The sequence below is a fragment of the Mytilus trossulus genome, chromosome 1 (assembly GCF_036588685.1).
Source record: "Mytilus trossulus isolate FHL-02 chromosome 1, PNRI_Mtr1.1.1.hap1, whole genome shotgun sequence".
In the NCBI taxonomy this organism is placed as follows: domain Eukaryota; kingdom Metazoa; phylum Mollusca; class Bivalvia; order Mytilida; family Mytilidae; genus Mytilus; species Mytilus trossulus.
Genome location: NC_086373.1, coordinates 5,444,623 through 5,703,953, shown reverse-complemented (window position 1 = coordinate 5,703,953; position 259,331 = coordinate 5,444,623). Strand labels below are relative to the sequence as shown.

The window sequence follows — 259,331 nt, the reverse complement described above, 5'->3', positions numbered from 1 at the left end:
AATTTATTTATTTGATAATCTCTTATAATTTTCCTATAGTCTTTTTTTGGATATACTGAGAAAATTTTATGATTTGTAAGAAAAGTATAAAAATTTATTATAAAGGGAAGTAACTCAAAAGATTCATTGTTATGACATTTTATATTATGTTCACCTATTTGGCTATATTGAATTAAACAAGCACTGCGACCAATATTTTATGTTAATTGCATGAGATATTTAATGAAGCTACCTCTCCATATATTACATTTCTAAATTCTAATCGGTTTTCTTTCTTTCACTTAATTGTATTTTTACCCTATTTGCACTAGATAATTGAGTGAAATTAACAGATAGTGTTGCTTAAATAGGATTAAAGCTATATTTGATTGGTGGAATTGATTCTATTTATTATAAATTAAATGCCCTAGACAATTCATCAATATGTGATTGAATATGTAGGTGAAAAATTGAGCCATGGAAGTTCACTTATCCAGAAGCCATTTTATTTCTATTTTACGAGTGATTCTCATGCACATAATGTGTAATGCAGTAAATTGTTGTCCTTTAGTAATGCCTGTAAGACTAGCTTATATCTTTTTTAATGGTTACAAAAATGAGGGTGAATGTTTTTGTATCAGATACATTTAATTGTTTAAACAGTTATTGTCCTTTTTTAACTCTAAGTATTTAACAGTATATGAATTAGGTCTAACTAATTCTACTTTAGTTAATGGTTTGTTATTTGTTAGGTTATTTATACCTCTTAGTGTATTTTATACTAAAGAAGTGCTAGTATACATTTGATGTTATATCTGTGATAATTATAAAGATGAAGTTATTATATATAAAATGCTTATTGACTAACGAGGTTTCCTTGTCTTATGTTAAGTATATATAAAATGCTTATTGACTAATGAGGTTTCCTTGTCTTATGTTAAGTCTGTTAGTTATTATATATAAAATGCTTATTGACTAATGAGGTTTCCTTGTCTTATGTTAAATATGATTGTGCATACTATATCTTTAATTTGTTCTTAAATAATAAATAGGTTTTTCATATATTCCTTTGATATTGTTTATTCAAAAACACAGTAGAACCTGACTTCCTAAGACAGGAGACATTCGAAATGAGGCTCAGCTGTATTATATCTGCTGGTAGGCTAGAAAAAGGTGACATGACAAGATAGGGTTCACGAATTTACAAAATTCTGCTAGTGTTTATCATTTGATAATTTTGGAAAAAACAAGTCCACTACGTATCGTCACATTCAACATTAAAGGACTCAATTCTAACAAAAATTACTTTAATGAACTCTTAGATATACATGACATCATACTGCTGCAAGAACATTGGCTTTTTAATTACGAAAAAGAACAACTGAAACAACATCATACAGACTTTCTCACCTTCTCAAGACATGTTGACGATGATGAACCAATATCACCAATAGGTCGTCCAAGGGAATATGGCGGTATCGCAATCTTATACCGAAAATCCATGTCTTCAATGTTTTCTCAACTTCCTGACGGAAACAACAGAGTTCAAGCTATTGAAATATCTACAACTGGAAATCCTACTTGCCTTATTAATGTATATCTTCCTTCTAGAGGTACCGATAGTGGACATGATGCTTACAGAACAGCCTTAGACGCTCTTAAAGAAATTATCCTCAAGTACCAAGATACGCACTCAATCATGATAGCAGGGGACTTTAACGCCTCATTTATTAGACATTACAAAGACCCCCAAGATAAACTATTTAAACAATTTTGTAAAGAGAGTGGATTAGAACTCCCAGCAAAATACCCTACTGATCACACATATTCTCAAGGAACATCTAGATCACAGATTGACTACGTGTTGATAAAAGTTATTGAGAACAATATACATTTAAAAGAACTAATTCAGGTTAAAATCCTACGTGAAGGTCACAACACCTCTGACCATTATCCTGTGTCTGCCGATCTCTGTATAGAACTAAGTACCAGTCAGAAACAGCAAAAAGAAGTTGTCCATGCAAAAATTAATTGGGAAAAAGTTAATAAGGATAACTATGCTCTTAAAGTTCAGGAAGTACTAAAAGATAGAAAATACCTTAACATTAGAACACCATATGGAATTGACCAAGCTACAAATCAATTACTTACCGGATTAAATAACGCTTTGGATGCATGCTACCCTCGTAGAAAATCAAAATTTAATAGAAGGAAAAAGATAAGTCACTTGGTCACCAAAACTTGCCAATGCCGTTAGTAAATCCAAAAAGGCATTCTTCCTCTGGTAAAAAGCAGGATCTCCCCCTTCAAAAGATAACATATATAGTATACACAGGCTTGATTCTAAACGGTTAGTAAGATCAATACAAAGACAACAAAGTGCTGACAAAAGAAATCAGCTACATGAAGAAATTATGAAAGCTTCCGATAGAGACAATGAACTATTCTTCAGGTTAATAAAAACCCAAAGATCATCTTCCTCCCAATTCACTCATACGCTGCAAACTCCAGATAAAGAAGCTTCTACGCCGGATGATATAAATGAACTCTTTAAAGAACATTTTGCAAATTTAGCTAAAACAAAAGACAATCCGTTCTTTGATAAAGAACATGACAAGCTGGTCAAATTAGACGCAGAAACAATTGTAAATTTATGCGAAAATGATGACATAACTGTTCAACCGGTTACCTCTTCTGAAATTTCAAAACTTATTTCACAATTAAAAAAGCGGAAGTCTGGAGATGTAGACGGTCTTACTTCAGAACATCTTATATACGGAGGTATAGCTCTAATTGACTACCTGACAACCCTGATCAATAACATTTTCTATACAAAACATGTACCTGCTGCCATAAAAAAGGGACTCTTAACTCCAGTCCACAAAAAAGACAAGGATCCAACAATTCCATCGAATTATAGAGGAATAACTGTAATCTCTATCATATGCAAAGTTTTAGAACTCTGCTTAAGAGTTAGAATCGAAGGTACCTTAAATAAGCAACAAAATAGACTACAGAAAGGTTTCACAAAAGGCGCTTCCTCAATTAACATTGCTCTTTTGATCACCGAGGCAATAAATGAAGCAAAGGATAATAATGAAAAACTAATTTTAATTACTCTGGATGCAGAAAAAGCGTTTGATGTGGTAGATCACATACATCTTTTCTGGAAACTTTATCACCAAGGAATTACAGGCCCTACCTGGTTACTGATCAGAGAGTTGTATAATAATACATCAACCTAAGTAAAATCTCAAGGATGTATCTCGCAGGCTTTCACAAACGAGCAAGGAGTAAAGCAGGGAGGTATTTTATCTGCCAACTTTTATAAATCATACAACAAGAATATCCTAGATACACTTGAAGCTACAAATATTGAATTTAAGATCGGAACCAATTACTTAGGTTGTCCAACATGTGCAGACGATATTATGCTATGTGCAACTTCTGAACAGGATGCTTCAACTCAACTCCGTATAATTGAAAGCTGTACAAAGAATGATAGAGTAAAAATCAATAGTAAAAAGACGGAAATTTTACTGATCAACAAAAAGAGCAAAGAATTTAACCTTGAACTTTTCAACGAGAAAATCAGCGAAAAACAAACCATAAAACATCTGGGTATTGAAAGACAAGACTGAAATTCCCCAAATGTAGTCAACAGAATATCCACCGCTAGAGCTACCTTGTATTCTCTCATGGGAGCAGGCTTGCATGGAATAAATGGAGTAAATCCGTTGATTTCATATAAACTGTGGAGAACATTTGTCATACCAAAAATGCTATATGGTTTTGAAATTTTGAATTTTAATAAGGCTGATATTTTGAATTTCCAGAAAAAGACATTTAAACATCTGCTATCTCTGCCACAAAGAACTGCAGATGCTGCAATATATATTTTGCTTGGAGCAGAAGCCATTGAACAACTCATCCACAAGGCAATGATTTCTCTATTCCTTAGAATTTCAAAAGATACAAATTCCATTGAATACAAAATAGGAATCAGACAATTAGCAACAAAAGATGATAACTCCAACAGCTGGTATATCAAAGTGGATCATATTCTCAAGGCATATGGATTGCCCTCTGCGCATGAGATAGTCTTAAATCCAAACAAAAACTGGAAAAGATTGACCCACGATATGATAGACTCAACACGGAAAACAAAATGGTCTGAGATAGCTAAAACAAAATCATCATTAAATCATATGGAAATAAGCAAATGGAATTTCCGAAATCCTAATAAGTGTTGGAGCAGTGTCAGAGACAACAAGAGAGATGTTGCTAAAGGCATAATTAAATCCAGAATACTCACTGGAACGTATAAAACTCAAAGTATAAACAACCCCTTTGATTCAACAAAATCTCCACAGTGCAAACTTTGTACAGAAGAAACAGAAGACTATAAACATTTTCTTATGAACTGCAAAAGCCTTAACTCAGTCAGGAAAATTCACCATATTAGACTCAAAAATTTGTTGATAGAAAATCAAATCAACTACAATAACATCATTAAATCTGATGACGATCTACTCCAATTGTTAATTGACAGTTCCACTAACCTTCGGATACTAAAAGCTCAATTAGGAGATATAGAAAGAATCTGCAAAGACTGGGTATTTGCATTACACACCAAGAGAGCTGAATTATTGTGAAATATACATAACAATTACACTCTGCAAATTATGTAAGAGTTCTGGAATTCAGTGAAGGATAATGAACAATAGTACTCGACTCCCTACTGATGAACATCACATCATCTAAAATTTAGCTAGTATCGGTCATGAGAATGGGTATAAATATTGACTTATCGTCATGATTATTAATGACATATATGATTGTTCCATTCCAACCATATAAAAATTCAATAAACAGAGAATTAAATCTGTTGCTAGACGATAATGTTAAATTTTAAATCTAATATGAGCCTCAACGTTATAAGTATAACAAAATTATAATACATGTTAAAATAAATCTACAACATGAATTAATGGTTTTTTAGATTTTATATAAACATATAATGAGGAACCTCGTTTGATAAACTTTTTATCATCACTGCCATAGATGAACCATAAACATATTTTTATCTTTTAATAAGTGGACTCCTATATTCTTATTAACTTTAGGTTTTATCCATTTTTTTAAATTTTAAATCTAAATAGTGTTTTAATCTTGTGACAGTATGCTATGTACAGTGTAAATACAAGTTTTTACCTTTTATCCTTATTATTTTGTTTTGCTAAAACTAAGTACATATTAAAGCCTAACAATTTTATTTATTATTATTTTATAAATAACTACGCATTTTAAAAAAATAACCTAAAACTAGGATATTTTTAATGCGGTGACCCTGCAAATAGGGTGGACTTCCGAAGAAGAAGAAGATACAATAAAGTTTGTTATGATTGTCCAAAGGATAGAAATGTCAGAGAAACCTTAATGATTAGTAAATGATTGAAATAGGAACGCATTTATCCCTAAAAGAGTAACAAGAAGGTATATTTTTATAACATTTTTTAGTTGCTTTGGTAAAAACTGATAGTATTTGGTATTCAAATTTTCGTCAAAGATTCACATTGGGATCAAAACTGTATCCCACGTCCTTAACCAACAATGACAGAATTAATCGACTATCGCCAAAACGTCTTACATTGTCATCTTTTCTTGTAGTGTTGCAACTTTTGCTTGATGATGAAGAGCACTTTTGGCAAATCTTTATGATACAGAGGCGAAAGATACCAAAGGGACTTTCAAACTAATAAGTTAAAAAAGAATACTGACAACAGCATAGCAAAAATAAATAGAGAAAGAACAAAAGACAAACACCAATGCACAAAACCAAACATAAGAAAAAGACTGAGTTACGCAAAAAAACAAAAAAATGGTGAAGATATTTTCTTTGTCACTACTGAAATATGTATTTCACTTCTTAGTTGTTTCTTTATTGGCTCATGCACTAAAAAAATGCAACAATAGTTTCCCCCTGTTCGAATGTCATAAATCGATTGAGGGAAAAAAAATTCGGGTTACAAGCTAATAGCGAGGGAAACACATCAACTAAAGAGGAAAACAACGAAACAACAGAAACGCTAAAGTGTAACAAAAAACCAAATGGCAAAGTAACAAACAGAGAAACGAACTATATGATTACAACTGCCATTTTCCTGACTTGGTACAGGACATTTTAAGAAAAAATAGTGTAATGGACCTGGTTTGTGGCTATCCAAACCTTGTGCTTTTATGGCAATGTTAATTATAACGCTAACATGACAGTACTACAGTACAAATAAATGCAACAACATTTAGGACAGAGAAGTACACAATTAAACAATGCAATACTATATATTGACATACTAATAGTTATCAGAGGTACCAGACTTATAATCTAATACGCCAGTCACGTGTTTCGTCAACACAAGACTCGTCAGTGAAGCTCATATAAAAAAAGTAAGAAAGCCAAACAGGTACAAAGTTGAAGAGCATTGATGACCCAAAATTCAATAGTGGTGCCAAATACGACTTGGGTTAAATATGTTATAGATAATGCATATTTTAAGGTTTTTCTTGTCGTAGAACACACCGAGGGGTGTCAGGATTGATCAAATGAAAGACCGACCGGAGGGAGGTCTTTCTTTGACAATCCTGACACCCTGAGGTGTGATCTACGACAAGAAAAACCTTAAAATATGCATTATCTGACTTATATACCGTAAAAAAATATTAATTTTATAAAGATTTGTAAAATTTAGTATCCTTTTTAACCGACAACACTAAAGTGGGATATTCCTTTCTAATGCGTTCAGGTTTTAATACGCCCTGCGGCTCATCTAAAATGTGAAATAAAACTCACTGAATAATTGAGATATAAACCTTTTAAAAATTGTTATCCATACACAATAAAAAATATTACTGTAACTGCATGAAGTAAGACACAAATGTATTGTTGCCATCCGATAACGGTGTATGACAAATACAAGACACATTGTAAGTTATTTATTGTATCACTTAGCTTATGCAAAAGGGGGAGGGGTATGTTTTTTTTTTCGTTTTGTTATGTTATTTCTATCGCGGAAAAGTTGTTATTTATTAAATCATTTTACTTGAATCGAATGAAAAATTCAGAAAGATTGTCTTTCGAATAGCAATACATTTTGTTAAAAGATAATCAGGATAAAACTATATACCCTCCACACCCGACCCTTTCGTGAGTTACGTTAATGTTATTCAATAGAATATAAGATTATTTTATTAGTTGATCATTTGATAAAAGGTATACATAAATTTTAAAAAGTTACGAACTGACAAGAAGACGAATATAAATACATGTAGGTGACAGTATGATTTCCTATTCAGTGTGTATCGTTCTGAACATGCATGAAATATTGGCCACTGGACGTTAAGCAATCAACCTATTCAGTTTGACTCAATAAGATTTTCAAAATCTTACACACGAATATGTTAAATCTGGATTTATTTTATGAAAGTCTACATTAAAATTCATCTGACCTATATGATAATGTTTCTTTATTATAGCGATAAATCAACAAAATTTCACGTTATTTGTTTCTAAAATTAAATTGCGGGTCTACAATGACGGTTTCTTTTACATCTGTCTTCGGTTGAACTTTTGAAAATAAATTTCCAAATCGGCAACAAAAAACTATTAGACGAATAAAATTTTAAAGTAAATCATAGATTGCATGTTTATCAAGGAAAATAATGACCTTACACAGGTCATTATGTTATGCCTTGGAGCATATACCATTGAAACATGGTATCGTCCGGGTTGATTCTGAAAAAGAATAACCTGACGTTCTGAAAGAAAATAACTCCATATAGGTATATAAGACAGGGATAAGAAATCCCTAAGTATTTAGACTAATTCATAGTTTTGCAAACAATGAATTGATGAAAATGCACATATAATAGATATCAATGTCAACACCGAAGTGCTTACTAACCACAGAATAAGAAACGAATACGTAAACAACATAGGACAGCACATAAAAAATAGCACATCAGAACCGCGCATTGTCTGTCTCACGACTGGATCGACGCCACAAAAGTAACGTCAATGGTAAATTTCTTAAAATAGTTCAAGATCTGGTTTATTATTATGGTATTTGATGTGTTTTATAACAATGCAAGAATATTGATATTGAATTATGTTAGTTAATTGTATCTAGCTATGTCAGTATTTCTTCTAAATCAAACAGGAAAACGAATAAATCGTGTACGTTTAGTTGCTTTAAACTAAAATATTTTAGGTAAATGAACTGGGTGATTAATTATCCTTACTTTTACATACGAATAGAAAATGAAAAAAAACCAAATAGAACGATAAGACATTGAACAATATTCGATCAGAGTACTAACGTTATATTCAACTTATATTTACTGAATTTAAGTTTATACAATTAAAAGTAGTAACGAGATTCAAGCAATATATTAATTTAAGTTTTCGTTATACATAGATAAAACATAGAAACGAACGAGATAATTGGCGGTAATGTTATCAGTGAGTTTGCAAGGAAATTTTAAGATGAACAATGAGAAAGTACAAAGTAAACTAATAAAAATACCAAACTCCGAGAAGAATTAAAAACATGAAGCCCCTTACCAAAAGGCAAAACATCAGACACATCAAACGAATTGTAAAAAACAGCCATATTAAAAGTATTTCCTGATGTGGAAAATGGTACATATTGAACAAAGGAAACAGAAATAAAAGCTAAAAATGTAAAAACTAGGGGTGCATCAGTCATTATGTGTGATAATATCTATAGCACAAAATCAAGTATGACATCTAAGAAAAAGCAAAATGGCATATAGACAAACGTATATTGGCAAGCAAAACTGAAAGATAAGAATACAAAAAGGACCATAGCACAATAATACAATTGCGAGATATATAAGAACTGAGCAACGTCAAAAGTACATTACAAAAAAAATGTACTAGAAAGAAAAGGTTAATAATTTACAAAGACAAATTAAAAAACACTAAAAACGTAATAGAGAAGGCAAACAATGCCAGTACCTAGAATACATATATAATTCAAGACTATCGTGTATTACTTGTGAAGTTGGTACTGAATGTTTGTTAACAAAATGTTTGAATCTTCTGAAGAACTTTTGTCTAGAAAAAGGACGAGACGTTCTTTGATATAACCCTGGTTCATCAACTTTCTGCTCCGACACTGGTGACGTTTTATTAAGTCAGAGTAGCAGCTGCATCTCTTTGAATACAGAATGAGTTGGGAAATATAAATCCCATAACAAGGGAAGTTGGTATATTTCTACTAAGGTGAAGGAAAAAGAAAATTACAAAAATAGCGAACGCTGAAGAACATTGAAAACAGAAAGTTACTCAATAAAGACAAAAGATCTATACCGCTATTCGAAATTCATAAATCGATTGAAAGAAAAGAAACAAATGGCAAAATCATTGATATGAATATACAGAAAGTATTCAATCTTCACGATACACACACGAAGGTCGGCATTGATATGATTATATAGAAAGTATTAATATTCACGATTGATACGGTGCTTTTTGTCCGCAATTTGCTTTTTGTCCGCTTTTGCTTTTTGTCCGATAATTTTGCTTTTTGTCCGAAACTTTTGCTTTTTGTCCGTTGCTTTTTGTCCGTTTCGCCTTTTGTCCGACAATTTTGCTTTTTGTCCGAAACTTTTGCTTTTTGTCCGTTGCTTTTTGTCTGTTTCACCTTTTGTCCGATAATTTTGCTTTTTGTCCGAAACTTTTGCTTTTTGTCCGTTGCTTTTTGTCCGTTTTGCTTTTTGTCCGCTGATTTTGCTTTATGTCCGATATAAAAATGTGTATATCTTTTGCCGGTTTCGTTTTGAACATCAAAACCCCCTGCCATTTTTTATTAATACAAAAGTAAACATACATAAGTGACTGCGCATATTGTCAACAGAGGCAGAAATTTTTATTGGTATCGTGCATATTTATGATTTTTTGCGTTTTGTGTTTGATAGTTTGTAAGAAGTATTACATAGCTCAAATTTTAAGTTATGCACATAACATTATTTATAACTAAATGCTATCAAACATGCAATGCTTTTATCTTTTTCATCAATGAACATACTTATTTATTTTAGTCCATCTGGCTCTTTTGACCAAATAGGCTTTTCTAATCAAGTAGCGTCCGGCGTTCGTCGTCGTCGTCGACCGTTAACTTTTACTAAAAAAATACTCTACTGGGCCAAATTTAAACAAACTTGGCAACACTCATCATTAGGGTATCTCATTAAAAAAATATGTCTAATCATGAAAGTTTAAATATTCAATATTAATTCCATTGTCTAATTAACTCGCCTACCAACCAAGATGAACAACACGCCGGAAATAGAATATATGGGGTAAAATTTAATTTTTTTCTTTTATTTTGAAAACCACTAAAAAGGTAGAAATCTGACAACAGCAGGATGCCGAGCTCTGCCGATTGTTCATACATTTCAAAACAGTCAGATGATGTCCCAAAATTGGTTTCCATTCTCTAACTATGGTTTTCCTTAAACCAATGGTATTAAACTTGAACACAATGCTTATTACCACATAACCCAGAACAAGTTTGAATTTCGGTGGCTTCACTTTTACTGTTATAGAGTTATGTCCCTTTGCAAAAACTGTTGATTTTTTTATTCTCGTTCTTTTACTTAAAAAAATGGTATGAAAGGTGCAATGTGCATTACTACAAATCACAGGTCAAAATGATGGCATCACTTTTCCAGTTATGCTCCTTTATAAATAAGAAAAATGCTGACTTTGTCGTTTTTGTTTTCTAACTTAAATTCGTCTAAGCAAATGTTATGAAACTTATACAAAATGCTTATACTAACAGAAGTACGATCAAGTTCAAATTTGGGTAGTGTCACTTGTGCCATGTTTGTGCCACTTTCTAAAGGTAAATGCAAGCGGAATCATTATCTGTGTCCAAAGGACTCATTTGGATTTATTGCCCTCAAATGGATTTTACCATTTATTTTCGTGTTTGCCTACTATTTTGAAAATTAAAATAGAGACCATGGAGACAGAAAAACTTTATGATGATCAGTATGATCAGTTCTATACAAGTGAGACAACATGGTCGAACTCATTAATAGAATCCTACTTACAGTAAATATCCTTTGATGATGATTTTGACAATTTTTTTGTTTGCGTTTTTTTGCCTCATACTGGATCTTAAATCTGCAATAAAGACAATATGAAGGCGACTTCTTATTTAAGTTATTGCCCTTTAATGTAGTGTATTTCCTCTTCTTTTTTTTTTAATGTAAATAACAGAGAACCCAAGGACGAATTTGTAATTAAGGTAGTAAAATTTGATTTTGTTTGTTTGATTAGTAATGTTTTTAAATGGTTATTTTAGGGGAGATAACTGTAAAACAGAGCAGACAACAGCCGAATGCCACCAATGGGTCTACAATGTAGCGAGAAACTCCCGCACCCGTAGGTGTCATTTAGCTGGCCCCTTAAACAAATATGTATACTAGTACAGTGATAATGGACGTCATACTAAACTCCGAATTATACACAAGAAACTAAAATAAAAAATCATACAAGACTAAAAAGGCCAGATGCTCCTGACTTGGGACACGTGCAAAATTGCTGCAGGGTTAAACATGTATATGAGATCTCAACCCTCCCCTATATCTCTAGCCAATGTAGAAAAGTAAACGGATAAAATTACGCACATTAAAATTCAGTTCAACAGAAGTCCGAGTTCGATGTCAGAAGATGTAATAAAAGAAAAGAAATAAAATTACAATAAAATATTTATAAACAGACTACTACTCTGTACATGATCTTTTGCTATTTTACATTTGAGCACGGTGACCCTTTCTTATCTATAAATGTTTTCAAAGCATTTTCTTTTCTAAAAGCTATATTCTATCATTTGTTCACCATTCTATCATTTAATTTAGCTTCTGATCACATAATGGTGTTTTTTTCCCCTGTATAATCCATACAAATGTGTCATTTTGTCACAACCTGTATCTTGAGATAATGTTCGTTTACCTATCATACTTATTATATTTTTGAACATTTCACAATATCACTAAGTTTGTTGCAAAATCATTTTTAATCTATTCTCCCATACCACCTTAAAGACGATTTTCACCACCTATTTTGCGTTTTGTCATATATCATAGAAAATTATAATAGATAAAGATACACTTTAAATCACAAAAATGATCTGCAAGTCAAGATATGCTTACATGTCAAATTTTGCCGACATAGTTAAGTATAGTCCGGCGGCTACAAGCATATATCAGACGAGTTGTGTACATCCTGCTACAAGCATGAAATTTGGCATAGACTTTCCTCAACTATTACTCTTTGATTTCAGATACGGAGGCATTTGAAAAAAAAGTCCCACTTCCGGTAAAATTCAAAATGACGGACACCATATTTGAATCAGCCTAATATCGAAGACTAGTATTTGAAAAGGTGTTATTATCATGCTTCTATCATAATATTCAGTACAAACCTTTGTTTTTGACTACTTTTGGATATATTATATTGATAAGATGTCTTTAAAAACACTACTTCCGGTAAAATCCAACATGGCGGTCATTGTACTAAAAAAAGTGTTTTTTTAGGAAGGGTAATTCAAGTGTGTTTTAATGTATTTCCACTATCATTACATTATGCAGAAACCTTTCTTTAAAAGTGCTTCACATGGACATAATGTATAAGACGTATATCTTTAAAACCCTGACGATTTATTACTTAAATATTCAACTTTTTTATCATGTAAAGAAAACGTTGGGTCATTCAACTTTTGGCTTTAAGTTATCACCAAAGCCACTTATTCTATTCTGTTGTAAATGTTTAAGGGGACGACCATTTGATATTCTGGGAAGGGGGGGCAGGAGGATTTGTTTTAGATCAGTTATTTATTTGTGTAAACTGAGAGGACAGATTATTCATTTTCTGCACTATTGAAGCAAGATTTTTCATTTTCATGAAAGCAAGGGACTGATTATTCATTTTCACAACTATATTTATGATACTCGAAAACATACATTTTTTTTAAATATTTGTTAATTATACATGTATAGTCAAGTCATTATGTACCATTTAATCAGAAAAGATCATTATCCCCTGCAGAAATTTTAAGATTCAAGATTTCATTCATAACCCCAGACACATACTTGTGTACAATAGGACAATATACAAACATTTTAAGATAATACATAGCGAGACAGGACAAACGAAACACAAATACATAGTAAAAAGTATGTTATTAAAGACAATTGATATAATTAGATTATTTTTTTTTTTAATTTTCTTCAAGAAATAAATCATTTATGTTCCAAAGCAATATACATGTATTGTGTTCATATATAGTATTAAATTAAATTTAGTTTGGTTTGGTTTTACCTAGCATAATTTAAAAGTATTGTCAAATATCTTTTGCCGAGCGGAGCGAGGCCAAACATTATTTGAAGGGTTTTTGAACCGGTGAAGGCCATAGAAGCTATAGACCTGCTGAGTTATTTATTTTCAATACATTTCAAGTTGGGTTATTTATTTTCAAACCACCACAGAACAAACCATTTATTTTTGTGATTATCAAGGCTGAGTTATTTATTTTCAAAATCCTCCTGCCCCCCCCCCCCCAAGAATATCAAATGGTCGTCCCCTAAATACAAAGTTGACACTTCCGGTAAAAAATATGGCGTAAATTTCAAAGGTGAGTTCTCTATCCATACCTTTGATGTAGAGTTTTGAATAGATTGATTAAAACAAAATATTCACTAAATTACTAATTGAAATATTTTTTAAATTACTACTATTTGGCCAAAAAATACATGTTTATTCACACTCTCCACCACATGCACACAACGCAGTGCACTGGGGACCCGATTTCCCCTATATCAACGACTGAGGCATCCTTATTTACATCCAAAATATACAAACTTCTAACAAAATGATGAGGCCTCAGAAAGATTGTTTTTAAAAGGAATCTTCTTTGTCCCTTCGCCATCCATTAGCGCCTGGACTGGCTAGCATTGGTAAAAAGAGATGGAAAAGTTAAAAAAAAAAAAAGGCTACTAAGCATTTAATTAACGAAATAGATGTGCACAATATCTCATGTACACATAGTGCATTTCTAAATACAAAATCACAAATGTCATAATGAACGCACCGAAGTACTTTATATCCGATATGCTCGCAACGCAAGCATGGAAGACTTTCATTGGATAACAATAAAACTAACTTGTGACAAAGATAAATCATACTGTCCTCATTCGGATTGATTCGACAAAATCTGACCTGTACTTTTGAATCTCCTTTTTTTTTACAAATTAGACCGTTGGTTTTCCTGTTTGAATGGTTTAACACTAGTATTTTTTTTTTACTATATAGCGTGGTGTTCGCTGTGAGCCAAGGCTCCATGTTTAAGGACCTACTTTGATCTATAATGGTTTACTTTAAAACAAATTATTACTTTGATGGAAAGTTGTCTCATTCGAACTCATGTACCATCTTCTTATATCTATATTTTTTTTTAATTTTCCCTTATAAATAACGGCTTGCTAGTCCTCCAACTTAACGATCTAATTTTCTAACGTCAAAAGACATTTACATCTTACTTATTTGTGTTCTAAACATTTTTTTTAGTACTAATTGAAGAAATGAATTTATAACAAGAAGTAATTGTAACAGGATGCTGTTACGAAGTCTCCCAAACAAAGTTCCCATAACTCCCCATTCATATGGTCCCATGTTCATTTGATTTAATTTGGTCCCATACAAGAATATATATGGTTTACGAGTCGGGATCTCCACCATTTACAAGTTTTCAAACAGGAAGGGGTGGTGGTGACCCCCAGGGACTTAACCTACATTTCATTTCATTTGTTTTATTGTCCCCTACAAAAATATATATGGTTTAGGGGTGGGGATCTGGACCGTTTTAGAAGATACTAGCACATTCCGAGGCTCAAATTGAACGGGGTGGGGATGACCCCCGGGGACCTCCCTTGAATTCATTTGATTTTTTTTATGGTCCTATTCAAGAATATATATGGTTTAGGGGTGGGGATCTATGGTCGTGAACAGCGTGGTGTTAACGTGGTATGTTTGTAGTTGGGTCTCTATGATAACACGATGGTCGTAGTGAGGTCGTAATAACGTCGCTGTGAGATAATAGCGCTGTCTCTCCGAAAATAGAATCACGCTTTCGCTGTGCCCTCGCTACGATGGTACAGCGACCTTTGTGATTTTACCACGACCTTAGTGCGCTCTCACTACGCGTCTACTACGACCTGATTTCACCACGACCGCACCACGATTGTTTTGAACATGTTCAAAGTTGGCCACGCTCATCACGATCTTGAAAACCTCACCACGATCGTGATACGACCTTACTGCGATCTACACGATCGTACTACGATCATCAAAATTGACATTTTTTTCACAGATCGTAATAAAACTTCATTCAAATAAAGAACAACTTCTGATAATTTTCTTTAAAATTACCAATTAAGGGGCAGCAACTCTAAAAACTGTTATCCGATGTGTCGAAAAAAAATTCAGCAGATATATCTTGACTTGATAAACATATTTACTCCTTGTCAGATTGGCTCTGAACGCTTTGGTTTCAGAAATATAAGCCAAAATCTTAATTTTACCCAAAGTTCTATTTATAGACATGGCGGCCATCTTGATTATTGGGAGGGGGCATGTGATATTTTTTTTAAACTAGATACATAAAGGATTATTGTGCCAGTAGTTTCAGAGAAGAAAGATTTTGTAAAATTTAACGTCGAAGACGGATGCCTACTGATGAGTAAATCTCAGTTAGTCCTCTAGTCCAGGTGAGCTAAACCAGCAAAACGGACAAAAAGCAACGGACAAAAAGCAAAAGTTTCGGACAAAAAGCAAAATTATCGGACAAAAGGCGAAACGGACAAAAAGCAACGGACAAAAAGCAAAAGTTTCGGACAAAAAGCAAAATTATCGGACAAAAGGCGAAACGGACAAAAAGCAACGGACAAAAAGCAAAAGTTTCGGACAAAAAGCAAAAGTATCGGACAAAAAGCAAAAGCGGACAAAAAGCAAATTGCGGACAAAAAGCACCGTATCACACGATACTTAGTTATTGGAATAATTCACCTATGTAGGATTACATAGATTTTAGAATATATATTTTAAATTACCAATTTAAAGAGATGTTGGCGTAGTCTAGTGGTTACTTCGTTTGTATAATGTAACTATGACATTTGTTAACTGGCGGGTTCGAACCCCGTAGAATCACTGACGCTTTCCAACATTGACTTTTTCTGAGTAGGATATTAAAACAAACAAGATGTGGTATATCAGACAACTCTATATCGGAGACCTAATGAGATGGATGTACAAATGTATATGTCACCATACGGCCTTCCACAATAAGAAAACCCACTCTGACTAGCAAGCTATAAAATGCATGACAGAAAGTTATACAATTAAAACCAAAAAAAAAGCATTGAACATTGTATTTAATTGTGATATTCTAATAAAAAATTTAAGAAAAAAATACTTATCTATATGAAACCCTGTTCTTATAGATACTAACCATTTCAGGGTACCTCACAGTTAAAGCTGTAGCGGTAAGGTCATTGTTGACAGCTTTAGTGCAATAAATTTATATTCAAGTGTTAAAAAAAGAAAGAAAAAAGCATTTAATATGTGTAAAATAATAATATATAAAAAGAGATACAAATATGATTTACAGCAAACAAATGTAATATATTAAATCTTAGACACAATATATATATCAGTATGCATCCAATGGATTTATTGTTAAAACTTTTGAATTAAACAGGTGTTTGATATCAGGCATTGACATAATAAATCCTTTTTAAAAAGTTATATTCTTATATGGTCGTCATCACGATCTGGTTGGCCGCCGTTCAGAATAATGCCCGACAATACTTGATGATGCAAGAAATTGATAGACAGTGCATGTCCATTAATTTTCAAAATTCCGTAGAGATAAAATGTACCTGAATAGGCATCTCACCATTTGTGTATAGTATTTATGAAACCTCAAATCAAAAGTTAAGCCGAAATTGTAAGTAAACATAAAAATCTTAAACATATTGGCACTGAATATAAAATAAGTTGGACATCAAATAAAAAAAAAATATAGAAAAGAGCACATTTTGGAGACATCTGAGGCAAAGTTTGATTTTGTTAGCGTTATGGATTCCCCCTTTTAAATTGACCTTGGAGGATGGTATCTCAAAGGTGGTAAACAAATGATGGATTAAATATCCAGGTCTTGAATACGGAATATTTTTCATTTTACCAATTTCATCACGAAACCTTAAAATTATAAGATCCTCCTAGTTTGAATGTCTTCATACTGAATCAAAAAAAAATAAAGAAATCTGAATAACAATTCACTTGCAACATTTACCAAAATTAAAATCATATAATTATGGTAAGTATAATTACAAACATTTATAAGGAGGGAGGTGGGGTGCGGGGTGGTTGTTGTCATATATTCAAATATATATTTTTTTTAAGTCAGTATTTAGAAACGACAACTATTTCTTTACTTATACTCTTTTACCTTTCTTAACCTTCTTAACTGTACAAATAGACAGATGTTGAAAAGGTATTTTAAGAAGAATGAGAGATAAAAATCATATAAAAATTTGTATTCATATTAAGTTATAATTAATCTTTTATTATAATCATGTTCTGATATATAATAACCTACTGAAAAGGTCAATTTAACAATTGGAAATACCTGTTCAGAGGATAGGTAAATAATACAGAATTACCCGACATGTCGTCACAGTACACGGGTAGATCTATAACATATTTATACATCTATAATACTTGTGTTGGCTTAGTCGAGTGGTTACTTCGCTTTGAATTGATCAAATTTTAACTGTCACTTTGTTCGAATCCCGTGGAAACCACTGACACAGTTCAGCATTTTTGTCGTTTTCCATTACTTTTTTTGGTTTGGTATATATTTGTGACGATCATTGTTGCTTTATATTGATCTCTCATTATGTGGTTGTATTGTAAATAGTTTGATATAGATGATATTTTTAAGAAATAATACTTAATATCTTTATAATATGTAATGTTATTCTTTTTTTTTTATATATAAAAGCAACAGGAGTATATCTCTTAATAAATGTTTAACATCAATACAATATCTTTTTAGTGTCACTGATGAGTCTTATGTAGACGAAACGCGAGTCTGGCGTATTAAATTATAATCCTGGTAACTATTTACACCACTGGGTCGACGGCACTGCTGGTGGACTTTTCATTCCCGAGGGTATCACCAGACCAGTAGTCAGCACTTCGGTGTTGACATGAATATCAATGGTGTGGTAATTTTCATAAATTTCCTGTTAACAAAACTTTTAATTTTTCGAAAATCTAAGGATTTTCTTATCCCAGGAATTGATTAGAAACCGATTTTTTGGGAATTTTAGATCCTCAATGCTCTTCAACGTTGTACTTGTTTGACATTCATAACTATTTCGATTTAAGCGTCATATAAATTATATCAAGAATACCCATGCATTGAAACAAAAAAATGATACGGAAACTGAGACGAGACATCAAATAAATTGTTTAACAACAATGAAAAGAAGCACACAGAAAGACCCCGGTAACGGCCACTGTTTTATATATGTAAATTCTTTTTTTTTGTGCAATATTTAGTCCAAATGTTGTAATTATTTCAACTCATAAGTAGTGTGATAAAAAAGGGACGAAAGATACCAAAGGGACAGTCAAACTCATAAATCTTAAACAAACTGACAACGCCATGGCTGAAAATTAAAAAAAAAACAACAGACACACAATAGTACACATGACACAACTAAAAAAATTAAAAATAAACAACACCAACCCCACCAAAAACTAGGGGTGATCTCAGGTGTTCCGGATGGTAAGCAGATCCTGCTCCACATGTGGCATCCGTCGTGATAATATGTACAACATTCATATAATCTCATTCACATTCACCAACTAAAGAAAGATCTTCTTATTTTTGAATCTAGCTTTAATAAAAAAAAGTATAAATATCTTTAGTAAAAAATGTTTACTTTTTTTTGTCTTAGACTCTTTCAGTACTATCATATTGTCGAGGCAACGACGGTTCAAAATAGGACCGTTCTTTCTGTAGAGACTGGGCTGTTTATATACACCACACACACGGTTATCTTAAACATACACTACATAGGATTTTTGCGGAAATCTAACCCCAATTGATTACTACAATTGCCTCGACTAACACATGGAATTCTATTTCAAACGAACCTATTTGAAAACGATTACACAGGCTTTAGTTTGTTTTTCTATCCAATTTCATTTTCTATTGCTTTGTATGTTCTAATAATTTTTTTGCTATGGTCGAAATATTTTGATTTTGATTTTGATTTTTAATGTTTTAACTCCACTTTTAAACACCGCATTTAGGCTATTTCGTGGCGGCCAGTTTTATTGGTGGTGGAAGCCGGAGTGAGAAATATTTTGATTTATTTACTGTACCATGAAAATTTACATTAAAATAATCTTAATTTTCATCTTGCGTAGGTGCTATCTTCGCAAAAGATTAAACTTAATTTTAATATCAGTTTGTTTGCATTCTTTTTAGACTTTTGATTCCTTGCAATGAATGCATATTTCGAAGCAAGTGGTTTCAAGTCTGTCCATAGTTTACAAAGACTGTTTGAAAAATGTTCATCAAATTATTTCCCATAAACTATAATTTCCTCAAGGTATAGCACTGAAATACGCCCCTGAAATCCTCTTACTACTGTTTAAATTATACGCTCGAACGTTGACTCCGTATTATCAGGAACATTCTATACTAGTTAGTATAGAAAGTGCCTGTTATTACTAAGTCCAAATGACGTTCCTGTTCACTGTTGCAGTCTACTGTTTTGGTTTGGAAACACAGTCTTCTTCTTTTCACTAAGGTATCATTGGTATTTGATGATAATCCATATCCAAAGGAGAACCCCTGAGATTTACACAAAGCATCCAAGCTATCTTTAATCCTCGGTATTTGATGCTAATTTTGTATGGTAATTTTTTTTGATTTTCGATAATCCACACATAGCCGCTATAAGGAGTTTTTTTTTTTATTAAGACAATAGGAACAGATCATTAACTGTATGGTTTTGCTCTGTTTTCTCTATGATGTTTTCTTCTATAAATGCTTTATTTTATTTTCCAAAAATTTCCCAACAATAGAAATAACCTATCGGTTCTATGATTGGTGTTATATAATTTACAGAATGAATCATCAACAAAGTTTTTTTCTTGACTTTCCATCAGGATTTGGAATAACTCTAAAATACTATTTCTTAATTTAAAAACTGATCGGTCTTTCTCATGTTTAAAACTTTTTTCAATAAAGAACTATCTTGTCCATCTATTAATGTACAGTGCAATACTATAGTCTTGTTTCTTTTCACGCTAATAAGGACAACGTCAACGTTACATTCAATAAAATGGCGCCTCTTACTAGTTGGAATTTTATGATATTTAGCTTTGTATTGAAAGGTAAACTACGGATGTATATACGTTGACTTTCTTTGTTTTCACACACTTGTTAATAAACAATGTCTTTCATTATTAACTATTCAAAAAATTATTTACTATATCAGAAAATAGATTTTACCATTAACTTTTTAAAAAAATTGAGGATAGGCATAAGAATAAAAACATATGTTATACTGAAGTACCCAATATGTTTATCTATTTCTTTGATTACACCGGCACCCCGAAAAAAAGACATTACCATTAAAAAAAAAATGTACTAAAAAGAAAAGATTAATTATTTACAAAGGCAAATTAAAAACACTAAAAACGTTATAGAGAAGACAAACAATGCCAGTACCTAGAATAAATATATACTTTAAGACTATCGTGCATTATTTGTGAAGTTGGTACTGGATGCTTGTTAACAAAATGTTTGAATCTTCTGAAGAACTTTTGTCTAGAAAACGTTCTTTGACATAACCCTGGTTCATCAACTATCTGCTCCGACACTAGTGACGTTTTATTAAGTCAGAGTAGCAGCTACATCTTTTTGAATACAGAATGAGTTGGGAAATATATATTCCGTAGCAAGGGAAGTCGGTATATTTCTACTAAGATGAAGGAAAAAGAAAATTACAAAAATAGCGAACGCTGAAGAAAATTGAAAAAGAAAGTTACTGAATAAAGGCGACAGAACTATACCGCTATTCGAAAGTCATAAATCGATTGAGAGAAAATAAACAAATGGCAAAATCATTGATGGGTTAATACAGAAAGTATTTAATCTTCACAATACAGACACGAAGTTCCATATTGATATGATTATATAGAAAGTATTTAATTCACCTATGTAGGATTGCATAGATTTTAGAATATATATTTTAAATTACCAATTTAAAGAGATGTTGGCGTAGTCTAGTGGTTACTTCGTTTGTATAATGTAACTATGACATTTGTTAACTGGCGGGTTCGAACCCCGTAGAACCACTGACGCTTTCCAACATTGACTTTTTCTGAGTAGGATATTAAAACAAACAAGATGTGGTATATCAGACAACTCTCCACCAGATACCTAATGAAATAGATATACACATGTGTATGTCACCATACGGCCTTCGACAATAAGAAAACCCATACTGATTAGCAAGCTATAAAATGCATGACAGAAAGTTATACAATTAAAACAAAAAAAAGCATTTAATATGTGTAAAATAATAATATATAAAAAGAGTTACAAATATGATTTACAGCAAACAAATGTAATATATTAAATCTTAGACACAATATATATCAGTATGCATCCAATGGATTTATTGTTAAAACTTTTGAATTAAACAGGTGTTTGATATCAGGCATTGACATAATAAATCCTATCTAAAAAGTTATATTCTTATATGGTCGTCATCACGATCTGGTTGGCCGCCGATCAGAATAATGCCCGACAATACTTGTTGATGCAAGAAATTGATAGACAGTACATGTCCATTAATTTCCAAAATTCCGTAGAGATAAAATGTACATGAATAGGCATCTCACCATTTGTGTATAGTATTTATGAAACCTCAAATCAAAAGTCAGGTCAAAGATAGTAAGTAAACATAAAAATCTTAAACGTATTGGCACTGAATATAAAATAAGTTGGACATCAAATAAAAATAAATTATAGAAAAGAGCGCATTTTGGAGACATCTGAGGCAAAGTTTGATTTTGTTAGCGAAATGGATTTCCCCTTTTGAATTGACCTTGGAGGATGGTATCTCAAAGGTGGTAAATAAATGATGGATTAAATATCCAGGTCTTGAATACGTTATTTTTTTTTTTCATTTTACTAATTTCATCACGAAACCTAGGAGTTCATCGTTGAAATTTTAAGATCCTCCTAGCTTGAATGTCTTCATACTAAATCAAAAACAATAAAGAAATCTGAATAACAATTCCGTGACTTGCAACATTTACCAAAATTAAAATCATATAATTATGGTAAGTATAATTACAAACATATATAAGGAGAGGGTGGGGTGCGGGGCGGTTGTTGTCATATATTCAAATATTTTTGTTTTTTTTAAGTAAGTATTTAGAAACGACAACTATTTCTTTAGGAACGACACATTACTTAAACTCTTTTACCTTTCTAAACCTTCTTAACTGTGCAAAAAGACAGATGTCGAAAAGGTCTTTTAAGAAGAATGAGAGACAAGAATCATATAAAAAGTTGTATTCATATTAAGTTATAATTAATCTTTTATTATGATCATGTTCTGATATATAATAACCTACTGAAAAGGTCAATTTAACAATTGGGAATACCTGTTCAGAGGATAGATAAATAATACAGAATTACCCGACATGTCGTCACAGTACACAGGTAGATTTATAATATATATATAAATCAATAATACTTGTGTTGGCTTAGTCGAGTGGTTACTTCGCTTTGAATAGATCAAATTTTAACTGTCACTTAAAACTTAACGGGTTCGAATCCCGTGGAAACCACTGACACAGTCCAGCATTTTTGTCGTTTTCCATTACTTTTTTTTGGTTTGGTATATATTTGTGACGATCATTGTTGCTTTATATTGATCTCTCATTATGTGGTTGTATTGTAAATAGTTTGATATAGATGATATGTTTAAGAAATATTTCTTGATATCTTTATAATGTGTAATGTTATTCTTTTTATATATATATAAAAGCAACAGGAGTATATCGCTGAATAAATGTCTAACATCAATACAATATCGTTTGAGTGTCACTGATGAGTCTTATGTAGACGAAACGCGAGTCTGGCGTATTAAATTATAATCTTGGTAACTTTGATAACTATTTACACCACTTTGGTGGACTTTTCGTTCCCGAGGGTATCACCAGACCAGTAGTCAGAACTTCGGTGTTGACATGAATATCAATGGTGTGGTCATTTTTATAAATTTCCTGTTAACAAAACTTTTATTTTTTCGAAAAACTAAGGATTTTCTTATCCCAGGAATAGATTTGGCCCGATTTCTTGGAATTTTGGATCCTCAATGCTCTTCAACTTTGTATTTGTTTGACATATATAACTATTTTGATATAAGCGTCATATCAAGTATATCAAGAATATTCATGCATTGGCATTTTGCAATCAAAAGTACAAAGAAACAAAGAAAATGATACGGAAACTGAGACGAGACATCAAATAAATTATTTAACAACAATGGGAAAAAAACAACAGAAAGACCCCGGTAACGGCCACTCGTGCTGTTTTATATATGTAAATTCTTTTTTTATTTTTGATAATCTCTATTTATAAACAGCATATAAAGTTGGTTTTCTTAAGGTACAGAACAACATAATTACTCTATTCTTCAAAGTTGTATTGATGGGATGGCATGCAAAATATTGAAGCTTGTCCATATAATAGAGTTTGCTGGTGTTATTTCACAGTAGAATACCTATGTTAAATCAATATCAAATGAATACAACAAGCATACTATTTAGTCCAAATGTTGTAATTATTTCAACTCATAACTAGTGTGATTAAAGAGGGACGAAAGATACCAAGGGACAGTCAAACTCATAAATCTAAAACAAACTGACAACGCCATGGCTAAAAATAAAAAAAGACAAACAGACAAACAATAGTACACATGACACAACTAAAAAACTAAAAAATAAACAACACGAACCACACCAAAAACTAGGGATGATCTCAGGTGTTCCGGAAAGGTAAACAGATCCTGCTCCACATGTGACACCCGTCGTGATAATATGTACAGCATTCATATAATCTCATTCACATTCACCAACTAAAAAAAGATCTACTTCTTTCTGAATCTAGCTTTAAAAAAAAAAAAAGTGATATAGATATCTTTAGTAAAAACTGTTTACTTTCTTTGTCTTAGACTCTTTCAGTACTATCATATTGACGACGGTTCATAATAGGGCCGTTCTTTCTGTAGAGACTGGGCTGTTTATATACACCACACACACTGTTAACTTAAACAAACACTACATAGGATATTTGCAGAAATCTAACCCTAATTGATTACTACAATTGCCCCGACTAACACATGGCATTCTATTTCAAACGAACCTATTTGAAAACGATTTCACGGGCTTTAGTTTGTTTTTCTATCCAATTTCATTTTCTATTGCTTTGTATGATCTCATAAATTTTTTGCTATGGTCGAAATATTTTGATTTTGATTTTAATATTTGGTGTTTTAACTCCACTTTTAAGCACCGCATTTAGGCTATTTCGTGGCGGCCAGTTTTATTGGTGGTGGAAGCCGGAGTAAGAAATATTTTGATTTATTTTCTGTATCATGAAAATTTACATTAAAATGATTTTACTTTTCATTTTGCGTAGGTGCTATCTTCGCAAAAGATTAAACTTAATTTTAATATCAGTTTGTTTGCATTCTTTTTAGACTTTTGATTCCTTGCAATGAAAGCATATTTCGAAGCAAGTGGTTTCAAGTCTGTCCATAGTTTACAAAGACGGTTTGAAAAATTTTCATCAAATTATTTCCCATAAACTATAATTTCCTCAAGGTATAGCACTGAAATACGCCCCTGAAATCCTCTTACTACTGTTTAAATTATTCGCTCGAACGTTGACTCCGTATTATCAGGAACATTCTATACTAGTTAGTATAGAAAGTGCCTGTTATTACTAAGTCCAAATGACGTTCCTGTTCACTGATGGAGTCTACTGTTTTGGTTTGGAAACACAGTCTTCTTCTTTTCACTAAGATATCATTGGTATTTGACGATATTCCATATCCAAATGAGAACCCCGGAGATCCACACAAAGCATCCAAGCTATCTTCAATCCTCGGTATTTGATGCTCATTTTGTATGGTAATTTTATTTGATTTTCGATAATCCACACATAGCCGCTATGAGGAGTCTTGTTTTCTTTTTTATTAAGACATTATGAGCAGATCATAAACTGCATGATTTTGCTCTAATTTCTCTATGATGTTTTCCTCTGTAAATGCTTTATTTTATTTTCCCAATATTTCCGCCACAACAATAGAAATCACCTAGGGGTTCTATGATTGGTGTTATAAAATGTATTTTACAGAATGAATTATCAACAAAGTGTTTGTCTTGACTTTCCATCAGGACTTGGAATAACTCTAAAATACTATTTCTTAATTTGAAACTGATCGGTCTTTCTCATGTTTAAAACTTCTTTCAATAAAAAATTATCTTGTCCATCTCTTAACGTAGCGGTGCATTGCTAGTCTTGTTTCTTTTCACGCTAATATGGACAACGTCAACGTTATCGATTTCGTCTTCACACTTGTCACCAATATTAACAACTTGAATTAACAATGTCATATGTGTTCCCATGTACAGTTCAACTAGCCTAGAAGACCAAAAATTTCAAAAGGTTTTGCCAAATTACAGCATATGGTATCTATACCTGGGGTAGAACTTGCTTAGTGTATTGAAAAAAAATTATAAGTAGTTAATCTACAAGCGTGAGATTCATTGCTTTCATTCTCATAATGGATCATATTGCCAAAATTATTGAAAATATTTCACAGATGCTTAAAATATCTTAACGAATCTGTAAATATAAAACACATCATACCAAAACACAGAAGTTGTAGAAATGTCAGAATAAACTTAAACAGGTCCAGGTAATCGATTATTGTTTTGTTTGTTTTATTTGAAATAATTACAGGATAAACCATCGATCGTTTACCTTAAATGTCTCAATGATCGATCGTTACCTAATTGTCTCAATCATCGATCGTTTACCTAGGTGAAATGAAAATCATTGATTCGTTACAGGTGATGCCATGTGTTCCCGTGGTTACATTCAATAAAAATGGCGCCTCATACTAGTTGGAATTTTATGATATTTAGCTTAGTATTGAAAGGTAAACTACGGATGTATATAAGTTGACTTTCTTTGTTTTCACAAACTTGTTTATTAACAATATCTTTCATTATTGACTATTCAAAAAAATATTTACTATATCAGAAAATTGATTTTACCATTAACCTTTTTAAAAATTTGAGGATAGGTATAAGAATAAAAATATATGTTATACTGAAGTACCCAATATGTTTCTTTATTTCTTTGATTACATCGGCACCCCGAAAAAAAGACATTCCAGACAAAATGTGATACTACACTATGATAACAATTAATTGTGCCATTCAATAAACGGTTCGAACAAAGCGTACCCATGTTTTTAGCTCAACGGTTTTTAGCTAAGATCTGTTTCATCTACCCGATGAGAGAGGACACAATTAACTTAAATTAAAACAATATCATCTACACCATTATTGATTTGTTGACAGAATTTCGGTTTCACGAATGACAACGGATATTTCTTTGTGTACTTTGTTGTCTGCTATCATCCCGAAACGTGGACAGCACAACAGGTGTCACATATATTGAAAAATACTTATGCTTTTGTTTTTGGCTAATTTATGTTGGTTTGCTGTCGAATTGATGTTTCATACATTATTGGAATTTTGGGTCATCAATGCTCTTTAACTTTGCACTTGTTTGGCTTTCTAACTATTTTGATCTGAGCGTCACCGATGATTCTTATGTAGACGAAACGTGCGTCTGACGTGTTGAATTATAAGCCTGGTACATTTGATAACTAATAAGAAGCAAACTTTGAATTATAATGCTTTACTTTGATAGGGAGTTGTTTCATTGGCACTTATACCACAACTTATGATATCAAGATATAACGAATTGTTTTGATTAATGAAGATAAATAAAGGCAACAGTTGTATACCGATGGATAATCACTACATATCTATTACATATTTTGTGACTGAATTGTACACAATTATTGTATTTATTGGCTCTTAGTGGTGTTCAATAGCGTATTTGAATAAAATTTCAAAAAAATAAATTTACTACAATACAAACAATTCTTAGCTCTATTTTAGAACATGTAATTTAAACTTGTTGAAATGAAGTTAATTTGAAATTTGTCAAAGAAAGCTTTAAGAATTCCCCCTTTTAATTTAGATTTATTATGCATGTCTCTAAACATAGTATGCGACGCGTAACAGTTTATAAGTAGATATTCTCATATATGTATTTGATACGGTGCATTTATTATGGATATTTTTCAGACTTCATTTATGAAAGAAAGTCTTTAGAGCATTTTTGTTTTGTTTGTAGCTCAATTTAAAACATGTTATTTAAACTTGTTGAGATGAAGTTAGTTTAAAAGTTGTCCAACTAAGCTTTAAGAATTCCTTTTTTAATTTAGATTTATTATGCATGTCTCTCAACATAGTATGCGACGCGTAACAGTTTATTAGTAGGTGTTCTCTTATAAGCATTCGATGCGGTGCATTTATCATGGATATATTTCAGACTTCATTTATGAAAGGAAATCTATAGAGCAGAAATTTGATTTTTTGTATATTAATTTAAAATGTAGATTCAAATATTTTTCATTTAAAACGATAAAGTCAAACTTCAAAACGTATATATGATGTATAGTTCGGCGTCCGCAAAAAAGAAGCCAAGGAATGTGTTTATCTTTTCTTCACAAATACGTTTTCATTGAATCTCGATATTTATCATGTTTATAATTTTTTAACAATGACAAGCAATATTTGATGAATAAAATTATTATGTAGTTAAAAAAAAATCAACAATAACGTTCTACCTCCATAAGCCTGCAAATGTCATGGCGGGTCACATATGTGAAGCATTTGTTAAGAACGTTATTTTTGTAGTATGTGAAGCATTTGTTAAGAACGGTTATTTTTTTAAGTATGTGAAGCATTTGTTAAGAACGGTTATTTTTTTAAGTATGTGAAGTATTTGTTAAGAACGTTATTTTTGTAGTATGTGAAGCATTTGTTATGAACGTTATTTTTGTAGTATGTGAAGCATTTGTTAAGAACGGTTATTTTTTTAAGTATGTGAAGCATTTGTTAAGAACGGTTATTTTTTTAAGTATGTGAAGTATTTGTTAAGAACGTTATTTTTGTAGTATGTGAAGCATTTGTTATGAACGTTATTTTTGTAGTATGTGAAGCATTTGTTAAGAACGGTTATTTTTTTAAGTATGTGAAGCATTTGTTAAGAACGGTTATTTTTTTAAGTATGTGAAGTATTTGTTAAGAACGTTATTTTTGTAGTATGTGAAGCATTTGTTATGAACGTTATTTTTGTAGTATGTGAAGTATTTGTTAAGAACGTTATTTTTGTAGTATGTGAAGCATTTGTTAAGAACTGTTTTGTTTGTTGTAGTATGTGCAGCATTTGTTTCGAACGGTTATTTGTTTAAATATGTGAAGCATTTGTTAAGAACGTTATTTTTGTAGTATGTGAAGCATTTGTTAAGAACGGTTATTTTTTTAAGTATGTGAAGCATTTGTTAAGAACGGTTATTTTTTGTAGTATGTGAAGCATTGGTTAAGAACGGTTGTTTTTTGTAGTTTGTGAAGCATTAGTTTAGAACGGTTGTTTTTGTAGTATTTGAAGCATTGTTTGAGAACGGTTGTTTTTTTGAAATATGTGAAGCATTTGTTAAGAACGGTTATTTTTTGTAGTATGTGCAGTATTTGTTAAGAACGTTAATTTTGTAGTAAATGAAGCATTTTTTAAAATCGGTTATTTTCTGTAGTATGTGAAGTATTTGTTAAGAACGTTATTTTTTGTAGTATGTAAAGCATTTGTTAAGAACGGTTATCTTGTTTAAGTAGGTGAAGCATTTGTTAAGAACGGTTTTTTTGTAGTATGTGAAGCATTGGTTAAGAACGTTTTTTTTTTTTGGTAGTTTGTGAAGCATTAGTTTAGAACGGTTGTTTTTGTAGTATTTAAAATATTGCTTAAGAACGGTTGTTTTTTGTTATATGTGAAGCATTTGTTAAGAACGGTTATTTTTTTAAGTATGTGAAGTATTTGTTTAGAACGTTATTTTTGTAGTATGTGAAGCATTTGTTAAGAACGGTTATTTTTTGTAGTATGTAAAGTATTTGTTAAGAACGTTAAGTTTGTAGTATGTGAAGCATTTGTTATTAACGGTTATTTTTGAAGTATGTGAAGTATTTGTTAAGAACGTTATTTTTGTAGTATGTGAAGAATTGGTTAAGAACTGTTTTGTTTTTGTAGTATGTGCAGCATTTGTTACGAACGGTTATTTGTTTAAATATGTGAAGCATTTGTTAAGAACGTTATTTTTGTAGTATGTGAAGCATTTGTTAAGAACGGTTATTTTTTTAAGTATGTGAAGCATTTGTTATGAACGTTATTTTTGTAGTATGTGAAGCATTTGTTAAGAACGGTTGTTTTTTTTTTTTAAGTATGTGAAGTTTTTGTTAAGAACGGTTATTTTTTTAAGTATGTGAAGCATTTGTTAAAAATTGTTGTTTTTTGTAGTATGTGAAGCAATTGTTAAGAACGTTTTTTTTTTGTAGTATGTGAAGCATTTGTTAAGAACGGTTATTTTTTTGTAGTATGTGAAGCATTTGTTAAGAACGGTTATTTTTTTGTAGTATGTGAAGCATTTGTTAAGAACAGTTATTTTTTAAAGTATGTGAAGCATTCGTTAAGAACGGTTGTTTTTGTAGTATGTGAAGTATTTGTTAAGAACGGTTATTTTTTTAAGTATGTGAAGCATTTGTTAAGAACGGGTTTTTTTTTTAGTTTGTGAAGCATTTATTAAGGACGGTTGTTTTTTGTTTTTTTTTGTGAAGCATCTGTTAAGAACGTTTTTTTTTTTAGTATATGAAGCATTTGTTAAGAACGGTAATTTTTTTGTAGTTCGTGAAGCATCAGTTTAGAACGGTTGTTTTTTTGAAGTATGTGAAGCATTTGTTAAGAACGGTTTTGTTTTTGTAGTAGGTGAAGTATTTGTTAAGAACTGTTTTGTTTTTGTAGTATGCGAAGCATTTGTTAAGAACGTTTTGTAGTATGTGAAGTATATTTGTTAAGAACTGTTTTGTTTTTTGTAGTATGTGAAGTATTTGTTAAGAACCGTAGTTTTTTGTAGTATGTGACTAGTTATCAAAGGCACTAGGATTATAATTTAGTACGCCAGACGCGCGTTTCGTCCAGACAAGACTCATTAGTGACGCTCAAATCAAAATATCTATAAAGCCAAACAAGTAAAAAATTGAAAAGCATTGAGGATCCAAAATTCCAAAAAGTTGTTCCAAATACGGCGAATGTAATCTTAACCTGTGATAAGAAAATCTCTAGTTTTTCGAAAATACAAAGTTTTGTAATCAGGAAATTTATAAATATGACCACATTATTGATATTCTTGTTGAAGCATTTGTTTGTATGTTTGTATGTTTGTGTGGTTTTGTTAAAAACGGTTTTGTTTTTGTTGTATGTGAAACATTTGTTAAGAACGGTTATTTTTTTGTAGTATGTGAAGCATTTGAGTTCTGTACCGAACATTCATCTCCCTCAAATACAATTGACTACATGTACTGTGAATATAGTTGTTGTGGATACATATATAACAGATATTGTTGCGAAAATTTGTAAGTACCATACTTTTAATAGTTATCTATGAGCATTATTATATTCATAATACAGAAGTTGAAAATGTTTTCTTTTTTCACTAGTATCATCGTTTTTTAATCACAATAAATATTCCTTGGGTGGTTCTAATATAATTCAAGTTTACGTAACCAGGGTTGTTTGGATTTCTACTTTCTACTATTTTTATTTATATAAGAGTTAACAGAAGTACAAAATATTAGGGTGTTTTTAAAAGGTTTTTTTTTAAATATCATTTCCCCCATGAAAGTTCTCATTCCTTGTCAGCGTTGGTTATACTTTTTTGCCACTTTTGGATTCTGAAAATTGTTGCAGAAGATGTTTCCGAAGCAACGAAATGTCATTTCTGGTCAAGGCCGAATGTTGAAAAATAAAATAAAATAAACAATAGGGTTGAAGATCGAGTTTTTTTACAAATTCAAGTTTTTTAAACATTTTAAAATTTTAATAGACAATATAACATTTTTTTTCAGTTCTGGTGTAATAGCCGGAGCGGTTATAGGATCTATAGTTTTTCTTGGAGTAATTATTGGTGTTATTTTGTGCGTTGTAAAGAAGAAAGGACACCGTGGAACAGTGATAGCACCGGCTGGTGGTGGTACACATATTACACAACATTCAGTCGCATTTGGTATGTTATCAATTTCCCCAATCGCATACACACACACATACACATCTGCAGATTAGGTGCTAACATTACACACAATTCAGTCTCATTAGGTATGCATTCATTTGTCATATTCCCCCTAGCGCAAACACACACATATCCACACCTGCAGCTGAAGGTACATATATTGCACATCATTCAGTGGCAATTGATATGTTATCATTGTGAACACATAATATACACATAGCATGGTGCTCGTGCACCTATTACTCAACATCCAGACGCATTTATAATGTTATCATTTCCCTATTCGCAAACTTTCGTATATACACACATGTTGCTGGTGGTACACGCATTACAAAGCATTCAGTCGCATTTGATATGTTATCATTTCACAAATCACAAACACACACATTCACACCTGCTATTATGGTACACAAATTACACAACATCCAGTCGCAATCACATATATACACACATGCTGCTGGTGGTACACACGTTACACAACATCCAGTTGCATTTGGTATGCTATCATTTACAGACTGACACACATTCGTCTTATGAGTTTGAATGTCCCACTGGTATCTTTCGTCTCTCTTTTACTCTCACTCAGTTGCATTTGGTATGTTATCATTGTTGACAAACATATACACACCTACTGCAGGTGGTGCGAACAGTACACAACATCCAGTCTCATTTGTGGTTTTTTTTATTTCCCCAGTCGCAAACAAACATACATAAACACACATGTCGCTGGTGGTACACACATTACAAACCATTCATTCGCATTTTATATGTTATCATTTCACAAATTGCAAACACACACATTCAACTCAGTCTGCTGTTATGGTAAACGCATTACACAGTGTACAGTGGTATATGATATGTCATCATTTTCTTCCACTCGAAATGCATTAAATGAACATTGAGAACCAATAATTTCGACGGTTATGACAAATACAACTAAAGTAATCTATGATTCGAGCATAGAAAATAGAAAGTTGTTATCTATGATTGGTACATTTACAACCACTGTGTCCATGCAAATGATGGTGGAGGTTTCCTTGCCGCTGGTATCACCAGTCTTTTAGTCAGCACTTCTGTATTAACATGAGTTATTATTGATTTTTGTCATAATTATAAATTTACTGTTTAAAAGACTTCGAATTTTTCGAAAAGCTCAGGATTTTCTTCCCCAGAAAAAGATAACGTAGGCAATATGTGACAAACCTTTCGGAATGCTCCACTACTTGGTAATGAATTCAGCCTTTTCATTTTCATCGATGAGATCGTCACTAGTATTATGTAGACGAATCGCGAGTCTGGTTTTCAGCTTGGTAAATAAATGAGTTCATAAACACCCCTGCTGTTGATGGTCTTCACCATGTTCAGTGGGATTTGATATGTTTCGATAAAAAAAATAATGTAGTTGTATATGGTAAACTCAGTTGTCGTATAAATAATTAAAGGCACAATGATATTGGTAATGCCTGCGTCACACTGTCCCGAATTTTACGCCAATAGCAACACGATTATGGAATTTTTCAAAATTGGGACTGATCGTTTCCATATCGGGCTATTCGTAGTGCCATCTTTAACCATCGTAGAACCATCAGCCACTTTTTCTAGCCTTCGGGGACAACTTCGGGAAGGGTTCTAATTTTTTAACATGTTAAAAAATCCCCGAAGGTGCGTCCGATGTTGAGGGTTCGTATTGAGTTCGTATCATCATCCTCACCATCGTAATGTCACCGGGAATGCGTCTTTGAACATCGTATTGCATTCGTGTTTCCATCGTTTGCATCGGGCAGTTTTGATATTACGATGTCTACACGAATGAATCACGAAGCTACCCGAAGGTCTTACGATTGCAACACGACTACGTGAATACCTCGTAATCCCGTCATGTTGCCATCGAATAAAAGTACGAAGGCGAAAAGATGGAACTACGACGGCAATAAATCCAGCAAAATACATTTAAAGTGCCATGCACGATATGCACTGGTCAGTCTAATACGACAGTAAAGAAAGACGTTCACAAAACATGGAGCTCATATCATATGATTCTATGAGATCAAGAAAGGCGAAAGCGTTGTTTCTTTTAATTCAAATGGAAAAAAGAAGAGCAGCTATTACAGGCTCAGGATTTACTTTTACAAGTCAAATATTATTATTTGTCAATTTTTCATATCAAGTAACATAATGAAAATCATAAACGCGCCTCGTACATCAACACATCTGCATGACCTTGATCTTCGGCCTTGAACTTAAAAAATGACAGATCTTTACAAGGAGAAACAATATACCAAATGTGGTTAAAATCTTTTGACGCATATTGGTTTTAGAGTGTCCACAAAGGTGATATTGCCATTTGAACTTTAAAGTCAATAGTGCTTAAGATATTCTTAACGAGTAACAGCATACCAAGTTTTGAGCATTTTGGTTTTAGAGTGTCCATCACGACTGTGTCTACACGCAACTTACGTGTAGTTGATGAGAAGATAATAAACTAGGTTTTATATGAATTAGACAAAAAGATCGATATATAATTTAAATGCATCGTAAGCTGTACACGACGTCTAACAGACATCGTATTGCCATCGTGTCATCATCGTAATCCATCGTGTAGCCTTCGTGATCCACCGTGAAGGCTTCGGCTGAGATATGAAGCTTAAATACACGTTTTTGGTTAACCTTCGTATGACCATCTTTTGCTATCGTATATAATTTCGGCGCCATCGTATAGACTTCTTTATTCATCGTACTTGCTTCGGTCAATTTCTGGTATTTTAAAGAGATCGGGACCAACTTCGTACGAACTTACAATTTTCGCATTCGGGTGTCCATCGTATATAAAAATCGGGACAGTGTGACGCGGGCATAACAACGGTCAAAAAGTCACTATCATGTTGAAAAGTAAGGATAGACAAAATAAACCCATCGTTAACAGAGTGACATCATTGAAAAAATATTCAAATTATGTAGTTGCTTGTTAAATCATAATTGTAAAACGCTGACAGAACTAACGATCGGATATAGCCCTCTTCAACAGATTATATATTCCACCTTTATATATTTTATTTTTATTAAAGTAGATTAATTTCAATGCATTAGTGAATAACCAAGTACATACTACCGAGATATTTACGTTCCATAGTTTTTTTTAAATTGTTCAAGCAACCAGTAACAATTCTACATACCTTCGGATGCGTACTTTCCTTAGAAATCAATGGACGAGATACCAGTAAAAGAGAAGTTAAAGAATTTAGAGGGATAATCAAACATGTAGAAAACAAACTCGACACGCCATTGCAAATAAAAGACCAAAAGAACAACAGTAAACAATCACAAAATAAAAAAGGCTTTATAAATGATACACATAGAAACTCCAATTATCGATACAAATTCAATTGCTGACTCTGTACTTATACATTATTATGGTATATTAAATAAGCAAGCTTTAGTTAGTTTTTTAAAACAATTGTCTGATCTTTTCTAAAGGGAAAGCATTATCGATTGTATATAAATATCAAATTAAATGACAGAATAGATATACTAGTTATTCGAAATGATTGACGACTAATTAATTATTGTATTTTGTGCAGCAGTAAATTAATGTGTTATAACAATCTTCTTTTGTATTACAGTAACAGCTACACAGATCCAGCCACCAACCTACTCACAGCTTCCACCTGCTTATGGAGTTGCTCCTGGGTACCAGGCTACCTATTCGTACCCACCAACACCAATGTTTGCTCCTTTAGGAGCATATCCACCGCCACCAGCTTACCCACAGGATGTGGCCTATCCACCGACAGCTCCACCTTGTGCACATCAGCCATCATCAAAAACTTAACGATTTGTTCATAGAATTAGTTAAAGCCACCATCTGAATACTCATTACACATCAATGCATAATTGTTTTAATTTATCCGATAGAACGTACTTATATAATATTCATGTTCAATCATTGAATGGTTTGCCGTTTGGATTATCTAGATTTAAACAATGAATTTATAGATGTGGGATTTCGAATCAAAAACTTTGTGATATATTTTAATTGTTAAAATTTTGTTATCTTAATAAAGCCAAAACCTATGTATATGATTACCTCAGTGATATATGAGAACATTATCTTTAGAGAAAAAATTCAAGCCTAAATAATGGCAACAGTAGTATACCGCTGTTCAAAAAACATAAATCGATTGTGAGAATATAAACCCGGTTTACTAACTACAACCGATGGAAACACATCAACTATAAGAGAAAAACAACGAAACTACAGAACACTGCATTGCATCAAAACACAAAACAAGGCAACGTACATAGAAAAAAGTAAAATAACAAAACATTGAACTCCGAGGAATTTTCAAAACGGAAAGTCCCTAATAGACGTATTTACACTTGTATGCAAAGGAGTAGATTCAGTAAGACCCTTATTTGGCTCAAAAATATAGCAGTTTTACAAAATTGTGAAAATGTAATCTTTTGGCTTGTTTATTGGAAAGCATATTGCTTCTAATTCATAAATATGGGCTGTTTTTGACAATATAATGCACATTTATCGGGTATTCGCATCATAAGGTCATGCTAAATTACTGAAATCTTAGCAATTTTAGCATTTCAGTTAAATTAAAGATGGTTTCCGTCTTAAACGAAAGTGACCGCATTCGTGTTCATTCATAATATTGAAATGTAAGTTGTATTTGATGGTAATACATAACATATATAAAAGTTGAGGATGAACACGGATGCGGCCACTTTCGTTTTTGAAAAAAACATTTTTCCATAATTTAAGCTTGAATCGGAGCGTTTTTAATGACTAAATCAGTAAAAATCTTGTACAATAACTAATCGAATCAATTGAAATAGACATTTAAGTGTTTAAAAGTGTCCAACATCTTTCGTTAGATGAACCTGAAATTTGAGTCCAAAATCGACTCTTACCGGACCTTCTCCTTTGTCCGCCATTACGTAGAATCACACAGGTTAACGTAAACTTTGACGGTTGCGATCTTAGGTCATTTGGAGACAAAATTTAGCTAAATACCAAAAGTGTAAATATGTTTATCAAATGGCATAATCAAACGATAAAACACATCTAACGAATGGAGAACTACTGTCATATTCCTGACTTGGTACAGGCAAATTCAAAGGTAGAAAATGGTGGATTGAACCTGGTTTAATAGCGCTAATCCTCTCACTTGTACGACAGTCGCATCATATTTCATTATATTGTCAACGATGCGTGAACAAAACAAAGACACACTAGATGTATAACAGCAACACAAACCCCATCAATAGCTGTGTGTGCTCTGGAAGTGTGAGCAGAACCTGCTCTACATCGAGCACCTGTCGTGTTGCTCATGTTATATACGGACGAACTATCAGATAACAACTCCCATTTTCCTGCCTTGGCACAGAACATAATTATGATAAATTAATTATTAGGATAATCTTAGTGAAAAGTAAAATCAAATATCGTACTCCGAGGAAAATTTAAAACGGAAAGTCCATTAAGCTTATTAAAGGTCAAAAACAAAATACACATCAAACGAATTGATAACAACATCCAGATTCCTCACATGTCCAAATTATACTAGAACAAAATATTAACAATAACATGCATTTATTGTGTAGTTCAATCGGTAATTTAGCAGGCACTATTTTAGTCTCTATTCTTTTTATTCCTTTAATACTAATTGCCCAGCAGGCACGGACAATTGATTAAACATTGAATTAATGTTTATTTTCTATGTTGAATCAATGTTGAATTATTATTAGATTTTGCAAATTTGTATCAACGTTGAAATGCTATGTTGAATCAACGTTGATGTTGAACTTTCAATCAATATTGAATAATGGTTGCTTCAACATTGTTTCAACCAACTACTAAATTTGAATTCAGGGTGAATATTATATTTTCTAAAAAAATCAACCTTGAGTCAAGATTGTTTCAACTAATAATTGGTTGATTTAACATTGAATCAACATTGATTAGTGGTAGTATTCAACTTTGTTTCAATCTTGGATTTAAGTTTAATTCATCCTGAATTTTCTGCATCTTGCAATATCAAAGTGTAGCCACTTAAATGATTTCATATGAAATATAAGACATTTGAGAAGCATCAATACATATTCAAGCTCAGCGTCTTCTCAAAGGCAATAAATCTCGAAGCAATATTCTCACTAGTCCATTGAGATTGCCCATAAAATATATATAATTATATTATCACAATGACTAGAATTAGTGATCTACTTAATATTTAATTTGATGTGAATATTGTTGTCAATTTTATAAGAATTGTAATGTGTCCAATATATACCTCTTTTTTACTATTTCTGGTATCTATACTGATAAGATTCTATAACTATATATACTGAGTATTTATATATTGGTAAGTCAATGTTGAAACAGTGTTGGTTTTTCAACACTATGTTGATTCAGCGTTGAAACAATGTACTAATTTTAACGTTGAAATGTCAACACGGAATCAATATTGAATATTTGTTGATCAATGTACAACCTAAAATCTTCAACGTTGATTCTACAACGTGTGACCGCGGGGTGCCAAATTAAGAAGAACAACATAAATGAGATTATCTCTAAATTTTCCCGCAAATATTCAATAAATACTAATATTCTGTACAATCTTATGTTTAATATTTTCCGATATTATGATTAGAATAGCATTAATGACACTGCTCTCGAATCTGAAAACTTCTCAAATCATTCGTCTTTGTACTTTTTGCGTTATAATATTAACCGTATTTACAAATAAACAAGGTATTGATATAAATGATTTCTAAATAAGGATGAAGTTTTTTGATTAATGAAACACATCATATATGTACTGTTACAACTACACTGATTAATCATCGCTCCTTTTCTTCAGTATCTAAATCATTGATTGGCTGTATATATTGTTAGGTGATCATTACCTTGGTTTCATTTCACTAAAATGGTGCTGCATCAACGAACGTTTTCGACATTTGTACTATTTTTCCTTATTTTCAAAGGTACAGTTAAAATGTTTTAACAATCTTTTTTTACGTTGAAATCAACGCTTACTGCTCGAAAATATCTTATACGTTATGTTTTACTCGTCTTCAAATGTTATCAAATGTTTAATTTTCACTGAGTTAAAGTTACTGATCATTTCAATATAGTTTTAAAGAATGAAGATATGTGAAGATGAGAACTCTATATGTTATGTTAAACATGTTAGAACAGTATGTAACTTGCACAATAATTAGAGTCTCAAAGACATATAAAATATGTAAAAATATCGTATAGGTAACAGGAAGCTATGTGTACCAGAGTCATATGATAAAGGACATGTCATAGGAGTCGTACGCTTTTCTGCTTATACATGAAAATTAACGTAATATGTTTTTACTTAACAGTTATAAACGTGTATGGTCCAACGTACATCATGTTATACTTACATGTGACATTTGCACACGATCGTACTTTATTTATTTATTTTTTGTATAATAATTAAATTTGAACAAGCTTTCAGAAACTGTGGGTACACTTTGAATGGTACTTTGTACTATTTGTCCTTTTTATTAGTTTTTTATTTATGTGATTCATGCCATATTGACGCGACAAGTACTTTTCATCTGATTTTTACACATTTATTCTTATGGTGTGCCATTAGACCAATGTCGCAGGTTAAAGGAAGGGAAGAGTTGAACACTCAAAACATGTTTAAACTCTACACATGCTGTATGTACTTGGCAAAAGTTGTCCTTGGTTGTCCTTGGTTGATATTTGTTGTCTTTGTTTTCGTTTGCATAATCAGGCCTTCAGTTTCTTGTTTGTTTGATTTGTTTTCCATTTTGTCAGGTCTGGAATTGTTATTGCTTACAAAACCTTTATATGTATCTCTCATTTGGACGGTAACTTAACTTTTAGGAATTTTCGGTCCTCAATGCTCTTCAAATTCGTACTTTATTTGGCCATTTATTTTTTTTTATTCGAGCGTCTACGTCTTTTGTAGACGAAACGCACGTCAGGCGTAAGTGTAAAATTTTAGTCCTGGTATCTATGATGAGGTTATTTATAGTTGATAACATCCATGTCATTTGGTCTCTGGTGGTTAGCGGAACTTGATGAGACTGTTATTAAAGTTAGAGGGTTAGCGCTATAGAACCAGGTTTAATCCACCATTTTCTACATTTGAAAATGCCTGTACCAAGTCAGGAATATGACAGTTCTTGTCCATTCGTTTTTGATGCGTTTTGTTTTTTGATTTTGCCATGTGATTATGGGCTTTCCAAATTGATTTTCTTCTGAGTTCAGTATTTTTGTGATTTTACTTTTGGTCTCTGGTGGTTAGTTGTCTTAATGGAAATCACACCACATCTATTCATTGTGACCGATCAAATATCAACAAAATTTAAACAAGAGTTTATTAAACAAACGAAATTCGAGAAAAACTACTTTAATCTTCATGTGTCAATCGTAGAGGTAAGTCATTTGCATAAACACTGCTTTATAAAGCTTTAAACTTAATGGGTTTCAAAAGTATGTCTATTTCAGTCAGTTTTTAAAAAGTATCATCCTTCCCTTTATAAATTGACTGTACTGATCTTTAAAATGGACAAAAAATTAAATAATTTAAAAAAGATCCATTAAAAACGTAGATGAAACGGGTTTGTGAAAACAGCATGATAATGAAACATTATGTTGCTGTTCACTTTGATCAACACTTACGAAGCTACTATAATATTTATTTTGAAATCCTTTTTTGATTAACGAAAGTTCTAAAATCGATCATTGTCATTCTTTTATGACAATCACGTTTAGTAATGAACGTGAATTCGTTCTTCTGTTTTTTCTCTAAATATTTTTTATTGCACTTTTCTTTGCTGTACGGAAAATATACTCGACCAACAACAGTTGGCAGGGTATCCTTGTGAATAAGTCACAGAATAACCATGGATATTATCCAGTGAGTTCATATTTTTAAGTAGTTAGTTAATTTTACAACTCATAGTTTATTCAAACATTTTTGGACAGTATGTAGTCACAGGATTATGGAAAATATACAGTTTTGTACTGTTTTTTTTCTAAAGATTAAAATCGACCAATATTGTTCTTTCATAATGACCACGTTTACTAATTACCTTTTTTTTTTAACTTAGTAAAGTATTGTTACGTCAATTTGGTCTTCTTTTTCTCGATTGCTTCTTACCGAGTGATTCTTATCCCTAGATGTTAAGATTTATTCTAAGTAAAGTATTGTTACGTCAATTAAGTCTTCTTTTTCTCGATTGGTTGTAGCCGAATGATTCTCATCCCCAGATGTTAAGATTTGTTCTAATTAAAGTATTGTTACGTCAATTTGGTCTTCTTTTTCTCGATTGCTTCTTACCGAATGATTTTTATCCCTAGATGTTGAGATTTCTTCTTAGTAAAATTGAGAATGGAAATAGGGAATGTGTCAAAGGGACAACAACCCGACCAAATAAGAAAACAACAGCAGAAGGTCACCAACAGGTCTTCAATGTAGCGAGAAATTTCCGCACCCGGAGGCGGCCCCTAAACAAATATATACTAGTTTAGTGATAATGAACGCCATACTAATTTCCAAATTGTACACAAGAAACTAAAATTAAAATAATACAAGACTAACAAAGGCCAGAGGCTCCTGACTTGGGACAGGCGCAAAAATGCGGCGGGGTTAAACATGTTTGTGAGATCTCAACCCTCCCCCTATACCTCTAACCAATGTAGAAAAGTAAACGCATAACAATACACACATTAAAATTCAGTTCAAGAGAAGTCCCGAGTCTGATGTCAGAAGATGTAACCAAAGAAAAAAAACAAAATGACAATAATACATAAATAACAACAGACTACTAGCAGTTAATTGACGTGCCAGCTTCAGACATCAATCAAACTGACTGAAAGATTATGATTTCATCATATGAACATCAGGCACAATCCGTCCTGTTAGGGGTTTAGTATCATACCATCATAACATATAAGTAAAGTATTGTTACGTCAATTTGGTCTTCTTTTTCTCGATTGCTTGTTACCGAATGATTCTTATCTCCAGATGTTGAGATTTGATCTAAGTAAAGTATTGTTATGTCAATTTTCGGTTACTATCACTGGTACGATTCAACTATTGGGGGACTGTTTTTAGTAATTCTTATAAGGTTATCATGGAATGATGTTCAACACACTCTTCTTGAATTTACGGTTTTTAAATATAAGCTAAACGTGACCTATCGCTAAGGCAGAGGCGGATTTAGGGGGGGGGGGGGCAGGGGGCCCGGGCCCCCCCATTTTTGGAAAAAAAATTGGTTGCTTATATAGGGAATCACTGAAGCGTGACTGGAATGGGTCCCCTCTTAGGTCAGTCAGTGGGCCCCCACTTATGAAAATTTCTGGATCCGCCTCTGCAAGCTTTACCAAGTTTGGTGTTTCAGCAATTTGCATTAAAATCAGCCAAAACAATCTGAAACTCACATTGTAAACATAAACAAAAGCATCCTTCGTGTATCATTGACGTTCGATGAAGCTAGTTTAATGGAGGTACTACCCGACCAGTAGTCGTTTTGATGTTATATTTGTTATTCTCGTGGGATTTTGTCTGATGCTTGGTCCGTTTCTGTGTGTGTTACATTTCAGTGTTGTTCTCCTCTTATATTTAATGCGTTTCCCTCGGTTTTAATTTGTTACCCCGATTTTGTATTTTGTCCATGGATTTATGAGTTTTGAAAAGCGGTATACTACTGTTGCCTTTATTTAATGATATTTACAGAGATATTTTGTTTGTTTGTTTCCAGTTTATGAATTTTGCAATTGTACTAGAGGGCAGATTGATTTTTCCCTGAATAAACTTGAAACTAGAAAATTTGGACTGATCTGCTATTGTCACATTAATATCAAATGTCTTAAAATGTTTTATGTATTAAGATTATCAAATTTGTTTGTAAAACGTTTTTCATCGGGATTGAAAATCAGAATATCTGTTGTAACTGTGCGCCTCTCCTTGTCAGACACTTGTCAAAAACAAGATCAAAGAAGCCAGATCATTTGAATTCACATATATACTGATGATTTGTTCTTTTCCTGAACAAATCATACTTTTCTGGGTGAGTTCATTAATATATCCGTTAGAACTTGAAAATAAAGAAACAACATACACGGCTTCCTTCGTTTAAATTTGAAGTTATCAATTTCCCCTACCCTTGTAGCAATATACCAAATTTGTCATTTCGGTGCCTTTTATAGCTGACTATGCGGTATGGTTTTTTCCCATTGCTGAAGGCTGTACGGTGACCTATAGTTGTCATTTTGGTTTCTTATGGAGAGTTTTCCGGTGGTCATTTTATTTTATGTTTACAATATATGAATCCTTCGATTTTTTCAACTGATCATTTCAATCTACCATGTTCTACTTAAAATAATGTCTGTACCAAGTCAAAATTTTACAGTTGCCCTTTGCTTACAAACCTTCCGTTTAGAATTTTCCTCGGAGTTCGGTTCTTTTGTTATTTTTTTCTTCAATTCAACGATGACAGTTTTATTAGCTCGTTGACAGCTGTATTCCTTATTTACAGTACATGAGGAATTTGGAACGTCTACAACACATCCCACTACAACTACACGTTTTATGATTTCTTGCGTCCAAAGCGCATTTTAGGAATTATCTACGTCATGAACGCTTAATGCCAAACATAATTATAATGTTATGTTTACATGTTGTAGTGTTCAGTACATCTTCTATATTTATGAATTTATCGGTGCGTAGTGTTCTTGTGTGTTCTTTGTACTGTATTCATGTCACGTAGTATTGTGATTAATGCGGGTTGTTTTATTATTGACATATAAGCGGGAGGTTTGGTTAGCCATAAAACAGGCTTTAACTCTCTACTGTTTCTGAAAATGACCTCGACCAAGTCAGTTATATTCAAGTTTTTATCTACAGTACGTTTTAATGTATGTTGGAGTTTTGTTTGTAACCCGGCTTAATTGAATTATGTCTATAGAACAGCATTTAACTACGTACGTGGAACATATGTACAGACGATTCTCGTTGATATTTCATTTAATGTTTCAGTACCTGAAGCAGTAGAGTTGTGTACAGAACATCTCATTTTATCGATGATAATCTAGTTTATGTATACAGTATATGAAGCATTTAAGATGTGTACAAAACACACTATTACATACATTTTTACTTGTTTTTTGTTTATAGTATGTGAAACATTTGAGTACTGTACAGATCACTCCACCTCCTCGCTGACAGTTTACTATTTATACTGTGAATACAGATGCTGTGGGTATATCTACAATATATATTGTTGCGAAAATTTGTAAGTGCCATAAAAAGTTAAATCACAAAAATACTGAACTCCGAGGATAACTCAAAACGGAAAGTCCCTAATCAAAGGGCAAAATCAAAATCTCATTATTTTATTTATTTTAACCACGATCTCAGAAAAAAACCCGCCTTGTATTCAAAGGCTTAGTTCATTTTGAAAAATATTCAGTTTTGATTAAAGGCAACTTTTGATGTTATAATAAACATTGCCATTAAAGCGGGAGGTTTGGCAAGCCACAAAACCAGGTTCAACCCACTATTTTTTTTTTTATCTTAAAATGCCCTGAACCATAGTTATATTATAGTTCGTTTCTGTGTGTGTTACATTATAATGTTTTGTTTCTGTTGTGTCGTTGTTCTCTTATATTTGATGCGTTTCCCTCGGTTTTGGTTTGTAACTCGGATTCGTTTTCTCTCGATCGATTAATGAATATCGAACAGCGGTATACTACTGTTGCCTTTATTTGCGTTGTCAGTTTATTTTAGATTTATGAGTTTGACCGTCCCTTTTGGTATCTTTCGTCCCTCTTTTGAACCATTATTAAACAAAACCTTGCAACTAATTATAGCCTGGTATCTTTGATAAGATTTATGCAGCCGTCTGATTTTAGTGGTGGACATTTAGTCCTCGCGGCTATCACATCCAGGGTAATTGGTCAGGATTTTAATCATTGATTTCAGAAAGGTGCAATATCCAATCTGAAAAATTCAGAAGGCTTATCAAGTAGGCTTCACAGGTGAAATTAAGTAATTGCAATATTAAAAAACTTATATATCAATATGATTTTGACGATGATAGTTGATAGTAAACCTGTAACTTTAAACTAACGCTTTATAAATCAAAGGGAAGAGCATCAGTATGGTGCTTTGAAGCCAAATTGCCATGCTTATGGTTGATAGAAAAATACAATTCTCATTATTTCAGTTCAGGTGCAATAGCAGGAGCAGTTGTAGGATTCCTATTCTTTCTTGGAATGATCATCGGTATAATTTTGTGCCTCGTGAAGAAGAAGGGCCACCGTCGTGCCATTACATCTCCAGTTGGTGGTGGTCCACACATTATACATCATTCAGTGGCATTCGGTAAGCATCAGTGGCATTCGGTAAGCATCAGTGTCCTTCTATAAACAGACCACAAAACAACAAACACAAACATTTCAGCAGAGAACACACGAAATATGTGCTGAATAAATAAATCAATAACAATAAGGCATAGGTTACACCATCCCTGTCATGAGAGAAAGTTATTTAGGAAGGAAGTTTAATGAAAACTTAAGATATTCATATCAAAACAGTTCTTCAGAATGATTTTAAAACATCTTATTAAACAGAGTTCCAGTGAGTAAAATCAATGAATAATAAAGTAACCAGAGAAATCCCCGTTTTGTAGTACAAAAAAAACCACTGTAAAAGACATTGGTTAAATCCTGCTATTTCAAAGTTATATCTAGGAACGAATAACTTATTTCTCTTCGACGGACACATATTGTATTGTATGATTGTCGAAAAATCGTTGTCAATTTTAAACAAAAATAATCCTGAAATATTTCTTCTATTATGTAAACCTTTAATAACGATAGAAATTCCAAATGTATTGCACATAGGTAAAAACGTTTGTCACAGAATGAAAAAAATCATTAAATAAATCTCAGGACATTACAGCCGAACATTCTACTGTATTTGTATTCTGAATCAGTATCAAAACAGGCTTCTTTAATGTCATTGTTAATCAAGAAAGGCGTTAAAACTATATATATTTAAATTTCATTTTTTTTTCAGACCATGTGTGTGTAGAATGATCCATAAATAGAATTTAAAAAAAAGAACGGATATGGTACGTTAAGTGTTCAATAACATTATGAATAACATCACTCGTTTTAAGTGTTTTCTTAATCGAATATACATTTTTGTAGAAACAAAATAATATTTTCTAATTGATAGTTAAATGAGTTCATACATAATAGCAATGCTATTTCATTTAATGTGTGTTACAAACGACGAGCCTTTTACCGAATTTGTAATCACATAAGCAACACGACGGGTGCCACATGTGGAGCAGGATCTGCGTACCCTTCCGGAGCACCAGAGATCACCCCTAGTTTTTGGTGGGGTTCGTGTTGTTTATTCTTTAGTTTTCTATGTTGTGTCATGTGTACTATCGTTTTTCTGTTTGTCGTTTTCATTTTTTAGCCATGGCGTTGTCAGTTTGTTTTAGATTTATGAGTTTGACTGTCCCTTTGGTATCTTTCGTTCCTCTTTTTTTAACTCCTTTTAGCACAACATACATACGTTCGGTTAATCAAAGTTAATATAAAATATGATTTGTGGTGTTTTATTCATCAAATTCTAAAAAAGAATGGTCACAAATGTATCATTTGTTTTGAAACAATACAATAAACTCTATCCAACTATCAAACAAATTAATTCGTGAATCATCATACAAAAAAATCTACTGATGTTTAATTTTCATTTTCAGTTCAGGTCCAGAGCATATTGTCTGATGCAATGCAAGTGCTTCTGTGGTTTCTCCTGGACATCTTGCAACCAATTCGTACATATCAACATTTCCGAATGCTCCACCCGATACATTTATACGATAACAGACCAGATTCGTGCACACCAATATTTCCGAATGCTCCATCCGAGGCATATCCACAGTAATAGAACAGATTTGTACACACCAACATTTCCGAATGCTCCATCCGAGGCATATCCACAGTATCAGAACAGATTCGTACACACCATAATTTCCAAACGCTCCATCCGAGGCATATCCACAGTAACAGAACAGATTCGTACACACCAAAATTTCCGAATGCTCCACATTACAGACTAATATGCAGGATAGAGCTGATCCATAAACAGCTCAGACTTGAGCAGACCCACTTTAAATAAATAGAGTATATAGTAGTATCCCGCTGTTCAATAGTCGTATATCAATTTATCTTAAACTATTCCGGGTCACAATCAACTATACGAGGACAACGGAACAACAGAAACACAAAACTGCTACAAAAGCACATGTCAATATACATAAAAACGGACTATTGGATAGCAACTGCCATATTCATGACTTCGTACAGGACATTATAAGAAAAAATTGTGCTTTAAACCTTTTTTTTCAAAACTTAGCTAGCGCATAGAGTTAAAAAAATTGCCAACTGAATTCAGTAGGAAAACCAAAGAAACCATGGAATCAATGTTGTAAATACTCATATTAACATTACACATACATGTATACTTGTTTTACATACTAGTATAAACTAGACTTTGGATGATAGAATATACATTTGGTCCTTAATGCTCTTTGACTTCGTACTTTATTGGGCCTTTTTAACATTTTTTTATTCGAGTCACTGGTGAGTCTTTTGCAGACGAAATTGCGTCTGGCGTAAATATAAAATTTCTATCCTGGTATCTATGATGAGTTTATTTGCATTTAGATAAAAGAGGGACGAAAGATACCAAATAGAAAATCAAACTCATAAATCGAAAATAAACTGACAACGCCATGTATAATGAAGGTAAAATGAGTTAAAATATTTAAAAAATAAATTTTAATATTTCATATAAAACGAAAGATACCAAATGGAAAGTCCAACTCATAAATCGAAATGAACTGACAACGCCATGTATAATAAAGGTAAAATGAGTTAAAATATTTAAAAAAAAAAATGAATTTTAATATTTCATATAAAACTGGCAAAAATGCTGGACTGTGTCAGTGGTTTCCACGGGATTCGAACCCGTTAAGTTTCAAGTGACAGTTGAAGTTTGATACCAATTCAAAGCGAAGTAACCACTCGACTTAGCCAACACAAGTCTTCCAAATCTATATATATATATTATAAATCTACCTGTGCACTGTGACATGTCGAGAAGTATATATTTGTGACGATCATTCTTGCTTTATATTGATCTCTCATTAAGTGGTTGTATTGTAAATAGTTTGATATAGATAATATATTTAAGAAATAAGACTTAATATCTTTATAATGTGTAATGTTATTCTTTTTTATATATAAAAGCAACAGGAGTATATCGTATATCGCTGAACAAATGTCTAACATCAATAAAATATCTTTTGAGCGTCACTGATGAGTCTTATGTAGACGAAACGCGAGTCTGGTGTATTAAATTATAATCCAGTTACCTTTAATAACTATTTAAACCACTGGGTCGATGGCACTGCTGGTGGAATTTTCGTCCCCGAGGGTATCACCAGACCAGTAGTTACCATTTCGTTTTATGCAATATGTGAAGCAACACTGACAGGTCCAATTGGAATAGTGGCGATTTTGTACATTCAGTAACTTAACTAGTGTTAGTTCCTTATCAATTGACAAAATCAAAAGCCCATACAAATCAAACGAATGAAAAATAACAGTCATATGTATTACCCCTTTGAGATACTCAACACCAAAACAACTTTAACAGACAAAATGAAAAGTGTACATCTTTGTTAAAGGAATCTTCAACACAAATGAAACAGAACAACAAAATGTTCCGTCTACGGAACTTGGTGTCTTTGTATTTATAAAAAAAAATCACTATCAATACAACTCATAAGGGGAAACAGAACTGTACAACTTTGTCCGAGGGTATTGCAGTCTACGTTTCTATGAGGAAGAACCAAACTTTTACAACCCCTTATTTTTAGTAATGGAGCATTTGTATGCAGAACAAAACATCAATTAACCAAAATATATCAAACCAAACAACCAGATCTATATCGAGTTAGTCCCAGGGAGCCTCATAAAATTGAGAATGGAACTGGGGTGATAGTAGGTGCTCCGGAAGGGTAAACAGATCCTGCTTCACATGTGGCAATGTTGTTTTGCTTTTGCTATTTAAGTTATAACAGTTAGTCATTTATCTGCCCCATAAAAGGGAATGTCTAACTTACAAGTTTTACCAGACATCATTTGGTGCTTTGAATTCATGAGGTGAAGTATAAACTTTAAAGTCTTATATACTTTTATTTTATCAAGAACACAGTAACATAAAATTTTGACAAAATATAGATGTACTGTACAATACAAAACAATATATGTATACTGTAAATGGAATATACACTTCTGAACAACTTAAATTGCTGTTCTAAATAACATAGCACTTTTAAAGTATAATTAAACAGTTCATCAATTCATTAAATGAATAGTGTTTGATGCGTTGAAATTTAAAGTTAAATGGATAATAGCTGTAAAAAGCTTATGATTACTTAATAATATAAATGCAGAAAAAAATCAGTTTAGGCTCAATCAAACATTTATAATTGATGAACTGTTAACAAATGTTTTAAGTATACATAAGTTACCATATGATAATAAACAATTAAATAAATTTTCATCCATTTCATGGATTGCAATTATTAGTTTTTAAAATGAAAGTTTGCTTTGATATGATATTCAATATTAAAACATGACAAATAAAATTTATTGCATTTTGAGGTACATTTTTATAAGCTTATCAATATGCAATCAAGCTGTGGTATAACTGACAACTACTCTCTTGGTTTGTGTTCAATTGGATATATTTCCAACATTTACATTAGTACATATATATACCAATAAAAAGTTCAGAAGCTGCATAATACCTTTCCATCATCCAAATTAGAGATTCTATTGCAAATTTCTGTAACATTGAAGACTTATTCTATTTTAAACTTATTTATACTTATATAATTGCATTGACACTAGAATTGACTATGCTGATTTCTATGAGAGAAAATAAATTTGTCAATATATTTTGTAAATGAAATGATTTGGAATCCGTTTATTTTCAGAAATTATGATTCGATGATGAATACATATATATATATATATAAAACATGTTGGTTCAAAAACTGAAAAAAGAGTTCAACAATGAGTACATATATATCATGGTTCAATGACAAAAGAATTCTATAAACATATATGTTGGTTCAAAATTTGAGGAAACAATTGAATATTAAAACAAATATATCAATGACTAAAGACAGAATCCAGCAATTTATAGAAACATATATCTTGGTTCAATGTTTCAAAAGACCAGATAATTGATAACAAACTATTTCATTGTGAGTGGTAAAATTAGAGGTAGGTTTATCACATATTTTCCTGTAGATATTTGGACTAGGCTATATGAAAAATCACCTTTAAAGCTATTATTCTATTATGAAAAACAGACATGGAAGTTTAAAGAAATTAAAATGGAGAAATATTTTTTTTAAATGATTGATAGATTGTTGTTTGCTTCACGTCCAGTGGCAATAATTACATGCATATTCAGGAGGAATTCATTATTAATGCAGAAAATGAGATATGATAAATTTGACAATAACAAAAACATTTACTTTTTTGTTACCAATATTCAGCTACATGGACCCATCATTTGTTCTTTAAATTTTATCATATCTATGTTCAATTATTGACACTGATAAAAACATGAGTTATACTGCAAAAATATGCAAATGACAAACAACTGGTAAATCAATGGAAATTTTAATTTAGCTCTTTTAAAAAGAAAATTTATTTAAATGCAAAATTTTCATGAAATAAGAACAAATAATTCCAACCATAATTTAAAATATTCTGAACCTGACAAATCATTATAGAAGTTTTCCTTAAATCAACCCTAACATTGCATATATAGCACAATTCAAATTCTAAGAAACTTAAGTTATTGTATGGGCATTAAATAGAGAGATTTATACAATAATATCTATACTCATAAAAAAGTGTGGTATGATTGCCAATGAGACAATTCTTCACAAGAAACAAAACAAAAATAGTTTCAGAGATCAGTCTTATTATAGAATGGCACTTATACAAAAATATAACAATGTTTACAAGGCACAGACAAAAAAATAACTAAAAGGCCATTCTGAACCTTTATCAGAAGAGAATGGGGCAGTCTGAATGGTAGGCTAAATCTAAAGGCTAGGGGAGGGGATCCGAAATTTGGCTGAATGGTAGACTTAATCTAAAGGCTAGGAAAGGGGATCAGAAGTTTGTTACACAGGCAAACAGAAGTCTCTAGTCTGTTAATGCATTTAGTACTTGTATATTAAGTACATGCTTGTACATTTTTAAATGAAGCTTGGCTCATGTTATAAATATATGAGATCTTTCCTCCTGGCATCAAAGATTAAGTAACACATCATATTTATTATGCAAGTTTAAAAATATTGTTGTTAACTTATTCCAAGGCTAATTTTACGCCCTTTGTTTGAATGCTAATAATCAATCCTGAAATTAAAATCTGCTGTAATGACATAAATGTATAATGGACAAAGCTATGTCCAATCAAAATCTGGAGCAGCTTTAGAAACCAGAAGGAACCAATATTGTTTGTTATTGCCCAGAGAGCAAGGACAGAAGTGATCTTAATTGCACATTTAATGATATTGCTTTCTCATTTTATAAATTTAAAAATTATGAATTCTACTTCTACTAACATAAATATATTCTAAATAAGTTTTCAGAATGAAATATATGTCTTTTAAAAATGATATACAAGTCTTCTGAGCAAAATTGTTTGTTGCCTGAAAGTTAGCTAACAGATTCCATCCAATAGTAAATTCAACAGAAATCTGCTTAAAAATTTGCAATTTGAGTATTTAAGATACTTTTTTCCCAAATCTATTTTAAATTATTATTATGACTTTTATAGAGTTATCAACTTATGTGTTATATACCCTCATAAATTTCATTACATTAATAAATATATATGGCTTTTATATTGAAAAGTGGTGAAATAAAATTAAATCCTGTATTTTGTACCCTGAAATTGTGTCTCAGAACTCACGAGGCAAACACCCACTTAATTTACAAGTGGATTAGTAGTTAATATCAAATATGTGATTTTCTTCTTCATATAATGAAATCAAAAATGATAAATGAATAATATCATAATATTGCAACTCCCTAGAGGTTTTCTTTAAAACACAAATTTTATGATGAAATATAAAATCACAGACAATATTGTACAAATATACTCTCTCTCACATCATGCACATACTCTCCTGCTTATCAAAATTATACAGAACCTTTTACAACTGCAAATACTGTATGTGCAACTGAAGTTTAGTTGCTAAAAATCAAAAAAAAAATGTGTGAATTTTTTTTTCTGTGCATAAATTTTGACTGAACAGTTATTACTAAATTAAAACAAAGCAATTAAAATATTAATGGCATCATTTATATTCAGAACTTAATTAATCTCACTTTTTTGTCTATTCTTCAAAAAAATAATATAATAAATGTACACAAAAATTTCTAAATTTAACTTTAAAGTATAACAGTTGAAAAAGAAACAAATTGTAAAACTTTCTCACATTAATCCAAACAAATAATGGATGTTTTACTAAGTGGAATGGAATCATAGGATGTATTGCAAACAATTTATCAAAATTAGAATTTATTCTAGTCAAACTTATCAAGGTCACTCTCAGAACCAGACCAAAAAAATGTCTTACTAGTAATGAGATAACCTTTGAATTTAGGTTCACAAATGCATAGATATAATAACAGATAACAGTGGATCATTAATAGAGTACCCAGACAAGGTTTGACTGTATTATGATAACTTCAGAAACTTGAATACTCTCTTTTTTAAAGATCTTCTGTCAGTCATGTTCATTGTAATAAAGTGTAATGTTTTGCTCTATGTAACAAATCTATAACAATTTTATCTGCTGAAATATCTTGGTACCATCATCTTCCTAAAATCCATACACAATTGTCCTATCTGCCTCCATCCATTCTAACTGATTAATCTCCCTTTGGTAATGTCATAGGATCTGATCGTGTTAATGGTCAATACAACCTCTTCTCATAACTAAAACAAAATAAAAGCAAAATTTTCTTACTTAGTCTCAATACATTAAAAACAGTCATGGCATAAAATATTGGAATAAGAGACAATATCTGGTTGATTAAAATGAGTTTAAAAATGGAAAAAAAAACCAACTTAAATCAGTATCCTCTTTTTATCTCAAGTCTGGTTATTATGAAAATACAATTCGGTCATTTCAATATTCAAAAAAATCAAATATGATTTCACAGTGGTGTAACACATTTCAAATTTTAGCATATCAGTTCAAAAATAAAGGCAAAGCCTCTTGCAGAATTTGTTATTTATGCAAATTAGTTGAAGAAAATGTCCACTGTTGATATCTGACAGAGTTAATACAAATGAATGAGCAGATGATAGTGGTAGAATATTTGTGAACTTAAATTGGCAAATAAATATAGGCAATATAAATGAATTGGCAACATATCAGCTTAACCAGACACTAGATTTAGGAAGATAAAACTAAAATAGCTGAAAGAAAACATGAATATTTCAAACATTATTTTTTTTTATTATTTCATCAGATCCTGTAAGCATAATTTTAGGCCATCAATCAAAACTGATGCCTTGACATTCGTTGCATTGTCCAATCAAAATGAGCCTTACAAACAGAGTGGTAATAAAATTACTATAACTGAAAGATCGTCAACTTTACAGGACTAAAAGAGTGGCCATAAATTCTCCTTTGCTTTATCAAAAGATTTAAAAAAAGTACTAAATCTTAGTCTTTAAATTTACTTCTCTTTACAATGTTTGCTGTAAATAAACATTTAAAGTCTTTCTTATTCATTCTGTAAATATGAATTCTCCTATCAAAAAAGTCTTACATACATTTTTAGTTTCACCAATATTGGGTTCGAACAGGTTTCACTGTGTAAGGTTTAATTCTTTCATACTTGTAAATTTTAATGCTGAATTGACAACACTTGGATATCTAAAAATTATATTGGTCTATATGGTTTGTTGCATTTTTCATCATCATGCAAATTCAATATAAATCTTGACTATTTAAATAGTATACCCTATGCATACACTTTTTAACCCTTGTTAAAACAATAGCTTAACATTTTATTCAACTTCATTCAAAATTAGCAAAAATTATTATATGGGTTTGGGAAAGTGAAGGAAATGCATGCTTTCAGCATTCATCTATTAACTTTATTCTTTTCTGAAAACTTATGATTTCTAAAGTTCTCTATAATCTCACTATCTTTATTCTTTTCTGAAAACTTATGATTTCCAAAGTTATCTATAATCTCACTATTTTTATTCTTTTCTGAAAAACTTATGATTTCTAAAGTTCTCTATAATCTCTCCTATTCTTATTCTTTTCTGAAAACTTATGATTTCTAAAGTTCTCTATAATCTCACTATCTTTATTTCTTTTTGTTATTTTTTATGAACTGTTTATATACACATCTCTATTCTTTATATATATATATATATATATATATATGTGTGTACACCATCTATTTATTCTATACACCAAATTAAGTTCACCTATTACTTAAACTTTAAAGAAACAGACCTTGTCACAAAAGTTTGAACAAATGCATTGGTTTATGTATCAAGAAATATTTCAAGCTCAAATGAACACTGTCAGACAGACATGTAAAATTATTATTGTCATTTTGTTTATTTTCTTTGGTTACATCTTCTGACATCAGACTCGGGACTTCTCTTGAACTGAATTTTAATGTGCGTATTGTTATGCGTTTACTTTTCTACATTGGTTAGAGGTATATAGGGGGAGGGTTGAGATCTCACAAACATGTTTAACACCGCCGCATTTTTGCGCCTGTCCCAAGTCAGGAGCCTCTGGCCTTTGTTAGTCGTGTATTATTTTAATTTTAGTTTCTTGTGTACAATTTGGAAATTAGTATGGTGTTCATTATCACTGAACTAGTATATATTTGTTTAGGGGCCAGCTGAAGGACGCCTCTGGGTGCGGGAATTTCTCTCTACATTGAAGACCTGTTGGTGACCTCCTGCTGTTGTTTTTTTATTTGGTCAGGTTGTTGTCACTTTGACACATTCCCTATTTCCATTCTCAATTTTATACAATTGGGATACTTCATATAACAAAATCTCTATTCCTAGATATGGATTGTCAAGCTGTTTACTTCTGGAAATATAAAAAGCTTCATACAAATCAAAGAGCAGAATGCTCTGAGGGATACGATTGCCATAGTTTTCATTGACACATGTATAGCTGAGTTCTGCCAAATTTTCATTTAACAAATGCATGAGATTTGGCCGAAATTCAAAAGATCAAAGAGGAAAGAAATAGATCCAAGAATACTGTTGCAAAAAAAGCATGAACATGTGCGAGTCTCAAGCATTTTTGGCCGGTAACCCTGGTACAGCTGGATAGTATTATTCTCTAAACTAATTCAACTGCACATGCAAAATGTAACAATCTGAATAGTCACTCAACTTAAAGAATAGCCAATCCCCATTACAAGTGTATGAGCCATGTACTTATTGTGTTTTATCGAATTATAGTTATCCTGTACCATTGTAAACTCGTACCATTAAAAAAAAAAAAAACTTGAACCATTGCTAACTCGTACCAACTTATTTAAATGCATTCAAATGGTGTTAAATGATGAATATACATGATATACGTTTCTAGAATTTGACTATACTTTTTGGACTTTTTGGATTATAGCTCTTCATCCTTTATATAAGCTTTGGATTTCAAATATTTTGGCCACGAGCATCACTGAAGAGACATGTTTTGTCGAAATGCGCATCTGGTGCAACAAAATTGGTACCGTTGATTTTATTACTTTCACCCAATACCTCTTAAGTCTGTAAAATGTATATAACTTGAAAGTACAATGACCAATTTGTAGCTTATGTTCCTTGTATATTGGATAGAAAATACTGTGGCAGATGTAGATAATTAAGGTATATACAGTTTCACCCGAAGAAAACTTTTCATGAATAATAAAATCTTAGCAGTTAGTCAAAATGATTGCCAAAATTATTTTTACTGTCTATAAATAAATGTAACAATGAAATTTAACTGATTCCTGTTAAGGGGGTCTGCATTTTCCCCGCAAAAAAAGCACATGGCTTTGAACAATTGTAAACATAGGCTTTAGCATTCAATTTGTGGTCATGGATTACAGCTTTAATTAACTTAAATTGGATATATACATATTCAACATGTTCAATTTTAATAAGGTACAGTTAAAGCAATGTTTTAACTTTCCTCTGGATTAAGTTCTACAGTGGCAGATCCAGAACTTTTCCTAAGGGGGAGCCCGCTGACTGACCTAAGAGGGGGGCCGCTCCAGTCATGCTTCAATGATTCCCTTTATTATCAACCAAATTTTTTCCACAAAAAAAGGGGGGGCTGGATCCGCCTATGTTCTAGTTTGAAAGATCAGTTAAAACATTAATGCTTTAAAACATTCTTTATTTTTGTCTAAGTTTTCATTTAACTCCTGTGTAAAATTCAAGTAATTCAACTTTATTTCTATTAAGTTTACAAACAGAAACCCATAAAACATCATATTTTTTATATATTTTTCTGAATGTTACGACTTCCCAGTAGTACAAGTTAACTTTTTTGGTTCCAATGCCGTGGTACGAGTTAACTTGCTTCCGTATCTTATCACCGTAATTCTAGGAGGAACCCTAAACTGGACCCCTATCATATTGTGTTCACTTATCACTACACTGACCTTCGGTGCGAACACAGTGGGTGCGAAGCTATATATAGAACGGCGGACCAGTTTAGGAGGAACCCCATTTCTTACTCTTTAATTATTGAAGTTCCTTTGGGTCAGAGGGCATGACTCCTTTCCGTACACACTCCTCTGTTTACATTGAGATCGTTCTTAATATAATACGACGTTTACCGGCATTAACGAGTTAATTCTTCTTGACGAATACTTCGAAACGATAACATGGAAGATTCCATTTCTGCTGAAGGGGTGTTATAGGTTATTTTTACGATGAAACATTTATTTTAATTTAAATTATGCATGTGATTTAAAATTATGCAACAACAATAGCCCTCCATATGCAGACAGACATAGAAAGAATCCCACGAGTTTCAAATTAATCAATGAAGCGGGGAATCACTCAATCTGATACCCCTTGAAATCAGGAAAACTACACGCATGTGGGGTCTCACTAATTAGCGACAAAAAGCGTCAAGAAGCGACAAGAAAAATAATAAGTGACAAAAAGCAAAAAGAAGCTATTTAGCGACAAGAATACATTTTGTTATCACAAACATTAAAATATTTTTTATGATTATATTGAAAGATGAAGAAATAAAAAAAAAAATCGATGAAGAGTTTGTGTACTTTTTATTATCATATTGATAGATGTAGAAATTAAACATGTGTAAGAGCAAAGGAAATGTAAACGCTATAAAATGAAAATAAAAACAAAGATTTGCCACCTTCCTTTTGAAGGATTTAATAAAACAAAAACATGAAATATTATTTCCTTCCTAACTGTACAATTAATTTTTCCTGATAGGACCAACATTAGCTGTGGCTTCACTCTAAGGTAATACACAATTAAGAGAAACAAATAAGATTAACTAGGTGCGTGTCCTTTGTTTTATTGCAACAATAACATCCTTTAACACCTTCATCAATTACACGCACCAGAATATAAAATTATTGTACCGAATAGTGAACACCTGTTGAAAACTCAAGATTGTCATCAGTTTCCTTTAATCTTCAATCTATATGCATAAACATGATAAATATCGTTAAATGAGACAATACACTAAATAAAATGATGAAAAATATTCACATTTTAATTATGTTTTCCTCTTGTTTGATTTCAGTTCTTAATTTGTATTTCACAATTTGTGTATGAATTTTCTGGACAATTATGCACAAATAATGCATTTTGCAAGTTAATTATATATTGTACAAAAATGGTTTTAAAAACAAATAAAAAGACAAAATATACTTCCTGTGATACCTTATAAAATAGCATGTAAATAAATGTAGCAACTGAATTAGATTTACAAGTTTCATTTCCCCCCCTATCAAAATTAACTTTCCTGTCGTTGAAATTGTTTTCTTTTGCATATTTTTTAATATTTATTTCGAATAAGTAATATAAATAAAAAAATGTTTTCTTGTCGCTAAATAGTTTCTTGTTGCTAATATTATTCTTCTTGTCGCTTCTTGACGCTTTTTGTCTCTACAATTCTTTTTGTCTCTAATTAGTGAGACCACGCATGGAAATTAATACATAAACAAACCGCGACTTGCGATTTGGAACAAGAACGTTTATTAAATGATATGATGAATGGTTCTCCATTTCTTTATGAGAGTACAGTATCAAATATCAGTTTCATAACGGTAAAATATAGAAATACTCCACTTCAGTTCTTGTGACAGAAATAGAATTATCGATCGGCTTTCAGAGAACTCTCGCAAGTAATCAAAATTTGGGAATTCCCTCTGACGTGTTTCTAAATTTATAAAAACACTAAATATAAATACTGTTTAATTCTGATTTTCCGTATTGTTAAAAACACGCATATAAGTCAAGGAAAATATCATACATGAAGATTATGAGTAAAACATTACAGGAAAGTTGTTTATGTTCAATTGTTTTGCTTGTTTTTACCTTTTAAAGCAAGACAATCATAAGAATCTGAGATGTTGCCAATGTTTAGAATAAAACGAGTGACGTGAGGGAGTGTGTCATTGGGTCAATGGTAAAAGTCTACAGATTGCTTGACAGCAATCGTATCCCAAAAAGATCACTCTGTTGCCACCCAAGATATTTTGCCTTGCATTCGGGGACTCGCAATGCAGGAGAGACAAAAAGCAGAAATCCCATGAATTGAGGCATTAAAACAACATCTTTTGGTTACCCGTTTCAATGTTTTGAGTAAAAATTTGACATAATTGAACAAATAAAACATTTCTAGTTATAAAAATTATATGTGATTTGTATTGATTTATAATATTAAAAAGAATCTTTCTATATGTGTGCAATTATTTTGAATCTTAAATATTAGTACTGTTACTATGTGCAAGTTTTCCCAAAATATATATGAATAAAAATAATGTAAAATAAAAGTCTTCAAATGATAAATCAAATTCATAATATATTTCATTTTCAAAAAGAGGAAATACTGGGTACATTAAATTAAACCATTAAAACAACATGAACATTTGTTTGCTTACTTGCATAAGTTGATGATTAGAACCTAAACATTTAATCATTGATGAACCTCTGAAATAGCAACCATATACATAGTCAGGAGTTCAAAGATGGATTTAGTTTCACATAATTTTTTTCTACCTAAATTGTCATAAAACACTTTTAAAGGACAATTAACTGTCATAAAATTAAATTGTCTTTCATGATCTTAAAAGCAAATTGTACACCATATATATTTATCATAAACATAAAAAGAAGACAATGTGGTATGATTGCCAATGAGACAACTCTCCTTCAAAGATCAAATGACGAAGAAGTCATCTTTTATATCTTGGGGAGTGATGAGCATGTCTGAGTGGATTAAAATCACTCTAAGGTTAAAACAAGAGTTCTGGTTTTAGCAGCAAGGATAAAAACACACCTTATCACACCTTACCTTAGATTCTAACAATTCTAAATAAATCATATATCATCTTATTTTCTAAGTACTGATTAACAATTTTTCAAGTATGGACATTTAGTATGTAATTGTTTATATTTACAATTTATCTTTGGTGGATAATTGTCTCATTAGCTATACCCCATCCCCTTATTTTGATAACAATTATTCCGAAACAAAAAAGAAAGAATTGTGCAAAACTGAATTAAAAGCTGAGCATATCAATTTTGTGAGGACAATTAAGGGCCTTTTGCTTCAGGGAACATGCTAAACTATATCCCTGCCATAATTAACCATAGTTTGAGCTATGATGTGAACGGTATATTGTAAATATTGTGTCTGTATTTATTTGTTGACAATAAATGGTATTTGTGTATATACTGTAGAAACATTCAATTTTTTCCTGGGTTTAAAATTCATGGTTTTGTCTCTATTCCTTCCCGGATAATACGATATAAACGAAATAAAATCCTCTACAAAAATTGTGCTTTTACAGTACACATGCTTATGTTCCAAGTAGTGTGCATTATTCAAATGTTCTTTAAATGAACTGTTCACTATTTATAACTAGAGATTTTGTAATATGTTAGTAAAACAACAACCCTTAAATACAAAGCAACAGAATTAGAAGAGGCATTAGAGGTCAACATATAATCTTCTACAATCATGTGACAATTAGCATGTGTTTATAACATGTGTATATAACATGAATTTATAACATATGTTAGATTCCAACTCTAAAATATTGTGTAAGATACAAATCTGTATTGTCAATAAGATAAGTCTTAAATACCCCTGGTAAGAAACTATGGCATTGACCTTGAAATCAATCAGATCTTCCTTTCATCATATGTGACCATATGTCCATGTAAGGTTTCAGTCAAATAGGAAGCATCAAGAAACCATGACAACTGATGGTGGGGTCAACATAACAATAAACCCCCCTACTGTTTACAACCGGTATATACATACTTGTGTAGGCTATGAACACCACCCTCTATTTGGGCTGATGTTGTTCTTCTTTCAAACTTCAACTCTCCTGAGTACATCATTGATCTAAAATAATAAATTCATGAAAATCTGTTATTAAAAGTAATAATCGTATATATATATATCCTCAAAAACATCTAAATATATATATAGCTATATGTCTTATAGAATATAAATGTTGTTTTAATTTCAATATTGTATGTTTGTAATGATTGTCATATTTGTCTTGGTAACAATCCAATATTTGAATTTTACAACAATAAAATGATTTGATTTGATTTGATTATACATAAATTACCTAATAATGTAATTTTAAAACAGTGTTTGGTATGTAATGTTTGAAATATTTAAAATGTGCAGAGGAAAAAAAATATTTTGTTAGCTATACTGGTGAAATTGGAAGCAGATAGGAAATGTTTTCAGCTCATTGTACATATCTGAGTGTGCATCATAAAATTGTATGATTTTCAAGATTTTTCTATCATTGACATCCCTGAAATATTGGATGTTGTAAACTTGCCTTACTGCAACCACAGATTACATAAATCAAACAAAACTTGCTTACCTGACATGAGACAAAGTCCTAGCACCAATATCCTGACAGCCATGTTTGATCCCAGCTATGAGATAAGGAACAAATTTCTGTATTGAACCTTTATCAACAATAGAACCAGAAACACCCTGGGCAACCTTTAACTTGTCACTTTCACTAAAAAATATACACAAATAAATTAATATGGGCAAAAAGTTTATATTTGTTAAAAATTATATTCTTTAAACATTCCACATAATTTAAATTTAGGGTTGTTTTTTAGTTTGTTTCTAATGCACGTAATTGTAACACTATTGTTTCAGATAAGGGTGAAGGTTTGGTACCATTAAAACCTTCAAACCTGCTGCAATTGCAGGAATCTGATGTTCAGGAGTTATCTTTTGTTGATGTGATTCATAATTGTTTGTTGTATTTTTATATAGATTTGACGGTTGGTTTTCAAGTTGGAATGGTTTTTTACTACTAATTTTTTGGAGCCCTTTATAGCTTGCTGTTCCCTGTGAGCCAAGGCTCCATGTTGAAGACCATACCTTGACCTATAATGGTTTACTTATATAAATTTTGACTTGGATGGAGAGTTGTCTCATTGGCACCAATACCACATTTTTCCTATATCTATTCATCTTTTATTCACAATGGGAATTTTTTGTATCTATACTAACCTAAAATATCGACTTTGACTACTTCTATGTTTCTCCATGGCGTCTAATGATCCCATTCCTCGATATTTTTTCAGACGAACTCCATCAGCAAAGAAATATTCACCAGGGGCTTCCGTCGTACCAGCTAACATTGATCCCATCATCACTACAATATGAAATATAAGGCATTGTTTAATTATGTTATTGTTTAAATATCTTTCCATTGCAAGGAACGTCTGAACTCAATACGAAGTAGTAATAATGAATTTTTCATTACACCTTTGTGTAGCCTAACAATCTTTATTTTCACCTTATGCTAAAACTGTCTATGAATTTATTATGTGGTTTGCAGTGCATGCTTGATGTGCTTGCCTAATTGACATTAAAAGTAGCATAAATTTTAAACTGATCTTGCTATGTTGTGTTGACTTAATACATCAACAATATTTTTACTGTAAAATTCCAATCAGCAATTTTTACATTTAATCGTGTAAAAAGATGTGTTATGGAGAATAAAACTTTTAGTATGATATGTGCATTTTAAAGTGAAATATTCTCAAATGGATTTCATCGCCAATTTTACCCATGTAATATAAGCCTTATTGATGATTAAGATTATTGTACCCATGTATATAAGCCATAAACTGTTTTAAATCCTTATTGGACATGCTCCTTATTAGTAGGAGGAAGTTACAGAAAAGAAGGAGAAGAAGAAGGAATGTCATAACTTGTTACAGCAGATTCCATTGAGTGTGTAGCCAAAGGTAATATCTTTGGTTAGCTTGCTTGTTAGCTGAACCGTGAAGTCATTGTTAGGTTAGTGAATTAGCATAGTCCAACAGACAGATTGATTTGTTTTCTGTAGGACTAGTCTATTCTTAAAGAAGGGTAGTTTACCTAACCTAACAATGATTTCATGGTTCAGCTAACAGGCAAGCTAACTTAAGATATTACCTTTGGCTACACACTCAATGGAATCTGCTGTAAAAGGTATAACCAAAAAATATAACCTATGACAAAGATCATTGTCATTGGTCTGAGACCACAATTATTTCGTAGTGCATTTCTTTAAGAACATAAATAAAAATAAAATTATATATATACGCCAGACGCGCATTTCGTCTACAAAAGACTCATCAGTTATGCCTGAATCAAAAAAATTTTAATAGGCCAAATTAAGTACGAAATTGAAGAGTAAATTTCATTAACAATGGCACTTGTTCCCTTAGTTTCTAGCAAAAATTTTCATATCACTGGACTCCACTGAGAAAGGTAATAGTTTGCAAGATCAAAAGAAATTTCGTAAAAATAGCGATAATTTATGGTTACACACCTGTGGAGGCACCTAAGGATAAAGCTTTAACAATGTGTCCAACACTCTGGATCCCTCCATCAGCTATTACTGGTACCCCAAATCTCCTTGCATATTCTGCTACTTTGTAAACTGCTGTTCCTTGAGGTCTTCCAACAGCCATAACTAAAATATAATGAAGTAGCTTCTACAATAACACAAAAGAAGAAACATTCTAAAACAACTTATGTTCTAGCTACAAAGTTTGAACAGGGCGCAGCGCCAGCCCTTTTTTATTAATGCCCTTGCCTTTTTCCTAACATTTCTCTGCGCCCTGCCTTTTTTATTGCTAAATATATAACATTGTTTATTTGTATTTGTATGAGGTTCATATTTACAAATGTCAAAAGCACTCCAAAAATATAAATATATAAATACATGTATAAATGACTTACTTTCCTGTGTGATACAAATGGAGCCACTCCCCATACCAATTCTTAAACCATCAGCACCAGCATCAATAAGATTTTTGGCTTGTGCTGCAGTTACAACTAAAAACAAGAAAAAATAACATTTTCAAAATAAAAATGGATCATACAACACATTTTTGTTTAACTGATAGAACACATGTTCAATGAACTGTCATTGGCAATCATACCACATCTCCCTAATTTTATATTCATGTATGTGTTTTATCTTTTCTTAATGATATTTAATGTGATGATTTCTTTTTGATGTTATACAGGGAAAATACTTTTTTCTTTGGTTATATACTTTCCAACTGATGGTTTTATATTGCCCCTGTGATATTTTTTTCCATTTTTGTAAAGCAAAATGCTTATCAAACCATAACCAGCATAAAGATTTATACCATTTTGAAAAGGATATTGTTTGATGCAGCATAAAAACTATGAGTAATGTTTCTTAGTTACTATTAATGGGGCATCAGCTATATGAAATTAAAATCATGTGAGTTCTTGATAGTTTATAAAAATCATTAATGACATTGAAATAGTGAAATAACTATTTGAGGAATGACTGTAATATTTTTTCTGTCTATGAAGAAATAACATAAAGAATTTGGTGCACACTATATAACTGTCATTATAACCGCCATTATAGTTCTAATTTTTTTTAAATAAGCTAACAAAGATAGCAATTAAATTATTCACTTGCAAGTGATTAATTGGACCTCATTAAATCTGTATTTATGTGACTATTGGCAGTCTTTGGAGTTGACAGTTAATAAGATAGTGTATAGATGCTAGACCACATAAGAGGCTGATACATATTACAAAGTACATGCATCCTAAATTGCTTATACTAACACTTTTTAAAATTTGGATACATGATTGTGTAATAAATCAAATATGAGAATTAGAGGTTAATCAGTGAACATGACTGACAGCTAATGCCCCTTTAATATTCAAGATTTTTTTTATGTGTAAAGAATGAAATTAAGAGATGCTTGTTTTCCCCAATGAAGTGGTAGGAAAAACAGATAAAGTAATATCATACCATTACCGCCAATTACTTGTAACTCAGGGTATAAATTCTTTGCATGTTTGATGAACTCTATTTGGTAAATGGAATTGCCTTGTGATGAATCCTACAATTAAAAAAAGAAAACTATATTAATACCAGAGAAACTATAAAACTTTTGGAGAAAAACTTTGTAGCTACTAACTAATGTGTCAAAGAGACATTTTACACAACCAAAGAGAAGACAACAGCAGAAGGCCAACAATGGGTCTTTAACACAGCCAGAAAATCCCAGACCCAGAGTGGGCCTTAGCTGGCCCCTATACAAAAATGTGTGCTAGTTCAGTGATACTATATACTTTTAAATCATATCAGAAAAGACTTTCTGTGTAGTTGCTCTCAAGTGACATTGTTATTATTTACAACAAGAGTGCACACACTGAAATGTCTCGCCTTCTTTACTAATCCTTGATACTATTTTGATAGACCTAAATATAAAGCTTTATTACAACTGTCACATAAACTCAACATTAACCAAGAAAATGAAACATTGATCAATGAACCATGAAAATGAGGTCAAGGTCAGATGAACCATGCCAGGCAGACATGTACAGCTAACAATTCTTCAATACAACAAATATAGTTGACTTATTGCTTATAAATAAAGAAAAACAGACCAAAACACAAACACTTAAAACTTAGCAATAGACCGTGAAAATTAGGTCAAGGTCAAATAAAACCTGCTTAACCGACATATAGATCATAAAATATTTCCATACACCACATATAGTTGACCTAATGCATAAAGTATAAGAAAAATAGACCAAAACTAAAAAAATTAACTTTGACCACTGAACCATGAAAATGAGGTCAAGGTCAGATGACACCTGTCAGCTAGACATGTACACCTTACAATCATTCCATACACCGAATATACAAGACCTATTACTTATAGTATCTGAGATATGGACTTTACCACGAAAACTTAACCTTGTTCACTGATCCATGAAATGAGGTCGAGGTCAAGTGAAAATGGTCTGACAGGCATGAGGACCTTGCACAGTCTGCCCCAAAAACTTTTTCAACTACTAGTCCTTAGACCAATATTCTGACATTTTTCTTCTAGGCCAAACAAAGTTTTGCAAAAACTTACTAGTCCGAATGAAATTTTACTAGTCTGGGGCATCGGACTAGTGGCTAACCGTGCAGACTGCTTGCAAGGTACGCACATACCAAATATAGTTATCCAATTACTTATAATAAGAGAGAATTTAACATTACAAAAAATTTGAACTTTTTTTTTCAAGTAGTCACTGAACCATGAAAATGAGGTCAAGGACATTGGACAGTTGACTGACGGAAAGCTCGTAACATGAGGCATCTATATACAAAGTATGAAGCATCCAGGTCTTCTACCTTCTAAAATATAAAGCTTTTAAGAAGTAAGCCAACACCGCCGCCGCCGGATCACTATCCCTATGTAGAGCTTTCTGCAACAAAAGTTGCAGGCTCGACAAAAATCACAACAGATGATGTAGTAACATGTGTTGATTTATGTGTTGTCTTTTAACTGATATATAAATTCCAACAATTTTGGAATTGACAATCCATAACAAAATTTCTTCCTGATACATTTAAGTATTCATAAATAGGCTGAAAGTTAGTCTATTCTTTCTGACTGGTCTATTTAGTCCTTTTCCATCATTGATAAATTTAATGAACAAAACTTTGTTGAAGGTTTGTAACTTATTTTCTTGCCATTTCAAAATAAACATATTAGTATACTATTGGTAAATACTGTCAATAAAACTTCATAGTATAGATTCCTAAATGACCTTTGTGAAGCATATTTCAGGTTGAATTGAATCATAATGTCTTATCAGTTTGTGTTTAAGCCATAAATGTTATTTTTTCTCACCAGTACAACAAAATCTACACCAGCTGCCACCAAGGCATCCAATCTTTTCCTATCTTCCTCGTGTGTACTGATTGCTGCTCCTACCAATAACTGTTTCCTAAAAAGTGCAAAAGTCAGTTATTTTTAAATGCAAGAAGAGGAAAGTTCTCAACAAATTTACAATGGTAAACTTCAAAGTTAATCTGTATTTTATTGTCCTTGTCATCATACAAATGTTTACAAAGATTTGTATGATAAAACTTGTAGAGATTAAAAAGAAATAAAAGTTTTAAAGCATATTCCAGCATTGACTTGAGTTGTCCGTCCTTCTTGTATGGTGTTGATAAAACCCTTTAAATAACCCATTAATTGTTTCTACTGATTGCCTACAACCTATCAGACAAATTTTAACTAATTGTTCCGTTGTTGCCTTATTGGTGTTTAGTAAACATCTTTTTTCATCATAAATGAATACTTGTAGCATTAGCAAACAACGATCAATAAATCAATCTTTAATTAATCTTGAAATGGCTGCTACTGATTTTTTGCTAGATTCAATACTATATTGCTGGAACTTACTAATTGTCCTTATATTGCTGGAACTTACTAATTGTCCTTATATTGCATGCAAGGACTCATTGATAGTCATTAATAATGCTTTCAACAAATTTAATATTGCTGGAAATAGATAAAATTTTGACAAAATGATAAGATTCAGAGCATATGATAAATGTAAAATCTTAAACTTATAATTTCAATAAATGTTTTTGTGAATTCTTCAAATATCTTTTCCTGTTTTACTCCAATAATTAATTCTTAACCTACCTTTCATCTTTTGATGCCAATGGGAATTCTCTGTTCTTTTTTGTATCTGTTCTTGCTATTAATGATACTAATTCTCCCTTGTCATTAACTATTGGTAATTTACCTAAAAAAGCAACAACAAAAAAATAAATACATTGCTGATAAAAATCAAAATAATGACAACATGAAAGTCTTACTTTTTGTTTAATATCAGTGTTGAGCTTTATTAAGGCTCACAGTTCTGAGCAGTTGTTGATGCTACAATTAATTTTTTTTTTAAATATTCAGCTGCTGAAATGTTGTTTAAATTATCTGCATAGGCTGATCATGTACTGTGAACTAGTTTTCAGAAAATCAGACAATAATACTTGTGGTTTTAGTTTAACTACGAATTTGGTTTGTATGGCAGGTTTTGGTGGCCATTGTTGGATTTTTTTCACAACTTCCAAGCACTCAGACTGATTGACTGTATACATATGTTAACCTGTTGTTATTTTTTTTTTATCTTGGTTGCTGCCTCATTTATCCATTTCCCTTTAATTCAAACAAATAAAAGCAGAAATACAGCACCAACACTCAGCTGTTTGTTTAGTGTCATTTAAATGGATTCCTTGATTTAGTTGATAAACCAGACTGGCAAATTAGTAGGTCTATCTATGCAGCAAGGATCCAAACATTTAAAATGATAAACTCACCTTTTTTACTTTTCTGTAAAACTGAATTAGCTTCCTTCAATGTTACACCACAATGGGCTACCACTAAATCTTCATACAGTGTCATTACCTGTTATAAATAACAGAAAATATTAGTTAGGGGTCAAGGGTACACCACAATGGGCTACCACTAAATCTTCATACGGTGTCATTACCTGTTATAAATAACAGAAAATATTAGTTAGGGGGTCAAGGGTATACCACAATGAGCTACCACTAAATCTTCATATGGTGTCATTACCTGTTATAAATAACAGAAAATATTAAATAGGGGGTCAAGGTTACACCACAATGAGCTACCACTAAATCTTCATACGGCGTCATTACCTGTTATAAATAACAGAAAATATTAGTTAGGGGGTCAAGGGTACACCACAATGGGCTACCACTAAATCTTCATACGGTGTCATTACCTGTTATAAATAACAGAAAATATTAGTTAGGGGGTCAAGGTTACACCACAATGAGCTACCACTAAATCTTCATACGGCGTCATTACCTGTTATAAATAACAGAAAATATCAGTTATGGGGTCAAGGTTACACAACAATGGGCTACCACTAAATCTTCATACGGCGTCATTACCTGTTATAAATAACAGAAAATATTAGTTATGGGGTCAAGGTTACACCACAATGGGCTACCACTAAATCTTCATACGGCGTCATTACCTGTTATAAATAACAGAAAATATTAGTGAGGGGTCAAGGTTACATCACAATGGGCTATCACTAAATCTTCATACAAGGTCATTACCTGTTATAAATAACAGAAAATATTAGTTAGGGGGTCAAGGGTACACCACAATGGGCTACCACTAAATCTTCATACGGCGTCATTACCTGTTATAAATAACAGAAAATATTAGTTAGGGGTCAAGGTTTCACCACAATGGGCTATCACTAAATCTTCATACAAGGTCATTACCTGTTATAAATAACAGAAAATATTAGTTAGGGGGTCAATGTTACACCACAATGGGCTACCACTAAATCTTCATATGGTGTCATTACCTGTTATAAATAACAGAAACTATACAAAAGTACCATCTTCAAGTAAATAAAGAACAATAATTAAAAATTCTTGAGCTTTTTCATTCAAATCTACATTTCAATTTGGTGTAATTATAAGTTAAGTTAAGAACTGGGTCATTTTTCAGAAAAAATATAACTCATCAAGGTGAAAAATTACAAATGACATATATGTTGCACTTTTTCTTTTATTCAATATTTCACCCCTAAAGTTTTATCATATAAAACAATAAACTCTCCTGCAAAGAAATGACTTTGAACATGATCAGTCATAGTTGATTTCTGACATGCGACTTTAAAAGGATTTTATAAGATTTAATGAGAATTTACTTAATACCTTCATTAAGAACTCTTTACATGGAAAGGATAAAGACTTGAAAGCCAATAACATAATTATTAATTAATATGATCACATAACCTTCAACATCATTAAAGAGTATTCCAATTTTAATGAATTTTCTTTAATATGAGATATCATGTAGCTATCATGGCTATGATAGATGTGGTATAAATAATGTGGTGTTTTAAAACTATGGCGTTTTATTTTTCCAGCCACCAGTTAACAATTCCTTCATATTTGATGGCTAAAAATACATTGTGATGCTACACTGTTGTTTCAGATAAGGGTGAAGGTTGGTACCAATAAAATGTTAAAACCCCCTGCATTTGTTTATACCTGTTCTAAGTCAGCGGAATCAGGCGTTCAGTTGTTGTTGTTTGTTTATGTGGTTCATAATTCATGGTTTCTCATTTCTAGTTTTTTTATATACAAATGTAGATATCACCGTTGATTTTCCTGTTTGAAAGCTTTTACAATATTCATTTTAAGGACCCTTTAGCTTGCTGTACAGTGTGAGCCAATGCTCTGTGTTGAAGACTACTTTGACCTATAATAGTTTACTTTTACAAATAGTGACTTTTATGAAGACTTGTCTCGTTGGCACTCATACCACATCTTCTTATATCTATAGAAATATTGTATATTTTGAAATCAGCTTTCATACGACTTTGAAAGTGCTATAGGTAAACCAAAGTAGCTTATATTCTCCTGTGTATCATTATCAACTGAAACGTGCTATAGGTAAACCAGAGTAGCTTATATTCTCCTGTGTATCATTATCAACTGAAACAACAATGATTATTAAAACAATGACACTCTAAGTTTTGGCAGAGATATAATAATCATAAATTAAATTTATAAAACAACAACTTACATTTTCTAAAGGAGTATTATTATCACTTTCAGTTAAGAAATCAATATCTCTCTGAGTAACAAGACCAATTAACTTTTCACCCATGTGACCATTTTCTGTAATTGGAATGCCTGAAAACCCAAATCTTTTTTTAGCTTCTACTACATCAGCCACTGTATGAGTGGGTGCCATAACAACTGGATCCAGGATAAAACCTTGTTCATATTTCTGCAAGGAATATTAGAATTAGCTACAATCGTTAAGTCTATAACTGCAAATTATGAACAATGGACCAAAATTAAGAAATACAGCATACAAATATAGCTATAAAAATTCCAAATGGAAATTTTAATTTTTGCCAAATCAATCCCTTCACAATTTCCCCAAATAATCATAACGTTATAAAAATTTCTGCATTTGGACTATGTACATACCTTCCATACCAACTAAATATACATGTCTACAACTGTGAACTGAAATTTCAATGCTAGGGTTGATGCTTTTTGTTCAAATTCTATCCTGTTGTCAATTTGGTAGCTTAGGTATTTTATTAGTGAGATCAAGTTGATAGTGGAGCCTTACCTGGGTAACCCATATGCTCAATATTATATATACATTTATGTACATGATATCATAGAAGGAAAATATTTGAAAAATTTAAACATTGTGATGCTGTTAAAAACATACTAAATCTTTTTGATTAATTAGCTATCAATATCTATTCTATCATTTGTCTATGTGACATCTACATAGTGAATTTATTTTGGCATTAAACAGGTATCATACCCTTGCCAATAAGGGAGATAATAATGTAAATTGTAAAATTAATATTTAAAGTCATATGAAACGTGTGAGTGGTAAAAAATAATGTTTGTCCAATTCTTGAACCAATGCCTGTATACATCATAAACTTAGTCCTCTGTGCACAATTTTATCATTATTTTCGCAAATATATCATATAATTGTCAATTTTTTCTCTCTCTGTATATTATGATTTAACAAATATGGCTGCTCATTAAATGCCGTGTTTTGAAGCCGAGTTTTACCGATTGTCACCTTATAGTAAACAAATCACAAAAAACATGGATATTGAGCACGTGTTTAACATGTATAATCAGATATTTGTTTATTTCAATGACAGATCCATACGTATTGTGGTCACCGGATTTTAACGGGGAGGGTTACGCTCGGGTCACTATGCATACGGAAAATATGTCAGTGTATTGCTTCCTGGAAGCAAGCAATTAAAAATAAGTAAACTTCTTCTAAATGTGGACAAATTAAAGAATTTTCCTCAGAAAAAAGTATATGTACATAAGTTGTATAATGAAAACTATCCATTTAGTTATAAAAAACGTATGCATAATTTTTTTAATTTGAGGTTTCTTATGACTTTAAGACTGAGCATTATGTAAGTGCAGGACCTCAAACTGAAATTACTGACTACTGTTTCTCATTGAAATTAAGTAGATACACCACTTTGACAGTTTATTTTTTCAATACATATACATGTACATTGAAAACAGCTAGTTGTGAACATCAACTAAATATACAGTACCTCCATGTTTAAAGCTGTTAAAACAAAAGTACATAGATAAAGAAACAATTCATTTCTTTGGATTTCAGGAAGAAAAAAAATATTTGTTCCCTGACAGATACTCTATCTTTAATCAATATCTTATTGATCTCAAGAAATAAACATTCAAATAATAAAATATGGCAAGTTTTTCGAGAAAGCAGATAAACTGACCTCTCAATTCAATTGTCTTCTAGTACCCAGGACATGAACTTTAGATGTTTATGTCAGACCTTACTTATAATGTTTACAGATGTACATATATTTTTTATAATAGAAATTCAAACAAAACTAAAAATCATTGCCTTCTATAATATGAACTTATTGAAACAAATACTTAGTAGAGTGGGGGGCCCATATTCGCCGGGGACACAATTTCGCCGTTTTAATGATTTTGAGGTGTAAAAACTTCAAAGGATGGCTGAAATGGAAGAAATATACCGGTAAATGATATTATATAACAAATATAATTATTTTTTAAAACTGAGACAAAAATTCGGCACCTACTGAAAATCACTGAAAAATGGACAACGATTTTCGACCAATTTCTTGAAGAAAAATCATAAATTCAAAGAAGTATTTTTAAGTAATTCTTTGACTGAATGCCAGAACATTTCAGTTATTAACACCTTTAAAATGTCTGCTATTCATCTATAATGAAATTGATTTGATCAATGTTGTTTAAAGCTGTGGTTATTTGGTTTTAAATAGATGTGTAAAAACAGCGAATATGTGTCCCCCATTGACAAAAAATCAGGAAATTTCAAACACCCTTTAATCTAACTTTTCAGATGATTATATTTAAACAAACACGTTTTCAAGCTTAAGAATATTTTGCATTTGAAGTTATCTTCATATAGAAACATCAGTATACTTCAACCAGATGCTCCGCAGGGCGTAGCTTTATACGACCGCAGAGGTTGAACCCTGAACGGTTGGGGCAAGTATGGACACAACATTCAAGCTGGATTCAGCTCTAAATTTGGATTGTGATTAAACAGTTGACACAGCATAGGTTTCTGACACAGAATGAATGTGTTCTAATGAACTTAAAATTTTTGTTTTGTCTTAGAGCAATTCACTATGCTGTTGAATATTAATCCTCTCTAAAAAATGTTTGAAGAAATTTTCATTTTATTTATGAAATTTCATTTCAAATGAGAAAATTGAACCCAATTTTTTTAATCACATCTCCCTTTCCCTTATTCCAAATTAATCTCAATTAAATTTCTAATGGAGTTTGCAACAATAACTACTCATTTAAATACATCATAAAATATTAAGATGTAAAAAAAACTGCTTGTTATCACTGAATGGTAAAGATTATTTTAATTTATCAGTTGGTAGTAAAAAGTGAATATACATTGTATATAACAAAGATTTGAGTTGATTCTGGACAAAGAAAGATAACTCCAATTAAAAACAAATATTGCTATTTCACAATATTGTGCAATTAGATATTTCTTGCTTACTATTCTGGACAAAGAAAGATAACTCAAAAAAAAAAATGCTATTTCACAATACTGTGCAATTAAATATTTCTTGCCATTGTGCAATACTGTGCAATTGAAAAGACTTGCTATTGCACAATACTTAATATATTATTTTAGATCCTGATTTGGACCAACTTGAAAACTGGGCCCATAATCACAAATCTAAGTACATGTTTGGATTCAGCATATCAAAGAACCCCAAGATTTCAATTTTTGTTAAAATCAAACTAAGTTTAATTTTGGACCCTTTGGACTTTAATGTAGACCAATTTGAAAACAGGACCAAAAAATGAAGAATCTACATACACAGTTAGATTTGGCATATCAAAGAACCCCATTTATTCAATTTTTAATGAAATCAAACAAAGTTTAATTTTGGACCCCGATTTGGACCAACTTGAAAACTGGGCCAATAATCAAGAATCTAAATACATTTTTAGATTCAGCATATCAAAGAACCCACTGATTTTTTTTTTGGTCAAAATCAAACTAAGTTTAATTTTGGACCCTTTGGACCTTAATGTAGACCAATTTGAAAATGGGACCAAAAATTAAGAATCTACATACACAGTTAGATTCAGCATATCAAAGAACCCAAATTATTCAATTCTTGATGAAATCAAACAAAGTTTAATTTTGGACCCTTTGGGCCCCTTTTTTCTAAACTGTTAGGACCAAAACTCCCAAAATCAATACCAACCTTCCTTCTATGGTCATAAACCTTGTGTTTAAATTTCATAGATTTCTATTTACTTATAATAAAGTTATAGCGCGAAAACCAAGAAAATGCTTATTTGGGCCCTTTTTGGCCCCTAATTCCTAAAATGTTGGGACCAAAATTCCCAAAATCAATACCACCCTTCATTTTGTGGTCATAAACCTTGTGTTAAAATTTCATAGATTTTTATTCACTTTTACTAAAGTTAGAGTGCGAAAACTAAAAGTATTCGGACGACGACGACGACGACGACGACGACGCCAACGTGATAGCAATATACGACGAAATTTTTTTTAAAATTTGCGGTCGTATAAAAACATTTAGACCTGAACATAAACTGTAGAAAACATGAAAAGATGTGGGGAAAATGAGCACCCCACTCTAATGATGATTGTAAAATTATGTATAAGGGCCTTCTGTAATATGAACTTATCATAGGTAATAAATACTTGTATGTGTTTAAGTAATCAAATTTATACTCACTTTGACTTTGCGTACTTCATTGGCTTGAAATTCTGGTGAACAATTATGATGAATAACTCCTACACCTCCACATAACTACAAAACAATATTGGGGAAAATGATGAGGAAAGTGTAAGTAAAAGGTATATTCTTACATCAGCCATTTCTTATATCAAAATAAATGATTAATTAAACAGTATGAACTGCTTTGGAAAAACATTTAATCCGACAAAAAAATGTAGTTTTATCAATGTTTGAACCAAATGCCCCTATTGGCCTCTTGTTATTACATTGTACCTGTGTTGTCTAATGAGACCATATACCAGTAAAACTGATAAAGGTATAATGACCAAAACATTTCATAATAGACTATAAAAGATATAGAGCAATTAAATTTACATGCATGTCATGTTTTTTGTTTATCTCAATATTTAATAACCAAATAAACATTTTATCCAATGAATGCCCTGCATAATATAGTCTTAATATAAAAGGATTCATTTTGGGGGAGGGGGGAGGGTACCAATTTTTCGGATCTGGGAAATATTGTGTATTAACGATATTTCATTTCAATAGTTTGCCTTTGTCTACATTCAAGCCTACAGAAATGTAATGCCTTGTTGGACATTTGAATTTGTGGTTTACCTTTTTTTACCATCAAAACATTGAAAAATTTGTTACCCCAATAATAATAATCAATCTACAGTAAATACTTTATAATTTGATACAACCTACAATCTCAATATTCAATGCGACTATGATGGATATATAGGAGAAAATCAATATGTCATATAAAGTTGATGCTTTAATTCTGCCTTAATTATCTACTAACAGGAGCAAGATAATAAACCGCATGAAAATCAAAATCTAAATGGAAATGATCCTATAAAATTATACTGCATTTCCCTAGGTACAATGTCTATATAATTGGTAATGATGGTTGTTAAATTATATATAAGGACCACATACAGCCATTCCAATAGCCATCTGGGCCTCTGTGACTGTATCCATTGGCGATGATACTAATGGAGCCTTTAGAGTTATCTTTCTTGTTAAAGCAGATGTCAAATCCTGAAGAAAAAAATTGAAATTAGTTTCAGAGAAAGTTGAACTTTATTGATAAATAATTACATTAGATGTATGTTTCATTATAATACTTTATTTTGATAGGCTAACTGCACACCAAGTGTTATTCCGTAAGCAATTGTGTCACTCAATAAAACTTTTTATTCATGATAACACGTGGTCCCACAATAAAGTGCACAGGTGAATAAAATACAAAAATTGTAAAATTCGTGTTTTCATGATCATAGCTAAAAAATGTAATTATAAGTATTGAATGCTTCTTTTTGTAACTTTATAGGGTTGTAAAAGCGTTGACCGTGCATACATTTTTAGTATGAAGCGCTTCTACAAAATGTACTTCGGTCAACGCTTTTACACCCCAATAAATTTACAAAAAGAAGCATTCAATTCTTAACTAATAAACTTTTATGCATTATCAAACTCAATATAAGGAAACGTAAAAATCAATAGTTCCAATTTTCTGTTTGTCATTTTCCAATTAAGCATTCAAACTTCAATCTAATTAAAATCCCTCCACTCGCTTCAGTAGATTTGAAAATATCCTAAGTTAAAGGAATCATGTACATGTTCAGTGATCTTTGATAATAAACATTCAATCAAATTCTTTCCCTTCAGAAGTTTCAGTATTATTTACTATGAATATCAAAATTATTGTCAGGTAAACTACAAAATAGTTCCACACATATAATGATATTCTGGAAATTCTATATTCTATTTTAAGCAAAGACCTAACTGAAAACATTTCTCAACTTAAAAATTCATTGTTACATTAATATTTTTATATCATTATTAATATTAAGTCCATCACACATTTCATCAATACATACTTATAATTACATTAGACATGTTAGATGTATGTTTCATTATAATACATTATTCTGATTGGCTAACTGCACATCACATGTTATTCCTTAAGCAATTGCATTACACAATAAAATTTATCATTCATGATGACACGAGGTCCCACAATAAAGTGCACAGGTGAATTAAATAAAAACTTGATAAAATTTGTGTTTTCATGATCCTAGCTTAAAAATGTAATTATTGAATACTTCTTTCTGTAACTTTATAGGGTTGTAAAAGTGTTGACCCTGCACACATTTTTAGAATGAAGCAATGTACTTCGGTCAAAGCTTTTACATCCAAATAAATTTACAAAAAGAAGCATTCAATTCTTAAGTAAAACTTTGTGATCAAAGTGCATGTTTTTCACTTGAAATGCTTTGCTGATCAATATTTGCATATAAGGTCATCTTACCATGACCCCTTATGGATGTTTTTAAATCTTGCAAATGTAAAAAAAAATCTTACAAAGTCTAGAAAGAGATTTGAATATTATCAGATTATGAAATTTGCTGTTGGTGACTTCAGATAATTCAGTGTGTTTTTTGACAGACATTTCTCAATTTTTAATGTGACAAAAAAAATCTTTTTGATATAAGTTATTTGACTTTTTGAAAAACTTCTAAAAAATATATTTGAATATAAATTCCTGTTTTCAATTTCAAAATACACCATAATTGATAGAACTCTTGTCATTTGAACATATAGTCACTACAAGTGGGTCAATTATATGTTCTCCTGTTGTTATTCTGGTCCTTTTAATCTAATTTTAAAATTTCAACTTCAAGGTTCATTAATTCTACACACTTAAAAATCAGAATAAATCATTTTATCCAACAAATTAAACTTCTGTTAAAAGTTTTAAGGGCTATCATTGAATGTGAATGATTACACAGAATAAAATATTTGTTACTTCATTTTATAACTTGTGTAAGATGTTGTAACTAAGGGTACTGAATGGTTATATTCAACAATTAGATATTTTATAACATAATTATGAAGTGTTATATGAAGTGCAAACAACCATGATTCAATAAGACACTAACAGTGTACTATACATCTGTATGTACAGAATATAGTAGTCAATAAGACACTAACAGTGTACTATACATTTGTATGTACAGAATATAGTAGTCAATAAGACACTAACAGTGTACTATACATTTGTATGTACAGAATATAGTAGTCAATAAGACACTAACAGTGTACTATACATTTGTATGTACAGAATATAGTAGTCAATAAGACACTATAGTAGTCAATAAGACACTAACAGTGTACTATACATTTGTATGTACAGAATATAGTAGATATAAAAAGATGTGGTATGAGTGCCGATGAGACAACTCTCCATTCAGGTCACAATTTGTAAAAGTAAACTATTATAGGTCAAAGCACTGTCTTCAACACAAATCCATGGCTCACACTGAACTGCAAGCTATAAAGAGCCCTAAAAATGACTAGTGTAAGACCATTCAAACTGGTTTTCAGTAACTTCATTTAGTGCTTAGATATGAACACATGTATTGTATTTTATATAATGGTGACTAAGTCATTGTTAGTGTGGTGCTCGTTACTAAACGAAGGAAAATAAAATGAAAGTACAACTTGGCTATATATTTGTTTTGATAATTTACACCACACGAGGAGAAGTATTTGTTATATCCCTGAATGTGTTAGCCCAATGGGGTATACTCAATTTACGAATAAAAGGTCAAATAACAGAAATACCAAACTCGAAGGAAAATTCAAAATTGCAAGTCCCCTTATAATTATCAAATGGCAAAATCAAAAGCTCAAACACATCAAACAAATGGAAAAGTAACTATCATATATAATTCAAAACATGGTGTTATGGTTGATGCAAAATTATGCCTTCAGTAAATCAGGAGGTTTGAATGTGAAATACTTATTTACGGATAAACTGTGATAAATATAGAATTTCCAAATACGAAAGTAAAATTTGATTAAATGACATCATAGTGTAAATAACGTTTCATAATGTGTAAAAATACTACCAGGAGTTTGACGATTGTTGATTACTTAGAAAACTATTCAAAATAAGATAAAGAATATTTAAATAATGTTAACAATGTAGTTGTCAAGTCATAATCATCATAAATTTAATTAATAACTGTTTGTTGTGATATGAATGAGCATTTGAAGGTTACTGGGTTCAAGGTGTGCCTTCATTATATTATCTTACTTTTAAATCCACAATGATTGACAAAACGCAAGACAAATTTCATGCTATTGTGGAGAAAGACAATAGTAGTAGTTCTATTAATAGCGAAAAATCATAAATAATTCCACGATATCTGACTGATTTAACAATAATGATTGAAATCTATTGCAGTAAATTCTAATTATAGATTAACATTATCCTGCTGCATGCTTTACAATGCTGTTTAACACTTTATAAACATTTCATTCTAACCAAAATATTATTAGAAGAAAACAGAACTAGGGTTTCATGTTATTTGAACCTATTGACTTTGTTTAGGGTTAAAAATAGTTACGAAAAAACAAAGCTAAACAATGCCATAAAATGTTGGTAGAAGCTACATAAAAAAATATAAACACTAGACCACATTTACAAATTCTTTTAACATGATTTTTGGTTGAAAAATAAATACAGGTAAAACACCATAATATCAAAAACAATTGTGGTGATGCAACAATTCTCAGATAGAAGGACCAAATAAACTGGAATGTGTTCATGGGAGGAATGTGTCAATGGGACACATATGATGCCCTCGCTTACATGTAACTCCGTGAACAAAATCCCTGAAAAATGGTAAATGTGAGGCTATGTCAACGTATATATGTTCCACCTAACAGAAGTTCCACTGGAACCTTTGTTAAAAACATTGTCATAATATCTATACCTGTTGGAACTAATATTCTATAACATTTATTCCTTTAGGAACATTAACTGTAATATTTATTCCAGTGGAAATAATATTCTAGAATATTGTTTCCATTATGATAGCTAAAAAAATTTGTATTTGAACTGAGTTTTGTATAATTAATACGCATTTTGTACAAGTTTCATAGTATTTGGGTTACTTTGAGTTGGGCAAATTTCAGTTAGAAAACAGAAACAAAAAATTTAAGCGATTTCTTCATTTGTAAAGGGTCATAACTTTATAACAAAAGTGACGACACCAAAATTCAAACTTTATTTTGTGGTAATACAAAATATTGTGAATAAGTTCCATGTGCCATTGTGGTAATGAAAGTTATAGAACAGAAACCAATCTTGGGATGTACAGACATACAGACAGACAAGGGTAGAAGTTAATGCCTCTATATCTTGACAAGGTCATAAAAGGCATAACTGTATATTTTCAAACAAAATTATTTTTCCCACCTTTCATTTATGAATTATCAATCGTAAACAAAATCAGGGGCGTAGCTAGGTATTCAGCCAACTGTAGGCACCAATCGGCAGGGGGTCTGGGGGCCGCTTAAGGCCCCCAGTAGGTCCAGGGCAGAGCCCTGGTAGGGGGTTCAGGGGGGCAAAGCCCCCCGACGGAAAACGGTTTTAAGCATTTTAGCTGTATAATTTTATGTTAAAAAATATTAAATTTACTGGTTATTTATTCATGATAGTTATTATATACATGATGAAAAGTTCATAGAATTATGAGTAATCTGACTAGTGAATTAGGTAACGCAGTACAATCGGAAATATGGATAAAAAACTCACATTATGCACTGCCCAGCGTAGATCAGCGTATCCATTTAATGAAGCAGTACACCCTGTTTGGTATTTTCATATCTATTCCATTCTGATTGATATATACGTATAACTTAATTAATAGTAAATATTGTGACGATCCTTCATTAAAAAAAATAGGAATCCACGTAAACACTAATATTTCTATATAATAAAACGATCCGTTTGGCTGGAAAATAATCATTAATCTTTTTTTTTATTCTTATAAACCTACACCCTAGCCACACAAACACATACACACAGTTCTGTTCTGTTCATACCATCGTAACAAAATTCAAGAAATGCATATTTCTTTACTAGTATCCTCTACTGTAAAATCCCTACCGGGTTAGGAATTTGGACAAATTTTTTTTTACAATAAATACATACAACAGGGAGCTAGGTCCTGTAATAGGTATCGTCCAGAACGAAGGTCTGGAAATTTGAAAATGAGGGATTATTGGAAAAGAGCAGAAATTCTGCCTTTGAGTAGACCAACTACGAACTCCCCAAAGAGTGGCATTCTCTCTACAACTAGGCATGGCGGATTTAATGTCCCCATTTTGACCTAACGTGACTGCGTATTTATACATCCTGCACAGCCAAACGGACAACCAACATTGGCAAGTCGGGTGAGGGCAAAATGGAAAGCTAGTTGAAAACTAACAACTAATTAAAGTAAAACACTCATGCATGTGTCTAAGTTGAGGTTCATTCAAGTTTTTGTTGATAGAAGTGAAATGATCTGAACCAACTAAGTTCTAGTTTATAGATTCTATATAAGGTAAAAACATAATAACATTCATTTCTTTCCAACATTCCATTCACTAAGAACGAGAGACTAGTGTGCACTTGACATTCGATAATCAAAGAGTTTTGAGAACTTAACTGGCGTTCATCTACAGATAACGTTGTTTATCATTTTTTTATTTTTTTGGAAAAAAAAATTTTTTTGGAAAAAAAAAAATATTTGTGAAAAATTATGTGTAGGCACGTGCCTAAAGTGCCTAACGGCAGCTACGCCCCTGAAAATAATAATGCCTTTTTCTTATATCAATATGCAGCTACAATGTAAACCTCTCATTTAGCACCTGACTCAACTTTTTAATGGCTGATCATCAAAACAAATCAAGTCGATAAGAGACCTTTTTGTACTTGTAAAAAAAATTAGGGTGATATGAAAAATAATCAAACACAAAAAGATGAAAAGAAAACTTACCACCTCATCTGCTGTAAAGTCTATGAATCCTGGTAAAATCAGGAAATCACTGAAACAAAATGATAAAGTCTATGAATCCTGGTAAAATCAGGAAATCACTGAAACAAACTGATAAAGTCTATGAATCCTGGTAAAATCAGGAAATCACTGAAACAAAATGATAAAGTCTATGAATCCTGGTAAAATCAGGAAATCACTGAAACAAAATGATAAAGTCTATGAATCCTGGTAAAATCAGGAAATCACTGAAACAAAATGATAAAGTCAATGAGTAAAATCAGGATTCATGAATCACTGAAACAAAATGATAATGTCCAGAAACACAATAAAGACTTTACACATATATGTATGTTTATCTATTTGTTTTGTAACACTAGTCTCAAGTTATACATATAGATCTATGGTCAGCAAATAGTAAAAAAATAACATACGGACCTACAAAAAAATGTATGAGATACAGTTCTGCAGCTGAAACAGATCTAAGATCATTTACAGACAAAATTCAACTACCCTTATTCAGGAAAACATTTACAAAGACTATATTCACCAAAAAACTTAGTTATACAATAAAAATGCTAAATTAAACATTAGACATTATTTTATTATACCAATCATGGGCCCTTGTCAGGCAAGATACAAAAACATCATAATACAATGATTTATATAAAACATTAGTGAAATACACAATAAACATGATAAAAGATGAAAATATATTGTATTTACAGACAAATATTTCAGCAATTAAAAGGCCTTTGATAATGTTAGTCTTTTTCATGGTGTACAGTGTCCAGTGGCAACTATTACATGAATCAGAAAATGTTTATATGTATGTATCTTTATCACCATGTTATCGATCCTTGCTTTTAACCAGAACAGACTGCCAGATTTTTCGAATTGGTATTTGACAGGGCAATGGACTACAAGAAGACATGTCAAAGATCGATTAATGACACAGGTTTAACTTCAGATAAATTTGAGATAAATGTTCATTATCATTTTTTGTCTCTTCCACATGTAAAACAAAAAGTTGGAAACTTCGCAACAACGAACTGGGAAAAGAAAGTATGTATAATGATCACTACAACTGAAGTAGAGGATTTGTTCGGCGATTTTTCGTCAAGAATAATGTGTGATACTATTGAGTCTGAATGATTTCATCTCTTGTTTTTTTTGTTTTTTATTGTCGTTAAATTTCTTTCACTACTGTAGCTTACTTGTATGTCAATCCATCTCCGTTAGCAAATAGTTGAGCCCCTGTAAGTCCATCATCTGGGACATAGCCAGTACCACCAGTAATCAAATAATCTGCCATTCTGAAAAAGAGAGAATCAGATGTTTGCGCTCGATGTATTTCACGTTTTCTTCATCAAAACTAACTGTTATTTATAAATCTGTGAATACCCATATGAATACTTCATTCAACTGGGAACCAGTCGTTAAATTCTGAGTCGATGCGAGAAGTTCATAGGTTGAAGTTCAACACCGCAGCTTTTATTAAGGAACACTCCCTATGTATAAGGATGGTTCAGTATGATTTAGTCAAAAAATTATGACGTCTTGGAAATCAATTTTCCTTGAAACCTTGAAAAAAATACACTTTAAATGACGATCTGAATTGTGAATTAAATGACATTCTTACAATTCATGATATGTCTCTGCTTAAACAAACGCCGAGATTTTTTACAAACAACTAATGTATATATATATGTGTTATACTAATTTCTACAAAATATACGGTCTCTTATCTATTTAGTTCATATTTTCTGCTTTTAGTTCCGTTGAAATGATATGCATTCTTTATAGTTTGATCTATTTATCATGTTTCTGCCATTTATCTTTTTATATGTCTACTTATAATTTTAACTGTGTCTTCATTCATAAGCAATTTTAAAAGCCTTTTGAGTTAAAATCGAGAAAATGCATTTATATATAGATTCTGTAGCACCGTTTCTTGTATTCTGGCATCAAGAACTTCGAAGAAAAGAGAAGTAAGGGAAAAGCCACTAAGATCTAGCAGTTATATTTAAAGGCAAGAGAATGACATCAATCCGTGAAAATCATTAAAAAATTAAAAAAAACTTTTTTCAATGAATAGGCCTATTCTACATAAACCAAAAAGAAGACCCTAGCTCCAGGGGCGGATCCAGCCATTTTAAAAAGGGGAGGGTGTTCCAACTATATGCTCCCATTCAAATGCATTGATCGTCCAAAAAAGGGTGGTCCGGTTGGAATACCCCTTCCCCCCCCCCCCTTAGATCCGTCAAAGAGCTCGTATGTTGATCATTGCAAATCCGAATGTGATAGATCAACATTATGTAGATTAAGGATCATTAACGGTTTAAATGCTCATACTTTATCTTTTGAAAGAGGGCGATATCTAAAAATACCAAAGCAGAGTTGTGTATGTCTTTTCTGCAACAATGAAGACATTGGAGATGAACCACACTTTGAATTTATTTTGAAATGTACATCCTATATTGAACTATGTGAGAGATAACCTCATTACAAAAATAAGGTACTGGATTTTTGTAATAATGTATATATATACTTCTCTCATAGTCATCCAATATGTATATATCCTCCTTCATTGTATCCTCCTTCATTGTATATATATATATATATATATATATGTTATTGTAGTTTGTCTTTAATTTGTTGCCATAACCATTTATTGTCAATGCGTAAGTGCTAATATAGTTATCTTATCTTTAAAAAGCTGACTAGACTGATTTCTATTTGCGGATTGCATATTGCTTTTAATTATATACACGTGCAAATCTCTAGATAAATGTGGGAAGTAACATAGTATATTAAAGGTTTTGCGGTTAAACTCCGAACCACGTAATATATCCTTTAAGAATGTGAAACGTGTTTTTTTTTTTATAGAATCTAACATTTTTGTTCGGGTTCATTTAAATTGATTTTGACAAAATAACCAAATTCTTTAAACAGATCTTTTAAAGAGCTTTTCTTTGATGTGGGTTGCTGGAGTGCAGAATAAATATCTATGTCAATTATATTTTGAATTCATCAATACGTGTATTTAAAAATAAACTACTGTAAATTTAAAGTTTACTTTAGAGCCCTATACCGAAAGGAAATATATCGGTTTAAAACCTAGATTTATTAAAAATCATTGACACTAATATGAAAATATCAATTCAGTATAGGAATATATTCATCATTAATATATAAATTAATTTATATTTGTCTATAGTAAAGTTGAGAATGGAAATGGGGAACGTGTCAAGGAGACAACAACCCGACCACATAAAAAAAAACAACAGCAGAAGGTCTTCAATGTAGCGAGAAATTTCAGCACCCGGAGGCGTCCTTCAGCTGGCCCATAAACAAATATACTAGTTCAGTGATAATGAACGCCATACTAATTTCCAAATTGTACACAAGAAACTAAAATTAAAATAACACAAGACTAACAAAGACCAGAGGCTCCTGACTTGGAATAGGCGCAAAAATGCGGCGGGGTTAATCATGTTTATGAGATCTCACCCCACCCCTATACCTCTAGCCAATGTAGAAAAGCAAACGCATAACAATACGCACATTTAAAATTCAGTTCAAGAGAAGTCCGAGTCTGATGTCAGAAGATGAAACCAAAGAACATAAACAAAATGAGAATAATACATTAATAACAACAGACTACTAGCAGTTAACTGACATGCCAGCTCCAGACTTCAATTAAACTGATTGAAAGATTATGATTTCATCATATGAATATCAGACACAATCCTTCCCGTTAGGGGTTTAGTATCATACCATCATAACATATATGAGAAGAACATAACCCGTGTCATGCCAACAACTGTTTATTTAATAAATTTGTTTAGTTTCGATGCAAAGACCTTATAAGTGAATCAATATTAATGCCAACATATGCAATCTTTAATGACCTGACAACAGTATCGTAACTATATCCCTTCTTGATAAGTATATTTATAGGTTTATATTTGATCTGTATTTATTCATAAGTTTTATTAACTTGTTTACTTATGATAACTGGCAATAATCTTTGGCCTATATCTTCCAGGAATGACTACATTTCAGTATGAAATAGATATTCCTAGAATACCAATGAAGCAAACGGTAAAGATGTTGTTGAATTATCAGAAATTTATATACTGAATATTGAATATACTCATAGCTTTCACCTTAAAGTCAATGTTTTCATTCAAGAAATAAATGAAGTCCATGTGTATACTTTTAGCTATAAATACACATTTTTCTGATATGAAAAATAAAATTTATTGCATGTGTGATTTAAAAATATAATAACAGCATACGTATAAGCGTATAAAAGTTAGATCTAAATTCCTAATGCTTGGCAAGTAAAACTTTGCTTGCTTTGTTGTGTAAAAGTTTACTCAAGCTTTGTAATTAAGATAGACATTGTCAAATAGTATATAGGCATAGTTAAATCTGTGTATTCTATTTTTAAATTTGATTAGAACTTATCCAAATCACAGTTGTACAATATACAAACAAAACAAGCAAGCTAACCAACGTGTTACTCTACATGCCTTAGGAAATTAGCTGTAATTTCTGGAAATTTATAAAAAATAAAATTACATGTAGTTTCCATTCCTTCCGCTGCTTTAATGTATCCATATTACAAACCTCAGCATTTAAATTTTCATGTTTTTTTTCTAAGCGCGAGGAAATGGAATAAAGAGTAAAACGTTTACTGAGTAGTAGTAGTACTTCTATAGATTTATAATCTAACATAAGGCATTTTATCCTGTTGATAATTCAATACATTTCCTCGAAAAAATTCACCCGTCTGTCACACGTGTCAGAGAATTCATTGATAAAATCTTGTTCTGTGCAGTTGTAAAAGCTGAAGTTGTTACAGCTGTTTCATAGTCCAGACAGATGTACACATATGTAAATTATAAGCTGTATTGAACATGTATTTTGTTTTATTTCATTTGTTTCTTTACTACAATTAGACTTTATATATTAGGTTCGAGTTTGTTGTGTAAATATCGATGAACAAAACGACTTATTAAAAATTGTATGAAGTTACAAAAATCGTATGTGGTTCGATTGCCAGAAACAATATTAAATAGTTTCCACTTTAAAAAGGCCCCGATATACTAAGAATTTTTTTTTAATAAAACGAGAAAACTAAACAAAGAACGAACAACAGATAAGATATATAGCGAACAATGACAGCCACTGACGTATAGCTCCTGACTTGTGAAATGTGGTTGTGTTGATCCCCTAAACCTGGGACGATAGTATGACAGTACAGAACAAACTGCAAAAATCAGTTGGAAAAGGCTTTGATGTATCAAATAGATACAAAGGACACAAACAAATTCTCTCAAAAAGACTTAAAATAAATAACACCGATCTAAACTACTAAAAACTAGTTAAATGCCAATTACAACTAATAATGAATAAATGTTTCCTAAAACTAAGTTTGTCTCAAATGAAAAGTTGCCCTTTCTAACAACAAAATAAAAACAACCCGACGAAATGCATCGGGCAAAATCGCTAAGATTTCAATTTCTGATTGAGACTAAAACTTAGACGAGAGACTGGTGACAAAGTTAACACCATTGAAAAAGGTTTAAACTTGTGTACAGTGGCAAATATTCCATGTTTATTATAGACGAAAACAAATTACAAATACATTTAAAAGTTTCGCTTGTTATGAAAATAGTGGTAAGAAATGATACAATTTCAATTAGATAATTTGTGGGTTACCAGGATGTGCAGATTTGAAAATTTGGAATGCCACTGAACAGTATTAATAGTACAATGTAGAGACAGACATTTGTAACATTTAAAAAATAGTACATTATTAGAGACAAGATATTTTCAACATTTCAACAAGACAGATGACTTAAAGTTTATTTTAAAGCTCAAATCCTAGTGTGCCATGCCGTGGACGGATAGTTCGAAAAACTAACATTCATTGGAGCAACGTTATACTAGAGGGAGATAACTCTCATTAAAAAAACTTGAACTTAATTTAAACTGAAGATCCACAGTGACCTTTCTTTTTATAATCGTTTATCACTGTTACAAGATGACTGAAAAACGAAAAATCTGTTCCATTTTATTCATTCACTGAGCAGGAAAGCTTATGTCGTTTAAGAAGGACTAGCATCATAAGTAAAAAAACTGACCTTGCATTAGTTGGTGAGAATTGGTTCATTCGTTCAGTTAACCTCTTCCCTACACATGGAATAGTTTGATGGCTTGTCTGATGGCTTGTCGGATGGTTAGTTGAATTTTCCATTGACGCTTTGTATGATTCGCTTCAATTGACTCAAAAGTAAACACTAGCACATTTCATGATCAATGTTTAAACCACTAATATTGATTTTAACATAAAAATTGACATTATTATGTTTTTCCTCCCACGGTCGTATTCTGGTACTACTATACCGTGTACTGTTAGTGTATATGTTTTGTCATCCAAACTCCATCAAATAGCAGGTGATAGTCTGTTATAAACATGTATATTATGACTATCAAATGACAGCAGGTTCAGTTAACAAGACTACCCAGATCGATACAGCGCAAGTCTGAAAGATGGTCTTCGATCAATACGATCATGGAACTACTAAAATCCTTCATTTTCTCACATTTTTACAGAAACTGATACAAACTATTGGTTTTGATTGGAGATTCAAGAAATGTGTTGAGGGAGTTAAAATGTCAATAAACCTTTGATTCATGTAGGTAACATTGTTTGTTCACGCCTCTATACATCATACAAATTACTGTAGAAATCCACGCGATACCTGCGTATTTAATGACATGTACATTTGTAGGGAATCCGGATATTTTTAACATGATATGCATGACCACATATATACTTACATTATAATTAGACTGAGAAAAAACCCAGAGTGAATCTAAATACAAAAAAGTAAATGAATTTTTGTTAGAAACAGGTATAGAAATACAAAATAATTGTGAAATATATAATTAAATGACACAATATCATGTAAATGAAATGAAAGTTCAAAGGAGAAATCGGAGATAGCTAAATGTAATTATAGATCCGAATGGTGTGTGTGTGTGTGTGTGTTGGTTTGACTATACGTCCAAACGTCGCTGATATCTCTAAATCTGTTAAAGCATTCAAAAGTCTGTGTTATCTGTAAACATATAGGTATTCAAGTATGTGATATCTGTAAAACTGTTAAAGCATTAAAAAGTGTGAGGTATCTTAATTAATAAACATGTTAATGGAACATCGTTTGATCTTGAAGAATTATACTCCAAATGCGGATTTTTTCTCTCTCTCAAGGAAATGGAGAGCTGACAATTGGGAAGCTGCTCTCATTTCTTTTGTTGCACAGTTTGGTTCACAATCGACCGTTATTGTCAATATATATATGTAAATCAAGATATAAACTGACTTAAATGTCTCTGTATTATTTTTTTTTTATATTTCAAGCTTGATTGAAAAGGCGGTGCGGCATACAACAGTCACAAACAGTTGAATTATTTATGAGAGTACATCGCCTTTATAGTCAAACGTGAAGGTATATGTAGATGAAAGATATGGTCTGTGGTTTTGATTTCATTTGGATCTGGTCTTTGTTGTTTAAGCAGCAGAGATCTGGTCTGTATTTTTGATATCATAGGAATCTAATCTTTACGGTTTAAGTGGCAGGGATCTGGTCTGTGTTTTTGATATCGTAGGGATCTTATCTTTGTTGTTTAAGCAGCAGACATCTAGTCTGTGTTTTTGATATCGTAGGGATCCGATCTTTGTTGTTTAAGCGGCAGACATCTAGTCTGTGTTTTTGATATCGTAGGGATCCGATCTTTGTTGTTTAAGCGGCAGTGATCTGGTCTGTATTTTTTTATATCGTAGGGATCCGATCTTTGTTGTTTAAGTGGCAGTGATCTGGTCTGTATTTTTTATATCGTAGGGATCCGATCTTTGTTGTTTAAGCGGCAGTGATCTGGTCTGTGTTTTTGATATCGTAGGGATCCGATCTTTGTTGTTTAAGCGGCAGTGATCTGGTCTGTATTTTTTATATCGTAGGGATCCGATCTTTGTTGTTTAAGCGGCAGGGATCTGGTCTGTATTTTTTATATCCGTAGGGATTTGATCTTTGTTGTTTAAGCGGCAGTGATCTGGTCTGTATTTTTGATATCGTAGGGATCCGATCTTTGTTGTTTAAGCGGCAGTGATCTGGTCTGTATTTTTTATATCGTAGGGATCCGATCTTTGTTGTTTAAGCGGCAGTGATCTGGTCTGTGTTTTTGATATCGTAGGGATCCGATCTTTGTTGTTTAAGCGGCAGTGATCTGGTCTGTATTTTTTATATCGTAGGGATTTGATCTTTGTTGTTTAAGCGGCAGGGATCTGGTCTGTGTTTTTAATATCGTAGGGATCCGATCTTTGTTGTTTAAGCGGCAGTGATCTGGTCTGTATTTTTGATATCGTAGGGATCCGATCTTTGTTGTTTAAGCGGCAGTGATCTGGTCTGTGTTTTTGATATCGTAGGGATCCGATCTTTGTTGTTTAAGCGGCAGTGATCTGGTCTGTATTTTTTATATCGTAGGGATCCGATCTTTGTTGTTTAAGCGGCAGTGATCTGGTCTGTGTTTTTGATATCGTAGGGATCCGATCTTTGTTGTTTAAGCGGCAGTGATCTGGTCTGTATTTTTTATATCGTAGGGATTTGATCTTTGTTGTTTAAGCGGCAGGGATCTGGTCTGTGTTTTTGATATCGTAGGGATCCGATCTTTGTTGTTTAAGCGGCAGGGATCTGGTCTGTATTTTTTATATCCGTAGGGATTTGATCTTTGTTGTTTAAGCGGCAGTGATCTGGTCTGTATTTTTGATATCGTAGGGATCCGATCTTTGTTGTTTAAGCGGCAGTGATCTGGTCTGTATTTTTTATATCGTAGGGATCCGATCTTTGTTGTTTAAGCGGCAGTGATCTGGTCTGTGTTTTTGATATCGTAGGGATCCGATCTTTGTTGTTTAAGCGGCAGTGATCTGGTCTGTATTTTTTATATCGTAGGGATTTGATCTTTGTTGTTTAAGCGGCAGTGATCTGGTCTGTATTTTTGATATCGTAGGGATCCGATCTTTGTTGTTTAAGCGGCAGTGATCTGGTCTGTGTTTTTGATATCGTAGGGATCCGATCTTTGTTGTTTAAGCGGCAGTGATCTGGTCTGTATTTTTGATATCGTAGGGATCCGATCTTTGTTGTTTAAGCGGCAGTGATCTGGTCTGTGTTTTTGATATCGTAGGGATCCGATCTTTGTTGTTTAAGCGGCAGTGATCTGGTCTGTGTTTTTGATATCGTAGGGATCCGATCTTTACTGTTTAAGTGGCAGGGATCTGGTCTGTGTTTTTTTTATATCGTAGGGATTTGATCTTTGTTGTTTAAGCGGCAGGGATCTGGTTTGTATTTTTGATATCGTAGGGATCCGATATTTACTGTTTAAGTGGCAGGGATCTGGTCTGTATTTTTGATATCGTAGGGATCCGATATTTACTGTTTAAGTGGCAGTGATCTGGTCTGTGTTTTTGATATCGTAGGGATCCGATATTTACTGTTTAAGCGGCAGTGATCTAGTCTGTGTTTTTGATATCGTAGGGATCCGATATTTACTGTTTAAGCGGCAGTGATCTAGTCTGTGTTTTTGATATCGTAGGGATCCGATATTTACTGTTTAAGTGGCAGTGATCTGGTCTGTGTTTTTGATATCGTAGGGATCCGATATTTACTGTTTAAGCGGCAGTGATCTAGTCTGTGTTTTTGATATCGTAGGGATCCGATATTTACTGTTTAAGTGGCAGTGATCTAGTCTGTGTTTTTGATATCGTAGGGATCCGATCTTTTGTGTTTAGTGTCAGGAATCTAGTCTGAGTTTTTTGATATTTTGATATCGTATAGGGATGTAATCTTAGTTGTTTATAAAGCGTCAAGGATCTGGCCAGTGGTTTTTTTTATATCTTAGGGATTTGATCTTTGTTGTTAAAACGGCATGGATCTGGTCTGAGTTTTTGATATTTTGATATCGTATAGGGATGTGATCTGAGTTGTATATAAAGCGTCAAGGATCTGGTCTGTGTTTTTTTTTTTTTTTTTTATATCTTAGGGATTTGATCTTTGTTGTTTACGCGACAGGGATCTGGTCTGTGTTTTTGATATCGTAGGAATCTGATCTTTTGTGTTTTAGCGGTAGAGATCTGGTCTGTGTTTTTGATATAGCAACTTTTTATTAAATCAAAGCACTATACGGCATAGTTGGCTGGAATTGCCCTTTTTAATCAACCAATACTCTCACTATAACTATAGAAATAGCTGCTGTGAAATTTAATATATAAATTCTGATGATGAAGTATAATTTTCCTACTTTCTCAACTGAATACCTTAAGCTAGCATGAATAAGCCAAATATTTATTTAATGGCCCAGCTGTCTGTAATTCACAAAACTGCTGAATCTGTTACCTCTGACAATGCATCATAAAACTGCTGAATCTGTAACCTGTGAAACCTGTGACATCATAATAACTGATTACCAGATATATTTCATTCATGTTTATCTGCTATACAAGCATTTTATTAAATGCTGACGAGGTTACAGGTGACATTATATTTATAGATATATTTTGACTGTATCTTAAAAAATTCACACACACAATTTAATTCAACAAATTAGTAAAATGCAATGCATTATCAGTACCGGTATTGGAGAATTCCTGCTGGAATTGTATTATCTTGCAACTCATTCAAAATTTTAAACAAATTGCAATTTGTTTTATTAAACCAAATTGTTCAACTGGTCAGAAATTTGAACAAATTGTTCAGTCAAAATATGAAAGTGCAGGGTGATAATATAAAACATACTTACAATCCTATCAGACTTTAACTCCACTGTATTGATGTTATTACTAAATCACTCTATCAATCTGTATAGTTATATTATAGCCATTACCAAACAAAAGGTGAACTGTTTTATTTTGAATTGCTATAAAAATGTCCAAACTAAGCTTTTATATAGTTTTTCTTTCGAAAAGGATTTTTTATTTATAAGAATCATATATCATTCAAAATAATACATCATATATTCAGTAAAATACGTGTGAAATAACAATATGCTATTGATAAGTTTCCTAAAATACTATTCTTTTGAATAAAGACTTTTTTTGAAACCATATTTTTATAGCAATTAAAAATAAAATATTTCACCTTTAATATGGTAATGGCTATAATATAACTATACAGATTGATAGAGTGATTTAGAAAGTACACCAATACAGTGGAGTTAAAGTCTTATAGGATTGTAAGTATGTTTTATTTTATTACCTTGCACTTTCACATTTTGACTGAACAATTTGTTCAAATTGCTGACCAGTTGAACAATTTGGTTTAATATAAAAACAAATTGCAATTTGATCAAAATTTTGAATGAATTGCAATTGGTGGATAGCAACACTAACAGTCAAGTCACTGTAAAAGGTTATCTTACCCAGTGATTGTATACCAACAAGATCTACAGAAACAAGAATGTGTCCAAAGTACACGGATGCCCCACTCGCACTTTCCTTTTCCAGGTTCCATGGATCGTAATAATCTAATTTGGCATTAAAATTAGAAAGATTATACTATAGGGAACATATGTACTAATAAAATTAACGGTACCAATTTTCTTGCACCAGATGCGCATTTCGACAATACATGTCTCTTCAGTGATGCTCGTGGCCAAAATATTTGAAATCCAAAGCTTATATAAAAGATGAAGAGCTATAATCCGAAAGGTCCAAAAAGTAAAGCCAAATCCGTGAAAGGAATCAGAGCTTTGCATGAGGGAGATACATTCCTAAATTTCTAATAATTTCTAATATTTTGTAACAGCAGTACTAAGTTTCAAGTTGATTGGACTTCAATTTCATCAAAAACTACCTTCACCAAAAAATTTAACCTAAAACTCCCACTTTCATTTACTATGTTTAGTGGACTGTAAAATTAGGGTCAAAAGTCTAATTTGGCGTTAAAATTAGAAATATCATATCTTAAGCAACAAGTGTACTAAGTTTCAAATTGACTCAGTCGGACTTCAGCTTCATCAAAAGCTACCTTGACCAAAAACTTAACCCTGAAACTCCCACTTCCATTTTCTATGTTCAGTGGATCGTGAAATTGGGGTCAAAAGTCTAATTTTGCTTTAAAATTAGAATTTTGCTTTAAAATTAGAAATATCATATCATAAGCACCAAGTGTACTAAGTTTCAAGTTGATTGAACTTCAGCTTCATCAAAAACTACCATGACCAAAAATTTAACCTGAAACTCCAACTTTCATTTTCTATGTTCAGTGGACCATGAAATTGGGTTCAAAAGTATAATTTAGCATTAAAATTTGAAAGATCATATCATAAGCAACAAGTGTACTAAGTTTCAAGTTGTTTGGACTTCAGCTTCATCAAAAACTACCTTGACCAAAAACTTTAACCTGAACGGACGCACAGACGAACGGACGGACGGACGAACGAACGGTACGACGAACGGACGAACGAACGGAGCCACATACCAGAAAACATAATGCCCTCTACTATCGTAGGTGGGCATGACAAACCTGTGATCATACATAAACATAGTTTACCATAAGTTGTACAGAAAAAAAACTGTGATCATATGGAAAAATAGTATTTCCATCAGTTCTACAGAGAAAAAAACTCGTTATCATACATAAACAAAGTATTCCTTGTCACAAGGTCTACAGAAAAAAGTTGCGATCATACCAAAACATAGTATTCCCATAAAGTCTACAGAAAAAAAACCGCAATCTTACCCAAAGTATTCTTTGGTCTACAGAAAAAAAAACTGTGATCATACCCAAACATAGTGTTTTCACAAAGTCTACAGAATAAACATGTGATCCTACCCAAACATAGTATTCCTTCCCACAATGTCTACAACATAAACAGCTGCGCCACGAGCACATGATACGCCAGTCGTTTTATGCAATAATAATAAATAGTTTCTGAGATACAGTGTAACATGTGAAATCACATTTAACTCAATATCTCTAAAATAAAATTTTGAATCAAAACCAAAAAGAATACAGATATTAAGATTAATATAACTTAGAAGTGTGTAAAGTTTTAAGCAATAATCATAAATTGTTTTTGAGATACGGCTCGACATGTAAAAAAAACCCTCCCCCTTTTTTTTACAAAATACTCAATAACTCAAATATAAAAAATTTAATCATCAACAAAAAGTATACAGATCTTAAGATTAACATAACTTGAAAGTGTGTAAAATTTTAATCAATTATTATAAATCGTCTTTGAGATACGGAGTGACATGCGAAAAAAACCCACCTTGTTTTATTTACAAAGTCGCGTAACTCAAAAAGTTTTAATTTAATTTTCACCAAAAAGTATATAGATCATTTGACCATCATAAGAAACAAAAATATGAAGTTTCATGAAATTTGGATATGTCGTTCTCAAGTTACGGTGCGTCATGTTTATGGCAGACAGACGGACGGACGGACGTCGGACATTTGTATACCATAATCAGTCCCGTCAAAATTTTGACGGGCGTATAAAAAACTTGTGATCATACCCAAACATAGCATTCTCACAAGGTCTACAGAAAAAAACCTGTGATCATACCCAAACATAGTATTCCCATAAGGTCTACAGAAAAAAAACACATAATCTTACCCAAATAAAGAATTCCTTGTCACAAGGTCTACAGAAATAGCCTGTAATCTTACCAAAACATAGTATTCCTTGTCACAAGGTCTACAGAAATAACCTGTAATCTTACCAAAACATAGTATTCCTTGTCACAAGGTCTACAGAAATAACCTGTGATCATACCAAAACATAGTATTCCTTATCACAAGATCTTCAGGAATAACCTGTGATCATACCAAAACATATTATTCCTTGTCACAAGGTCTACAGAAATAACCTGTGATCATACCAAACATAGTATTCCTTGTCACAAGGTATACAGAAATAACCTGTGATCATATCAAAACATAGTATTCCTTGTCACAAGGTCTTCAGAAATAACCTGTGATCATACCAAAACATAGTATTCCTTGTCACAAGGTCTATAGAAATAACCTGTGATCATACTAAAACATAGTATTCCTTGTCACAAGGTCTACAGAAATAACCTGTGATCATACCAAAACATAGTATTCCTTGTCACAAGGTCTACAGAAATAACCTGTGATCATACCAAAACAAAGTATTCCTTGTCACAAGGTATACAGAAATAACCTGTGATCATACCAAAACATAGTATTCCTTATCACAAGGTCTTCAGAAATAACATGTGATCATACCAAAACATAGTATTCCTTATCACAAGGTCTTCAGATTCAGAAATAACCTGTGATCATACCAAAACATAGTATTCCTTATCACAAGGTCCTCAGAAATAACCTGTGATCATACCAAAACATAGTATTCCTTATAACAAGGTCTACAGAAATAACCTGTGATCATACCAAAACATAGTATTCCTTGTCACAAGGTCTTCAGAAATAACCTGTGATCATACCAAAACATAGTATTCCTTATCACAAGGTCTTCAGAAATAACCTGTGATCATACCAAAACATAGTATTCCTTGTCACAAGGTCTACAGAAATAACCTGTGATCATACCAAAACATAGTATTCCTTGTCACAAGGTCTACAGAAATAACCTGTGATCATACCAAAACATAGAATTCCTTGTCACAAGGTCTACAGAAATAACCTGTGATCATACCAAAACATAGTATTCCTTGTCACAAGGTCTACAGAAATAACCTGTGATCATACCAAAACATAGTATTCCTTGTCACAAGGTCTTCAGAAATAACCTGTGATCATACCAAAACATAGTATTCCTTGTCACAAGGTATATAGAAATAACCTGTGATCATACCAAAACATAGTATTCCTTGTCACAAGGTCTTCAGAAATAACCTGTGATCATACCAAAACATAGTATTCCTTGTCACAAGGTCTACAGAAATAACCTGTGATCATACCAAAACATAGAATTCCTTGTCACAAGGTCTACAGAAATAACCTGTGATCATACCAAAACATAGTATTCCTTGTCACAAGGTCTACAGAAATAACCTGTGATCATACCAAAACATAGTATTCCTTGTCACAAGGTCTTCAGAAATAACCTGTGATCATACCAAAACATAGTATTCCTTGTCACAAGGTATATAGAAATAACCTGTGATCATACCAAAACATAGTATTCCTTGTCACAAGGTCTTCAGAAATAACCTGTGATCATACCAAAACATAGTATTCCTTGTCACAAGGTCTTCAGAAATAACCTGTGATCATACCAAAACATAGTATTCCTTATCACAAGGTCTTCAGAAATAACCTGTGATCATACCAAAACATAGTATTCCTTGTCACAAGGTCTACAGAAATAACCTGTGATCATACCAAAACATAGTATTCCTTGTCACAAGGTCTACAGAAATAACCTGTGATCATACCAAAACATAGAATTCCTTGTCACAAGGTCTACAGAAATAACCTGTGATCATACCAAAACATAGTATTCCTTATCACAAGGTCTACAGAAATAACCTGTGATCATACCAAAACATAGTATTCCTTATCACAAGGTCTTCAGAAATAACCTGTGATCATACCAAAACATAGTATTCCTTGTCACAAGGTCTACAGAAATAACCTGTGATCATACCAAAACATAGTATTCCTTATCACAAGGTCTACAGAAATAACCTGTGATCATACCAAAACATAGTATTCCTTATCACAAGGTCTTCAGAAATAACCTGTGATCATACCAAAACATAGTATTCCTTGTCACAAGGTCTACAGAAATAACCTGTGATCATACCAAAACATAGTATTCCTTGTCACAAGGTCTACAGAAATAACCTGTGATCATACCAAAACATAGTATTCCTTGTCACAAGGTATACAGAAATAACCTGTGATCATACCAAAACATAGAATTCCTTGTCACAAGGTCTACAGAAATAACCTGTGATCATACCAAAACATAGTATTCCTTGTCACAAGGTCTACAGAAATAACCTGTGATTATACCAAAACATAGTATTCCTTGTCACAAGGTCTTCAGAAATAACCTGTGATCATACCAAAACATAGTATTCCTTGTCACAAGGTATATAGAAATAACCTGTGATCATACCAAAACATAGTATTCCTTGTCACAAGGTCTTCAGAAATAACCTGTGATCATACCAAAACATAGTATTCCTTGTCACAAGGTCTACAGAAATAACCTGTGATCATACCAAAACATAGTATTCCTTATCACAAGGTCTTCAGAAATAACCTGTGATCATACCAAAACATAGTATTCCTTGTCACAAGGTCTACAGAAATAACCTGTGATCATACCAAAACATAGTATTCCTTGTCACAAGGTCTACAGAAATAACCTGTGATCATACCAAAACATAGAATTCCTTATCACAAGGTCTACAGAAATAACCTGTGATCATACCAAAACATAGTATTCCTTGTCACAAGGTCTACAGAAATAACCTGTGATCATACCAAAACATAGTATTCCTTATCACAAGGTCTTCAGAAATAACCTGTGATCATACCAAAACATAGTATTCCTTATCACAAGGTCCTCAGAAATAACCTGTGATCATACCAAAACATAGTATTCCTTATAACAAGGTCTACAGAAATAACCTGTGATCATACCAAAACATAGTATTCCTTGTCACAAGGTCTTCAGAAATAACCTGTGATCATACCAAAACATAGTATTCCTTATCACAAGGTCTTCAGAAATAACCTGTGATCATACCAAAACATAGTATTCCTTGTCACAAGGTCTACAGAAATAACCTGTGATCATACCAAAACATAGTATTCCTTGTCACAAGGTCTACAGAAATAACCTGTGATCATACCAAAACATAGAATTCCTTGTCACAAGGTCTACAGAAATAACCTGTGATCATACCAAAACATAGTATTCCTTATCACAAGGTCTACAGAAATAACCTGTGATCATACCAAAACATAGTATTCCTTATCACAAGGTCTACAGAAATAACCTGTGATCATACCAAAACATAGTATTCCTTATCACAAGGTCTTCAGAAATAACCTGTGATCATACCAAAACATAGTATTCCTTGTCACAAGGTCTACAGAAATAACCTGTGATCATACCAAAACATAGTATTCCTTGTCACAAGGTCTACAGAAATAACCTGTGATCATACCAAAACATAGTATTCCTTGTCACAAGGTCTACAGAAATAACCTGTGATCATACCAAAACATAGAATTCCTTGTCACAAGGTCTACAGAAATAACCTGTGATCATACCAAAACATAGTATTCCTTGTCACAAGGTCTACAGAAATAACCTGTGATCATACCAAAACATAGTATTCCTTGTCACAAGGTCTTCAGAAATAACCTGTGATCATACCAAAACATAGTATTCCTTGTCACAAGGTATATAGAAATAACCTGTGATCATACCAAAACATAGTATTCCTTGTCACAAGGTCTTCAGAAATAACCTGTGATCATACCAAAACATAGTATTCCTTGTCACAAGGTCTTCAGAAATAACCTGTGATCATACCAAAACATAGTATTCCTTATCACAAGGTCTTCAGAAATAACCTGTGATCATACCAAAACATAGTATTCCTTGTCACAAGGTCTACAGAAATAACCTGTGATCATACCAAAACATAGTATTCCTTGTCACAAGGTCTACAGAAATAACCTGTGATCATACCAAAACATAGAATTCCTTGTCACAAGGTCTACAGAAATAACCTGTGATCATACCAAAACATAGTATTCCTTATCACAAGGTCTACAGAAATAACCTGTGATCATACCAAAACATAATATTCCTTATCACAAGGTCTTCAGAAATAACCTGTGATCATACCAAAACATAGAATTCCTTGTCACAAGGTCTACAGAAATAACCTGTGATCATACCAAAACATAGTATTCCTTGTCACAAGGTCTACAGAAATAACCTGTGATTATACCAAAACATAGTATTCCTTGTCACAAGGTCTTCAGAAATAACCTGTGATCATACCAAAACATAGTATTCCTTGTCACAAGGTATATAGAAATAACCTGTGATCATACCAAAACATAGTATTCCTTGTCACAAGGTCTTCAGAAATAACCTGTGATCATACCAAAACATAGTATTCCTTGTCACAAGGTCTACAGAAATAACCTGTGATCATACCAAAACATAGTATTCCTTATCACAAGGTCTTCAGAAATAACCTGTGATCATACCAAAACATAGTATTCCTTGTCACAAGGTCTACAGAAATAACCTGTGATCATACCAAAACATAGTATTCCTTGTCACAAGGTCTACAGAAATAACCTGTGATCATACCAAAACATAGAATTCCTTATCACAAGGTCTACAGAAATAACCTGTGATCATACCAAAACATAGTATTCCTTGTCACAAGGTCTACAGAAATAACCTGTGATCATACCAAAACATAGTATTCCTTATCACAAGGTCTTCAGAAATAACCTGTGATCATACCAAAACATAGTATTCCTTATCACAAGGTCCTCAGAAATAACCTGTGATCATACCAAAACATAGTATTCCTTATAACAAGGTCTACAGAAATAACCTGTGATCATACCAAAACATAGTATTCCTTGTCACAAGGTCTTCAGAAATAACCTGTGATCATACCAAAACATAGTATTCCTTATCACAAGGTCTTCAGAAATAACCTGTGATCATACCAAAACATAGTATTCCTTGTCACAAGGTCTACAGAAATAACCTGTGATCATACCAAAACATAGTATTCCTTGTCACAAGGTCTACAGAAATAACCTGTGATCATACCAAAACATAGAATTCCTTGTCACAAGGTCTACAGAAATAACCTGTGATCATACCAAAACATAGTATTCCTTGTCACAAGGTCTACAGAAATAACCTGTGATCATACCAAAACATAGTATTCCTTATCACAAGGTCTACAGAAATAACCTGTGATCATACCAAAACATAGTATTCCTTATCACAAGGTCTTCAGAAATAACCTGTGATCATACCAAAACATAGTATTCCTTGTCACAAGGTCTACAGAAATAACCTGTGATCATACCAAAACATAGTATTCCTTGTCACAAGGTCTACAGAAATAACCTGTGATCATACCAAAACATAGTATTCCTTGTCACTAGGTCTACAGAAATAACCTGTGATCATACCAAAACATAGAATTCCTTGTCACAAGGTCTACAGAAATAACCTGTGATCATACCAAAACATAGTATTCCTTGTCACAAGGTCTACAGAAATAACCTGTGATCATACCAAAACATAGTATTCCTTGTCACAAGGTCTTCAGAAATAACCTGTGATCATACCAAAACATAGTATTCCTTGTCACAAGGTATATAGAAATAACCTGTGATCATACCAAAACATAGTATTCCTTGTCACAAGGTCTTCAGAAATAACCTGTGATCATACCAAAACATAGTATTCCTTGTCACAAGGTCTTCAGAAATAACCTGTGATCATACCAAAACATAGTATTCCTTATCACAAGGTCTTCAGAAATAACCTGTGATCATACCAAAACATAGTATTCCTTGTCACAAGGTCTACAGAAATAACCTGTGATCATACCAAAACATAGTATTCCTTGTCACAAGGTCTACAGAAATAACCTGTGATCATACCAAAACATAGAATTCCTTGTCACAAGGTCTACAGAAATAACCTGTGATCATACCAAAACATAGTATTCCTTATCACAAGGTCTACAGAAATAACCTGTGATCATACCAAAACATAATATTCCTTATCACAAGGTCTTCAGAAATAACCTGTGATCATACCAAAACATAGTATTCCTTGTCACAAGGTCTACAGAAATAACCTGTGATCATACCAAAACATAGTATTCCTTATCACAAGGTCTACAGAAATAACCTGTGATCATACCAAAACATAGTATTCCTTATCACAAGGTCTTCAGAAATAACCTGTGATCATACCAAAACATAGTATTCCTTGTCACAAGGTCTACAGAAATAACCTGTGATCATACCAAAACATAGTATTCCTTGTCACAAGGTCTACAGAAATAACCTGTGATCATACCAAAACATAGTATTCCTTGTCACAAGGTATACAGAAATAACCTGTGATCATACCAAAACATAGAATTCCTTGTCACAAGGTCTACAGAAATAACCTGTGATCATACCAAAACATAGTATTCCTTGTCACAAGGTCTACAGAAATAACCTGTGATTATACCAAAACATAGTATTCCTTGTCACAAGGTCTTCAGAAATAACCTGTGATCATACCAAAACATAGTATTCCTTGTCACAAGGTATATAGAAATAACCTGTGATCATACCAAAACATAGTATTCCTTGTCACAAGGTCTTCAGAAATAACCTGTGATCATACCAAAACATAGTATTCCTTGTCACAAGGTCTACAGAAATAACCTGTGATCATACCAAAACATAGTATTCCTTATCACAAGGTCTTCAGAAATAACCTGTGATCATACCAAAACATAGTATTCCTTGTCACAAGGTCTACAGAAATAACCTGTGATCATACCAAAACATAGTATTCCTTGTCACAAGGTCTACAGAAATAACCTGTGATCATACCAAAACATAGAATTCCTTATCACAAGGTCTACAGAAATAACCTGTGATCATACCAAAACATAGTATTCCTTGTCACAAGGTCTACAGAAATAACCTGTGATCATACCAAAACATAGTATTCCTTGTCACAGGGTCTACAGAAATAACCTGTGATCACACTAAAACATAGTATTCCTTGTCACAGGGTCTACAGAAATAACCTGTGATCATACCAAAACATAGTATTCCTTGTCACAAGGTCTACATGAAAAACCTGTGATCATACCAAAAAAACAAACAAACAAACAAATATTTTTTTTTGCCAATTACGGCACCAAAAATGAGCAGAATAATTACAATAAGGTCTTCAGGAAAAACCCGTAATCATACCCAAAATATAGTATTCCTTGTCATAAGGTCTACAGAATAAAACATGTGATCCTACCAAAACATATGTATTCCCACAAGGTCTACAGGAAATCATGTAAATTAATATCTTGACACAGTATTTTCACAAGGTCTATGAAATTATGTTATCATGTATTCACACAATATTTCACCAGGTCTAGGAAATCATGTCAACGTATCTTGACACAATATTTTCAAAAGATCTAGGAAATTATGTAATCATGTATTGACACAATATTCCACCAGGTCTAGGAAACATGTATTCATATCTTGACACAGTATTTTCACAAGATCTATGAAATTATGTAATCATATATTGACACAATATTTCACCAGGTCTAGGAAAACATGTATTCATATCTTGACACAGTATTTTCACAAGGTCTAGGAAATCATGTATATCTTGACACAGAATTTTCATTGAACAAAATGTCCCTATTCTGAGTTAACCAGTCATACCCAGACACAATGTCCTTATTCTGTGCTGACCAGTTTTATCAAGACAAAATATCCCTATTCTGAACTGACCAGTTATGCCTAGACACTATCTCCATTCTGAGCTGACCAGTCAAATCCAGACCGGAATGTCCCATTTTGAGCTGACCAGTCATACCCAGACACAAGCCACCATACTGAGCCGACCAGTCATACCAAGACACAAACCCCCATACTGAGCGGACCAGTCATATCCAGACACAATATTCCCATTCTGAGCTGACCAGTCATATCCAGACACAATTTTCCCATTTTGAGCTGAACAGTCATACCCATACATGGTATCCCCATTCTGAGCTGACCAGTCATATCCATACACGGTATCCCTATTCTGAGCTGACCAGTCATAACCAGACACTATATTCCCATTCTGAGCTGACCAGTCATATCCAGACACAATATCCCTATTCTGAGCTGACCAGTCATATCCAGACACTATCTTCATTCTGAGCTGACCAGTCAAATCCAGACACACAATGTCCCATTTTGAGCTGACCAGTCATACCAAGACACAAACCCCCATACTGAGCCAACCAGTCATATCCAGATACAGTATCCCCATTCTGAGCTGACCAGTCATACCCAGACACTCTATCCCCATTCTGAGCTGACCAGTCATAATCAGACACTCTATCCCCATTCTGAGCTGACCAGTCATATCCAGACAAAATATAGGGGTACTTATTTTGAGCTTACCAGTCATATCCAAACACTATATTCCCTTTATGAGCTGACCAGTCATATCCAGACACTCTATCCCCATTCTTAGCTGACCAGTCATAACTAGACACAATATACTTATTCTGAGCTGCCTAGTCATATCCAGACACAATATTCCCATTATGAGCTGACCAGTCTTATCCAGACACTCTAGCTGACCAGTCATATCCAGACACAATATACTTATTCTGAGCTGACTAGTCATATCCAAACACTATATTCCCTTTATGAGCTGACCAGTCATATCCAGACACAATTTCTCCATTCTGAACTGACCAGTCATATCCAGACACAATTTTCTTATTCTGAGTTGACCAGTCATATCAAAATACTATTTTCCCTTTATAAGCTGACCAGTCATATCCAGACACAATATTCCTTTTATGAGCTGACCAGTCATATCCAGACACAATATTCCTTTTATGAGCTGACCAGTCATATCCAGACACAATATTCCCATTATAAGCTGACCAGTCTTATCCAGACTCTAGCTGACCAGTCTTATCCAGACACAATATACTTATTCTGAAATAATCAGTCATACCTAGACACTATCCGCATTCTGGACTGGCAGTCATAATGATATATCGTCAAAAAAGAATCAAACATTTTCAAACTTTTATTTGCATTTCAGCTGTAAATCAAATTACATACATGATTCTTTATATTACCATTTCAACATTTTACATAACAATCATTAACTCATAATATCAGCAAGGGAGATAATAACTCACTATAATTGGTTTTTGATCAGCATATTATTTAATGATGTGAGAAACTTAAAATCATTTTTGAAATGTTCTAAATTAAAAAATGTATAGGTAAAGAATTCAATAAGACATGATCACTTGCCGTAAAAACTCAAATTCATCTGGTTTAGGTCTGATATTAGTTACCCAAATTGATATAACATGTAATATAGACTTTGTCAGCCATTGTTGATTACATCGTGTCTTTAAATAAATATTTAACAATGATAACTCTAGATATATCCCTTGAACAAAGATATGCAAGCATTATAAGTGATAAATATAATAATGTAAAGTCATGCATATGAAACAATGTATTTCAATTTGTTTCAGTTGGTTTGTTCAGCTAACAAAAATGAAGCTTAAAGATATAGCATAATTCCAAAATCTCAAATAACCCGTTCACTATTCTCTGTGAAAAAAAAATTGTGGCCATGGCCTAATTTTTAAAGAGAACTTTGTTCTTTGCCAGAGTTGACCAATTTCTCAGGTAAAATTAACAAAACAGTTCTACTTTTCCAGAACAGATCAAAACATGTGGTGACACAACCATTAAGATTGAACTTGTTTTGAATTTAACATTTCCCTGCATGAAGCAAAGATGATGTGGAAAAATTTTCTCGATAAAAATTAGAATAAAATGATTTTTTTTAACCTCAGAATAAAAAGACATATACAGATATTTTTTTCTTCTTAAATTTAAATTAAAATTATCAGATTTTTTTCTTTTTTAACATGCATATTTTTTTTCACTCTTTTTTAAAACAAAATAAATCAAAAATATTTCACATAAAACCTTCATTTTTACATTTGGATATATTCAGGGAGCTTAAACATAAAAAGACTGTATTTTTAATAAGAGAACAAAAATTATTGAAAAGGAACAAATCCACCATTTCTTTTTGTTTAATATGTATTCTATGAGAATAGAGAGTTGAATTCATCAATAATCTGTTCCTCTGCTAATGATCTCTTTACACGTAGGTCTTAACAATATCGTGTGTTCATACTGAGCTGTATAACATCCTTTAGTGTCACAGAGGGGAGGATATGCATCAATGATTCCCACATCTGTAAGATTCTTTAGAGCTATCAGGTACTTGCTCTGTCCTAGTCGATCTAACCAACGTCTACAGAATGCTAATGTTCCAAAATTCTGGTTGATACAATTCAGTAATTGTTTAGACTTCTGCACTCTAAAAAAGCAGGATAAAATGTTGCAGTTGATTGTATTTTCAAATATTTTGTATCAGTAGTAACATTTAAGTAAAGTATATCTAATCAAAACTCAAGAACCGAAAATTAATTAAATTTTGAAGTATGCTAATTTTCATGGAGTTTTGGAAGATGTTAACCTATCCATGAATTCAAATTCACTTTCAATTGACATAATTTAATTTAAGAGTTATTTCCCTTTATCGCCTTTATACAATGAGGTCCATGTGAACAAATTCAACATGTTAAACTGGACAATATAGACTGTAGAAAAAAATATTTTTTTGAACAATATTAATTTGTTTAAAAAGCCTTTGTATAAATCATCACAATTTATTACAGATCTCTATCAGACTTTTATTATTATCATTTTATTTTTTTATTAGAAATTTTTTAAATAGCTCAAAAAAGACTTTTAAAAGTGATGGCAATAGCTTACAGTGAAGTGCCATTATAGGAATGGAATCCACAGAAACTATTTGAAATAAATACAGTAAATTTATACAATACAATATTCTGTGTTACTAAATATTATTGCTATTTCAAGAAATTTAACTTTGATCTTGCTGACTGATAATTTCCTTTCTCAGCAGAGTATATAGTGATATGATTTTTTTTTACTAGAAACTAAGAGCTTCTAATGGAATTGACAACGTCGTCATAGGTAAAATAGCGATAAACAGATAAGCATTGGTCATCTCTTCTGCGTTACTAAATATTATTGCTTTTTGACGAAATTTAACTTTGATCTTGCTGACTAAAAATTTCCTTTCTCAGGAGAGTCGAGTGATATGAAAAATTATCACTAGAAACTAAGAGCTTCTAATGAAATTGACAACGTCACCATAGGTAAAATAGCGATAAACAGATTAGCATTGGTCATCTCAACTGGATTGCTTTTCTCACTTTCGGCGAACAAGCTCAAGCGAGAAAATCAATCTAATCAAAATGATGAACAATAATCTATAAACATCATATATTAAATGAAAATATAATTCTTAACAAAATATCATGTATATCACCTACCTCAAAGGAACATGTCCAGCTTCAAAGTTCTTCATGTAATGAGAAGTTTCCATGTCATCATGAACAACACCTTTACCTGTACTTCCAAAAGTTTCTATGGCATAAAATTCCATTTCCTGTAACAATGACAATTTATATCATTTGTATGTGACACACCTTCTAATATAAATTGAAAATAATCATGCTAAATTTGATCACTAAAATCAAAGGAGTTTAAAAGATTATCCAATCATGGTGGACCAATGCACAGATTGCCTATCCCTATTACTACAGTCATAATTAATCAGAAAACTTCTTTTCATAAATTTATGTATTACTGCAAAATCTGAATAAGCTTTATAATATTTGTTATCAAGAAACAGAATCTATTCAACAATCGATCCAAAAATAGCAAGAACTACTTCATATGAAGACAGAACTATATATCTGAGTCAGACTCTAGAAACTTTGGTTATGCAAGATATTAATAAGTAGTCCCTTATAGCTTGCTGTTTGGTGTGAGCCAATGCTCCATTTTAAAAGCCCTGCTTTGACCTATAATGGTAAAAACTGAGTATCTTATTATTTCTAAGAAGAAGCAAATACCACACTACCCTCCATTGATCTTAAATAATGTAAATATAAAGAGAGTTACATGCCATAAACATTTAGGTCTTATCTTGAATGATAAACTTTCTTGGACCGATCATATTGCTGATATTTGTAAGAAATGTCATAATAAACTGAACACTATCTTGAGGATGCGACATATATTACCTAGATTATGCATTGAAAAATTATATAAAACATTTGTTCGTTCATTGCTAGATTATGCAGATGTCATCTATGATAACTGCACTAGCGCCGATTCTGCAAACATTGAACATGTACAGAAACGTGCCTGCATTATATCTACTGGGGCAATCAGGGTCACAAAACATGTCACGTTATTGAAAGAGGTTGGTCTTGAGCTTCTCAAAACACGCCGTCAAGTTCATAGACTTACATACTTGTACAAAATTAAAAATCATCTTGTCCCAGATTATCTCTGTAATTTTCATCCATTGTTCCATCATAATACTGAAAACTATAACTTAAGACGACAATCTAACCTGATACCCATCAGGTCAAGAACAGTAGCATACTATAACTCTTTTCTTCTAGCTACGATTAGAGACTGGAATAGTTTGTCAGCTGAACTAATTACAGCAACATCTTTGGCGAGTTTCAAAAGGTTGTTAAAAAAGAATCTCAATTTGTGTAGTAAAAAAATATATTCACGAGGACATGGTTATGAAAAAAAGATTCATACTAGATTACGCTTAGGGCCAAGTGCTCTTAATGACCACTTGTATAAATATAATCTAACATTAAATAGGTTTTGCGATTTCTGCCCAGGTAACTGCATTGAAAACACTGAGCACTATTTAATTCATTGCGCCCGTTACACGAACTATCTGATTACTCTTCTACTTGGAATTAAGAATCTGCTCTGTCCAGATATAAATATAGCAATGTTGCGGGATCTATGTCCCAACTATCTGAGCAAAATATTAATAGAAGGTAGTGATGATTTGTCTGATGATACTAATTTAGAGTTGTTTGAGTGTGTGTTTCGATTCATTAAATCTTCGAACAGATTTTCTCGATAGCTTAAAAACTTTTTTGACCTGATTGTGCTCAAAATAGTCTTTCCATAATCACTATTTTATATTACTGAATCATACATGTTTGTTAATTCGTGTGCATGTGAGTAAGAATGAGCGAGTGATTGGATGGGTGTGTAGTATTTGTATGTCTTGTCCTGTACATATTGTCTTGTCTTGTGTTTAACATGTTTGTATTCAAAACTTTGATAATTGTGAATCTGTATATATCTATGTTGAGGAGATCCACGCGTAGCCTCTGGCTGTTGGTAATCCTCTTTAAATAAATAAAGAATTAAATTAAATTAACAAATTTTTCAAATAACATCATACAGTATAGCAGGTTGTTTTCGCTGTGTGTAAAGCTTCGCTTATTTTTCGCGTATAGAACGAAATGGACAAAATAAATTACACCAATTTAAAAGTGCTAATGCAAAGGTATCAATAAAAGTTTTGAATGCACCAAAATAATAATCGTCAAAATATTTCATATACCTTATTCAATGAGAAATTTTACACCCACGAAAAATCACTCGCTATATACAGTACAACAATCACTAATGAGATTTCCAGCTTGAGATAGGCACATGAAGGATACAACTAGACAAGTTTTACTATATCTTATTTTGATAATCTGGATAGAAAATATAAAGACAAGTTACAAAAGCTAGTCTAAATATAATGTTCTACTGTTTGATATCAATAAATCAACCAACCTCCATCCTTGTAGCTTCACCTCCTTTGACGATTGGCACGGTCTTTCCTGCATGTATTCTGTATGGACTTATAGAGTGACCATTTAAATTCCTTATAGACTTGACTGAAAAAATTTTGATTTATATACTTAAAAATTATAATAGAACTAAGCAAAACAAAAATCATTGGTTTTGTTGTATTGATATCAATTCTTTCAAACCATATCTTGACATACATTTTTAAGTGATGGTGGGGTCTCATCTTCTTCAATCTATTCCTATAACTTATTGTTAATGAGAGGAGAGGCACAGCTATAAATTGATAGATGAACAGACAAAGAGACTAGAGGCTACACTGATTTGGTAGAAAGGACAATTTTGAAACTTTGAGTCATATTTATTTAAATATTTACCATATGTTATAAGATAATCTGAGTCAATTTCAATTACTGATAAATATGTTAAAAGGGTATCTTCACTTGACACAGGTATATCATTTTAAGAGCATTACAATTCCAAATGGAGGGAAGTATGTAGCCTTATTGCTTTAACTTCAGTCCTCAAAAAAAGCTTCATGCCTCTAAATGTCATCAAATAACTACCAAAATATGTAACATAATACCTGGATAAGTTTTTCCATCCAGTTCAATTTCATAAGATTCCATGACCTCTTGTATAGATTCTCCAATATCACATAATCTCACGTCAATACCTGCAGCCTGAAATTGTTATCTTAAATTTTTAAATTCTGAACAAGACTTTAATACTTATTGTTGCATGATTGCTTGATTTGCATTTATTTTTCACTATTCTTGAGGCATTCCAATCATGTATTCAAATTATTTCAATCTAGGCAATTTTGCTTCCAACACAGAATGTTCTGCAAAAGGGACAGAGTAACTTTAAAATTAATTTAGCTCTTTAATGAATATGTTAAAGTATGATTTTTTTTTAAAGTATAAATCAGGTTTAAGTGCAATAAATGGCAACCATTCCCAAAAAGTCCTAACACAAGAAACATAATGTTACAGGCGGGCGAGTAGGGGTCGAGTGTACTTTTAATTCCGTATGATTGCTTATTGATAGTGTTCCGTTACTTTGTCTTGTTTTGAGTGTAGTTTGTTGACTCCAGCATAATCATATATAAATGAAGAATCCAGCGTAAAAGAATGACTTTTATTCTTGTCCAGTAGGCATGTATATGTGTATCTCAATAATTAACACATGCAAATATCAGCAATAACATAGTATAACCATAAATTGTAATAGTAAGATGCTGGCCTTCCGAACCCCAGATATAACTTATAAATACAGATTTACAAGACTTTATCCTATCAATACAATAATGAGAGAATGAAATATACGTATTTCATTAAACTACGATATAAGAAAGTTGTCAACGTGGTGGGACATCGTATCTTTACATCTTTAATAATTTGTGTAATTTGACAAAAACTGCTATTAGAAATCGTAAACATTGAACTGGTTCCTCATCTTGTCTTAATATGAAGCCACTTCCTGTTGAAGACCTGCTAAAGCGGGAATATTTATAAAATGGTATTTGGTTCCTAGACGTCCTTATGTGAGCTTTTAGTTAAATATTCCAAAAGATGTAAAAAGATAAATAAAGGCTTGAAATGCTATCGCATAGCTTAAGGTAAAATAGCTTTATATCGAAATGCATCCTGTACCTAAATAGCTTGCTTGACTTTAAGGGTTGTTTTGGTTTATTGTACTGCTCTGCTTGATAGCCAGATACGATATGCCAAAGTGCTAGTGCGACGCCGTATTTATACTTGACGGTGAAATACATCCGCGACTCACAGAACTGAAAATCTACTATAACTTTGAAATAATAAGGAAAACTCTGGCTCATGTCCCAAAATGTCGTTATAAATACATAAAATCGCGAAAGTTTGCCTTTAATTCCAACAAATAAGTGACATAATAAATATAAACCTTAAAATTCCATACTCATAGCCTTATCACCTACGTTACTATATGACGTCATTGAAATCACAAAATAGTTCCTTAACGGCGCTTCACAAAAACGTACTTAACGTAATTATTTCCTATTATTAAATATCCTACACAATAATAGGAAGGCCAGCAAGTAATTTAATCATATCTTAATAATACTTTTATGTATTATTATAACTTTATAAAGAAGTACCGTTACCCGGAAGTGACCATTCGTTGGAATGGCAACTTCCAATATACGTAAACAAGCACTCGCCACGATGGAATTTAAGGGAAAACTACCCGAAAGATGTGTCAAATAACACTGAGACTGCATGAATAGGTAATGACAAACATGTTTTATAAACCCATTATCCCCTGAAAGTGTGAATTTAATGTAGACCCGTGAAAATCGTGATCGAAGTGCCTGTTCACTGACAGTTGAATTTTACCGCTATGTCAACTTGATAAGTTGATAGACGTTATGTTAAATGTTATGTTATCTGATAAAATTGGTACTTATTATAAACATATGCAATTTGATCTCCCCAAATTGAGATTGCCAAAGTTGTCTTAGTGTATGAAAATCATCTAAGACCATTATTTTCAGGTTTTCAGATATTGATCCCAATAAAATTTAGAAATATAAAATGTGTTGTTTCTTTGAGATTATTATCAATACCCATTTATAACACTTTCCCCACCCAATAAAAAAAGAATTCTCCCGAATTCTCTTTTGTATTGTACACATGATAAAATATATGCAATGAACTAAAAGCATTAAAACACAAAAGAACAATAACAATAAAATTTGACAGTTCTAAGTCTCTCTTGATCGGTCTTCTTGGTGATGGTCGTTGTCATCTTAGATAGTAAAAACAGTGTATACAGTTACTGCGATTTATCCTTCTTAACATCTTCTGACAATCTTAGAGGTACATTACATAATAATTTAACTAAGTCATTTTGTGGTTTTGATCGGGTTGCGGCTTCCAGCATATCTATTATTTCCAAAGCTTCAATTCCTTCCAGTTTACCAAGACAGATATCCTTCAACAAGTGGTAATTGGCCAGACGAGCCTTTATAATCAAGTCTTCTCCAGGTTGATTAGGTAACGCAGTACCTGGCAAGGCAAGCATGGCATACTTGTCAAGTACGTCCCTCTCTTCCTTGACGGTGTCGACTCCATGCTCCCTTGCCAAGGTCATGGCAGCGAACCTCCAGGCTGTCAGCTTCTGATCCGCTGTCAATTTCCTCCATTCTTTGGGCGGCCAGAACATTGGTGTTGGTTTACTCGACACCTGCATCCTTTCTCCGGCCCATTGTCTCCTCCCTGGTGGAAATAGGGGCATCCCTCCTGCCTTTAATAGCTTCTCCGCCCTCTCCCTGAGTGATATATTGGTAGTTTCTTCTTCGTCAGTGTCAATATCAAACACTTCCTTATGGCTCACCATTATAATTCGTTTATCTGACCTCTCTGATGTTGCCTTGTTTTCCTCCTCCTCTTCCTCCTCGTCCTCACTCAGCATTGGTAAATATGTATCATTCTCTTTGTTGTCTAGTTTCTTAAGAGGGCTGTCTTGAATTGGTACTGGCCTGCTTGGTTTTATCTTTTCTGCTGTTGGTAGGACATCTGCAACTTTTTCTGTTGGTTCCTGTGTTGTTGAGATGGTTTTAGCTGTTTCTGGTTGTTCCTTTTCTTCTAATATAACTTCTAGGTTGTCTACTTCTCCAATAGAGTCCATGATCTCGTACTCTGGCTCTTCTCCAATATCGGATTTACTACTTTCTTCCCTGGTTGTTTCCTCTGCCTTCTTCCTGGACTTAGTTTCAAACGTCACCTTTCCCCTAAAGAGCTTCCTGACATGTCTCTCACCAATTCCCAACGCCTTGGTTACCTGATTCAAGGTGTGCTTTGACTCAGACAACTTAAGTTCTGCTCCAAAACTCTGTGGTGGCTCATGGTCTGTCTTTGCAATGCTCATCCTTCTAACCAAATTGTCCTTTGCCCTGGAGTCCTCCATGACCCAATGTACCATTTCTACCTTGAACCATATTTCTGCTGACGACTCCTTCATTCTAAGATAGCCTATGTTTCCCTTAGATGATAGGTCAATCCTGGCTACTGCTAATTCAGGAAGGTCCACTAGAGGTCTGGACGGACTGTATTTCCGTTTCCTAGAGCTGGTGGGCTGCTCACTGCAAACAGAATGACCCAGTGCCTTCTTCCATCCTTCTTCCCATGACTTCTTATGTTTGTCTGATCCCTCCTTCTTGGTGGCTTCCACCCATCCCAACAGTGCTGCCCTGGTCCTGATGGCAATGGTGCTCGTCCATTCTGAAGGCTTTATAATTCTAACATAATCATCTGGCCGCTTGGCTAACCAAAATCCATTTGGCTCTGTAAAGAAATCACCCTCCAGGAGGTCTATGGTTAGATCATTGTGTTTTCTCTTACTGTGCTTGGTGAGCTCCGACATCCTGCCAAACGTCCTCTCACTATCTACACACCATGGACAAACAACTCTACACACTGAATGCTCGGAGATGGCATGGCTCTTCAGGTCCTTTTTCTTTTCATAGGTTTCCGGGCATAACCAGCATTTTGTCGATACCACTGAACTCATTCTGAAATACAAGGAATACTGCCATTAATTCCCTGTATTGTTTATAAATAAGTTAAAATCCTCCCCCCGTCCCGTTCTATAAATGTGTTCATGGAAGGCCAGCATCCGTAGGCAAGTAAACTCAACTCAAAACCATGCAAATAACACCAACGAAACAACTCCAAAAATATCTATAACTGTTCATATCCAAAATAAACTCGACTACTAGGCTCCTCCTTAGTCAGTCAGGATCCCTATCCTATATCTCAATGATTTGACTAGTGGTTGATCAGACCACCCCCAAATCGTTCTCCGACAGATCTGTCATAAAAATATATACTGCAGTATATCCAAAAATAAAAGTATGAACAGGTACAGAATGCTGAGGACCTTTAATATTCCTCCAACATTTAGCTAACTGGCTTATCCAATTGCTGGTCGTTATTTGCTTCCTCTAAATCCATCATTCTTCGAAATCTGCTTGCCCACGATGGTACATTCCTCCCCTGATACAGTGCTAAACGATCCACATGATATACAGTCGACGGCTGCCTCAAGCTTCTTTTTACTCGGTAAGTAACATCATCTATTCTCTTTTCAATTATAAACGGTCCTTTCCATTTAGGTGTTAGTTTTGAGCATACTCCCTTTTTCCTTATTGGGTCGTAAATCCAAACAGCTTCCCCCCTTTTAAAGATTCTTTTCTTGGCGTTAAGATCATATCTCTTTTTCTGATATATAGAGACCTTTTTGAGTGCTTTCCTTGCAAATGCATGATTTTCTTTTAATTTATTTTGTAGGTGTGCCACATAGTCATCTGGCGACCGGTTTTCTTGAATTTCAGTATCTGGCTGTGGGATCACAGCCTGCAGCGGTAAAGTTACCTCCCTTCCAAAGAGCATAGAATTTGGTGTCTTTGAAGTAGATGCATGTACGGAAGATCTGTATGCCATCATCACCTGTTGTAGATACTGGTCCCATTGATCTTGTTTTTGTTTACAGTACATAGATAACATAGAAGCAAGTGTCCTATTAAAACGTTCCACACCACCGTTGGATTGTGGTCTGAAACTCGTAGTTCTGGTTTTATGAATGCCTAGTAGATTGCACATTCTCTGGAAAATATCGGCTTGAAAGTTTCTCCCTTGATCTGAGTGTAGTTGTAGAGGGGCTCCAAATTTTGTTACGAAATGGTCTATAAATGCAGTACAAATCGTTGAACTTTCCTGATTTGGTAGGGCTATAGCCTCTGTCCATTTGGTAAAAAGATCTGAGATGACTAAGATGTACTTATTGTTTCGTTTTGTTAATGGCAATGGTCCAAAAATGTCTAATGCTACTCTTTCCATTGGTTCTCCTGAGACATAGGTACCCAAAGGTGCTTTAGTTGATTCTTTCTTGGGTTTTCTTGCAAAACAACTGTCGCATGAACGGCAATATGCTTGAACATATTCCTTCATGTTAGGCCAATAGAATCCGTTCTTTAGCTTTTCCAGTGTCTTGTCCACACCTAAATGAGCAGCTGATGGTACGTCATGAAAATAGTGCAATAGCTCTTGTGTTCGACTCTTAGGAACAATCATTTGTTTTCGGGCTATTTGACCAATGTTTGTCTCAAACCTTCTGTATAAAACTCCTCCATGCAATTCTAATCTGTCCCATTGTCCCCAAAGAGTTTTCAATGCTGATGTTCCACTTGAAATACTTTCCCATTGTGGTTTCTGAGATCCGCTTTCAAATGCTGCAAATACTTTCCCAATATTGTCATCTTCTAATTGCTGTTGTCTTATTTCAGATGGTTCCCAACCCCCTAAGAGTGCCTCATTGACTTTCATTTCGTTCTGTTGCTCCTTGAGTTCACTCCTTGTTACAGCTCGGATATTTCCTGGAATTAGCCCTGTAATTTCAGTGATATCTGGTGTTTCATCTGCTTCCGTGAGGTGTTTTACTGTTTCTTCTTGTTTTTCTAAATTTGAATTGCATTCTACAGGTTATTCACTTTTCTCCGTATCATTATCGTTTTCAGCTTGATTTAAATCCTCTTGATGTTTACATGACTTACATGGATTCCTTGACATTGCGTCAGCATTTGTATGTTTCCTCCCTGCCCTATGAGTAACTTTGAAATTATATGTTCCTAATGTCTGAAGCCATCTTGCTACCTGACCTGTAGGATCCTTCAGACTTTGAAGCCAACTGACGGCTGCATTGTCAGTTCTGAGTAAAACTGGTCTACCATAGACATATGGATGAAAATTCTTTAAGGCGATGATTACAGCTAGTAGCTCCTTTCTAGTCGTACAGTATGAAATTTCATGCTTATTGAGTGCCTTGCTCATGTATGCAATAACATGCTCACGACCATCGTGTTCCTGTGAGAGGACGGCTCCTACTGCGTAATTACTGGCGTCTGTGTCCAAAATGAAGGTTTTGTCTGTAACTGGGTAAACCAATATTGGTGGTGTAGTTAGTGCTTCTTTTAGTGAGTTGAAAGCAAGCTGGCAATTTTCTGTCCAAATAAATTTCGTCCCCTTGTCACATGCTTTATGTAAAGGTCTGGATAGATCAGCAAAACCCTTAACAAATTTCCGATAATAGGAGCAAAGTCCTAAAAAGCTCTTTATTTCCTTTGCATTCCGTGGAACTGGCCATTTTTGAACTGCTTCTATTTTCTCAGGATCGGTTTGAACTCCTTGCTCTGAGACTACATGCCCAAGAAATTTGACGCTTTTCTGAAACAAAATGCATTTTGATGGTTTCAATTTTAAGTTTGCTTCCCTCATTCTTTGAAATACGTGCTCTAACCTAAGTAGTTCTTCTTCAAACGTTGCCCCTGGAACGATTATGTCATCCATGTACAAGAGACATTCCTCCCACTGAAGTCCTCTAAGTACGTCCTCCATTAATCTTTCGAAAACTGCTGGGCTAGTGGCTAAGCCAAATGGGGTGACTGTAAACTGAAAGAGTCCTTGACTGGTCGAAAATGCTGTCTTTTCTCTGTCATCTGGATAGAGTTCCACCTGATAAAAACCTTGATTTAAGTCCAGACATCCGAACCATTTGGCTCCTGCTAACGAATCTAAGCAGTCGTCCACACGAGGCAAGGGATAGGCGTCTTTGTTAATGATCACTTCATTTAAAGCTCTATAGTCCACACATACTCTTGTACTTCCGTCCTTCTTGGCTATAAGTACGGTCCTAAAACTCCAAAGGCTGTTTGATGGTTCAATGACTCCTCGGTCCAACATTTTGACTATTTCCTTTTTTTCTATTTCCCTTTTCCCTAATGGTAGCCTCCTAGGTGCTTGTCTTATCGGATGTGCAGTTCCGGTATTTATCCTGTGTTGTACTCTATTAGTCCTCCCTAAATCATCCGCTGATTTTGCAAAAACGTCTGAGTATGCCTGAAGAAGTTCCTTCAGGTATTGCTTTTCTTTTTCTTGTAAATGTACAATACTTCTGTTAAATAGGTCCTCAATATGTGATGGTAGCTTGTCTGTACTGGTCCCTTCTGTTCCAATGTAATTGCATACTCCTACCGCTGGCATTTCGTAGTACGACTCACATACACCTATCTGTTCCTTAGCATGTACAGTAATTGGTTCTTCCCGAAAGTTAATTAATTGTACTCTAATGTCTTCCTGGTGTGGATCTAAAATTCCCCTAGTGATGTTATGTTCTGTTTCCTTTTTCTGAGTTTTATCAACGTATCCCAGTGGTCCTAAGTGTTCTGCATTTTCTATTATTACTGGAATGAGCATTTTAGATTTTCCCGGCAAAGTGACTGTCTCCTTTACAATGACTCTACATATTGCATTTGCTTCTCCTCCTATCCAGCAACGTATATCTGTATCCTTTGTGGATAATATCTGTCTCTTATAATCAATTTTGTCTATATGATCCAATAGAAAATCCTGCCCCAAGATCGCATCTTGTTTGATATCACAGACCAGAAATTCTGTGTTAAAATCTGCTGTCCCTAAAGTGAGTTTTTGTTTAAGTGTCCCGTATGAGCATAAAGGATTGCCATTTACATCAAAAAGTTTATATGTGCTTGGTTCTAGTATTGCGTTTTTCAGTACATCAGCTAACTGTCTGTAAATTTTATAATTTAATATAGAAGAGGTTGATCCATTGTCTATCAATATTGTCAAAGGTAAGTTTTGTAGGTATCCTTTAGTATAAAATCCGTTATCCCAAATACCACATGTATTTCCCATTTGTCCTATCCTAATATTGTGACTTAATTCCTGTGACCGTAAATTTCCCACTGGTTCCCGGTCTATCGAGCCAATGGGGAACTGAAGTTTCCCTGGTTGAGACTTTGTGACTTTCTGTTATCCTGGTCCTTGGAGCCTTGCTGTCCTCCAGTATTGTCATGTCTTGCATTTTCTTGCTTGTATCGAAGATAAAATGGACAATATCTACATAAGTGACTTGTGCTCTCACAAATGAAGCATTTAGCTTGCCTGTTATTAGTATTTCCCCATTGAGGCCTTCTGTTGTTATTATTTTGCCAAGAGTTGCTATAATTCTGTTTTGTACCTTCAAGCTGGGAAATCCTCCTTGTTAGTCCATCAATGCTATCGTGAAATTGGTTTTCCGAAGGTTCCTGTGAAAAATTAGATGCTTCTCCTAAATGTGTATCTGTTGTCATTCTGACACTGCCTTTCTTCTTTTCTGAGCCATCTCCTATTATAGCTTCATATCTTTCTATTACCTCTACAGCTCCTGCAACAGTTCTACATCCCTGGTTAGTGCATTGGTATTTTACTTCAGGTGTAACGCTTTTGTACAGCTGGTTAAGTGCCAATACTTCCTGAGCCCTTGCATCAAGATCAATATAAGCTCTCTGAGCCATCTGGCGCAGATCGTCCGCCAACGCCGCTATTGCTTCTCCTGGGTTCCTTTTTCTCATTTCAAGACGAGAAAGCCATCTGTTTTGTTGCCTTGTACTCCCAAATCGTAATCCTAATCTCTGAGTCAAAATACCGTAATCCCGTTTTTCCGTCTGTTCTAAACTAATGTAAAATGTCCTTGCTGGTCCCTTAATGCTGCCGCTAGCGCTAATACTTTGTCTGCGTCCCGCCATCTCCCAAGTTCGGCACACACCTCAAAGTGTGAAATATATTCCTCCCAATCCTCTCCTCCATCATATGGTTCTGGTCTAATAGAGACTGTATGTGGGTTGTTGTATCGGAATCCGTCAGTATTTATCCCCCTTTGTCCTCTTTGTCCAGACATGCCAAATTCTCTATTTACGTCTCCCTCCCCATGTGCGTATACATTTGCTCTGTGTTCTTCTAAAGTTTCATTTGCGTCCGCAAATTCGGTATTTCTCTCATGCCTTACTTCTTTTTCTCTCTCTTCCGATCTAAATCTGATTTCCAGATCTGGCGACTCGGCCATGTTGAGACTTAGACTGATTTTAACCTATATATATATATAACGTACAATAATTATTGTAATAAAATTAAATTTCCACCACGTTAAGATCCATCTTTATCGTAAACGTTGACATATTATATTGGTATACTAGTAGATAGTTGAATTTAAAAATAAATGTGAGGTTCGCATCCTGGATGCCACTTTGGACTGTGACATCCCACTTCTGACACCAGTTTGTTACAGGCGGGCGAGTAGGGGTCGAGTGTACTTTTAATTCCGTATGATTGCTTATTGATAGTGTTCCGTTACTTTGTCTTGTTTTGAGTGTAGTTTGTTGACTCCAGCATAATCATATATAAATGAAGAATCCAGCGTAAAAGAATGACTTTTATTCTTGTCCAGTAGGCATGTATATGTGTATCTCAATAATTAACACATGCAAATATCAGCAATAACATAGTATAACCATAAATTGTAATAGTAAGATGCTGGCCTTCCGAACCCCAGATATAACTTATAAATACAGATTTACAAGACTTTATCCTATCAATACAATAATGAGAGAATGAAATATACGTATTTCATTAAACTACGATATAAGAAAGTTGTCAACGTGGTGGGACATCGTATCTTTACATCTTTAATAATTTGTGTAATTTGACAAAAACTGCTATTAGAAATCGTAAACATTGAACTGGTTCCTCATCTTGTCTTAATATGAAGCCACTTCCTGTTGAAGACCTGCTAAAGCGGGAATATTTATAAAATGGTATTTGGTTCCTAGACGTCCTTATGTGAGCTTTTAGTTAAATATTCCAAAAGATGTAAAAAGATAAATAAAGGCTTGAAATGCTATCGCATAGCTTAAGGTAAAATAGCTTTATATCGAAATGCATCCTGTACCTAAATAGCTTGCTTGACTTTAAGGGTTGTTTTGGTTTATTGTACTGCTCTGCTTGATAGCCAGATACGATATGCCAAAGTGCTAGTGCGACGCCGTATTTATACTTGACGGTGAAATACATCCGCGACTCACAGAACTGAAAATCTACTATAACTTTGAAATAATAAGGAAAACTCTGGCTCATGTCCCAAAATGTCGTTATAAATACATAAAATCGCGAAAGTTTGCCTTTAATTCCAACAAATAAGTGACATAATAAATATAAACCTTAAAATTCCATACTCATAGCCTTATCACCTACGTTACTATATGACGTCATTGAAATCACAAAATAGTTCCTTAACGGCGCTTCACAAAAACGTACTTAACGTAATTATTTCCTATTATTAAATATCCTACACAATAATAGGAAGGCCAGCAAGTAATTTAATCATATCTTAATAATACTTTTATGTATTATTATAACTTTATAAAGAAGTACCGTTACCCGGAAGTGACCATTCGTTGGAATGGCAACTTCCAATATACGTAAACAAGCACTCGCCACGATGGAATTTAAGGGAAAACTACCCGAAAGATGTGTCAAATAACACTGAGACTGCATGAATAGGTAATGACAAACATGTTTTATAAACCCATTATCCCCTGAAAGTGTGAATTTAATGTAGACCCGTGAAAATCGTGATCGAAGTGCCTGTTCACTGACAGTTGAATTTTACCGCTATGTCAACTTGATAAGTTGATAGACGTTATGTTAAATGTTATGTTATCTGATAAAATTGGTACTTATTATAAACATATGCAATTTGATCTCCCCAAATTGAGATTGCCAAAGTTGTCTTAGTGTATGAAAATCATCTAAGACCATTATTTTCAGGTTTTCAGATATTGATCCCAATAAAATTTAGAAATATAAAATGTGTTGTTTCTTTGAGATTATTATCAATACCCATTTATAACAATAATAATGAAAAAGGGAAATTATACAAAAATATTTCAAATTTTAGGTAAATTATTTATGGAACATTTATGTTGGTTTTAAACATTTGAATAACTTATAAAATAACATACCTTTATACCTGTATTTGTAGCATCTTTTACTGCCTGTAGCAGACGGTCATATTTAGGGTTGAAAGATAACGTAAAAGCACAGTCAATAATTCTACCTGAAAGTAGAATTGTATCAAAATTGATAAATTAAAAGCGGACTGCTGTCAGTATAATATAAGTTATATGCTTCGCTACTGACCCCATACGGATCCATAGAGGGTTAGTAAAATCTATAAGGGGTGAGGCCGGAGGTTCCAAAAAGAAGAATTATCAAAGATGCTTAATTTTTATTTTAATATAAGAATAAGGAGATGTGCTACTGTTGCCAATGATATGACTATTCAACAGAATTCAATTGAAGTGGATGCATGTAATTATAGACAACCATACCTGCTTCAACAATAAGAAACATCCATATAGTCAGCAATAAAATCCCCTGACAAGGAGAAATTGAAACAATGTAACTGGAAAAAAAATAATTGTACAATATTATTATAAAACAAGACTACTGTGGTTCATAGAATTAATGATGTTTATTGATCTCATCTTACGTTTAAACTCTTACCATTAATATGTGTTCCAAAGTCTATTTTACAAACATCATCATACTGTAACACTGTAGGATCTCCAGCATTAGGGGTGTAGTGGGCGGCACAATTATTAAGTGAACAACCAGTAGGGAAGGCTAATCCTGCCTCTAAACCTTTCTCATTAATCGTCTTTCTTGATATACCCTCCAGTGTCTCACTAAATATCATACAAATATCACATTATTTCTGGGTAAAAGTTCATCAAAAAGATGTTTAACATTTGCATATTACAATTTAGATTCTATTTACGTCTCTTTTAATTTACAATTTAAATTCTGACCATTTTCTGATTTGTTTTCACAACAACTAATGTTGATCACTATATTGAATCAATTATATAAATTAAGAAAACTGCATTGGATAACACTGTCAATTTCATAGAAGAGGATCTGCTGACTATTTTTCTAATTATTTTCCAACAAGTAAAGGATTTCTCAAAATGAAACACCATTTCATTTATATTTGATTTCGTAGCTCAACTAGTTAAAACTCAATTTGTTTAAATAAAATCTCATATAAAGCTTAAAATATACATTGCACATTATTGTTCAATTTTAGAGATTAAATATATTTAAAGAATTCACAGAGGTACTAAAAATATTACCATAACTCTAAAATGGCACAGTTATGTATATCAACTAAATGTTTATACTCAATTGAGTTAATATCTTACCAAATTTCTATCATGGTCTGACCTGGCTTTATATAATTTTGCATATATTGTCTTGTCTGTAAAAGTAGAAATTTGACTTCATGTTAATTTGGTGACAACTGGCTTTTTTTCATTCATTGTTAATTTTTTTTAGCTGTCCTATCAACTCGCTGATATGCTTTTGGTCAGTGATCTGGAAGGTTTTTTTCACTATGGGCCCAGGGCCCCTCAAAAAAAAATTCAATGGGCCATTTTAAAAAATAATGGGCCATGTTGTCAAATGAGTGGGCCATTTGAATTGACTTCTATAAAAAAAAGTATCATTATTTTCTCATGTTTTGGAAAAGAGGTGTTGGTACAAGTTTACCTTTATGATTTTAAATAATATTGTTCCTGTGATTCTGTAATTTCAATGAATATACAATAACTTCTTCCAAAAAGATAAACCTTTATTTACAATGTATAAACTGTTACTGTTGCCTTGGCTTGTTCATGTTCATGTTTTTTTTTAACATTAAATTTGGGTCTTCGTCGATACCATACTCATTCCAGACGTTCCGTATTAGAGGACATTTCAGGAACATCCTCTGCACTTCTTGTATTATTATTATTACTTCATCAAGATGACAAGAATAACAGTAGAGAGTACCATTAATTGATAGAACAAAACAATAATTCGCTGAAGTCATGTTTACAAAATGTCAAAACGAGCCAAAGACCAAAAAATGACAAGGACAGTTAAGCGCCTTTTATGGAGACAAAAACTATATTCATAAAAAGGCTTCAGGGGTTTTCAATCGAAATAATAGCAAGCTAAACTAAATTAAAAGATTATTATTAGAGTTAAATCTCGTCTGTAATAGCCAAATTTCACAAATGTTAAGTTGTTTATAAAAAATTATATCATGAACAGGGTTTCCGCTGGCGGTCGCCATTTTCGCAATTTGCGAAAAAATAATAATTGTGGCGATAAAAATTCGTCATTTGCAAAAGAATTTGGCGAAAGAAATATAAAGAACGATTTATTTTCCTCCATCTTGTTTATTTACTTTTTTTGAGTTTCTCGGACTTTACCCGATCAGACAATACTCGGAATTCACCTTGACCTCATTAAGGTTTGGACAGAAAATCAATAATCAGCTGATTGCATTTTATAGCTATCGACAACAAAGGACTATATTAATAAAGGTGTTGATTAAATTGTTTGACAAAATGATATGGTTAAATGGCTTCTGCTAAATGTCACTTACAGAATTCATTTACCACTTTGCGACGCACGTGTTTGAAGCAAACTTTTGACGTCTCCTCCGCTTTTAAAGATAGTTAAGAAAAGAAAGCTGTTGTTGTGACGAAAAATGTCCAAAACCAAGAAAAATCTCGGATTTAAAACTGTATTTATCCTTTGACTTAAATATCGGTAATTGATAAGGAAGATGTTTTAAAAGTCGTTTGAGTGACGCACGTGTTTCAAGCCTAGTTTTACGTCTCAACTTTTTCATTTACGATGGTCAAGAAAAGAAAACTGCCGTTATGAAGAAATCTATCCAAAAGGTTGGCTCGAATGAGAGTAGCCCTTCAATGTAATGACTACAAATGAAACCAGGGATCAATTTCATGTGATAAAAGCTTTTGTTTTGTTGTAAAAAAACTTCTTAGTACAAAAGGGAACATCAGTATTTTTCTTTGAAGGAAACTTTCCCTATGAACTATACTGGTTTTACATAATCAAAACATGTCCATTAATTTTGTTATATTCCAGGACGTATATCTTCTTTATTATCAAAAGTATAGTGGCCCAATCAATTAGAAAAGTTGTTTAAAATACAATGAATAGTTTTCCCTTTTAAATTAAAAAAAATATGTTGTTTTAAAGTAATTTTTTAGTGTTTATTCATTAACTTGTAAACTCTGAAATAAGTTTGAGAGCATAATCATAGACGCAATGGGCAAAATCATCTTATTTAAGGGAAAGGGGGAGAGGGGGTAGAAAAAAATGTGAATTTTAAACGAAAAATATAGTTATGTTATTTGGCGAAAAAAATAATAAAGTGGCGAAAAAAATATTGTTTTGGCGAAAGAGGTGGCGAAAAAAATAATTGACCCAGGGGAAACCCTGATCATGAAGGATGGTTAATTGCGTTTTTGGGGTTATCAGTTAAACCGCATGGTTCTATTATTACCATAGGAAAACACCCGAGACGTTAAACCGCATGGTTCTATTACCAAAGGAAAACACCCGAGACGTCCTAAAAATATATGGGTGCTCCTATGATTGGATAACTCGAATAATTCAGCGCCCTCTATCCACTACTTTTCTCGATGGAGTGATCGTAATATAACGACTGGATTATTCGGGTTAATGATTGGAGGAACATTATACAGTTGTGTACACACACATGGCGGCACGGAACACGATCGGAAAACTATTTGACGATATCTAAAAAATGTTTCGAAACGATGTGCAAAAATATCGTGCGCCACATGGGCGCTTACATTTGTCACTCTATGCGCCATTTCTGGTGAATATGCGCTATAGGCGCAGGGCGCACGTCCTTCCCGATCACTGTTTTGGTAACTGTATACAAATACAACATGTACTATTTTTCATTTTGCAAAAAATATAGCTTTCTTTTGTACATTGATTGGTAATAGTTTAGAATAAGAATGTATCCACATCACACTAAAACAGACAAACAAAAGGATGCACAGATTTCAGATTTAAGTAGGGCATAAAAACTTGAAGGGAAAAGGGGAATTAGTTGGGAGGCATCAATACAATATTTATGTTGGGTTATTTAATGTTCAGTGTTAAAAGAAGACCTTGCACTAAGATAATGAACAAAAACTTTTAGAAAGTCTTCAAAGGGTTCCCTATTAGGAAGTAAAGTTATTAGACATTCACAGACAGGCTTTACTTATTATGTACTGGTCAATCCTACTAAAAGGAGTCTTATTTGATTTATTCTTAATATGCATAGATAGTTATCTCATTAGCAATTCTACCACATCCCCCGTTTTTATATTGAAACATTTGTGCTGAAAGTAAAATCTTCAACAATAAATCAATCTTATTTTATCAGAAAGTTAGTAACAATTACCTGTCTATGGGCCTCAGCAGCTTGTCGTACTTCTTGGTAAATGTATGTATTAGCTCTGTCCAACGCTCGCTTTTCTTCATCTGTAAATCTGTCTTTGGCAGTCTGACTACAATTATGCAAACAGAAAGCATGTATAATACTCTCTGAATTAATAAGAGTGCAAGTATGAAATTTGTGTCTGCTTAGTTCTCAATAAATTTATTTAGCAGCAGCTGAACTCATAACAAAAACATACTGTTGCCTATTCAAGAGCATGATTCATGAATGGATGACAGTTTAACAACAATGAAAGTTAAATTTGAATGGTCATCCTAAAGCCTTGCTAGCTTTTGATACAGTATGGGTTTTGCCCATTGTTGAAGTTTTCACAGTGACTTGTAATTTAGTGGGAATATTTCACTGGTACCACAATGGAAGCCGGATTGGTTAAAGGTCAGATGAAAGAAAAGCAAACAGGTACCCCCCCCCCCCTATTTGGTTGATTATCATTTTATTTTTTTCTGTCATACTTTATACTAGCTTGCTTGTATATTTTTGGTTATCTTACAATATTACTTGCACCAACCGGAAGGGTTCGGTATTGGTAAAGTTTAACAGTTCAACGTACAATGGAGATGAAGAATCCTTTGGTCTTTAGTGTATAGCTGTATCATGGCTTTCATACCACACTCCTCTATATTTTACATTATATTCAATATTCTAAGATACTTACAAGTCCTTGACTTCAGGGTGTTTCATTATTTCCCCTTCAGGATAATTTCCATCAGGAAAAAGTTCAGATATAGGTATTGAAGGTGGATCTGTTTGTTGTTTACCACCTAAAAAATAAACATTCTCTTGTGTAAAAATTATTTATCAAATGTATACTATAATTCAAAACTAAAGTATAATTCAAAAATAAAGTACCATTATATAACATTTGATATTTATGCAACAGTAATAAAATTCAGAAAGGAAATGGGGAATGTGTCAAAGCGACAACAACCCGACCATAGAGCAGACAACAGCTGAAGGCCACCAATGGGTCTTTAATGTAGCGAGAATTCTCACACCGGTAGGTGTCCTTCAGCTGGCCCCTAAAAAATATGTATACTAGTACAGTGATAATGGACGTCATACTAAACTCCAAATAGTATACAAGAAACTAAAACTAACAAGAGGCTCTCAAGAGCCTGAATCGCTCACCTTAATTTTTTTGGTTAAATCTCTCATCAATGATTATTTTGGCTTTTCAATTTATTTAAATGTTCTTTGAATCGTCCTATTTTCTTCAAAAGCAAAAAAAATAAATCATTTTCTCCCATGTTCTATTTTAGCCATAGGAGCTATGTTTCTTGACATACAAGGAAATAAAATATAAAATTTATACTAGATACTCTGATACTCATTTAGCCTAAGTTTGGCTGAAATTGATACAGCAGTTTAAAGGAGAAGATTTTTAAAGTAAGTCAACATGATGAACAAATTGTGAAAAAAGTCTTTAAAGGGCAATAACTCCTTAAGGGGTCAATTGACAATTTTGGTCAAATTGACCTATTTGTAGATCTTACTTTGCTTAACAATTTTGCTATTAACAGTTTATCTGTATCTATAATAATATTCAAGATAATAACCAAAAACTGCAAAATTTCTTTAAAATCATCAATTCAGGGGCATTATACCTGAAAAACCAGTTACCCAATTTGGCTGAAAATTTCAGGACAGGTAGACCTTGACCTAATAAATACTTTAACTTCTTGTCTTATTTGCTCTAAATGCTGGAGTTTTTGAGATATAAGCCAAAAACTGCATTTTACCCTGTGTTCTATTTTTAGCCATGACGGCCATGTTTTTTGACGAGATAGAAAATAAAACACAAACTTTATTTTAAACACCCTACTGATTATTCAGTTGAAGTTTGGTTGAATTTGGTTGAGTAGTTTTAGAGGAGAAGATTTTTTAAAGTTTATAGCAAATATGATGAACAAATTGTGAAAAATTGTCATTAAAGGACAATAACCCCTTAAGGGGTCAATTGACAATTTTGGTCATATTAACTTATTTGTAGATCTTACTTTGCTGATCATTTTTGCTGTTTACAGTTTATCTTTATCTATAATAATATTCAAGATAATGACCAAAAAATGCAAAATTTCCTTAAAATTACCAATTAAGTGGCAGCAACCCAACAATGGGTTGTTTGATTCATCTGAAAATTTCAGGGCTGATAGATCTTGACCTAATGAACATTTTACCTCAGTCAGATTTGTTCTAAATGCTTTCGTTTTTGAGATATAAGCCAAAAACTGCATTTTACCCCCATGTTCAATTTTTAGCCATGGCAGCCATGTTTTTTCACAAAATGGAAAATAAAACACAATCTTTATTCTAGATACCCTAAGGATCATTCAGCTAAAGTTTGGTTGTAATTGGTTCAGTAGTTTCAGAGGAGAAGATCCCTTGAAATAGTTTAGGACAACGACGACGACGGACGGATGACGACGACAGATGCCAAGTGATGGCAAAAGCTCACATTTCCTTTTAGGAAAGGTGAGCTAAAAATCATACAAGACTAACAAAGGCCAGAGGCTTCTGACTTGGGACAGGCGCAAAACTGCGACAGAGTTAAACATGTTTATGAGATCTCAATCCCCCCTATACCTCTAGCCAATGTAGAAAATTAAACGCATAACAATACACACATTAAAATTCAGTTCAAGAGAAGTCCAAGTCCGATGTCAAAAGATATAACAAAAGAAAATAAATAAAATGACAATAATACATAAATAACAATAGACTACTAGCATTTAACTGACATGCCAGCTCCAGACCTCAATTAAAGTGATAGAAAGATTATGTCTTCATCATATGAATATCAGGCACAATCCCTCCTGTTAGGGGTTAAGTATCAGACTATCATAAAATATACGAGAACATAAGCATATAAAAAACTTATCTTTTTTTTTATTGCATATCTATTATCTCCCCTTTAACTTGTAGTACAGATATAAAATTACATTATACACATTTGTTATGTATTCCCGTCATGTTTTGTTGCTGTTTTAGCAGTACTTTTAACATTGCTATTCAGTGCAAGGTTTGGCTAGCCAGTAAACCAGATTCAATCCATTACCAAGTCAGAAATATTGCAGATGTTATAGAATTGTTCGTTTCTTTGTATATTGCATTGACATTTGTTTTTGTTACACTTCATTGTTTCTTATGTTCCTTTGTTTTCCTCTAATGTGTTTCCCTTGGGTTTATCTCAATCAATTTCTTTCTTTTGCACAGTGGTATACTACTTTTGACTTTAAATATTTACAAGTAACTAAAGTCTTGATCCACATATTTCAATTATGAGCTATCCCCCTTTCACATTTAGGACAGTGATTTTAAAAAATCTTGTGAGCATATTTTCAAGCAATGTTCTACAACTGTGTAAAGCTTCATCAATATCAGCATACTTGTTATAGAGGAGTTTCACTTATGAGTGACTACTATCACCAATTTCAATATTGCCAATTATATCCCTTCAAAGTGCACTTCTTTGGTTAGAGTTGAACAATTGTGATCAGTTTCATAACTAATTCTATAGCTTTTCAAGTGACAGCAGATGGACAGACAAACCAAAGACAGACAGATGGACAGACAGAAGTACAATGACAGGTAGCAGTGATTTTGCTAGCGCTCGTCACTTTCGTATTTTACGAAAAGGTTTTCGAAATGACGAAAATATTTCATATCAATTTCTTCACTTAAATTTGGAAAGTGTAAAAATATTTACACATCAAATTACTTGAATTCTACCTGTCTTTATGTTTCTGACAAGTTTATGACCCTCAGGTAATTAACGTTTACCAAAGGTGTTAAAGTTGTGATGACAAGTAATCCGCTTATCGCCAATCAGATGGGTCACTAATTCCTTAATTATTATTATAAAACCTCTTAAATGACCATCATAATAATCTATTTAAGTTAAATCAGTCAGTCAGCATTTCATTTTAATCATTTCTCACAATTCTGTTGTATTTTCGTCATTTGAAAAAAAAAATGATAATCTTCCCAGACATTTCAACTTTATTTTAATTTCGATATTTTCCTTACGATCATAATTTGCAGTTTGCTTGTCGTAGTTTCGTCATTTTAACGTATTTTCGTCATACTTTATTTAAATATTCATCAAAAAATTTCGACAACTTCGATTAAAAAGAATGAACTTTATTCAAAACGTAAATATTTTCACTTGCAAACAGGTGCTTCCTGTTCTATGTATGGCGCATGCGTAAAAGTTAGTAGATGAATCCGGTTTTATTCTGAAATTATTATTATAATAATAATAATAATAAATTCTTTATTTAAAGAGGGTAAACTCAGTTTATAGTTACAATAAACTAATCTTCCCTGAGGCCCTCACATACAAATTACAATACAATCAAAACAGATATTTACACATAGTTAATTTACAGTCATGTAGTTATTCAATTGTCACTTCCCGTTTTCATTTCATTTCGTTTAAAAATCGAAAGTAAACGTGATCTACAGTCTACAGTCATAATAATCGTCACATTAAGTATAGATGCAGATCCTTCTATCCAAAATTAAAGAAATTGATTCCAAATAGATATTTAAACGTATTTTCAAGGATATAAATGATTGTGAAGTGAAAAAGTCGTTAGAAGTTCATTTGTGCAGTGGTTTTAAAAATAGAAGCACTCAACTTTTGTTGATTAGGGGTGTGCCCTGAAAATAACTGAAGTGAAGTTGTGAACTATATTACCAGATCCCTGTTCTTATCTTCATATCTTAGCATCACATCAGTCAATTCATTCAATATTGCCAATAACTGCCAACATTAGCAATCCTAAAGTCTTCAAAGATCCTAGACTAGTCCTTGAAGGACTTGGACATATATGTATAGCTAGTTTGAAAAACATCCTAGACCCCTTGTTATTATAAAAAATAAGGCTGATTTTTATCACGCGTAAAAGTGACTAAAGCCCTCTAAATCCTAGCTGAAACCCTGCAGGTAGATGAACAGACAGGAGGACAGAGACAGGCAGATGCATATAGCGACAACTATATACTACCTACGGCCTTTCCACAGAAAGAACAAACCTGTTTTTAAGGGTAATTAAAAAAATCTTTTAAACAGTTTTGATTATTTCTGAACTGACCTCCTTTTTTCTTCTTTTTCTTTTTCTTAGTTGCTTCTCCTGTAGCTTGAGCTTTAAAATATAAATATTGAACGAAACATTTAAATAAAAACATTTATTGATGTGAAAACATTATTACTTCAAGCAACAGCCTATCTAAACTAGTTTTTTCTAACATTCATTAGTTTCATTATTAAAGCAATCATGGGCTATAACTCTTAAAAGGAAAAAAGGAAAATTGTCAGACCATCCTTGACCTTTATCTTTCGTCAACAGGACATCTCTTTATTTTCTCTATTAAATATTTAGCTGTTGGTCTATATAAATAGGCTAGTATATGTATTTTAAATAATTATACATGTACCTGGTTCTCCATTCTCCAGCTTCTGATTACTTAATTTGTCATTTACTTCATTTAAGTCGTCGTCTTTCTCACCATCTTCTGTGTTATCAGTCTCTAAAATATCATAAATATAATGAAAGAATAGTAGGGAATAATAACATGTACAAGATCATGTGTAATCGTATGCTTATTTGACTATGGTACCAAATTTATTATATTGGGTGCTTATTTGACCAAGTACCAACCAATCAGTGCTTCTATTGGCCATATGCCACTATTATCATGACAATTGCTATCCCCATGATACCACATCTCCTTATTTTTAATACAAGCAGATAATTAAACAATTTTTTCCCCATATGGCCAGGATTTTTTAATTTGTTAGTTTCAATTCGGCCGACCCAATTTTGCAGATTTCCAGAATAAAAATAAATTGATTTGAAAAATTGAAAAAAAAATATAATAGCGTCAAATTTTTTTTTGACTAATGCTCTTGTAAACTTTGATATCACAATTAAATTATTTGAGGTCATAGTTAAAAAGTGATTGTTGCTGATTTTTACAAAATCGTGTTTTAGAGTTTTTTTCTCAATCACGATCATGCAATCGTGACAAAGGGTCAAAATCATGTAGTACAGGCCTACATCGTGAAAGTTGGCAGGTATGTACTTGACGTCAGTAGGTCCTTTCAATATGAAGCAGAGATAAGTTCATATAATTATATATTTTATACGACTAAATTCAGCTAAATAGGGCTACTAAATGTGTAAATTTTGGAAGAAAAAATATGCAGTTAATTTACACTAAAAATGAATGACAATCAGTTTTAAGGGACATAATGATTTCCGTCAAAATGCCAAGATTTGTTCATGACAGTTGATTGAATGGAAATTATGAGGAAATACATATTGAACTTTTTTCTACATATGCTGTTCACAATGTCAATTACCAGCTTTCTTTTTCTTTTTCTTCTTCTTTTTCTTTTTGACAGGGTCGTCATTTTGATTTTCAGACACATTTTCGATAAGTTTCTCATCTACCTCACCATTAACAGTTTCTGAAACTACAGTTTCAACTTTATTTGCTACTTCAGCCATGCTAACATTCAGGGTGTGCTTGCTCCAAAAAAATAAATATGCCGGAGAAAACGGCGAACATGTCCCCTTTTTTGCTTGTTCAAAACTGGAGTACGTATACAATAAACAATGATATGCTGTTTGTTAATCGTCATATTCAACTTTAACACTTCAACACATTTAATATCATTTATGTCAACGTTTTATAGAAACCCAATCACAAGAAAATGTCTTTGAAAGGGGGTGAAAAGTTGATAAGTGGGTTATGCATAAAATGGTATTTAGTGATTCCTTGATGACAAATATGTCCATCCAATCAAATTTCATTTAACGTAAATGTTTAGGCTTTATCACCAAAATGGATGCGCCCAGTGAATACTAATTTAAATCAAGCAAATGTTTTCCTGTATCTGAGGATTGAGATAAATCATAAATGTAACGATTATTTTAACGCAAATCAATAATTTTTTTTTGAAAATGTATAAACTAACCTTCTATTACTGAGTTCTATTTACTTTTTACCAATACACCTTAGGAAGCAGGACAAATCGCCCCACTGGCAAAACGCCCCACACCAACTCGCCCCACTATTAAAAAAATCGCCTCAAACTGGTTAACCAACTCGCCCCCTTTTTAAAAAATCGACTCACTTGTGCAAAAGATTAAATCCAGTTAATTTCCCCCCTGTCAACTCGCCCCACTCATTAATGACATTATAAAAACCAGAAATTTAATGAACAAACGTTTTTATTCACTATTATCACAGATAAGTAACAGCATTCAAAACAACCAAAATGTTAACGAAGCATGGCTGATGTTCAAGAAACACCTATTTGCCAGCCTTGATAAAAACATACCATCAAAAATAGTCTAGTCCAATAACAGACTACCATGGATAACACAAAAGATCAAAAAGATGCTGAAGAAAAAACAAAACTTGTATAACCAGTGTTGTGTAATATAGTATAATGGACGTGACATTACTATGTAGACAGTACGGTAGTTAGATATACCGCGTAGTCCGGTTCCCGGGATGATCCATTGATAACTACCTAACTCAGGCTAAGATCACGGATAGTTACCAGGTAACGAGAGTTGGCGTATTGGCGGGAATAGCGAACAAGTACTAAGACTAAAACCAGAGCGTATCATAGTATATTTGGTGAGTTAGTACAATTAGGAGCATTGCATTGTATTGCATAGATTAGTATTAAGTAGTAATACTCGGAAATCACATCACTGGCGCTTGGCGAGCAGGGTTTCCTGCGGAAAAAAGAGAATTTGAAGCGAGACACAGAAGTGAGAACGTCACGTGTAATTGCGGAGTTCGTATTGCTACATGTAGTATATTATGAAGTGTTTGAACACGGATATACAATAAGCATAAAAACTTGCGTTAATTACAGTGTTTACAAACTTTTATTGAATAATTGTTACACGTTTGTATTAAATTGGCAACGTTGCCCGGAAAGTGGCGAAATTGACCGGCGACGGTTAATATTGGGCAAATTAGCAATTTTCCGAAAAATAGCAGTTTTTTTGTGTGGTTAGCCACATAACACATATACATTGAATTTTTTTTTCTGGTTCAGCAACCAGTGATTTAATTAAACTGTATTGTGTTACTATAACATCATGACAACATTAGCTTTTCAGCAGCAATGTATAAGAATCAACAGCTGTTCATATGAAGAATTAAGATTGTTGCCTGGTGTGGGAAATGTCATAGCTGACAAGATTATGTCTATGAGAGAGACACTTGGTAACATTCAGCCTGATCATCTTATGGAAATACCAAGACTAAAAATAACTGAGGCGTTGATGGATTTGATAGATTTTTCACCGGTCACCTATCAACAAGAATACCATACGCAGCCACAATTCAGTTATGAGTTCCAGGATTATGTGGACATGGGTGAGGTGAAAACAACTGCATTTCATTCAGGACATGCTAAACAAGATGCAGAAACTCGTGACTTTTCAGATTCAGACACACCTTCTGATGAATATTTGCTTAAACCTGAGCGTGAGGAAGTCAAGCGTGATTTATCACGTCCCAGTTCAGCAATGAGCAAAATTTTAGATTATACCATGCAGCATGGAGACCATAGGTACTCATCAAAAATTTTAAGACCTGATGAAAAGAAGTCGTTACTTCAAACTGAGTGTGACGATCAAGAGAAAGTTCAAGAATTTGCAAGTGATCGACAATCTAAGACAGACAACATTCATAGAACAGATGAATTAGAGTACACAAAACCAAGTATCAGATTAAATGTTGAGGAAAATATTGACAATCGTGATTATTCACGTCACCAAGCTACCCACCATCAGAAACCACAGTTGGGAAGGCAGCAAGGTCCCAATGAAAATATTGAAAACCGTGATTATTCACGTAACCATAATCCAAATCAGAAGACATCACAATTGGGATGGCAGCAAGGTCCCAAAGAAAACATTGAAAAACGTGAGTATTCACGAGACCATAATCAACAGCAGACATCACAAGTGGGATGGCAGCAAGGACCCAATGAACACAAACCTAGAACAGAAAGGCCTGTGCCAGTCCCAAGACGCCATCAAAGGTTAGAATCACATACACCTTCAACTATAATCAGACGTAGAATACATTCACCTGAAATTCAACGTAGAATACCAGTACCTGAAATTCAACACAGAATGCAGTCACCAGAGATTTTCAGGGAACCAGAATATTCCTTGAGAACACCAAACCCAGCATATACTTCAACAATGAATAGAAATATGTATACACCTAGACCATTTGTAAGTTATTATGAGTCACCGCAATTAATGCCTCCAGCAAAACCAAAATCAAAGAACCTAGAAATACCAAAAGGACTGAAGTATGATGGTTCATCAAGTTGGAAAACTTTTTACACCAAGTTCCAGAGGTATGCTGATCGTTTATCGTGGACTACCACGGAACGAAAAGACCAATTGTGTTGGTGTTTACATGGCAAAGCAGGTGATTACTATGCAAATTTAATCGACAGGGACCAGGGAGTGGATTATTTTGAGGTAATTCACAAACTTGAGAAAAGATTTAACTTTCAAGACTTGCCTGAAACGTTGCAAGTGCAGTTCATGAGTGCACGTCAAAATGCAAATGAGAAATTAGAAGATTGGGCAGATCGAGTTCTCTCGTTAGCCTGCAAAGCATTCAGAGATCTTCCCGACAATTACATGTACACACAAGCTATCTGGAAAATATGCCAGGGTTGCTCAGATAAAGAAGCTGGTCAACATGGAGCCACAGCCAGACCGACATCTGTTGAAGCAGCAATCGACCAGATAAAGTGGTTTCAACATAATCACACAGCTATATTTGGTAAACCAACCGGTAGACGTGACCCACAACCAAATCAGGATGAACCTAGTAATGACTATGATAGCGAATTAGCTGTTCATGCTATTGGTAAGACGGACACAAAGTCCGAATTGTCTAAACAAATGGAAACATTGCTAGAGAAGATGACTGCTATGGAAGCATTTCATAAACAGGAAATAGGAGACCTTAAACAGCAGGTTCACAAACAACAGCAGGCAAAACAGTTTCCTGCTCAAAATGAAGTCCAGCCAGCAGCTCAACCATATAGCCAGCAAACCAACAAGCAAGGTAATCGCCAACAATGGCGTAACAGAGATAATAGGCAAGACAATCAGCGTCAATCACCATTCCGAAGGCGCTGGGGACCTATACCACCTGAGAAATTAGCAAATATGGCTTGCTATTTTTGTCATCAGTTTGGACACATACAACGGGACTGTCCTGAATTACAGTCGCCGACAGGGAATAATTATACAGATCCTTTAAACCAGAAAGAGTCGGGTTAAAGGGCGGAACCCTGACTCAGTCCAAACCTAACCGCCTAACATTGAACACTATTTCAAACGATATTAACAAGACACCTGTTTCGGGGACAACCCCGTTAAAAACAGGTGATAATTCAACATCTACAGATACTTTGTCTAATTCACCATTGCACAAAACGCAGCCAGATAAAGATTTGCAGCAAGTAATTGACCTTCAGATGCCAGATCCTGTACATTTAGGAGGAACTATTTGCCAATTAGGTTCAGCATCAATGCTTCGATTCACATTAAAAGTACAGGGACAGGCAGTAATTTCGGTAGTAGATACCGCAGCGGAAGTAACAATAATTTCTGACAAAGTTTTTGAATCTTTCATTAAGAAGCCACCCATCAAAAGAAAAACAACAATGCAAGCAGCAGGACGTGGTATGCAAATGGATGCATTTGTAGTCGGACCAGTCGAAATGAAAATTGGTGAAAGAACATATAGGACAGATATTTATGTTGCACCTATTGATAATGACATGCTATTAGGACTTGATTTTCTAGTAAGAGCAAAAGTGATTCTAGATTGCAGAAAATTGGTATTTTTCATTAATGGAGAAGCATTACCTATGATCCATGGAGATGTTGGACTGGTACCGCCTGTGAACAAAATAGCAAGAGTTGCTAAAATAACCGTTCCACATAGAACAGTCATACCTCCTAATTCAGTTGTACAATTAGAGTCAGATTTGTCGGCTGAGTTAACAGACTTTATAATTGAACCTAATAAAGAGATAGATTTGTTAATCCCACGTGGTTATTACAACGCTAGTGTTTTGCCATGTGTCAGTTTACTGAATGTTACAAACAACAAGATAGTTTTGCAAAAGGGAACTCTTTTAGGCGAAGCAATTGAAGCAGATGTAGTTGAAACGGGGCCAGCCCCGTCAGTAGCAACAACTGGAATAGTCAGAGATAACAATATACTACCGGAACAGTTACAGAACATATTGGATAAATCCAGTGAACTCACTAAAGACCAACAGTCCAAAGTTGCAAATTTACTTCATGAATTTGTTGATGTTTTTGCACTAGACGATTTTGACTTAGGAACATTTAGCCACATTCAACATGAGATTGATACAGGTGATGCGCGCCCTATCAAACAACGAATAAGACGAACACCCATGTGCTTTGCACACGAAGAAGAAAGCCATTTAAAGAAAATGTTAGATGCAGGTATAATAGAACCATCTATATCAGAATGGGCATCTGCGCCAGTACTTGTGCGCAAGCGTGACGGCGCCGTGCGCTGGTGTATAGATTACCGGAAATTAAATTCCGTGACGAAAAAAGATGTCTACCCACTTCCTCTGATAGACGAATGTTTGGACACTTTGGCGGAAAATGAATGGTTTTCAAAATTGGACGCAAATAGTGCGTATTACCAAGTAAAAGTGAAGGACTCAGACAAAGAAAAGACCGCCTTCATCACTAAATACGGATTATTCCACTTTGTTCGAATGAGTTTTGGTCTTTGCAATGCCCCAGGGACATATTCAAGAGTAATGAATCTTGTTCTCCGAGGGTTAACATGGAATGTTGTACTTGCCTTCCTAGACGATATTCTAGTTATGGGAAAGACATTCGAAGACCATTTACAGAATTTAACATCAGTTTTTGAACGATTCAGAGAGTATGGGCTGAAATTGAAACCCAGGAAATGTGATTTCTTTCAAAAAGAAATAGACTTTTTAGGCAGAACAATCAATAGAGATGGTATGTCCATTGGCAGTGAATATGTTGAAGTTGTGAAGAAATGGAAAGTACCTACGACAACCAGAGAGGTTGAACAATTTCTAGGCTTTGCCAATTATCACAGAACTTTTATTAAAAATTTCGCGGATCTGTCCTACCCTTTGTATCAATTGACCGGTAAGAAACCGTACAAATGGGGAAACTCAGAGCAAGAGGCTTTTGACACACTTGTAGAGGCATTGACAACAACTCCTTTATTGGCATTACCCAACAATAAAGACCCGTTTATTTTGGACACAGATGCTTCCAATTTCGCAATTGGAGCAGAGTTGATACAAGTTCAAGATGGTGTAGAGCGACCAGTTGCCTACGGAAGTTTTTCATTGACCCATGAGCAAAAGCGGTATTGCACGACAAGAAAAGAATTACTTGCAGTCGTGAAATTCACCAGACATTACAGACATTACCTTTTAGGGCGGGAGTTTATAGTCCGTACAGACCATAGCAGTTTAACATGGTTATTGCACTTTAAAGAGCCACAAGGACAACTAGCTCGCTGGTTAGAGGAGCTAAGCCAGTATCACATGACAGTTAAACACAGGCCAGGTAAAAGACACCAAAATGCGGACGCATTATCACGTCTGCCAGATTTAGCCTGTCCACAGAATAGATTAGCAGCTGGAAAAATGCTTAAACAATATCTACCCTGTGGAGCATGCGATTACTGTACTCGTGCACACCAGAGTTGGCTTGGATTTCAAGAAGACGTAGATAATGTTATTCCTTTAGCTTCACATCAGGACTTTAAAAGTTTTGAAACTATAGGACCACACACAGTACTACCGAGTTCTTTGATTTCTGATGACAATTTATTGAAACAGGACAATACCCAACATATACATGTAATTACAGAGGACAATGCTAGACTCGGAAGTTCAATACTACAAGATGAGGACCAGAACGTGACTCGTCACGTTAAAGAGAATTTAGGTGCATTTCAGGTCCAGCAACAAGTATTTGACAGTACAAATCAAGACACAGTAAGCAATAACCAAAACGTTTGTCACAGTTCAGTTGAAATAGTCACTACACCACTTGGTATGTCAGTTTACGCGACATATTTGGACCTCCCAAATGTAAATGCCATCACTGAGACAGGTATAGAAGCAAGTACTTATTCATCAGAACAATTACAGGATTATCAGTCAAAAGACCCAAACTTGGAGTTAATACTGGTATGGCTCAGGGACAAAATAGAACCATCAGAAGCGACAATATTTAGATGCAGTCCAATAGCTAAGAAATATTGGATAAACAAAGATATGTTCTATTTAGATGATAATGGAATATTGAGAAATTTGGACAAGAAAGACAGAACACCCAGACTTGTTGTACCAAGAGATCTTGTTGAACAAGTGATATCATTATGTCATGATATTCCAGCAGCAGGTCATCAAGGTATGAATAGGACCGCATTGAGAATTAAAGCAAAATATCAATGGTATGGTATGACACAAAAAATAAGAGACTTTGTCAAAACATGCAGTACATGCAATTTACACAAGAAGCCGAACAGAAAGGCGAAATGTCCGCTTACCCAGTTTCATGCAGGTGCACCAATGGAGCGAGTCCACTTAGATTTTCTAGGACCACTGCCAGAGACGAAATTTGGGAATGCCCATGTACTAGTTATGGTTGACCAGTTTTCCAAATGGATGGAATGTATTCCGTTGCCAGCACAAACCGCAGAACATACGGCAAGAGCTGCAGTGAACGAGTTTTTCTCTCGTTTTGGATATCCATTTCAGGTTTTTACAGACCAAGGACGCAATTTTGAAAGCAAGCTTTTCAAATCCATGTGTGAAATCTTGCAAATGCACAAAGCGAGAACTACTCCGTACAGACCATCATCAAACGGACAAGCAGAACGTTGCAACAGAACCTTAATGGACGCAGTCCGTTGCTTCGTGTCAAAACAACAAGACAATTGGGATGAACATTTGGCACAGTTGGCAGGAGCTGTTAGATCATCTGTTAACAGAAGTACTGGTTTTACGCCGAACATGCTGATGCTTGGGAGAGAGGTTAACCAGCCTGTTGATTTATTGTACAGTGTACCTGGTGCTGAAACAGATGAGTCACAAGATGAGTATGTGAGAAGACTCCGAGATGCCATAACATCTGCCCATGAAATAGCGCGCAACACGCTGAAAACTACCCAGAATACCATGAAACGTGATTATGATGTACGTATTCTAGAAAGAGAATACAAAATAGGAGATTTAGTTTATGTTTTAGACACAGCTAAAATTAAAGGTAGAGCGAAGAAATTGGACCCACCGTGGAAAGGTCCAGGACTTGTCTGTGCAAAATTATCTTCGTATGTATACAAGATAAAATTACAAAAAACTGTACTGACAATAAATCATGACCGTTTAAAGCCATGTAAAGACAGAGAAGTACCACCCTGGTTAAAACAGTGCCAGCACCGGTTACAGGATGGTGAAGATGTGACCAAGGCGACAAACCCAGACTTGCACTGTTTGTGCAGAAAACCAGACGATGGACTGTTTATGATACAGTGTGATTTTTGTGATGAGTGGTACCATGGAGCATGTATAGATTTGACACCACACCTTGCGGACACTATGGTAAAGTTTAGATGTCCACGGTGCCAGAATGTTGGTACCGCAAGATAGATTTTAGTCAGAAATGAACATGTAAATAGTGGATAAAGTCAATCAGTTGTAAATTTTAATTTGAAAAGTAGATCATCAGTGAAGATTGTTTACATATATCAAGGAATGATATGCTAGTTACAAAGTGAATCCGCAAAGCGATAACGGAGAAAATGTGAATTTTGAAAAAATATATATATATATATAGGTGTGTTGTTAATATGTCGATCAACGTTGGAATATGCATTATTTCATAATATTTGGAGATTAATAAAAAAAAAAAAAAAAAATTATCCCCGTGGTGCAACCAGACGGGGTGGACTAAAGGATTATAGTGAAAATTCAAATAGGAAGTAAAATCACTCCTTTCAAAGTGGGGAGGAGTGTTGTGTAATATAGTATAATGGACGTGACATTACTATGTAGACAGTACGGTAGTTAGATATACCGCGTAGTCCGGTTCCCGGGATGATCCATTGATAACTACCTAACTCAGGCTAAGATCACGGATAGTTACCAGGTAACGAGAGTTGGCGTATTGGCGGGAATAGCGAACAAGTACTAAGACTAAAACCAGAGCGTATCATAGTATATTTGGTGAGTTAGTACAATTAGGAGCATTGCATTGTATTGCATAGATTAGTATTAAGTAGTAATACTCGGAAATCACATCACCAGGCCAAAAGAACAAAATCATGGACAAACTACCACCATTTCCAAAAAACAAGCGTCTTTTTACCACAGAACACCACAGAATACCACAGAACACCACAGAATACCACAGAACACATATAATATGACACAGAACTCCTAAATAGTAACAATTCAGACATTGCAGTTGTTGTTATTGCTAATTATGTCTATAATATGACTTTATTAGTCAAACAAATTAAAAATTTCAATCTAGTGTCGACTCATTGTCCTTACGACCCCAATCGACTTGGCCTTTAATTGGGACCAGACTAAAAATTAATGTAAGACCAATTATCGAGAAAACCACATAGAATTGTACCAATGTAATTTTTTAAATACCTATAAATTAAAGTTTACATGTATTTGTATTTAATTGTTGGAAATTGAAGGTTGAAGACTGATTTACGTTTGTGTGTGTGTGTGTCTTCCTCAAATTTCAAGTGAAAAAATTCTAGTTTAGATAAGTCTTGTCTGTGGTCAAATTTCAATAATAATAAAGAGATATAAAATTAAGTTGAAAATTTTAATTTGATAACATCAATAACAAAACAATTCAATGAATACATTAATGTCTTTTTTCGGCTCTTTCTGTTCTTGGTCTCTTTCTCTGCATAGGTTTCTTGGCTATTGACTTAGCCTTGTTCACAACAGAGTATAGTCCATCAGATGAAGTTATGATATTTTCGTGTTTTCTTTTTTTACTGTCCTGCAGGAAATTATTAAAGAGCTTTCGTTTTTCAACAGATTAAGAAATTTAGCGTTTGAAACAAAATTTACAAAAAATTGTGCAAAATTGCAATATTTTTTTTAATATAAAAACGTAAAATTACCAAATTAAGACGAAGTAAGCCAGATGAATAAGAGTAGGTTGACCCTACTTCTTCTTTCAAACAGGTCAAACAACAGAACGTAGAACAGCTGGATGTTACCAAGAAATCGACGTCTTGTAATGATAACTGTTGACAGTCATAGTGGTACCATGAATTGCAAGAGTCACACTGTACTGAGTTCTTGGAGCAGTTCTGTCTGCAGTCACCACAGGGCCAAAAAATCGACCTTTTTAGGTACGAAACTTTGCGTTTTGGCTTTGACTTTACTGATTAACTTTGAAACTTTATAATAGATTTAGAAAGATTTTTGAAATTTTTTTCTTGTTCTATCAATATATACCCTTTGGTCAATATCTTTAAATTTTGGAGCCAATCGTAAATTTGACCAATAATATTAACAGTAAATAAAATATTGTCCACTTATTTTCGTCGGAAGTAAAAGATGATCCAATAACATTTACAGGAAGAAATTGTGATTCCAGTACTTTATGGTTTCACGTTTCCATTGTCTAACACAAGATTTGAGACGTCGCTAACAGAACAAAAATGTGAAATGACTTCTCTTGAGACATTGTTAAAAAAACAAAAAGTTATGTAGGACTTCTTTTAAATTTCCATTTCTTTTGACAGCGTGGTTGAATTATAGAAGCCATCCGTTCTTTTTAAATTTTGACATAGACCTCATTATAAAGTGGGTTGTGTTTGTTTAATTACTCTTAATAATGACCATAACATAGTCTGGCTTCTGTTTTACAAGAATTATTAAAAAAAAAGATTTATAAAATTATATAAGTATGTCAAAAGGAAACACATTCAAAGATATTGCATGATAATTGATTAAAATCGTGCTAAAGGAACTTTATGCATTTCAAATAGAATTTAAATATATTCATAATATTAAAGTAATCAGTCAAAGTCCTCGATCTCTTTCCGTCGGTTAGATTTTGATATTTGTCTTATCTTTAGTAAAACTATTTTATATAAGAAGAAGAAAGAAATGAATAAAATATATAATATATATATTTGGTGGTTTGCGGAGTTGTCATGTTATAGACTTTCCTTTCCTGTTTGGTGTGTTCAATGTAGATATATTTGATATTTGAACTTTAATTCAATATGATTTGTTGCATTAATAACTGACATAATATATTAAGGTCACAATTAATACAATAAAACAAAAAACAAAATTAAAAAAGCGATATGCGGTTTGCGATCGGTGATGAAGTTTAGATTTCCCGTCTAATTAATATTAGTTCATGGATTTTTTAAGTTATTTTAATGGTATGTTGCATATTTTAGTGGTTTTTTTGTTTGTTTTTATGTTCTGTGGTATATTTTGAGTGTTCTGTGGTAAATTATATGTGTTCTGTGGTATATTTTTAGTGTTCTGTGGTATTCTGTGGTATTCTGTGGTGTTCTGTGGTAAAAAGACGCTCCGCAAAAGGAAAATTAGGAAAGCAGAAAACAATTATATTAAAAACGCTATAATTGAAGGTATGAATAAGAACAACACAAAACCCTTCTGGAAGTATGTTAAGTCAAGGAAACAGGACAACATAGGGGTTGCACCACTAAAGAAACATGGACAGCTCATAAACGATAGTAAGGAGAAGGCGCAAATTCTACTGGAGCAATTTGCGTCCGTCTTCACAAAAGGAACAACTCAAACACTACCCAAAACAAACATCAGGGTGAAAGACTCCATACATAAAATTACCATCAGATCAGAAGGAGTAAAAAAGCTGCTACAGAAAGTCAACCCATTCAAAGCATCAGGTCCTGACAACATACCAAACAGAGTACTAAAACAATGTGCCGAACATCTGGCACCAATAATAACACTCATATTCCAGCTCTCACTATAGACAGTGGTACACTACCAGAGGATTGGAGAAATGCAAACATCTCTAGCATATTTAAGAAAGGAGACCGACATGCGGCCGAAAACTACAGGCCAGTCTCATTGACATCAGTCCCATGTAAACTACTTGAGCACATCATATGCCGTCATATGCTTAAACATCTGGAAAAGCATAATGTATTAACATCATTTAACCACGGCTTTAAATCTGGATACTCCTGTGAGACCCAACTTGCCATTACAATCCATGATATGCTCCAATCCTACGATAAAGGAAACCAAGTAGATATTGTGATTCTGGATTTTTCAGACACAGTACCTCATGATAGACTCTTGCACAAAATAAACCAATATGGAATTAGAGGAAATATCCACAAATGGCTAACTTCATTCCTAACCGAAAGAAAAATGCGAGTCCAACTTGATGGAGAAAACTCAAGAAATGCTTCAGTTGAATCCGGATTCCCACAAGGAACGGTACTAGGACCCATCCTCTTCCTGTGTCACATATATGATCTCCCAGAGGCAGTAAACTCATCAGTCCGACTATTTGCAGACGACTGTTTGCTGTACGGGGAAATAAAAAACCAAAATGACCACAACAAACTACAAGAGGATCTCAAATCACTAGAAAAATGGGCCTACGACTGGGGTATGCGCTTCAACGCCAAAAAATGTTATATGCTTAGCCTGATAAGTAAAAGTCAGCGATTTTACAACCTTCACAACCACACACTTGAACAAGTGTCATCCAACCCATACCTAGGACTCCAAATACAAGAAGATCTTAAATGGAAAGAACAAATAACAAATACATGTAACAAAGCCAGTTCTACCCTAGGGTTCCTTAGAAGGAACCTACAACACTGTCCTATGGAATGCCGTAAAACAGCATATATAGCTCTCATACGATCAATTATGGAGTATGGATCAATTATTTGGGACTCATATACCCAAAAAGACATTGACAAACTAGAATCCATACAAAAGAGGGGTGCTAGATTCATTACCAAAGACTACAAATTAAGAGAGGAAGGGTGTATGACAAAAATGCTAAAAGAACTTCAGCTCCCATCATTACAATCAAGACGCCAACAACAACGACTGATCTTCTTTTTCAAAGTGGCTGAGGGGAAGATACCAGCGCTTCCTCTCGACGATTTAATCAAATTTCATAGACCAAAGAGACAAAAAAAAGCAACAACATATAATAACTTTGTAACAAAAAACATTATAGACCACCAAGTCCGTAACAACAAACGTGCGGTCATAGTTCCAACCAGTAAGACAGAACAATTCAAGAACTCTATTTTTGTGCGCACTGCAATAAACTGGAACCATCTGGAAGACTCAGTAGTGTGCGCCACTACTACCGAGGAGTTTAAATCAGCACTCCTCAGCAAGCGCAACTAATTGTGCGCAGACCAACCCGTCACACAATAGCCGAAAGGAATCTGTGACGTACCCATCCTAATTTCACAAGTGGGAAATACAGATACAGATACAGAACATTCTCAACTTCGTATCATTATTGGAAAATAACTTTATACTTGTAAGCTTAGTTATTTGTATAACAATTAAAAAGAAATCTGTATATTGTATCATGCATAATCATACAATTTAAGGATTTCAATTAACATTTATATATAACTTTATTGCAAAAACTGAGTTTTTAACAGCAAATTGATTTATAGCACTTCACTAAGGTTTTCATGGGTATTGTGGTGGGGCAGGGACACATATATATATACAACGGGATTGCATCCATTTTTTATAAGTAAGTTGGCACTAATAAATTCCGCGTGGTTTATCTATTTGTCATTAGTGACATGAGTTGGGCGAGTAGACAGACTGTATTTAAGCGGGATTTAAACCCTTTTTCATAAGTGTAGCAGTTATCATACCTATTTGCAATGGGAGTTTACCCTCCTTCATAAGTAGGGCGAGTTGGTTAACAAGAGTGGGGCGATTTTTTAGAAAGTGGGGCAAGTTTGTGAAAAAGTGGGGCGATTAGGTGTGGGGCGACTTGTCATGGATTCACACCTTACATGTACCACTTCCCTTTTACCAATACACCTGATCACTCCTCAGCATGCGCAACTGTCTTGTGTGTAGACCAACCAGTCACACAATACTCCCGAAAGCAATCTGTGATGTACCAATCCATATTTCCCTAAAAAAATAATTTGGAAGTGGGAAATACAGATACAGATGCATTGCTATTCGTCTGCTATGATTAAGATTTACTGGATAGGATTCCAGTAAATTGGGTACCTTGTAAAATCAGCACCCAATTTGTCAATTTGTCACCTTGTCAACAAATTATTTTTAAAAAAGAATTGCTACAAAGAAAAAAAATAATAATAATTTTCATCCTTATTTCCATGAGAAAATTCACCAATATGATGTGCATCTTCCTCTTTAATTTCTCTGCTATTACTGGACAGCAAAGCTTTCTGCAGGGGTTCGATTCAGGTTTTTGTTTTTCTTTGCAGTATGGGAAACATAAATATTACAATTTTGTGGTGACGGCTTAAAGCTACATATATTTGTTTAAAACTTTATATTTCAGTAGGTAGAAAACATAGATGATTCACACCTTGTGTGCAATACTTTAGGTTACATAAATTCTGTCTGTTTGGAAATGTCCATTGTCCTTGACCTCATTTTCATGGTTCTATAAATGTGCGAACTTATTATGAGTGGTAACTATATTTGAAATGTGGGTTCCTTGAATTGCTACATCTGCATGTCCATCAGGTTGAGTTCCTCTGACCATTGATAAGCCTGTCCCCTTTCAGGGAAAAGTTTTGGTTTCTGTAAATTTAACATGAAGTTACCAACACATCAACTTCACACTTAGGACATATATTTACTGTGATGTAATTTTTTTAATATATGTCAAATTATGATTTCAATGTCATGTGGACTTTAAAGTGTGGTAGTGCAAGCATGGAATGGTGTCCAATGAACACATATTCTTGTAATGAGTATTTATTTGCTAACAAATGATAACTTCCAAATTTGTTGAGCTACATGTATCTGAAGTCTTAGGCAGCAACCATTTGATTTTCGGGGGGGGGGGGGGGGCTATGTTTTTTTTTGGAAAAAAAGTTTATTTCCAGGTTTTGGTGAAAAAATAATTTGTTTTGGACCCTGAGAAAAAAAAAATTGTTTGTTTCACCCTCAGATTCCACTATACGTAATGCTAAAATTGGAAGAAAAAAATTGTTTTCGGTTTGTTGCTAAAAAAAAATAGATTGTTCTTCGCCGAAGGCGAACATTGCCCCCCCCCCCTCAGAAAATCAAATGGTTGCTGCCTTATTTGAAACAATAAATGTTGATATTGAAAAATGAAGGTTCAATTTTTGAAGCAATGTAAAACTTAAGTTGTTAAATTGAAATAAGGGTTCATGTTAGAAATTTGAAATAACAATCTGACAAAAAAAAAAATCATGTATTTATCTCCTTTATTTTAGGGGGAAGAATTCTATTATCAAAGTGAGAGATAATCATACCTAAAATACTCTTGCTATTGAAAGTGAAAAAAATCAACCATAAAATATAGAATTTATTTTACATTAGATCTCCTCTTGTAACTATTAAAAAGGTTTTATGTTCATTTTTAGTAACAGTTGACAGAAAAATAGACAGAATGAAAAAATCAACAGTGAAACCAAGAGAGTACAAGTATACCGAGGTGAAGGCCGTTCAGCCCAATTCCACAGTAGATGTATATGGTGTTGTCAAATTTCTAAAGCAACCTTTCAAAACAAGAGGGAGAGGTTTGTACAGTGAAGTTAAACAAATGAAAGAAAAGGAGAACAATAATTTCAAATTTATTGATTGATATTTTAATTTTAAGCCTATTTATATGAATATACTTGACAAGTTTTTTCTTCAAAGTACCATTTAGATTTACCTATTTTTTCTGTTTGTTTTGTTCATACATTGTTGTCAATATGATTGAATTCTATGTGACTGTCATACAAGTGAGAGGTTAAGCTAGACAAAAACCAGGTTTAATTCACCATTTTCTACAGAAGAATATGCCTGTACACAGTCAGGTATATGACAGTTGTTATCTATTGGTTTAATGTGTTTGAGCTTTTGATTTTGCCATTTGATTAGGGACTTTTGGTTTTGAATTTTCTTTTAGAGTTCCATATTTTTATTATTTTACTTTTTGGTAGGATTGTGTGTAATTAAGTTTGTTTTTGGTACTATGTTTTTTTTGTTATGTATTTTGTTATATATTTTAGACTATTGTATGGTAGTGAGTTTGGTGGACCAGACCTGTGGAGAAAATGATAAGCTAAAATGTTTGTTATTCAATAATGAACCTGCCAAATTACCAGAATTGAATATAGGCGATATTGTTAGATTTCATAGACTAAAGGTACATGGATTTACAATCTACTGTTCAGTTTTAACCATATTCTTGTAGTTGATTTGTTGTCGTTCTTATTGTTGAAAACCTATGCATCATACACATTCAAGTGGTCATATATATATATTATTTATTTATATAATGTAACAAGTTTTCTTTACTTAAATGTTATATTTATTTGATTTGATTTTTTTTTTGTTCACTTTTTTTACAATGTTCTATAACATGGTATATTTTTTCATTTAGAAGTTATTGTTGTTTCAGATTTCTATGTTTAACAATGAGGTGCAGGGACAGAGTGGTCCTGGATTTTCTTGGCTTGTATTTTCCAGCAAGAAAGATTCATCTATAGATCCTGCTTCATCTCTTTCATCAAACTACACATTCACTGATTCAGACAAGCAAAAGGTAATGCACAAAAATGTACAAAACAAAAACATGATTAAACCCACCAATATTTTGCAAATGTTGCAAGTCAGGAACCTTATAGTTTTGTTAGTTTTGTGTTTTATAAAGATTTTGGTTTATTTGTGTCTCTCAGACTCAAGTGTGGCGTCAATTTTGCTGAATTAGTATACATTATTATTGAGGGGCTAGCTGATGCCTGCCTCCATGTGCAGTATTTTCTTGCTTCAATAAAAATCCACACAATGAACTTGGTAAATAATAATATGCTTCTGTTTAATTGTGACACTACACATCTTCAACAATGAAATATGAGGTGTCTTTTTGGTGGTTTTTAATCTGTACATATGGATTGACCCTATTGAAACAATTCATAAGACAGCAATGTGGCAATGAAGAATATGAAATAACTTTTGATACATCAAAATATAACCATCAGTATGAAAAAGTAATTAAACAGAACTGAATGATGCCATATCTTTGTATTATAACAGATAGAAGATTTAAGGACCTGGATTGTTGACAAAGATGAATTTGTAGTAAAATGTAAGACTACCAAACTAGAAAACATCATTCCACAAATGTATTTTGACTTTGTGTGTCAGGTAGGTTTGATAAAACCATTTTTGTTAAATAACATTAGTAAACTCTGCACTATAACTGCCTGCTTTGAAATAAATCTGAGACTTAATTTTCAGTGTTATTGCTATTAATTATTGTTTTAAGAAAATGTCATGACATGGTAAACTTATAACAATAACATAAGCCCATAGGCATTATTTTTGTTGATGAGCAGAGTATTTTGAATTTTAATTGAGGAAAGCACTTCAAACACTTATCACTTACATTGAATTACAAGTTTAATCATGACCTATGCTCAGCAGCTGGTTTTGTATTCATTTAATATGTGAACATTTGAGAATTAAGCTTAAACATGAATGATGGTAAGCTTACATTTTAGTGAAGCAGGAAAAAAACATAACATACAGCCTATGTGGTTTATAATGCAGAGAAGGTCAGTTACAAATATCTCTCTGAAAGATATTTTGTCAATGTTACTTATTCTCACATTAACATGATTAATCTCAAATTCAGTACTCATATGCGTAATACCAACTGTTATTTGATTTTGAGGTTGTTTTTTAATTAGAAATGTATGAATCAACAATTACATAGTTGCAGTGTTACCAAAATAAATGGCTCCCCAAAATAAAGTACCTTCAAAATGTTCATACATTTTTTAGGTTGTTTCTACTTGCTACTTTGAAAATGACCATTGCTTGGTTTTGCGAGTCTGGGATGGAACAGTAACAATATAGTAAGTATAAACTAGTTAGTACAATAAAATTGAGAAAGGAAATGGTGAATGTGTCAATGTATAACTTATTTTTATTAGATAAAATTGTGTTTTGTTTTCTATTTCATTTACATATACCCCACATCTCCTTGTATTCTTGTTCAATGCATAATTTACAACAGACTAATATGTTATGTCTTTTTATATACATTGAATTCTTCGTTTTTATGTGGTACTAAGTTTGTTGATTTTCTAGGTAATGTAGAAACACTAATTTAAATTTACAGGGATACAAACATTTACTACAGACATTTATTCAGATATATTGAATGCCAGGAAATTAAATATGCATAAGATTACTCTTTTTTACTGAATCCACCAAAAATTAAGTTTACAATATCTATTAAACAACCAGCATAGAAAATGTCTTAAAATGTCTTGTTATTTTTCAGTCAGCTAAGAAAGTTTGAATTTGATGAAGAACTGTTGCCTTCTTGTGACCAGGAATTGTTGAAGAAGGCTGATGGATTTACAGTAGACATAGCATTATATGATGATCATTGTGACAAGGCAAAGGAACATATCAAGGTATGGATTTACAGTAGACATTGCATTATATGATGATCATTGTGACAAGGCAAAGGAACATATCAAGGTATGGATTTACAGTAGACATAGCATTATATGATGATCATTGTGACAAGGCAAAGGAACATATCAAGGTATGGATTTACAGTAGACATAGCTCTATATGATGATCATTGTGACAAGGCAAAGGAACTTATCAAGGTATGGATTTACAGTAGACATTGCATTATATGATGATCATTGTGACAAGGCAAAGGAACATATAAAGGTATGGATTTACAGTAGACATTGCATTATATGATGATCATTGTGACAAGGCAAAGGAACTTATCAAGGTATGGATTTACAGTAGACATTGCATTATATGATGATCATTGTGACAAGGCAAAGGAATATATTAAGGTATGGATTTACAGTAGACATAGCATTATATGATGATCATTGTGACAAGGCAAAGGAACATATTAAGGTATAAGTCACAAGTATTGTAAGGTTCAAAGAAAGTGATCACTTCTGTCTTATGTCGTCCTCTGTGTTGTCATAGATAAAAGAAGATGTGGTATGAGTGCCAATGAGACAACTCTCCATCCAAGTCATAATTTGTAAAAGTAAACCATTATAGGTCAAAGTACGGTCCTCAACACAGAGCCTTGTCTCACACTGAACAGCAAGCTATAAAGGTCCCCAAAAAAATTACTAGTGTTACACAATGCATGTAACACTTTAAGAAAATTAGTAACTCCTTTCAAAAAGATAAACAGAATTCAAATTGAATTGCAGATTTTCATCAATTGGTGATTTGATGGTCACAAATAATGTTTACTGGTGATGCATTATTGTAGACAGTAAACAGATATTTGCGAGCATCAAATCTCCAATTGAAGTTGGGCGGAGCTTAAAATATTGTTATCTCCATTCTAATGAAACTGTCAGAAAACATCTTCAAATCATACATTTAAAATCTGTCGTACATCATTTGCGCTTCAAGTACATTTTCATAGCATCAATTGTCAATTGACGCCATAAAAATTGGTGACACTATCATATCAAAATGAACATTATAAACGATGTTGCATTAGAATTGACATTTCACATGTTTTTGATGCAGCATAATACATAGATCGTAATTTCAATTCAATTTTTTTTAAATTCACACTGACTGATAATTATATAGACCTTATCAATTTGATATTTTTCAGCCAGGAGATTTTATAAAATTGATCAATCTACATGCTGCTGTGTATAAAACTGCCAATACAGTTTCCACAGACATTCCAACATTAGAACTTATCTTACACAGAGGAAATTCATTTGGGAGAGGATGTGTGCCTGCTGATGACAAAATATTGGAAGAACACTTGCAAAGTATAAGTAATTTAACAAAGACTAAAACAAGTGAAAAATCTAACAAAATAGAAAAGACAGTTAAAATTTCTGATGAAAATCCAAAAAGAGAAATTGATGACTCTCAAAAACCATCAACATCTAAATATAACAACCAAACCTCCCCAGTAGGACCGCATAAGACTTCTGGATTAAAAAGACCCAACCCTTTTGCCGAATTACTCAATAATAGAGGTAGCAATGATAATATCGATGCTGTCACTTCTACTTCTATTGATGAACAAAAGTCATATAAAGAAAAAGATCAAAAGTCAAGTGGTGAAAATAATATTGAAAATCATCAGATGGACATTGATGTACATGATCAGAGAGAGAATGTTAACTCATCACAAGCTTATTCGAGTAGTGGATCACGTTGTATGCAGCAGACAGTCACAGTCATACTGGGTCATCCCCTTGTCAAGGTTTCTAAGATCAACGATGTTCTCCATGGTGATGTTCCTTATAAATATAGAATTATGGGACACATTGAAGACTATTTCCCTCATTCTAAAACAGCTTCAGGATTTCTTAAATTACTTTGTAAAACTTGTAATTATCTTTGTCCCATTCCTGATAAAGGAAAATCAGACTCTCTGTCATTACAGAAAAAGCATGGTGGGATTAACCATTATTTCTGTCCTAAATGTGAAGAAGGGAAATCAGAGAAAAGTAGGAGAACAGACAGTATTTTAGAATACATTTACATGTTAAGATTGAAAGTGACAGATGAAACCGGCAGTTTGGTTATTATATTATGTACAAGTGAAGCCATAACATTTTTCCGCGATGTTGAACCAATAGACCTATTGTCAAAGGAAAGTTTGTGGCATGAGGTCAGGGATGAGATGGACCAGTTGTGTTCTTCAGATAGACCATTGTTTGAATGTTGCATCAAATCTTACAAAGTTGGACAACAAACTAAATACCAAATATTTGACACATGTCTTGTTTGACATTATTTCATTGAGATTTATACATCATTTACTCTCAGTTTTAAATACTATCATCACAATTATGTTGTTTATTTACAATTTTGATAATAACATTAGTTTTCTATATTGTGCAAAGAATTTGTGGCTTTAATAGCGATAATTTTCCCAAAATATGTGGATACAAATTTTCCTAAATTTAGGAAGAGTTGTATGGTTGTGAACACAATGGTGAATAATCGATTTAGTGATTTTAACAAAGTTTGAATCCATGCATATTAAAAATATATGGACTTCATTGAACTGTTAAATTTGTTGTATATCCAAAAAATCGACAAAAAATTGGTATCCCTAAAATAACAATGAATCCACACTATTTAAAGGTACAATGTGTAGATGAAAAAATGTCTACTAGTCAGATAATCTTACGATTTACAAAAATAACATTTACTTTAACCATGTTAACTTATATATACTTTTTTTTTTATTTATGTTGAAATACATGTTTAAAGGAAAACTTGACCTGTTATGATTTTGTTTTTAAATAAATGATCTTGACAATCATGGAAATGTCAATAAATGATATTTCTGTCATATTTGCCAGAATAGGCCCACTCACTGGTAAATAGGCTTATATGTGATTTAAACAAAATGCTTATTTCATTGTATTTATGTACATTATGTTTCATTTTTGTTTATCTCTCACCACAGTAAAGTGAATTGAAATATTATCTAATTACAAACCCCAAGATGGTTTAAATATAATGCAATGTGCAGTTAAACCTTGTCAAACTATTAAACGTGGAAAACAGAATCAGTTTTTTCTTTTTTTAGTTGAAAAAAAGTTTGTTCTTAGAATTTTCATCTGTGATTAATTCATTGGCTACTTTATCTTTGATATTATGAACTTAGGGAATTAACTTAAAGTTTCTCCAAAGAAAAATGAATATAAACAGAGGTTGTCTTATGTCATATCTTTATTTTGGTGGAGCTGTATGATTTCATGATTCATTAGTCATTGTTGAAGCTTTGTGTTTTTCTGTTTTGTAGTTACTATATTTAACCAATAGATCTTCTATATTTGATTTATTGAATGATTGTAAGGTGTATATGTCTGACTAGTAGGGATCATCTGATCTTGACATCTTTTCAGAGTTATGTTCAATGGTGACAGTGAGTTTTTTGTCTGTTTGGTGTGTTTCTATAAATAATATAGCTTATTTTGGTGTTTGTGGTTGAAATGCAATCAAAACCTTGTCAGTTGACTTGATATCTAAATGTTCCAAGGCTGATCACTTCCTTTTTTGATACACAAAATATAGTGTATTGATAATAACATTCTATACATACTATCCATTAACATTTCCAGAAATTTATCGTAATATATGCTCAGATACTCCAGACACAAAATAATGTTTCAAGAAAATTACATAAATTTTACAAGGTGCAGGAATCTAATGACTGTTCTAAAAATAAAATTTTTGGCATTGTTACCCTCATCTTTAAAAATTGGAGTTATCTTCCTTTGTCTAGAATAGCTGTTAAAACAACATCTATCAATGCAATATTTAATTTTACTTCCAACTGATAAATTGAAGCAATCTTTACTGTACAGTGCTTTATTATAAAAATACAGCTGTAAATGTGATAAAACACACTATTTTCTTTATTATCATGAAAAGTCTTACACATGAATTACATACTACTCTTGAAATTTGGAATTTGCAAATTTCATTTAAGATCTAGGCGGATTGTTATCTGCTTTTTAAAAATCCAAGATGGAAGAAGACACCCGATATACCTTAAGGTATGAAATGAACATCTTGCACAAGTCTCTATTCTTTGGACTTATTTTCAGGGTTCAAAGAGTGCTAATAATCTAATTTTTTTTTGTACGTTTGACAGGATTTGGCTGACTTGAACTTTATTTTCATGGTCAATGTTAAAATTATCCTGATTAGGTTTGTTACTCAGGAACTGTAAGCAATAGAAAGAAGAATGTTTTCACTGTTTAAATATGTGAATTTGGTAGCTGGTTTCACTATGTGAGGTGTATCGATAGATAACAAGATGTACATTAAGCTTTCTGTAATAAAAAGGGATATATACTGGATATACTTACTAGAAATGTAATGAAATGATTAAAGCTTTCAATATTCTTCTTGACAACATAATGTACCTTTATCAACAAGTTTTAGGTATCCATATTGGCACTAATTGCCCCCTTAAATAAAACCAGCTTCATTCTTCATATGAAGGTCTCAAGTCAGAAACCTGTATATAGTTTAGTATTGAATTTTAAACCTGATGCTTTTTGTTATCTATTAATCATGCTTTTCTTTGTCTAATATGTTCTGCTTTTTATTTGTATTGTAGTCGTGTAATATTTTGTTTTCATTTCAATGTTATATTTAACTGTGCCATTAAAGTGCGAGGTTTGGCATGCCTTAAAACCAGGTTCAACCCACCACTTTTATTCCCCTTTAAAAGTGTCCTGTACCAAGTCAGGAAGATGGTCATTGTTATAATATTGTTCGTTTCTGTGTGTGTGTTGCATTTTAACGTTGAGTCGTTTCTGTTTTCTCTTATTTTTGAGATAAGACGTGGCACGGTACTTGTCTATCCCATATTTATGTATTTGGTTTTGATGTTATATTTGTTATTCTCGTGGTGTATTGTCTGTTGCTTGGTCCGTTTCTGTGTGCTGTTGCGTTTCGGTGTTGTGTCGTTGTTCTCCTCTTATATTTAATGCGTTTCCCTCGGTTTTGGTTTGTTGCCCCGATTTTGTTTTTTGTCCATGGATTTATGAGTTTTGAACAGCGGTATACTACTGTTGCCTTTATTTAGTGGTTGTTTGTTGGTTCATGTTCATTTATATATTTTTTTCGTAAATTGTTTTGCATTAGTCAGGCAATAATTTTTCTCATTTGAATTGTTTCCACTTTATCATGTTTGGACCTTTTAAAGCTTACTGTGCAGTATGGGGTTTTCTCATTTTGAAGGCTGTACCATTGCTAATGTCGACTTCATTTGAACTCTGGTGCATAGTTGTCATATTTCAAATCATACCACATCTTGTTTATTTCTATGTCAATCGAGGTTTCATCTTGACACTAAATGATGATCAATGAAACTTGCACAATCATTCTATACATGTTTCATTGCTCAATAAGTTTTCATGAGAAGGTCAGTTCCTAAAATACATTTAAGTAATAGGTCTGTGTAAATAATGATTGGAAGATCCACATGTCCTACAGGTTCATCTGTCCTTATTTACATAGTTCATTGGTCAAAATAGTTTTTTTCAAATTAATCTTTTTTAATATAAATAAGTAAAATTATTACTGATTTCTGAGAATTTCAGGTGTTAATGTCTTTCTGACAAGGATTGTTTGACCTTGACCTTATTTTCTTGGTTTAATAGTTGATCAGTCAACCAGGTATATGAAGATCTGTCTAGTTTTCATTTCTCATTCTGTTTAATGGCTACCTTAAAATACAAAGAATGCGAAAATACTGTATTAAAAGAATCAATTTTAATACAATGGTTTTAATATTTAAAAATATGACAATAAAACAACATATGACATTTTAGTGATTTGGCATAAGTTCTAAGTGTTTCAGAACACATATTAACTTTAGTAGACTTTTAGTAAATTTATCAAATACATAGTTAGTTTACAATTAAAATATCTATATATACAAATGATCTTGAATCATAATCATCTAAATGGTAAAATCAACTTTAAAAAAAAGTTACTTGTGAGATAGAAGATTTTTTTAAAACAGCTGATCTGGATATAATAAACATAAACAGGATTACTTTACTACAATATATTATAAATGCTTTAAAATGTGATAGACAATACAAATGATGATGATCCAAGATAAATATGTGCTGCTGTATAACAAATTATTCTGACAGTCAATAATGCTTTTAAAAAAATTATTAGATTTTTTTATACAAGGACTTATACAATATCAAGAACAAAACTACGCTCACATAAAACCACACTACACAATGACACAAAAAAACAAGAAATATTAAATTAAAAGATTTGGTATGGTATTCACAAATGAATGAGGATGTAAACAACTATTCAATGAGCATACTGTATATCAAACGTTATATTAAAGACCCAGGTTTGACAAAATGTGAAACAATTTGAAAGAGAAAACTGATAGCCACAGTAGTGATAATAACAATACATATAAAATGCGTAGAGGGTTTCAAAAGCATTTTCTTTCACGAGAAAAAAACAACAAAACTGAAGCACTGACCCATTACAGCATCTATCTCACTTCAGTAATTTATCATTCAGTTATTTAAGAGATAACTGTATTGTATTTGAAGCTTTGCGGACGTCCATCAGTAATTTTACTGTAGCAAATTTAGTTTACCTGGGGACGCGCAGTAGAGACAGGTAAACGGGTATTTGCGACAGTAAAACTACCGATGGACGTCCGCAAAGCTTCAAATAAAATACAGTTATCTCTATTCTAATGCAAAACAAATTCACAATTAAATTTCAATCATTATTTCAGTGTAAAATCTTCATTAAAGAAAATTCTGTGAAAAAAGCTTGTTATCTTCTTTGGTCCCTACACTAGGTGACGTTATAGGTATGCTTCTCACGTCAAACATAAACACTGGGTGTTTTTTTGCTTCTGTGCCGCTTCAGAATGTAATAAAATTTGATAAAAAGAAGATTTTTAGGTGCAACATGTGAGTTTTTTGGCTTATCATTGTAGAAATTACATGTCAGTACATTCAGCAATTCAAAATGTCGGCTTCCTTAGTTACAGGCAAGGAAATAAAGAATTTTACGCTATTTGTCATCCGATCAGAACCATTGATTCAAAATAATTGCATTAGAATAGCACTTACCGGTACCAAAACTATCAGACTAGGGAAACTTTAACTGAGTTCGTAGTTCCAATAAGCAACTTGCTGAGTTTGTCATATGGTGAACATTATTTTTCAGTTATCCCCCTTGGGAAGAGTTTTAAATTTGTAAAAACCAACCTAAATAATTTGTTATACAGCATGACTGTGACATGAATTGTTATTTGAACTCGTTCTTATCAATTGTACAACAACTATATGTACAAACTAGTGCTTAAGCAGCCTTCACCGAAAATGTTTTCTCTTACAAGCCCACAAATCGATCTGTCTTTTTTTCTTTTTTCTTTAAAAACATTTTTTTTTAATGGCTTATGAAGCCTCTCTTCAGACATTTTTTTTTACTTATACTGGTCAAAGGGCTTGTGGTGCATTATGAAGACTGCTTTATTTACAACTTATAAGTTATAACAATACAGCTTCCTGTTAGCAGCATCATAAAATATCTGATGACTTTTTGAAAAGACTACCATACCATATTTGTTTATTTTTAATCAAATTATCTTTTTTACTTGATAGAACTAATTTAGGAAAGCTGTTTTTGTAAAATTTGAATATATTCATTGAAACTAAATAGTGAAATATGGTATCGTGGTCTATTCTACATATTCTATTATGTTAAGTAACATTCATGTTGTCACAGTCAAAATGCACCGATGTAATACTGATGTGGTTTGACTGAACACTTCTGGTGTTGTTTCTCATAACTATTGCATGTCCTTTTCTGATATCCTTTGAACTCAGTATGTCCCTTTTAACAAGAGACATCATGAACAGTTGATATGCAGTTTTACTACATCCTCATGTCCTTTACAACATTAACCCATGTATCATAATGTTTTGGAGCAGTTATCTATGGTATCAACCTATTGGTAATAGCACCATTGATAACTGCAAACGTTTTTATGATAAAACTACACATGAAGTTCCTGTTAGTTCCTTTGATACCATTTTTTTAAATTCAAGATTCTATTATATTGCTAAAACATAAAGGTTTACTACTTTTGCTTACCCCCAATTCCAAAATAGGAGTAATAAAGGAAATTTTTGTGGCAAATGACATCATAAACCCCTAATAACTTAATTTGTCTACCAGTAGTTTTCTAATGATGGACAACATGATTTGCTGGAGAACTCAAAGTGGTTACCCTATACTGAAAATTCAGAAACTATCAAGATTTTTATTAATGCAAATAATGCGACTAGGTGAGGTTGTATTTTAATATCTGATCTATATATACACCGTGAAATTGCACTAATTTGACATTTTTACAAATTCTTTCTAAAAATCACAAAAATTATGCTCACAATAATTTCTGAATTTGCAGGATATGTATAACTTGCTTTACAAGCTGAATATGATGGAAACAATTCATCCCTGTTACACATTGTACACTGATAAATAAAGTCTGATATCAGATTGTTCTCCAGCAAAAGACTAAATAAAGCTGTGTATTCCTCTCTGTAAGATGATGGCTTTTAATCTAATGTCAGGATGGTTCTCAAAATACACCCTCAATCTATTCAATGATAAAATGTGCAAGGTACAAAAGTTTCTACCAACATGAGTTGATGTATTTCTTGTCGTACTTGTAGTAGCAGGATTTTTGGGGTAATTAAATGTCCCTGCATAAACTCCATTATGAGACACAGCCAATACAAAGTTTGTTTTTCCTCAACAACAAAGTTAATTATCTGTGTTTCAGTGTATCTGCATGCACTCCAGTATGTGCCACATATAATATTGTCACATTACATCAAGTCTGCTCTAGATTTTCATTATATCTACCATCCTTGCATCATCAGCATCTCCTTCAGAAGAAAATATATTGAATCTTCATTCACCTCTTGTTTAAACTATCAACAATGGTGAATGTGATTTTTTTTCAAATGTTTCCCAGCAACACTAACTCCAGTGAACCCTAATAAATGTACAAAGTAATTACCCATCTTTGTAACATTGACATGAGAAATCTCCAGTAACATGTATTTGTATGATCTACAAGCCACATTTTGACAATGCTGATGCCGGGACTATTATAAAGCTAGTTTCAATACACCATATACTGTGGAAGCCCCCAAATATGTTGTCTGTCCATTATCTTTATCCTCAGATCTAACATCATTATTGTTCTCTGTCCAATTCTACCCTTTAATCATAAAATATATATAATCTGGTAGTTCTTACACTGTCCACAGTACGATGACAGTATAGTCATGTTATTTTGATTTCACAAGTCTCAACTTGTCTACATATGAATTCCTGAAAGCTCTCATACAAAGATGATTACCAATCCTTGTAACATCTAGTAATTATTGTTTCCCAGTAAACCCTTTTACAAAGCTAAATACCCATCATTGTTCAATTAACATTAGTATTCTTCTCCAGTAACAATTGGACTTTATCTGTATAAACTGCTGTTAACCTTCACACAATGGTGATCATTTACCATTTAACCTCAACATTAGTCGTTTGTTCTCCAGACTAACATACACCTGACAAACATTAATGAAAGTCCATCCTATATTGCTATGTCAGAATTGTTATCCAATCAGTGTCAATGTATGAGCATAAAATGTTGCCTATTCATTATTGCTCTCCTTAACGTTTACTTTGTTCTCAGTAAAAGTTTGACTGTAATTTTACCCTTCCATTATATGCCTTATAAAGGTGAGTGACAATGATTCGACAGCCTGCAGTATGATGCTTGTATGAGTTTTATATTTATTTTTGTATGTCAATTCTACATATTTTATTGATGATAGTAGCACTGTCGTGAAAACATTGCAATGCCATCACATTCCAATCAGTATCACTTCCAATAACGTGTTTACTACAACTTATTCCTTTTTCCTTTGCTATAAGTTGTGATACTGAGACTGGTTAAGATTGAAACATTCTCCAATGATAAGGATCTGCTGTGTTATTAAATCATATCATAATGCTATTTGTTTTTCAATGTAGTTTTGCTGATCAAGGGTTTGAATCAGAACAATATCAACTGTCAAACAGACTTATGGATGTTTTAACGGGTTAACACTGTTGTAAATCATGAACCTTCATTTGCTTAATGATATTTATGCTACTGTTCTGTACGATACAAACAAACAACTAGTCTCTTTAGGTTCTATGATATCCTAGCCTGTCTTGTTGTCACAACCATATTTCTGATCAAACACCTAATATTTGTTGCTTAGTTTGTTACGTTAGTGTTTAATATACAAATATGATCATTATTTTCCACATTATATCAATAATATAATTAACTTTTTGAATACTTGCGTTTCCAATTTCTCACGTTGTTATTTATACTTTTCTTTAATGTTGATTACAATCTTTCATAGATTAGTTGAAGCTATCATATTATAATCCAACAATAAATGCTTATTCTTCAAATATTTTAAATGCCTCCTTCAGCATTGTCCTTACGAAATATACAACAACAAACAGAATTGCAGTGGAATGTTTTGAATTTCCACTGAAGATTTCTCCATGAGTTAAATAACAATTATATGTAAAAAAAAAAAAAGTTTTGCAGTGAAATCTTTTCATGAACTTTGTCATCATTTTGCCTCAGTAGTCAATAAGTGTATACATATATAGTTACACAAAATATGTCTCTTTATACAGAAATGATTATTGAAGTAAGCCATAATACACTTCATAGGCTTTTTCATGTTACTCCAATGTATTTGAACACATTTACTCCAGCTGGCAGCACAGAGTAACTTTTTAATGGATGCACGGCTGTATCCATATTCACAGTTATAATGCAATGTCTGATTTTGATGAAATATGAGGAGATATCACAGATAATCCATGTGGAACTAATATCCCAATTTATATCACAGACTCTAGATCTGGAATGTCGTGAATAATTATCTTGAGAACATTTGATGGTGCTTTCAGACATTTGACAAATTAATCTAAATAACAAATTGTATAAATCCTAATTAACTAAATTGAAGCCTTTGTCAACTATCTGATGAAGCTTGAACACCTGTGTCAAAGGAGTCGGGTTTTGGTAAATTTTCACTGAAATAGAAAAACAAAAACATTCAATTGAATAATTGCTTAAAATGTACTGCACATGACTAAAAATAGTTTGTAAAATAATAAAATTAGTGAAATTGAAATATAAAAAGTAAATAAATTATTACTTATATCATATCAAACTTTTTTCCTCATATGTATAAAAATATATAAAAGCTATCTGCTTTGTGGCACTAGGTGGTTTGGTTTTCTGTGTAATTTTTTGTCATCTTTATTTTTCATATCTTCTTTAATCTTTGTCATTGTGTTGTCTGTTTTGCATCAACTCATGGTTTTTAATTTGACTCCTTGTATTGCCCCCTTTTCTCTTTCTTAAAACCATCTGTTTAAACTATCTTTCATCTAGAGTAACAATAATTCAATTAACAGTATCATCATTATTTGAACTCTAGTATTGTCTCACTTGTTATATTATCATACCACACCTCCTTATTTTTATATCTATATTTACTTCAAAATTTTATTTTTTTTATTTGTTAGGTTGCCATTTCATTGATGTATTATATACATCTATTTTTATTGATAGCAATCAAATTTGTTTACCTTAGTTCTTTTAAATTATAAGCTTGTGCTTCCAACTCTTCAGCATGGTGTTTCATTATACTTTCTATTTGTATGCTATCATTTTGTAGAATTTGAAAGCTGCAAGAAAAAGAAATTTATCTCCATTAAGGCCACGGTTTTTTAATTTGATGGTTTACGGATTTTCTCCATGAAAAAGTCAAGTCGGTTGGTCGGAAAAAAAAGAAAAAAAAAGATCTTTCAAGACCTAAAACTGATATGCAAAATAAATATATATATTTCACCTTTCTAATAATATGTTTGTCATACTATTTTGTCATCATTTTTAAATTTTAGTTCGTTGAAATATTATTGCTCAGCTGTAATAAACATCGCATGACATTGTCTAATAATTTCCTGTAATAAGGGATGCACGGACAAAGACGAAATTAAATCGTCATTTCACAGACAAGAAAAAGATATTCACGTCAGTAGCTCTTAATTAAAACTTGGTGAATAATAATAAGCACGAAAACTGATAAGGACAAAAATGTAAAAACGTCGTACGAAAATAAGTTTCAACACAAGTGTCAAAAACGTAATAGACTCGTCCACTGGAAAAACGAGACTATCGGGTTAAATAATCGTTGTCATGCATTCCTGTTTTTTTATCCAAATGGACGATATATTTTTTTTATTATCTATGATTTGTTAAAATTCAGTACTTAAACTCGATGTCTTGAACTTCCACCTGTCCACATTTGGACAAGTCTATTTCTATGAGAACATGCATCTTACAGACTGGTGGCAAATAAGGGAAACGAACTTATTGTTTAACTGGTTTTAAACACAGGTTTAAATCTTACTATTATTTTAAATTTTAACTAGTAGATAAGATTTTAAATAACGCAATTTTAAAAATAAACAAAATTTTTAAATGCGGTGACCCTGCAGATAGGGTGGACTTCCTGAAGAAGAAGAAGAAGAAGTTTCGTTCCGCAAAATAATTTGCGCAAACGACATTTCAAGGTCATTAATAATTGATTTGTCTATTTTTAGAAACGTAACTGAAAGTTTCTTTTTTCACAACAGAAAGTGTCACCACTTCTGTTAGTGATTAATGCATTTCATTTCATAAAAAAAGGATACTTTAATAATTTTTTCAGGGATAATACATTTGTTAGGGTCGGCGGGAACAAAAAACCATAAAAGTCAATTTTATTTTTATTCTGGAAATCGGCAAAATCGGGTCGGCGGATCCGTAAACCAACAAATTAAAAAATCCTGGCCTAACTTATTTTTAATGTAAGAAAGTTAAACAGTCTTCAGACCCCAAAGGTCTTTTAGCATCATGGTAATGTGATGCTATATTTCATGAATGTTATATATATATGCTATCTGAATTGGTTTTCTAATATAGATTATGTCATGGATGTCCTAATTTTTATAAACAAGATGGTATTTTAAATATTCCTGTCCACCAAGATGATAAATGTTATTATCAGAGGAGGAACACTGTCCTTAATTTATTATAATAATTTCTAGTTCAAGGTCAGATAAACATGTACTTCTTTTAATAAATTGACCAACACAATATTGTAGATGGATTATACAATGACAGAAAAAAAGACCAAATCAAAAATTCTAAATCATTATCGCTCAAGTGAGAAAATAAGACTTCTTAAAGGACTTGCAATCATAAGGTATAAACCTTAATGCTTCATAAATATGACAAATCGATGAACAAAAACCTAAAAAATGTATTAATATTATTCCTCAACTATGCAGGAGAAGGTAGATGAACAATTTGAATTAAACATTATGAAATAAGCTGATAAAGGTTGTACTGGCTGTTTTACTTACTCCGATTTCAGACTTGTCAATGTCATAGGATGGAATGATGATCTTGGCTGAAGTTCAGCTCCCATGGCCCCCAAATTGCTGGCTTCTACTGGTTGCCCAGTCATTTTGGGAATCACATCTATTTTCAGTCTAAGCAACAAGTCAGTACATCTCTTCACCATCTAAAATGTTTATTAGTATAATAGTAAACAACATGTATATAAACTAAATTGTACTCAATAGATCTATATACATTAGAACATTAAACGTTAAACTCTTTATATCACAACCTTAGCCTAAACATATCTTATCATGTTCACTATATATATGTATATACAACTCGTCTAAACATCAACCCAACAATGTTAGATCTGTAAATTTGCATTTCGGAAATTTTTGGTTCTTCCCTCGCCGGGATTCGAACCCATGCTACTGTGATATCGTGACATCAAATTGCCTGCACTGCAGCCGTCCCGCTAGACCACACAACCACCTGGGCTCTCCAAAAAAGAGCTTTCCCTGTTTATATATATATATATTGATTTATACAACAATCATACTTTTAACTAAAAACATCTTCAAATTACAGCCTTACACTACTTTAAATATCTGCATATCACAACATTTGAACTTTGTCTAAAATAATCTTCACATCATAACCTTGGTCTAAGAAGACCTTTGCATCACAACCTTTGACTATGATGACCTTTGCTTCAGGACCTTTGTCTATAAAAATCTTCACATCACAACCTTGGTCTAAGAAGACCTTTGCATCACAACCTTTGACTCTGATGACCTTTGCATCAGGACCTTTGTCTACAAAAATCTTCACATCATAACCTTGGTCTAAGAAGACCTTTGCATCACAACCTTTGACTATGATGACCTTTGCATCAGGACCTTTGTCTATAAAAATCTTCACATCATAACCTTGGTCTCAGAAGACCTTTGCATCACAACCTTTGACTATGATGACCTTTGCTTCAGGACCTTTGTCTATAAAAATCTTCACATCACAACCTTGGTCTAAGAAGACCTTTGCATCACAACCTTTGACTATGATGACCTTTGCATCAGGACCTTTGTCTATAAAAATCTTCACATCACAACGTTTGTCTAAGAAGACCTTTGCATCACAACCTTTGACTATGATAACCTTTGCATCAGGACCTTTGTCTATAAAAATCTTCACATCACAACGTTTGTCTAAGAAGACCTTTGCATTACAACCTCAGACAACCTTTGTCTATAACAACCTTTGCATCAGGACCTATGTCTATAGAGACATTTTGCATTATAACCACTGTCTATAAATATCTTCACATTACAAGCCTCAACAGTAAGGATGTTAACATCAAAACCTTAGTTCATAAAGATCTTCTCTTCACAACCTACACCTATAAGGTTTTAGAACATCACAAACTTTGTCTATAAAGATCTTTGCATCACAACTTATGTTTATAAAGATCTTTGCATCATAACTTTGTCTCTAAAACCTTGGCATCACAACCAAAGCATATAAGGACCTTTTAAAGTTTACCATAGGGTATGGGTTATTCTCATGTTGCGTGTCGTACATAAACTATTCAATTAAACTTTTTAAAGTACTTTTTTTTTTACATTACACCAAGAAATAAGAAACTTTGCCACAATAACAATGTGTTAGCAATGTCAGAAATGCTGTGATCTACAGGTTACAACCAAACTAAACAAAAAAGATATAAAATTTTGCTGACATGGAGGTAACATATAATAAAACAAAATCAATGTAACAAATCATCTGAAATTCAACCAAATTGGAAACAGAAGCAGATGGATTACAAATACAAGGGTAATGGAAAGACAACTTTCAGATTGCTACTGTTAAAACAAGGGGTCTCATCATCTAACCAAAAGCTGTCTTATGTGCAATATTGAACAAAAATCATAAGTTACTTTATCAGCAGCATCTATAACTGATAAAGTTGAAATAATCAAAAGAGATTTGGAGATGAATATACTTGTCAATAATAATGACAATATTGGTTAACACAGAAGTTAAGACACCACATCTGTCTAAGTGACAACAGACCATTCAAACAACAATATAGACAACTCCTCCAGCTTTGTAAAACAGTCAAGTAACGTCTTTAACAGCTTCTTGCAAATAGTATATTAAGATCGTCACACAGTCAATATGTATCCAAAGAGGTCCTCTTGTGTATATAGAACGAGAAAATCAGACTATATGCTTAATAAACTAAGACTAATAGACATATATGCATTGCCAAGAATTGCAGATCAGACTATTTGTGGACTATTGTAAGCTAAACAAACTAACAATAAAAGACAGACATGCATTGCCAAGAATTTAAGATCAGACTATGTGTGGACTATTGTAAGCTAAACAACCTAACAATAAAAGACAGATATGCATTGCCAAGAATTGAAGATCAGACTATGTGTGGACTATTGTAAGCTAAACAACCTAACAATAAAAGACAGATATGCATTGCCAAGAATTGAAGATCAGACTATGTGTGGACTATTGTAAGCTAAACAACCTAACAATAAAAGACAGATATCCATTGCCAAGAATTGAAGATCAGACTATGTGTGGACTATTGTGAGCTAAACAACCTAACAATAAAAGACAGATATCCATTGCCAAGAATTGAAGATCAGACTATGTGTGGACTATTGTAAGCTAAACAACCTAACTATAAAAGACAGATATGCATTGCCAAGAATTGAAGATCAGACTATGTGTGGACTATTGTAAGCTAAACAACCTAACTATAAAAGACAGATATACATTGCTAAGAATTGAAGATCAGACTATGTGTGGACTAATGTACGCTAAACAACCTAACTATAAAAGACAGATATACATTGCGCTAAGAATTGAAGATCAGACTATGTGTGGACTAATGTACGCTAAACAGACTGACTATAAAAGACAGATTTGCTTTGCCAAGAATTGAAGAATTAGACTATGTGTGGACTATTGTAAGATAAACAACCTGCTAAACAACCTAACTATAATAGACAGATATACATTGCCAAGAATTGAAGATCAGACTATGTGTGGACTATTGTAAGCTATACAAACTAACAATAAAAGACAGATATGCATTGCCAAGAATTAAAGACCAGTCTATGTGTGAACTATTGTAAGCTAAACAAACTAACAATAAAAGAAAGATATGCATTGACAAGAATTGAAGATCAGACTATGGGTGAACTATTGTAAGCTGAACAAACTAACAATAAAAGACAGATATACATTGCCAAGAATTGAAGATCAGACTAAGTGTGAACTATTGTAAGCTAAACAAACTAACAATAAAAGACAGATATGCATTGCCAAAAAATTATGATCAGACTATGTGTGGACTATTGGAAGCTAAACAAACTAACAATAAAAGATAGATATGCATTACCAAGAGTTGCAGATCAGACTATGTGTGGACTATTGTAAGATAAATAACCTAACAATAAAAGATTGATATGCATTGCCAAGAATTGAAGATCAGACTATGTGTGGACTATTGTAAGCTAAACAAACTATCAATAAAAGACAGATATGCATTTCCAAGAATTGAAGATCAGACTATGTGACTGTGTGGACTATTGTGAGCTAAACAACCTTACAATAAAAGACAGATATGCATTGCCAAAAATTGCAGATCAGACTATGTGTGGACTAATGTAAGCTAAACAACCTAACAATAAAAGACAGATATGCATTGCCAAGAATTGAAGATCAGACTATGTGTGGACTATTGTAAGCTAAACAAACTAACAATAAAAGACAGATATGCATTGCCAAAAATTGAAGATCAGGATATATGTGGACTATTGTTAGCTAAACAACCTAATGATAAAAGACAAATAAACATTGCCAAGAATTGAAGATCACACTATGTGTGGACTATTGTCAGCTAAACAACCTATAACTATAAAAGACAGATATACATTGCCAAGAATAGGAGATCTTACTGATTCACTAGCTGAAAGTATATTTTTTTTATCTGCAATAGACTGTAGGCATAAATATTATATCATCATGTGGATATCCTGGAGATGCACAATGAAAGAAGGTTATTTATGGTTGGTCAACTTAGAATCTTTGAATACTACTAGATCTACTGTGGATTCATTAATATTCGTTGTATACCAATTTTCGTGAAATTCGTGGAAACAGGAGAACCACGATTTCAAATGTTCAAGAATTACAAATTGTCTTAAGGAATGTATGCAGACTTTACCAAAACCACGAAATTAAATATCAATAAACATGCAAGTTTTCATCAATCCACAAAAATGTGTGCCCATGAAAATAAATGAATCCACAGTATTTGATTTCATTAATTTTTCTACCTTGTACCAAGAAGATATTAGAGTTATATTGCATTTTCATTTATGATGTTATCATCTAAATAAACTCATCATAGATACCAGGTCTATATTTTGTATATACGCCAAACGCTCGTTTGGTCTACAAAAGACTCATCAGTGACGCTCGACTCCAAAAATATTAAAAAGCCAAATAAAGTACGAAGTTGAAGAGCATTGAGGACCAAAATTCCTAGGCAATACCTTTGAAGACCAAATGGAAAATTTTCCCCTTGTACTAAACAGGATTTATCAAAACCATAGAAGCTTAGAGCAGACAAATGTTCTTTCTTCAAGAGAAAAGTGTAAAATGTCTCTATGTTGTCTCTGTAGAGGCTGTTGAGGTTGATCAAGCTAATATTGAAATGGCATTAACATACCAGCCATTAATATGTCAGAAGATTTGATAGCTATTTTCAATGATTTATCAGACAGTTCAACCAGATCAACAAACCACTTACTGATATGATGTCAAGATATCAGACGATCAGGACAAGAATGTAAACCAACAGCATTTCTTCAGGTCTATATGACATTGCACAATTGGAACTACCTATGTTGGTCATGCTTCTACCAAATATCATTCTTAGCTGCTAAAGAAGTGGGACTACATTTCATTTCTTGCTAATACACTTGCATTCTCAGAATTACAGCAAGAAGCAGTCTTAATCATTCCTCATTTCCATTCTCAATTTTAGATATAGTTAAACACAATAAGTTTGTAGGATGAAGGGTGTTTTTTAAGCTGGGGGAAGGTATGGTAGAGTTATAATTATGTTTTGCATTAATAAGGTGTTGTGTTATCAGAATATACTTTTCATTATAATATTTAATGTATACCTGTTCCATCCTCAGACTGAGTTTAGATTGACAATCTAAAACACTTTTGATGTTCTGGTCAACTTTTCCGGTTCTAATGAAATGTTTTATCAACATTCTACAAATAGAAATACTGTATTGTTAAAGTCATAAGAAACGAGTGACCGGTGAAAAATAGTGTTCCTCCAATTCTTGAACCAATGCATACAAACATCATAAACTTAGTCTTCTGTGCTCGAATTTATCATTTTTTTTGTGTAAATTTCATATAATCGTCAATTTTTTTTTCAATCGGTCAGTGTTGTTGTGAAAATATGGCAGGTAATTAAAGTCCGTGTTTTGAAGCCGAAGTTTAACGATTGTCACCTGATAGTCAACAATTGACGAAAAATAAACAAAAAAGCATGGAAATTGAGCACGTGTTTAACATGTAAATTCAGATAATAGTTTATTTTAAGGACATCCATGCGTATTGTGGTCACCGGATTTTTACGAGATGGGTCACACTGAGGTCACCTTGCATACGGAAACTATGTCGGGGGAATTGCTTGCTGGAAGGAAGCAATTCAAATAAAGTAAACTTCTTCTAAATATGAATAAATTAAAGAATTTTCTTCAGAAAAAAGTATATGTACATAAGTTTTATAATGAAAACTATCCATTGAGTTATAAAAAACATATGCATTATTTTTTTAATTTGAGGTTTCTTATGACTTTAATGCAATGAATTTATTTCTGGACAAAGACAATACAATTAGTGATTTCAGCAAAGTTATAATTCTTCATATCCCTCCTTTACAGATACTTTTCTCCCTTTTTCCAAAAGAAAAATCAATGCTTTGTAATTTTTGGATGCATTCCATTTGGATTACATTGGCTTAAAATGTGCATATGGTTTAGCTTTCTATAAAACTAGGTTTAATCCACCATGTTCTAAAGGAAACGCTGGTACCAATAGGTTATAATACTGGTACCTTTGATAAAACTTTTGAAACATGGTCACTAATTGATATATAGATATATAGAATTAATACACTAATATTTTTTTCTCTCACACAGTAGCTTAATCTAATTATGTAAAAATTGGTCTTTTGTTATCATTTCTGTTTCCTTTTTTGCAATGGTAGATTGTCCTTCTATTCATTACTCATCAAGTATATTAAATGAATGGACTTACTGAATGAACAAAATATTGATAGAAAGCTTTATAAACTAGCAATACTTACGCAATTTGTTTGTTTGTTACTTGATGCATTTTTGCTGTATTTTTCATGCAATGATCGTTCATCACAAACTCTAACTGTTCAATAAATTTTTGTATTCTTATCCTGAAAATTAAATAATAAAAAATCAATTCAAACTTGATCATTTTAAAGATATAGGAACTTCTGTCAGTTTATTGTTCTGCAACATCAATTCAAATATTACCAATAGTATTCCAATTTATAAGTTTTCTTTGATCTAAAAATTCTAAATTGTGACCATTCTCTGATAAATCGATTCTTATGAACACCTAAACTGAAAATTCAAACTTTTAAGAATCCCTTAAATATTTAACAAGATTACTTCAGCAAACAAAGAATTCTTTGCAACTGCCTGATAGTGTTTAGAAAAAAAGCAATTTAATTAAAAGACATTATGGTAATTTTACCTGTCACTTCTATGTGCAAACTCCTCCTCCTGTGACAGATATCTCTTTTTCCTATGATCAGCAAATGTTTTGTAGATTTCATAGATCTTAGTGGACAAGTGGTGTGATTTCTGAACACTAAAATGATATAACATGATATGGAATGACATGAATCAGAGAAAAGAAAAGGATTTTTAAATATTGTATAATCTAATTACTCTTAACATACCTTTTTATATTGTTTATCATTTTATTGTTAATATAAAAACAAGCATTACACACACACACACAAACACAATTCCTTATTTATATATATGCAGTAAACACATACCATCTATCTTCTGTCATACATCCTACACAGCTTGTTATAGCTTCCCTCTCCTGTTCAGTTACTTTGTCCACCAATACACTCATATATACTTTAATCTCCTCTGTTCTGTTCTCGGCCTAAAATTACATAATGTTGTCACATTTTCATTTCTTTTTTTCTTTCTTTCAGAATTCAAAACTGTTAACATATGTAAAATATCTACACATAAATATCACAATGTTTGTGAGCACTGGAAGGGTAAAGATTGTTTCCGCTTTGCAATTTTGTGATTTAAAAAAAAAACCATTCAATTGTATTTTGTCAGGCAAATAAAAATTTTGAGATAGAGTTATCTTCTTTGTTCTTGATTTTAGATTTGTAGTTGATACTATTTTTATGACAGATTCATACACGCATGACTTATGTAATTTTTAATGAATATGGTAATTCAAATACACATGATTTTGAGACTCAATTATCAAAGTATAACATATCCTCAATAAATTGAATGGTATTCTGACACTAGATAGGATCTAAATAATGATCTGAAGATTGTTTTAAATGTTTTAATTTCCATGACAGACCATGACTTACTCCAAGTGAAAAAATAACTAAGTTTGCCTTATAGTACCAGGCCAGTATAAAAAAAATAGTTTTATCATATATCTCAGCCATTTTGCAACTGGATAACTTAATTACCTTTTGTTGTGTTTCCCTTGGTGACTGGTCCCTAAGGGTCAAAGCAATATCTTCAATATATCTCCTAGCTATCAGACGTGTTCTCTCCTCTGATGCTAAACTAGATACGCTGTACAATATATCATGGATGACACCAAAAGTCTGAAAGAATGATTCTGTTCTCTTTTTAGTTTCCTCCAATAGTTTACACATCTCTGGGACACAGTTGTTTATCCTTCTTGTTATTCTTTGTATATATTCCCTAACAAACAGAATGCAATTTATTAAAATTGATAGCATCATGGCAATTTCAAAAGAAACCATCTTAATAAATGATGTAATCATGAATAATCTTATATTGATCAATATCCCTAATTTGCCTCAAAGTGAAAACCATAACTATATTGTAAATCCTATCTACATCAGATCTCTGTGTCATTATATTGGACATCTTGATTTTTTCAATTATTGACTGATCTGAACCATTTGTTGTTATTTTGAAATGAGGAGGACCAAAGAATATAGATGTCAAAGCTACGTTTTTGCAAGGAACTGAATTTCAAGAAAGTTCTATGTAAAATTGAGTATGTTTCTATTGAACAGTACACATCACCCCTCATGGTTTGCTCAATTGCAGAAAATTTAATCTCACATGGTATCCCAAAAATTAAACCACATATGTCTTGGCTTTTAAATGAGCTATCATAAAAATACAAATGTGTAAATTGTTAACAGACAATTAAAAAATAGAAAATTACTAAAAATAAAAAATAAAGATATTCAATTTGTAAATGAATCATGAAATTTGGTTTGTTGTAAAAAAAAATATGCAATTTTAAATGAAATAACATTATATACTCAATTATAGACAGCAGCTTACTTATTATCATATATATATATAAGGGACTTGAAGAATAAAATATGGAAAAGTGGTATAATTTTCTTACCTCAGACATCTCTCAGCTTGTTGCATGAGTTCCTGAAGAACTATAAGATCTTTGACTTGTACCTCTATCAAATATGAAATAGCTGAACATTTATGTCCAATGTGACTATCTTTGTCTAGAACTTTGTTTTCAATAGGATAATTGTCAGGAAAAATTGGATATTGAGCTGAAATAAAAATGCATATAAGTAAAACTAAATTATGGATCAGATAAAATATTGAGTGTTAATTATAACCCCAATGCTCCTAGTATTATTATTTTAAGGAAAGTATCAAAAGTTTCAGTATATTTAAAACAACATTATCACTGTGCTTCCTTGAAAATTAGCATAATTGCAATGTTAACCCTTTTTATTTCGTAATATAGCTAACACTAGGTTGGCTATGATCTGTATATGGTATATCTGGGTACTCTCATGTGTCTTAGGCCAGGATTTTTTAATTTGTTGGTTTACGGATCCGCCGACCCGATTTTGCCGATTTCCAGAATAAAAATAAAATCGAATTTTCAGGCTTTTTTTTATTCTCGCCGACCTTAACAAATGCATTATCCCTGAAAAATAATTAAAATATCTTTTTTTTTATGAAATGAAATGCGTTAATCAGTAACAGAAGTGATGTCACTTTCTGTTGTGAAAAAATGAAACTTTCAGTTTACGTTTCTAAAAATAGACAAATCAATTATTAATGACCTTGAAATGTCGTTTGCGCAAATAATTTTGCGGAACGAGACCTGTGTTTAAAACCAATTACACAATAAGTTCGTTTCCCTTATTTGTCACCAGTCTGTAAGATGCTTGTTCTCATAAAAATAGACTTGTCCAAATGTGGACAGGTGGAAGTTCAAGACATCAAGTTAAAGTACTGAATTTTAAAAATTAATTGGTATTTTCTTGTTTCATAGACAATAAAAAAATATCGTCCATGTAGATAAAAACGGGAATGCATGACAACAGATTATTTAACCTGATATTCTCGTTTTTCCAGTGGACGAGTCTATTACGTTTTTGACACGTGTGTTGAAACTTATTTGGTACGACGTTTTTACTTTTTTTTGTTATCAGTTTTCGTGCTTATTATTTTTTCACCAAGTTTTGATTAAAAGCTAAGTCAAATAACTGACGTGAATCTGTTTTTCTTGTTTGTGAAATGACGATTTAATTTCGTCTTTGTCCGTGTACCCCCCTTTTTTACGGAAAATTATTAGACAATGTCAGGCGATGTTTACAGCTGAGCAATAATGTTTCATCAAACTAAAATTTAAGAACGATGACAAAATAGTATGGCAAACATATTATTAGAAAGGTGAAATATATTTTTATTTTGCATATCAGTTTTTCTGTCTTGAAAGATCTTTTTTTTTTCTTTTTTTTCCGACCGACCGACCCGACTTTTTCATGGAGAAAATCCGTAAACCAACAAATTAAAAAACCGTGGCCTTATTCTAATTAGATAAAGTTTATATACCAAGTTAGAATGTACATTATAATTTTGTACATTAATACATACGTATATCTGGTATCATGATTTTCTTGACATCAGTTCTGTCTTTGTTGTATAGGTACAGCTGTCCATGGAGTACAGACGTGGGATAATTATGTACCTCACATGTCATGTCATTCACTATCTCTTCTAGTTCTCGGTTCTGGAACAATATTAACTGCTGTCCTGATGGTATGTCAGATTCCATAGCTATCTTTTCCTGGACAGCTGCATACCTATAATAGTAGGGATGTCAAATTTATGTACAATAATGTAGTTCAACATAACCAACTAACATAATTGAAAATTAAAGAAATGGGGCATTCATCCACGACACAAAATAAATACATAAACAGCAACCAATACAAAACACAAAGGAACTGGGCTTTTAATGATGTTCTTTATCTCAAAGTGACTAGATCTAGTTATAATTATTTCATTCTCTAGTGATCATACATGAATGCATTGACACATTCAAAAAAATTCATTATAAATAAGAATCTGTAAAAATTTTAATCAATCAATTATAATACAGGACCAACAATGAATGATTATTCAAGACAATTCATGCTTCATTTCTTGAACCCCATAATGGTGTAAATAGAAAGTAAAAAGATTAATGTATCATTACCTGTCACATTTCTCTACATAGATTTTGAGATTAGACCCGACACTACAGTCATACAATCTAATGGTTAGCATGTCCTGTATCTTAAACACTTCACGAAAAAACTGTTCAAAACTCCATCTTCTTCTTTTATCACTCTCTAACATATTGGCCAGCATGGGTACCACTAAACATTTAAGTCCTCTGCAAAAACAAAATTCAGTCAAATTTTTAATATTGGTAATACTAGTTAAATTTAACAAATTAATTAAAACAAGAATGTGTCCACAGTACACGGATGCCCCACTCGCACTATCATTTTCTATGTTTAGTGGACCATGAAATTGGAATAAATTCTCTAATTTGGCATTAAAATTAGAATGATCTTTTCAAAGGGAACATGTATACTAAGTTTCAAGTTGATTGGACTTCTACTTTATCAAAAACTACATTGACCAAAAACTTTAACCTGAAATTTGCACTATCATTTTCTATGTTCAGTGAAGCGTAAAATTGGGGTCAAAACTCTAATTTGGCATTTAAATATGAAAGATCATATCATCGGGCACATGTATACTAAGTTTCAGTTGATTGGATTTGAACTTCATCAAAAACTACCTTGACCAAAAACTTTAACATGAAGCGGGACAGACGGACGAACAGACGAACGGACGCACAGACCAGAAAACATAATGCCCCTCTACTATCATAGGTGGGGCATAAAAACATTCCATGTATCTGAGAACTGGCCATAAATTCAGGTCGTATACCGTAATTTGGCTAATGCAGAATTTTTACTGGTCTGATACATGATTTTAACTTCCAGTTTCTGGTTCAAAAAGGTGTCAGAGAATGGAAGTGTGTTCTAAGCTAAATGTTAGATTTCAACAAGTTTACTGCTAAATGTTAAGAATTTTCATATGTTATAAACCAACCTGCTGGTTTACTGAACTGCCAGTTAACTGACCCACTGAATCACTTTGATCCGCCAGTTACCATGGTCAACGTATCTTTATAAAAAGGAGGCAAACATTTATCCACTATTTTGCCTCTGATGAAGGTCCCTTTTAGACCTGAACTGGTCAGGCTATAAAACATCACCAGGGGGTGTTAATTATGTGTATTGGCATATACTATACTTGTATGCTTACAATAAATTAAGGTAGTTCCTTTCTGTAAAATACAAATGGTGCAAAAAAGGGCCTTAAGTTATTTATATATATTTTTTAATCCAAAAACAAACTTTAAAAAAATTCTGAAGAAAAATTAAAGCAAAGTCTGTACATTAAAACTGGTGACTGTTTATGGCTTCTTGTTCCTTTTAAAATAAGCACAGCCCAAACAAAACTAAACTTACAAAGACAGACGACAAGTTCCTGGAAGCTCTTTACTCCATTCTATATCTCCATTCTGATATCTTTGTATTCCAGAGATAACTCCGGATTCTTTTGTTGACGTGATAAGGAACCTGAAAATATTCAATATCTTATTGAGACATCTTTTCACAAAAAGAATTTGCCAAGTCTCCTTATCAATATCATAATAAACACTAAAATGTCTCACCTGCATTTCTGACCATCATTAATCTAATCAGGAAAACTAAATATTGACATATGAACTATGAAAATGAGGTCAGATGAACACTGCCAAACAGACAGGTAAACCTTACAACTATTCCATACACCAAATAAAGTTGACCTACTTCTTATATGATCTGAGAAGTTAACCAAACCAGAGAAACTGAACATTAATCTTTGAACCTATGAACCATGAGAATGAAGTCTAGAACAAATTGTAAATGCCAGACAAATATAAACACATTACAACCATTCCATACCCCAAATACAGTTGACATATTGCTGATTGTATTTGAAAAACAGACCAAAACATAATACCTGAGCATAATGTCCAATGAACCATGAAAATGAGGTCAAGGTCAGAAGAAACCTGCCAGAATAACACGTTCTCCTTGCAATCATTTCATAAACTACAGAGCTCCAGATAAGAATTCATAAATTGGGGTTTTTACCCACCATTTTCTAATATAATTGGGTGATAAAGTTTTTTAATTGCATTATCAATTCCAATTCACCCCTCAGGTTAATATCAAATTTGGTTTTTCACCACCAAGCTCCTTTATGTATTGGGTTTTTTCATCGACACAATATTGAATATTTAGGCTATTTCAACCCCAATTTTTTTCCATCTTAAATTAATATGTTTCTGTCTTTGTTTATCTTTTTTATTTGGTTTAGGGTTATGGTTAGGGTTATTTGCTAGCTGTTTTATTTGGTTTATTCACTGAGGAGCAATTGTAGGTTTAATTTGTGCCCCGTTTCAAACCTTGTGCCAGTTTTGTATTTTCTCACAAAAAAGGATATGTGTATTCACAGGCACTCGTCTTATACCTTTATATAATAAATTCTGAGACCAGTGCCTGATCAGTGGCTGTGTGCATGGTGTGTGTATTCATTTATTAACCGTAAAATGAATAAAAAATAGTATATAAACTAATTATACTTGAATGATTTTCTTTTATTCAATTTACATAAATCTGGGTTTAGTTGTCTTTTATTAGAACTTTTGAATTCTGATGCTTTATCACTTCATAATTGATTGGGCCTTTCACTTTTTCCAACTGAATTCGTTTTTGATGAAACCCCGTGTTTATTAGCAATGTTTTCGTTATGGTACGCACACATGCCTGTGCGTTCCATGGACGCTTCCTAAAGACACTGGCTGAGTCTTGTTATCATTATAACTTTCCCTCAGTTTTCCAAAATAAGTCGAAAACATGCTTCTATTCAATATTTTAACCGGACATTCACTTTTGTTTTAATTCGATGTATGTTTTGAAAAATCCCGAGCAATGCGAAAAAAATATGACTACATGACACACGCTAATTTGATAAACACCGAGAAGATCGAAATATTTACAAAAACACGTGTACCTATTGAGCAACGGAAAACTCAAACAGGGACCCATTTCAGCTACTTGATGCAGGGATCTATTTTTAGAACAACAGGAAATTTCCAATTATAAATATTATAAAAATAGTTTACGCAACGACTGTAAACAGATAAGGGTAAATAACACAAACGGTAGCCAATAAAAGGGTTGAGAACTCATGGTTTTGGCATATAATTGGGTTTTCCGTTGAATTAATTGGGTAGTTTAACCCTTTAATGGACAATTGCATTGGGTTTACTATTATTTGTATTGCGTGATCACGTAAATACGCAGCTTATCTGGAGCTCTGAAACTACATATGGTTGACCTATTGCTTATAGTTTCCAATCTAATATGTAACTTTAACCTTGATCACTGATCAAAAATAAGGTCAAGGTCTGGTGAATCCTCTGACAGAAATGTATATCTTGTAAGGAACCCACATATAATTATCCTATAACTCATAATTAGTAAGAAATTCACATGATGAAATTTTTTCAAGCAGTCACTGAACCATGGAAATAAGGTCAAGGACAATGAAGATATGACAGATAGTAGTTTTTGACAGATATCTTACATGGTCTGGCTATTTGACCTGCCACCATATGGCTGGAATGGTAAGTGGCCTGTTGCCACATGGTAAATAGTGACCCCTAGAGACCAGATATCAACACTAGCATCAAATTCTTGGTACGGTACTGAATGTCTTCTTAGAACAGCTTTCTCATACATGTTGGGATCCTTTCGAAAGAAAAAAATATATTCTTTATTTGTTATATGCAAAATTCTACTGTATGATGTCAATAAAATCAATATTTGACTTGCAAAACTGCACCTACTCCAGGGTTTCCGCTGGCGGTCGCCGTTTCGCAATTTGGGAAAAAATAATAATTGTGGCGATTAAAATTCGTCATTGGCGAAAGAATTTGGCGAAAGAAATATATATAACGATTTATTTTCAGCCATCTTGTTTATTTACTTTTTTCGAGTTTCTCTGACTTTACCGATCAGACAATACTCGGAATTCACCTCTAACTCGTTAAGATTTTGACAGAAAATCAATAATCAGCTGATTGCATTTATAGCTATTGTCAGCTACCGACATCAAAGGACTAATTAATAAAGGTGTTGATTGTATGATATGGTTAAATGGCTTCTGTCAAATGTCACAAAGGGATTTATAACCGCGTTGCGAGGCACGTGTTAGAAGCAAAATTGTTTACACTTCCTCTCCTTCTTTTAATGATAGTCCAGAAAAGAACTGTTGTTATGACGAAAAATGTCCAAAAGCAAGGAAGGTCTCTGATTTAAATCTTTATCATTTAACTTTCATTTAGATCTTTGATTTGAGTGGGTACTTTAAAGTCGTTTCACTGACACACGTGATTCAAGCATATAGTTTGACTTTTTTTACGAAAGTTTGAAGTAGAAAAGAAAGCTGTCGTTATGAAGAAATCTATTCAAAAGGTTGGCATGAGAATAACCCTTCAATGTAATGACTACACCTTGCAAGAGGAATCAACTTCAAGTGATAAGGTGTTTTGTTTTGTTGTAAAAACCACTTCTTTTTTAAGGAGCAAGGGGAGAGGGGCTGGAAAAAAAGTAAAAAAAAAAAAAAATATATTTGTGTTACTTGGCGAAAAAAATGATAAAGTGGCGAAAAATATATTGTTTTGGCGAAAGGGGTGGCGAAAAAAATAATTGACCCAGGGGAAACCCTGACCTACTCCTATTTTTTAGGACTTTTGGGGCCTATAAAAAGAATGTAGTACCTGAATTAAAGGATTTCATGGTTGAGCTATTTCTAGAAACGGTTAAGAATCCCGTTTGAAGTTATTGTTTTTATGATGTCCTGTTTTGCCATGATGTAAATTGGACCAAAACCATTCATTAAATTTAATTTAGATTTGTACATTATCTTAAGCTTTGATGTTATATATTTTTTTTTAAATTCATCAATAGAGGATAGCAGTACTGTTTTTTTTTCTTCAACAATCTTACCAAATATTCTTCTGTTCCATAAATAGATGTAAAATTTTCTTCATCATCTAATTGTCTAGCAGCTCCAAAGTCTGTCAGTTTGTAGATGGATCTAAAAAAATAATTTCTCTTTATTGAAATTAAAACATGCATGAATATATTTGTAATAAATATTTTCATTTGAGATTGCTGATACTAGTTATTCAAATAAATTTTATTAAAATACTATGAAAAAGATTGATGTGAGAGCACTTACAATCTCGATTATCTTTTTCAATTACGTTTCCATGGGATATATCACAAACACTCCCCTCCCCCTTGACACAAAAAGTCAACTGTTCTGCCATAAAAATTCTTCTGAAAAAATTGCTGATGTAAACCTTTGACATAAGTTTCATTGAAGTTAATTGAGATATTATTTGCATTTCATGAACAATGTTAGGATCTTTTACTCGGACAAATAGTAAGCATGTATAATGCTATCTTGACTTCTTATTTAAACAAAATATTTAATTCACTAAATCTTAACTGATTTTTAACATTAAAAATTTGAACAGTTTTATATGTAAGACCATTGTATCTATCTCAATAAGGATATAGGTGCATACTTACTGGCCTGTGTCGTCTATAAACCTCATTATATTTCCTGGTTTTAAGTCTCTGTGAATTATTCCCATCTGTCGTAAATACTGCATTCCACTTGCTGAAAACACACATGGAACAAGAACAAATAAGGAGAGTAAAAAAAAATATGAGAAAAAGATTCAAAAAAAGGTCTAATTACTGATTGATTTAAACCTGGTTTGAGCTGATCAAATTTCTTAATATCTATTTAGTAGGTTATTATCATATTCTGATATTAATATGAATATGGCCTTACAGAAAAAAGTCAAGCATTAATGTTTTGTTTGATATCAGCGTCATTGAAACTTTTTTACTGGAATCAAATAAACAATTGTCTGTTCTGTAATACATGTATAACATTCAATACATTTATTCACAAAAAAAATGTTAAGTCTGGTATAAAAATTTCTGATCAGGTACGTCCTTAAAATGTTATCAATAGGAGTGCCATTACTTTATTATGCCTGGGGGTAAATTTGGTATTGTGCAATTCTTATATTGCATGAAAGTTCTATACTCTCATGACTATGCACGAAATATTTGCCACTGAACATATAGGAACGGCCAATCAATCAATAAGATTTCTATCAATGAATCTTGGAACTCAAATATATAATGAAGTGTAATAATTGAGCAATGAGAAGATATCTGAACTCTAGCATCTGGTAATGAGAAGGAAAACTAGTTGATTCCCTTCTGACATGTAATATCTATAAAAAAATATTTACCAATGTCAAACAATACAACTAGAAACTCCTCTTCTGGTAACCCATATGAATATTTAGGCTGGTCTAACATAGAGTATAAACTTCCTCCCTCACACAACTCCATACCCATGACATAATTTCCTGATGGTGACTGGAAAATAATAACATAAAAATAAAGAATGCTGTAGTATAAAACATGTAGAGAAAAAGTCTGGTTATTCAGGCAGATTAAAGAAAAGAATTTTATAATTTGGATGTTTATCTTATTATTTTATGAGTGTAAAACATAACCAAAGCTTTTAAAGCATAAAATGTAGGTCATAGTGACCTAAATAATTTGAAAATATTTTATACTTTTCAATACAATTTTGGCAGTGAAATATACCAGAGATATTGTTATTGATTGCAACATTTCTATCAGTCACACAAGTGTACAAACCTTAAAGTAATAAACAATTCCGATCCCAAAAAGTGATTACAAAGCAAAAATTAAATCCATACATGACATCTCTTGTATATAGGCAATACAATGGTAGGGTAATTCATTTAAAATAGTTAACTTACATCTCTTTCCACTGCATAAATTGTGATGACATTTCTGTGATCTAACTTCTTCAATAGATCTATCTCCCTTAAAGCTACTGAGGCAAAATGATGAGACACACGTTCATGAAAATATTTCACTGCACACACACATCCATTTGGCTGAAAACAATGTAGAAATATTATTATGATTAGTAAATAACAAGAGAGAGGCATTTTTTCCTTATTTCAAATGTTTAGGGTAGATTGGGTGACTTTTTCTGAGCATCCCTTTTGGTGATGTTGCAAAATTCTTACACAGCTACTTTTGCATACATACTATTTCTGTACCACAAATATGTATTACTGGAATTTACTTTTTAAAATTATTGTAATATTTAGGTACCTGTATTTTACAGTACTTTTTTAAAATTTGTACTTGAAATTTAGGTATTACAGATTTTTCGTTACTACCATTACATTTACAGCATTATGAAAGTTTTTCTATTTCAATTCTCTTAAAATTATGATTTTCAAACATGGAATATTGTATTATTTCTGTACCAAAATATTTAGTACAAATCAAGTACTGTAAAATACAAGTACCTAAATATTACAATAATTTTAAAGTAAAGAAATGGTACTAAATATTAAAAGTAAATTTTCAGTACTACATATTTTTAGTACAGAAATAGTACCTATGCAAAAGTAGCTGTGTAGGTTTAAAATATTATGTCAAGTATATTTCAATATACAACAAGGAAGATTAAACTATCAAAAATTTAAGCCTTGTTAAGAGTATTTAATTTTTTAGAAAAAAAACTTTTACAATCAAGGGCAGATAATCATAATAAATTTGATAGGACAATGTGTTTTTTTTAAAGAAAATAAGACATGAACACCTATTTCTATTTCATATTCAGCAGGTATTACAACTGTTTTATTTGGCTCTTTGGTTGGATTGTTCTCTCTTTGACAATATCATATTTCAATTTTCAAGAACTGTGTTGGTAATAGCCCAGTTTGACCAAATATTCTGAAATTTTGAAGCAACATTCATTTGTTGTGTATGTTTATTTTGTCTTTAGAGATCAACAGGCAGTATTATAGCATAAGAAGGCTGGACTTTTGTATCAGGTGATCAAATACTTTTTGCTTTCAGTTTCTGTTTTATATTTACCCTTCTCCTGGCCTTGTATACAACAGCTGTTGCACCCTTCCCTAAAACATCCCCTTCATTCCAGGAGAATGTTTCTGTGGATTTCCAATTTTTATTTTCTTTGTTAGATAATGACATCTGAGAAATATTAAATCACAGTTATTGACATGTATTTCTTAGTTAAAGTTGTTTCACAAAAGAGAGTTGTCTCATTGGCACTCATTCCACATCTTCTTATATCTATTTACAAAACAGTTTTTTTTCCTACAAGTATTTCTGAAAATATTGGTAATATTCCAATATCATCATGATATATGTTTTGGTGTGATAATTCATACTGTTCCTTATCAATAATATTAACTGTGCCATTGTTTCTTCACTAGATGTGCATTAAATGAGGCCAAAATATTAGAAAATCCAAAGCTTATAAAAAAAATGATAAGCTTATAAACCAAATATATGTAAATAATACACATAGTAATTATTGTGTTATGATGCTCTTAACAACAACCTAAGTTTTCATTCACATTTTACATTGTTATTTTTATCATAAATCAGAAACTTGTTTTACACCACATTATTTATGTAACTTTCCACATCCAAGAGTTGGTAGTCGCTGGTTGTCATTGATTGATCAATCATCACTAATACATTATTTAATTTAGTCAGCTTAAGTAAGGAAACTCTTATTGTTAAAGGCAGCACAGTAAAACGTTTTTGTTTCATTTCTTTTCTTTGGTGTTTGGTGGAAAGATGATTAATAATAAAACATCTTCTAATTTTTTATAGATTTACTTACTCTATTTTTTTCTTCATGGTCACAGTTAAAAGCAGTTAGAAGATACAAATTTCTACATCAATAATTTTCATAGAACTATAGCCATATCTGAAAACATATGATATATAATTAATGGTGGACATTTTTTTTTTAAATCCCTTTTAAGTGTAACTATTCAACTTCACCATATAGCTATCCCTTAATAATCCAAGCTGTACAATATTTATACAATTGTGCTAGCATGTAAAATTTATTAAAGATTAAATAAATATCATAAATATTATTTTGTAATTCTTATTTTTTATTGACAGATTTTGACGATTGAATAGTTTCCTCTTGATTGTTACTTACTTCTTCTATTTCTATGATCATTATTTTACGCTTGATTTTGCTGAAATACTTTCTGTTTCTTCATTGTTCATGTTCGTTTTATATATATATATATATATCATTTGACTGTTTATTTGTAATAGTATTGAAATCTACAGTTAATTGTGGATTGATGCTCAAACGCAACACATGTACTAAAAGATTAAATTAACTTTTTATCGCAGGCACATTTTTATTTGCCATTTGAGTCATGTAATTTAAGCATAACTAAATAAGTGAAAAGATAAAGGTATTGAAATAAGTGAAAAGATAAAGGTATTGAATTGAATGACAAATATTTGAGCAGAAGGAGTATATTGAACAGATATATCATGTTATGGAGGGGTATTTGCGAAAAATACAAGTCGAGGGACTTAAATTTCCCGAGCCGCTAGGCAAGGGAAATTTTGTCCCAAGACTTGTGTTTTGCAAATACCCCTCCATAACATGATTTATCTGTTTAATTACACCGAATAAATTTTAATTTAAACTCTTTGTACTAGGAAAAGGAAATATTTATTTGAGGACAAGTACTATCATAAAATATACCGCGGGAACTATACATGTACGTTCACGCTGTCTTTATGTAACGTCATATCCGAAAAAAAATTGGCGGGCAGATGCTCGCGAGGGTAAAAAAGGAATATCCAAAATGGAAAATACCATGGTATTTGAGGCATATTCACCGACAGTGGTGAAAAACAGTCAGATTCGTTTGAAATGAGGAAAAAATGTTAGAATATGCGAAAAATACAATGGCTATCAGCCAATCAAAAGCTGGCTTTCTTATATAAGGTGAAATTAGAAAGTAAATGAGTAAAACTTAAACTTGTAAATACTATTCAGAGTCGTTTTTGTCTCAGATTTATACATTGAAGATTTGAAGTATTATATAAGTCTGTACATAGTAACTTTAATTTAGTATTTGTTGTACAGGTATTATGACAGAGTTCTGTATGATGGACTGAGATGTTGGTTGAGCCATTAACAAAATTGGTACCTCATTTGAGGTAAGAATGAGTGTTTGATCTTCATAAATTTGAAAACAACTTTTAAACATACTGTATAACCTATAATGGTTTACTTTTTAAATTGTTATTTGGATGGAGAGTTGTCTCATTGGCACTCACACCACATCTTCCTATATCTATGTATAAATATAGAGTACACATTAAAAAACTATTTGGGTTTTTAATAATAATTAACAAAAACATGTACCCAAGATGTACTGTTTTATATCTTAAATTTTAGTAGACTCTCACATCATGCACATGTCAAGAGTGTTCTATCAGTAATTTATCTACTATCATGACAAATCAGACCTGTGTTATCTATGGCTATAATACATGTTGCAAAAATTGTATAAAAAGCGATAGCAAAACCTTTAACATAAAGTGATAAAACAAACTTGATGTCATGTTTCACAAATAATAAAAAGTATACACTGATGATGTATATAAATGTTGTTTTCAAACATTTGAATGCTTAAAGGTGTACAGAATTATTGTGATGAATTACCTGTTGTGAAAAGCAAGTTTTTGTGAGCAATGATTTTTTTCAATGCAAACATCTTATTTAAATATTGCTTTATATACCAGGTAGATCGAATCCTATCAAAGATATAAAATTCCTCAATTTGTTTGGCTGTCTAATTAAATATATATCAAAATTTGACAGCTTCCTGGTATAAATGGTAAATAAGGAAGAAATTATAAATCTGGGCAAATTTTTTTTTATTTGTATATATATGCAATGTACTATAAATGTATGGAATCATATCACCAAATTTTACTGGTCAGTCAGCATATGATTACATTAACATACTCATAAGATGATGTTTTCTGAAAACCTTCCTATAAATAAATGTTGATCTTGTTGGTGTAATTACATAGTGCTTAAAATAGAACCTGATCATGTCTATTTCAAGATTTACTTTTTATAATTATTTCATATAGACATGAGATGTGGAATGAGTGCCTATAACAGAAAGATATTTCTTTTGTGAGGATTACAACATTTAGTGTCTGTATGACAAGTGGCAAAGCCATAGTTAAAAGATTTTTTGGTATCTTTTGTTCATTATTACAACAATTAAGGATAAAACACACAAATTGTTTCAAGGCAATTGTGTACATCAAACATTGTCAAAATGACATGTTTAGAAAAGGAAAAAATAATAATCTGAAAACACACAATGTTTGGACATTGCCTGCATGGAGGAATTATTAACATATGAACTTACGGAAAAGTGAAGCTATCGATTCTTGAAACCTTTCAAATATTTATGAAATGATACATAATTTATTAGTAATTATATATACCTAAAACAAAATTTAGAACAAATAAAAGAGTCATCCTCAAAATGTTTATTTAAGACGTATTAACAAATAATAAACATGAAATGTAAAAAAAAATACGCATTACTTTTGTTGTGAAGTAAGTGGAATATCTAAAGGGCTTGGTCTTATCACAACGTACATACATTTTTTGGGAATTACCAATTCTAGTCTTAAGTGTATTTTTAACAAATGGAAAGTCCCACATTTTTGAAAGGGAAGTTACTGGGAAGACCTAAAAACCTGAACACGAACCTGAAAAGACCTGTATATATATGCATGTCGAATATTCATAAGCTCTTTCTTTTTATTTTGTATTCAACATGTTTGCTTCATATTTTTGGATTATGTTAACTTATTAAAAGAAAACGTTAACATTTTATCCAAATGTTAGAAAACAACAAATAATGAAATAGGGAACACTCCTGTTTTTGTATCAGGTCCGTTCGCACCCAATCGGAAGGAACTACTCGGCCCTTCTGGTTGCACGAAGAAATAGCGTTATTGTATAAACTGGACCCCTGTTGTGTTCACTTATCACTACACTGACCTTCGATGCAAAGCTATAGATGGAACGGCGGATCAGTTTAGTTATTGTACTGCATAGCGAGAATAGCCGAGTAGTTAGTTCTCACCCAATGCACGTTCGAACCTCACGCGTTCGCCCCTAGGTCTGCTACATCCTTGTCATGATCAGTTAGCTGAAGGCACGGAATAGGCACCGTTGCTACGAATACACGTCAGCATCCAATTTGTTATTTTTTAAGATAACAATATATTTTATGATAACATAATTAAAATATATATATGCCTGAATAAGAATTGGGGCGAAATTAATATTATCTGAAATGGTGTTCCTTTCTCTCCTCAATTTGATGATTTAAGGTGGTATTATGGGTGTCTTCCTCCATCTTGGATTCTAAAAAACAGTGAACCAAAGGTCCATATTTTCTATCAAGTTGGCAAAATTTGATGCAGGAATGCAGATATTTCATGAATATGAATTTCATTTAAAAGAACCAATTTATAAGAATATAACTTATAAATATTAATACTTTTGCAAAAAATTATTATTTTTGTTTGTTTGGTTTTTTTTTGGTTTTTTTTGGTTTTTTTTAAATTGCCATTTTTATAATAAGGGGAGGTAACTCTAAAATAGTGCATTTTCTGAAGTATTCTACATGGAATTTTCCAATTTTGTATTTTAGCCGGAAAAAACTCACGGTGACCCTATCTTTTCTTTTGAAATCCTCAAAGCATTGTCTAAAAGCTATCTTTTCCTTAAAAGTATTTAACAATTCTATCATTTTGTTTAGTTTCTAACCACAAAATGGTATTTTTTCCTGTATAATCCTTACAAAATGTGTCATTTTGTCGCGTCCTGTAGCTTGAGAAAATGCGCGGTGACCTATCATTTTTATTATATATTTCAACATATATCAATAGATAAGATACGTTTTGGCAAAATATCAACAAATTCTATCATTTTTATTTTAGACTCCTTAATGTTGATTATGTGTTTTTGAAAATCATGATTGTTGTTTTAACTTGCTTTGGTGTATTTAAAAAAAACCACTGCATGTATCTAGCTTGATATGAACACTGCAGATTCAGATTCAATAGTTTATTAAACGGTCTCTGTATAACATTATACATTCAAATATACATATGAAACATTGCGTATAACATTGAATATATTGGATAACATATATGAAACATATTGTATATTATAACTAACAGGAAAATATCATTAGCTTATAAATACTAAAATACATACATATACTGCATGTATTAAGCTTGATACGAGTAAAAATATTGAAGATTTTAATCAAACGAAAAAAAAACCGACGAAAGATAATTGTTTTTAACAGCCATTACGAATCATGTAAGGTATATGTTCTTGTACCATCCTACTTTTATAAGGCCTATGCGAAGCTAGCTGTAGTAACAATGTTCTTGTCCTACTTTTTACGATGTTCTTCTTTATTCTTTCCTCCACTATCTGGAGAACCACTACTTTTGTAGTGTAGCACGGATAAGCAACTGATTGATACTGTAAGCAACCGTGTGTACATGTGCAGAAATATGTTACAGTGAATATGATCGGTGCACAAACCAGTATTATTTCGCCTATAATAAATTGTTCAAGATACTGGTGTAAAGGATATCAACACAACCTGGCGTACTCACCACCAATTTACAACGCAACGGCAGTTGGTCTTATCCGAAATGAGCTAAGGCTGCGATCCCAGCTGGGTGCTCAATTAAAACAAAAAACTTGAGGCACTAGTAGCTTTAAAATAACTTCATGTCAAATAACTTTTGTACACGTGCAGGAAACTGTTCCATCACCATACTATATACATTTGACGATGCCTTTATGGTCATATATGTTCTTGGAACCGTCATTCCACTTTTTGTTATGCCGTTGCGAAGCCAGTAGGATATTTATTCATGTCATGCTGCTTCTTTTTATAAGGCCGTAACACAGCATGTAAGGTATATGTTGTTGTCACACTCCTTTTTTAATAAAGACTTAACGAAAGTTGTAAGGTATATGTTTTTGTCACGCTTCGACTCTTTTTAAGGCCGTAACGAAGCATGTGAGGTATATATTCTTGTCACGTTCCATCTTTTTAAATGCCGTAACGAAGTTTGTGGGGTATATGTTCATATGTGTCACGCTCCTTCTTTTATAATGCCGTAAGGAAGATTTTAAAATACATATTCTTGTCATCATTCTACTTTATGTAAAGCCATTACGAAACCTGTAGGGAACTATATAGTATATGTTCTTTCAATCATCCTACTTTATATATAAAAAGCTGTTACGAAATCTGAGGGTATAAGTTGTCATAGCCTTCCTTTTATAAGGCCGTTACGAATTAAATTGAGAATAGAAATTGGGAATGTGTCAAAGAGACAACTACCCGACCATAGAACAGACAACAGCAGAAGATCACCAACAGGTCTTCAATGCAGCGAGAAAATTCCCGCACCAGGATGCGTCCTTCAGCTGGCCCCTAAACAAATATATATATACTACAACACTCCCGTGATATCGGGTCCGTGACTGAATTAAAGTATATAACTATGCGCAAGCCTTATTGTAGTATTAGTATTGTCATCTGATAAAGTCATGCCGATTATAAGATACACAGTTTTCTCAGCTTTCAAATCTTTCTGTTTGAACCCGTCAAACTGGGACTTATCAATTATTGGTAATATTAATTATTTGGAAAACAAAAGGTCCTGGAATGGAGTATTTTTAAATCAACAGCATTGACCTTCATTAGTTATGAATAAAGTTGAATTCTTTGATTCGCTGTTTTACGTCATGCTAGCTAATTATTTTTAGTCCAGATTTTTAGTATAAATTCCGTTTCGTATTGTTATCTTAGAAAGTCTTACTGATTAAAATACTACAATAGGTAACAATTTGACAATTTAGTAGTGTCAACCCTGTGATTAATCCTGAGTATGACCCGTGTATATAGCATATTAATCCTTTAATACACCGTTTGGTGGTGCGCCTGTCAGATGCGGAACGTACAGATAAGGTAATAGGTAACAGGTGAATATACTATTGGTATCGGTATCGGACTCGAACCGGAACTTCATAATTATTGGCAATATTAATATAATGACATGGAAAACAAAAGGGCCCCAGGAGTGGCCGTAATTTTTAATCTACACCTTTGTACTATATTATTTATATATAAAGTTGAATTCTTTGATTCGTCGTTTTTACGTGATGACGGCTGACAAATTGGACCTCGTTATTTTAGTATTATAGATATAGATATATATATATATATATATATAAACGAGTCTAAATTGAAAACTACGTTCAAACCTATGACTGCGTTGGATAAAAACCGCAATTTTTATACGTGTGCATGTCAAACAAATTTCGTTGTAGAAGGGTCTAAAAACAGCACAAACAACATTTTCCAAAAGACCAAAAGAGTGAAAAAGTATATTTAAACAAAACGCATTTGACTAACAGGTCGAACAACTGATGTTCTTTAACCCTGCTGACTGCCATTGGCGATTGCCAAATAAAATTGATCACAAGATGTAACAAAATGGATTCTCATATAAATTTAATACGTCACAGAAAGAAAAAAAATTGTTAACTTGTGGACAGGATGTTGTGCCACAAACATTCGGTGTCAATATTTCTTTAGTACACCATATCCGGATTTCGACAATAAATGTCTCTTCAGTGATGTTAGGGATCGAAACGGTATTTGGAAGGCCATATAAAAAGTACCCTCATTTTTAGAGAAAGTACCCTCATTTTTAGATTAACTCTTGAATTTTAAGAGTCAATATATAGGATGAACGGATCATATAAACCGGAGGGAAAATATGATACATGCCCAAACAAAAAATATAAACGAGTCTAAATTGAAAACTACGTTCAAACCTATGACTGCGTTGGATAAAAACCGCAATTTTTATACGTGTGCATGTCAAACAAATTTCGTTGTAGAAGGGTCTAAAAACAGCACAAACAACATTTTCCAAAAGACCAAAAGAGTGAAAAAGTATATTTAAACAAAACGCATTTGACTAACAGGTCGAACAACTGATGTTCTTTAACCCTGCTGACTGCCATTGGCGATTGCCAAATAAAATTGATCACAAGATGTAACAAAATGGATTCTCATATAAATTTAATACGTCACAGAAAGAAAAAAAATTGTTAACTTGTGGACAGGATGTTGTGCCACAAACATTCGGTGTCAATATTTCTTTAGTACACCATATCCGGATTTCGACAATAAATGTCTCTTCAGTGATGATATATATATATACTGGTTCAGTGATAATGAACACCATACTTAACTCCAAATTGTACACAAGAAACTAAAGTTAAAAATAATACAAGACCAGCAATTAAAGGCCAGAGGCTCCTGACTTCGGACAGGAGCAAAAATGCGGCGGGGTTAACATGTTTATGAGATCTCAACCATCCCCTATACCTCTAGCCAATGTAGAAAAGTAACGCATATCAATACGCACATTAACATTCAGTTCGAGGGAAGTCCGAGTCTGATGTCAGAAGATGCAACCAAAGAAAATAAACAAGATGACAATAATACATAAATAACAACAGACTAATAGCAGTTACCTGACATGCCAGCTCCAGACTTCAATTAAACCAGGAACATATATAGATATACTGTTCCCAGCTTAAACCGAGTGATTGAAAGATTATGTCTTCATCATGATGATCATATGACAAGAAGCCTGTATAGCGTATGTTTTTATGTCATCATGTTCTTAGTTTAAACATATTTATTCATAGTGGATTGGAAAAAAGCTTATTGCATCTTATAGTAATCTTTTTTCACTTTTCGGGTGCGAGTGCTGCTTTGTAGCAGAATTTTCAGATTTTTAAGGGCATCATTTTTATGTTAAAATCGATAATCAATATAAGGAAAATCGTCTCCGGATTCATCAATTTCCGGATTTCATTGTGTGTGTTATAAGAATAATAAAATTCAAATATATTCATAAATAGTAATCAGTTCAAGTATCCTCGATCTCTGCTCTCGGTTAGATTTTGATATTTGTCTCTTTTCATATTATTGGAAGAACTATTTTATAGAAGAGATGGAAGAAGAAAAAAATTGGAAAAAAGATATATATTTGAGGTGTCTATGGGGTTCTGCGGAGTTCGAAAAGTTGGGTGTTATAGACCGTCTCCCTTTCTCTTTTCTGCAGATATTTGGACTCTTCATCTTCTGATTTGTTGAATTAATAACTTAAATATTATATTTAAGTAACATTTATAACGATAAAAATACAACATAATAAACTTTTGGGGTGTTCGGTGTTCGGCGTTGTGCGGTGGTGTTCGGTGGTGAAAAGACCTACCGCTTTGTAGCGGCACTATTCTGTTCTTTTTCGAAATCTACAAGGTTGTCTTTTACGTGCAAGTATATCATCCTTCTTTATATAAGTCCAATACTAAACATGTATGGTAAATGTTCTTGGCATCATCCTACTTTATGCAAGACCGTTACGCAGCATGTATGGTATATCTTCTTGAAATCATCCTTCTTTATAGGGACATTATAATAAAAAATAATTCAATTAAACTAAAACAGCGATAGAGTGACAGGGCGACTTCTCATATTTCGCAATATTAAGGTCGTTACGAATTCTAAGCTAGGGTATTTTGTTCTTTTCGTCATCCTACTTTTTATAAGGCCGTTACAAAACCTGTAGCGTATTAATTTCTTTTCATCATCCTACTTTTTATAAGGCCGTTACGAAGCTTGTAGGGTACATGTTCTTTTCACCATCCTACTTTATATGAGGCCGTTACGAAGCCTCAGTAGGGAAAAAAGAGATAAAACCGCAGATTTTTTTCGATTTTCAGACACATTTCAATAAGTCAAAGGTATATACAAAAATTTTAAGAAAATCCGTGACATACAATGTAGCCCATTCATATATTGTAACTTGATCTTAAGCTATAACGGAGTTTTTACTTGCTTTTAGAATTTAATTCAATATGAACAGTATATAATTCGACTGATAAACAAACTATTCTTAAAGTTAATAATTGATTAATATGAAAATACAAAAAAAAATAGTTATTTATAACTTAATATAATTTTTATTTATACTTTTACCTGAGATTACCTGTAAAATAAATGCGCGCAAATGTAATCAGACAAAACGGCTGCGCGCAAACGTAAAATATTTTAATCCTCAAATGCGCGCCCACAAATATACGTTTTATAATCGGGTGTAATTTTGTAATACCAAGGATTTGTATATATAGTAATACTTAATATAAAATTACGGGATAAGGCGTGTAAAGATAAGAAACCACTTAATTCGGCCTCCGGTCGTCGGGGTTTCTTATGCAGACACACCTATATCCATCATTGTAGAACTATATATTATGGTACCTCAATTAGTATAAGCAGATGATCTGTTTTCTATAAATTGTGTTAAATTTTAATAAACTTGCGTCAGACAGAGAAATGTGTCACGTGATACAGTCTCTGCTTTCGTGTAGCTAATAATTTTCTTCTTGTAGCAAATCACTAATTTATCGGAAAATTAAAACAGAAATATTCTTGTATTTGGAGATCTGAACTTTACAACGATAGACAAAATAAACAGCATGGAAATAAATTAAGAACTTACAAATTATTTAAAGAAAATATGCATATGGAAAAATGATTGATTTAACAGTACAACATGTAAATAAAAAATAAAATACAGACAAAAATAGACACATTTTTATGAGAGTCAGTTGCCTACATTGTGTATATATATATGGAACGAAGGATGAACTCTTACTGCCCAGAAAAGAAAAAAAAAACAATTCAAGTATAAATGTGACAATGAACTGGTGAAGACTATAAATAAGTTTTTTTTTATAAGTTTCAGTTAAGCAAATATTTAGTTTCCCAATGTGTAAAATGAGGATAGCAATTCACATAAGTTAGAGTTAAAATCAAGGCTATGGTTTGACATGAACCAAATAAGCAGATTTTGTAAAGAGTTCATCCAGAAAGGTTTTTCTTTCCTAATTATAAACGGTACATTTAAATAAAAAAATGTTCTTCGTCTTCAACCGAGTTTATTGAACCAAACTGGCATGTTATCTCTGATTTTAGCAGTGTAATATTTTTTCCATGTTTATCAATTTTTCGTTTGTAACGGCCTCTCTCTATGCGGAGAGTCCGAGACAATGTGATTGCTTATTCAAAATCTAGTTAGTATAATTCTCTTATCTCTGTTCTTAATATTGAAGTAATCTTCAAAAGTGAATGATTATGTTTAAATTTAAAGTAGTTGCTCAATTTACTGTGATCTTTTTCATTAAGTCTTTTTGATGGCTCCAATATGTTAAAAAAATTCGGTTTTGATACATTTTCTAAGGTAACATTTCGAATTTATTTTTACTGAGTTTTTTTTTTACAAAGTGCTAGCTAAATTTGAATATGATCACTTGTATAAAATTGAACTTAATAATTAAATTGTTCTGCTCAAATTATTGGGCGTCATAGTTGACAATAAAAAAAACTTTGTATTGCATTGTATTGTAGCGTCTTCAAGCTGGGAACAATATATCTAACAGTAAATAGTTAATATATACGTTCCTGCTTCAAGTTGCTTATGAGAATGAGATCGATACATGTGCTCCTATGGGTCTCACTAATTAGCGACAAGAAGCGTCAAGAAGCGACAAGAAGAAAAATTTTAACGACAAGAAGCGACAAGATGCTATTTAGCGACAAGAAAACACATTTTTTTTTTTTAAATATAAAAAAATATGCATTTAGTCATTTGTAATATATGGGCAGAAATAAATTGATTAATTCTTAGTATTATATTGATAGATGAAGAAATTAAAAAATTTGCGAGGAAGGGATTGTGTAGTTTTTTTTATTATATTGATAGATGAAGAAATTAAACATTTGTAAGAGCAAAGGAAATGTAAACGCCATAAAATGAAAATAAAAACAAAGTTTTGTCACCTTTCCTTTGAAGGATCTATTGAAACAAAAACATGAATTATTATTACCATTCTAACTGTACAATTAAAATTGACAACTAATAGTGTTTGGCGAAAGGTGCTTTATTATAGTAATGCATATATAGTTATACCAAGCATGGTATCAATAAGCTACAATGAACAAAATGTCAATATGAAGCACCTGAACCCCAATGTGGGTAATAATAAAAGTAATTAGAAAAAATTAACAATAAAAAGAAAAAGAAAAAAAAAAAAAAAAGAGTTTTATATCAATTACATAATAAAGTGGCCTGGAACATGCTCTTTCGCTTAAAACCACATGGTAAATATAAACCCGGATGAAGTATCAAAGGGAAGCAATCTCTTACAAGGTGTTATCAATTAGGTACAATGAGAGTTGCCTCCCATTGTACGCTATTTCCTGATAGGACCAACATTAGCTGTGGCTTCACCCTAAGGTAATACACAATTTAGAACATCAAATGAGATTAACGAGGCGCGTGTCCCTTGTTTTATTGCTACAATAACACGGCCTAATTAACGACTTCGTCGGAACTAAACACATTTATTCTAAAAACAGTTGTTGGCATGACACGGGTTATGTTCTTCTCATATATGTTATGATGGTATGATACTAAACCCCTTACGGGAAGGATTGTGCCTGATGTTCATATGATGAAATCATAATCTTTCAGTCAGTTTAATTGAAGTCTGGAGCTGGCATGTCAGTTAACTGCTAGTAGTCTGTTGTTATTTATGTATTATTGTCATTTTGTTTATTTTCTTTGGTTACATCTTCTGACATCAGACTCGGACTTCTCTTGAACTGAATTTTAATGTGCGTATTGTTATGCTTTTACTTTTCTACACTGGTTAGAGGTATAGGGGGAGGGTTGAGATCTCACAAACATGTTTAACCCCGCCGCATTTTTGCGCCTGTCCCAAGTCAGGAGCCTCTGGCCTTTGTTAGTCTTGTATTATTTAAATTTTAGTTTCTTGTGTACAATTTGGAAATTAGTATGGCGTTCATTATCACTGAACTAGTATATATTTGTTTAGGGGCCAGCTGAAGGACGCCTCCGGGTGCGGGAATTTCTCGCTACATTGAAGACCTGTTGGTGACCTTCTGCTGTTGTGTTTTTTATTTTGGTCGGGTTGTTGTCTCTTTGACACATTCCCCATTTCCATTCTCAATTTTATTCAACAATTACACGTGCCAGAATATACAATTATTGTAAATAGCAGAGACATATATACATGTATATATGTCTCTGTAAATAGTGAACACCTGTTGAAAACTAAAGATTGTCATTAATTTCCTTTAATCTTCAATCAATATGCATAAGCATGATAAATATCGTTAAATGAGGCAATACACTAAATAAAATGATAAAAAATATTCACATTTTAATTATGTTTTCCTCTTGTTTGATTTCATTTCTTTGTATTTCACAATTTGTGTATGTATTTTCTGGACAATTTAATATGCACAAATAATGCATTTTGCAAGTTTAATATATATATTGTACAAAGATAGTTTTAAAAACAAATTATAAGACAAATATTATTATTGTTCTAAAACACAAGTAATTTTTAAGTAATACCATAATACGACATGGTAAACGTAATACTTGCTGTTATACCTTATAAAATATCATGTAAATAAATGTAGCAACTGAACTAGATTTACAAGTTTCATTTTTTTTTCATCAATATTAACTTTCTGTCGTTAAAATTGTTTTCTCTAATTTTTGTGCTATTTTCACATTTCCTGACCGGTGTGAGAAATATAGTTCTCCTCACTATTAAAAAAATCTGTTCTCGGCAAATGATTAGTCGAAATTTAATTATGACGTCAAAATGTTTTGTTTTCTTCTCAATTTTCCTATTGTGACGTCATGAAAAAAGGCGACCTTGCCTGATGACGTCGCATATAAAGAGCACAATTTTCTGAAAATCTTTGGAAAAAGAACGATAAAAAGCATTAGAGAAACAGATTCCGACACTATAACTCGTGTTTTACGATATTTCTCCACTCTCGACAGTTAAATCTTATTATTTAAAGGGCTCGGCAAGCCTCGCGCTTTAAATAATAAAATTTAACTGTCTCGAGTGGAGAAATATCGTAATACATTTGTTGCAGTGTAAGAATCTACATTTCTCTTGCATATTCTTTCAATAGTTATTCGGAATAAGTAATTTAAATTAAAAAAAAAATGTTTTCTTGTCGCTTCTTGTCGCTAATATTCTTCTTCTTGTCGCTTCTTGTCGCTGAAATTCTTCTTGTCTCTTATTAGTGAGACCGGCTCCTATAAAGAGGGAGGAATATACAATACGAAGAAGACGACAAACCGGAAGACAGTACACGTATTTCCGAGGGCTCTATGCCGGCTAAATAGAATAGAAGACGAGACTTTTATCAGCTTTCATCCTTTGTATCTACAATATGAATCGTCCATTTTTGTACCTGACTCTGTTAGGCTTTGCCTTAATTGTTCGGTGCAATGTCAACAAGGACACCATCAATCCATCCGTCGTGATTACCAAGGTTGAAAGGAAGATTGACATATCATCTCATTTAGTGAAGTCGGCGTCATCACTGACAGTTGAAAATACCGGAAAGTCGGGCATCAAATCGTTTCTATATGCAATCGAACCATCCTTGCAAAAATATCTGTCATTTATTGGAGCTTCGGTAAGTTTGTTATGTCCTGCACTAATCCCAAAATGAAGACTGCTAGGCGCTAGGCTAGTACTGAATTTGTATTGGTATTGGTATCTTTCGTCCCTCTTTTATAGAGCTGCTAGTGTAAACGACTAATAAATGTAGCAAGCACCAGAATAATAACATATGTACCCATTCATAATTAACACATGAGTTATGTTTACTCTTTACAATACCATAATGACAATTGTTAAGTTTTCCTGTTAAAAATAATAAAATATTTGACTGATCCTCCTGTGACATAAAAGGTGTGGCAGCATAACCATGATAAGGCTGTGTCGCAGTCTTGCCAAACTCTTAACGATCCGGAAGAATTAGAAACTAGTGTGCAGAATGGTATGTCAATTGTGGTCTTGTGTTTTCATCCTCTTGTTATGTGACTTCTGTAGTTCTGATTGTATTTTGATATGCTTACATACATCAACTCAATTAAAGTCAAAAGTTATTCCTTGACCATTATGGAATATCTGTTTCACAGATGGTATCAGATTATATCTATATGTTCCTTATGTCTTAACTGCAATCCTGTTCCCTTTTTAGGAATATGACCTACCAAAATATATGACTACTTACCAGGGGTTTTCATAACATGACTCGTGAGCAACACAACAGGTGCCCTTCCAGAACATCTGAGATCACCTCCAGGTTTTGGTTTATTTTCAATCTATGAGTTTGAATGTCCCTTTGGTATCTTTCGCCTCATAGTTCTATGTAAAATGTTTACTTTGAAGTATGTACAAGAGGCTATCGGATATCCCATGCGCCAGTAATAAGCCCTTAAAAATCCACCCAGTCGACAGTGCTGGTTTGCAATACTTATTATTTTTCACCTCTTCTTGCAGATTAAAGATGATGACAATAAGCTGACAGTTTCCAAGACTGCTGTTGATGGTCATGGGTAAGTAGCTTCAAAGCATTTAGGCATTATATATTTGTTGCGATATCAGTTAAATGAGAAAATTTTAGGTCTCTTGTTTACAACTTAAATTTCTGGGAAAGAAACGGAAACCATGATGGTAGTTATGTACTTTTTACATTGAAAACCCCATGTGTTTCAAACACTTAGATAATTCTGATGATAAACCTGGATCTCAAAAGTGCTTTCATAATATCAAAACATAATGGAAATTTACATACATTACGACCAATGCCACCACTGTTTTTGAAACATATAAAATTTATTAGGAAAAATTTTTATTCGATCTTTTAGCCATTAAAATAGCTAGATCATACACAAAATTTCAGGTGGTCCACAGGACTACTGATTAACCATGTTTTGGTAATCCTACATTTTAGGAGGGCACCAGACTACCAGTAATATTGAACCCTGTTCATCTTTTTAAAAAATTGCAAAGAATTAACTTTTTATTTAAAAAAAAATGATTTTTCTTCATCTAACAGTACAATGCACATGACAAGGTGAAGGTTCTTTTTCTTTTTATGTGCTACTCTAGAAGGATCTATTGGCTGTGCATACCTTTTACTTACAATGTATCATGCTCGTTATTGCTTCATTTCAGTGACAAAGAGTTTTGGAGAATCAACTTGCCATCTAGCCTTGCAGCAGGGAAATCTCTACAAGTAGATGTTGATAGTGTTTATGCTCATGCTCTGTCACCATTTCCAACTAAGATTAAACAGTCTGAGAAACAGTTGGTAGTGTTTACTGGTAACATATTCCTGTATTCACCATACAAGATTACCAGTCAGACCACCACAGTTAACTTGGCTTCATCATCTATTGAATCTTACAGCAAATCACCAAAACCTGTCTCACAGAGTGAAAAAACTGTAACATACGGACCTTATGAAACCAGGGAACCATTTACAGAGGTTGGTTTGAAAATAGGGGGCATTATGTTTTCTGGTGGCTGCAGCTGGGGTTTTTTTTCATTCTATTGCATAAATGTAATGAATTTTAAAAACTTGGTTGAACATATTAAGTTTACCACAAAGTTGTGGTGACATCAACATAAAACTTATTACTGATGTTCATTTTGATGTGATCCTTTTCATAGAAAGAGAAATTGTATGTTCAATAATAAAAGTATGCAATTTTTATGGCTGATTTGCACACATTTGGCTTACTACTCTTTTATTAGTAGAAAATTATCAAGAGGATAGGAGCTGTAATATTTACATAATTTGCATTGTTGCAAATGGATCAGTCACATGATTATTTGAAGTATTAAATTATAAATTAAACAGAAAGATCACAAATTCACAAATTATTATTAAACTTACAAAATGCACATGCCAAGCAGATAGATATACATTTCTACTTGTACAAAGGGATAGTGAAAGTAGGTTTTTGGAAAATAACTAATGACTGTGAATTTTAAATAGGTATTATATAAGATCAATAAGTATTTACTTGAAGCATTTAAATTTAATGCAAATAAATTTAAAATAAAATATTTATGTTTTTAGGCTGAATTGAGAGTTCATGCAGAGAACAATAATCCATTTTTGACTGTGACACATTTAGAACGTGTGATTGAATTATCTCACTGGGGAAACATTGCTGTAGAGGAGAACATTCAGATGAGACATTCTGGAGCAGATCTCAATGGACCTTTCTCTAGATATGATTATCAAAGGACACAAGATGCAGGAGCATCTATTAAATCATTCAAGGTAGGAATAGTTTGAAGATAATGAACCTGTTAAAATGCAACTGTGGTTTGATATAGCATATGATTATTGAGGTTTGTATTTCTTGGATTCATCACATGGGATGTGTTCGTCAAAATTTTGTTGATTTAATATAAAATGTAAATATCTATTGATCACATTTTAAAGTCATTTGGTTTAGTCATTACATGTCAATAAACAGGAATGAAATAACACATTTTCAGGTTGACAATTATTTTTCTGTTTATAGACCGAAATTAATGTTCAAAATTTAATGACTTGCAGTAGTTAAAGTGAATATAGTTATAAAAAAAGATGATGATGGTTGATGTAGTTTTAATATTGTTTATTGTTTATATTGTAGACTGTGTTACCATCATCAGCCAAAGATGTTTACTACAGAGATGAGATTGGAAACATTTCTACCAGTCATCTGAAGGAACTTGACGATATGGTCGAGGTCGAACTCCGTCCAAGATTTCCCCTGTTTGGAGGATGGAAAACTCAGTATCTGTTGGGATACAATGTTCCAAGTTATCAGTATTTATATAATCAAGGTAAGAAAATTGTTGTGGAGATTTGATAAAGGACTTTACCTGTTCTTGGTTATTAGTAAGCTAAGGGTCATTTCTGTCCAATGAAAATGATCAATTTGAAAATCTCACATTTTTCCTTTAATAAACACGTTTCTACTTCTGCATTTTCTGCACTGTACCTCAACTTTCAAATAGGCTTCCTGGAAACTTGAAGGAAGTTCAAATTAATATAAAAAAGAATTGGGTCAAATTAGCCATTATTACAGCATATATGAATCTGAATATGCTTATCTTTATTTTTAGGAAACCAGTATGCTTTAAAGATGAGATTTGTTGACCATATTTTTGATGATGTTGTTATTGATGAAATGACAATCAAGATTATTCTACCTGAAGGTGCAAAGTAAGTCGTAGTGCTTTATTGTACTTATTTATATATTGTATTTTGTGTTATTAAAATGAGGGTGATTTCTGCCTCAAATCGTAGGATTTATGTATGGATTCGAGTATCATTTTGATTTTGTGAACTTTTAAAGTGTTCACATGATCAAATACGGTTAATCAAATTTGTTCATTGATACTTGTCCATCTCTCAATATGAATGTTTTATTTTGCAGGAACACCAAGCTGGTTACCCCCTTCAGTGTAAAGAAAGATAAGAATACCCTCCATTATACATACTTAGATACTGTTGGTAGACCAGTGATTGTAGCTCGTAAAACTAATCTGGTTGATGCTCATATTCAAGATTTTGAGGTATAGTTATTACAAAAAAAACCAACCAGCTATATGTTTTTATCAGAATTAATATTGTGGATTTGATACATTAGTGAAAGTGAACTTGAGAAATTGAGCATCAATTTAAATGAAAAATCAAGTCATTCATGTACAAGTCTTTCCAAAGATATTTTAGACCTTAGTTTGTCATTCATTAATTTTTGTGTAAAGATTGCATGAAATGTAATCAAAACCCTATAGTACTGACTTGATATCTAAATCTTCCAAGTTTTATAACCACTTTTGAGATACACTAAATATAGTGCATTGATCATAACATTCTAAACATACTATCCATGAACATTTCCAGAAATTTATCAATGAAATATGCGCTCAGATATTCAAGTCACAAAATGATGTTACATAACTTTTGCAAGGTGTGGGAATCTAATATCTGTTCTAAAATGTCAATGATGTCATTGTTAAGTTATCTTTAAAATTTGAGTTATCTTTCTTTGTCCATAAAACTAATGCTTTATACACTGCAATGTGTGATTTTACTTCCCACGAGAATTTAAAGCAATCTTTCTTACTATTTAGTGCTTACTTGCACACTGATTATTTCATTTCCCCAATTTCCAAATTCTAGTGCAAGGTGTCAAATTCAGACACAAATAACCTTTCTTTTTTCATATAAATAATATGTTGAAATAAAATAAATAAATGGATTTCTTTTCATAGGACTAGCTATTTCTAACCTTCACTAAAAACATTCATAAAAATGGCAATTCTAAACATGTTTAATTTGACAAGACCAGTATTTGTCGTCCCAGTTTAATTAAAATTTTATAGACATCTTATTAATTGGAGGAGTTAAATAAAATGCTGATTATCATGGAGAAGACTTCATTAAATTGATATTTTATGAAACATTAAAACTTTGTTGAAATAACTGATGTTCAGTATAACTTACTATTTTGCAGCTGTGGTACACTTTTGACAAGTATCTACTTATACAAGAGCCTTTACTGGTGGTCGGAGCCTTCTACTTACTTTTCCTATGTGTTATTATTTATGTTAGGATGGACTTCTCTATTACAAAGGTAAGTAATCCTTTATTAAGGTTTTTGTCTGGAAAGTTTCAGTTTTCTGAAAATAGGATGAAAATGAAAGTAAAATTTTTGGTTGGAAATTTGACAAAACAATAAATAGAATTGACCAAGACTGACCCTATATCTATTTAAAAACATCATTGATTCTATATCTATCTTTAAAACAAAAAGAAAACAACAGAAACCTCTTAAACTATAATTTTAAAGATTAAATTTAAAAAAAAAAAATGTTTTAAATTATATTTATTATTTTCTAAAATCAAGGACAGATAATTATGTTGAATATGATATGATTTTTTTTAATGATTTTTTTTCAAGAAAATAAGGTCTGTGATGACTTTCTATTATTATTTGATATTTTGGAGGTATTTATGAAAAGTAATTCTTTCATTGAATATTAACCAATTTTATCCTTTAATTTTCCACATGTCTGTGACCCACTAGTTTTGGTGCAAACAATTATTATTACAGAATGATCTATTCAAAGCTTCAAAATATTTTGTTAAAAAGCATTTCATTAACTGGATGTGTTATATTGATGTTGATGTGATTGACAATTTACCTCACCATTATGTATGGTGGGACTTCCTGAAATCTTTTTTGTTAAACACTCCCCTCCTCCCTGATTTTTTTGGGGATAAATTGAATGAATTTTGTTCTATTGATCAGAGACAACTATTTTGATTTTAAGTATTGATGTAATAACTTTTATCATCAACAATTTATATGATGATTAATTTTCATGACACATGTATGATTAGTTGACAATTTACATAACACATTTTAACAGGATGAAGCCAAAGAGAGTAAGATGAGAGTAGCCAGTATCCTGGAAGAAGTCCAGAGTCTACAAGACAAGAGAAGTGCTCTCTACCAAAGTTTCGATGATGCTGTTAACAAGTTTAAATCTACAAAGGACGCTACAAACTTCACTAACAGCAGGAAGAAGATTGATGGGGATTACAAACTGCTGACTCAGCAAATACAAGGTCTACAATCCCAACTGAAAAATGAGGGAGCTGATGCTGCTGAAAAGGTAATAAATTATTATGTGAACAGTTTAGAGGAATTAACTGTATACTTTGAAAATGTTGTACTTGCAAGTTTCTGGTATGGCTTTTTTCCTCACTTTTCATCATGTATTTAGTATGACTTTTTTGTACATTTACTAGAGTGGAGGGTGTTCATCTGTCCTTCTTATATCAAGTCATAAGTTTAGTAATGGCTGGTTTAAATTAATTGTAGTCCGTTTGTAATCACTTAAAAAAACACTTAGACTTTGTGCACATGATCATTATGAAATTTTCATCATGTGACGATGTATACTAAAATCATTTCTTTTCATATCTTGAAATGTTAATAATCATACATTAGTTAATCAATGATAAGAAGATTTTATAATAAATAAGCATAGATTTTATTAATTTGAAGTAGTATGAGAGCCAATGTGTGAACTCTACACAACAGACAAAATCACATTGAAGTTAACAACTAGAGATCGTAGAACGACGATAAATAAAACCCATAAATTGTAGATTAACACATTTATCAACATCAAATAAATAAGTAAAAGATTTTTCGTGTACTATTGTTAACAACTTTTATTTGTAACTTCTCAACTCATTTTGCAGGTTGGTGAGCTACAACGTCTAGACACCCAACACAAAGATCTTATAGCTGTTGCTATACAATATTCTGAGAAACTTGTCAACAACAAAATGACAAGACAAGCTTATATTGAACAAGAGAAAGCTAATAATACCAAGCGAGAAGAACTTCTTCAGAAAATGGAATCTGTTAGAGCTAGTTTATAATTGAAAGACATCATAAACACTTAAAGAGTTTTATTTACATATTGATGTCATTTTAAAAAGAAGAAAATAAAAAAAAAGATTAAAAACATTTTTTGTTCTGTCTTTTGGATGAAGGTTTGGGTTGTTGGGGAAAGCAGATCTTATTTTCATGATAGCTTATTGTGGTTCTTGTCTAATATTATAGAAAGGGAAAGGATATTAAGGTCAAGTTCAAGAAAGATAGACAGCTAAAAAACAATCAATATAGCATACACAGAATATGCTGATTGAACTAAACAGAAACCAACCAAAATATTACAGGTTCCTACTCCTCAACCTGTTTGTGTTACTAAGTTAAATTTTGCTGAGGCATGAAATGTGATGAAGATAATATGATGTGGTATGATTTTTCGATGGGACAACTATCCAGCAAAGTTCAAATAAAGTAGGTGTATGTAATCATAGCCAACTGTACAGCCTTTATCAATGAGAAAAACCCAAACTGTACAGTCGCCTATAAAAGGCCCTGACATGAAAAACATAACAAAATGTGTAACAATTCAATTAAACAACAAATATGACAGACATGAATCAATGACAACAACTGAACTACAGGATCCTGACTTGGGACAGGCACTGAAAGAATGTGGCGGGGTTAAAAATGTTTGTGAGCTCTCAACCTTCTCTCCTAGGACAGTGAAGTATAAAAATGCTAGACATGGCATTGATGTTTGGTTTTCTGTTTCATTTTAGTTTCTAGTAGAAAACAATGTTGAATTTATTTACAGGGGTATCAACTGTAACAATTGGACCCCTTTGAGATTTGTCGTCAAATCAAATTGTGCTATCAGCAACACACCAAAAGGGCACAAGTGTGAACAACTACAGATACAATTTTCAATGAACTATACCCAAATGCGTAGGAAATTCTACAAAGTCCAGTAAGACAAAACATTAAACCATTCAAGAAAAAACAAACAGCCTGATTTATGCTTGACCCACACAAAACAAAGCTGTCTGACAGCAACCAATTACTACTGGATTACAGGCTCCTTACTTGGTACAACAAAAATTGAATAGATCTCCACATTTCTATTTTCAACTAGAATGACAAAAAAAATGTGTTGATTGGAGAGCCCTGGCTGCCCTTCATTGTCATCAAATCAACATTACAGCAGTCTTTAAGTTAGTTTATCAGATGAGGTATGTCCCTCTGTATTTAGTTAAAACATATTTATTTATAGTGGATTGGGAAACAAGTTATGCAACTTATATTAATCCCTTTCCCCTTTGCGGGTGAGAGTGCTCTCTTGTAGTGGCATTAGCCTACTCTTTTTCGAAATCTACAAGGGTGTCTTTAACGTGCAAGAGATATGGCTCTCTCTAAACACGGGTCAGCCATTTATTGTCCCCTTCCAACGGACTATCATTGTTTCCTCACGACCATACTTGCAAATGGTGTCAAGGGAGAGCCGAAAATTGAGTCCCTGAAATTTTCATCCCAGATGGGAATCGAACCAGGAACCTTTGTGTTAGTAGTCCGATGCACTAACCACTACACCACAGCTCTCTTATTATTTATACATGATATTTTAAGAAATGTACACTTGATGTTGCTTACCATGTTATTTTCCACTTAATTTTTATTATACAACCGCAAAAATTAAAAAAAAAATTGTCGTATATTGGAATCACGTTGGCGTCAGCATTGTCTGCGTCTGAAGACTTGGTTTTTGCACTATAACTTTAGAAAAGAAAATAGAAATCTATGACATTTAAACACAACCACTGAATTTACAGGCTCCTGACTTGGGACAGACTCATACATAAATAATGTGGCGGGGTTAAACATGTTAGCGGGATCCCAACCCTCCCCCTAACCTGGGACAGTGGTATAACAGTACAACATAAGAAAACAATAACTAGAGGCTCTAAAGAGCCTGTTTCGCTCACCTTGGTATATGTGAATATTCAACAAAGGACACAGATGGATTCGTGACAAAATTGTGTTTTGGTGATGGTGATGTGTTTGTAGATCTAACTTTACTGAACATTCTTGCTGCGTACATATATCCCCATCTATAATGATTGGCCCAGTAGTTTCAGTTGAAAGTGTTAGTAAAAATTTACAAATTTTATGAAAATTGTTAAAAATTGACTATCAATTCGTCTGAAATTTTCAGGGCAGATAGATCTTGACCTGATAAACAATTTAACTCCATGCCAGTTTTGCTCTTAATGCTTTTGTTTTTGAGTCATAAGCCAAAAACTGCATTTTACCCCTATGTTCTATTTTTAGCCATGGCGGCCATCTTGGTTGGTTGACCGGGTCACCTGACACAATTTTAAAACTAGATACCCCAATGATGATTGTGGCCAAATTTGGTTTAATTTGGCCCAGTAGTTTCAGAGGAGAAGATTTTTGTAAAAGATTACTAAGGTTTATGAAAAATGGTTGAAAATTGACTATAAGGGGCAATAACTCCTAAAGGGGTCATTTGACCATTTCAGTCATGTTGACTTATTTGTAAATCTTATTTTGCTGTACATTATTGCTGTTTACAGTTTATCTCTATCTATAATATTATTCAAGATAATAACCAAAAACAGCAAAATTTCCTTAAAATGACCAATTAAGGGGTAGCAACCCAACAACAAGTTGTTCGATTCATCTGAAATTTTCAGGGCAGATAGATCTTGACCTGATAAACAATTTTACCCCATGTCAGAATTGCTCTAAATGCTTTGTTTTTTTAGTTATAAGCCAAAAACTGAATTTTACCCCTATGTTCTATTTTTAGCCATGGCGGCCATCTTGGTTGGTTGACCGGGTCACCAGACACAATTTTCAAACTAGATACCCCAATGATGATTGTGGCCAAGTTTGGTTTAATTTGGCCTGGTAGTTTCAGAGGAGAAGATTTTTGTAAAAGTTAACGCCGGACGCAGGATGACGACGACGGACGACGCTGGACGCAAAGTGATGAGAAAAGCTCACTTGGCCCTTTGGGCCAGGTGAGCTAAAAATCAGTTGAAAAAGGTTTAACTCATCAGATGGACAAAAATACAAGTGAACATCGCTAAACATCCTGACAAAAAGACACAATGAACAGATCTGTGAGTACTCGCAGTTATCTGACAGCTAGTTCAAAGCCACTAACAACTAATAAAAAAATCATGCATCTAAGACTTAACTATCAATCCGTACACACCCAACATCCAATGGATTTAGTGTAAAGACGTCATAAACAGCCAGAGAAAAACATGACTTTGATCCAAATCGTGGTCCAAAATTAAACGTTGTTTGATTTTAACAAAAGTTGAATCCTTGGGGTTCTTTGATATGCTGAATCTAAACTTGTACATAGAATTTTAATGATGGGCCAAGTCTTCAAGTCGGTCCAAATCGTGTTCCAAAATTTAATTTTGTTTGATATCAACAAAAGTTGAATCCTTGGGGTTCTTTGATATGCTGAATCTAAACATTTATTTAGATTTTTGATTATAGGCCTAGTTGGTCCAAATTGGGGTCTAAAATTAAACTTTGTTTGATTTTAAGAAAAATTGTATATATGGGGTTTTTTGATATATGCTTAATCTAACCATGTATTTAGATTTTTTATGTTTGGGCCCGGTTATCATATTGGTCCACATTGAGGTCTAAAGGGTCCAAAATTGAACTTTATTTGATTTCATCAAAAATTGAATTCTTGGGGTTCTTTGATATGCTGAATCTAACCATGTACTAAGATTTTGAATATTGGACCATAATAGGAAATTTCCAATTTAAAATTTAAAGTTTTTTAGTTTAAGTTCTTAGACCACATTCATTATATGTGTCAGAAACCTGTGTTGTGTCAACTATTTAATCTAAATCCAAATTCAGAGCTGTATCAAGCTTGAATTTTGTGTCCATACTTGCCCCAATGTTCAGGGTTCGACCTCTGCAGTCGTATAAAGCTGTGCCCTGTGGAGCATCTGGTTTCACATGAGCAAAGCTAATATGAGCATTTATTCTTAATTAAGATTTATGCTTGACACACACAAAACAAAGCTGTCTGACAGCAACCAATTAATACTACTGGATTACAGGCTCCTTACTTGGTACAACAAAACTTAAATAGATCTCCACAAGGTTAAAAATGAATTGCATTCCACATATCCTTTTGGCGTTGCTTGGTACTCTTGAATCCCTCCTATTTATTGTTGTGTTGCGGTCATTTTTTGTGTTGTTGTCTTTCATTAATGCTTATGTGCTTTGTTTTTATGCCATTTTGTTTTTCTGTGTTGAAATGTTTGTTTGGTTTGTTTATTTTTTTTTGTGATCAAGATCTTAACACATGTTGACTGCAGTACCCATATTTTTTACATTTCTAATTATTATCATATGTCAGTATGTTTTGTTCATACATGGTCAATTTAATGGAATTGTATGCAACTGTCATTCAAGTGCGAGGTTTAGCTAGCTAGAGAAACAGGTTTAATCCACCATTTCCTACTTTAGAAAATGAACAAAGTAAGATATAACAAATTTTTTTAAAAGAGACATAAATCCTGCTAAAATTTACTAGACATTGCTGAAATAAACCTTCCAGTCCTTACAATGTCATTTTCTATATTATATTATATTTCCATGGGACATAACTCTTAAAATTGATTTATTTCTATACATTTGTGTACTGAATTTCCAAATTGTCATTTCTAGAAAGAATTGTACACTTGCGAGTATTTACAATGATATTTTCTATAAAATTAACATTTCAAAGGGACATAACTCTGGTTAAAAGTTATTGATCTGGGTTGATTTTAGAACTTGTCTCAGACATAGCTGATATTGAACTTTGGTATTACCAAATGAATTTCATAGGAATCCTTCAATCTAAATAATGAGTGCTTACAAAATCAGACAAATGCTGTAATATCTTTTCTCAAATTTTTGTGCTTTTTCACATTTCCTGACAGGTGTGAGAAAATTCTTTCTCCCCACTAGAGAAATATCTTTTCCCAGCAAATGATTAGTCGAAATTTGATTATGGCGTTAAAATATTTTGGTTTCTTCTGAATTTTTCTATTGTGACGTCATGAAAAAAGGCGACCTTGCCTGATGACGTCGCATATAAAGAACACAAGTTTATGAAAATCTTTGAAATAGAGTGATAAAAATCATCAGAGAAACAGATTCCTACACTACAACTGGTGTATTACGATATTTCTCTACTCTCGACAGTTAAACTTAAATTATTTAAAAAGCTCGGCATGCCTTGCGCTTTAAATAATAAAATTTAACTGTCTCAAGTGGAGAAATATTGTTATACACTTGTTGCAGAGTAGGAATCTATATTTTCCCCCAACATTGCATTGTGCTGTGACAACAAAGAGTAAACAAAACGTGTATACAGACTGATGTTTTTATTCTACAAAGATCATCTGTAAAGGCACATAATCAGCAGTAAATAATAAATATCACAGAATTAAGAAACAGACATATAATATCAGCAGTAATACAATCAGCATATTTTCAGCAGGGGATCCAAGATTTTCAAAAGGAAAATCAGGAAAATTTACTCAAGACAAATATTTCACAATTATCTCTTGGATCAGCCCTGAATTAGAAATAACCTATAGAAAGGGATGAGCAAGTTGAGTTAATATACATTTGAGGCACTTTAAGATTATCAATGATTAAATTTGTAGTTAAACTCTCTAAATTTGTGGAAATACATTGTATTTCTAATATTTTATCACCAGATCAGTATTGTACAATTATAGCAACTTTGTTATATAGAGACAATAGCATAGACAAAACTTGAAACAATTGGCAAGTTACTCATGAAAAAAATAATTTCAATTTCAACAAAAACATTTTTTTAAACAAAACTGCACAAATATATTCATGTCTCAAGAAGCTAACAGTAACCTTTGGTGCAAATTCTAGATTAATAAACATGTTTTCCCCCCTAAAATTCAATATTTTTTTCTGGAAAGTGCAACAACCACAGGCCTCATATCATGCTAAACACTATGCATGTACTATTACTCCAAAATAGTGAGGAAGACATATTCAGATTATAAAATAACATACATTAAAGCATCTGTTTAACAACCCTAATATAGGAGTTGATCACAAACTAAAGCAGGTAAATAGCACAACAGATAAATGTAAGAAGATATACACGGTGCATTCAAAACTACCACCACCCATTAACAAGTAAGATGATTTAACAGTGTTCTAAGTCAGTTAACATATTATATTAAATAGTTAAAACAGCACCAAGAGAGAACAAAGGAAAAAACTTCTTTTTTTTATTATTTAAAACTTGAAATGTCACAACCATACACATACCAGGCAACCAGCCTCCTTCAAACATTTTTACTAGTTACAAATCACTGGGGTTTTGAATAATTTGAAGTAATAACCACTTAATTGAGATGAAACAGCCCTGCCTTTTGAACTTAATTTAACCGCAGTACTGTTATCAGAAATTAACTAGACTTGAATAAATTAAGTATTGGCTTACCGGTATATAGACTTTATATTACTTTTGATAATAACCAACCACAATATTTAAATTTGATGCATGCAAATCTCAGTCTGGTTGTGAGTTACTTCCTACAGAATAACAGTTCAACAAAGTTTATGTGGCAAAGTGTACTTAATTTCTATTTGCTGTTGTGTCTTCACTGAAAGCCAAATATACATTAAAAAACAAATGAATAAATCATCATAGAAAATGGAAACCGGTACTATTTTTCAAATCTATTATGTGGAATATATGATGAAAATATGAAAAAATTTAATTACATTTTAGAATATTTCAGGTACTCAGAAAAATATATAAATTTTCTGTTGTCTTAAAAGGTCAAAAAGACATCCGACATTGTAACAATAAACAGGACATAAATTGGCACAAACATATAATTAAACAATTTGGCACAAATACCAACAAAGATATCAAACCAAATACAGTTATTTAAAAAAGAAAGATACTGCAGGAATTCAATATTTATGCAGGAATTTTTTATTCTAAAATTTTAAATTCAATATGAAAAAATATATGAATATTATAAATATGTTATAGAAAGGGCACTTAGGCTATATGAAAGTGAGCTTGAAGCATACAAATTCAATGATACAAAAATATAACCAATAATAACATATTTCTGTCAAACATTCATATCAATTTGCCATTTTGTGCAAAAATAAATTAATCTACATGTCGTACAAGAAATTACAATGTATATTCAGTAATTTACAATCTATCTTACTATTTTTTGTACATCAAAATCTGTTACAACAGTTTTATAAATAAATATATAATTGCAAATTTTACACTGGCATTCAACACTCCATGTAAACTTCATCCAACAATGATATTGTCATGAGTTGTCTTCCCTGTTTTTGTTCCTAGATTGAAGATTATCTCCCTTAAGTAACAGTTCCCTGAAGTCTTCTACCTGGGGCAGAGAAATGTCTTTTCATGTCTAACATATGGTAACGAACAGGTGACGGCGAATGATCCACATACTTCTCATATCCTCTGAAAAATATATAAAACAAACATACAGCTCCCATAAAACAGCTTAATCTGAAATGTGTTTCTGAAAATAGCCTGGCATTAGTATTGACAATCACAAGAGTCCTTTTTTCATGAATGAATGACTTGTGATTTTTAAACTGTTTCTTTGTCACAAAGACTCACAATCATTTTGGAACCAAGGTTAGTTTATTGTGGTAAAAACAAACTACTTCCCAAACTTCTATAATGTATACAAGATATGTCAATTCTACCATAGTTATACAAAATCTACTTTTCATTAAATAAGTGGAATTTTTCATTAACAGGGGACATTAAAATAGTTATGGTATCAATGTGTAATAATTACTTTAGAAAGTAAAAAATAATTGGGAGAAAATGAATTTAAAACAAATATAAAATACTACTAGACAACATAGTATGTTGCTTGTTTGGCTTTTTTGTTGTCAATGGGTTTTATTTTATAGGTACAGGTATCTTTTAGGGTTGATGGTTAACATATTTTATGTTCTGCTAATTATGGTTTTCAAAGTAAAAATATTCTTTAAATTATGAGACATTCTTTACAAATTCCTTAGACTATTGTCACATGCTTGATGAACCTCAATCAGAATTGTTCATAAATATATTAAATATTCAGAAGATGATGAACTCTGTTTTAAACATTCTTTAGATTTTGGATTCTAACATTTTCTAATAAAGAAATCTGAAAAATATCTAAACTTTGAAAACCACTATAAATGATATGATAATGAATGAATATTGTTCTATTATAGGACTAGGCTAGGACTTATGCATCAGCTATTAATGAACTAATTGTTTGGATTTATAGAAATATATATAGGAAGAAATGATACAGATAAATCTCTATCATGTATAAATATGTAATAAGATATTTAATAGGATTGTTGAAATTTATGTAACATTTGGATTTCCCTATAAACTGTAAATACATGGGAGAACCTGTCTTAAAGTGTCTGTAATTACCTGTAAATCAACTAAACGAGGAACAAAAGTCCGATGACGCTGAAGTCTGTTAATAAAATAACATGCAGTAAATACACAGACCATGCACTATTAACAATGAATATATGTGTTTAATATTTGTTAACTAATGTTATACAATTCTAATACTAGTGTAAAATACAGTAAACAAAATAAGTCTATAAAATGAAATAACCATACATGAAACAAGATTGAATGAAATATGCAAGATCTAAAAGAAAACATTCACAATACTTTAACTTTGTGTTCTGCATCTTTTGTAGTCATAAGTTCTGATATTCTGATAAAATGTTAAAGTCACCGTAGCTAAAATTCTAATGATTTAAAAGATTTCAACCTTATTTGAATCAAATCCTTTTTAAATTATCAATTTCTCATTCATTTGTAGCAAGTTTAAGTTCAAGCTACCATACAATTAAATTGAAAATGAGTCAACAAAATAATTTTTAATATTCCTTTTTTTAACTCTGAAGTTATTGTTATTTTGCAGATATAGAATGTAATATTCATTTTTAAAAAATTGATAAAATCATTTATTAATTTTACCAGTTTTTGCCTTATAAATTGTGTATTTTTTTATTTTTTTTAATTTGAATAATCGAAACAATATCAAGAGGAGTGTTAAAGTAAGCTTCAAAACAAAAACATGAGTAAAAGACACATAAACTTTAGACACCACAACAGCACTTATCATTTATATCAGTACATATTCCATTATGAACCATGTCTTAAGTGCATAAGATCATTTAATACATTCTTCTGATAGATTGGTAGATATTTTAAGATTTGTTGTGAAATGGCTTGTACCCTTACATATACATCAACTTCTAAGTAATAATAAATTTCCCAACACTTTTGCAGCAATCTTATTACAGTGCAACAATTGTCACCATTAAGCGACGTGAATTTAGAAATCATTTTCCTTCGATTGCATCTCTACTTGAATTAAAAAAAAGATGTGAAGCCATGCCAGCATGCGAGTAGTATCTATTGTATTGCCTACAAGGACCTTTTGGATCAAATGTTTTGCCTATTAAAACCCTTTCATGCGGAATGTATCCTTTTGGCACACCCCTGTGCATGACCTTGTGGATTAACAACAACATTTAAAACATAATAAGCTTGGTTTTTTCACCTAAAGATAGTTCTAAAAGAAACACTTTTACGAGTGTTTTCAAGTACTGAGCTGCTTGACCGTTCTCAGTGTTAATGATCTACTGGAGTATGTTAGTCCTTTTAAATGTGTTATATTGAACCACTTTTTTGATTGATTGATTGTTGATGGTTTAATGTCCAGTGGCAAATATTTCATGCATATTCAGGACAAACACCTTGTTTGGTGTAATCCATACTGGTTGTTATTTTTCAATATACTAAATTGGTCAAATTTTAAATTATTAGACAATAAACCTCATGGGAGGATCTTTTAAATCTGAGTTTCTAAATAATTTAAGAAGCTTGAGTTGGTATGTCCTGAACTTTCAACGGACTTTGTAATAAGTGAAACACCAATGAAAACAATGCAAATAATTGTTATCTGAAGTTTCAAAAATAATATTATTGTAAAAAGTTGACTTCTGTGTGACTTTAGTTCCTTCTATGTAAACTGAGCACTCGTTTAACATGTTCAAAATGTTATATCAATTTGTGGTTTATCGTTTTTTTCTCTATAATGAATATTCTACTCTAGAAAAAAAACATTTCTTGTTCCAGAATTAATTTTAAATACAAAATACTGAAACAAATAATATCTCTATGCACTCTTTAAAATGTAATATCATTTTATGGTTTATCATTTTTCTCTTTCATAAATGTTCTGCTCTAGAAAAAGACACTGCTTGTATCAGAATTAATTTTAAATACAAAATACTGAAACAAATTATATCTCCACCAGAAAGTAATATTACTTTGAAAGAGTGCCTATCTTCGTAGCTTAAATATTTAATTATTTAATTGATTTGGTACGGTAAATATAAAAATTGGAACCCTAAACTACTGCATGTTACCCCCCTTAGGCTTGTTTTTAGAAAATAATAACAATAATCCAAAAGGTAGTGAACCTAAAATATTGGTGCATGTATTGCTTCACTACAAAATCAATCCTTTCGTCGTACTTACAAACTAATTTACATAAATGATCTGGCCACTTTTCTCTCTGTACAAAAAAATGGGAAACAGACTTACTAGTTATTCAACTCGGTTCAAATGAGCAAATGATGAGAATAACATAGTTAACTATTTTTTCTTTAATCAAAAAGTACATGTAGGTTCATAGAAATAATTTAAGAAATTTCTGCATTCAAATTTGATCAAGATATTAAAATAACTTTAAAATCAAAATTCTTTATAAAAAGAGTCATTTTATAAAATTGAACATTTTGTTCTTGAAAAGATATAAATGAGAAAGACCATCAAAACATTGTGTGACCACCATGAATAATTATATAGAATGAAATGATGTAGGTGTAACTATGCATCAGAAGGTCAGATATATTCTTATGCCCATCTTCCCTCAATTCTTTACTCAGATAATTAGAACATGAGTCTGCCATCACAATTATGTACAGTCCAGACTCACACACCAAGAACTAATGTAATTTTTACAGATGTTTAGCAGGCATGTCTTGTATATATCTTATCATGATAAAATTTGAACTTAAGTTATAATAAAATAACTCATCTACATGCAGTGTCAATGGCAAGAAACCTAATTCATAAAAATCAAACCAGACAAGATTCAAACAAAAAATAGAAATATAAAATATTTATAGAAAGTTTTAAAATGCAAAACCCTAAAAAATAAAATTCGGAGTGTAAAATATAAAATAAAATCTACCATTAGTTTGCAAAGGAATTTATAACAGATTTTAAAATAAATTAACATATTAGATAAATTAGCATAAATTATTGGTTAACACAGTCCATGTGAGTTTTATTCCTAATTTAATGAAAATTCTGTTTAAACACAATTCATTCAAGTCTGGTTTAAAATCAGAAAGTATAATTATGTTCCCTAAAACATTATAAAACTTTTATGTATGATGTCTTAATGAATAAATAAGCTTTATAACAAATGATTTAGTGAAAACATGCCAAAGTTACAACGCTAGCCTAAATAAAAAATGCATCAAGTGATAAATTTTGAGTTCCTTTCAAATTATTCTTTGTAATGGCATGCATATTATGTTATAAAATTAATTTCCTTGAATATCTTTACATTGATTGTAATATTTTTGATAAAGCAGTAAATGACATGCTGATGAAATGCCCGAATGAACTGTGAGGTGATTCCCCTGAGATTATAAATGTGCGAGCATTACACAACACAAGTTACCTCCTCTTGAATGGTTCAATTGATAGCATTGGCCCAAGTTTAGCATAAATTTCCCTAAAAAGTTATAAAGATATAATGAAAATTTCTACTGAAGTTATTTTTACTTTTATAATGATATTGTTTTCTATAGAGAAGACATCTTGATTAAGATTAAAATTGTGAGAAATCAAAAATGTGACATTAGGTTATCAAATCTGTTAGATATTTGTTTCTTAGTAATGACAGTGGCAGTATGGTGTAGATTTATAATAACACACCATACACAATCAAGAAAGATAGTATACACAGGCTAACTTGCATAATACTGGTAACGTTCCTTGACCACATATAGAAAGAAACCTGAAACACATTATAGGGCTTTCACCATGTTATCAACAACAATTTTTTAAGGGAAAATATGATGCTATTTATTCCATCAATCAGTGATGAAATGCATATCCTTCCTGTTTGAAAGGGCACACCTATCTCCTATTAAACTGTAAACATCTAGCTTAACAAAGCATATTTATCTCCCCTTAAAAAATTATAACATCCATCAATGCTGCAAAAAACAATTATTAAAAATCATTTACGTTTTCATTATTTTGAAAAAAATTGTATAAGATTTGGTGAAAACTGTAACCTGTAGTTCCCAATTTAAATATATCATGTAACTTTTAATAATAAGTAATGGTTTTACTATATCTGCAATTAGAAAGTTGGTAATTAGCTGCCACCAATTAAAACGTTAAGATAATCCTCATCAATTTCTCCGTCACCGTTTAAGTCTACAAGCAACAATTGTGACCTAGGCCTAAGTGAAAAAAACTTTAAGTGACAATACATTTAAATTATTTAAACATATAGTTTTTTTCTTATAAAAACCCAGCTGTTATAGACATATTATTTTGAGACTGGTTAAATCTATTTTGATAGTTGCAAACACTATTTAAAATGCCAATACGTAATCAAATTGCAAAAGATTTCTTTAGTCCCACTCAGGTCAATTTGATATTTAGTATTTTTATCTAACCATCGAAATAGAGGTACCAATAATAAGGTCCAATGTAAACATAAATTAATTCAGCTGGGTTTTGATAATAAATGACTACTGGTTTTTTTTATTCAAGATGATGATATTGATTTATATTATTATCATTATTTAGAGATTAGAAGTTGTTTGAACACCAAATCTTCTTTACGGCAAAATTTAATAAACAATACTATCGCATCAAATCAATTAAAAGATTTCTTAATAAAGCAAAGTACTTTTAGTATTGTCACTAGCTAAATTGTGAAAAGTGTAAAAATCCAAAACCTCCATCCCCTTTTCCATCAGTGCACACTATACCTAATCCACCTTGAAAAGTGAAATAAAATTGTAAATTCAAAGAAAATTATACATGTACAACAAATAGTCCTTAGTTTTAAAGCTGGCTAATTGTCTGGGACCATCATAACATCTTATTCTAGGTTTCTTAGAAAAAGATAATTACTTTTTGAAACTCGGGACATCACTTACTCAAATTATCATTTCATTATCAAATAGGGGTGGTTTCTGGTAAGATGTAGTTTCATGCTGAAATCGGGAAGATGCTTAATTCCAGAAAAAGGCCCTTCTGTCCCTCTCCAATACATTGTGTTGCAAAACAATAAAGGTATCAAGAAGAAGAAAGATTACATGTTTTGAATAGATATTTTATATTCATTGAAGTTGGAAAATATGTGAGCATTGAGAGTTACCTCAATATGCATGAGGAACGGGATAAATTTAAAGGAAATTGTTTTTCAAGTTTTCTGTCTTGTTTTTTTTCTTGTGAAGAGTATATGAACTTTTCAATATTTTTTTATAAAATTGTGTCAAATTTTTAAGCATCTAAAAATGTTCATGTGAAATTCTAGAAATTTAAGAGTTCATTTGAAAAACAACTTTTCCCCATGATTTGTGAGAGGGATTTATTTACAAACCGTGAGCATTGATATATGGGAGGTAACATCTAGCTGCTGTAGATTCATTATTTTTCGCTGGATACCAATTTTCGTGGGTTTCGTGGGTACAGGTGAACCACGAATTCAAATGTTTAACAAATTAACATATTTTCAATAGACTTTGAATACAGAGATTGGCAAACCCACAAAATCAAATATCCACGAATATGCAAGTTTTCAGCACTCCACGAAAATTGATACCCACAAAAAATAAATGAATCCACAGTAATATGTAGAACTATTTACTAATAATATAAAACACACAATACACCATGTAACATTGAATTATATATATGTAATGTAATGATCAGGTCAGGTTTCTGCATCACTTATCTTAGCACCATTCAAACATTGATTTTTCTAATTTAGACATTAATTTTGGTGGGTAAAATATATGTTGCTCCATGGCATTTGAATCCATTCTGATCAATTAATTGCAAAAAATAGACATTAATTTTGGTTGGTAAAATATATGTTGCTCCATGGCATTTGAATTCATTCTGATCAATTAATTGCAAAAATAAAATTCTGTAATTTGTTTAATGGTACTAAACCTGGAAGTTTACAAAACCTTGTACCCTTACTAACAATAATAACCCTTTACATTGCATAATATGTTGTAGACTAAACTTGTATTTTTTCTCTCTTAAGGGGGCTCGCGGGTCTAAATCATTTTTTTTTTATTTAATATAAGATTTCGCTATTTTTTTCTATAAATGAACTTCATCTTATATCTAATAGAAAAATGAAATAAAAAAGAGGGGTCACCGATCATTTACGCTCACAATCTGCCTTCGAAAGAAACATACATTTTTGTAAATGTCCTTTTTTTCTGTTGAACTAATAGGAGAAAAAGAGGTAATATCGAAATAAAAAAAGAACCTAATTACAGAAATCGCTAAAATTTTACAATTATTTAGTTTATGTATAGCTTATTTGAAAACAACAATAAAAAATATAGGTCACCGATGAGTAAAAAGAGATATTTCAATTTTAATGCCAAAAAAATAGCATTTTTGCACCAAAGGGAGATAATTTAGAGCTTTTTCAATGATATCTACATTAATTTTAAAAAAATAGCTGGGGCCAACACAAATTGATTTTTTGGAATGATTTTTGTGCCATATGATAAAGCAACAACTACTTAAGGAAATTTGTAATGAAAATTAAATGTCTATTTTTTTTCTGAAAATCTTATACCCGCGAGCCTCCTTAATGCCTATAAAAATGTTTTTCTAATTCACCAACGATATCTTCACTTACCAAGGATATGAAATGCAATGACTTGACAACAATAAACTTACTTGACTTGCTGTATATTTGTGTTTTCTCTGAGTCGGTCCACTCTGTCCTCGTCAGTGGAAGATGTGAGTGGTCTCTGTATTGGCATTAGTGCAGAGTCTACTGACATCCCAGGATTACCCCAGTGGTCCACTCCTGTACCCCCTATCTCTCCACCCCAAGCTGATCTCATTCCAGATTTACCCTTCACTGGACTGAAAATTTCAATTATAATTAGTGTTTTAGTGAACAGTTTCTTTTGAGGGCTAATTCCTATTCTGATTATACATAAATGTAACGAAGAATACAAATCATGCGCTTGTAAATTAATACATGCCATATCAATCATATCAGCAGGGAAAAAGAAACTCCCAAAGTTGTAGCTCTTTCTGTATTATGGCTTTATTCACCAATCAAAACTGGATGTCATGAAACAGCTAAGAGTGTAGAATGTGTCTTAACACCAATATCTTATTTTGATCTGATATCTTTGGTAACAATATAATTTATGTGTTCACTGAAATTATTTTCAACCTGCTAATGTCCTTGTATAGAAAAAGAGTCTGAAAGTGGTGTTAAACACCAATCAATCAATCAATCAAGCGAGTCTAAAAATATTTGGTGAGATCACTTCTGGTTGCTTGCTTTGCCTTAAATTTTTGATATTTACCTGAATCTGAAATCTCTGGGCAAGGCAAACCCTTGCATTGCCTGTAACCTTGTTTTCATTACTTGTTTTTTGAAGTCTCTTCTTGCATTACCATAACCATTGAATATATGATCACAGAATGACAGATGCCCATTCATATACATCTAAAAAAGTCATATACGATAGCATGTTATGTTTAAGATACAAGTTTGATAGTGAACACTTTTTTCTAAAGTTTACAAGTATATTTCTTTTCAATATGAATATTTTGAATGTCACAAAATGTGATAACTTTAAGAAATTACATAGAAATTAATCAAAGACTCAAATGGTCAGGTTGCACAGACTGTTTTGTTGAAAACAATGAATAAGAGTTTACCCTGAGCATTGGGTTTTTATACCAGACTTAAAAGTTTTGCAGGTTATTCAAGGCTATCTGCTTACCCTTCCAGAGTACCTGAGATCACCCCTAGTTTTTGGATGGGTTTGTGTTGTTTATTCTTTAGTTTTCTATGTTGTATCATGTGCACTATTGTTTGTCTGTTTGCCCTTTTCATTTTTAGCCATGGTGTTTATTTTAATAAAATATGAATATGTACCCTGCTTTGTGAGAGCAAAATTTTTAAAATGCCAGTTTACAAAGAGAATTATCCAATGAACCATATCCTTTCAATCATACTAGTACTTACAAGAATCATGCCAGGAACTACATTATGCCGAGTAAGAAGAAGAGGTGTTGTGTGATGTGACCCTTCAGCTGCCGTATTAATATCATATTGAAAAATCCTATAGGTATCATTCCGTCCTTGAACACAAGGTTTAGTCCGATTCCTATTTTGATTCATATAAATTTCTTCCAACATATCTTCTGCTGAATTTACATATGGAAATCTGAAATAAAGAACAAATATTATTACTGGAATTGTTCTTTATATTTCTTTTCCCTTTATGTGTCATTAACAAGCAGGCTGAACTAACACTTTGTGCTTCTGTTACAATATAGCACACAGTTTGAAAGTCAAACAATGATTTTTTTAGTACTATTTTCTTCAATGTGCACCATAATCTGAATTTTCATTTTGAAAATTTCACAAATTCAATTATTTTCTTGATTTCTTTAAACACATTTCTCAGATGTCTTGAAAATACTTAAAGAATATCAGTACAGTGAAAATTAAAGAGGTGACCTATTCTTTTAAAACACATGATACTTTGTCATAATACAACTAGTGAGAATTCTAGAAATATGAATAAGAAAAGATGTGGGATGTATGTCAATAACAAATACTGTGGATTCATTCATTTTTGTGGATTGAAGAGATTGAAGAGAAAAATGAATTTGATTTTGTGGTTTGGACAGTCTGCATACAAGAGTGTACAAAATTTGTATCTATTTAAACAATGAAATTCGTGGTTCACCGTTATCCACGAATTCAACGAAAATTGATGTCCAATGAATAATAATGAATCCACAGTATAACCATGAGACGTGTATAGGGCAACAGAAAGTTGACTTACAATGACGAAATAACGCTGATAACAATAACTTGTGATTCTGGAGCTTCTGTTGATACAAAATCATCATATTCAATGTCAGTGATCTGTGGAATGTAATGTCTGCTGCAGCGACAAGATGGCCGCTCTAATCCTAATAACTGTTGTCGAATAGCTATTGGACAATGGACTTTGACAGATGACAAGTCTATATGGCTCAAGCTTGTTAACTGTCGAGACACAGGAGCACTAGATAAACTTGTTCTAGTACTTCTAGTTGATCTTTTACCAGCTGACCTGAAAAATAAATTGTATTTAATTTATATCAAAATGCAGGATAACTTTGTATACTATTATAACAAACATAAATATTTACAAATGTGTTTCCTATGATTTTTCAGATGAATATATATCAATACAAGCAACATATAATTTTATTTTCGCTAGGTTCCACTCAAACTGTTAAAACTTGTTCTTATTATTATAAATTTGAACTGCCTGGGAAGACATATTTAAGTGGATACCCAAGTTCAAACCATTGACAACAAAAATTACTAGAATATATGCATGAAAGAGTTGTGACTTTTTCAATGAATGATTGTTTCAATTTATCTTAAATTGTCAAAATTATTATGTGACTTTTGTCAAAGGAGAAATTATTCTTTATTCCTGCATCATCAAAAGCTAGCTAGAGGTACTGTGAGCAAAACTCACAACATAAAATCACCTCTGCATTCAACTATTGCCATCACTAATGTCTTTCAAAGCATTTCATAATTCTGGTTAAGAAGCAAATCTGTGTATTTATGATAAATCAAGTTTGTGACCTTGACCTTGCAGACAGACATTCCAACATTATTTGACCAACACCCTCTGGTTTGGGACAACAATTATATATCAAGTATACTTATCCTTCATTAAACATTAAGTTTTGTGTCTGAATAAAATTTGTTTATTTGAAACTATTATTGTGACCTTGGCCTTGCAGACAGACATTATAACATTACACATGACAAACTCTCTGGTGTTGGACAACAGTATGACATTATACACAGCCCTCAATCTTTGTTCTTTTGTGATAAAAATATATATAGGAAAAGAGATGATAAATAAAATTTACTACCTTACTGGCAATATTTGAATCGACTTGTCCAAAATAAAAGTGGCTTAAAATCATGAGTTCTCATGCTAGCTTGCCAATGAGGTTCATATTTATGGTCAATCTGTAATTACATCTAACAAGTGAACAGCCCAATTCCCTAACAAATTATAATCCTACTGTGTTAATCTCTCTAGTACAGCCAATGCCGTGGGTGATACATCATCATCACCAATCTCATGTGGCTCATCGTCAAACTTAACCACTGATGCCACAGCAGACTTCCTTGCAGTGTCTTTAGGTGTGGTCCGTGATAAAACTGGAAATAAAAAACATGCATTCATTCAAATTAAACTCTTGTAGACCAGATATTCTTATAATTTCACTGCAGCATATGTAACCAAACATTAATACTGAAAAGTTTGTCTTTTGAAAGTGATAATAATTTTAAGGATATATTTTTAAGGGTATATGGTTAAAGTTTTTATAGATTTTACCTTCAAGTAGCTGTAGCATACCTTGAAAAATATAACCAACGCAAAAGGAGATCACTCACTAATTGTTTTATCTGCATACATCTAAATCTATTAACAGCACAAAATTGGGGTCAAAGTTTGGACAGACATGTGCTCCCTTCACTAAGTTTAATACTTTTAATTTATCATGCTTTGTTACCAAGGAAGTTAATTCAAAATGTTTAATGTGTCAACTGCTGCAATAAAAAATCCACATACCAAATAAATTATGAATGAGTCATGCATGAGTTATTGAGAAACAGACATTCTCCAAAAACTTAAATAAAGGTACTGGAATGTTAAGATTAGGATAAGGTCATGCAAGAAGTGACTGACTTAAATGTTATATTACTGTGTTAGCTAACAGTTTACAAATTCTGGCTGGCCACAGGGAAAGGTTGTATAAGGATCAACAGTATGAACTATTTCTGACAATTCATAGTTCCTGTTCAAAATTGTCAAGTAAAATAAAGATAAATTACACATGGCATTTAAGAATAGTTAGGTAGGTAAATCTAGTCTTCTTCTTGAATCAGGCAATGAAGTACTTTGGGGTTGAAATAAGACTTATTAAATTAAATAAATATAACTTTAAAACTATTTCGGCAAATAAATTAAGAAATCAAGCAGGCATGTTAATTTTGAACTTAACTTGCCCTAATAATCTTCCTGCAAAAACAAACAAACAATTCTATTTCTTATTTCAACCCTTGCAACTGGTAATTCTGGTTTAAAGGTTTCGTTTACGACGTTCAGGTAATATAGGATAGGGATTCTGGGTGTATAGGTGATCATTTAGATAGGGTTAACTTTACCTTTCTTTAGGCAAGAACGGGCTAAAATAAATATATGAGGTCAGTAAGTCATAACATATGCAAATCTGAACATTAGTATCAGGTAAAAAGTTATATTTACGAATAGTTATAAATATGAATTAGGCTGACCTTTTCTTTTAGAAACAATAAGCCAAATTTAAACTTGCTTTTCAAAATGACATTGAATTTGGTTTGGTTGTTTAGTAAAACACAACTCTAAATTGATAAGTAATAAAAATTGAACCTTGATTCAGACATTTTAGATATCTTACAATATGCATCAAATTTTCCTGAAAATAAAAATAAAATATTAAATACCCTTGAATTTTATGAAGTGTCCTGTATCCTGAAATTCCTAATTGTTCAGTATTTTTTAATTGCAGTATGCGGTTCTATTATATTGCAGTGAAGCAGATATACTGCTTCTCAATTTCAGAATAAAAAAAAATGACTGGTAGGATATAAGAAAGTATACAACCCCTATTTTTCCTTTGCAATTACCTAATGGTGCCGAAGGAGCTCTAATTCGTCTGTCAGTAGCCAGGTCAAGTACTGGTCTTTGGCTTGTTGGGTCTCTGTCCAGTCTTTCTGATATTCTAGCTGATTGTATCTTGCGTCTGTAATCTGTAAATTCCGGTCGGTCTTTCATTCGGCTGATATCAGGGGAGATAAGTCCTATTGTTACACGATAATGTTCCATCCAATCATCAACTAAATTTCTACAAATTAAGATTACAATGCAAACTTCCATGACACAGTTTGATAAAACTTGTAACAAATGACTATACTTTCTTGAAACTATAAACAATAACAGAAATGTTCTTCTAATTTTTTTCCTATCATAATTGTTTTTTAAGGAGAAATTAGTTTCATACAATGAATCAACAATGGTAAAAATCTATTTAAATTCAGTTTTCTCTGTGAGTACTGCAATTAAAGAATGAATGAACCTTTCACAGCATGCGACCATTTTGTACCACAAAATACTATTGATTCTTTTTATTCCACTTTACATATTTAATTTTCTATAACTAGGAACTGATCATTTCCAAACCATTTATATTACTAGTTAAATTGAAAACATTCAATGACTAGTAAATAATTAATGTTTATGGTATTTATTGCAGATCTCTAGTCCCAATCTATATGATTTTTACTTGACTGCAAAAGACAACATATTTTAACCTACTTTGCTTTTCTGTGAAAACTTGCATATTATTTGTAAATATTTAAAGAGAGTATTGTCTCATGTCCGATTTATCTGTATTCTTTTATTATCCAAACCTAACTAAACCTACTTTGCTTTTCTTTGTAATCTTGCTAAGTCTCTTTCAGATTCGTGCTCATACTGCAGTTTATCAGGAAACTCTAATAACTTCTGCATTTCAGCTATGTGTGCTTTCACCTGAAAATATTATGCATTTTGGTTATCAAAACAAACGTTGTCTTAGATGCATGTTTTATGTTAATATACAAACCCTTTATGTTGAAAAGTTGGTTAACAAATTATTTTAAAGATTCAGTAAAAACAATTAATAAGGCTTTAGATTATAACTAATATTAAAGAGAAAAAAAAATACCTTATAAATGATAATGTGGCAATCTTCCATTATGCTTTCTATGTTGTAGATTTTTTCTTCTGACAGATGTGATCCAATTTTTAAATTCTGTAGATGTGTTAATATTTTTTTACCTTTTTCTGTTTTCCTCTGTTTTTCTTTTGAGTTTTTGGTGCGAAAATTCTCATAAGTTCTTTGGCTGCTCTTGAAGTAAAGTTTATTCCTGTAAGTAATTGTTCCTAAAACACAAATTGCAAATTAATTTGAAATTGATAATATAGAAATATAAAAAATATAGATAATTATTCAAAACACTTGTTTGGATTGTTAACATCTCTTAACTAAGGATGTCATTAGTAGCTCAGTGGAAATGATTTCATTGTTTTCATATTTAACAAAAATACATAATTATCTTTTCAGTTACAGCATATATTTGAAAATAATGACAATATAAAAATGAAGATGTGGTATGATTGCCAATGACACAACTCTCCACAAGAGACCAAATGACACAGAAATTAACAACTATAGGTCTATGTAAAGCCTTCAACAATGAGCAAAACCATTATCGCGTAGTCAGCTATAAAAGGTCCTGATTTGACAAATGTATAACAAATCAAACAAGAAAACTAACAGCCTAATTAATATACAAAAATTGAAATAAAAATAAATATGTAACACATCAACAAACCACAACCACTGACAATTACAGGCTCCTGACTTAGGACAGGCATATACATAGTGAATGTGGGGGAGGGTTAAACATGTTAATGTTGCTTTTTCAAATATTTTCTTATCAAAATTTATTAAATATAGATTCTACCACTGCATCAAGTGTAATACAATATTTATCCACTCGAGACAGTAAAATATTTTAAATTTAAATGTGGAGAGTGGATAAATATCGTATTACACGAGATTTGGTGGTGGAATCTGTTTCTCAAATGATTTTCTAACATTATACAGGCAAACTTATTCCTTCTTTTCAAACTTATTCCTTCTTTTCGAATGATCTGCAAAAAGATGTGTTCTTTCTATGTGACGTCGTTAGGCATGGTTGCCTTTTTCATGCCGTCACAATAGGAAATTCAGAGGAAAGCAAGAAAATTCGACGTTATTATTGGATTTTAACCAATGAAGTACTGAGATCAAACGAACCACACGTTGATTAAATTTTTTTTTATACAATGGGTGCAGAAAAGGATAAATTGACGAAGAAATAGAGAAAAGCTTTGAGCTAGCTGTGAGATTTTTTTGGTTTTTTTAATGATTAAGCAGTTTCTGAAATCTAGGAGAAACATTATTACTGTCACTTTTCCCTTTTTTAAACCTGAACACATGGCTATGGATTACTATGTTGTCTAAACCTGAACACATGGCTATGGATTACTATGTTGTCTAAACCTGAACACATGGCTATGGATTACTATGTTGTCTAAACCTGAACACATGGCTATGGATTACTATGTTGTCTAAACCTGAACACATGGCTATGGATTACTATGTTGTCTAAACCTGAACACATGGCTATGGATTACTATGTTAAACCTGAACACATGGCTATGGATAACTATGTTGTCTAAACCTGAACACATGGCTATGGATTACTATGTTGTCTAAACCTGAACACATGGCTATTGATTACTATGTTGTCTAAACCTGAACACATGGCTATGGATTACTATGTTGTCTAAACCTGAACACATGGCTATGGATTACTATGTTGTCTAAACCTGAACACATGGCTATGGATTACTATGTTAAACCTGAACACATGGCTATGGATTACTATGTTGTCTAAACCTGAACACATGGCTATGGATTACTATGTTGTCAATATACTTACATTGTCTTCCTTCTCCACAGCCCCAGTATAAGGTAAGATAGGAAACTTGGCTGTTTCTTTCTGACAGTTGAACACAATGGCCATACTGGTCTGACTATAACATCTGAACACTAGGTGGCTATTGAGCTGGAAAAAAAGGATTTTTAAAATTGTATATTACTGAAGAAAGGTATACAAGTATAAAGCTTTTTGTTAGATTAAGGGGGGGGGGGAGAACATAGTTGACTCTAATCTTTAATGAGTATGATATTCTTTTATCAGTATTATAAATATCTAGAGAAAACTCAAAATTACATCTCTTTTTGTTGTATTAAACTTCAGATTATTCATGTCAGCTGAGCTGGATAGTTATAGTCAATATTGACAAAGATGTTACTTTATATTTGTAGTGATTCAAAAGAATTCCTCCTAAATTTAAGGAGTAAAAACTATTGTGAGTCATCCACAAGTTTGCAGTGTTCTGTATTCTATTTTAATTTTTATTTTCATTTTGGAAATATAAGATATTGTGAAATATATACTAAACAAGTGTTTCAGACAGATTCATATCCATGTAAAGTTTCTTTCTTTGTGCAAATTCTTTTTTTTTTGTAAAGATCATGTACAGTTCACAAAATGTTATGATTTGTACCTGTAATATAACAGGAGTCCCCAGTTTAACATACCTGTAATATAACAGGAGTCCCCAGTTTAACATACCTGTAATATAACAGCAGTCCCCAGTTTAACATACCTGTAATATAACAGCAGTCCCCAGTTTAACATACCTGTAATATAACAGGAGTCCCCAGTTTAACATACCTGTAATATAACAGGATTCCCCAGTTTAACATACCTGTAATATAACAGGAGTCCCCAGTTTAACATACCTGTAATATAACAGGATTCCCCAGTTTTACACTACCCATCGGCCATTTCCATCTCTGTATAACACTTCCTTCAGTGTCGGTTAAATGACCTCCCTTTGCTGTAGACAAAAACCTACAATAAATAGTAGAATTGTTATAGTTATTTTTGTATTGAAAACACGGTGGATATTTGACTCATTGGCAATACTTCTTATTTTGTTCTGTTATTTTGTTTGCCTTAGATAAAATGAGACAGTTTTGGAAAAATCATATATAACGAATACTTTAACAGAAATCATAATATGAAATATTATTAAATTTATCTTTTTAATTTAAAAATATGTGCCTCATGCAAATCTGTAAGCAGATGACACATTCTGACGCATGGCAGTTTTCACATTCTAAGCTTCCTTTCTATGTCTTTTTATATATATATATCTTATCAGTGTTGTGATATCCTTTAAAATTTCTGATTCTTGGGGACATGACTTCTAACAAGTCGATTATATGGATCTTATGAAGACAGAAAACAAAACCTACCTGATATTTTAGAACTATTGTTATAAGAGATCTCCTTGTGTCATTTTCTCTTTCTTACCTGATATTTTTACTGGTATTGCTAAAACATACACCCTTGCCACAGGGGGTAAAACAAGCAAGCATTCTGGGATTGTTGCCATCATCATATGCCACCAAGTAATATCCTGGACGACCATATCCTGCAGAACTAAACATTATAGCTGGCTTTCCAGAGGGATAACTGACAATAGTTAAGGATAATGCACTGTATCTAATAAATTGTTTTATTTTAGACAAATTATGTAAGTACCAAACAACAAAACTATTGTAATTTTCACTTTGTTTATAAATGTCACAGCCTGTATTCTAGTTACTATGGATTCATTTTCTTTCATATGTATCAATTGTATTACCATTGATATTTGAATTCACAGTCTACATTCAAGCCTACAGAAAATTTGTATTTCGTTGGACATTTTAATTGGTAGTTTACTGGTAACCATGACATCAACTTAAGTTGATATCTCATAAATAATAATGAATCCACAGTATCATTAATTTCAATGGCATCATTAAACAAAGGATACTACACAAAACTAGTTCCGTCATGAACCGTGGCCTGTATCAGTTGTTTCCCTTCATTTCTATCATCTCCAATGATAGGTATCCGGATTTTCCCTGACTTTCCTAATACTGGACTATCTGTTTTTACAGGTGACTTTCTGTATTTTAGCAAGACTTCTTTTTTGTGGTCTCCATAGTAACGAACTACGACTGGCTTATCTTTTCCTTCATCAAGATCATCTTGTTGCTGTTGTTTTCTAAAAAGGAAGAACAGCGTATACAAACAAACGATTATTTTTTTGTTGATATATCAGGTGGTTTGTCATGAATAATGACTAAATTAAATTACTATTGTGAAAGTTACATTGTGAAATTGTTAACATTTTATTATCTACAGAAATTAGATCTGTAGATTGAAAACCAGCTTGGAGTCATAAACTTTTTTATTGTATATTGTAATTTGGTGATTTTTTGGAAATAACTGTACATAAATTACATTAAATATATTGCAAAATATACAACAATTTATTATTTTTAGGTTATAGGCCAATTTATTATACCCCAATGCTACCTAATAAATAAAAATAATAAAAACTGAAATACATACACTGTCTTAATAAGTTCTTTAAAAGCTTCATATTCTTCTTGCAGTTTCTTTCTGTCTACTTCTTCTACATTATTGTCCATTATTACACCTAAAAAGTCAAAATAATGTACTTAGCTGTGCATTTGCATTCAGGGAGCGCAGATAAAATCTATAGTCATAGTGTGTTAATTTATCTTTTTTGATTGATATTTTATCGTGTGGTTTTCTAAATATTGATGTTATGCTTTTGTTTCCAAAAAAGGGAGAGGGTTTAATTTGGTACCATTAAAACGTTTAACCCCACTGCAAATGTTTGCACCTGTCCTAAGTTAGGAAGCTGATGTACAGTAGTTGTTGTTTGTTTATGTAATTAATACGTGTTTCTCGTCTCTCGGTTTTTATATAGATTAGACAGTTGGTTTTCCCGTTTGAATGGTTTTACAATAGTAATTTTGGGCCCTTTATAGCTTTTGGTTCGGTGTGAGCCAAGGCTCTGTGTTGAAGGCCGTGCATTGACCTATAATGGTTTACTTTTATAAATTGTTATTTGGATGAAGAGTTGTCTCATTGGCACTCACACCACATCCTATATCTAATTAATATCAAATCTTGCAAGTTACAAGAAAACACATTTTCTTCTTAATATAAGCTGATGTTTCTTGAAATAAACAAACAAAAAAAGATATGTCTCATTGGCAATTAGATTATATCACATTTTTTATTTTTTATAAATTATTAAATATTTTCATTCTAAAGATAATTATGTAATATCCTAGAATAAAAGAGAACTCCATATACTTTAGTTCAATAAAGATACTGTAAAAGTCTAGATGGGAGATAACTCTATATACCAGAAATCAATAAAACATCTTAGAAAGATTTTCATAACAGTTTTGAACACTTTTAATCTTAATCAATATCATAAAACTACAGTATACAAATATTTAATCTTTTGTTGCTGTTGGTGATAAACCTATGAATCTCACTATTTGAATTCAAATGTAAATTCTCATCATTTTGATTAACAAATATGCTCCGTGTAGAAGGCTGTACTTTAACCTATAATGGTTTACTTTTTAAATTGTTATTTGGATGGAGAGTTGTCTCATTGGCACTCACACCACATCTACCTATTTCTATATAAAACAATATTCTATCCAATAAGTTACACAAACCTTTTTTGTCTTTTAATGAAAAACTAATTGTAACTAAAGCAGTTGCTGAAAAATAGTGAAAAGTATTAGAATATTATCATGTGTCACAATCAATGCAATTGCAATCAAATTATATTAATCTTAGTTCTTCTTTCCGAATTTACTTGTCTTATATGTTTTGCTCTAATTTAGCAAATGAAATAGGGTTTAAACTGTATGTAAAACAAAAATATTGTATATATTTGTTTTAAATATTACAACAGGCAATTTTTAATACTTTCTTACTTCGAAATGTTTGTACATATATTGGCTGTTTTTTTAAGGATTTGTGTATAAATATCCAATTTAAATAATATCAAGGAGGTGTTAAAGGTGTTAAAGGGCTTTGACTTCCTATAACTGTCTCACACGGTTAAACAATTTTAATTGATTCAAAAAAATGTTATTTGACAAGGTAACAGGTTTAAAACAGAAAACAGTAAATGTTTTCAAAAGACATAATTTTTATCAATTAAACTAAAGCACTTTAATTAGGAGAAAAACAGCAATATGTGTAGATTTCTTGTTTTAAATTTTAAAATTATTTTTCTTATCACGTTATGGTAACATGTAGTTTTTTTCCAACTGCAGTCAATAAGCATAATTTGCCTATAATATCAAGCCATAAAAAGATTGTTACAAGTGTAAAGGAGTTTAAATTTGATGGTAGTAGTCTAGTAGAGATAATTAGAATACCTTGGTTAAAACCCTAACCATAAAGACATTATTATTAGAGACTATGTAAACTTAGTATAACTCCCAACCATAAAATGACTAACTAACTTTTGCCAAAATTAGATCAAGTACATTAAAAGTCACTTTTGGAAAAAGGAAGTGTACAGATAAGAGGGGATTTAATACAGTGATCATAAGAGAGGTCATCCTATACCCTGAATCTAATACACATTATTGGGGGGGGGGGGGGGGGGGAAGTGGTATTAAATTGAGATAATTAAAATTACTGCCTCATCCAAGTATAAATATTATATATTAATTTAGTTTGATTCAAAAGACAGCTGCAGTTATGTAGGTAAGGAAAATGGAGAAAGGTGTTTGCTGATCTGAAATTAAATAACATATTTCATATATTAAGGTTTTTATACCAGCACAACTATTAAATGTTAGATGGTTGTTAGTTAGTTGTTAGTAATAAAGATCAATCTGATTAATAGAATAATTAAGTCGAGGGTAATATATGGGTATAAAGAAGTATACTTATCACCTATCCAATGGCTTATACTCATTAAGTCAGATAGATATCAAAGTTATCATTTTTATGAATCATAATTAAAACATTTTGACAACTCACATCTTGGATCAGATGGTGTTTCTGCAATATTGGAATAAGCATCATCGTGCAATCCCTTTCTGATATTTGGTGAGCGTAATCCTGCGACTGTAAGTGGAGAGGAGGAGAAATAATCTAATTATTATAAGCATTATATTCAAATAAACATGCAAAGTCAGGTAAAATGAATTGTTCTAGTTTCGTGGATAGTTAAACTTCACTTTTTTTTTAAAAAGGCGGCCCATTAATTTAATATATTACGAAAAACAGCCAATAAAACCATTATTAAATCAAACTTTTGCAAATCTTATGAAATGCCAAGCAATTGAAAAAAGCATGAAAATAAAAGCATGAAATTCCTTAAACTCCAGCAATGATATAAATGATCCACGAAAATAATAAAAATTCATGATACTTTATCAATGTACAGCTTTTAAAACTACATTTTTAAATCATTTTAATACCTCATATGCATACTCATTGATTTTTTTTTTACAGAAGTGCAAATAACAGTAACTTCATAACTTATAAAAATCCTTTTACTTTCATCAAAATATTCATAAATAAAAAAATCTTTGCAACCATAACCCTGATTGGTATTTCAATGTTCTTTACATGTACACATAATGTACATAACAATGTTTTTGGGGATTTCTATTTTTTATGTAAGTAATTTCAGGATACATGCGCAAATTTGAATCCTTAAAATGAAGAAGTTAGCCATAAATTTAATATTAATTCACTTAAAGTTTCCAAACACCTTCAAATTTTGTTCTGTAAAAAGAGACATATGAGAAAGAAAGAGGCATAAAATGACAATACAAAGGCTACTCATGCATTTTAAAAGTTCTAATAAGTAATATAAAACTAATTACTAAATATATAACATGTTTATAAATATAAACTATTTATCATCATTAAAATGTGGAACCTATATAAATTACAATAAAAATAGAAGCACAATATATAAATAAAACATATAAATGTGAAAATAGATTTTTGTGTAACAGCACTTTTGTTTATTTTACCTAGGCTAACATTACTTTTCTTTATTTTTCCTATATATAATTGGTTTTAAAATCTATGGTTAAGATAAAAGATATTATCTACAAACTACAGTTGAACATATGCAGTCTGAGTAATCCAGTTTATTTTTTGTCTTACTACCGTAGAATACTTATAATTTATTTGACAATGATTATGGGTATAGTCCGGCGGCTTTGTGAAAAATTGTGCACATCCTGTTACAAGCATGAAATTTGGCATAGACCTTCCTCAACTATTACTGATTTATTTCAGATAGGGAGGCATTTGAATAAAATGTCTCACTTCCGGTAAAATCCAAAATGGCGGACGTCATACTTAATTCAGCCCAATATCGAAGGCTAGCGTGTAAAAATATCCTATTATCATGCTACTATCATAATATTTGGTACAGACCTTTGTGTTTTACTTCTTCTTGATAAATTAAATAGATTAGATGTCTTCAGAAACCCCACATCCGCTTAAAATCCAATATGGCGGACATTGTACTTAAATAAGCTTATTTTTAGGGAGGGTAATTGAAATGTGTTTTAACGTATTGCTACTATAATAACATTGTGTATGAACCTTTCTTTGGTGTTTCTGATGGAGACAATGTATAAGACATATGTCTTAAAAACCATTACTTCCGGAAGTATCCAAAATGGCGGACAGAGAAATATCAATTTTTTATTCAAATTTTCAACTTTTTTCAAAATGTAAAGAAAATGATTTTATTTTGTGCTGGTCATTAAACTTTTGGCTCTAAGTTATCCCTAAAACCACTTATTCTAGCATATTGTAAATGCTTAGATATAAAGTTTACACTTCCGGTAAAAATATGACGTAAATTTCAAAGATGAGTCCTCAATCTATTTCTTCGATGAAATTTGGATAGATTGATTTAAACAAAAAAAATTCACTAAAGTACTAAAAAATATTTACAGTTACTACTAATTGGCCAAGAATATATGCTTATTCACAGTCACCACCACATGCACACAAGGCAGTGCACGGGAGACCCGATTTTACACATTAAAAATAACCGCGGCATCCCTCCTTACATCCATAATGTACAAGCTTCTGAAAAAATGATGAGGTCTCAGAAAGAGTTTTCTTTAAAAGGGACCCTATTTGTCCCTTCGCAATCCATTAGTGACAAGACTAGGTAGCATAAGAGTCAATATAAAGCTCGTCTCACTAAACACCTGCATTAGTATATTACACGTTTTATATGCTTGAAAAGACTAGAACAAGTCGTGGGAATAGCCTCACTTAAAATGAGTTTTCCCTTTTGTGCAAAAATTGACTTTCTTGCTTCGTTAATCATGTTAGATCTGATAAGTTTGTACAGTACAACCCCGGTGATTTAGGCTGATCAATCATCATTCTTTATGTTAAAGTCACATCTTCAAATACCATCAATGTCTCCCACGCAGTCTTTTTCTTTCCTTTTCAAGCAAAGAGAGAACAGTATCACAACCCGTCATAAGGTATGGGTCAGAAATAAAAGTGTGTGATCACTCATTGCCTAGTGCATTTGAAAGGCCATTGATAGAGATTAATTTTTACCTCCCCAAATACAATCCATAGTTCGTCTGCCCCAATGTCACGGAATAGCGAAATAGTATTGACAGCATCATCAGTGACTGGTAATCATGACTCGTTTAAGTGCGTGTTTCACTGCATCAGACACATGCACCATGATTTAAGTGTCAGTCTCTTTATGTTAAAATGGTGCTACACTTAAAATACATCACATGGTGAAAAAGATAGAATATCCTGAGCATTTGTTGCTACAGCTACCATACTCATCAAAGACTTCATCCACTCTTGTTACAGTCTCGAGGTATTTCATTACGGTAAGGACATAATACCCAATCATCATACTCGTTAGGAAACACCTTAAAACTGTAACATAAGTGGATGTAGTGTTGGATGTGAACATAGAAAATACTGGTAGTTTGAAAGCTGCTAAAAGAAGCAAGGGCAACATTTAGGGGAAAGGGAATACACAGACGAACCCAGGATTAAAAACATCCTCAAAATTGGGAAAGTTTTCTAAGAGATGACGACAGAAAGAAAGAACATTTAAGTTTTCATTCACAGGAGCTTGCTCAATACAATTTTGAGTACAAGGTAGTTGAAGCAACAAATGCTCAGGATGTTCAGTGTTATCCACCACTTGATGGTGTTTCAAGTTTAGCACCATGTTTACACGAAGAGACTGACACTAGAATCAAGATAGATGTGTCTGATGCACAGAAACATAGACTTAACTGAGTCATAACTCAAACAGTCGATACTGATGTCATTGCTGTTTCGCTATTCCGTGAAATAGCTATATATGGGCAGACAAACTTTGGTTTGCATTTGGAAGGGGAAAAGTATAAGATATATATCAATCAATGACCTTTCAAATGCACTAGGCATTAACAGATAACACGTTTGCTGGAAAAGGAACTGCGTTGGTGACATTAATGGAGTTTGAAGATGTGACTATAGCATTTAGAATGATGATTGACCAGCCATCATCACCATATGGATTTGATGTTTAATGTCATTGAAAACGATACGTGGTTTTGTTGGAAGATCAAAAAAACAAAAAAACAGATTAGGTTAACAAGGCAAGAAAATATGTGTTTTTGCAGAATTTATGGATGTGAGAAACAATACCGCAGTCTTTGTAAATGTTGGAAATCAGCTCTCCGATTGTGAATTGCGGCCTACTGAGTATGCTGATTGGGTATTATGTCCTTACCTAAATAAAATACCTTGAAACAGAAATACGAGTGGATGAAGTCTTGGATGCGTATGGTAGTTATAGCAACAAAATCTTATCCACCACGTAATGCATTTCAAGTTCGGCACCAAGTTCACATTTAGAGGCAGACACTAAAATCATGGTGCATGTGTCTGATGCAGTGAAACACGCACTTAAACGAGTCATGATTCGAACAGTCATTAATGATGATGCTGTCACTACTGTTTCGCTATTCCGTGACATAGGGGTAGACGAACTATAGATTGTGTTTGGGAGGGCAAAAGACTTTGGATTAATATCTAGCAATGGCCTTTCAAATGCACTAGGTAATGAGTGATCTGAGTGATCTGAAACACTTATTGTTATCCATGTCTTTACCTGTTGTGATATGGTTCTCTCTTTGCTTGAAAGGGTGAAAAAGACTATGTGGGAGACATTGATTGCATTTGACTTTAACAAAAAGAATGATTATAAATCAGACTAAATCACCGAGGCGGAGACAAAGAGGATAACTTTTGAAAAACTAATTTTGTCAAAAGCTTATACATTGTGGATGTAAGAAAGGATACGTGGTCATTTTTAATGTGGAAAATCGGGTATCTCGTGCACTGGGATGTGTGCATGTCATGGTGACTGTGAATAAACATGTATTCTTGGTCAAATAGTAATAATTTTAAATAATTTTTAGTACTATAGTGATTTTATTTTGTATAATCAATCTATCCAAAACTCTACATCGAAGAAATAGATTGAGGACTCATCTTTGAAATTTACGTCATATTTTTAACCGGAAGTGTCAACTTTATATCTAAATATTTACAACATGCAAGAATAAGTGGTTTTGAGGATAACTTTAAGGCAAAAGTTTAATGACCAGCACAAAATAAAATAATTTTCTTTCCATTTTGAAAAAAATGAAAATTTGAATAAAAAATTGATATTTCTATTTCCGCCATTTGAGATATTACCGGAAGGAAGGGTTTTTAAGACATATGTCTTCTGCATTGTATCCATCAGAAACACCAAAGAAAGGTTCATACACAATGTAATGATAGTAGCAATACGTTAAAACACATTTCAGTTACCCTCCCTAAAAAATAAGCTTATTTAAGTACAATGTCAGCCATATTGGATTTAAACCGGAAGTGGGGTTTCTGAAGACATCTAATCTATTTAATCTATCCAAAAGTAGTAAAAAACAAAGGTCTGTACCAAATATTATGATAGTTGCATGATAATAACATATGTTTACACGCTAGCCTTCGATATTGGGCTGATTTAAGTATGACGTCCGCCATTTTGGATTTTACCGGAAGTGAGACATTTTTTTCAAATGCCTCCCTATCTGAAATAAAAGAGTATTAGTTGAGGAAGGTCTATGCCAAATTTCATGCTTGTAACAGGATGTGCACAATTCGTCTGAAATATGCTTGTAGCCGCCGGACTATAGCGATGATGTTAACTTCACTTCATACATTCAAATTTCGTTATGTTTTTGAAACAAAATGTTGCTTTCATTACCTGGCAGTTTATCTAGAATTGACACAAACAAGAAATGTATACATGTACTTGAAGATTGATTGGTTGATGGCTATTTAACATCAAAAGACTTTCACATTTATATAATTATTCAGGATTATGAAAGTTATTAGACTAGACTCTGCTTTATACTTGATGAAGCAGAACATAAGCAATAATCTGATATCTGGGACATATTAACATTCTAGCTCACCAGAGGTATAGTCCAAAACAAGACATGCCATCCTTTTTGGACCCATTTTTCTGAGTACAAACAGAATGGTATAAATTTGCTCTTAATAGCTGTATGCTTAAATATTGGAACAGGGTCACCAGCCTCAGGGGGATAAGTAAAAATAATGTGCACAATTTTCCTGTGACATTTTTCTGGCATTTATTGAATGCCTAACAAATCTTCAAGTAACTTCATGTACTTTGTGATTGAAACACAACACATTTTGATAATGCTATCACTATACACAAAACAAAATGACTATATCACTTTCCCTGTGAATGTGCATTCATGCTTCCCTCGTCCATTGCTTGTATTTTATTTGACTAAAATCATTTTTTTACCTCTAATATATTAATTAAACAAAAATATCAAGTGTACCCAGATCTAATAGCTAACCTAGTTACCATGCTTAAGGTGACTTGAAATCACAACAAACTAATAATTTCACTATAAAGTGTAAGGACACATGCAATCTGCAGTGCAATGATGCATAATTAAATGCCGATTTGTAAATTGATTTTACCCTTTCTAGGCTTATATATCGGCTGATTAGGAGATAACCCTACAGAAAACAAAAACTCTATTATATTTGACAACATAATTGTTCATGTATGGTTAAGGTTATTGATAATTATAATCCGGTTAAAGAAGCAATGGTGCAGTACCTGGCACAGAGGCACAGGATTTGTACTGTTGCAATACAAATTATAAAAAATTGAAATAAATATAAGATGATGTGGTATGATTGCCAATGAGACAAATCTCTGCCAGAGACCAATTGACACAGAAGTTAACAATTATAAGTATAGGACACCATACAGCCTTCAACAATGAACAAAACCCATATCGCATTTTACAAAGGCAATAAAAGGCCCTGAAATTACATATGTAAAACAATTTGGCCTTTATATTAATGAACATCTAGGACCTATAGATAATGTTTTAGTATCAGGCAACATGCATGTTTGTCAGTAAAGAAAGACAAATTGTTTTAAAATCTTATATATAAAATGTTTCTTCACATTCCTAAACAGTGGTGTTATAAGATATATCAGTTTTATTATCTATTCACTGCTAATTCCAAATAGCTCTTATATAAAATATCATATCTGTTTAATAGGTCATAACAAGTCTTTAACATGCTAATTTTATTACATTATGATGTGAAGGGTTATGTCTTAATCCAGTTTTAATGACATCATTTATTTGGAAATCAAATTTGAAAGTTTACAGCTTATTTAAAATCTTATCCTCAAAATGAAATAACAAACCATTTCATATTGAACAGAAACGTAACCAAATTAGTTAATCTAATATTTTTATCAAATTATGAAACCTTTGTTCACTGTATTACAGAAACAAGTAACAGACCATCTATTATACAATGTATATATTTGATAGCGTGTCATTTACTCCTAATTACATCAAATTTAAAAATCAAGATCAATAAGATATTGTATTAAACTATTTATTCATTTAGTCAATTCAATATGCAGGGTCTCAAACTTGTTCAGTACTTGATGAAGTGTAAAATTTGTGGCGGGAGGCCTAACGTCACGACAGTTTCTAACTTGTTGACACGCCAAACATTGATTTATTGTTTGAACTGAATTTACTATTGATCCTAACATCAAATTAATACCTTATAAAAAACCACATTAGTTAGACTTTCTAACAGATTATATTAAATGTAAAACTTCTCATATTCTGATACTCAATGTTATAAAGACAAATTGTATAAAATTGGATTTAAGCATACAAATCAATACTTAAGATGGAATAAGAAATGAAAAATAAAAGTTATTTTGAGTTCATAATTTTACATTTTACTTAAAGTTAAACCAGCCATTTTATTTAATCAAATCACCCTATGTAACATTCAACTTGCATGTAATTCCAAGTATCAATATCATGGTACAATAGTTACTATTATATTTCTATTTCTGTTTTTGGCTTTTATGTGCAAGGCATGCAATTTCTTATATATATAGAAATTGATTATTTAAGTTTGACAATACATGTACTGTACTTAACCAAATTTGGATCAAGTGCAAAATATTACATACATTGTACATTTGTTTGTAAAAGAAACAACTTTTTGCTACCAACTGAATACATGGTTGTCAATGACTTTGAGATCATTTGATGCAAATGGAGAGGCTTAGTTTTTCAGATCCACAATCTTAGCAACTTTTTTATCATCTTTTTTATGGAAAAGTTGCTAACCAAAGTTGATACAATATGTACTATGAACTGAGGAAGAAATAACATAAAACTAGATGTGTCAAAGCGACACAAAAGGGTGAAAAATCTGAAATTTCAATAACACATGAGGACACAAACATGATGGTAGTCTCACATTGATATGTTCATAATTATAAATTAACTGTAAACAAAACTCAGCGCAAAATGTGGAGGCCTATAGAAAAAAGTCTGTATAACTGTGATTTTCAACAATTTTCAAAGTTGTAAACCCTTTATAATTTTGGCAAAAATTAATGGAGAGGAACAAAACGTAAACTTGATCTGTAACTCATCATGAGTAACTTACATACCAAAACGCAGCCTAATATCTGAAAGCATTTAGAAAAAAAGTCTGTATAACTGTGATTTTCAACAATTTATCAAAGTCCAAAGCCCATAATTTTGGCAAAAATTAGCACAGCCGACCAAAATTTAAACTTGACCTGTATCTCATCATGGTTACTCCACATACCAAAAATCAGGCCAATATCTGAAGGCGTTTAGAAAAAAAGTCAGTATAACTGTGATTTTCAACAATTTGGAATTTCGGACAAGGGTAAAACTATATGGTACCGTCAACTATATGTTGTGGGGCCACAAAAAGTGGTGCACACTGAATAACGCATGGCAGGTTATTTAACAGTGTGCACCACAATTTTTTAATTTCCAATAGACTGACAAAATATAACAGTTACTTCATATAATTTAATTCTAAATTCCATTTTAGACCGGCGTAAATCATGAAAAACATTGATGACGTCATGGTCACATGACAAAATTATGTCTATGATATGATAAACAAAACAAGGTCAGCCAATCAGAAGACGTGTCACGCTGTTACATCCAAAATTAAATTATTTGACCGTAATTCATAATACATGTTTTACATGTATCTGCATGGCAACTTTATTTTTATGTCCCAACTAGTGAAATTCCAGGTATAAAATTGAGATGGAAATGGGTAATATGCCAAAGAGACAACAACCAGACCAAAGATCAGACAAAAAGCTGAAGACCACCAATCATGGGTCTTCAACACAGAGAGAAAATCCCTAGTTGGAGGTGTTGATCAGGTGCATGTACCTGGTCCCTATCAAATTAGATTGTTTACTAGTTCAGTGAAAATGGACATCACACTAAACTCCCAAAAATAGAAATGAACTAAAATTAAAAAACATACATGACTAATATAACAAAGGCGTCTCTTGACTTGGGACAAAAAATGCAGGGGGGTTAAACATGTTTTGTGAGATCTCAACCCTCCCCCTATACCTCTAGCCAAGGAAGAAAAAAGAAACACTTAGCAATATTATATGCGCAGTAAAATTCAGTTGAAATAAGGTCCTAGTCTGATCTCAGAATAGCTAATAGCTAACAAAAGAAACTAAGCAAAATGACAATGATATATAAATTTACAAAGGACTACTAGCAGTTACTGACAAGCCATGCCAGCTCCAGACCTTAATTAAACTGATTGAAAGATTATGTCTTTACAGTCTTCATCATATGAACAGACACTTTCATTACAGTATTAGAAAAGTTACAAAGGTACAAATGTATGTTAATCTGCTCTGGAATTGACAGTAAGTTTAATGATTTAATAGCATATATTCAAAATTAAATCAGTTTAAGTTAAAAGTTCCTGCATTAAGTGATTAAAACACCATTAACTATTTAAATGCATTTACCTTTTACCATATATAGTTTAAATTGCATTTATATTTTCAGATCAAAGCATTTGTTAATTACTACTGGACGATATAATAAATTAGCCATTAATGATTAATATGCCCAACGGAAAAAGATTTTGTATTTTTAATTGATTTCCGTTTTAAATTATATCTAATAATTTGTTATCCTTTCACAATGCATGGAGAAGGGAACAAAAGATTGCCCATTAAAGCATTAGAAAACTTTTCTGTTTACAATTGCGGTTTAATTATTGATTTTTCCATTTAATACTTAACAACTCTTATGAGTATAGGATATCTGAAGTAGGTTGGCAAATAAATTCATTTAACATGTATGGATTGTGTGTGATTTACATAGCGATAAGACATTATCGGAACAACCAATTCAACACAAGATATTGTACCAGTTTTAAGTGTTTGCTTGTAATGACTCTTCAATTGTGTCCAGGAAACCAGATTGTTTGACTCTGTTAAAGTCAATATCAGTTTTGTAAAAGAGTCTAAAAACTACACAGAAATTAATAATATACAAATCAATGTGCTAAACTATAATACAAATAGGTTACAGGACCTTAGTTTAAAAAAGTTTTATCACTTGAATACTATCTGAAATATATGATATATATCTATATATGTATAGAATCCATGCATTTTGTTAGTAAATCTTTGGAAAAAGAGTTCAGAATGAGGCAAATTTCATTTACCCTAAAATAGACAATGTATAGCAAACATGGACATGATGGATACACATGTATATTGTATATATTAACTTTTTCATGTCACTTTAATAACCAACAATTTATTGTTGGAAGGAATGATACATGTACATATACATTCTATAAATGAAACAAGTTGACAAAGTTGTAAAAGAAAAATAGTTGAAATGTGAGTTTGTGTCATACCCATGGTTTTTTTTTGCACAAGCATGTAGAGCACCCTTAAATATAAGGTCTGGTGTTAAGTAAAGACTGAATTTGAATTCTTATTTATATAAATCTTATGAGATGTCTTGGAACATCTGAGAGGTCCATGGGTCTAATAATGAAAATCTAAAAAAAAACCAGAATATTACAGAATCTAGAATGTGTGGGTCATGCCAGGTGAGTATATTATGATTTACACATGATACTTTATAATATAATTATTATCTGGGTCTCAAAAAAATTAAAATGAAAAATTAATAATGAATCTTGAAAGAAAGGGCTATTAATGTGACCTACTTGACCCTCTATGATCCCTCGATGCTCTGCCTCCTGCTCGTACGTCAAGTTTACTTCTTGCTACTGACTGAGTTGACATTCGACTATCGCTTCTTTTTGGCATTCTATTATCTCCCTTTGTGTCATCTTCAATTATTTCTGGTATAAGAGGTCGGTTTGATATTTTTTTCACTTTTGGTTTTGAAGATTTATCCAACACTGAAGTTCTACCACCAAGGACATCATCGTCTTCGTCATCACTATGAGTATCCCGCAGTGAATTAAAATATTGTTCTTTAATTTCGACTGTCTGCCATTCCCGCTGTACATAAATTACATCGTTAGTTAATTCTTTCCATGTTGACATCAACTGATATTCCAAACTTTTTGGAACATGATCTGCAATATCATCATAAGAATATAAATATTTGGCTAACTGCTGAAGAATAGTATATGATGTACTTTTAGAGTCTTCAAATAAATATTTTTGCGAGTCCTCATCATTTGACAAGGCACTATCCAATCGGTTTTTAATGTTTGTGACTGATTGGTTAATATTTGGCAGCAAGCTTTTCTTTCCCAATCCATCGCCAAATGGATCTTGTTCCTGATGTTTTAAAGCTTCCCTGTTCTTGCTAGCTAAGTATGCAGCTACTTTAGGATTTGGATGTGCAAATCGTAAAGCTTCTGGTAACTCCTCTGGTGCCTTACGACAACGTTTTGGTATCTTCCTTTTCACCTCTTGTTGAAAGAAATAGATTTCTTTTTCATTGTAAAGCACATCATTTGCTGCCATTCTTGTAATCCATGGGTTACTTGCTTGCCAAGCTTATCCCTCAGCCATATCTATCAACAAAAATGGTTTAATTTTTACTTTAGTTTATATATTAAAAAATCATTCATACATGTATGTGATCAATTTTAAACACAACAGAAGTGCATGGTTGTTTTAAATTCACAAGCTCTAACAAACTCCATGATCTGAAATTAAAAAATTGACAATGTAATCCTTCATTTATGATCTTATACAAACTTTTATTACCAGAACATTAGATAAGAAGTAAAAAAATTACAATGTACACAGACAGTATAAAACTGACAAGAGTTAAATGTTCTTTTCATTATGAAATGAATTTGAATGTTGACAAATACTTAACAATAGATCAATAGTAAAATGGGATATAGTACCCTCTGAATAATCAGGTTGTCAAACATCTAATAAGTCAGTAGAGGTATAAAAGATAGGTCATATAGGTAACCACATTTTTCAAGCATTTGACTTTATAAGCTATAAATCTAAAAATAATCTTGTGAAAATGGGCCTTGGTTTAGTATCAAGACTGAAGTAATCGAATAGCATTATGGATTTTATAAAAAGGTCTCTTGAATTCAGCATGAATTGACTATAGTAGGTATGAAAGTCTAGTTGAGGGTATTCATTTCTTAATACTTCATTTTTTTTTACCGTTTCAATCTATTCTTTAAATTTGAGCAGCCCATAATTTCTATTTTTTATAAATTTTGATTCAGTATAAATCATTCTTTTTTTTTGTAAATTACTTTATGTGTTTTGCAGATTATTCTCTTTTCAAAAACCCCCATCTATATAGTGATCTAGACCCTCATGTACCAAACTGCTAGAAGTAGATTCTTCACAAAATTGAAATTTGGCAATACATGTATATGAACATGTATCACATATCCCTGTATGTATCTCTAACCATTAATTCAAAATTAACATATAAAAAGATTAGTTTGTACTGCTTTCATCACTTAAATTATCTGTGTCAAAAAAACATCAGCCTTTTGTTGGGCTAGATATCCATTCAGTAAAAACGGAAAATCCTCTTTTAATAGCAGGAATTTTACTGATAGATGGGATAAGTCCTGGTGAACATTTTTTACCCTATTATCCTTTTAATAGGGGGCTTTCCTTTAAATTTTTTTATATGTAACTGGACATGCAACTTGCTGTTTTCAGTACCATGAGAAATCCATAACCTAAATACATGAATATATGTAAACTGGAAACAGTCTGTGCAGAACATTCCTTTGTCTTCCTTTGTATGAGACTCTGAGTTATATCATAGAGTTCTGATTACAGATGGTCCTAGGACTAATGAAATAATAAGCTTTAGTTTTACAAAACCAATATTTATTTATAAATCTATGGTCATGATGCTGAGACACTCTTTAACCATGTGAACAGCTGAAATTCAATATTTAGGGAACCTTTTTTTCTTTCAACTTATATTATGCTGTTTTTTTACTGCCATACCAGTTAAACCAGATGAATCCTTGATTATCTAAATTTTTACTTCATTGCACTTGATAGATCAATTAATGGAAGTAACGATGGTGGGGGTAGGAGGTGTCCTGATCCCAAAATTCCTGGCTTAAAAACACACGATCCAAAGGTCCCGAATTTAAATAAATTCAAATCCCGACATCCCGAAATTCGAAAAAAGAATTCACGGATCCCGATAGGTTCAATCCCAAAATCCTGAGCTTAAAAACACCAGATCCCCGAGTCCCAATAAAGGTCTTATCCCCCCTCAGAGATGAAAAATATAAATTTCAAAATATTTAGTTTTGAAGTGAATTCAGGTAAAAATAATTACTATAATGTTCTAATATACATTTGCATTCAATTTGTTTTATATTTAATCTTTTAACGAAAAGAAACATAAATTGAAGGAATGTATTGTGAATAGGTGATAAAAAAGAATAAGTACATGTAACTCAAATTCTTTTGTCAATCTTTTTTTTCCAAATACACAAATTATTTTTGACCTAAAGTTAAGGTAAATGGTGTTAATTAACAATGTGTTTGACACCAAACTTGTCAGGTGAAGCCATGCACTAAATGGGTCACTTAATTTAACAGTTTGCACAGGTATCTGAACTTCCAGTTTTAAATGGAAGAGTTACGAATTAACCAGTATTTCAAAGACAGAAATTGCCAATTTTTTTTCACAATGAAAATGGACAGGCGCCCTAGGAACAGCAGTAAAAAGGCATGGGCGTCAATAGAAAAGTGTGGGCGCTATGCCTTGTTCAACTTTTGAAGCCAGAATGCTGGTTAAACTATTCAACACAGAAAACAAAGGGTCTAATCTATTTAAACAAAGAGAATCGAGAAACATAATGAACCATGTACAGGGGCAGATCCAGCCATTTTAAAAAGGGGGTTCCCATCCCAGGACAAAGTGGAGGGGGTGTCAAACTATATATCCCCATTCAAATGCATTGATCGTTCAAAAAAAGGAGAGTTCCAACCCACGGAATCCTCCCCCTTGAATCAGCCACTGACGTACATCATCAAACTCCAACTAATGAACAACAGGTCTACTTCTAATGATGTTAATCTGCAGTCAGAAATTCCATAACACAATATACTGTGCGCATGTTTTAACCAGTACACACCAAGTTAAAAATAACAAACTTTTTGTGTATTTACAGGAACAAAAACAAATATGTCAGGTCATTAAAGATTGCATATTTTGGCTTTAACATTGATTCACTGATAGGGTCTTTGCATCGGAACTAAACACATTTATTTCTAAAAAAACAGTTGTTGGCATGACACGGGTTATGTTCTTCTCATGTATTTTATGATAGTATGATACTAAACCCCTAACGGGAGGGATTGTACCTGATATTCATATGATGAAGACATTATCTTTCAATCAGTTTAATTGAGGTCTGGAGCTGGCATGTCAGTTAACTGCTAGTAGTCTGTTGTTATTTATGTATTATTGTCATTTTATTTATTTTCTTTTGTTACATCTTTTGACATCGGACTCGGACTTCTCTTGAACTGAATTTTAAAGTGCGTATTGTTATTCATTTACTTTTCTACTTTGGCTAGAGGTATAGGCATAGGGGGAGGGTTGAGATCTCATAAACATGTTTAACCCCGCCGCAATTTTGCGCCTGTCCCAAGTCAGGAGCCTCTGGCCTTTGTTAGTCTTGTATGATTTTAAATTTTAGTTTCTTGTGTATAATTCGGAGTTTAGTATGACGTCCATTATCACTGTACTATTATGCATATTTTAGGGACCAGCTGAAGGACACCTACGGGTGCGGGAATTCTCGCTACATTGAAGACCCATTGGTTGCCTTCGGCTGTTGTTTGCTCTATGGTCGGGTGGTTGTCGCTTTGACATATTCACCATTTCCTTTCTCAATTTTATAAGTATGTGATGTACGTGTATGATGTGTAAAAGTTAATGTTAAGTTTAAATTCTGCTTAGGACTCAACATTCATTCTAAAATACTGCAGTACTGTATAAGAAAAAAAATAAAATAATTTAAGCACATACCAACAGCATGATGCTATATGCATTCTTATGTACACAGAATGTTTACCTTTGTTGATTAGATCAAATGCCAATCTGAGTTATTCGTTTTTGTTTGGTTATAATTTTTAGTTAATTGTTCATTAAAAGAAACAAAATCACTGACCCGGTTTGTTGTGATGCATTGAATTTGAGAACATGCACTCCACGAGTCACAGCTCCCTCGACATAAATGTAATAAATCTTGTCAAGATGCCTCAGAAAAACACGATGAAATACTTCATAAAATTCTATGGATACAAAATATGATTAATGTTTAATTCTTATCTATTTAGAGACATTAACTGAATTAAATCTTTAAATGAAGTACCTGTTCGTTTTCGCCGCCATCTTGGTTGACATCGTAACCTGGCAACTCTAAACAGGACGGGACGGACATGATACAGTATACGGGTTTAAGTGGGAGTGCTCCAATATAAATAGGAGGATCAAACATTACATGTGCAGATTTTTTTGGTGGACCATTCGTTGATAGACTATGATGTTCGTCCCCTAGTTAACTTTAAAGTATATCTGCTATTTAAATTCTGCCAATGTAGGCACACCCTCTACCGATTATTCTGGTTCACAATTATGCATCAGTCACTTTACATTAGAAATTATTATAAATTAAGGAATGTATCTCCCTCATGCAAAGCTCTGATTCCTTTCACGGATTTGGCTATACTGTTTGGACCTTTTGGATTATAGCTCTTCATCTTTTATATAAGCTTTGGATTTCAAATATTTTGGCCACGAGCATCACTGAAGAGACATGTATTGTCGAAATGCGCATCTGGTGCAAGAAAATTGGTACCGTTAATTTTATTACACTTTTCACATCATATTATTGTTAGGGGACGACCATTTGATATTCGGGGGTGGGGGGGGGGGGGGGGGGGGGGGGGGGGGCAGGAGGATTTGTTTTTGATCGGTTATTTATTTTTGTAAATTGAGAGGACAGATTATTCATTTTCTGCAGTATTGAAGCAAGATTTTTCATTTTCATTAAAGCAAAGGACTGATTATTCATTTTTTACCACTATATTTATGATATTCGAAGAAAAATACAATTTTTTGAATATATTTGTTAATTATGAATAATTAGATATAGGAAGATGTGGTGTGAGTGCCAATGAGACAACACTCTATCCAAATAACCATTTAAAAAAAGGCAAACCATTAATACATGTATAGTCAAGTCAATGTGTACCATTTAATCAGAATACTAGTAGATCATTATCCCCTTCCGAAATTTTAAGATTCAAGATTTCATTCATAACCTCAGACACTTACTTGTGTACAAGAGGACAATATATACAAATAATTTAAGATAATACATAGCGAGACAGGACAAACGAAACACAAATACATAGTAATAAGTATATTATAAGAGACAATTGATATAATTAGATTAAGTATTTTATAATTTTCTGAACGAAAAGAATCATTTATATTCCCAAGCAATATACACATATTGCATACTTAATGTATAGTATTAAAGTTAATTTAGTTTTGTTTTACCTAGCCTCTTTCAAAAGTATTGTCAAACATATTTCGCCGAGTGGAGCGAGGCAAAATTTTTTTTGAAGGGTTTTGGAACCACTGAAGGCCCAATAAGCTATAGACCTGCTGAGTTATTTATTTTCAATACATTGCAAGTCAGGTAATTTATTTTCAAACTACCACAGAACAAACCATTTATTTTTGTGATTATCAAGGCTGAGTTATTTATTTTCAAAATCCTCCTGCCCCCCCCCCCCCCCCCCCCCCCCCCCCCCCCCCCCCAGAATATCAAATGGTCGTCCCCTTAATAAAATCAGGCTTAATGTCAGTTTAATCAGTACCAACACATTTTCTATAAAATCAAAAAGTATCTACCGGTAGCTAAAAATTGTTAGCTAAAAATTGTATTGTATTGTATTGTATTGTATTGTATTGTATTGTATTGTATTGTATTGTATTGTATTGTATTGTATTGTATTGTATTGTATTGTATTGTATTGTATTGTATTGTATTTTGATTCAAACATTTTTATATTGTGTTGTGTTGTGTATTGTATTGTATTTTGATTCAATACATTTTTATATTGCATTGTGTATCATAATGTTATTGTTATTGTGTTTTGTGTTGTATTGCATTGCATTGCTCTTCATTTTCTGCTAATCAATAAATATACCATAAGAGTGCATTGACTTAACATATCAACGATATAAGGATGAGGCTTAGAAACGGGGAAATGTGAGGCTGTGTTGGATCTTTTTTTCTCATATCTAAAAAAACATTTTTAACTGTTGTTTAAAGCGTTAGTGTTATTTATTTGATTTAAATATTGGGGGAAATCTCCTTTAAAAAGGCCTCATATCATGCTCAAAGAGAAATATACAACACAATGAAATGTACATTTACATGTTGAATCCCACACTCGATGGTGAACAAAATCATTTGAGTATGGTCTAAAATATCAAGCATATGCATTAAAACAATGATTTGTAGGTTGCAAACAAAAAATATTATCAAATGAAATATTTTTTCCCATTATTGCAAAAGAAACAAGGTTGAGTCTTTCCATGCATCGTTGTATGCATTAAAAACAAGGTTGAAGAGGTTGCATGAATAATTAAATATTATTTCGGCAACTTCTATTTAAATATTCATGAGAAAAAGTGATATCAGTTAGTGACTGTATATGACAAAGAAATATATACAGTCAACGCATTTTGACTGCCCAAACAAGTGCAGTATAAGGGCTAGTTCATCCATCACATTGATGCTGTCATTTGAGTGCAGGAGTGCTTTACATTACTGGTGCTATAAAATAATTAACATAGTGTTCAGTTCTATATTGTAGGATCAGGAGGTGTGATATGATTGACAATTGGACAACTATCCATCATTAAAATTTTGATTTTTTTTTTCTTTAATTCATCCCACTGCAACAGTCGATAGCTTTAGCACTGAAGAAAATAGAAAAATCGTCTGCATTGTGGTTCTATATATATATAATTATCCTGTCGACGACGCCATTTTTGTAACCTCCGAAAACGATGAAACTGGCTTACGAAAGCACAAATATAAGGTTCATGAATTTATTATAATGGATTCATATATTCGAATTCACATTATACATATATTGAAAATAACATTAATTATTGGCAACGCTGAATAGTTCAATATTTGTGGAAAAATAGAAAAACACAAAACATCATAAGTCTAATGAAATGCAGATATAAATTCAATTAAATTTAACTTGAAATAAAGATTGCTTTTCCAAATATCAATTCAATACAATAGAAACATTTATTTAACCAAAGCTATATAAAAGCGTTAAGAACTTGATTATCTCCCTTTCTGAATATTACAATTCATAACATTTCTCAAATCAAAATATGAACACAAGAGAAAGTCTTCAAAGTAAACAACATTTGTTTATGAATAATCAATAATGTTTCAAGTAGAAATATCAAAAATTAACTAAACATAATCATAATATCAATCAAGGGCACATAATAACAATTCAATATACATACCCTAAATAAGGAAATGGCAGACAATTTTACTGCAATAATATCATCCTCTAGTATGAAAATCACATTGATCTACCTGTGAACAATATTTACTTTATCAGAACCTTTTATATTTAAAATGTAAAACACATCTTTCATAGTATAAATATTTCTCAACAATGCATATCAATTAGTTCAATAAAACTATATTTCAAATTCAAATGATTAAACAAAATTTCAATATCATATTTGCATTTGCAAAACTTCAGATAAAAATATAGAATGTTATTTACATGTACATATCATATTTTTGTTCTTTTTGTATTTAATAAAACTCTTTTATATCAAACAGTCATATTCACATTCATTATAAATATTTACAAAATACACCAACCTTAAATCTTCAAATATTCTTGTTCACAAAAACTGAGACACAACTACACCTGTCGATCAGTTATTTATCAATGGTAAAAATATACAATGTAGTGAACAGTTTTTACCTGTACACTTATTACTAGAATGAAGTAAATAATATTTTGAAATACCTTTAAATAATATTTGGACAAAATAATCAAACTGTATCATAAATATGATTTGATAAAATATATAAAAGCTAATATAAAATTATCTCTTTTCTCTTTTTTCCAATTTTATTTAATTTCCAAATTTTACTTCAATTGTTTAACTCTATACAAAGATAGATAACTCAAACATTTTTAATGTAATACAATGTATTTGACATGTTACAAAACTTCAAGAGCTGAACTCTATATATACAAAGAGAGGTAACTCAAAAATTTCTAATATAATTTTTGGCATGTTACAAATCTGCCTAGTTTTCTTTTTGTTGCCCTCAACAAACAATATAAAAATACACAACTACATATTCAATATCATTATTATAATGATCTAGCATAAAAATATTCGGATCGTTTGACTATACAAATAAAATATACTTTCTCTCAAAATTAACATTTTCCCACATAAATCTAATTGTTTGACATATTATGCTTTAACCATCCTTCTTGAAGTGTTTGTCCTAAACTCTGTCCAAGACTAGTTCCTAATGCAGCAATTGCTTCGCCCAATTGTTCAAATTTCACTGGTTCTATGTTTCCATGGACAGATGTTTCTTTTAACAAGACAGACTTTGGCAAGTTAAAAGGATTTGAATGTTTTCCAGCGTTTGTTCGTTTTGATCTCCTTAATGAACTGTCATCATCTACGCTAGCTGTAGTTACATCTTGTTCATCTTCGCCAGATTCCTGATGGTCAATTTGAATAGGTAACGAATTTGGGTCAACAATAGTCACATTCCATCCTCCAAAACTCGAATTACTGTCCTCAGTAATATCTAAACTAGAGTTTTGCATCATGTCTACTTTTCCTGTGTCACATATTTCTCTTCTAGTGACATTTCTAACGGGACCACTACCATCGGCTAACTGAATTCCATACACATTGTCTTTAAAACGGTGAACAACTCTGTATGGTGTTGGATGCCAATTGTCCTGCATTTTGTTTCGTCCTTGTACATGTTTCTTCAATAAGATGTTGGAACCAATTTCTATAGACTTGTCATCTGTTCCTCTGTTCATAATGTCTTGTCTTTCACTCGCTTTCTTGTGAATGTTCTCATTAGCTGTCTTCAAGGCTTCGGTCATTCGCTTTTGATGATTAGCTAAATAAGTGTCTAAATCGGTGTCTATTTCTGTCATATCGTTATGAAAAAGATTGTCAATAGGGAGTCGCGGCTCATGACCAAACATAAGAAAATATGGAGTATATCCAGTTGAAGAATGCGGTGTTGCATTGTACATAAAAGTTAGTTCTGGCAAATACTCGGGCCATTTAGCTTTCTTCTCAGGCATTAATGTTCTTAATCTGTCATGCATGGTCCTATTGAATCTCTCAGTTTGAGCGTTTCCTTCTGGTTTGTACGGTGTTGTGCGTGATTTCTTAATGTCGTATATCCTACAGAGTTCACGTATCACTACACCCTCGAAATTCCTACCCTGATCACTGTGTAACCGTTTTGGTATCCCTAGTTTCAAAAACCAGTCCTTAACTAACACTTTAGCGACAGTTGTTGCCTTCTGGTCTCTCGTCGGAAATGCTTGTGTGAATTTAGTAAACACATCAGTTAGTACTAAAACGTTTTCTCTTCCATCCGAAGATTTCTCCAACACTGTAAAATCCATAGCTAAAATATCTAGTGGTTTACATGCTATTAACGAACCCATTGATGGACGAACTTTTGGTAACGGATTTTTAGCAACTAAACAACGTTCACATGTTTTGATCCAATGTTTTACATCGTTTACCATATCTGACCAGTAACATCGTTTATGTAATAACGCTAATGTTCGTTCTGTACCTTGGTGTCCTGATAGATTATGTAGTGTTTCAAGAACATAGTGTTTCAATGTTTCTGGTATTACTAACTGTTTACACTCACCACATTCTATGTCATTTATCTTTCTATATAAAATACCATTGTCTATCACCAATGAATCAATTTTCCTCAGTAACTTCTTCACTGGTTTCGTTTGTCTCGTCAGCATCTGTGTTGTCAGTTTACCCTGCTCTACAAAATTTAAAACAACAGAGAGAACATTATCACTACTTTGTAATTGTTTTATTTCGTTTGCAGTATACTCTGGAAATGTTGACATTGTCTCTATTTGATCAGTCAAATTTATTTGATTTATCTGTATGTGTTGTACATCGTTGTTTTTACACTCTCGCAATTTGCTTAAAGAAGAACTTTGTACGATTTGTCTGATATTTGTCTCAACATCTAATGCATTCCTGCTCAATACATCTGCATTGACATTAGATCGTCCTGATCTGTATTTGACCTCATAGTCAAATTGTGCAAGTTGAGAAACCCATCTCATTTCAGTCGCACCCAATTTTGCAGTTTGCAGGTCACATAAAGGATTGTTATCGGTATAAACTATAAATTTACTTCCTATCAAATAGTCTCTGAATTTTTCGGTCACAGCCCATTTTAGAGCCAACATTTCAAGTTTCATAGAACTGTAGTTTTCCATATTCTTTTCATTCGGATGTAAGCTGCGTGATGCGTACGCTATTACAACAGTTCCTTGTTCTTGTTCTTGCGATAGAACAGCGCCTAAACCTTCTATACAGGCATCGGTTTCTAAACGAAATGGCTTTTTGAAATCAGGAAAGCCTAGAATTGGTGAACTTACTAACTTCTGTTTTAGCTCTTCAAATGACTCTAAACATTTCGAATCCCATTTTTCTAGAAATTCTTTTGCACTTAGTAATTTGAATTGTTTTGATTTTCCCTTCTTTCCATTTGTTTTTGTAATGAGTGAATGTAACGGAGCAGCTATCTTACTGAACTTTGGAACAAACTTCCTATAGTAACTACATAGTCCTAGGAATGATCGGAGTTCTTTTTCTGTGGTAGGTACTTTCCAATCTTGGATTGCTTTTGTTTTGTCTGGGTTTGTTTTTATGCCATCTTGTGAAATAACGTGTCCTAAGTATCTTACCTCCTTCTTGAAGAAATGACATTTTGACAATTTTAATTTCAAACCATGCTGTCTTAGTCGTTGAAACACAAACTCCAGGCGTTCTAACTGTTCTTCAACTGTCTTTGAAAAGATAAGAATATCATCTAAATAAATTAGTAATATTTCAAAATTTTTGTCATTAAAACATGCTTCCATTATTTTTTGGAATGTAGCCGCACTATTAGAAAGTCCCATCGGCATTCTTAGGTACTCATAAAGACCTCCCGTTCCAACACGAAATGCAGTCTTATGTATATCTCTTTCATCGGTCGCTACCTGATAATAACCTTGGGATAAGTCTAAAGTAGTATAAAACTTTGTTCCGTGTAAAGTATCTAATGCCTCCTCGATTCTTGGAAGTGGATATGCGTCACGTATTGTCTTTTTATTCAGTAATCTGTAATCTACGCACAGTCTAATAGACTTGTCGTGCTTGCGTACTATTACTACGGGTGCAGCATAAGGACTACTACTCTTACGAATAATGTTTTGATTTAACAATTGTTTGATATGTGCTCTAACTTCTTCCATTTGATTAGGTGGAATGCGTCTATGTGGAATCGCAATTGGTTTCTCGTCTGTTGTAAGAATTCTATGCTTTACAATGTCTGTATATCCTAAATCTAAATCGTTCTTACAAAATATATCGGTGTTCTTGTTTAACAAATCTTTAACTTTTTCTATTTGTTCATCGGTAAGGTTTTCCTTTTCTATGTCGAGGTCATTCAATTGTATTTTCTTATTCTCTGTATTTGTTGTAGCTTGCTTACAAACAGCAATATCTATTTTCTTTACTTGAACATTTATTTGAGTCTGATCTATATCAATGTCAATATTGTCTTGTGACACCTCATGTATCAGTGAAGCTGAATGTAATGTACCAACTCTTGTTTTCTGATTAATCCATATATCTTCTAATCCTATATTAATCATACGTACCGGTACTGTTCCTTGACTTATCTCAGCATAACTATCAACTACCATAATGTTTCTTGGTAAAGAGCCTTGGTTACCTTGTAATGACTGAACAACTGCACAATACTTTTCATTATTGTCTTTTTGTCTGGTTGTACACATTACTGTCTTCATTGAATTTCCTGGTATATGTACTGGATTGCTACCTGCTATCTTAACAAAAGATATTTTTGGAGAATCTATTTCACAGTCAAAAGAATTATTGTATACAGTTAAAATACCTGACAATTGCTTCCCAATAAGAGTGTTTGTTTCGGTTTCATTATAAACTTCTAAAGCTTCTTTCATCTTCATAAAAAAATTACTTCCTAGTAAAAATGGCAATTTACTAATGTTATCAGTGTCTTTCACAACAAGAAAACCAACCTTCGGAATCATTGTTTTCGCTACTGAAATATTGAGTTCAATATAACCTAAATATGGGATTGGTAAATCATTGGCTCCAGTGACTTTCATCCATTTTGTTATATCGTGTAGTATTGGTTTCTTTTGTAATAATGTTTTAAAATATGTTTCAGTAACTGTTGAAACCTGGGAACCAGTATCTATAAGTGCTATAGCTGATTGATTTTCAACAACAATTTCTGTCTCTGGACTTTTACTAGCAATGTTTTTAAAAATATTACTCTGAAATGAATTGGAGTCTACTTGTACTGTAGTATCTTCTACTGATCGACTCACCGCAGTAGAAGCTACTCTTTTACCTCTTCTGACTCACTAGGAACAACACCACCTCGGCCTTGATATCTGTTACCTCTTTGGTTATATCTACCACGATAACTTCTTCCTCTACCTCTAAATTGTCCTCGAGTATTTGTTTTCTGTGTATCTTCGTCACTTCTTTGTGCTTGAAAAGCTGATGGACATTCTGGACGTTTATGACCCTTACCACCACAATTATAACAAACAATTGGTTTATGGCTATTATATACATCATTGTTTGTTGAATCACTATATGTTTTAACATTAGACCTGTTAGACAACCTATCAATTTGCTGTTGTTGCTTTTCTAACATTTCCTGTTGTTTTGTGAGAAGTTTTAATATCTCGGAGTTGTCTTTCGATATGTGTTCTGATTTTATTACTTGATTGCTAACAATTTCGGCATCTTGCATTTGTAGTTTTACTTTCCAACTTTGTGTATTTTCATTTACCCAAAGTAACACTTCTTGTCTAAACTCAAGAAATTTCATTGTTTTGTGTTCATAACTGAATCGTTTTACTTCTCTTTTCAAGTGTGGTTCTTTAATACCTTCAATAAAGCGATCTTTAAGAACTTTATCTTTGTCACCCAAAACTGTGTTATCTCGCTTGTTTATTTGGTCAAAAATTTTCATCAGATTCAAAGAATAGCCTTGCAAAGTTTCATTCTCTTTTTGATTTCTTTGAAAAAATAGCTGTTGTAATTGACTTACTGAATCATCACCATCATAAATACTATGAATCAAAAGCAAAATTTTAGCAGCAGAATCTCTTTCTAATAACGGTCTAAGTCTTATCTCATCTTTAGCTGGAGATATTAGATTTTGCATAAGAAAGTCAATTTTGGCTTTTTCGTCTGGTATTGTAACGAGATGTTCTCGGGCATCTTCCAACCAATCACTTATTATCGGATCTTTGTCTTTTTCGGGTCTACCGGATAATTTTGTAAACGGTCTCTCTTTTGCAACATATACAGTTTTTGTTGACTTTTGTAATTGTTCAATGATTTTGTTATTATGTTCTAATTGTTGCTTTAATTGTAAGTTTTCACCTTTTTCCTTGTGCATATGGTATAATTTCTTACTCAATTCATCTACTTCTTTCTGTAACTTTTCTTCTTTAGTTTCCATCTTGCTTGAAATATCTAGTACTTTAACCCTAGAAAATATTGTCTTAACCAACGTTGCCAATTTATAAGTATATATATAATTATCCTGTCGACGACGCCATTTTTGTAACCTCCGAAAACGATAAAACTGGCTTACGAAAGCACAAATGTAAGGTTCATGAATTTATTTTACTGTATTCATATATTCGAATTCACATTATACATATATTGAAAATAACATTAATTATTGGCAACGCTGAATAGTTCAATATTTGTGGAAAAATAGAAAAACACAAAACATCATAAGTCTAATGAAATGCAGATATAAATTCAATTAAATTTAACTTGAAATAAAGATTGCTTTTCCAAATATCAATTCAATACAATAGAAACATTTATTTAACCAAAGCTATATAAAAGCGTTAAGAACTTGATTATCTCCCTTTCTGAATATTACAATTCATAACATTTCTCAAATCAAAATATGAACACAAGAGAAAGTCTTCAAAGTAAACAACATTTGTTTATGAATAATCAATAATGTTTCAAGTAGAAATATCAAAAATTAACTAAACATAATCATAATATCAATCAAGGGCACATAATAACAATTCAATATACATACCCTAAATAAGGAAATGGCAGACAATTTTACTGCAATAATATCATCCTCTAGTATGAAAATCACATTGATCTACCTGTGAACAATATTTACTTTATCAGAACCTTTTATATTTAAAATGTAAAACACATCTTTCATAGTATAAATATTTCTCAACAATGCATATCAATTAGTTCAATAAAACTATATTTCAAATTCAAATGATTAAACAAAATTTCAATATCATATTTGCATTTGCAAAACTTCAGATAAAAATATAGAATGTTATTTACATGTACATATCATATTTTTGTTCTTTTTGTATTTAATAAAACTCTTTTATATCAAACAGTCATATTCACATTCATTATAAATATTTACAAAATACACCAACCTTAAATCTTCAAATATTCTTGTTCACAAAAACTGAGACACAACTACACCTGTCGATCAGTTATTTATCAATGGTAAAAATATACAATGTAGTGAACAGTTTTTACCTGTACACTTATTACTAGAATGAAGTAAATAATATTTTGAAATACCTTTAAATAATATTTGGACAAAATAATCAAACTGTATCATAAATATGATTTGATAAAATATATAAAAGCTAATATAAAATTATCTCTTTTCTCTTTTTTCCAATTTTATTTAATTTCCAAATTTTACTTCAATTGTTTAACTCTATACAAAGATAGATAACTCAAACATTTTTAATGTAATACAATGTATTTGACATGTTACAAAACTTCAAGAGCTGAACTCTATATATACAAAGAGAGGTAACTCAAAAATTTCTAATATAATTTTTGGCATGTTACATACATTTGTATATTGTATTGTATTTTTATTTGTATTTTGTATTGTATTGTATTCTATTTTTCATTGTCTTGTATTGTACCTGTATTTGTATTGAGTATCATATTGTATTGTGTATTGTATTGTATTTAGTATTGTATTGTATTGAGTATTGTATTGTATTTAGTATTGTATTGAGTATTGTATTGTATTGAGTATTGTATTGTATTTGTATTGTGTATTGTATTGAGTATTGCATTGTATTGAGTATTGTATTGTATTTAGTATTGTATTGTACTCATCAATGACGATCAATAACATCACATTGATTTTGTCATTTGGGTGCAGGAGTGCTTTAGATTGTTATAAAAGTATTTACATAGTGTTCAGTTTTGTATTGTAGGATAAGAAGGTGTGGTACCAGATTCAGTGTACCTATATATTACTTAATATACATTCAAAACTTACTCTGATCAATGAACCATGAAATGAAGTCAAGATCAGATGATGCCTGCCAGAAAGACATATTCACCTCACAATCTTTCCATTCACCAAATATAGTTGATCTTCATAGTTTGTAGAATCTAATAAACATACTTAACCAGGAAAACTTGTCATTTATTGATAAACTGTGAACTTGAGGTCAAGGTCAGATAATACCTGCCAGACAGATGCATTCACCAAACAATCATTTCATTCATTACATATAGTTGACCTATTGCTTATAGTATCTAAGCCTTACCCTTCGGGGCATCTGAGATCACCTCCAGTTTTTGGTGGGGTTTGTGTTACTTAGACTTTAAGTTTTCTATGTTGGGTGTTGTGTACTGTTGTTTGTTTGTCTTTTTCTTTTTTAGCCATGGTCTGGTCAGTTTATTTTTCAATCTGAGTATGACTGTCCCTTTGATATCTTTCGCCCTGTCTTTTAGAAAAAGGGATCACTATTGTAAACTAACATTAACAATCAAACCTTGAAAATAAGGTTAAGACAGATGATATCTGCAAGGCAGACATATACACCTAACAGTTATTCCATACCCTAAATATAGTTTACCTACTTCTAACATTATTTACAAAGAACCTAAAATACCATATATAGTTATCCTATTCTCTGAGATCCTATTACCCATAATTAGTGAGAAATTCACATGACAAATAACTATGATTTCTTGTTAGGCAGTCCCTGAACCATTGAAATTAGGCCAATGAAAAAG

General features: G+C 32.3%; 7 protein-coding genes across 22 annotated transcripts; 3 read left to right on the top strand and 4 right to left on the bottom strand.

Annotated features, from left to right (window-relative positions):
* The first annotated feature begins 20,511 nt into the window (after positions 1-20,511).
* Positions 20,512-35,736, top strand: LOC134706426 (cysteine and tyrosine-rich protein 1-like). Of its 2 annotated transcripts, none has more exons than XM_063565357.1 (4): positions 20,512-20,545; positions 30,886-31,003; positions 31,496-31,653; positions 35,277-35,736. In XM_063565357.1, the coding sequence occupies exons 1-4, from the start codon at positions 20,521-20,523 to the stop codon at positions 35,483-35,485; spliced, it is 510 nt and encodes a 169-aa protein (XP_063421427.1). In that variant the 5' UTR covers positions 20,512-20,520; the 3' UTR covers positions 35,486-35,736. The 2 variants fall into 2 exon arrangements, with proteins under 2 accessions (XP_063421427.1, XP_063421419.1); XM_063565349.1 differs by lacking the exon at positions 20,512-20,545 and adding an exon at positions 26,292-26,400.
* A 13,199-nt stretch (positions 35,737-48,935) lies between these two features.
* Positions 48,936-87,798, bottom strand: LOC134713145 (inosine-5'-monophosphate dehydrogenase 1b-like). Of its 3 annotated transcripts, none has more exons than XM_063574920.1 (17): positions 87,278-87,798; positions 82,337-82,435; positions 81,123-81,171; positions 75,223-75,324; positions 74,275-74,349; positions 70,026-70,232; positions 67,763-67,850; positions 67,089-67,191; positions 66,285-66,381; positions 64,409-64,493; positions 63,340-63,435; positions 62,927-63,070; positions 61,615-61,759; positions 60,965-61,108; positions 60,382-60,465; positions 58,994-59,042; positions 48,936-52,796 (listed from the first exon to the last, which is right to left on the bottom strand). In XM_063574920.1, exons 1-17 carry the CDS (start codon positions 87,388-87,390, stop codon positions 52,791-52,793), a joined length of 1,686 nt encoding a protein of 561 aa, XP_063430990.1. In that variant the 5' UTR covers positions 87,391-87,798; the 3' UTR covers positions 48,936-52,790. The 3 variants fall into 3 exon arrangements, with proteins under 3 accessions (XP_063430990.1, XP_063430989.1, XP_063430991.1); XM_063574919.1 differs by having other exon boundaries at positions 64,403-64,493; positions 87,278-87,791; XM_063574921.1 differs by lacking the exon at positions 58,994-59,042 and having other exon boundaries at positions 64,403-64,493; positions 87,278-87,716.
* A 16,220-nt stretch (positions 87,799-104,018) lies between these two features.
* LOC134713129 (methionine aminopeptidase 2-like) lies at positions 104,019-131,592 on the bottom strand. Its single transcript, XM_063574918.1, has 12 exons — positions 131,397-131,592; positions 130,469-130,561; positions 130,126-130,176; positions 125,685-125,790; positions 124,973-125,078; positions 121,896-121,951; positions 121,198-121,379; positions 120,654-120,748; positions 109,347-109,443; positions 108,746-108,849; positions 106,405-106,520; positions 104,019-105,359 (listed from the first exon to the last, which is right to left on the bottom strand). The coding sequence occupies exons 1-12, from the start codon at positions 131,542-131,544 to the stop codon at positions 105,107-105,109; spliced, it is 1,407 nt and encodes a 468-aa protein (XP_063430988.1). The 5' UTR covers positions 131,545-131,592; the 3' UTR covers positions 104,019-105,106.
* Positions 131,593-131,867: 275 nt separating this feature from the next.
* On the top strand, positions 131,868-153,029 carry LOC134713113 (protection of telomeres protein 1-like). The gene is made up of 8 exons (XM_063574917.1): positions 131,868-131,958; positions 146,792-146,947; positions 147,425-147,561; positions 147,817-147,960; positions 148,452-148,562; positions 149,202-149,275; positions 149,707-149,842; positions 151,042-153,029. The coding sequence occupies exons 1-8, from the start codon at positions 131,886-131,888 to the stop codon at positions 152,179-152,181; spliced, it is 1,971 nt and encodes a 656-aa protein (XP_063430987.1). The 5' UTR covers positions 131,868-131,885; the 3' UTR covers positions 152,182-153,029.
* A 7,920-nt stretch (positions 153,030-160,949) lies between these two features.
* LOC134713087 (serine/threonine-protein kinase TBK1-like) lies at positions 160,950-185,942 on the bottom strand. Of its 2 annotated transcripts, none has more exons than XM_063574916.1 (20): positions 185,878-185,942; positions 183,048-183,134; positions 182,270-182,386; positions 181,132-181,272; positions 180,589-180,718; positions 179,849-179,939; positions 179,258-179,348; positions 177,834-177,997; positions 175,664-175,774; positions 174,331-174,510; positions 173,727-173,935; positions 172,219-172,384; positions 171,293-171,533; positions 170,615-170,730; positions 170,305-170,421; positions 169,880-169,981; positions 168,675-168,771; positions 163,479-163,639; positions 161,658-161,756; positions 160,950-161,096 (listed from the first exon to the last, which is right to left on the bottom strand). In XM_063574916.1, the coding sequence occupies exons 3-20, from the start codon at positions 182,384-182,386 to the stop codon at positions 161,036-161,038; spliced, it is 2,394 nt and encodes a 797-aa protein (XP_063430986.1). In that variant the 5' UTR covers positions 183,048-183,134; positions 185,878-185,942; the 3' UTR covers positions 160,950-161,035. The 2 variants fall into 2 exon arrangements, with proteins under 2 accessions (XP_063430986.1, XP_063430984.1); XM_063574914.1 differs by lacking the exon at positions 185,878-185,942 and adding an exon at positions 185,638-185,670.
* Positions 185,943-196,572: 10,630 nt separating this feature from the next.
* Positions 196,573-203,872, top strand: LOC134713071 (dolichyl-diphosphooligosaccharide--protein glycosyltransferase subunit 1-like). Its single transcript, XM_063574913.1, has 10 exons — positions 196,573-196,941; positions 197,814-197,869; positions 198,492-198,804; positions 199,402-199,608; positions 199,970-200,162; positions 200,445-200,544; positions 200,759-200,897; positions 201,842-201,961; positions 202,761-203,006; positions 203,602-203,872. Exons 1-10 carry the CDS (start codon positions 196,693-196,695, stop codon positions 203,782-203,784), a joined length of 1,806 nt encoding a protein of 601 aa, XP_063430983.1. The 5' UTR covers positions 196,573-196,692; the 3' UTR covers positions 203,785-203,872.
* Positions 203,873-209,157: 5,285 nt separating this feature from the next.
* LOC134712944 (uncharacterized) lies at positions 209,158-247,262 on the bottom strand. Of its 12 annotated transcripts, XM_063574906.1 has the most exons (23): positions 247,207-247,262; positions 242,557-243,381; positions 237,925-237,963; positions 231,883-231,969; positions 230,556-230,600; positions 229,402-229,489; positions 228,818-229,051; positions 228,310-228,471; positions 227,733-227,844; positions 226,864-226,989; positions 225,152-225,256; positions 224,757-224,863; positions 223,960-224,177; positions 223,459-223,479; positions 222,309-222,447; positions 221,054-221,326; positions 220,225-220,426; positions 219,557-219,699; positions 218,910-219,101; positions 215,638-215,691; positions 214,422-214,458; positions 212,286-212,331; positions 211,249-211,301 (listed from the first exon to the last, which is right to left on the bottom strand). In XM_063574906.1, exons 2-21 carry the CDS (start codon positions 243,329-243,331, stop codon positions 214,425-214,427), a joined length of 3,156 nt encoding a protein of 1,051 aa, XP_063430976.1. In that variant the 5' UTR covers positions 243,332-243,381; positions 247,207-247,262; the 3' UTR covers positions 211,249-211,301; positions 212,286-212,331; positions 214,422-214,424. The 12 variants fall into 12 exon arrangements, with proteins under 12 accessions (XP_063430975.1, XP_063430971.1, XP_063430980.1 ...); XM_063574905.1 differs by lacking the exon at positions 214,422-214,458 and having other exon boundaries at positions 209,158-211,301; XM_063574907.1 differs by lacking the exon at positions 212,286-212,331 and having other exon boundaries at positions 211,187-211,301.
* Positions 247,263-259,331: the final 12,069 nt, after the last annotated feature.

What these genes read in the sequence shown, in the direction of transcription:
- LOC134713145 (XM_063574919.1), bottom strand. Translation starts at nt 87,390, where the DNA reads ATGGAAAATTCAACTAACCATCCGACAAGCCATCAGACAAGCCATCAA. An exon ending in TTCTCACCAACTAATGCAAG is followed by an intron (nt 82,436 to 87,277) that starts GTCAGTTTTTTT and finishes TCTCTTTTTCAG; the next exon opens with AATGGCAGATTATTTGATTA. An exon ending in TTTACAGAAAAGTAAAAAAG is followed by an intron (nt 67,192 to 67,762) that starts GTGAGTTTATCA and finishes TTGCTTTTTTAG; the next exon opens with GTAAATTACCAATAGTTAAT.
- LOC134712944 (XM_063574901.1), bottom strand. Translation starts at nt 243,331, where the DNA reads ATGGCAGCAAATGATGTGCTTTACAATGAAAAAGAAATCTATTTCTTT. An exon ending in ACAGAGGAAAACAGAAAAAG is followed by an intron (nt 224,864 to 225,151) that starts GTAAAAAAATAT and finishes TAATATTTTCAG; the next exon opens with GTGAAAGCACACATAGCTGA. An exon ending in CCCAGAGATTTCAGATTCAG is followed by an intron (nt 219,102 to 219,556) that starts GTAAATATCAAA and finishes TGAAATTTTCAG; the next exon opens with TCCAGTGAAGGGTAAATCTG.
- LOC134713071 (XM_063574913.1), top strand. Translation starts at nt 196,693, where the DNA reads ATGAATCGTCCATTTTTGTACCTGACTCTGTTAGGCTTTGCCTTAATT. An exon ending in CTCATATTCAAGATTTTGAG is followed by an intron (nt 200,898 to 201,841) that starts GTATAGTTATTA and finishes ACTATTTTGCAG; the next exon opens with CTGTGGTACACTTTTGACAA. An exon ending in GAGCTGATGCTGCTGAAAAG is followed by an intron (nt 203,007 to 203,601) that starts GTAATAAATTAT and finishes CTCATTTTGCAG; the next exon opens with GTTGGTGAGCTACAACGTCT.
- LOC134713129 (XM_063574918.1), bottom strand. Translation starts at nt 131,544, where the DNA reads ATGGCTGAAGTAGCAAATAAAGTTGAAACTGTAGTTTCAGAAACTGTT. An exon ending in CTTTGGAACACATATTAATG is followed by an intron (nt 120,749 to 121,197) that starts GTAAGAGTTTAA and finishes TTCTACTTTCAG; the next exon opens with GTAGAATTATTGACTGTGCT. An exon ending in GGATGGAAAAACTTATCCAG is followed by an intron (nt 108,850 to 109,346) that starts GTATTATGTTAC and finishes AAATTTTTTCAG; the next exon opens with TCAAGTCTATAAGGAATTTA.
- LOC134706426 (XM_063565349.1), top strand. Translation starts at nt 26,349, where the DNA reads ATGGCGCCTCATACTAGTTGGAATTTTATGATATTTAGCTTAGTATTG. An exon ending in ATTTAGCTTAGTATTGAAAG is followed by an intron (nt 26,401 to 30,885) that starts GTAAACTACGGA and finishes ATTTTTTTGTAG; the next exon opens with TATGTGAAGCATTTGAGTTC. An exon ending in AGATATTGTTGCGAAAATTT is followed by an intron (nt 31,004 to 31,495) that starts GTAAGTACCATA and finishes ATTTTTTTTCAG; the next exon opens with TTCTGGTGTAATAGCCGGAG.
- LOC134713087 (XM_063574916.1), bottom strand. Translation starts at nt 182,386, where the DNA reads ATGTCATTATCTAACAAAGAAAATAAAAATTGGAAATCCACAGAAACA. An exon ending in TTTATAGACGACACAGGCCA is followed by an intron (nt 179,349 to 179,848) that starts GTAAGTATGCAC and finishes TTATTTTTTTAG; the next exon opens with ATCCATCTACAAACTGACAG. An exon ending in AGGTCAAATAGCCAGACCAT is followed by an intron (nt 175,775 to 177,833) that starts GTAAGATATCTG and finishes GAATATTTTCAG; the next exon opens with GTTCCTTATCACGTCAACAA.
- LOC134713113 (XM_063574917.1), top strand. Translation starts at nt 131,886, where the DNA reads ATGCGCCCAGTGAATACTAATTTAAATCAAGCAAATGTTTTCCTGTAT. An exon ending in GATTGAGATAAATCATAAAT is followed by an intron (nt 131,959 to 146,791) that starts GTAACGATTATT and finishes GTTCATTTTTAG; the next exon opens with TAACAGTTGACAGAAAAATA. An exon ending in AGGCAAAGGAACATATCAAG is followed by an intron (nt 149,843 to 151,041) that starts GTATGGATTTAC and finishes GATATTTTTCAG; the next exon opens with CCAGGAGATTTTATAAAATT.